Source organism: Paramormyrops kingsleyae, chromosome 17 (assembly GCF_048594095.1).
Source record: "Paramormyrops kingsleyae isolate MSU_618 chromosome 17, PKINGS_0.4, whole genome shotgun sequence".
NCBI classification, from domain to species: domain Eukaryota; kingdom Metazoa; phylum Chordata; class Actinopteri; order Osteoglossiformes; family Mormyridae; genus Paramormyrops; species Paramormyrops kingsleyae.
In genome coordinates, this window is record NC_132813.1 from 9,200,234 (window position 1) to 9,450,363 (window position 250,130).

General features: G+C 44.0%; 9 protein-coding genes and 1 long non-coding RNA gene across 19 annotated transcripts; 5 read left to right on the forward strand and 5 right to left on the reverse strand.

Moving 5' to 3' along the window:
- Nucleotides 1-14,019: 14,019 nt before the first annotated feature.
- On the reverse strand, nt 14,020-41,420 carry LOC111844827 (uncharacterized). The gene is made up of 3 exons (XR_002838471.2): nt 41,245-41,420; nt 41,100-41,153; nt 14,020-15,319 (listed from the first exon to the last, which is right to left on the reverse strand). It is a non-coding gene; the product is annotated as an uncharacterized lncRNA (long non-coding RNA).
- npas1 (neuronal PAS domain protein 1) lies at nt 25,445-53,851 on the forward strand. Of its 5 annotated transcripts, XM_023813657.2 has the most exons (13): nt 27,657-27,719; nt 28,753-28,788; nt 32,969-33,133; nt 35,128-35,366; nt 39,940-40,007; nt 41,342-41,431; nt 44,285-44,453; nt 45,276-45,388; nt 46,003-46,199; nt 47,284-47,390; nt 48,631-48,778; nt 50,342-50,454; nt 51,231-53,851. In XM_023813657.2, exons 3-13 carry the CDS (start codon nt 33,039-33,041, stop codon nt 52,208-52,210), a joined length of 2,319 nt encoding a protein of 772 aa, XP_023669425.1. In that variant the 5' UTR covers nt 27,657-27,719; nt 28,753-28,788; nt 32,969-33,038; the 3' UTR covers nt 52,211-53,851. The 5 variants fall into 5 exon arrangements, with proteins under 5 accessions (XP_023669429.1, XP_023669425.1, XP_023669426.1 ...); XM_023813661.2 differs by lacking the exons at nt 27,657-27,719; nt 28,753-28,788 and adding an exon at nt 25,445-25,466; XM_023813658.2 differs by lacking the exon at nt 28,753-28,788 and having other exon boundaries at nt 27,671-27,719.
- Nucleotides 53,852-58,870: 5,019 nt separating this feature from the next.
- tmem160 (transmembrane protein 160) lies at nt 58,871-62,249 on the reverse strand. Its single transcript, XM_023813815.2, has 4 exons — nt 61,967-62,249; nt 61,580-61,604; nt 61,125-61,217; nt 58,871-60,884 (listed from the first exon to the last, which is right to left on the reverse strand). Exons 1-4 carry the CDS (start codon nt 62,180-62,182, stop codon nt 60,592-60,594), a joined length of 627 nt encoding a protein of 208 aa, XP_023669583.1. The 5' UTR covers nt 62,183-62,249; the 3' UTR covers nt 58,871-60,591.
- A 3,840-nt stretch (nt 62,250-66,089) lies between these two features.
- egln2 (egl-9 family hypoxia-inducible factor 2) lies at nt 66,090-86,463 on the reverse strand. 4 transcript variants are annotated; one of them, XR_002838492.2, is made up of 7 exons: nt 83,157-83,498; nt 80,827-82,114; nt 73,074-73,193; nt 71,623-71,759; nt 69,345-69,412; nt 68,241-69,152; nt 66,090-67,805 (listed from the first exon to the last, which is right to left on the reverse strand). XR_002838492.2 is itself a non-coding variant. In XM_023813776.2 (6 exons), the coding sequence occupies exons 2-6, from the start codon at nt 81,895-81,897 to the stop codon at nt 69,100-69,102; spliced, it is 1,449 nt and encodes a 482-aa protein (XP_023669544.1). In that variant the 5' UTR covers nt 81,898-82,114; nt 86,282-86,463; the 3' UTR covers nt 66,090-69,099. The 4 variants fall into 4 exon arrangements, 3 of the variants coding, with proteins under 3 accessions (XP_023669544.1, XP_023669542.1, XP_023669543.1); XM_023813776.2 differs by lacking the exon at nt 83,157-83,498 and adding an exon at nt 86,282-86,463 and having other exon boundaries at nt 66,090-69,152; XM_023813774.2 differs by having other exon boundaries at nt 66,090-69,152.
- Nucleotides 86,464-116,355: 29,892 nt separating this feature from the next.
- On the forward strand, nt 116,356-126,833 carry slc1a5 (solute carrier family 1 member 5). Its single transcript, XM_023813779.2, has 8 exons — nt 116,356-117,065; nt 121,635-121,677; nt 122,410-122,487; nt 123,370-123,536; nt 123,719-123,952; nt 124,299-124,493; nt 124,600-124,734; nt 124,903-126,833. Exons 1-8 carry the CDS (start codon nt 116,542-116,544, stop codon nt 125,117-125,119), a joined length of 1,593 nt encoding a protein of 530 aa, XP_023669547.1. The 5' UTR covers nt 116,356-116,541; the 3' UTR covers nt 125,120-126,833.
- A 636-nt stretch (nt 126,834-127,469) lies between these two features.
- Nucleotides 127,470-132,024, reverse strand: fkrp (fukutin related protein). Its single transcript, XM_023813778.2, has 2 exons — nt 131,877-132,024; nt 127,470-130,666 (listed from the first exon to the last, which is right to left on the reverse strand). The coding sequence occupies exon 2, from the start codon at nt 130,153-130,155 to the stop codon at nt 128,563-128,565; it is 1,593 nt and encodes a 530-aa protein (XP_023669546.1). The 5' UTR covers nt 130,156-130,666; nt 131,877-132,024; the 3' UTR covers nt 127,470-128,562.
- A 41-nt stretch (nt 132,025-132,065) lies between these two features.
- Nucleotides 132,066-150,339, forward strand: strn4 (striatin, calmodulin binding protein 4). Of its 2 annotated transcripts, none has more exons than XM_072701344.1 (17): nt 132,066-132,587; nt 137,700-137,803; nt 138,035-138,111; nt 138,264-138,342; nt 139,612-139,794; nt 140,667-140,844; nt 141,345-141,501; nt 141,599-141,694; nt 141,792-141,910; nt 141,998-142,167; nt 142,831-142,878; nt 142,988-143,109; nt 143,725-143,892; nt 144,091-144,231; nt 146,267-146,365; nt 146,613-146,699; nt 146,792-150,339. In XM_072701344.1, exons 1-17 carry the CDS (start codon nt 132,282-132,284, stop codon nt 146,959-146,961), a joined length of 2,304 nt encoding a protein of 767 aa, XP_072557445.1. In that variant the 5' UTR covers nt 132,066-132,281; the 3' UTR covers nt 146,962-150,339. The 2 variants fall into 2 exon arrangements, with proteins under 2 accessions (XP_072557445.1, XP_072557444.1); XM_072701343.1 differs by having other exon boundaries at nt 132,070-132,587; nt 141,992-142,167.
- Nucleotides 150,340-152,482: 2,143 nt separating this feature from the next.
- Nucleotides 152,483-194,203, forward strand: prkd2 (protein kinase D2). The gene is made up of 18 exons (XM_023813777.2): nt 152,483-153,002; nt 176,507-176,645; nt 178,465-178,596; nt 179,738-179,907; nt 181,380-181,563; nt 181,929-182,000; nt 182,200-182,374; nt 183,165-183,282; nt 183,800-183,877; nt 185,297-185,633; nt 185,970-186,022; nt 186,474-186,546; nt 186,632-186,738; nt 188,451-188,612; nt 188,756-188,854; nt 189,313-189,580; nt 190,720-190,805; nt 191,516-194,203. The coding sequence occupies exons 1-18, from the start codon at nt 152,682-152,684 to the stop codon at nt 191,732-191,734; spliced, it is 2,793 nt and encodes a 930-aa protein (XP_023669545.2). The 5' UTR covers nt 152,483-152,681; the 3' UTR covers nt 191,735-194,203.
- Nucleotides 194,204-197,113: 2,910 nt separating this feature from the next.
- Nucleotides 197,114-213,365, forward strand: gpr184 (G protein-coupled receptor 184). 2 transcript variants are annotated; one of them, XM_072701497.1, is made up of 7 exons: nt 197,114-197,382; nt 199,680-203,442; nt 203,536-204,547; nt 205,816-205,922; nt 206,833-206,943; nt 208,248-208,347; nt 212,148-213,365. In XM_072701497.1, exon 7 carries the CDS (start codon nt 212,205-212,207, stop codon nt 213,174-213,176), a length of 972 nt encoding a protein of 323 aa, XP_072557598.1. In that variant the 5' UTR covers nt 197,114-197,382; nt 199,680-203,442; nt 203,536-204,547; nt 205,816-205,922; nt 206,833-206,943; nt 208,248-208,347; nt 212,148-212,204; the 3' UTR covers nt 213,177-213,365. The 2 variants fall into 2 exon arrangements, with proteins under 2 accessions (XP_072557598.1, XP_023669447.1); XM_023813679.2 differs by lacking the exons at nt 197,114-197,382; nt 199,680-203,442; nt 203,536-204,547; nt 205,816-205,922; nt 206,833-206,943 and adding an exon at nt 207,158-207,234.
- Nucleotides 213,366-227,847: 14,482 nt separating this feature from the next.
- LOC111844901 (prolactin-releasing peptide receptor) lies at nt 227,848-232,387 on the reverse strand. The gene is made up of 2 exons (XM_023813801.2): nt 232,267-232,387; nt 227,848-229,737 (listed from the first exon to the last, which is right to left on the reverse strand). Exon 2 carries the CDS (start codon nt 229,718-229,720, stop codon nt 228,599-228,601), a length of 1,122 nt encoding a protein of 373 aa, XP_023669569.1. The 5' UTR covers nt 229,721-229,737; nt 232,267-232,387; the 3' UTR covers nt 227,848-228,598.
- Nucleotides 232,388-250,130: the final 17,743 nt, after the last annotated feature.

Genomic DNA, 250,130 nt, shown 5'->3' on the forward strand with positions numbered 1-250,130 from the left:
GTTAAATTTGCTCGCTGTGGACACTTTTAATGATGTCACCATAAACGGACTATGGAGTAAAAGGATATTCAACTCGCCTGCTTTTTTTTTTCCTTACGTTCAGCTCAAAGATTAAAAATTCACTCATTGCCTTTAAGGAGCTGCTCTGATATGGATTCTATTTCGTCCATCTTTACCAGAGCTGTGTTTGTTCTGCTATTACTGGTGTATGCACCCATGCACAAACAAAGTATTCAGTGTCTGACAATCTAAAATTCGGCTTTCCAACCTGAAATGGTAAAAAAAAGCTAACTGGTATTAAGCTGGTTAAGGGGAAAAAATAGATATAAGGGTTTTCTGTGAAATATGGTCCTGGCTTATGAAAAACGATGAATTTTGTCATCTGACTTGTTTTGAAGGGTGCTGCCCTCCTGTTTTGTAAAGAAAATCTCTTTAACTGACCTTTGTTCTGTCTAATCTTATTTTTGATCTTTTAGGACATAATAGACGATAGATAATGTGTGACAGAAAGCTCTGGCAGCTTATGTGACCTTTGAACTATAACCTTTAAAACTGCCAGGGTCAGCCTGAGAGATGTTTACTGCACTGTACGCCATTGATCCGATGCAGCCGAGAGGGCGTGGCAGCCTCAGAGACCTTGGCTCACAGCCTCGTGGTTTCTGCCAGGGTATTGGATAAATTTTGATTGGTTGGCCAGATATCACATGACCAGCCTGGACTCCACACTGAAAGAAAGCCTTTCTGCTCACGTCCTGACTGAAGACCTCATAGTTTTGGGTTCCGTGCTGCAAAAAAAGACCTGGTTGTCCCGATTCTCCGCAATCATGAATGATAAAACCAGTTGAATTATAATGCAAGATTTGAGCAATGCGCATACTTACTTTGTTAGTAACTGCTTATCTGTACAGGGTTCTGAACGGTGTAAACCTAATGCAGGAAGTACATGATATAAGGCAAATCGCACCGCAAACAAGACAATGGGCCAAACCACCGCGGGTGACCAGCGGGAAATGAGGTTTCCATCGCTTCCCCTTTTCTGAAGAGTTGTTTTTAAAATACGTGTTATGTTTATTAATACACTGAAAAGGTTCATGAACTAAAAAATAATACAGATTAATTAAAAGATTAAACATTTGGGACGTCATAAAACGTTACATAAATTCAGGGCTGGTCAATTCTACAGGCGACATATTGGCGGCCGCCCAGGGCGCCGTCTTCTGATGCCGACTTCGCAAACTACTGACAAAGTGAAACTGGATGGTGAAATTTCCCGGTGGTGACGGGGCGCCACATTGGCTTCGACCAGCACTGTATGAAGTAAATACGTAATACGCTTTCTAGGTCGAGTTATTTGGCTTCATTTCTGTGCGGATGCAACAATCGGTTGTTGTTTTGTTTCAGGTCCTGCGTAGTATATCGTTTTATTGTATGTAGGTCCTGGAAATGAAAATCTTCCCGTGGTATTTATTCTTTAAATACCGATGGCAAGGATATCGGTCCACAAACTTTACGTAGCGTCTTATACTGATACGCAGTGTCACCAGTAGGCGGCGCTCTTGTCACGTTTTACTGGGTTCGTTAATCTTCGTGGACTACATTCTAATCCAACCTAGGGTTTAAATGTGAGCATTTAGGGGTACTGAGTAACACTGAACAGTAATAGTCTCAATAGCGAACGTTGGCATATAATAATGATCCCAGATGCTATGGCGAAATCTGTGCAACTGTGTAAACTCACATGCCCATACATAAACGCGCTGGATGTCAGATTTTGAAGTTTCAAGGTTATAGTAATAGGTTATATTTTGTAAGATGTTCCTGTTACTATTCACAGAAGACGGAATGAATGCGGATATTATCCCCACACGCAGAGACATTTCCATCGATATATCCTTAAGACTCGGGGCGACTGGTTTTTATAATAGCTTTATGATCCCTGATTTTTCCCCGCCTCTGTCGTGAGGTAAATTACCACAGTGTCACGCATGTGTTAACCAGGGTTACGGACTGCATGGTGACTTACCGTGATTGTTGATTTTCAGAACACATCCGTGACAAGAAAAACAAATCTTTGTTGTGCGTGGCAAAAACTGTCAAATTACGAAACACACTGAATGAAAGTCAGACTCCGTTCGTCTTGAAATTTTGTATTACATACGCATTCCTCTATTGCACCAGTGTAAAGGCTGGAGACAGTTAATTTCAAAAGTTATAACATCCGAGTTTTTGTTTATGACTAACTAATATATTTCTATACTTGTTAAAAACTTTTTTTCACCGACATCATAAAAACGAAATCATAATAAAAACAAAAAAGCAATATGTTGTTTTGCCCGATCTCAGAGATAAATCACTGATAGGTCTGTGAATTAACGTTTTTTTTTTCATTAATTTGTTAATGTCTTGCAACATCACATTTATCTTTACGATTAAATGATTTGGTAGTAAAAATCAAATACCGTGAATTGGTAAATACGTCTGTTTAACAAGATGTAGGCTAGATAGATATTAATTCGGGTAGGCCTAGTCGTTTTTCAAATGACTTTGAATCAACAGCCGTAAATCGCGAAAAAGTGTCATTGTTTAATGTCTGAGCAGTTTACATGCGTTTTTGTAAATTAATTAACAGTCCATAGGGACATTGACAAACAGGCTGAGGCACAGAAAGGGGAAGCTGGTGTGTTCGTCCAAGGCATTGACTGCACTGAGCCGGGTTGATTTACGTTAAACTGGGTAAGACATAACCTAATTATGTATATAATGTACGAATTCCACACTTTACTACCAAATTATTTTATTATAATTTAATAAAAAGAATGTTTGAAGGCCAAGTACTTCATATAGTAGAGAACTATGTAAGTGTTCTTGCTGGTCACCTAGTTAGTCTTACCTCTTCAAGGCAAATGCTGCCCAGAGCTGAATTTTAGGCGCATTTGTCCTCAATAGTGCACTTGTCCCGTAAGTAATAATACCTGTGATAAGGAACTGCTTAAAAGTTTCGAGAAGCCAAAGTAATGTAGATAGGCCAAGTCCTAGATAAGTGGAATGAGGGAATAAAAACCAAGTAAATGTTAATTTTTCTGGTTATTTTCACTAAGTTCCTTCCTGCCTGTAGAGCGCAGGCATAAAGTTGGTGTTAAGTGAAAGTCACCATCCTGAGTGAATGATGAATGCGCGTTTAAATCGGCTGTCACACACACTAGTTCTGGGTATACTTCAGAGCTGGCTTTTCCCTGTTTAATATAACAGGTGACGACACTTTCTTAGCTAATTACGCAGTCGACGATTGGGTTTGAATTTTTTTTAGCCTTTTCTTTTTCTAAAATCTTGCGTCGCTTTTATTTAACATATATTGAAATTTTTTTAATTAATCGACATTGAAAACGCTTATAAGCTATTCTGTTTTTTTTTCTAACAAAATCCTGCTATACTTTACACTAATTTGCAAAAAGATATATTTATTTGCTGTATCATACGGAAATTATAGCCTAGATTCCACACCGTTCTTGCCTGTAATTAATCGCTGTATTCCTTAGTCTGTCTCCAGTAAATACTGTAAGGATTATGGGTAATATTGCGAAGTATTATGTTTGATAAGATCATTTTGTCATACAGCGGTGTATTTGTGTGTGTATGCTGTCTGTTCTTAATACCCTCTCAAAAAACAATCCTCTGATTTGTCGCATATCCACGAGACCCAATTAAATCATCTGAATGGAGTTTACTGTAATAGTCCTTTATAATTTTACCTCCTGGTATTTCAATACTAATAGAAGATTTTTCAGAAGGACAATCGTTTTATAAACTCCGACAGTGACGTACCAACACTACGAAAGTAAGAAGGACAAATACGTAGTGGGCCGTCTTTGTCATCATGGTGCAACTTCTTCGAATGGAAAACGCATCAAACTGAAACCAACGACCCGACAGCGGCGAACTGTCACTATAACATCTGATGGCAGAAATATCAGAATCTAATGTTCAAAAGGATACCGACGATTAGCCGATGCCCCCTCAGAAGATGCCTGCGCTGGGATCTGCCGATAAATCCACACACAGACTACGTAAATACGAACCTTTCCAGAACTTTAGAGGGCTCTAGGTATTACATTCTCCCCTTCTGGCAAAATTGCGTTCACATCTATTGAAAAATAAAGTTCTGTATATAGTTGGTGAAAAACTTCGCGCATCAGTTGCAAGGACAGAGTGAGCTTGGAGGCACAAGGCCGTGGAAACTCTGGACAGTATGGCAGCCGACTGGAGGGTGTACACCGTCCCAGCGGGCTACTTAAAGACGCTAATTCACCAAACGGAGAGCTGAGTTTGACTTTGGGAGGAAACCCAGGTTTAAGGCAATCTTTTTTTTTGTTGTTTCCTGTTTTTGATTATCGGTATATTTGGGAGTCTAAGTTTTCAGTTGCCATAAAGACTAAACAAGTTGAAATTCATATGAACTTTCCATCCACCCATATTGCAGCTGCTTACCCTAGTAAGCACAGGGCAGCAGTCTGTTACAGCACTCACCACGGCAACTAGAATCCACCATCCACCTAACTGCATGCTTTTAGACTGCAGAGGGAAAGCAACAGATTTGGGGGAAGCCAGAGACAATATGTACACACACACAGCAGGGCTAGCATGCTGCCTAAGCAAAGTGAATTTTTCCCCAGGAAAGCGCACGATCCCGCCTAGTCGTCGATGAGGCTGCATGCCCTTGATGCGTGCACTGACGCCCCAGTGACTCAGCTACTGGAATGAGTCACTGTCAATCTATTGGGACCAGTCACATCGCTCACATAATGGCAAGCTATTTATGAGGACTTGAACCAACAACATACCGAATGCAAGTGCAAGTTTTTAAACAAACAAGCCTGCACCCTTTGGCAGAAATATCGTGCGCCTGTTCTTGTCTGTCTGTTGTTGTTTGTTTTTTTTTTTGTTGTTTTTTTTACAAGCATACTTTTCATGATTTATTTATTTTTGTTGCAAATATATTTGAGACAATTAGCAAGGCAAAGCTTTACTAAGGAGGCTCCCTACAAAGAAGATTGATGATGATTTCACTTCCTCCACAGTGCTGGGACCCCAGGCAGCTGCCTGTTCCGCTTATAACTAGCCGGCCCTGGAAATGAATCATTTATCCTGCTGTATAAAAGAATAGCAGAGAAACACGTAGCACAGAGCTGGGAGTCCCTTGACGTGCACAGAAGCGTTTCCTGATTATTTTCACCCTGAAATTATATTGCTTCTGGTTTTGTTGTGGACTCTTTGGTCTTTGCTGCCACCGCCAGCTGCCGCTGTGTCCCAAAAACGGGGCCACGCCCCTTAGTTCCACTTCTCACCAAGTCGGCTCTGCTCATTGGTGCATTACAGGTCAGAGACTGAGCTAAACCTGACCTGAAGGTCTAGTTTCTTACCACTGGCAAACGGAGGACATCTTGGTGCACTCAAGGAGCAGAAACTTTGAAATGAGGGCAGGTATATGTGTTCCATCCCTGAGGAGCTCCAGGTCTCGACTGACAGGTGACGAGTCGGGCCCCGATCGATGGTGTGAGACTTGGAAGGAGGGAGGTGTCAGCGGGGGAGGGGGGAGGGCACTTATGCACTTATGTTTTTTGCTTCTTGTTTCTCAGCCAGTATCAGACAGTACTGTGGCAGGCGTCACCTCAGTCCTGCAGTCCAGGGGGCTAGGTTTTGCAGTCTGGTGTTGAGCGCATGAGGTAAGACATGCCGATGGGGCTGGGGGGGCGGTGTGGGAGGGGGAGAGCTGGCTCGCAAGCCCGTCGTGCGTGTCTGACAGTTTCAGGTTAGTATCTATCCTCTCTTCTCTGGCTCCGCTGAGAGCTACACTCAGATCCAGGCGTTTGAACCCCAAAGCCCAGTGATAATCTGCTGCATCGATCGTCCTGAGAACTTCCATCCTCATGCGGCAGGCAGCTGCAGAAAAGCCCCCCCCCCAATCGCCCAGCCCTGCGCTGTTGTTCTGCTACAAAGACGTAAAAAAAAAAAAAACTTTTACATGAATCAATCAGTGCAACAATCATGAGTATAAAATTTCTCAATGGTCGCGGGGCTGCAAAGCACTCAGTCTGCCTCTCGTGCCGCCGATAAATTGCAGGTTTCTGTTCCTGCTGCGATTTTATTCTGTTTCATGCAATTTTCAGGGGGAGGGAGGTTGTTCAGTGGATTTTCACATTCCTGCTCCCCGACTTGAACATGTTTGTGGTCGATGAAGGTCGCATCTGAGAACCTGATAAACTGGACGGTCAATCAAGCAACCAACTAATCGATTAGTCAATCGATTATTAAATAATTTGCATTTGTGACGTGTACCGTTCTCCATGTAGGGACCGCTGCAACTGCAAAGAGGCACAACTTATTCATTTTCATTTAGAAAATTAACTCGTTAGAAAACAAATTGTAATCCCCCCCCCGGTAAGCTGTGTGAGGGTGTCCCCCAATGGACTGTCGTCCCATTTACAATATCCCTACGTCATGCCTTCTGTTTCTGTTAGGATCTAGACTCTAAATCTATACTGAATATATGGTTATGTATGAATGGATGCAGGGGTGTTTGAGGAACATGGATACCCTGACAGATTCAGGGGGGGCAGCATTGTATAGGGGCTCCTGGATATAAAATAAAATAATTTATATGCTCAGGTTACCTTTCCTCAGCACATTTTACCATGGGGGCCCAAGTTACCGTTTTGTCAGAGGGCTCAGAATTTCTAGCTACACCCCTAGATGGCTGGATGGAGGAGAAGAACAAAACTGGAACATAATACAGCAATGGAAAAAATAGGAGACCACTCTATATAAAAGTCTGCATTTAAAAATCCTGGTTTAATCTCGGATCTGCTGGCTGAGCAGCAAGTCACTTCCAGGTTCAAAGATTATAAGACGGCAGCTCAGAAGAACAAGGTGAAGCAGGAGACACTGGGAATGACCAGCAACCAGACAGGTAGAGAGCAGAAGCGACTTTCTAATGCCAGAGATGACCATCAACTTATCCGACAGATTTTAATGAATCGGAGGATGACCTCAAGTGACCTTCAAAAGGAATGGGAAACATTAAGTGTAGATGTGAAGTGCACTGATAGGACAGGTCAAAACAGGTTCCTAGAAGCAGGGCTGAAGTCCCATAAAGCAAAGAAGAAGCCCTTCATTAATGAGAAACGGAGAAGGACCAGGCTGCAATTTGCAAGAAAATATACATTAATCACAGATGCAGCCCCATGAATTGAGAAATGAGTGAAACAAAAATTTTTTGCTGTGGTCTCTTATTTTTTTCCAGTGCTGTAAAATAAAAAGTATTTGTCTGCTTCATGCGTAGGTTTTACAATCCTGGATTTGTACAATCACAGCTGTCACTTATAACTCCTACCTGCCTATTTCCTTCTCAGTTTATCTGTTCTGTCATTATTCCCTGCCTCCCCCCCCACAAAGCATCACTGCCGCTAATGAACGCACGCATGCAGATGGGCCATCGTGGTCAGTGTCCCACACTGCCCTGGACAATCTGATGTCTGGCCTGCAGGGGTCGCCCTCGCTCGCATGGGTCAGTGGCACCTGCCAATCAGGTGCCACCTTTACCCCCACCCCCCCATCCCTTCACGTGCACCCGATTCCAACAAGAGGGCAACCTGCCGGCCGTGCATCGTGGAGGACTCGCATCCGTATGTATTTGCAGTTTTTGTGTCGTCTATCACTATCCATGTTTCTTTGCTATCCGGTGTGTGTCTATCGCTATCCATGTTTCTTTGCTATCCGGTGTGTCTATCGCTATCCATGTTTCTTTGCTATCCGGTGTGTGTCTATCGCTATCCATGTTTCTTTGCTATCCGGTGTGTGTCTATCGCTATCCATGTTTCTTTGCTATCCGGTGTGTGTGCGTGAGGACATTAACATGCCTGTCTATGCCTTGCTGCATGCCTGAGGTTTCCTGTGTGTCTCCGTGTGTCTATTAGCACTAGCAGCATGGCCCAGCCTTCATCTCGGGCTCATATCTATGCAAAGCCGGGGTCCTGCCAATCAGTTGCCCCGGTGACACTGGGGGCTGCACCTCTCCAATTAGAACTGACAGGGCAGGATTAGGTGCAGGTCCGGAGCAGCAGGACCCGGCAGCGTGTCAATCACACGGGAGGCATCCGGATGGCTGTATGCTGTCAGATCCCATCTCCGTCTGTCAGGTTGCAGGCCATCAGGGGAGGAGTAGGGAGAAGGCTGGCGGGGCGGGGGCGGGGGCAGGGGGAGGGGGGAGGGGGGTGATCTGATTGGAATTAGAGATGCCTCTCTCTGATGACACTCCACTTTTAATTCAGGAAAGGGACGGACTGACAGTGGGAGGATGGAGGGAGATTGGGGGGGGGGGGTCCATTTAAAACGCAGGGCAGGCTTTCCCGGAAAGCTCTGGAAGATAAATTCCCTCCTTGTCTCCACCCTTGCTCTGCTCTCTGTTCAGTCTCGGCCACGGGTCTGAGGATGTTGGTGCCTCTTTGATCCAGCGGCTGAGCTAAGCAAAGATTAGGGGGTGTTGGGACTGTGGTGTCACCTGCTGCCAGTGGGCTGTCGGGGAAGTGTGCAGGGAGGTGCATGTGGGCGGGGGGAGCGCAGCGGGGGGGGGCGGCGAGGCCGGACCGATGTCACGGCGAGACAGATGGCGCCGTGACTGTGTTCCCTCGTGTCGCGCCGTTGGGTCGGTGGGAACAGGCCATCATGAGCTTATCAATGCCACCCCCCCCGCCCACACATAATCTCACTAGGAGCGGTGATGAGGGTGGGGGGGAGTGGTTATTTAGGTGGTCTAGAGCCAGCCTGTTGACTAAGACAGAGAGAGGGGTGGATGAAGTGGTCGCACCGCCCAATTACCATGCGTGTGGGCGGGTCCGTTTGAATGTCATCACCGCCCTTCTCCCTACCCACCCCCCCACTCCCCCCAGAAGGAGGTGCGTTGTGACAAGCATGATTCTGAAACTCCCCAATTCCCTAAGCCCCTCAGCACCCAAACCCCCCTCCCCCCCAAGCCCCACATCCTCTTTCTCAGCCCCTGTCGCCCCTCTATCCTCCGGTCCCCCGGAGACTTGACTGCCTGACCCTCTAATCCGGGACGAGACCTCAGCTAGACCTCCATCAGCAGGGGGATTAGAGCTGGTCGCACCCGGGCCAGCACCGGGGCGGAGACGTTTGTGGTGGCGGGAGGCAACGACTGAAGAGTCTCTCCGCTGAGAATCGCACAAGCGGGTGAACAAAAGGGAGCAGCTTACCTCCCAAATCAGACAAAGGGGGGGGGGGGGGTGGCGGTAGGCAGATAGAGACGCAGGGCTGATAGAACACAGCAGACCTCTGTTTTCCCCCATATAATGGACTTTCTTCCCCCCCGACTTTGAGTAAAAGGGGAATTTGTGGCCTAAGAATTTCAGCCCACGCTGCACAGTCAGGGGTTGGGATGAGATATGAGCGGTACTATATTATAGTACTTTTCAAAAACATGATTTTATTGATTGGTCTTCTGTTTTTAGGGTGGTTCTGGTCTGGGAAAATTTACCCGGAATGTTCAGTGGCACACACGACCTGTACATGTGAGATATTAAAAGTCGCTGTCCTCCCGAATAGGTTTTACAGTTTTGCAGGCGACTAAGCATTACGAAATAAGAACATCAGCAGAATAACATATTATTAGTTTTTTTTTTATGGGATAGGCACCCGAAAGGAGCTAGATTGCCAACAGCTGGGGATCTTTTGACGTTTATGAAATGCTCAGTCGTTGAGGGCTTTTCCAGGACTGAGCTCGAGGGGGCAAAATGTTCATGCTGTTTTAGGGGTCCAAGGCCCAGGCTACAAGGGTAGCGTGATCGATACATGCATTCCCATGGGAATGTTCTGGAACAGTGATGTAAAGGGTAATCCTGGCTGCGGATGTTTGAATGATTCTTTGGGGTTAGCTGTGAGCAGTCCAGTTGTTTTAAAGGTGATGTGTGAAATTTCAAGGAATTCATTTTGTAGTTGACGGAGTAATTCCCCAGTCGAGGCTGGGCTTGTTGCCTTTTGCCATATATGGTATGTGTGCTGTATTTTCTTATTTATACAACATGTAATCTATTCCCTTCCTGCGAAAGTCCTCTTTGTGCATCTTTATCCACTGTTGAGTTTTGGTACAATGGTTAGATAGAGGAAAAAAAGCTTCAAACATTCAAGAGATTTGAAGGAGTTTCCCTCTGCACCTCCTGGAGGTCTCCTGCTCCTTTCTCTTAAGTGGGCATTGCTTCTCTCCCCGGTCCAAGAAAAGAGGAGTTCAGAAGGAGATCAGCATCGGATTGAACAAGGTAGCAATTGCCAGGCAGTTCTTCGGCCCTGATCAGACTTACTTTACTTTTCCTTGTTATTGTGTTGAATTTCCTTGGGCAGAACGTCATGGGAGAAACAGCATAACATAGAGGGGATAAAAGAAGATGTATAATAAATTAATTTATAGGATTGGCTCCAGATCCCCACGACAAGTGCTGTAGGAAATGAATGAATTAAGATATATAACTGTTGGGTAATGCTTTACATTAACTGCGCCTATAATGCCTTTATAATGCATTCATAGAACATTCATGAGCTGCTTTTAAATTTGCCTTAACATCATAACATGCCTTAACCGCTTTAATATTCACTAATATTAAACATCGAATACTTAAAATGCCTGTTATTATCACATATTGTTTGTTATTCATGTATATTAGAGCTGTTAAGGTATGTTAGGATGTTAAGGTATCCTTACATGTTGCTTATGAATGTTTTATGAATGCATTATGAAGGGGCACTGAATGTTCTACAAATTACTATAAAGGCCTTATGAAGGTGCAGTTAATGTAAAGCATTACCAAGTACTGGTTATCTCCTTACCATCCATCCATCCATCCATCCATCTTCCATGATGATTTACTCACTGCATACTCTCAGTGTGCCTGGAGCCTATCCCAGGATACGCCTGATACTCGGTAGGGGGTGCTGTGGAGGGGATGGTACTCCATGACTGCACACACACTATGGCCACATTCCTCGGCTTCTTTACTGAATAATCAGATGTCTTTGGCCTTTGAGGGGAAGCTGAAGTTCCCACAAAAAGGCTGCAAGCTCCTTGCACACAGAGCTGGCTATGGGAGACACGCATGACCCTGCGAGTGGGGGCCACGCTGCCCCCCAATGAGCCACTGTGACACACCCGCCCTTCTCATAATTAAAGAAGTTTTTATGAGTGAAGGATTCTTTTCTGGATTGCTTGGGTTAGATATTTAAAAGACCAGCAATTACTGTCTGCTAAACGAGCCCTTTTTCCAGGGCTGGAGAAGGCCGAGCCCCCGGTCTTGCTGTTAGAGGGGGATTTGTGAGGGAGTTTGTGAGGTAGGAGTGGGGTGGGGTTCTGTGGAGCTGCAAAAATGTTCAGTCAGGGTTTTGATGTATAATTAATCTTCCGATGAAAGGCTGTAGCATTCAGGGAAGAAAATGTTCTTATACATTCTTGACAAATGTTTATGAAGTTTACTTTTGCGAATTTAGCAGACATTTTGGTTCTAAATCTTGCACGACTAATTTTTGTTTAAATGCAATTTCTTCCCGTTTTATTAGTGCAGTCTCTCGACCACTCCGCTTTGCAGCTGTTTGAGTAACAGATGTGTTTTTTTCTTTAGCTGTGTGACTTCCTGCCTTTGCTAGTGTGAAGTGTTAGAACCTAAGTTACAGTACGGTGCCTGTCTGGTCCCTTTTACATGCAAATGGGTACGTTTATCCCAAATTTAGGGGGGTGGGGCCCACTGGCCTAAAGTTATTGTTGGAGCCCCTACCTACAGCATAAAATGCAGCTGTAATATCCATAAATAATAATAAAAAAAATTCTTTTTTTTTTTATTTTGGGGCCCCTTACACCTTGGGGCCTCGGGCTACAGCCTTTGCATAAATCCACCCTTGTTCCATCCATCTGTCCCCCCCGGTACTGCAGGGCTGTGGTCAGCCTGGAGCCTATCCTATGATGCATGGAGAACAATTCAGGGGAGCATCTTCGATGGTGCAGGAACAGGAATCAAACCCAAAGCCCTGGACGTGCTACAGAGCTAGCCACTTAATCACCATGCCAGCCCAGCGCAGGCTGTGTATAATGACTCATTTATAGCCCCGGCAGCGGCTGGGCACACCTGTGTCCTAAAGGTCCATCTGTTCTCCGTGATCCTGATGGCCACAGCTGCCTGCAGATGCAGCGTCGGGCCCCCTCAGCCAAATTCAGGAGCGTCCTCCACTGCGCAGCGCCAGAGGCGAACCGAGCGCTCTGCGCCGGGGGGAATGCTAATACGGGTGGGGGTTCTGCTTCTTTCATCCCCTTCTCTCAAGGGGGGTGGGTTTTGGGGGGGGCGCATAGCCCATTCTGGATGCAGACGCAGACTCCAACAGCCGCAGTAGATCTCTTGGACCGCATCTCCGGCACATAGAGGCCCGTCGCGGGGCTATCGATCACCTGCTCGAACCCAGGCTGCCGGTACAGTCAGGTTCAGGGTGGAGAGAAAGCCCCTCCCCCTTTTCCCGCTCTGGCATTCTGTGTGTCTGCAACTTAGTGACCATGGTGATGCTTAAAAGAGGGCGGGGAGGAAGGACAAAGTCCGGGAGAGCAATTTGAGGTCAGTGTGCCGACCTCTGCAGTCTGTGTTACACTGTGGGCCTTAGGCCCTCACCTCTATACTCTCTCCACTGTGGGTCTGAGGCCCTCACCTCTATACTCTCTCCATTGTGGGTCTGAGGCCCGCACCTCTATACGCTCTCCATTGTGGGTCTGAGGCCCTGACCTCTATACTCTCTCCACTGTGGGTCTGAGGCCCGCACCTCTACACTCTCTCCACTGTGGGTCTGAGGCCCGCACCTCTATACGCTCTCCACTGTGGGCCTGAGGCCCGCACATCTATATTCTCTCCACTGTGGGCCTGAGGCCCGCACCTCTACACTCTCTCCAAAGAAAGAGAAGAGGAACAACTGAATCCATGCAAAATGCAGAATTAGATGTCATTCTAAACTATATACAAATACAATTCAATGTCAAACACAACATATAACTTAATTTCTAAAAACAACTAAGATAATATAGTAGCACTTTACTTGAAGGGACACAAATAATGTAGTATTATGCTATTACTTGTGTATTACAGTAGTTAACCATAAACTAAGTGTTAGTTACAAACTGATCTCATGTTCATTCATCAGTAATGAACCATGATGCATCCATGTAATCATTTATGAACTACTGAAGGAACTACTGAAGGAATTTCTGTAGGAGCAAATAAAGAATGACTGATGTTACGTTACTGATGGTATGTTATGTTTGCTGAATCGTGACGCATCATTTATCACAGGCAGTTATATTTCTTACTGTATCTGTTAGTTCTGTAAATCTGAGTGAACTACTGAAGGAACTACTGGAGGAACTATTGAAGGAACAAGTAATGAATAACACAAGTGAAATACTGCTGTCATCTTTGTGAATCATTAATGAATAGTGACGCTTCTTTCATCTCAAGTAGCTACTATATATTTGTTCATATGGCCAAATTATGGTTAATCCACCTCAATGTTTCTTGAAGTTATTTAGATATTTAGACTTATATAAAACAAAGTATTATACATATTTAGGATATCTGTATCTCACGAGTCGTGCCAGACTCATTCCCTTTAAAATATACCTGTATCTTGCCATATTTAAATATACCTGCTCATGTGTTTATGTAATACTTGTAAGTTACATAAGGTATTTTAACGACAGAAAGACATAGAAATATTCTGACATTGTAATGTATTTATCTTTATTTAAAGATATCTTTAAACTGTCTAAAGATATATGGAGAACCACTTCCTGACTTATTAAAAATATATTTTACATTTTTAGACATAAAGACATTTCCAGATATCTTTAAACAGGCAGAAAAATAAGATAATTTATTTTCAATAGCCACTTGCCCAGTTAAAGATAATGAATTCATCTTCAGAGGTATTTAAATCATTTAACGATATCTGTGCACATGTTCTGCACCAAGATACACACAGATATACTCTTAAAATATTTAGAATTCTATTTTTGGATATCAGTTGGTGCATGGCTTTTGCCTATATGTGAATGTGATTAGTAGCTATTTCTGGCTGTCGCAGGTCCTTTCGGTCACACCATGAGCGCTAGCTGTACTCAGTGATGCTATACTGCTTGTTATACTCCAGACGTTTTCTTAATGGCCGATATGAATCGGGGTGCGACCAATGCCCCAGATCCCATCCCCCCTGCTGTTTGACATTCCAAATATTTGACACTCCAAATACTCCAGTTATAAATGAATCCACTTTATGCAATCAAAAATGGCTTTACTCTGCAGCAGATCATTTTATATTCTTATATTTTCATATTACCCAAGACCAAGTATTTTCTGTACTGGTTGTTATGATCAAAAGCGCCTGGTTATTACTTCCCATCAAACGCACTGAAAGTGTTTGAAGAACTGGCTTTTCTCAATGACCTGCGCTTTCTGCTGAAGAAATCTAATCCCCTCTATGAAAAAGATTCGGAACTTCATTACGCCTTCTTTTAGGGTGGTTATAAGGAAACATGTTGCCTCGAGAAAGTGTGGAACAAAGAGTTATTTAAACCCTTCAGTCGTTGACTGCTCTACCCCCAGCCATGAAAACATTTTACGACAAAGAGAAAGGTCTGGATTAGACTGGCTAACTTTTAAACAAAAACGAGAAACATATGGGAGAGTGGAAAACGATTCTGTATACAAAGCTTTTTTAAACATTTGAAATGTTCATAAGTAACAGACAAATCAGCTGCACCAGAGGTGGCCCATTTGATAATGCAGAAGCCTTACATCTACTCTTGAGGATCTGAGGATCTTTATTTGTGATATTGTTGCTGTCCCATTAGATGGCTCTTCCATGTATCCATTCTCGACAGAAAAACATTTAAATGTATTTTTCATGAGCTCATCCTGGTATTTGACAGGCATTGGATGGATCGCATCGCTTTGGTATCCCTTTGAAGGAGCTGGAGGAGATGGCTGGAGATCTGAGGACATTCCTGCTCAGACCACTGTCCCTGCAACCAGGACCCAGATGAGCAGTATAGAATGGATGGATGCTTATTTCAGAGGCGATCGATGTACATGAGCATCATTCTTTTGGATTTGCAGTCCGGCTTGAGTCCTGGTTATGAGTGCAATGCTGCAGTCACGGCTTCAAAGAAGGTCCATCCATTCATTTTCTGTAATTGCTTGTCCTATTCTGGGTTGCAGGGGTTTCAGAGGCTATCCTGGAAACCACAGGCACAAAGCAGGGAATTAACTCAGGATGGGGCACCAACCCATCTCAAGGAACACTCACACACCATTCATACACACCACGCGCACCTACGGGCAATTTGGTAACTCCAGTTAGCCTCAGCATGTTTTTGGGCTGTGGGGGAAAGTGGAGTACCCAGAGGGGACCCCACGATGACACGGGGAGAATACGCAAACTCAAACCCTGGTCCCAGAGGTATGAGGCAACAGTGCTAACCACTGCATCAGCCTTCAAAATAGATCATAAGCAGTACTGACAATGACACGGTTTGTGTTGCTTATATTGATCTTCTAAAGGCTTTTGGCTCCCATAGTTCATTCTACTCTTCTGCACAAACTCCAAACTATTGGCTTGGTGTGGCTACTGTTTGGAATGTTAAGTTTGAATATGCTTTATCTGGATCTTTACTTAGTCATAGAGGCATACCTCAGAGCCCCATCTTAGGTCCCACATGCTTCTTTATCTCCATAAATTATGCTGCAATGCAGCCTGAGATTTCTATGTGCTGATAACACAGTTCTCTTTGTGAGTGACTTGAACTCAGGTGTCTCTACCGTGTAGCTCAGTGGCTGTCCGTATTTGTTTATTTAGAACAGACACTTGTATCCAAAGTTAGGTGCAGTTCAGAGAGCAGAGTTGGACAGTCTCTAGAGCAATTGGTGGGGGGGGGGGGGGTGAATTAATAGCTTAGTTTTGGGGCCAAATGGTGACATTATTCTGCTGACCCTGGGATTCAAACCAACAACCTTCTGATCACAGACACACGGAATGACGCAGGATATTAGCAAATAGGCAAATCGCAGTACATAATGGCAATGATATCGAGTTTGTTAATTGACCACGGAGACTCTGCTCCTCCCAGACTTTTCCGACTCACGTTCAAGGTCTCATACGGTCTGGTTTAGTCATTCTGATGCAGAAAATGTGCACTGTGGCTCAGATGACTTTAGCTGTGCAGTTATGGGGATGTAATTCATGGAACAGCTTCAAAACATCCCTCGTTGTGTTACTGCATTTTAATTTATAAAACAATTTATTGTCAGACACTACAAATTAAGATTATGTCAATAATCCCAAGGCCAATGCGTTCTGCCATTTCCTGCTGCCGATGATTAGAATGCACCTCAAATAATTCTCATTCATACTCAGGTCTCCTTAAGTATTTAAGTTTAAATTGACAGATCCTGCTTTATCACTGTGCTGCTTCTGCACCTGTGGCAATCTGCGACCTATTTACTGTAATGTTTTATTTCCCTATGGTATTTATTGAGCGTGGTTAACGGTTCTGTTATGTTTCTGTATTTGACGCCGTTTTATGCTGCTATTCATTGTTATTCAAGCTTGCATCCACTGTGTTTTGATATAATATAATTTACTGTGGGTTATTTGGACCTGTTGGGCAATCCAGCTCAGCCCTGCATGCACGTTCCCTTCGTTTTATGCGAGTTTCCTCTGGATTACTTTTCCTCTCAGTCCAAAGGCATGTGGTGATAGCTACATTTACATGAAATCATTTATCTGATGCTTTTATGATTATGATTCATGTGTGCTCCCTGGGATGAGCTCATATCTTTCTTATAGTACGCCTAGATGCGTGCATGCATGTGCTCTTGTGATGGGCTTCATTGAAATGATGCTTTATTTTCCATTTGCACAAATACGTTGGAATGCTTATTTTCACGTGTCCCATTTTGCACTCCTTGGACACACACACATACAGCCGGGGAAAAAATTAAGAGAACTCTCTATGTTTTTAAACAAGTCTGCATTTTTAAATCCTGGTTTAATCCTGGTTCTGCTGGTTGAAGGCTGCGCTGACCAGCAGAATGCTTCCAGGTTCAACATTTCTAAGGCAGCAGTGCACAAGAATAAGGTGAAGCAGGAGAAACTGGAAATGACCGGAAAACAGCCAGGTAAAGGGCAGAAGCAACTTTCTAATGCCAGAGAGGACCATCAACTTATCCGACAGTTTCTCATAAATTGGAGGATGACCTCAAGTGACCTTCAAAAGGAATGGGCAACATTAAGTACAGGTGTGAAGTGCACTGCTAGGACAGTTTATAACAGGCTCAAAGAAGCAAGATTGAAGTCCCATAAAGCAGTGAAGAAGCCCTTCATTAATGAGAAACGGAGAAGGACCAGGCTGCAGTTTGTAAAATATCTGTTAAATGAGTGAAACAAAAAAAAATTGTGCTGTGGTCTCTTAATTCTTTGTCATTTTTTTTGTTACAGTTGAGACTGAAGCCTGGGGTCTGACCATTCATCCGAAGCCAGTGGTGCATTTCAGGGGGTTAAGGGCCTCGCACAAGGGCTCCACAGACATGGTCGGGGCTCAAACTGACGACCTTCCGACCACAGGCCTAACCGGCTGAGCCACACGCCGCCCCATATGGCCACACAGTGTATCCCCTTTTTTCCTGCTGGCTTGTGACCTATAGCATCTGTAATAGCCTCCACCCCTCCCTCCCTCCCCCCCCACAGCCCTGTACTGGATATGCAGTTGGAAGCTGGATGAATGGACTTCAGTCCCTCCTGCTCTGGTCTTCAGTGTCAGTACAGCTTCTCAGATCCCTTTTGCATAACCTCCGTATGTTTCAATAAAGAATACATTACTTAGTGCCGTTTTCTGTTTGTTCGCCAGTGCTGATTCATTTACTGTAGCCAATCTGTTTGTTTAAAAATGAAATGTATATTACCGAATTGCTGCTTGGGCTGTGATGAAATATGACATACTCTTTTTTTTATGAAAACAGCTTGCCTGAATAAGTCCTATAAATTCCACATCCCTAAAACACACTTCTCATTTCACCAATAGGTTTTAAGTCGGGTGGCGCGATGGTTCAGTGGGAAGCACTTTATCCTCGTACCTCAAGGGCTGCGAGTGTAATTCCCAGCCCTGGTTCTGCGTATGGAGTCTGCATATTACCCTGTTCTTCTGGGTTCCCCTGGGCGCTCACCGTCCAGAATCACATTTAGGTTGATGTCTGTAAATTTCCCATAGTGTGAGTGTGTTCCCGGTGATGAACTGGCATCTCTGTGGTTTCTGGAAAGCACCAGGCTTGTGGTATCGGACGGTTATTATTTATGAACTGATTTGCACACAGAACCCTTCCTGGAATGACCAGTTCCCCCAATCCTGACTCTGTTTCAGAGGTAAGTCGAGTAAAAGCCAGAGCCGTCTGTGTTCCCCTGAGGAATGATGTGAGCGGAGATCTGCATGTGGATGTTTTTTTAATCAGGCTCTTACTAAGAGCGCCTACTCAGGGGTCCTAGGCCCTCTGTTTATTAGTCTATACAGATAATCCCAATTGGCCAGCTCAGTTTTGGCCTCCCCTGCCCCCTTCCATTGGACTTTTTGTGATTAAATATTTGATGTTTATATTCATTACTTGTCATCCTTCCATCGTCCTCAGCGGCTTATGGAGGTCAGGGGCGCAGAGAGCCAGGAGCCCGTCCCTGGGAGCAGTACACATAGGGCAAGGGACACTCTGGGAGTGTCTCTCAATACCAAGAACACAAAGATTATAATTGTGGTCTTGGCAAGAGCGTTTTTGTCAACTTGGGGTGCAGTGAATCATGGGATTGGACTCGTTTGATAAGGATGCAACCGATGTATCCTTGACATTTAGGGCAAGAAGTAATCCAGGGATTTTTACCGTCCTCCGTACTTCTGTTCATGACTATTGGAACTGGTCTTGGGCAATGGAAGATGATGTAAAATGGTACATGAGAACACAAGTACGGTCAAGTACGCAAGTTGGGAACCTCCCTGGGTCGTATCCTAATCCATCACGAGAAAAAGTTGTACACAGACTTTGTCCTTAATTATTTATAATTAAAGTTACAGTTCCCTAAATAAAATTCTTGTATATATTCAACTAACTTTCAACTAATCTTCTATTCAAATAACTAAACCAGCTTCTAGTACTACATGTGTTGTGCAATTAGTATAAGGCTGTTTTTGCCTAAACTGTCCATTCATGCATGCGAACTGGCGCTCAAAACCCAAGCAGGTTTTCCAGCTTCCGGTTCCTTCTGTCTGTCTTGATCCGAAAATTGCCCCAATCGGCACGGTGGCCACAGTTTTTGCAGCATCTTTACGTTCCACTCGTTTAGTCTCAGGTCTCTTCTCTTCCTCTCTTTCTGTCTCTTGCATTCCCTTCATTTTTGTCCTCTGCCACTTGCCTCTTTATTTCTTATCTGTTTTCCTCACCCCCCCCCCCCCCCCGCCCCCAGTACCTCCTCACCCCTTCGATCTCTCTCTCTCTCTCTCTCTTACAGCCTCCCTCCCCCCTATCCTATCCTGTCGTGTTTTTAATTTATTTATAATTAGTGGTCTTTGTCAGAACGGGGGAGGGTGGGGGGGTATTGTAATACCAGGCAGTCACGTCTGGATACAAATAGACCCCAATTCCTCCAGAGGCCCTAGGGTGGGGGGCATGGTTACAGCCCTGCCCATCTTGCAAATCCCCCCCCCCCCACCACCCCCCCCCGCCTACTGCAGACATTGCTCCTCTCAACCTATTCGGAGGCTTAAATGAAACCTGAGCAGTTGCCATTTGAATGATAGTGTTACAGAGATGTGGGCACGCTGTAAAGCAGCAATGGGATTATGCTGCAGATTCACTTTTGATACACGGACGCTACACTACAAGTCAGAAAACAACTGGCACGGAGGATCTGACAGATGAAAACTCTGCGTTTAGTCGAGTTTTCCACCTCTGTACTTTGTCGGCACTTATATCTATTTGTGTATCTCTATACAGTAAATTTTCCTCTGTTAGTCGGTCTGCTCATGTCAGAATAGGCTTATCTGTAACAGTGGGAGCTGCCAACCCAAAAGAATCCAGATAATCTCTACAGTTTCAATTCAGATATTCGCCACAGTTTCACTACACCACTCCTATTACGGTGCTACTACATAGAGTATGGTAACCACTACACCACTCCTATTATGGTGCTACTACATAGAGTATGGTAGTCTGTCTGGGGGAGCTTCAGCCAGTGATCGGCATCCTATCTGGTTACGGATAACCGTGTCCGTGGCAAAATGCTTTGATTGAGGGGAAAAAAACGATGTCGGCTATGTTTTTAAATACCATGTCCGTGGTAAAAATTGCATTTTGATTAAAATTGTCCGTCAGAATTCCCCACGGTGTTGACCTCTGGATACAGCACACTCACGGCAATAGGTCATTATAACGAAAGAGGGCTTTATTTTATTATATGAAAAAAGTATTTGTCAGGCGTTGTTTCATTACCATAGTCTTGTCTGTAAATGGATTGACCTGCACACCCAGTCAGGCTAACCCACAGTAAGTGTCATCACCCCCAGGTGTTTGGAGTTGAGGCTACTGGGGCTCGCTCGCTGCAGGGCTTCCCAAAATCACACCATGAGGCTTCCTCTCGGCTCACCAAATCGCTGCTTATGAAACAGAACAAAAATCCTCTCAAACAGACAAAATGAGCCTTGGAAGCTCGTTTAATGCAGGCGTAACTGACTAACTGTAAAACTGACAACTGCCGTCCTTTATTTCTGTCTTTGCTTTAGCCAGGATGAGAGCCAAGCCTTGATAAAACTTCTGAGAAGCATTGTGGCACCACCTGGATACTGTATCCAGGGAGAAGAAGTAATCCAAACACACAATATGTTAAGTGTATTTAAATTTATATGAGGTTTTAGAGGATCTGTCATTTGGAAAAAGGTGCCTCTACATTGTAATGTATCTTTGTATCATTCTAGCATGATGGCTACTGCTGTGGACAATGTGAGGTCATTTACATCATATCTCCATACTGTGGTATAATTAGTGGCAGTGTTAACCCATCCCTCCAAAGTTAGGGGTTCAAATCCCGTCTGGAGCTTGAATATTCTCCCTGGGTTTCCTCCAAAAATGTGCCTCCAGTTGACTTGTTTCTAAATGACTTGTACTGGCAGATTGTGTGCCCTGTGATGGATTCCTGCCCTGAGCACCCTGAGGGAGGCGGTCTGCTCACCGCGGTCCTGTGCTGGTAGAGCGCATGTGGGAGACAGATGGATCTTCCCTCACCAGAGCTCCACCCAAGAACTTTGGAAATTGCCAAGCAGTGGAGTTGATTGTTTACTATACAGGACATGATAGAGGTTGGCAGGGCAAAGTGAGGCTCCACTCCTTTCAGATCAGCTGTGCCTTATTCTCAATTATTATATAAAACTGAGCTCTATTTCACCAGGCCGGCACCTAATGCCAGAGACCCGTCTTCCGATGGCTTTCCCATGCCTGACGGCTCTCGTGTTTTTCCCCATATTTGCCATCTTTTGTCTTCCCTCTTTCCCACTCATTTTGTTAATCCTGTCTCCACATCCATCCAAATTCGTCATCCCCATTTCATCCCTCCGTCTCTCTGTCACGCGCTTCTGTCCGCCCTCCTGCCCAGAGAAAGTCGAATGACTTTTCCCCATTAAAGACTTGTCAGCCTCACTTTCTTAGAATTATAGCAAAGCATCTTCACTAACTACTAATATTTCAATGCCAGAAATATACAAATTATGTATTTAAAGTAAAAAATTTATCTTGTTTGCATTATTCACTACACAAATTAGTGCCAAAATATTCCCCCTCCCCCAGTTTATAACAGGTGTATACAGATTTTGCCAAAGTGACGTCTGCTGTCTGATTGGGCCTGCTCACCTGTCATTATAAATCCCTAAGGCTACAGGCCTGTGCCTTTGTTTTAAGTCTGGGTCTGTCGTCCCCCGGTCCCTGCACCTCCCCATCCCAGCTGCCTGTAGCCCTCTTTTGAAACCGTCATTTGAAAACTCACCTGCTTTGCCTTTGAGGGGTCTCAGTAGGCTTGGATTGATATGCGAGGTTTTTGCTCATATGAGGAATCAGTCCGATCGCTAGCTGTGGTTCATGTATTAGGCAGTGACGCTAGTAGCTTTGCCCACAGGCTTTGGCAAGTGGGTGATGCACTTATGGTGCTTTTCCACTGTCACCAAGAACCAAGCCGTACCAAAGCCAAAGCGTGAAAGGACGGGTTTCTATTGCAGAGTATGTGAGCCGTACCCGAGGCGTACCTGATCCGTACCCGTGCTGACATGCGTGAAAGTGTGACCAAAATGAGCGGGTTGTGTTACCAGCATCTGATTAGTCAAGGAGCATTTCCGAATACTCAAACGGTTTTACCGAGCCGACCTGTCTGCAGTGAAAAATCGATGCAAGCTGGAACCGTGCCGTAACTAGTGTCCCTTCATGACCCAGATTGGGTACGGCCTGGTTCCTGCATGCCAGTGGAAAAGCGCCATTAGAGTTTCGGTTTCTGGTGTAGATGACTTGGGATTGGGTTCTAGCACAGACCGATCAAGTATAATCATCATGTGCCATGGTTTTTAATTGTTAGTACCTACTGTGATATGCAGATAAAAACAAGCTCTTGCATTAAAGTTGCCTGGGATAATTGGTGGGATGTGTTAGCTGATTGGGTGCTACTGTCATTTCTGGCCTCAGCCCTGCAGGGATGATACACCCCCCCGTGCCTGTGTCCGGGTTTTACAGACACCCCTCCTTTTCTGTCACTGGGGGGGTTGGCGTGACGTGCAACAGGTTAGGCCGCTGTGTTTGTGGTCCAAAAGTCGCCAGTTCAAATCCCAGAATCGGCAGTGATTTTACCGTTCGGCCCCTAATCCTCAATTACTCCCTGGATTGTCTGGCCCTGCTTCATCAAATGTACGTCGCTTGGGGTAACAGTGTCTGATAAATAAGTAAACTGTAATTCTAATTCACCTTTACAGGTGATTACTTTGATGAGACAGGTGTCCCATCGAGGTTGAATCCTACCTTAGACCTTTCCTCAATAGGTTCTAGTTTGCTTCAGCCTTGGCTGAATGAGTGGTCACAGTAATATCCCACCAAATATTTTTTTGATAATTAGCCAGCAACCTGCTATACTTTTTGGATAGTGGGCCAAATCGATACCAGGATTCAGCTCCAACCTCTCTCAGCTAAACGTAAAGAGAGACTCTAAGTGTATCACCAGGAAATAGATTATTAAGGCTGAAAACAGGAACAATGGCAGCAACTAGACAAAATCAGACGTTTGAACTGCCAATGGTTTAGTTTATTCCCCCCTGGATTATTATCAAGTGTAATTCTACTACCTGCTGAGTCAATTCTTTCAGAAAGTAGTGAGCGAAACCAGGCTTCAAGGACATAGCCATGTTGCCTTCAGATAGGACCTGACTGCTTGGCGCTCAGCATGAAAGCATCGAGTGTGAAAGTGACGAGTGTGAAAGTGACGAGTGCCACTGCCTCCTCCTTCCTTGCTCCCTCCATTCGCACCTGCATTACTCTGCCTTTTCTCTTTACATTTTTTTTTCCTACCACCTCTTCATCCCCTTTGTCCCTCTCTCCCTAGCCTGGGGCGGTGCCGGCCTGCGGGCTTTGATCACAGCACTGGGGTGGGAAATCGGGAACCCAGGACAGAAAAGTTGTGCTGGAGACCGCAGGAGGACAAGGCTGGAATATCGAATAGGTGGGAGGGAGGGAGAGCGAGAGAGAGAGAGAGAGAGAAAGAGAGAGAATGGGGGAGAGGGAGGGCAGGCTTCAGACTGTGTGTGAGAGAGAGAGAGAGAGAGAGAGAGGGATACCTCCTTCATGCGAAAATAGGAAAAAGAGTCCCAGATGTACATCTGTCCTCTGCATCTGTCATTTTAAGTTGAGTTGTAATAAACACCAGAAACTCTGTAAAATTAACTTAATTTCTATCTCATTCTATCGGACTCCAGACTCGGACTCTGATGCCCCCATGTGGCCTCTGTGTTGTGGGACCCCTGACCCAAAGCAGGTGTGCAGTAGAGACATGGATACCCAGGAGATTGGGGTGGGGCACAGCACTTTATAGGGGCCCTCGTAACACGTAAGATCATAACATAAATATATATATACACACACACACACGTACATATTTTGTCTGGGGGCCCAGAGTTTTTAGCTATGCTATAAATACACCCTGGTTTATTCCCTTTCTTGTTTGAGCCTTAGGAAATGCTAAGGGGGCTCACACATGTAGCCCTGTAACCCACGCAGGAAGGGGGGGGGTCACACATCTGTAGCCCTGTAACCCATGCAGGAAGGGGGGTCACACATCTGTAGCCCACGCAGGAAGGGGGTTCACACATCTGTAGCCCACGCAGGAAAGGGGCTCACACATCTGTAGCCCACGCAGGAAGGGGGCTCACACATCTGTAGCCCACGCAGGAAAGGGGCTCACACATCTGTAGCCCATGCAGGAAGGGGGCTCACACATCTGTAACCCACGCAGGAAAGGGGCTCACACATCTGTAGCCCACGCAGGAAGGGGGCTCACACATCTGTAGCCCACGCAGGAAAGGGGCTCACACATCTGTAGCCCACGCAGGAAGGGGGCTCACACATCTGTAGCCCACGCAGGAAGGGGGCTCACATCTGTAGCCCATGCAGGAAGGGGGCTCACACATCTGTAGCCCATGCAGAAAGGGGGCTCACACATCTGTAGCCCATGCAGGAAGGGGGCTCACACATCTGTAGCCCACGCAGGAAGGGGGCCAGCAGTGAGGGGACTGCTTACGTGTCTGACATGAGACCCCGAGGTGTTACGGCCTTGTTAAACACACAGGTATCGACCAGCAGCGGGTCCCACAGCGTGTGTCAGCAGCTCTCCTGGAGTGCAGAAAGGGTGCCAGCCAGGGCTGCTCTCTGCTGTCTGCTTTGGGAGGTTTAGGGTACCTCTGCTGGTTGCCATGGTGGATGCCCAGTGGGGTGAATGTTAAGGGCAGAGACTCGGGGTTAACAATAATGGAGGCCGGCTTTGTGCAAAAAAAAGAAAAAAAAAATCCATCTATTCCCCCATTTTCTATAACAGCTTATCCAGTCCAGAGTCACAGAGAGTGTGGAGTCCATCCCCCGGACGCTAAGGACCCGGGGCAGGGGACACCCTGGGCGGGATGCCAGTCCATTTCTGGCCACGCTGATTAGAGATGCCAGTTTGCCTGACCGCATGTTTTTGGTACCGTGACAGCAAACGGGATTCAACCATGGAAACCCAGGCGGCGCGCAGACACCCTGCTCAGACACCCTGCGCACACAGGCAGAGCAGAGGTTAGCATTAGCCGGCGTGCTTCCGTTGAACTGCCACGCTACGCACGCACAACCCAGCAGCTCTGAAAGCTGTAATTACAGCCTTAGCCCCGCAGACCAGGTGACAGATGAGGCCCAGCACGCGTGAGCCTGATGGGCTGGTAGCGGGAAAAGCAGAGCGTGGCCTGTCCTTCACACCAAACATGACAAAAGGGGTCTCATTATACAAGCCATAAATTACATGTGCCTTTATATAATTGTGTATATATTACATTTCCTAATATATAGCGTTACATAATTTGTATATAAATAAGGCTATTATGACGTTGTAGACAAATTGAACTGATTTGTAATACAGTCTGTGTAATATGTTGTCATACATATGTATTTTTTCCATACATCATCTGTAAATTTGGGTGACTCAGTGGCTTGTATTGTGGCTTGTATCAGGGGTGGGATTCCTAGGGCTGAGTTTGCAGGCTCTCGGTGTCCCAACTTTAGATGGACTGGGACCTTCATTTTGCTTCTGGGGTGTGTGTGTGTGCATCTGGTGTTTTCTGGCACAGACTCCAGTCTCACCACTATCCTATACTGGGAGAACAGTTATGGAAGATGGATGTCATTTTTTTTCTAGGATTGATTTTAAATTGTCCTGGTGATATTTCGTCTATATGGAGTGTAAATATTTCATCCCTGTCATTTTATCCCACCTTTTGTCAACGATCCAGACAGAGTATCTGAGCGAAAAAGTCTAACATCCAGCATGTGTGAACCCCTTCCCTGAGAATCAGCCCCCACAGCGGGATGCTGCCTGGGCATCCTGACCCCGGTGTTGGGGTCGAATACCCGCTGCTTCTCCGGCACGCGGCCGCGACACGACTAGATTGCGGCTTTTCATCCTCCCTTAATAACCTCGGCCTGTTCTCATTCCCCAAAGTCGTGCAGATCCAGGAGCACGACTGTATCTGCAACTTTTCCAGGTTTGGTTCAGCTGCCACCGGCTTCGAACGACCTGAAGCTGCACTTAACCACAGCTCATCACCTCGGCTTTGCTTATTTCCCTTCATGTCGTTTATTTCTTATTATTTTCTGCGACAGCCGAAATAAAGAGAACTTGGAACCCAAGACACGGAGGAGACGACCCATCAGTATTCAGCGGAGAGAGTGAATGATAGGGGGAGGAGGGGGGAGGGGGGTGTATCAATATTCTGAGTAGTGTTTGAGGGCAAGGGGAATGAATGAAGGAGAGGGGGAGGGAGGGAAGGAGAAAAGGATGAACAAGGGGGATCGGAAGGATGGAACGGCATTTGTGATCATATTTGGTTTCCTCGAACGTGGAGTCTCCTGCTTTAATTTATTAGTTTATTTATTAATTTTTTTTGCCAGTTCACTTGCTGTTTGCGCTTGCTAAAAGTGCTGAAGTGCGTATGATGTGTGAGTGTGTGTAACAGAGAGAGGGAGAGAGAGAGAGAGAGAGAGAGATAAAGAGAGAGAGGGAGAGGGAAGTGGAAACAGTGTCGAATATGTTTGGATGTGATGGAATCTTCTCCTGTTTTCAGTCACGTTGCCCCTCCCTCTCTCCACCTCTCCTTCTCTCTTTTACCCAGGGTGCTAATCAGCATTTGAAAGGCAGCTTTGACAGTGAGAAAGAGAGAGCAAGAGGCTGGAGGAGGAGGGGTAAATGAGAGAGAGAGAGGGGAAGAGAGAGACAGAGCGAGAGAGAGAGAGAGACCTAGGCAGGAGCAGTACAAACATGCCTTTTATATTTACTAGTGATTGTGGAGAGAGGGAGGGAGAGCAGACAGACGGCCAGCGCTTTCCCAGGGAGACATGACGAGCAGCGGGGTCTCCTGGGAGTGAGGGCAGCTGCAGGAGGGACACTGTCACAGCGGGCGCCTGCCGAACCCGGGCTCAGGCGCACGAGGACCTCCCGCGCCGGACATTCTCAGCAGGCAGAGGACACGCAGACGCTCTCACGCAGACACACGCTCACACACATGCAGCGTGCGCCAGCCCAGTCGCCACTTTCTTGAGACTGGTGTGGAGGGAGGGGGGGGGGGGTGGAGGTGTGGGGGGGGGGGCGGGGGGTGGGGTCACGGTCCGTGACCGTGCCCCGAGTGAGCACGTGTCCGCGGTCTGGGACTGGGGCAGCGATCGGCCGCACGGGGTATCTTGGGGTGGGTGGGTGGGGAGGGGTGGGCCACTAGCAGTGTCCTAGGGAGGGGGGGGGACACCTCAGAGCAGCAGGAGCTCGGCGCTGGACATGCCCGGCAGGTGAGTTCACACCCGGATACGCCGACTTTCAGTCCCCTGCATGGCTCTCTCATGCAAAACACTTTGACATCTCCCATGCTGCAGTTTTAATTGGGGTATCCCAGAGTGCTGCATTGTTTATGGAGCATTTCAGTAATTAACGTCGTGTCAGTAAACATTTCAGTGTAACTACCTCAGTGTTGAGGGATTTTACAGGGCCAGAAGCATTTACGTATTATTCTGATGCTTTGACACCTCGCTGCACCAGACATGGGCTGCAGCAGCTAATGTAGGACTGCACTCAGAGCCCTTTTTGTGTTTAAGTGTGTTTTTGTGTTTTTCTAAAGCAGCAGCTTAGTAAAGCGAGTGCCATCCACAAAGTGACAGTGCATGCTGGCCGTTCCATGTTTCACTGCCTGGTAGCAGGACATGTTTTTAGCTTTCCGTTCAGTCTTTGGGTAAAAGGTTTCGTTATGCCAGAACAGAGCGAAAATGGGACCAGAGGTTGTTTATCGTACAGTCAGTGTGAAATCAAAATGATGGTTATTTATATGAGACTTGGCAAATCACTATTAAAAGTCATTCATTCACACGCCTCCCATGAAAACTTCATTACTCCGATTTTTATTTTCCTTCATAATGTCTTTTCATTTTCTCTGTTGACCGAAGGAAAATATAAGCAAAGATGTAACTTCACTAGACACTTTTTTGCAAACTAAGGTGGAATTTTTTAAAAATACCAGCTCCCGTTGTCAGATTTTGTTTTCTCGAGTTTGCTCTTGGGTGAAAGAGGGGAAACCTTAAACGTTAGCATCTGTGGCCCGGAATATTCTTTCCTGCTTTAGTCTGATGTTGCCCAGTGCCGCCTCAATTTCGCCAAGTCGGCGTCTTTCTTTCTCGACCCGTGACTGAAAATTCCGGGCGTCCCTTATTCTCGTAGCTGCAAGCTACAATGTGACTTTGATAAGCTCTGAGCAGACGGCAACTTGAGTGGAGCAGGTCGTGGTCAAAGATCAGAGCATTCTGTGGGACTGATACATCACCGCCCTTGCAGGTCCGAGATGTTCCTTCTGGAGGCAAACCCCTACTCGTAAGTTCTGCACAATCTACATGTCACACATCAAACTCATATGACAGCTGTGATAATCTAGCAAACCTATGAGATGATACAATCTAAATCTCTTTTGTGGCACTAACAGGTGGTTCCAAGTAGGGGGTGACAAGCAACCACTAGCTTTTACCAATGCCTGTAGAGAGAGACAAGAGGAAAGCGCTTAATATATTACTGCATGAGTTGGTCATTCATCTTTTAAGCAGAAAAGCTTTAGAACAAGCTGACGGGACATCGGGATTCGATGAGCACATGCGTGTTTCTATTTATCTTGAAATTGATGGCGTCTTTATCGGAATTAAATGGCTGCAGGTAGAAGGCAAAGGTTAATGAGCTGACAGACTGCGAACCATCAAAGTACGTGAATACGGATGCAGGAGAGGCAACCGATCTACAGGTTCTTTGATGTTAAAACTTGCTGCGTAGGTCCTGAGTCAGGATCTGAGATCACGTATGACTTTTAGGCTGGGTGTGTTTTCGCTTGCCGAGTATGGAGCCACCTCTATCTTTGGTGCTCCCATTATTTTGGGGACCCGGGAGATATCTGTATGTTTGATGTGTCCGTTGGATTTCTTACAGTGAGTTTGACAGGGCTGACGTTAGCCGTGAGGTGTACATGTGTTGAATGTACTAGGGGGAAAAAATGCATGGGTGAAGGTCAGGATCAGAGGCAGGACAGGAGAACGCAGACCGGTGTGATCCAGACCAACGGCTCCAGCAGCCGGCAGATAGACAGATAGGAGGTTGATCGTGAGTGTCAGCGCCAGCCTGCTCCGTTTCACAGCCCGCTGACCCCGTCTCCACTCTGCCTGTCCACTCTGACCCACTGTGGCTCCTTATGTAACCTCTGCTGCCACTCACAGAGCTGTCAGGTAGAGGACATGCGCGCACACACACACTCGCACACACACACACACACACACACACATAGGACTTAGGTAACGGCAACTTCAACTCCTTAGGCATCTCTGCTCGTGTACTGTACATCGAAGTGAACGAGGGCTGTGATGTTATTGGTTGAAAACAGGCTGAAGGTGATGTTGTTGGGGGGTGGGGGGATACGGCCTGTTCTTGAACAACAGTGTCTCCCCAGTGTGATGACACCCATCTCCTGCCCTGTGCCTACACACAACGACCTGTATACATGTTATTTTCCCCAGTCGATAGGTTGGTATCAATTTGTCAGCCGTAATCAGCCAGAAGGATGCTCACTGTCACGTTTGCATTTTCATGCACGAACGAGCCGTCGCTCTTCCTCCGGACAGATGCTAAATGCGGCTCAGTGTGTCTCGAAACTCGAACGCTATCCGCTGGCTACATGAGCAAAACACCCCGCATTCAGCGTTCACGTTATGAATCATTACCAGCGATAATAATCACCGAAATCCAACATCTTAGGCAACAGTTCATCTCTTTCCATTTATGTGCAAATCAATCAGTGGCTCTATCTCATTTTCTCCCGGCCGGGGAGGTTGAGGAACAGTCGAGATCTCCATCAAGTTTTATAGTTCTCCGGCTTCCCTTTTTTGGAAGGAAGAGGTTAATGCGGATTTAATCGCGCCTTTTATTGATTCGGGCGGATAATGAATAGCGTGGCTGGATGGAAAAGCGGGGCGCGCCTCGGTTGAGGTGGAGCGTTTTCTACATTCCTGCTCCCAAATAAGGGCTTCAGTCATGCTGCTGCGCTGGAGCAGAATCAGACAATCCAGGAGTCACATTGTATATTTTGGACAGAAGCTTCTAAAAATATTTGTCCCAAAAGCGTATCTGTGTTTAAATTCCTCAACCATGCTGTTAAGTCTGATGTGCTTCAGTCCAGTTCATGTATACGTGCGCGCTGTTTCTATTTGCAGTCCGAGAGGTTCTGCTTTAATTTCGTGCAAGTGAGATGCGTGTGCTTTTGCTGATCAGTGATTTAAAAGCGGCAATCCCCCAGTGTTGGGATCCACCGAGCAGATCCCTGGTCCCCTTTCGCTCTGCTCCAGTCCTCTCTGCATTCACAGGCGTGCCGGACCTCGGATTCTAAGGATCCTTGGGTCCGATTTACGTCGCTGAACCAATTTTGGCTGGGTCCAAAGCTAGGAGCATTTTCTCAGTTTCAGACCAAACTGTCTTTCAGAAATGTATTTAAAACGGATTAAAAATAAAGTCTATTAAATGGCACAAACCAAAGAACTATAGTAAGATATCATTTTCAGTACCAGTGCCAATTTAGACTAAACATCTACAGCCAATTCAAATTTAAATATATTCACTCAGTAGGTCCAGAGCAACCAGATTTAGATTATATGTAATACATGCAAATCGCATATGTTAGAACATCAATATAGTACAATTATAGGGGCTTTTGTTGCCTACAGGGTTACTGACATCATAGCTTTACTACTTGTTAATGTCTGTGAATGCCGTGCAAAGGCAACCCAGTCTGCTAGGAGATCTTTGGATTGAGTTTTTGGCGTCCCGTCCTGGGTTTTTCCGAAACAGGTAGCATCCAGGATAGACTCTGAGCTCCTTTGACCCTGTATAGGATGTTCAGAAAATGGATGGATTGCTTGCTGTCTGTTGCATCCTGTAGTTCCTGAAGATCAGGGTGCACGGCGGATCCACTGAATGTGTCATTTAGAGGATGGAAATCCGATTTTGGACATCAGTCGATGCGCCTGCTGGCTTCAGCAGAGATGTACGGAAACGGCGGAACGCAGAAACATTGTTCCCGGGATGCGGATGAGGGGGACCCGGCCGTTTCAGACGTGTTTACGTCCCCAGGTTGCATTTCCCAATCCAGGGCTGGCTGGAAGGGGGGAGTGGGGGGGGCGTGGCTTGCTAACGAAGCTCCGACAGCTGGAGGCCCTAATTAACAATTCCCCCTTGAAAACAAGCGGTAATTGAGCCAAATCGCGATGCGCCTATTTAAATGACGGGGAGCGCGGCGGCGTGGCGGACGGAGGGAGGGCCTGGCAGCGAGCCGAGCGGGCGACCCAGACACACGGTCCCCGCGCCGGTGCCAGGGAACTTGTGACATTTTTATTAGCTGAGGTACCGCATCTTATTAGCCGGAGGAAGCTGCACAGGGACTCAAGAGCAGGCAGGGAGGACATTATAGGTAAAGCCTGATCACTTCTCCTCTCAAGACTATCTATTCTATCTGTTTACAGTTTCCTATCAAGATAGAAGATAGAGATCTTCTATGATAGATCAGGCCCCTCCTTCTCACCATAGAAAATAGGGGGAAAAGATCTTTTTGTGAAAGTTTAAAAAAAAAATGCTGCTGCCATTGGCCGTTCTGGTGGACGGTGCGAGTGATTCCCATCATGCCAAATGGTTCCTAAAAACTGAGCAAGGGCTGAGAAATCAAGTGAACAATTACAGTGAGTGACCGCGGGACGTTTATATAGATAACAGCGGAGGACAAGCCGAGAGATGTAGATTAGATATGGAGGTCAAGGCAGAAATTTGTTTCTATTTAATCACATGGAGTTTTTCCTTCTAAATTATGTTGTTTTCTCATGTTTTGTTGCTGCTGTTATTGTGGGTGTGGCCCTCAGCATGACCTAAATGGGAGGGGTGCAGGGGGCGTGGCCACGCTAATACCACTGACCCAGACCTGGCGAGAGGGCAGTTCTCGCCCGCAGCCGGCCACCAGGATGCCGGGGGCTGCGCTGGCCCTTTAAAGGTCAGCCGGGCTGAGGAGATGGGAGGTGGGACAGGGAGGCCGTCCAGCTGGCACTGGGAGGTGTGGGAATGTGCGGGTGCCCACTCTAGGCACAAATTACACAGACTGGGACCCAGGAACCATTGGCAGCCATGTTAATCTATCTTTACTTCCCCTAGAAATGTGGTTCCACAACTGTTCTAATGTCACTTAATTTTAAGACGGTAGGGGAGAAAGTTGAAACATCAACAGAAGGGTTAATAGGACAGGATGAGCCAACAAGGGTGTAGATTTCGGTATAGACAGTATGGTCTCTACCAGTACTTTGGAAGTACCGTGTGTGTTCAGGGGGGCGGGGGTTCGGGGCTGATGTTGAAACCAAACCTAAGTCCTTGGGAGTCAACGTTCAGGAAGTGCTCTTCACATTCACATCCTTTGTTCCTTGTCTTATTCTCACCCATCTTCCTTCTCCCTTCACCTAACTCTCTGTCCCCCCCCCCCCCGCAGGAGGTCTGGCCACAGCACAGTGCCGCTCGCTCCCACGTCACGCTAAGGGTGGCAGCCAGAGTGTCCTGGGATGGCCACCATGCCGTTTGTCGGCGAGGGGAAGTGTGTCAGCGTGGAGTGGGACTTCCTGCAGGGGCTTCTGGCCAAGCCGCCAACCTTACCATGGTGAGAGCGACCAGTACGCCTCTGCCTCACCTTACCTAGTGGACCTGAATGGTATTGAATGAAATTCACATTGTGATATTTCAAATTTCTGTGATAATATTGCGATATTTATCAAACAAAAAAGGTAAAAATGAACTATAGCCAAAAAGAACTTATCTACCAATAGAATCTGACAAATGAGTTGGTGGCATTGCCAATAGACAGAAAGCAGTGCTGACAAATCACTCACTTTTGCTGGATATCGACTAAGGAATCCAAAATATTTTCATGTCCGTTTACCAGTTCTTGTTCACCAACAGCAAGGATGAAAATGATTACGAATGGCTTGGAGAGCTCATGCAAACGCAGTGACAGTAAACTTTAGACTGATTTGTTAAAAACATACACTAGATAATCTTGATAAGGAGCAATCATTAAAATCGCAGTTTTTGCCTCCTACGACAGAGTGAAAATGTTTTGGGGCACTTATCGATGATGGTCTCAACCCAGTTGACTTCTGCGGTCTTTGCAATGTGACAACTACATGTGCGTATCATATGATATTAACAATATTAACATGACATATCATGCAGGCCCATTACTTACTGATATGGACAAACTGCTTTGCCTGAACTGTGTGGGCTGCCCACCGGTTCAATGGTGGGGTTTCTGCTCTCTCAGGATTGGCTAGGATTACAAGCTTTTGTGTTCTGCTCTCATCTTGGCAATGAGATCCATTTTATTAGCAGGAGATTAACTGCATTTGCCTGGAATTATTAACATCCCGTCATTTATAGGAGGATATAAATACTGTTTAAAGTCAATGGGAAGCCATTGATTGTACTCTCCATGAGCCAAGTCCATATTATATTGAAATGTTCTTTAAGAGCCTGTTATATGAAGCAGTGAAGTCAATATTTCGAGAAAAAAAAAAAAAAATTACAGACTGATACATATGGACCGACCAAGTTCAGGCTTTAAAAAGCCCTCACAAGCATGTATACACACACTCAGGAAAATGCAGAAATATATACACATGTAATCTGTCATCGCTCTCCTCCGGCCCTTGAATCAAAATCAATGATACAAGCATTTGGAGACGTCGTTTCTTTGTTCTAAAGGGACACAAATTGTATAGTCACCACGACAACATAATTCTGCCACTCTGAAGCCATGTTGAGAGAAGTCGATGTCCAATCACTGTGTCAGACTATCATGCTGTATCACAGACACCCTTCCATTGATCCCTCAATCACGGATACGGAGTGTCGCACAGGGAATGAAGGCATAGAAATAGAATTACTGGACTCCTATCTATGGAAAGTAAGCATAGTGGAAAAGATCATTTTGATGAAATTCCCATTTGTAGTGAAGGTGCTGCTGTGATTACAGGATATTATTTTCTGTGTGTATGTAAATTTGAGACACCTTACTGTTTGTAACATTAGAATACCTCCAGAGTAAAGTGCTGTAATTAATTGAATAATTATCTCTGAAAGAGAGAATCAACAATAACCTTCTACTTCTGTTTTAGATTGCTGTTGAACCTTTAAAATGACACGTGAAACATTTCTGTTAGATACTCAGTAATTTATTATTTTATCAGGCTTTGTGACTGAGCGGGTTTCACTGTGGCCTCACTGCTTTTGCCTTATAGGTCGGTTTCTGTCCTTGGCTCTGTGTGTGGGGGGGGGGAGGGGTTCCTATCCTCTCTGAATCCTGTTGGGACTCTGGCTTCCTTCCAAGACATGTGGATTGGTGTTCTTAAATTGCCCTTAAATTGTGATTAAGTGTTTAAGTGTGTTGGTGAACAGTGACAGACTGACATCTTATCCAGGGTGTGTCCTGGGATAGGCTTCAAAGTCACTGCAACCCTGGATTTGATAAACAGTGAAAGAAAATCTCATCTCGTTTTTCATCTTATTGCGTAAATGGCTAGTTTTTTTTTTTGTTATTAATAAAAACTCTGTCCTTCTTGTTTTCTCTTACTCTTCATTTTCTCTGTAATTATTCAGCTTACAGAACCTGCGGAAAGAGAAATCTCGGAATGCCGCACGCTCCAGACGTGGGAAGGAGAACTTTGAATTCTTTGAACTTGCTAAGTTGCTGCCCCTGCCTGGTGCCATCACCAGTCAGCTGGACAAGGCATCTGTCATCCGGCTCACCATCAGTTACCTGCACATGCGCCACTTCGCCAACCATGGTGACCCACCCTGGGGACCCCTACTGGAAGGAGGATCAAACTGCACCAAGGGTAGGTTTGCTTTTAAGTGCACTTTACTTTTAGAGTTCATTGTAAAAAGCTACATGCACATGTACAGGAAATGGTTTACATTCAATGTGAAGTTTTTTGCTTCAACTTAAGCTGGCATCACTCACTGCTGAATTCAGCTCATTATTTCCCAATTGAGTCCCTTTACACAAACAAACACTGCCCACGCATTCTACTTTACCACAAGTACACCCATGGATTGTTTTTCAACATTCAAATCCAAGGGATGTTGTAGCTAGAGAGAGAATATAATCTTCCCAATTTGTAATTACAGAAATTAACGACATAACAAGGAGAGCATAATTACAAGGGTTGTCTAATTGCTATTATTACTGAGGAGAAACAATTGAGCAGCGACTAGAGCAGGGTTCTTCAACTCTGGACCTCGATTCCAAATCCAGGCCGTGTTTTCAGTTCTCCCAGGTAGTTGTTTAATAATTACTGATTCTGATTGGTCAGAGGCTTCACGCCTGACTGACAGGTAAAGGAAGGCTGGAAAACCAGCAGTGCTCGGACCTTCGAAGGACCGTGAGTTGAATAACCCTGGACTAGAGTGTATGCACAGCACAAAACGGACACCTCTAGGAGAAATCCATCATTCTGCAGGTGTGTGAGTGTGTGTTTTATGAAGGAGCGCCATGGCAGTCTAACACAGATTTGTAGAAACAGGGGATTGTTTAACTAAATGTGCTAGTGTGTCTGGCATACTGTAGCTCAACAAGTAGCGTATTGTGCTATTAATACAAAAGCCATGGGATCAAATGCCAGGATGCGCGTGTAAACTATAGCCCTTCCCGCTACTGTAAACCACTGTGGATAAAAGTGTCAGATGAAGGAGTAAATGACAGCGGAATGATGTAATGTACACACACAATATATGTCCAAAAATATGGGCCAAAATACGCAACACTCACTATACTTGGAAGAAGCAGGACAGCTTACGGAGAAGAAGGGCCATTTTACTTCACAGGCTTTTTTTTTTTTAAAGCTCCGTAATAAAGCAACCAGAAGTGTGCTTCCCCAAAAGCTCTCATTAGCATCTTTCATGGTATTGTTTAGCTGTATGGTTCCAACTATGTAAGTTGCTAACGTTGTTAGCAACTATGCTTTTGGAAAACCAGAATAGTCTCATTGCATCTATGCTGTAGGTACTGAAGAAATCAAACCTATACGCTTATTTAAACCTGAATAATCTAACTATAGACATTATTTGAGAAAAGAATTCAGTTACTCCTGTAATGCTGAGTACCTTCATTCCAGTAAGTTAAGCAAGTAGTTCTTCTTCACGCCAATATTAAAACTAAAAGTAATTTAAATAAAAGGTACATCAAGCATTGGCTTGCTTTTCTTTGCTGTTTAAACTTTATTTTTGATTGCTAAATTTCACAATAATAATATTTAAGTTAGCAGCCATTTTGAAACTGTAGTGTAGATAATTTACTGTCCAATTATGTTTTTGTTTCTTTATTGTCTTGTCAAACAGAGATTGGGTCAAACATTCTCCAAAAATATTTTCCAAGATCCACTATTGCGCTCAGTTTATTGGCAAGTTTTATTTGCCATTGATAATTATGCGGTATGTCATTTTGCCAACACTGGCGGAATTCAGCCTCAAGTTCGGCAGCGACACTGAAGAAATCTGAAAGACTCGCAGTGGACACCCCCAAACCCTCTGTCTCTAGGGGGTGTGGAGACGGGGGGGGGGGGGGGGAGCATGAGATTGGCGGAGGTGGGGGGTGCAGTCTGCCTTTTGTCTGCTTTGCACGTTTTAAGGCCAGTCTTGAAAAATGAATAGACAGAGGAAAATCAATTGTATGACCTTCACATGGCGAGAGATAGAGAGAGAGACATGGAGCGGGAGGAGGGAGGGGGGCGGGGGGAAGATGGGGGTGTAGAATGGCACAGAGGCACTTTATGGCATTTTTATTCTCTCTATGTGTTTGTGGAGAGGGGGAAGGGGTGAGGACTGGGGGGCGGGCGGTTAGCACACATAATGAGGGTGACTAAACCAGCTAGGATATCAGCACTAAAAAAGATGTAAGGAAACAAGTACAGACAGATTCACATGTGCACCAGAAGTGTGAGGCATCTAGAAATATCCCTGAATGAAAAAAAGCCGGCCAGTTCTTACATCATGAATCACAAACAAGCAAAATTCCCACCATTAATCCAGGATAGATAGTAGCCAAACATATTCAACATGTATCAGGCAGAGGATGGGAATCATCACCGTGCTGGAATCTTGCTCAGCTTGGTTGCAGAGATGGCTTTATATTACTATATGAGCAACCCAGACTTATGTCGATCTTCGCAAAATGACGGGATAATTTCGGATGAGCCACGGCGATGAGTTTCATTTATTCTGTCCCACTTCCACCACCGGCCTGGCTTGTTAGAGCACCTGTCTTATTTAAATCCACTTTGCGTCTGGCTGGAAGCGACACCGGATTAGACTGCGCTCTACACCAGTCCGGCTGCAGTTTGGAAACATGAATATCATTTACAGGTGTTACAGACGGAACCCCCTTTAATTCTCCAGTTCCTGTCACCTCGTTCTGGTCAGCCCAAACCCCCCCTCACCCCACCCCACCCCACCTCACAGCTTCCTCTCCCTCTCCTTGTCCATCTTCCTCTCTCTTTTAGGCACTCCTTCCCCTGTCTTCCTCTCTCCCATTCGACGTCTGCCTCATGATAATTCCCTGCCGTTTAAAGTGGCGAGGGCTTTTAAGGGACGTTAATTGCACTCAAATTATGTTCGACCGCAGAAGGAGCTGGGGGTGGTGGGATGAGATTGGGGCGGGGGGGTGGGGGGGGGTGGAAGGGGAGTGGAGTGAAAGGATAATTGCAGGGGGAGAAGGACATGGCGATTAGGGTCGTTCTCTCTCTGTCAATGTGGTTCAACCCTGTCCATTTCTGTAGCAGCAGCTGTACGGTGGGGGTGGGGTCACTGGTGCTGCATTCCAGTTAATGAGAGGTGCTGCAATCAGGCTTTAATTTGAAAAAGACAACTAAGTTGACAAAACTTACAGATAAAGCCTGCCATTAGAGTGTGACTTATACTTTCTCCTATCTACCTCTGGAATAACATTAACTCGGATAAAAACTGAAGTACGATTGGGAAACAGAGACAGTAGAAGCTCAGATTTAATTGAGAAGATGCCCTGGTGCAACTGCGTATGACTGAAATCACCATCATGTGACCCCAGCACTTCCATTAACAGTGACTCTTCATTTTCTCTTCCAAACTGGCATAGCGGTGCGTGCCCATTTGCCCTTGTTGCTGCCTACACGGCTGCCCTTTTGCAGCAGCCTATCCGAAAGCTCAGAAAGCCCCACGATCCACCAATCGGGAGCCATAGTTGAATGTCGTTTAGGCTGTCGCCTATACCTGTGTGACGGTATTCATCTCAACACGGGCAGGAAACATATATAGTGCACTGCTCTGGTGGCAGAGGAGAGGGGTTACAGGGGCTCGTCAGTCACCCGCTGAGCCAGCCTACGTGACCTCAGAGGATGGCTGCCCCCACCCCCCCCCCCCCCTGCTCCCCAAGTCACAGCTCCAGTCCCTTTCCAGACCCCCTTTGAGGTCTTTGAATGGAGGGGCTCATTTATATTCACGCACGGTTCCTGTGGGGAGGTTGGGGCCGGTTGGTGAGGGGACCCCCAGTGCACAAAGGCAGTGGGCTTTGTCACACAGCTGTGCGTGTTGTTTGTGCGGGTCCGGACTAGCAGACCCCGGCTCGACACGCATACAGAAGCGAGACACAATGAGCGACAGAGAGGTCCTTCCGCCCGGCGCCTTCCTTACTGCCTTTTTTTTTTTTATTTCAAACAAATGGGAGTTTGCTGGGTTCCTAAGCCCTGCCAGCGACGGACGCCCAAAAAGATGCCCCTTTTGACGCCTTACAGTTCCAGCACGCTGTTGGAAAAGCGTGTCAATGGTTTAACGAGCCAAGGTCTAACGTTTTGAAACAGACTGAAACGCCAAGGCCGTGATAGTGTGCCTCTCCCGTTGCGAGAAACCTCAGTCCATTTTTGCTAATTGGGCAGATGCCTGTTGATGTTGCCTGAAATGTTGAAATGGGGGCGTTGCAGAAGAGACGAGGGTTTTGTGCATTTATTCGGTAGAAACCCTCATCTGTGGTAAAACAGCTCAGGGGGGGGCAGGGGGACGATTGGTGATTTCATTAGTTTGTTCCAATTTTTATCAGATGTAAGCAAAATGTTAACGTGAGGTGTCGTAAAAAACTGAAAATATGTAAGTCTCGTTATTTTTTGTAAATTAACCAACCCCTCTATATACCCCAAGCATTCTGCAGCATTCCGCAAAACTGGCCGCAGACCGGTACCGGGGGTTGGGAAACCTTAACGTAGGGCGCTATATCAAGGCAAAACTCGGTGCTGGGTTTCCAAAACATGTAGGCTCTATAGACTAGCATTGAAGTCCTGATTAGTACCAATTAGTACCAAGTCTGTGTGGGATGCTAACAGGTCAAAAGTCACATGTTTCCCTAACCTCCCTAACCTGTGCATTCCTTTGTGTCTCTTTCCCCAGTGCACCGCAGTTCACGCTCCCTGGCCACTGACATGTTTGAACAACACCTAGGAGCCCACGTGCTGCAGGTAATGAAGGACACCCCATCCCTGAAACACTAACCCCCTCCCAGCTACCATCTCTGAACACAACAGTTTGTAGTGATAGATGGCTTATTTTTGGTTTCATTTTTAATGTCATTATTTGATTTTCCTAACCCAGTGTTTCCCAAACCAGTCTTTGGGGAACACTGGACAGATCCACAGTTCCCAGCACACCTGTAAGGTATTAAAATGCTCCTGATTGTTTTGGTCAGATGTTCTGGGAACGGGATAAAACAAAAATGTGGATCTGTCCAGTGTGCCCCAAGGACTGGCTTGAGAAACACTAGTATAACTTAAAGAAGATGCACAAACGGTCTTTAAATGTTGAGGACACTGAGAAATTCCCCCATCAGATCAGAGTTGCAGCCTGTCCCATATTTTTCGTGTGCAATACGCCCTGCATTGCAGCCCCATCGATTTTAATTTTTTTTTAATCGTAGGGGACCACTTCTCTCGGCAAATCATATCGTCGGTGACCCGGCGGGGGTGGGGGGTGGTGGTGTCCCTTATTTCTTCGGAATGAAAGTGGCATGTTTCTGAAGGTAGTCTGGCAAGGTAGGCGCGGAGACGTACGTCTTTTAATCGTGACCCGTCAAATTCTCAGTGGGCACAAACGGAATGCGGCAAATGTGGAAAACCCGGTAATGGAGGGGGGGAGCGTGCGTGTGTGCGCGAGACAGGAGTGGCGCGCGGGTGGAAGGAGCGCGCGGACGGACGTCAAATTACGGCTCTGGAAAGCGGCGCGCCTCTTTCGTTCCCCGCGTGCTCTGTCAGTAATAACTAGATAATTACACTTTATTTCCCGGTGATTCAGGCGGCTTGTGGCTCCCGCAACCCGTCCACTTGAATTTGCATACCGAATGTGTGGTTGCATAAATTATCGCCACTTTAAGCGTCTCCGCAAAAATAGCAATCATTCCCCCCCGCCAAAGCGACTACCTCTCTTCACCCCTCTCTTGGTGGGTGCTTGCTATTATCATTAATGTGCTTTTTCCCCAAAAAACTATTCTGACAGTGTCGTCGCTCACCACATCTCTTCTGTTTATATTTTGAAGGTATATATACTATAAAACCTACCGTGGTGGTTGGCTACTCGCACTGCCCACGCTGTTTGTCGTCCTTCGGGCGTTTCTGGGGGAAGGTAGCGGAATTAGTAACCTTTGTAATGCCGCCCCCCCAGGGCGGTCACAGATCATCAGCAGCACACGTCCATTAACCTTACCCATTTTGATATCCGCCGTCATATAAGTGATGACAGTGAGAAGTTAATTAGAGTGATTTGTTGATTTTAATGGGCGTCTCCGTGTCCTTTCCTCCAGTCGCTGGATGGTTTCGTGTTCGTGGTCAGTCACGAGGGTCGCTTTCTCTACATATCCGAAACTGTGTCCATCTACTTGGGCCTCTCGCAGGTGAGTCATGCCCGCGCCCGCCCCGCCAGGGTTGCCAACTCGCGCATCTAGCATCACGTGACCCTCACGCTTTCAGATTCTCACGCTCATGCAAGTCTATATTATTCCACTGTAAACCTAAAATAATCTACATTAAAAGCATGGGCGTAAATTAGGGGCGGTTGTACCCCCCCCCCCCCCAATAAATCAAAACCAGCTAATACAACCCCCCTAATAATCATGTTTCCCCCGTAATGGGTGGAGACCTCAACGCCCCCCCCCCCCCCCCATGTTCCAGCCTTTGGTTACACCCTTGATCAAAAGCGTTGGGGTAGTTTGCAAACCCTATGCATGTAGACTGTGTACAATGTAATAAACCTGCTTGCATGCAAATGCATATGCACACTTGTCTCGAATTGAAAATTTCACGCCAGCCATTTTACCAATGTTGGCACCCCTGCCCTGGTTCACCTCTGCCGTGTTTGATGTGTGTATCTGTCTCATTTATAAATGCACGCGTATTTGTGCAGTTGTCTGTGTACCTGTGTTTTACTGATCATTCACACTTTCTGTATTCGGGTGGGCGTTCACATGGTGACGAAATTTTGTTTAAAAAAAAAAAAAAACGCAATTTCTTTGTCTCGCAGTTTATAATTAGCGGCCTGTAATGTCTATGGATTGTGTCTGTTTTAATTTCTCTCTCTGTGTAATTTGTCTGTATGTGTCTCTGTATTTTGGCATGTCTGTATGCTTAATCATGATCATTTTTATGGCTGTGGGTGTAGGTGTAATCTTATTTACCCTGCATGTAAATCATCTTTGGTTGTGCTTTTATTGTGGCTTATGTGTGTGCGCGAGTTAGTATCTCTGTGAGTGTAATGTGTGTGTGCGTGCGTGTGCCCGCGTGTGTGTCTCAGTGACGGTGTCTCTAGGGTGCCCCTTGGGCTCTGGGCTCACTCTCCAGGTGCTCACCTCTGCTGATTGCCCGTGGCCTCTTGTACTGTGAATGTTAAGTCCTGCCATTTCGCCCAGATGCATAAATAATAACAGTAATTACTCGCACGGCAATCAAAGTGTCGCCCCGGCCTACAGGGTCTGTCTAGAGAGCAAATCGATAGGCATCTTAAAAGCCACATTGATTGGGGAAGAGTTAAAAAAAAAAAAAAAAAAAAAAACAGGGAAGGGGTGGGAAGAAAGAAAGACAGAAGAGAGAGATGTTTGGTGAGAGGACAGAGCAGAACATGAAAGGCAGGGACTGAGGACTTTGTAATTACAGTCGAGTAGATAAAGAGAAGGACTTTTATTTTGACGGTGCCACGGGTGTGTCTATCCCTCTCCTGACGTTCCGGGGACATGTGTCGCTTCCCTGATGGTTCGATTATCGAGCAGCTCACCCCCGCTGCAGCCAGCACCCAGTCCCAGCCCTGCGGCCCCACTTCTGTTGCTGTTCCTTTGTTTCTCCATCCAGGCTGGCTCGCCAGCCGCTCAGATAAAAACGAAACGCACTCAGATGATCCCGTTTTCGCTGGACGTGTTGATCCAAATGATGGTGATCGAGATTTCAACTCACGTTTTAAGGAAGGGAGACGAATTCATCATCATCATCATCGAGACTGTCTAGAATGAAGTTTTAATAGTATTGTAAGGGACGGATCGGGGCTGCGGGTTATTTATCCCACCCACCTGTGTTTACTGCCCCCATAATAGAGTCGGGTGTCTACTTTTCAAAGGAGGCCGGTCAGACCAGGTTAGACGTCCCATCCACTGTACAGGAGCCACAGCCCCCTCCCTGGCTACCTCTGGCTGGGGCTCGTCACTACTGGGTCTCAGGTCCCAAACTCCGTGACTTCCCTCCCTCTCTGGCAGCCTGCGGATTGATCCCGGCCTGGTTAACATGCAGACCCCGTTCGCCGGCCCCCTCCGTCCCGCCCCCATCACCCACCGCCCTCCCGCCCCCTCCTCTCCTCTACCATCAGTCAACGCTGGGCCGGCTATGCGTTGTGGACGACTGCCCAGTCGCCTCATACATATTAAATGGCCCTGCTATTATTTATATTCTGTCTCCCCCCCCCCCCCCCACATAGTCGCCGTCTCTGATAGATGTGGACCGGACGTCCGCAGGCCCGTCTTTGTGTGCCCCCATCCTCCCACCCCCCCGCCCAAGACCATCGCTGGCGCCCCACAGGGCCGCATTTGCTCTGACGGCAGGTGGAATCCCTCTGCTCCATCCCTCAGACAGCGCAGGGAAGCGGCGACACTGTGATTAAGACCTGAGCCGGGCATAAATCACGCCGCTGACACGCCCTCGCCACGCTGATTAAAAAGGGATACTTTTTACCTGCCACTTTGTCCACTTCACCCTCAGCCTTGTTTTCATAATGCTTAAAACTCTCCTGTATCTTCCCGCATAAAATTTACTATAACACATGTCAAAAAAAACGAATACTAATATTACATATTGGCGCCACCTCATCTGTCATGGGCGTGACTTAGAGATTATAGATTAGAAGTTTTTTTTATATAGAATGCAATAGAAATGCCATGAATATCTTCTGTTCAAGGTATTTAATCTGAGCGTAGGACAAACAGGTCATATTTATGGGGGAGTCAATTGATGTAGCTCAGACAATGGGTTTCTTTCTAGCTTCGGACCAAAGCACCTCAATGGATGCTTCCGGGAAGGTCAGTTATTCAGATAGAGGGTGACGCACTAGCCGTCTGTTTGAGAGCTATAACACGGGGGGGGGGGGCTGAGGTGAGAGGGTGTCCCCCCCACGCTCTCTGTGGTCTCGGCGACGCTGTCAAGCGCGCGCCTGAGTGTGTAGCTGACCCAGCAGGGCGCGCCTTTTCACGGGGGTCGACGTGTTTTGACAGGTGGAGCTGACGGGGAGCAGCATCTTCGACTACATCCACCCTGCGGACCACCTGGAGATGGCCGACTGCCTGGGCATAAGGCCACACCTGAGGGCGGAGGTCGGGTGCCAGGGGACGCACGAGAGCACCTCCAGCTCCACCTCCTCACTGGCCGAGACGCCGGAACCCGGTGGGTGTGAGCGGAACTCGGAGCCAGCCCTACTGTCCGGCGCCCCATGGAATCTTGGTGTTCAATGGAAAAAATCGTATAATATACTAATATTGCCGAATTGGTTATATTAACATTGGCTAAAGAAAATGACACCTATGGAACGCTACATTCACTCTCTCCTACTTTGCTATCCCTCCATCGACGGTTTGACATACTCATCATCTCTGGGGGGGGGTTCATGCAGACGTAATGTCACGATAAAAAAGTATCGTGTGACAATGTGAGCATTGTCGAATGATTAATGAATCACACATTAATACCAAGTGTTATTACTTTATGAATCAATATACATGGTGGACTAGGTTCAGCCATGATATGTCTTGCAGATTGTCAGAGGGAACAATGTCTTCTTTTTGCTTGTATTTGCAAACAGTTTGGGAACATCTTGCCAGTATAAGAATGGTCTATGGAAATGACTGGAGCTTTTGAATGTCTAGAGGTTTCTTAAAGCCAACGCTGCAATTTTCATTCCTATTCGGCCACTTCGTTCTATGAATATTTGTTTATTTTATTTTTTTGTTTAGCAGGTACAAATGAGGCAAACGACACACTGCAAGCATAAGGAAATTAAGCTTTTATTTGACTTTAGTACAACTCCAGGAGATGTGATTACCCTGTCAGGGATGGTATTTAAACCCACAACCCTCTGATCGCAGGCACAGGCCTAACCCAATGACCCAGATTTAGGCACATAACTAATATGTGCCTATGGTGAGTTGTTTGCATATATTCATCACTGATAAACAAAAGCTCTGACACCCACTGCCACCTTTGTGCCAGCTCCCACCAACCATCTGAAACCAGAAGATGAGTCCTGGGATCGGGGCTTCTTCATCCGCATGAAGTCCACCCTGACGAAGCGGGGATTGCATGTCAAATCTTCTGGGTACAAGGTCAGGCATGCCGTGGGGGGGGCGCTGGCGAAGACAGCCGTAGCTAACACACACATGCCGTACAATACGACAAAACTTTATTTATCCCATGGGAAATTGTGGTGCTAGAGCACAACTCTTAGCATAACCCTGCTACAATTAATAAATACTGTTAAAACAGAGTCCAGAAACTATCTGGGTGCAGTTAGAGTCTAGTTGGACACACAAACATGTATCATGTGCACAGATGTCCATACGGTCACATGTTAACATGCAGAACAAAACAGAAAAAAGTCTTTAATATTTTAAAGTCTTTAGTCTTCTAGGTCATCTACCTATCGATGATTTCTCCACTGCTTGTATTAAACCATTACCTTTCAATTGAATATAAATTCAGCTTATTTTCACTGAATACCTTTTCCATTGTCTGTCCCAGTGTTTCCCAGTCTGGTCCTTGGGGACCCACAGATAATCCACATTTTTGTTCCCTCCCAGCTCCCTACTGAGCAATAATGTGGACTGACTGGCAGGGAGCTCAGAGGGAGCAAAAACACGGACTGACTGTGTCCCCCCCGAGGACCGGATTGGGAAACACTGGTCTATTCAGCTGTCCTCTGTTTTTGATTTGTTTCCAGGTAATCCATATCACCGGGCGGATCCGCTTCCGCCTCACCCTGGCACCAGGCCACACCCGCTCATTGCAGCGCCCGCTGGGATTGGTGGCTTTGGCACACACCCTCCCCCCCTCCACCCTCAACGAGGTCCGCATGGAAAGCCAGATGTTTGTCTTTCGAATGAACATGGACCTGCAGGTCACCTACTGTGAAAACAGGTATGATATGGATACCATGTTTATATATATATATATATATATATATATATATATATATATATGAAAAAACATAACTCATCTTAAATCCTGTTCCTGTGGGCTTCAGCTTATTCAGGCTTCTGTTCTAATGAACAGCCTATTATATACTCATCAATTTCACAAAGAAAATAATTGGAAGATCTACTCCTGTGAACATAAAAGTGTTTTGTGCAAGTGATCTGAAGTGATTGCCATTTGTATTTTTTTCACATTTTTATCCAAAATGATTATATGCTTCGTGAAACGTGTTTGATTCCATGACTCCTTCACTACGAGGGCTAGAGTAAAATTGAGGCTCTTCAGCACCCGATCTGAGAGATGCAGCGTTACTTTATCAATCAGTATTGCCCTTCTGCTACGTTTATGGACATGCTCTGTTTAACAGAACACATGAACAGTATACTGTGTACTATACTCTGTAATACACCAGTGGTTCTCGACTGGTTTAGTCTCGGGACCCACGTTCCTTGGTCAATAAGTCACACTCAAGTTTTTAATTTGAACCAAATTGATTTCGCAATCAAAGCTGATTTCTCATGCAACAGTAACGGCAAACACGACATAGTGCAGTGACAGCGGCACCGTGCATTGTTAAAAAATAAGTCCGACATTAGAAAAAAATTCCAAATGATTTTTTTAACCACACACTCTGCGACCTAATAACAGGGCATCCCCAGCAGTTGAGAAACCGTGCTGCACAGTATGCAGTTCATCTTTCCATCCGTCCGTCCATCCATCTGCCCATCCATCCATACATCCATCCATCAACCCATCTTCCAGCTGCTTACGCAGTACAGGATTTGTGGGCTGAAGCCTATTCCAGGCAGAATATGCTACAAGACAGCAGGGGGGAGGGGGGGTGGTCTAGGCCAACTATACTGTGGCCCTGTACTGTTTTTCATTGTTATGCATTGCTGCTACTCTCTCGTACTTTTAGTGGTAAATTTGTGGCGCCTGCTTTTCTACCTGCAGACATCCTCCACATATATGTGCATACGATCAGTACGGTTTGTCACGCGTGACATGTTGCGTGTGCTACCTGCAGGATCTCTGAGTACATGGACCTGAGCCCAGCTGAGGTGGTGGGACACACGTGTTACCAGTTCATCTACGCGGAGGATCTGGAGAGCCTGCGGCAGAGCCATGAAGACCGTGAGCGCAAAGCGTCCTTCTGCGTGCGTGTATGCGTGTGTGCGCGCGCGTGTGAATGAGTTCACCAGTTTGTGGGAAAATGCAGAAAAAAACTGAATTGTTTTACTTAATTTACATTCATTTTAAAGTTGAAAGACCCTCTCATCAACTGGCATATTTTTGAATTTTTTGTGTTGGAAATTAAACATCATGTTCCATTGCAGCGACTCTCAAGAAGAAGCTTGTAAGACACGTGTCCATGTTTGAGTGTTTGTATTCCGAATTCCTCTAAAAGACTATTGTGTTTTTTGTTATCAGTATTGAGGATTTTAGAATTAATTCAAATATATACAAATTTCCCTTTTTCATATCATTGTGAACAGACATTGTCACTTGACAAATGTGGCAAAACTGAATTCCATAATGCATATATAGACAAAAGCGTCTTTCATCTGATATATCTTGAATTTGTAATGTGTTATTAAGATTCTGTCTTTGACGCGAATAGTTCTATCTCTGTTGCACAGTGACAATGAATTTTAATGGAAACATTAATTTAATTGTTAAATATTTAAAAATGTGTAAATATTCACCTCAGGAAAGAAAAATACTATCCATCCTTGAGCATTAACAATATATTTCAATGTACTTTATATTTTAAGTAAACAGTTTTTCAAAACGTCTTACACTTTAAAATATGAATGGTTTGTGTAAGAGTGTAAGCACCTAGAGCTGCATTTTGGTAGGGGTGTGTGTGCGTGTGTGTGTGTGTGTGTGTGTGTGTGTGTGTGTATACATACACATACACACACACGCACACACCAAGATATATATGCTCATTTACAATTCGGAGTATTTGCTCTGTGGTACATTCTTGCCAGAACCCCCTTTTAATATGACATTGACTGACAGGGAGAATGTAATTCACACTATTACAGATATAATAGCATAACAGTCATTTGATTTGAATAATGTACTAGTTGTTTATAAGCATCAAATGACAGATATATGTAAGTTAATATTTTACTTGTAGTAGATGTATAACTTTGATGGACATGAGTCTTCTGGTTACATTTCGGTGATGTTGTGGTTGTTATGGCCTGTGGTTCAGGCACTTAAAATAACCCTAACTTTCTGTTCCCTGTTCCCAAAATTCAGGTTACCTTAATCTAAAACTTTACTTGTTTAAGTATTTGCTTGTTCTTTAAAAATATGGGCGCATTGTTTATAGTGATGGACGGTATCTTCTGTGCCCCCGCAGTGCTGCGGAAGGGCCAGGTAGTGACCAACTACTACCGCTGGTTGCAGCGGCGGGGGGGCTTCCTGTGGGTGCAGTCCTGCGCCACTGTCTCTGTCAACCACAAGGCGCCGCATGAGCGCAACGTCATCTGGGTCAACTATGTGCTCAGGTGGGTGCCTGTTTAGTCCCGAGCCGCTGTTTTTAATCATGGAAGCCAATTAAGCCAAGCAGAATTTCGTGCCCCGACCCAGTGAAAATCCACAAAAATCACAGACTTTCTGTACATACATCAGGTTCAGACGTCTGATCGATCTGATCACGGGTTCATTACAGACCGGCTATGGGGCTAGAGAACTGGGAATGGAGCCTTTTACTTTTAGCTGGTGGCTTGTTTATAGGACCAAAAACATTAAATATGTGTCCATTATGATGCCGCCCAAACTTGTTTAAGCAGGATTACAAGACTGGGTGAACTACATGCACTCTTCCCCCTACACCCACACACACACACGGAAGGAGACACACCCTGTCATTGACACGCTCCCATATAAACGAGTGCACACACACACACACACACACACACACACACACACACTCAGCCAGTGAAAAGAGGCAGATGAAAACAAGGGAAGCATTTGGCATTACAATGCTAATTGGACCTGCAATGTATAATTACACCAAATGGATGTGGAAATTTTCTGGCTGAATAGTGTTTTAGTTAATTAACGCTGTAATTACGAGAGCTAATTAACTTCTCCGGCCCCTCCTAGAGCTCAGCTCTATGGCACTAACAGGGGGTTGTTGCGGGGGGCAGGAGCACAGGCAGGGTGAATCCGCACCGTGTCGCCCCGTTTATTGTGAGTTGAGTAAAAAAACACTCATATTACTTGTCAGCCGGTGTGTGTTGTTTTCTTCAAAAACAGGAATTTCATCTTGCCTGTAGACAAACTTTCAAACAGCTTTTTAATCACAGGTGTTTGTGTTTAGAGATGAAAGGATTTCTTTGCAAAAAAAAAAAAAAGAAAAAAATACAAAATTGTGACTGTGTAACTAAACGTGAACTTATAACAAGACATTTTTACTGTGGTGTGGCACCAGTGGATGAGTATACTGACAGCAGGAATGCATCACGTTCCTGGAGCGACATATTCCACATAGTCAGATGCTGAATGCTAGCCGTAGCCTATGGTGAACCCAGTCTGAGAGTCTTTTAGCCTGCTGCCCTGATCTTTCTAATTATGCATTGCTTAATTAGCTGTACTTAGACAAGACCAGTTTTAGTGTTTTATATAAGAACATAATTAGGGTCAGTTTGTCCTGTATTTGGCCGAATGTGTGGAGTTTTGCACATGATTTTGTGTGTACACCACGGTACACAAATACAACATCATGCAAATTCAGTAGAAGTTTAGCTACAATGTAGTGTCTGTGAGTGTTTAAGTTGTGTTATACTGGCATTTAATGACATAGGAGTGTTGTATTCATTACGTCGTCTCTCTCTCTCTATCTCACTCTCTCATATATATAAATATTAGTAGATAAATAAAAGATAATTGACAGGACAGTTCAACTTTGACTGATAGCCTGTCTTGGGTGTTTGCATGTTGAGACAATGGCAATATGCTCCCAAACTCTAGGTGCTTCCTAGTTTTGTCTCCACCCATCAAGGGGAAAACCAGGTGTCCCCTCTGCCACATGACCAATGTCGCCCATGTCTCTCGTCTCCTCTCAGCCGCACGGAGTTTCCGGACACCCCTCTGGACTTGCTTCAGCTGCCGGAGAGCCTTCGAGACGGCCACATGCGAGTGAGCTCCGCCCACAAGGATGCCTCGTCACAGGCTCAGGGTACGAGAGGCGTGTGCGTCTCCCTGTTTGAGTCGCGAAATCCCTGTTAGGTTTCCTTCCACACTCTGCTCATCTCCACTCCATCCCACTCAAATACAAGAGGATGACGTCGTTGTTTTCTAGAGTAGATCTTCCTGATCTTCTCTGTGATCACGTAGTATATAATTCCATTTGATTTCCCTGTATACCTATGAAAATGTGCCAGAAGTTGATATCGTATTAGTTCATTGATCATTCCGACAAGTAATACTTCTTATGGCACTTCATGACAGAGCTGTCACTAACAGAATTACGTCTAAATTAAGTGGATTCGGATACTAAAATATTTTATGACTTTTTGACTAGAGAAATGGTGTGTCCAGTTTGTGTGAAGGAAGTTAGGGTTAGGGTTAGGGTTAGGGTTAATGCTGAGTGTGGAACTCTCTCTCAGTCCTGAGTCAGACAGAACGATTTGTGTGAGCGGAAGCTGAAGAGTGGATTTAGGTGGCATGTTTCAATCAGGATGAGATTTTGGCTCAGTTGAGTTTCGGTTGAGGTTTTCATGTTGGTGATGCCCTTTAGTAAAGTAACATTAATGTCAGCTTATCAAGAGAATAAGAAGTTGCTTTATGTTGCTCACTTATGTCACCAAGTGGTGCAAAATATGAACTGCAGGATCATGATCTCATTGAGTAACTTAATTGAGTTCAAGGTTTTAACAAGCTTAAAGTATATAGACTGCCAGTTGAGGGCAAAATACTCAAATTTTTCCTTGAATGGTATTTCATCCTTTTTAGGCACAGCTGCCACACAACATATAAAATGCTCTAGTGGCAAAAATGGCTCAGGGTCAAAGGTGAGGGAGGCGTATTCCCTGCCTCCAAATGGCCAATCAGAGGAGAAGAGGAAGAGAGCACAGCAGTCCAACCCCAAAAGCAGTCCCCTGGAAAAGAGGCAGAGAAAGGAGTTTCTTGAAAAGAGGGAGGGGAGCCCGTCTGCATCTTCTGATCAAGGGAGCGACAGTGAGGGGGAAGGAGGAGCGGAGAGACGGTGCCACGCTGATGGTGGGAGGGTGAAGTGTGAGGAAGGCGCGTCGAAACACGGGAAGGAGGCCGCGCGCAGTGGAGCCGACATGCCGCACAACGGCCGCGCCGTCATCCAGCAGCTGAAGAGCGGGGTCACCTCAGCCGCCCCCTGCATCAAAACCGAACAGAACCTCCAGGCCACAGGGGGGCGCTGGGGGCATGTGAAACCCCCTTTGCACACCCCTGCGGGAGCCCAAAATGGCGACGGCCCTGCACTGTCCATGCCAGACTCTGCCATGACCCCGCCCAGTGGGGAAACCCCACACAGGGGGCTCCTCGCACCCCCCTCCCCCACACTGTCCCCGCCTGTGGCAGGCTCCCCACTGCCCAGGGAGGAGCGAGGCTTAGCTGGAGGGCGAGGCCCAGACTTTGAACTACTACAGAGGCTGGCTGTGGGAAGCGCTGCCGGCCGGGTCCTTTTCCACCCCCTGGCACTCGGCCCCCAAGGGACCCAGAGCCTATACGCCCCCAGCACCATTCGATACGCCCCAGCCGAGCTGGGTCCCGGCCACCCTGCCCCAGAGGCTCTCCCGTCAGACCACTCCAAGCCTCCTGCCTTCTTCCCCCATCTCCAGAGGATCGCTGCCCTTCCCCCTTTCAGCGGGTTTTCCTCATCCGAGCCCAGCTTCCCACCCGGGCTGCCGTTCTGCATCAACGGGCTGCGAGGGACGGCAGCCTCAGAAGAGGACTGAGAGAGCCTCAGCAGGGCACAGAGAGAGGGAAAGCTGGAATGGGATGTTTGATCTAACCCAGAGTCTCTGTAAGAGCCTCATCGAGCTTGCAAAGGATTATGGGAGAGGTGGCCTCCATCTCTGTAGCACCTGCACCCCCCTCCTCTGGCATCTCCCAGCCCTGCTCTTGCATCAACATCTTCCCTGACATTGGAAAAGCCATACACACCCTGTACTGTGTACTCTCTGTACTGTCACTGCCATATACACCCTCGTGTGCAGGGTAAGCCTGGGTGGGTGGGCCTGTTCCTGTGACAGAGCCATGTATAAGCCAATAGTAGCATTCAGACACATTAGCAATGGGCACAAGGCTAAGTGCTGAATATAAACAGAGGGGACTGTCTTGCTGAAACCTTCTTTAAGTTATACTGCGCACAGTTCGGGTTTGACTCCATGTTGAATACGGTTTCTCTGTCTGCTTTGGCTTTGGCCATTTGTACTCTGTATCTCCCCGTCTTTCAGTAACACCATCTCTGCATCTGGCTTTCGAGATGCCCCCTCGCCCTCACTCTACGGATGGCCCGATTCCTGCAGACATTTTTTCGGCCAGTGTGCGTAGAAGCCATTTCACTCGAGTCACCCGCTGTCCCTCCCGCTCGGAGATTCTGCGAGAGCTTAAAGCAAACCGCTGTACCGGAGCTACGATCACGAGCCAGGTTTCAGCCATATTCCTCCAACTATCTTTGTGTCCCTGGAGAAAGGGTATTGAATTTTGGGTAGGTCCTGAAGATGGGGGAGAACTGTCTATTTGGAAAGGCTGATTCATAGCAAACTTTTGGTCACTTTACAGTATAACCCTCCTGGATGGTTTGGAGGAGATTTTCATCTACATTATCTGTCTGAGCACTTACTGCATTATCTGGTAGGGTTCCTTGTACAGAACTATGTAAACATGTAGCACTTGTAAATCCATGCCCACAGATTCACGAGTACTTTTGTGCGTGTAAGCAACACCAGCGGGTGTTTTGGAGTGCTTAAAAGTCACTTCAGGATAAGAAGGTAATTTGTAACCAAGTTTCTTGAGTCCACTGATATGTTTAGTGTAAGTATAGAACAATATCGCATCTAGTCATTACAGCTTGAGCTGAAAAGCTTGTAACCTGGGAAAAGAACGTGAATCCAAATAAAATTTTGTAGGTGGGCATATGAGAACTAATGTTTGAACACGATGAGATGTAATTTATATTTTTTGTTTTTGGTGAAGGTCTAAAAATGATTGGGAATTACTGGTAACGTTTTTCTAGATCGTTATATGCTATTGAAGGACCACTGAAGGTAGGGATGAATTCACTGTGTATTGTAACCCAAGAAGCCCGAATTAAATGTTTTTTTTCTCATGTTAGTTTAGTCGATGAAACAATAACGTCTTAGCCTTCGCCATCACTGTGACAACTTTTTTTTAATCGTTTGTGAATATATCCCAACTCCCAACCCTGAATTAAATTGAAATGCTGTAAAAAAAAAAGAAACTACAATAAAATAAAGTTTTATTCCATTAAAATTCCAAGGTCTCATTTAAAAATTGCTTGTAATATGGTTTTTAGGTGTTTTTAAATTTGCCGTGAAGTATTTTTCTTTAAAAACGAACCAATAAGAATTTTATGATAGCATGCTTGATATTTGTAGCTGTGTGATCCACTTATGATGTAATGTACTTTATAAAAATGTCTGGTCAATGCTACAATCTAAGCTGCGCTTCTGTGGGTGACAGCATGGTGCATGCTGGGATTTTTTTTCAGTGTCATTGTGATTCACCCTGGAATGACAGAGGGGCCAGGGGGGAACTCGAAAATCATTTCAAAAGTATTCTTTTTCTGTGTATAAAAAAAAAACACGGGCCGTCTGATGCATGTAGGTGTCAGCTGCTTCTGCACAGAAACAAGACTGGTATCAAATTGCGACGGAGCTAGCAGCTTGCTGCGGTGCTGCAGCCACACGGGAGGGACGACAGGAGCCCGTGACATTGAAGGCAGGTTAAATCCTGCTTTACATTCAAGTGGCAGGGCCGAGTTCATTAGTGTGAGAATCAGTCTCCCCGTCAACCAAGGAACCGCATACTAAACACGAGCAACGCAATTGAGGTTGGGGCTGGGCGGGGCTCGTTTAGTGCGTGCAGGGATGGGGGGGGCTGTGTGTTGTTTGCACAGACAGGATTGAGTATTTGGAGTGACCCTCTGGCTTGAATGATAATTTCTCCTTTTGTAAAGATGTCCTTACAGAGGACGGGCTCAAAGCACTGAGTCGTGCTGGACGTCTTGCTTGCAGTGCACTGTCTAGCTAGTTATCTGGGTTGAAGCTGCTGCTCCGGTACCTCAACTAGTAAAGCATTACAGTAATGATGCAATGGTTGTGGGTTCGAATCCCAAGGAGCATGCATACGTTGTAACCCTACTCTCTACTGTGTCATTTTGGATAAAAGTGTCAGATAAATAAATAAAATGCAGGAACAGTAAAAAGGCTCTTCAGCTAGCATGGCATGATGTCCAGGGCTTAAATCTGCCCTGCCTATCGCTGAGGTTCCACGGCGTTGTGCATTCGGGGCGCTGCCTGGATTGCCTGTCAGCGAGAATGCCAATTGGCTCATCTGCCCTTTAAACAGGCGTGGCCCTGCAGGCCACCTGCATGCAAAACAGAGCTGCGCAGTCAAACTCAGCCACGGGGAACCGGCAGACCCCCTGCACTGGAACACGCCTGGAATAAAGAACCGAACTGCGCCAAATGCGCGGGGGCGGGGCCTGAAGAGAGCAGCCGTAAACAAAAGCTATGTGAGCACCCCCAGTCGAGGCTCTGTGATGAGCCGCCAAAGCCTTTTGGGACGTGCGTCCTGCGTCTCCTGTTGCCATGGCAGCGGCAGCAGAAAACAGGTGATGGCATCGTCGTCGTAAAAACTTTCGAGGTAACAGACTGGGGAAAGCAGATGACTGTATATAAATGTAGGTTTGCAGGAGCACAGGGACCCTTTAAAACAGAAACGGTTGATCTACCATCTGAAAGTGTTTTTTTGTGGAGAAGGTGGATATCATACCAGCATTTCTCTGTACGTGGGAATTTTCACCTTTAGCGCTGTAGCATGTTTAGGGTGGATACAAGTTTCAAGGCTTGATTGTCATGTGTCCATAGTATAATGAGATTCTTATTTGGGCACTTCCTGTAAACTGCAGACTATACAGAGAAGCAAACAGGTGTCACAGGATCAGTGCTGGGAATCGGCGGTCGGCTTATTGTGGAATTCTGACAGACACTCTGATCAAAATGCAATTTTTACCACAGACATGGTATTTAAAAAACACTTAGTCTGCATAGTTTTCTACCACAGACAAAGATAAGTCTTGCCACGGACACATCTGTCCATATATGGACAGGTTGAGCATCCCTGCTTGAAATGACCACAGACTGAGAATCATGGCCCTTTCTATTGTTACAAACCATCAATTTTGTTCAAAAATAAGGTCCATTGGTTCATCGAATTCAACAATTTCCCCCTGGGATCAATAAAGTTAACTAATCTGCTAGCTTGATAAATTAAATTCCTACCCCCAGCTCTGTGTCTGTGTGTGTGTGTGTGTGTGTGTTCTCCCTGCGTAAAGGCAATTTTCTCAGTACGTTGGTTTTCTTTCACAGTCCAAAGTACATGCAGTTAGGGGACCAGGTGTATCTAAAATTGCCGGCAGATTGCGATTGCGTGTAGAGAGGACCAGCATCCTGTCCAGGGTGCCCCCGGCTTTCTGGTATCACCATGACCCTACGCTAGATAAAGATGTAAGGCAGCTTTGCGCTGGCAGCTGCTCAGGTGAATGTCAGGGCAAGGCGACCCAACTTCATCCCATTTCGTCTTCCGCCTCGTTTGCACCTACACCTGTTTGGTCTTCCAGTCCCTTGGCCCTGAAGATGCCAAACCAGTACAAGCTGGGCACAATCTGCCCACAAACCACCTCTGAACGCTTACGTTTGTCTCAAGTCGGCCATTTAATATTCCCAGTTTATTTACACGATTACATCTCATGCGTTTAGCAGAGAGCACTGAATGTCACCCACGACCACACAGCCCATGAGAAAGCCAAAAATGTCCATGCAGCGATGATTCTCACACCGCTGTAGTTCAGGGATCAGTTACCTGTGTTTATGTAAAGTGCCAGTCCAAAGTTTGGACACGCCAAGCCACCTAGAAAGGAGAGTGATTGTGTCGCATCACATGACCTGGCCACCTGGCCTAAACACAGCAGAAATGGCTTTGGAGGAGTTTAACTAGAGTGTGAAGGAAAAGCAGCCAATGAAGGCTCAGCATTTGTAGGGCCTCCTTCAGGACAGCTGGAAAAGCATCCCATTGGGTCAGCCAGTCCCTGGAGCAATTGGGGTTAAGGGCCTTATTCAGGGGCCCAATGGTGGGATCATGCTGCCGACCACGAGATTTGAACTGACAATCTTCTGAGTTCCAACCCACAGAGCTGTTCTCTCCCCCAAATAAATTATGGTTTTTGTTATTTTTGTTAATTTATGGTTAGTGCGTAATTCCATGTATGTTATTTTATAATGAGTTTATAATTATTCTAAAATGTAGAAAGTAGTACAAATAAACCTTTCTATGGGTAGGCGTGTCCAAACTTTTGAGTGGTACTGTCGGTTTTTTCCATCTACAACCGTTTCCAAAAACGTAGTTCAGATGAACGGTCATCTCATGTCCTTAAAATCACAATCAAATTTTCCTATCCTGCATTTTGATTGCCTAAAAGATTTGCATAACAGAATCATAAAACAGGCCTTTTCCCTAACTGATTGTAGACTTAAACACATATAAGCAGCCAAATAGCCGACAATCTTTCATGTGCCATGCGTGCGCTAGCTCATAATTGCCAGCAAACATGCATATCCTTGTCGAAATGTCTCTTAAAATCAATAATAAATAAAAAAAACTTCACAGTTTGACAGTTGAGGCAGACAACTGCCTACCTGCAAAGAAAAAGTATCAACCCTTAAAAAGTACAACCTCAAATTGCTAAACAGGCAGAGCAGTTTGCAGGGTAAAAGGGAGGGAGAGAGAGAGAGAGAGAATGAGTCATCCAGCTTTGAAGAAGTCTGTGCGGCAAAATTTGTTTTCAGCCAGCGAGGAGAGAATGCAATGCAGCAGCAGAAGCGTAGCTATGCGGCGAGGAAGTCTGGGGCGGAGACGAGGAAGACATTACAAAGCAGACGGTTTCTGGAAAACTGCGACTGCCAATATTCTCACGGTTTATTTGTCTCAGCAGAAGTGTCTAAACATTTCTGGTAGTGAGCACTGTGCCAGCATTCACCAAAATGTGCTATAAATGGTTTAGTAAAAATAAAACATTCTGGAATCGTCTGACAAGCTCACCTGTCTAGTGGTTCACACATAATCTGATTTTGAGACCCCTACTCTAAATCAAGGACTCTAATGTATGATCGTCTATCCCAGTGATTTCCAACCCGGTCTACAGGGACCCCCAGACAGTGCACATTTTTGCTCCCTCCCAAGCTCCTGATAGGAAGCTTGTAGGGAGCAAAAACGTGGACTGTCAGGGGATCCCTGGGGACCAGGTTGGGAAACACTACCGAGTGGTGAACACAGAGCTGATCCCCTGTGCTTCTGAATCTCGTTCCAGAGGAATGTGGCTCCGCCTCTCAGCTTTGAAGAAGTTGAAGAACCAGTGTTTCTCAAACCAGTCCCCTGGGACCCCCAGAGGTATTTGTTCTCTCCCAGTTCCCTGAAAGTTGGGAGGGAGCAAAAACGCGGACTCTCTTGGGGTCCCCGAGGACCGGTATGAGAAACACTGTCTTCGACACCTGACTCCACACCTCCCTGCACTGATAACGATCCACCTGCCCCGGCTTTGTCGTTCAACTTCAAGAAACATTCATGCTTTATCGTTCCCAGCCGTGAGCAGGCATTTCCTCAGGACTCCAGTCAGTAGGGAGCTGGGAGGGAGCAAAAATGTGCACTGTCTGGGGGTCCCTGAGGAGCGGGTTGAGAAACACTGTCCTATCCCATTCAGTCTTGTGCTTCCTGGGATAAGTTCCAGGCTCAATCAGCGGTTTTGGAAAGCCGAAGGATGCTTCCGTTCTATTTTCACATGCCACTTAATTTTAAACAATCAGTTTGCTAAAGGTTGAGCTGCCACTGACATTTAGATATTTTGCCTCTTAGGTTAAGGCAACCCTGCAAAACACCACTTTCAACAACAATGATGCATCTTCCTCATAAATGAGCCATTTACATCCACGTCCAGGGTGTACGACAGCCTTGTGGCCTAAGGAGATGATTTTATCAGCCCCGAGTTCTATTCGTCGGCAATGCATATTACAATTACTCTAACCAATAATTACAATTATTCTAACATATATACCCATCCGGAGTTATTCCATGCTTGCGGAATAGGCTCTGTACAGCCGCAAGTAGGTATGGAAAATGGATGGATGGATGGATAGTTGGATACTGCTGGAAATACCGATTATTAAAGTCAAACTACTAATTATTTTGACTTTGATATACATCTGAGCTGCCTCTTCGCTCGCTTTCCCATGGCAATGGCTGGTTATCCAGCCCTAAGCAGCAAATAGGATTCACTCCTCACCCATAAAAAGGAAAGAAAAACTATGACAAGAGACTCCACGTTCATGCGATATATTTACAGTGAAAGGTCAAGGACACACACACACACACACACATGCAATAACTTAGAGCCTCGCACCACTCAGCTCCAGAATATACATATATTTTATCAACTCGCAGCCAATCTCCCACTGTATAAGAACAAACCAGCATGAGTAAGAAACGTCAGGTAAATCCATTTACCTTAGATTGTATGAGGTCTCATAGAGGCAAATTAAAATTAAATTCATATTAATAATCCTAAAGGGTCATCTTGGTAACTGATGGAAAAGAAAAAAGTAATATTCATAAGGTGCATACACCAGATTGCGATAAAATGACTTACAAACCAGTCTTGACTGACATATAAAAAAAATAGCATTTGGGTGTGAATATATCAAGAATTTATGCACAAAAAATACAAACTACTACATATTAACGAATCACAATAAAGAAACATCATAACCTGAAGTGACAACATCATTAACGGTTAAATATTAACACAGAATTGAGTAGTTACCAATCACTACATCCTTGATTCTGTTCTAAACATGTATATGTTTATTGACTTGGGCACCAGGTATTAAATTTCAGCTTTTCCTCATGGGCTGAGAAAATAATAGATGCAATCGGATGCATGTGACAGGCAACAATAAGAGACATCATTTATCTTAGTTTTTTGTGTTTGTACAGTCATTTTTCAGCTTTCTTTATGCTTCTACAAGAAGACAGATGGATTTAAAAGGTGCCATCCATAATTGTTACCATGACGATAAATCCCTGGTGCGATAGGACATCCGACTCCGACACGGTGAGAAATGCCCATGCGAACGGACACAGGGGATATAAGGTTCACCTCCGCCGACACTGCGCATCACGGCAGCTCAAACCAGTCATGGGCACACACTGGACAGATGTACATTTTTGTTTTATTCCAGTTCCCAGAACACCTGACCCAGAAGTTCTTAAATACTTTACAGATGTACTGTGAACACAAAAACGTGGATCCATCCAGTGCGCCCTGCGGACAGGTTTGGCAAACACTGGCCTGACCTCACTCATGGAGAAAACCTCATTCATTCATGCATAAACACAGACACAGACACCTAAAAGGCAAAATTAAGATAAAATCAACTTCAGAATAGAAATAAAACTAACGTGCATGTGTAACGTCACCTGGGGGCATGACTGTGGCTCCTCCCACAACGCCACATGAAAACGTAACCGCCCAGGGGACGTGACAGTGGAAGAGTACAGCCAGAGCATGCACACAGGTTACACTGATTTCATGATGACCCCCCCCCAAAAAAAACAGACTTACTGCAGACATACCAGAACTGGAAAGAAGAGAATTCAATCACAAGCTTGTACATTAAATGAAAAGAAACTTTTAGCCTATTTAAATCTTGGATAGGACCTGAGGAAAAATAATCAGTTATATTCAAATAAAAAAACAACAGCAAAAGCCTTTGACTAACCTTATTTTATGTAAATGGTCTTTTCATAGTTTCCAGAATATGTCATACCTAGTGGAAACCCAAGACAGCATACAACCACTCTGTTGTCCATGGTCTACACAAACACACACACCCCTTATGTAACGCAAAACACACCCAAAAATTAGTTCTCACCAGAATCTCACATTTAAGATCTGCTGGTTGTAATGTTTTCCACGGCAGTGACCCTAATTCAACCCCCCTCCCCCCGCAGTTGCCTAAACGCGAAGCAGCACCGTCGTTCACTTGTCCCGTCCCTTATCCTCCGGGTGGCGCTCGTCCCGCCGGTCCCCGCACTCGTCGCAGTCCCTGGGGGGCCTCGCCTCCTCGTCCTCCTCGTGGATGATCTCCACCTCCAGCCGGCCGATGTAGAGGGAGACGGCGGAGAGCCAGAGCAGCCCCATGCTTCCCACCACCATGCTGTTGATCAGCACGGCCGGCATGGAGAGCAACATGATGCGCCGCAGGCTGAAGAGGTTCGCCACGTAGGAAGCAGCGCCGAACGACACGCACACTCCGCCCAGGATGAAAAAGGCTGCGCACAAGAACACGCACACTCATAGGCGGCCATGCACAGACGGCAGACGCCCTCCCACTCTGTGCCTGCATGTCCTACTCACTAACAGTCACACAGTCACTACACAGTTAAGGTGCCTGATGTCTTTAAATTGCCTGCAATGTGTGCCTGTGTGTGTTTATGCGTCCTGTATTACAGTAGCACCCTGCCTTGTGTCCTAAAGAGTAGGCAAAAGTACAGGGGTTACTGGTCTCTTACCGTATCCAGCCTCTCGGCCTACGTCACTCTGTACAAAAGCGATTACACCAACCCCTGTGGCCAGTAGACCATTACGAAACCAGGAGAGGAATCCTAAAATATAAAAGAGCAGAGATGAGTAAGCAGAGGAGCATGGTGATAGCAAGTACTAAAACTTACTGTGAATAGGTGCACAGAAGCCTCTTTGTACAGTACTGTAATCCTGCTCTTAACAGATGTAAACCCATATCTATATTTTTTTTTTGCATAACAGATGGCAATGAGCTAATCGAGATTATTCCCGATGAGGAGGTCCTGTGCATACAGGACAGATCTAGACAAAGTAGCAATAAAAAAAAAACGGGTTTTACTGCAAGGTGATTGAAAATGGCATGTTTATAACGGGCTTCTTAACTAGCGCGGTACACATGCATCTTTATGGCGGTCATGAAGTTTCCAGACGGACAAACGTTTACCTGTTTCGTGGGACTTTCTCAGCATCTAGGAAAGAAATAACAATCAGACATTATGTTGATCAAGCAGATCCAACAAAACTGTCAACATAGCCAATACGTGTCAGGTCAAGGACGTGCAAATAACGTGACAGTCTATGTAAACATCATTCTAAATTCATCGCGATAAAACAAAGTCGATTAAAGTATGCCCTTATGGTTATTGTCTGGTGGACGTTTGCAATTTATTTCTTCGTGTTTTTTTTTCTTTTCTTTTTTATGTAATTAAGCCTTTTACAAGTACCTGAGAAACGGCGCAGTGCGGACACCTTTCAACCTGATGAATAGCTGATCTGGGATCAGTTTTAGTTCTTTATTTTCCATTAAAGTCATTCATTTCCAATAACTCACCAAAGCATCTGCCTTGTCCAGCTCTGTGAAATGCGGCTGCTCCGCAGCGCGAGCTTTGCCCAGGGCACCCTTCTCCCCGACTCGGACCCGGGGCGATTCGCTCACCCAGCGCCGGGGAGCCCGGGGGCACGGCGGCTGACTGTGCGCGACCCGGCGGCCCACATGCAAAACAGCCCGGGACAGCCGCCCGCACGCAAACCAGCTAAAGGCCGCCATAATCTGCTCGGAAAGAAAACACGACCCCCGGTGACCCGTGACCTTTCACACTGCAAACGACACAGACAGGAGTGTGCAAAGAAAGCGCTCGCTACGGATTTTAACGGGCCGCGTCATCACAGCGCCATCTAACGTCTACTAGGAGTCCCGTTCTAGCTGCTTTCCCGCTATTTCACCACTTTCTTAATTATGAAAAACAAAGCAATATGTTAGTTCATTTTTCCACTTTTAATTCTTTGATAATATTTCAATTATATATTTGTTTTATACACTTTAATTCGGGATTGAAGATGACAACGGTCAATTATTTCAAGAAACCATAGATGGCAGCATACACTAACATTTCATGATGTGTTGAAATCCTTGTTTGCTGGTGTAATCTAAAGGTCACTTTAACGTTATTACTTTTTACTTGCAGTGCACGACCAGTGATTATTGCCCATTTATATACGTTATGGCATTTATAGTTAAGTAACTTGCACAGGCAATAACTTTGACAGGCAATGGTCCCTCAGCTCTCATAGGTAATCCATCCATTCATTTTCTGTAACCACTTGTCCTATGCAGGTTGTCCAGAGCCTATCCCGGAGGCTACATGTGCAAGGCAGGGAACAACCCAGGACAGGGCACCAACCCATTGCAGGGTGCACTCATACACACCTAAGGGCAATTTGGCAACTCCAATTAACCTCAGCATGTTTTTGGACTGCGGAGGGAATCCAGAGCACCCAGAAGAAACTCCAAACACATGGAGCCATGGTGGAGACTCGAACCCTGGTCCAAGAGGTGCGAGACAACAGTGCTAACCACTGCATCATTATGCCATCCTCTCATAAGTAGCAACAAAAACAATAATAATAATAATAGTAAATCAAACATGAAGCATTCTCTCTGCTGTTCTGTTCCCAGAAATGGTGGTTTTTAATTTGGATCAGCTGATCATTTCTTCCTCATATGAAAACTTTATTGTGATTTATTTCCTTGAACAGCTATTTGAAAAATATTTTGATGGAAGTGTGTGAAATACAGATTTTGCAAGTTTAGCGTGCTCCAGTTTATGCCTTTTTCTGGTCGTGTCTGTGCTTCTAAATGGCCACAGCCAGATGAATTGTGGGTGTCTCCCCTTCCTCTGTTTGCTTCAGCCCCTTTGTCTTGCCGGGTTCCCCAAGGATTTCGCTCGGGCCGCGGCTGCGCTACCTGATGATAGTTTGCCGTGCGAAGCCCAGGGAGGAAAAGCTCCCCTCGCTGAGCCAGGGGAGGGGCTCAGTGGAAGGGGGGCCTTTGATGTGAATAGTAGCCACCCCCACAGCAGACCTCCTGTCATGCAACAGTGTGACTTCATTGATTTCTTATTAGCGCTGGAAAAAAAAAGAAACCTCCTTGGTATTCTCAATTCCCTGTGGTGTAATTTGTCAGCCAAAATGCTTGGTGGCGCTCATGTATTTCTATATACCAGGTTAGGCCATATGCTGTTAAGGTGCATGTTCCTTTAAAGGTTATGCTTAATAGGAAGGAGTTGGATAAGATGGGAAAGTGAAAAGAAATCAAAGGAAAGGTTGGAGGAGAGGATGTTGTAACGGAATTTTTCCAGTGTTTATACCTTGCATTTTGTTCCATTATTTGTGCATGTTGTCATCATTTGCCTCTTCCATACCACTTGAATTGTCATTCTACCTGGACCTTCTCATTATGTGTCACCTCATCAATAAAAGACTTTAAAACATTTTTTCTAGTGTTGGCCTAATGTTTGGACAACAATGTGCAATGCTACATTTTTGTGGTTTGTTGTCTACTGTGTGTCTACGGTATTGTATATGTCTTGTATTTGTGTTTGTATATAATATATTCAACTTTCACCAGAACTACCTTGTGTTCCATTACTGTATAATCGTATTTGCCCACACCTGTTACAGAGCTGTTGTCTCAGATTGCTGTTTATACAAATGACATAAAGGGACTTACAGGAGCACTCAGCTAACTACTGTTTTGTTTCAGTTGAAAAGTAATCATACTGTCAATAATATGAGATTGTAGCAAAAATCTGACACTGACCAGTACATTTTCTCTTCAGTCATTGGCTCGAAGGCCTTTGTAAAGCGGTGGGCCTGATTTTGAGATGAACTTTGAACAGAGAACTCACTCTGTGTTTTCCAGAAAAAAGATCACCCTCTGATGTCACCAAGATACATATTATCCATTGTTTGTATGAAGAGTCTATGGAATGTAAAATCTAAGCTTAACCATTTGCTCACATTTCCCTAAAGTTAGTTGCCACCCTGCTCATTGTACATGTACACGGAAGTGGATAGTTCAAGTCCAGAAAGTATAGATGCAGTCCAAGAGTTTGTCTCACCCAACCAGTAGAGTACTCTGTGACTGTGACTCTTTACATTCAATTGGTCGGTTGGAACAAAATCTTGGTCTGGATTTTATCTTTCCGGACCTGAACTATCCACCTCTGTGCCATACATCTGGATGATGGTATAACTGATCATGGGAATTCTATTTAGGAGCAAAACAAAATTAAACAAAATTCAATAATTTTACTTGCCAATAAAATTGACATTAACGGTAACTATGAAATAGAAACAATGATCAAATTTCCATGAAGTTCCCCTTTAAGAGCTGTGGCTAATGTAGTTCATCAAAATAAACTAAATATATTATTTTTTACAGATTCTGGCTTGCTTCCAGGAAAAGAGGCATTGGAATGTCTTTCTTAAAGGTGTTTTTCCAAACAACCTGTTGTAGGCTTTGGCGGCTGTGAATATTAATATTCAGCAATTCTTACCAAGGGTTCTCCTTGTTGTCCACATAATAGTGTCTCCACGGCAACAGGTTCACCTTTCTTGATTCCATTTTTTTCTTGCGGTTTCTCTTGCCTTCCATGTTAAAGCCTGTTCATGCAAATATAATTTAAAAAACACTGCAAAGTAATGGTTAATGTTCCCAAATGTAATGGATATCTGGTTCTGTCCTCAATTTGTCCTTTTGACACAGACTGGTTTGGGGTTTTGGCAGAAGGAGATGTTCTTCTTTGGGCAACAGTTAAATTGTTTTGCAATGATCTAATACCACTGGCCTTTAAAAGCAGCTGAAAACAAAACAGTCAGGAACATTTTTCAAAGGCCATATTGTCTTCAGCCGGGATAGGAATCAGACAGTAGGCAATGAAGCAATCAAAAGAGAATTGTAATTTCCTTTTGTTCATAGGGAACTCGAAATGAGGAGAAGAATACACCTCGTCCAAAGTAAAAGGAAATGAATTAGCATTTGCAGCTGTAACAGTGGATATAGTCATAGTGGAAACATGAGTTGGAAATGACGAAAACAGAGGGAGATGATATTATACAACGGGCCAAACCCAAGGAATTATCTCATTTCGACATGGACGGTAACCCTGAATAGGTGGCCACCTTGTCTTCGGCAGTCATTCCTGTGAGGCTCACATGAATCTAAATAAGTTTATGGTAATCAGGCCTTCAGCCTATAGTCAGGAGGGCAGCAGAGCTCCAGTTCCAAATTAAAACAAATATCAGAGACTTCAGGGCTGACAGTGGGCAGCATTACAGGCGCGTTCTCTAACTCTCGTGGAAGCACATTCGTTTGCCTATAGGCCTGCAGGCATTACTGGAGGAAATGTGTGTGATGTCAACTCTGTGCATTTCCTCTGGTTAGCAAAAACCCACAAGAATGTTAAGAAAGCGAGTGGATTGCCAGTGAGCTGCCAGAGCATACGGAGACACTACCCTTTAACAGAAGCCCCCGCTGGAGGGACAGAACACACTAAAGCTGCCTTTATCTCCTTCAATCGGCTCAGTCCCCCCACATTTAATGTCATAGGAGAGTATATTCAAATGCACAGAAAGGGGAGAAAAAACATCACGGAGAAAACAGCAAACTGCAGTGAGATTGTACAAAAACAGTTTAATTAAATACTGCAAAATTCAGAAAAAAATTAAGCAAACTTTTCGACGACTTGAAATTTCTATTGCATCGAAATAATGTCCACAGCTTAAAGCATGTTTTAAATTTCTCTCGTTTTTATGTGTCCAACAATAAAGTGCATTTTTCCTTCTCTGACAGCCTGCTTAGCCATTGCAGGTGGCTCCTCCCCAAAATCGTTGCCCTCTGGTACATTGAGATAAGTTTCTTCTTGAAAGAGCAGCTCCTCTCAGCCCCGCCCAATCTTGCCGTGCCGCCGCCTCTGTCATGCCCTCCCCTGCATCGAGTGTCCAATTCCCAAGAGCTGATGGAGGGAAGCTTGGGGGATCCGGCCCGCCGTGGCGTAACGTCAGTGTGATTGGACTGGGTGGCCTTTAGCAGGTCAGGGAAGGTGGGGTGGATGTAAGCAAACCGGGTAAAAAATTTAACAGCGTGAGAGACGTGAACCTTAAAGTAAAGGCCATGATAACGAGATCTGGTCTGAAGTTGGAGCTCTGCATGGCCACTGATGTTCTTGCTTCAAGGAAAGCACATGCAGGAACCCAGCAGAACTCGTGGCCTCCTTCGCTCTGCTCAACGCTGTGCTGCGAAATCAGCATGAGTGTATCGGCCGAACAGCACCGGCAGCTCTGGATGTAGACATAGTGAATACTGGATACCTGCATGCTCACGTAGGTATTTCCAGAGTACTTACACACAGACATGTACACTTACTCAAGTACTTTGGGTGACCCATATTCTCAGCACTGGGACATCCCTCCAACAAATCCAGTTACCCCTCCTGTAAGCTCAAGTACTCAAGGAGTAAGGAGGCTGATTGAAATTTTCACTCTGAACTGGTTTATGCCACCTGTTACCTGAACTGACTGTGGCTTCCAGCAGCAGAAATCACTGCAGGATAACAATACAAGATCAAGTTAGGGTTTGAGGCATTGTTGTAAAACCACAGTTATAGGTACAAAAAACTAAACATCTTAAATTTAGAAACATTTTTAAACTACACAACAAAATCTGTTTATCAAGAAAGGAAATGCAAACAAAATAACTTCAATGGAAGAAAGGCAACATAGTGTTTGAACAGGCGGTAAAGGGAAGCTTCTGCCCTTTTTGTACAGAACACACAAGATAATTGGTTATCACACATCTCAACTGTGCCGTTTTCAGACTGTTCCAATGAATGCTTCATTGACCATATTTGTGTGAAAGTTTTATAATAGAAAACACATCTGAATGAACTCTGGCAGCTCCATGTCTCAAAAGCAGGATCATGAAAGTAGTTTGGACACTGCCGTGCAATAACTGTACGTCGAGACTGTTAGACTGTCTGAGAGTTTTTTTTTTTTTAACTTGCTTGTCTGTTAGATCTCTGAGCATCAGCATATATGTAGGACATTCTGTCCTGAGTTTGAGTAGCAGTAACTGTTCTTGCTGGATCTGACTCTCAGGAGCTGTGGCTCCATACAGTTGATGTGGTGAAGCAGAGGGACCAGTGGTCTCATCATGTCCATTTGAGGGCTGCAAGCTGCAAAGGAACTTCCCCAATGATGTCACTTCCTGAGCAGCTGATGTCAGACAGGAAGTCGACCCATAGCATCACGTGTAGGACACTTGTAACTCAGCAGTGTGCCCTGCTGAAGGTCAGACTAAGGCCCTACAGACCCCTTCCAAGGACAAACATCTAGAAAGTGTGAAAGAAACAACTAATTTAGCCCAGCAATTCTCAACCCTGCTCACGGGGACCCAGAAGATCTGCTGGTGAGTGCTTCCATAAATCTCTATTATATACATAAAACAGAAATACACCACATATTACACCTATTGTGTGCTTGTTTGTGAAAAAAACATTTTACTGGTTCATACTGTCTAGTCTGGCATGGTTAATTTCTGCCCCCTGACAACTTAATTAGGTGAATGATTAATTAATCCTACTATACTGTGCATCATCATAACTCAAATCACTGACCATTAAACGTTAACACTTGTGGGGCACAAATGAACAGTCACTGAAGCAAATAAACAAAATACCAAACATTCTTGAATAAAACTGGGTTTCTTTATCGGTACAAACACACCAACAATTAAGTTTACAGGGAACTCAGTTAACGTTACGAACCATGTAATGAACACCGGGATTCTGGTCGGCGTCTCCGGTAAGCGTGAGGATGCAGGAACCCAGCGAGTCCCCGTGCGCTGGATTCTCCAGCACCCTGGGATGGGAACCACTGATCTACAGTAGACCACCACGCCCACGGCAGGCAGCGAGCGGGGAACGTGTGGTTTCGGCGTGCTGTGGCGAGCACCATGCACAGCATGCCTGATAAAAGGAAAGGTCAGCAAAAAATAAAATAAAATAAAAAAAATAAAAATTGCTTCAGCATTGTGAAAAGATCCAAAGAACCTAACGTTTATCCTTGAAGGACAGGTTAGGGGGCTTCTTGCGCTGTACCGCACCACAGGGCAGAAGACGATGGCGCCTTTGATGGTGCAGGCAGCAGCCTCGAGGGACCAGGGCTGCCGATGAGGAAGGACAGCTTGTGCAGAAGCAAAAAAGGCATTGCAGTGTAGTCTGACTCCAATTTAAAGCAAGACTTAGAGGGTTATACCCAGAACACATTGGTCCTTTCTGCTGCTTTTGTGGGTCGGTTGCCGTGTTCCTTTGGCCTCAGCGAGGAGGTCTTCTGCCCGTGTTACTGCAGTAGTTCTGCAGATTGTTCTGCCTCCGGTTCCCTGCCCCCAACCACACACGCAGACATCGCCCACTGAGCCGGCCAGCCAATAAGATCTCTTCTGGAGAAGCCAAGTGGAAAAGGGTGAGGCATTGAATGCCATGAGTGTGTGGGCATGGGTGTAGGGTCTGACTGTCCCTCCCCCCTCCCCCACAAATTAGTCCAATAACAGGGCAGGTAGGTGCGCCTTTGTCTGAAGTGCACTGTTGAGCTTTTTTTTCTTCCCCTGCGCCGGCTGTTCCAGGGTTAGGTCTTGCTGTTCTGTGTGACAGGCACTTGAACACCTTTCTGCCCAGTTGCTGTGAGAACATAGAGAGCCAGATTGAAGTACAATGGAAGCTGTCATGGGGGGGACAGTAAGCAGGAGATCACACACTCTACATGCACAAAGTTGACCTATTCAAGGGCTGGTCCGTATATGGAGCCCTGGGGTAGCGTCACCTCCTGCATGCCAGCATTAGAAGACAGAGTCTCGGGTTCTAGTGACTCACCCAGTCGGTACTTCTCCTTGGCCTCTGCCCGCTCCTTCGCATCAAAGTACCAGACTGTGATGGCATAGCTACAGGCACAAGAGGGAATGCAGCTTAAAAAAGGACCTTCTTTCAAGGGTACTGGGCAGTCGGACCAAACAAAAAAAATATATTACAATACATGACATCAAACCACACAAGGAGCTGCACAAGTAGGGCAGAGACTCTGGGAGACAGAGGTGGAGGGGGGGGAGAGACGGAAAGACAGAGGTGGAGGGGGGGGAGAGACGGAAAGACAGAGGTGGAGGGGGGGGGGAGACGGAAAGACAGAGGTGGAGGGGGGGGAGAGACGGAAAGACAGAGGTGGAGGGGGGGGAGAGACGGAAAGACAAAGGTGGAGGGGGGGCAGAGACGGGGAGACAGAGGTGGAGGGGGGGAGAGACGGAAAGACAGAGGTGGAGGGGGGGAGAGACGGAAAGACAGAGGTGGAGGGGGGAGAGACGGGGAGACAGAGGTGGAGGGGGGGGAGAGACGGGGAGACAGAGGTGGAGGGGGGGGGAGAGACGGGGAGACAGAGGTGGAGGGGGGGAGAGACGGGGAGACAGAGGTGGAGGGGGGAGAGACGGGGAGACAGAAGTGGAGGGGGGAGAGACGGGGAGACAGAGGTGGAGGGGGGAGACGGGGAGACAGAGGTGGAGGGGGGGAGAGACGGGGAGACAGAGGTGGAGGGGGGGAGAGACGGGGAGACAGAGGTGGCAGAGGTGTGAAGTGCTGCATGACTGCATCCACATGGACACAGTAGGCAGCGTGTCTGTGTCTGTCTGTTTATTCCTGCCCCTCCCCCAGCCACTGAAGCGCTGGGCAAAATGCATTCAGGAAGCGCTTATTTCCTGTGCCCCACCTCGGCCCCCAGCTGTCAGCACCCCCCCACCAGATACCACGCCCCCTTCACCACCCCTACTCCATCCTGCTTCCTCGTATCATAACCTTTTACCTTATCCTGAATTTCTTGCATTGTGTCATAAAAGTGAATGCAATGGCACTCTGAGTGCATGCGATCTCCATCTTTCTCTGCGAAACGGCCCCTTACCCACCCTTGTTTCACTTCCATCCTTGAATCAAAATAAACGGCAATACGTCTGCCCTCTCAGGTAAAGCTCATAGACCAGCTGTCCCTTATAAGCGTCACTGTCCCGCTGCAAGAGCAAAAAGCCAGTTTCGGCGAGATAAGCTTTGCCGTCAACATGGAGGGCCGCGTTTGAGGGCGTTCTGACTGACTCGCAGTAAGGGGAAGGGGGAGGGAGGAGTCCGCGCTTTGCGGTTATCGCCAAACGTCGTCAGTGTGCCTCATGGTGCTTCTTGTGGTGATGGGAGACTCCGCACACTTACTTGACACGGAACGTACCACAGTTAGGAAGAAATAAAATAAGATCCGGAGACCTGCCTGGCAAAGGCAATTCAGCAAGGTGTCAGAGGCACGTCCTCACATGCGACGGCCTCGGCTTAGCTAGCAGGAGGGCCAGCACTCTTACTATTTTGTCGTGGCTTAATATTTAGAAAAGACGACGACGCACAGTGATGAAAAAGCTACGCTACAAGGTGTGGTAAATGCTAACAACGCGGATCACCGTGTCTGATCCCCGCGCAAACATGATTCTGGGTGAAGAGGTGATTTTAAGCAGCATCAAGCACATAGTAACCATCATATCATCGCTGTCTGATGAAAACCATGTATGTCCACTTTTTGATGACAGTGACTTTCTACTGTAGATGGAATATATGCCCGTTCTGTCTACTGATAGCATTTCACATGTAGTCGACTAATGAAAAAACGTTTTACGAAGTCATTCATTTGACTATCATTTATGTTTGTACTAGTTAGCATTTGTGTTTATGATGGTAATTTGTATGGATTACTCTATATTGTTAATAATAACAACTTAACGTCGATAGCTAGATAGCTAAGATTTTTATTAATTCTGATTATGAGATTAGTTTGTATCTTGTTGACACTGACATATTTGCCTCGCTGACAACAATCCACATAAATCCAATGAAAACATTACAATGTTAACTGATGGGTATGTAAAGATCTGTGGTGCTAAGAGTGTTTCATCACATTGTTTTAGGTTTATTTTGTAGTTTCTGAGAAAATACATTTTTTTAATGCTCCTGAAATAAAGGAATTTTGGAGATCCGTGTTTTTCACTGGACAGTGATGATATAAAAATGTCTTGATAATTAGCAGAAAGGGGGCGTGGCTAGTCTAGGGGCCCTGACCCAGCGGCTAAATACTCACCGCATGGCGTAGGCGGGCCTGACTTCGTGTGGGTTCCTCCGGTCGGACCAGAAGATGAGCAGGCGGTCGAAGATTGGCTCGATGTTGGCCACCATGCTGCGTCCTTCGGGGTAGATTTGCAGGATGCCCCCGTGAACCTGAGGGTCACACGTGCCAGCACACGTGGTCAGCAAAGCCTGCAATGGCCTGGAATATACCACGAGCTATTTCCAAGACATGAGCAGACAATGTGAAGGACGTTGCTATGTTACGGGGGGGGGAGAAAAAAAACATTTTAAACACACTTGACCGATTCATGCAGATTTTCCACTAGCTTGACGAGCCAGTTCCATGCTGGCTTTGTGAGAAAAAGGCCTGGATACTGGTGCTCTCCCTCTATCGACGTAAGCAAGCCAAGCCGGGAACACACTGATCCGCGAGCTCTCAGCTGTTTTAGCAGCGGCTGCTTTTAGCCGTTTGCTAGTACTCAGAAACTCGGCTTTTTGGGTGACGATGAAAGCAAAATAGGCAAACTAAAATTCAAGAGAGAGGTGGAGGAAGGCCGTACAGTATGTTATCTCTGTTTTGTGTTTTTCATTATTTAAAAAAATGTATAAATAAATTCAAAATAGAATAACATTCCATCCATCTACAGTGAGTCGGGAGCCTGTCCCAGGAAGCATAAAGCAGCGGATGTAATTTGTGAATCGAGTCTGTGAACCAACTTGCATGACGTTCACGTAATTTGTGGATGCAATTTGTGACTCATGCAACATCACTGCTGCGTTAAGCTCAAGGGGCTTATATCCTAAGCGATGACAATGGGAAGTGCTGAAAACAGAAATTAAGTGTTACAACAGCACTTATCTGTCTGCGGGCTTTTCCTCCTTATTTGATGTAGTAAATCCTAGTGCTAATTTTAAGCTAGTTTGTGCCACTCCTAGTTTTTTTTAAACCATCCATCCATCTTCCAACTGCTTCTCCATTATAGGGTCACAGGTTTTAAAAATTAATTTGCCATAATCATTACATCTTTATACACACACACACACACGCACACACACACACATACAGTATAGGACTCCTTCTAGACAAACATCACAAACTGTCTAACGGTGCATAACAGGATTGCTCAACTGGTCCTGTGCTAATGTCCAGAAGATCACGGGTTCAAATCCCATGCCTGGCTGTTTAATTAATATCACTATTTGTCCCTTAACCCCACCTGCTCCAGGAATGCTGATATATGATCCTCACTTGTATGTTACTTTTGGACTAAAGCTAATAATATAATTCATTGGTGTCCACCTGATAATCTAGATTCCTGATAGCACTGGAATGCCAGCAGAATAACAGACACAGTTGAGGAAAAACAACACACATCACTGTAGTAGAAATGATGTTGGATACAATGTCGCACATGGGGTGCAGTGAGTGTGGGTGGATGAGGATGTGTGTGGAGGGGGGCACACCTTAATGTCCCAGTCCTTGTTGAGATAGTAGATGCAGGTAATACAGCGGCCGTCTCCATTCGGGTTGTCCACATGACGCACGTATCCGGTACCGTTGCCGGGGTAACAGGCCACCATTGCCTAAGGAGGAGTAAGAGTAGAGTAGTGACGGAGGTGAGAAAAATGGCTTCAAAAATCAAGCTTAACTCCATGTTTGAGTTTATTATACTTTTTTATTCAACTGTTCCCATGAATTATATTCATGGTAAACTAAAAAATAATGGGGGAGGGGGCCAAATTCTCTCAAATGGTCAGTGTGCTTCCTTTGAGGACATGGGGATGATTTAACTGCAACACTCATCATTTACCACCCCCCCCCCACCCTCCAAAAAAGGAACATTTACATATAGTTCCTTGGCAAATACTACATGCAAGCTTACATTTAATCTTCCCCTATCGTCATAGCTGGGTGTTTCGGTGGTAAGATTAAGTGAGGTTAAGTATCATGTTTGAGGGGACTAGTACAGAGCTGCCGCTGGGACTCCACCAGACTCCAAGTTGGGTCCCAATATCTGAGAACATCAGAAACTAAGTGCTAACCCACTGAAAACCCTGTGCACCTTCCCTGAGCTGCACTATAAAAAGCAGCATGGCAGGGTTTCAGAAGAGCCACCGTCTCACTCAGGCCTTTTTTATATCCCAGCTATTTCCTTCCTGTCATCATTGAAGCTAGCTGTTTACTCCAGGCTGCTGTTTGTGAACACCAGTGGGGGGTTGGGGTGGGGGGGGGGTGGGATTATATCCTGAGGCTTTTCCTGTACCTGCTTGAGAGAGAGAGGCCGTGCAAGAGCACATGCACTTGGGTCAAAGTCCAGAGAAGCCGTAAGACTTCAATTTGTCCTTTACATTTGTTTGTGTGTGTGTTTGCGCAACTGCGTAACTCCCAAATACACAACCCCTGGCAAATGACAGAATCAGCACTGTATCTTCAAAGAAAACACTGGATATCTGGGGTCGGACTTAGGCTAGATATGGCCCCCTAAAGCAGACGGCTGCAGAGTCACGCCTGGTATCTGGCTGAATGGACGGCAGAGTTAAGCACCGGGACACCGGGACATCCGCCGGCGTTGGCGCATTCGGCCGCGGCCTCTGAAATGTTCCCCCCTGTGCACAGATGCCCAATAAGAGCAGCAGGAAGCGTTGTGCCATTAGTGGGCGGAGACTTTCTCACCACTCGGGCACGGTGAGCTAGGTACGAGCCCACCTACTATCACTGCCCCCTCATGTTCTTGCATGTCTATCCCTCTCAGTGCCAACATGGACATGGGTCCCCATGGCGGGCGGGGCACTTTTCTGCAGGAGACCAAAGAACACGCCTACTCTGTCACCTGATCGGGTGACACTACTCCTCTGGCTTTTGAGCATAAGCAGCGCATGTTAGAAACACACTCTCAGAAAAGGTTCCCCATTTCAGGACACAGCAATATCTGGCTCACACCAACACAACCCGATGCACACTGCTGGCATTCAGTCACAGTGGGCTACCTTTGGTGGAAGGACAGCCATCTTGCATCACCCAAGCAAACTCAAATGCTAATAGAGCCTAATTACACTAATTATGTAAACTGGCAGCTGTTAGGTTACACAAATACATCCTGGTAATGTTGTGACTGACCTAAAACTGTACTGGCCCAGTAGTGAGAACGTAACTTAGTTCACATCTATTTGATGATGCAAAACAATAGATGCCTTTAGCAGAAAAGTATGGCTGAAAAGCTTAACCCCCCTGTTTTTACTATCTGTCTACCCCCATTCGATCAAGGCAATAACACAAGGAGGGGGGGCACTCGAGAATACCCTGCCCGGCTAGGGAGTTTTGAGTGTTTGGGGGGGGATACATACAAATCATCGTGCCCCCCCCTCCCATCCCATGTTGTTCGGCAATACCGTGATACTCTCATGGCCTTATCAGGCCCAGGAGGGAACACTTCATCTCCTAGCCGCCTAAACAACTGGCTGCTTTCTTCCTTGTTATCGCGGCTCTGATCTCTGCACGGGGGAGCAGGGGATTAAACAGAGCGGTCACGCGACCCGGCCTGTTCGTACTGGGCCGGGCCTGACTCGCTGAGGGCCACAGCTGCAGGAGCAGAGCCGGGTCTGACGACTGCTATGGATGGGCCCGGGACACCACGAGTCGAGCTCTGTCTTTCAGAACTGAAGATATTTCAATAAAACCACCTAGTGCTACCTGAAAACACCTCCTAACACTTAGTCTTAAATGATACAAGAAAAAAATCTGTTTATGCACCAAACCGCAAACAGTAACCTGTTCAACATGGTGATGATTCCACAGGGAGGGGCTCCAATCCATCCCCATAGAGACCCAGGACTCAAAACTTGCACCGGGATATTTGGAAAATGCAACCTGTTAGTGATGAGAAATGAAGAATTCTTTTTTTGGGTACTTGGATCCCTTGAGTGGCCCAGCAGCCCACCCGTCGCAAACGTTAGAAGACAAGCCCGCCACCAGGGGCTGCTCTTGGACTCTGTGAGCATCGTTTCAGGGCGATAACTCAAGAAAACGAAACATCTTTAACCCAACTGCCGTCATCAAACTGGCTGTTCGTCATCACAGCCATGTCCGGACCTGTTAGTCCACGATCCCTACATCATTCCCAATTAACCCTCACTCTGCTATCCTGTCAACAAAGTACAACCCCCTCCCCCATCCTTTGGGCCTTCCACTGCCTTAGGAAACGGCTCAGAAGCTTCTACTAAGATCAGAGCTTTGATCCAAACTAGTGCTGGTGCAAACATGTGAAAGTCTGATCAAAACCTAGCCTATGAGTATGACGGAGGAAGAAAGTGAGCAGGCTGAGCCATGAGCCTCGTTTATCTCTCAAACTCTAATAACAAGCTTCATCTTCCATCAGCAACATCCTCATTTTAACGAGAAACCCTACTTGAGAGTTTACATTGGAAGAAAGCAGTATTTACAAAGCCACCGGGAGCAGAAGAAATGGGTCTGGATCACCTCCGACTGGATTTATACCTCTACAGCCTTTAGTTTCCCCAACACACAGAGCTGAAATATCAGAAAGACAAACCAGCAGCTGCTCCAGGCTATCAGTAAATAAGACTTCAGCTCTGTGTAAGCCTCCCCCGCTGTCCCCCCACCCTCCCTGGACTGGATGCGTACATATCCATGTTCGTGCAGCGCCGGGGGTGCCGACACAATACACAATGGTGTTCTGATCAAGGCGGCTCAGCTCCAGCTAGCACGGCTGTGGCTAACACAGTGGTGGCATTCGGGCTAAAGGACAGGTGTATCCTAGCAGACCATAGCAGAGCGTGGTGATCTGTGCTTAGGCCGCCTCCCCCAGGCCCGTGGACCTGGCCAGCTGCAACAGAACAAGAGGGGAAGGCTGGATATGGGCCGGTTTATTTTCCCAGCTAAGGCGACGCTCTGAACGAAATGTTCCGAGACCTTACCAAAAAAAAAAAAAAAAGAAAAAAAAGAGGGTGAGGTGAGGTGAGAAAAAGCAAAGCTGCTGTGATTATGTTGCAGGGAGACAGACAGGAGGACGGAGAAGTGAGATAAGAGCAAACAAATACAGGAAAAGCAGCCAGCGGACGGACTGGACTAGGCCGCAGCGCGAGGCCGTTAGCCTAGCGGCTGAGAGGAGCTGCAGTAGATCGAGCCCTGGGTAGATGGTGGGGGGTCTCATTCCCTCTCCTTCTCGGCCTCCTACTTCACTTCTCGTCAAAGCCACCCCCCATTTCTCTGGCTGCCCACCCCTCAGCGACCCCTGGCCAGATTGTCCGACCCCCAGATCCCCACAACCCAGAATCTTTCTTTAAAAAAAAAAAAATAATAAATCAGTTTCCTTTTCCCTTCCTCCGCCTATCCCCCCCCCCCCAATACAGATTCTTCTCAGGCCATGTGAGCAGATGGGTTGAGGGGAGGACAAGCTCTGGGTCCATAGATCAGCACGGATGAGTCAGCACCGGGGCCTAAAGCTGAGTCATGCTGACTGCAGTGTTAGAGTCTCGATGCACTTGACCGCGCATCAACCGATTACGCCGTAGCGGCTTGTCCCTAAGGAGCACCGGAAATCGGGACAAATGCGACTAACGGAAACATCTAAAGCAGAATAATGTGAAATAGAGTCATAATTATAAACAATAAATATTTACTGTAATATTTTGTACTGTGACAGGTCTAATCCCTGTCAGCATGTTGTACATTAACCAAAGGCCCTTGCCTATAACTATGTGCATCTTTAGGTCCCTGCTGGCTGGAGCGTCCATTTGTGGGGTACCTATGCTGCTTGAACGTCTCCTCCAGCACACAGGGGGTGACGGACGCCCCCAAGACCTAATGGTGGCCAGGGAATGGCTGCGGTTAGGGCTGTCAAGCTAGCATTGGTTCTTCGGGTGGATATGTGCTGTGGAGCTGCCCTAGTTCCCTAAAGTGCTACAGATCACGAGAAACACACACACACAAGGCGTGTCTTTGTGTGACCTCTCCATTTCTATGGGCAACACCCAAATTCCAGCTATGACAACCTTAACCCCATCCCAGCCCTAACCTTAACCATAAGTAGCCGAACAAAATACCAAAAATACATGACTTCTGGCATTTCTAGTTTTTTGATTGCACAGATGTTCACAAAATTTACAAAAATTGACCATCCCCTTGTAGAGTCCGAAAAGAGTCAAAATAACAGGTTTTCATCACATTGTGCACAAAAAACAAACCAACAAACCATGGTGTCACCTGCAGTCCCAATACACCAATACAAAGCAAACTCAGGATGCAGTGAACCCCAAAGCCCCAGGATCTGGACCTGACATCATAGCTCTGGGATCACATGGTACCACTCTGCTGCTGTTTCCTTGCGGCTACACACTGTAGCGAGTTCCTCTCGGGGTGCCAGGATCCGTGTGGGCTGTTCCCAGGAGCTAAAACCACAAACTTGGGTGACTCACCTCTCCCATGACCCCGCCCTAGTCGACACGGCCATACCCTTCTACTATCCTGCGCCCCCCTCTGCTGACCCCACAACAAGTGCTAATCCAAATAACGTACCGCTGGGCTCGCATCCATGATCATAACACAGTACAACAGTGTCAAATGTCAGGTGGTACGGTCGATTTTTGGCCTGTACCACTTTGCTGCCCATAGGTTATAAATATAGCACTCGGATCTCAGTGACGGCACACTCTGTGACGGAACGGGCCTGTTAGAGCTCCCCCTAAAGAACAAGGTGTACCCAGTACTATGATTACCGCTATTGTTTTACACATGATGTGTCGCCCGTTTCCCTTTCAAGCAGAAAGGGGTTCGGCGTCTCCCAGCATCGGGATGCTGTGGTATTCCGGTAGCTGGCAGTATTCCTGGGGCCACCCGGGCTGGCTGAGAACATGACCCCCCCCAGGCTGGGCCATAAAAACCAGGAAGCATGCCTTCAAAAGTGAAGGGTGGCCGCTTGTGACATATAACACCAAAAAAGTTTGAGCACACGTCACTCCTTTATAAAAGGAGCCAGGGACTTGGATGATTCCCGAAGCACAACTCGTATTTCCGTGCTTTGGGGGGGTGGGGGTGGGGGTGGGGGTTGAACAGCAAACTCAGGCCTAGACACAGACGCTGGCAGCACTGCGTTTCGAGGTCTGGCGCTGAGATACCCCAGCTCTGCAATACTCTGTGTCCTGTTGCCAGGGAAACCAAAGGTGGTGGTGGTGGTGGTGATGGGGGTGGGGGGAGGCGGGATGGAGGGATTTTGGCAAATATGTAAGTGGAGGGCCAATAACATGCTGCAGAAAGGGGGGGATGGGAGGGGCGGAGCAAGAGGGGAAAAGCGAGCGAGATGTATAGAAGGTGTGCAAAAGAAAGACAAAAAAGAGCATGCAGAATGGAAGACACCCCCCCCCCCCCTCACAATGTGGCCTGGTGCAGTGACCTTGCTGCCTGGCAGTGCCCGCCCCTTCCCTTTCCCAGAAACCAATCCTGTGAGGACACCAGCAGTTCCCGGGTCCCTGACCAATCACAGTCGCCTGCAGCAGTGCCTGAGTTGGCCCAGTTGACAAAAAATAAAAAAACAGACAAAAAAATTAAACGCTGTGGTGAAGACCCTGGCACACGAGACCTCGATCCAAGGCTTCAGCAGGTCACTGGCCCTTGTGATTTAGGAGTTCTTATGCTTCCACCGCAGGGTGAGGCTTCAGAAGAGTTTTTCCCTAACAAAAAACAAGAAAACCTCGCACATATTTCTCCCGTCCAGAAACGCTGTTAAATTTAAAAGTCAGCCGAGCCACATACACCAGCGGTGAGTCTGGAAAAGCACCACAATGATCCTTCCAAGCTGCAGGTTCACCGTTTACTGATGATTAATTCAGGCACAGCAGAGAGAGATCAGCGCCTTTGCAGGGCGGGAGTAGGTTTGCAGCTGATGGCAAGCTATGCACTTATCTTTGATATAATGAAATGTGACAATCCTCACCCACTACCCCCCCCACCCCCCACCTCCAAGCCACATGCCCCACTGTCCCCTACTTCTTAGGGGGGGCGGGTGGGGTCAACAACGTTCCCTCAATGAACAGCAGAGCCCGGGGCGAGGAGTATAACATATTCCCAAATGTAGCACGGTCATGTGTCAGATTCACATACTCAAAAAGTGTCCTCTTAAAGGTGGAACATCTTTAAAGTTCTGCCAACATTTCAGGGGGGAGGAGAAATGGGGGGAACTCGAGTGAGCAGATCGGCTCTCAGGTGAGAGTGGAGAAAATAGGTAAGAGCTAAGGAAACACTCCAAAAAGTTGATGGACACTCGTAAGTATTGATAGTAAACAGGGGAACGTGACACGTTTGGGGTGAGATGGCACTGACCTGCCCTGACAGGCCACGACAGGTATCGTAAGAGTGCCAGGCTGGGATACACAGGCTGACTGGGAGCCAATCCCACCACATTCACACATCAATACAGAGTGCAGCTGTTTACTAGGAGTGACCCAATTTGTCCACGACATGTGACTGCAATTTGGACCAATCCCAGCTAAACTAGACTTACTCATGTTGATTTCATATCTGTGATCCTCCGAAGAAAATAAATGAGAATTACATTCTTGTTTCATCCTGGCCAGCACCTTTGATTGATACAGGCAGATCCATCTCCTCTTTCACCTAGGTTCCTCCTGAACCAGTTTATGTGCAGTGACTTGTTGAGAGGTCCAAATACAGGCATCCCATTTTGGGGCACTGAAATGGGCTGGTCATCAATTTACTTTCTTGAGCTCCCTTCACCTAGCGTCCCGAGTTATTTGCTGAACTGCGACATTCAGCACTTCAGGCAAATATACGCACACAAACTTATGGCAAAGAATGCATTGTTTGCGTACGAGCAAGATAGCAAGATCGAAAGAGCAGCCTTCAAAGAGAGCGGGACTGATGCAGGGGGCTGATATCAAGGCCATGCTTTCACTACTGGAGAGATGGGAGCGTGAACAGGGAAGAAGCGAAGCTTCACTAAAGGCAGACATGGTACAGATTCCCTCCCATGTGAGTCATGGCAAAAAGAAATCGACTGCAGAAGCCATTTTTAATGAAAAAGAACACCACTCCGTGTATGAAATGGCTCAAAATTTTGCAGTTTGTCATCTCTGAGGCTGCTTTATGATACACTGAAACCACGGTGAAACTTCTAAGTGAGCAGAAAACCCAGTGACAATCTGTCCTTACCACCCCCCCCCCCGGACACCAAAGTTCGGTTACCTTGGTGCGACCATTGATGACGCGGTTTCCCAACTGGCCGTTCATGGCGCTGTACATAACAGCCTCGTCGATGTGAGCCATGAGGGTCCCGATGCTCTCACAACCCGGCTCGCGACCCTCCACCCAAGTGATCTGGTCGCCCCGAATGTCGCGTGACGGGATGGCCCTCTGGCTCACGAGCTGGCCGCCACAGAACTTGCCGCTCTGCTGTAGCGTCTCCACCTCCTCTAGGACGCGGTCACTCAGCGGCGGCCCGAGGAAGCCATCCTTCACACATATGCCATAGTAACGCATGCAGGGCACGATGTACTGTTGCGCTATGCGCTCCGGCGACCAGCCCGCCACCGCAGACAGCGGGGATGTGCCCTGCACTGGCGTGGCATGTGGTCTTGCACCCGGGGCTGGGTTAGCTGTGGCCAAAGCCTCGGCAGCTCTGCAGCCTACGGAGTGATCCCTGTGACCTGCACCGTGGGGATGCTTGTCCGTGACGGGCAACTTCGTCGTGCCCGTTTCTGATTCGCTTTCGTCGGTTTCGACCCGCCTCCTTTTGCGCTCCGCGGACGACTGCTCAACTCCAGCCTTGGCTGTTCCCGTACTGGCTCCTCCCACCATGGGGTCGCGGATCCGCCGATGAGGGGGGGATGGCGAGTCACAGTTTGGTCCTTTGAGGTGCGCTGCTTTATCATCCCCGTTCTCAACCAGCCTCAAACAGTTGGTTCCTTCCGCAGCCTCCCCCTTCTCCGGGTGGCCATTGGGAACCTGGGCCAAAGCGTCGCCACCGCTGCTCGCTGTAGGGGGCGCCACCCCATCGATGTATGCTGGAAGGCCACTCTTTGCCTGTTTCTTTGAAACTGCCACGCCTGGCGAGACCGATCTCGAGGCCAGATCTGCCAACAGCTCCGCCTTCGTACCAGAGCCCACGTAACCGTTTAGACCCATGACCTCCTTCAGTTTTGGTTCAGCTTCCCGGACCGAGTCCCTGTGTCCTATCTTGTCCTGCTTGGGTGAGGGGCTACCGACTTCTGACAAAGAGCTTTCGTTCAAAAGGTCAGAGCATCCCAAGCTCTCCATTTCATCTCGTCAAGTCCTAGATACACGTGTAGCACACCTCTCCCCATTTTCTGCAGGATCCTCCTTGGAAAAGGGAGAGTGCAGCACAGCTGGCAGCCAGACAAGCAGAGAGAGGCACTGCAGTGGTGGAAAGTTTCATATTAAAAGTAACCTCTCCGGGATGATTCACGTACAGCCCCCCTCTGCATCTCTTATCGCCCAGGTGAGAGTCTAGAGGCTGGAAAAAACAGCAATTAATCCTCTACATCAGAAAGCAAGAACGTTTGCACAATAAGTAGCTGCCTAACCAGACATGTCTGCCTTAGCTGAACAATTTGCATGAAAAAGAAATTTAAAATACAGATACAGATATTTGTGCTGCATTTAAGGCAAATTGTATAAGGGCGCCAACAGCTAGAATTAAATCTTCATCACCCGCATGTTTTTTTAATTGGTGATGCGCAGATCCACTTGGAGTATTCCCCTCAGCGGTCTTTGACAAGTCCTGGACTAACTTTTAACATATGCGATGTTTTCTGCTTCATGACTTCGCCAGCTTCAAATGTTTTAATGCACATGTCATGTGTGCAGTTTGAAACCGTTACACTTGTTATGTTCTGGGTTGCGATGAGGGATTTTTTTCTGCGTAGTACTTTGTAAAATAACCTTTTAGACGTTATACCACTGATAAAGCCATCCAGTGCCTCACATGAACTGCTCGTCATGGTCATACGGTGACGAAGCCGCTCAACTTTTTTTACATTCAAGATTCAAATTTACAATGAAAAATGTCCTGGGATATAATAAAACACCAACTATTTGCCTTTCATAAGCCGATTTACAACAGCCCGGTCACTGGTGTGTTTCACACTCAGGATGCCGGCTAATGCCATTTACAATAAACGACTAGTGCCAGTTTTATACATAATTGGCTACGCGATAACAGAAACCCCCATATCAATCACCTTAAAATATCTATTGTAAAGTAAAAAATTAAACATACATAGTTTAAGTTACAAAAAAAAATACAAAACAATGATACGTTCGTTTTACCTTTGCCGCGACAAAAGTGAACGTAGGCGACGACGAGAAAATCGGTGCTGATACCATAAGGCTTCCGAGAAAACCAATCCACCATGTTGCTATAAATGTATTAAATTAACTATACGGGTAATTTAACCTCTTAAATTATTTGTCTTATAAATCCCATTAAATGAAATACGTGGTATGTTTCTAAACGTGCACACTCCCATACAGTAGAAAATACATTAAATTCTTACCCCCTGTAGCAGGCAGAGATACTGTACGTGACCAATCGCGGGTAGATATGATTTCCGGGATAGTGTCTCTGATATCTTATCTGCTCCCCCTTTTCGGTGGAATTTCTTCCGATTAATTAATGTGTTTTTGCCGTGTTTCCAAAATAACACAAAAACACACACAACACACAACGAGCACGAGAGGGACCACCGCGATGATGAAGCCACCGCGAGAGTCCCCTCGCGTTCGGGGAGAGCGAGCTTCGCTTAAGCTCCAGTCCCTCGCTCGCGACTCACTCCGGCGTCTCGCTCTCTTTCTCTCTCGCTCGCGCACTCAGTCCCTCCCGCTCTACTCTCCATGAGCTACTCTGTCAATTACACGTGCACACACTGTGGTCACGTGACGCCGGGGTTGCTTCGAAAACAAAAAAAATAACAATGATAATAAACACGATTCTTGACGACAGGAAATTGTTGGTACTGTTCAAATTGTCGGAAGCGAAATAGCCAAATTGTGGATGAATTTCCTGTGTGCCACAATATGTCAATATCACAATGTAAATTAAATTAAGAATATTTTATTAGTGCCATTGGAATTTCCCGTTGTTGTTAAACATCCCAAAATACAGCAGTATACTAGACGTGGGGGCACTATATATAAAGCAATATATATGTATAAACTTAAAAGCGTACTTGAAGAGCTGTTACTGCACGTTAGATGATTTTCTATCTAAACATTTCTATGGTTGAAATAAAATTAATAAACGCCAGTCCCTAAAGTAGAAACGAAGCAGGACGTGACTGTTTTTGCTGTTCATCATAACGTCAGCCTTTTTCCTGTTACCTTGTATTCAAAACATTAATTGTGATTAAGTGATTTTTGGGATACTTCTTTACAAAGTCCAGAAAGGCATGGGTGAAAAGTGGCAGAATTAGGTGAAAGAGCAGGAAAGGAAGCTGAAGAATTTGTAAAAGCGGGTCATTTAACTGATCAACTGCATGAAAGTGCAGGGCAGACACAGAGATCACCGTAAGCTGTTGGTCGGGCAGACAAACATGTCACTAACACTGGATATTTCACTGAGAATAACAACATTTAACACACCGGTAACCACGGTATTCATAAAAGACATTTCAATTTTCTTCAGAAAACTATATATTAAGAAAACCTGACAATATTCAACTTTGTATTGGCCAATTTTATTTTACTAGAGCAGCACTATGTAGGTCCCAAATTGTGATGAATCTACTGGATTTTCTACCTTTCTGTATTTTTCTTATTTGTTCTATTAGTAACAATCAATCTTCATCAAAAATGATCCCTCCTATGCTCACTTGATGGAACAACTAATGAAACATACTTCGGGATGAAAACAGTGTCACTGTGACCATAGATTAAGCATAGATTTTTTTTTATTAGTCTTATCTGTTAGGTACTATGTATTAGTAATAGCAGTACATTTACTATGGTTAATAGATAATCCTGGAATATGGTGCATTATGTTGAAAGTAGTCTGTGGAAGCCTTCCTACTCGTCAAGATTAAAGATTCAAAGTTTTATTGTCATATGTATAGTGTGCAAAGTGCAATGAAATTCTTACTTGAATACCTTCTCCACAGACTACAGACTATTAACAGAGCAGTGCAATGCCACAAAACTCAATTACAAAACACTACTATGACATATCTAACATAATATTCAACAACATATATTACAACATATAATACTGATGATCAGTAAGTAGTGCCTTGTATTGTTTCATTGTATATTTTAATTATTTTGTTACTGCATATGTTACTGCAAGGATGCTTTTATTGCATATGTGCATATTCAGAACACAACTGCCACTGTTTACATTACTAAAAACATTTTTAAATGTTGGGGTTCCATAACATTTTCTGATATACTCATGCAACATGCAATGTGCATATCCGTGCAGGGCTTTTCATGATATTTTACTGTTCAGAATCAGTTGTGACAAAAAAATAAAGTTGGTCATTGTAACTTCGGTAGATGGGGCTGTGATGGATCCAACATTTACTAATCTTTGTGGACCTTACACTGAGACTTGAGGACAGCATGACCCATGGACATTTGTAGCGTTACCCATACCTTTGTGCTAATGGATTGTGATCAGTGGAAATACAAGGATACTCTATTTTTGCACTCAAAACGTGCAATGTACGTAATCATTGCGTTTGTAGTGGAGTGCCCCTTTAAGTGCACAGACATTGTATGAATGTGACCTGCCCTTAATCCTCTGCCTAGGAACATTGCTTGCTTTCTCTGTACAGACAGCAGTTAATAAGTAACACACTCCAACCTGGATGGGGAGGGCGCATTCGTTCCTGAGCGGGTCTGGCACCCCAAGCATCCATTCCAACAACCATCGTCACCGCAAAATCTGGCTAAACCCACCCCCTCCCACTTTTTCCCAAATATCTGTAGCCACTTATATAAGTGCAGGACACAATGAGTAGTGTGACACCTTTGTCAGAATGTGATGCATTTCAGTAGCGATGGACAGAGGGAGTCACAAATCAAAATGGGTGACTAACTGACAGCACACAGCAGACCTGCAATAAGTATGAGGCAATCGGCTTTGTGAATATCATGCAAAATCATGTTTATATCTGTGTTCGCTTGCAATGTTTATTGCAGACTGTGTTATCACTAGGTGAATTGTAGTGATCTATGACCAGGACTTTTTTTTTACACTTTTATGGCTTCCTACGAAGCAGTCTGATGGTTAACCTTTTAATAACAGTGTGTAAATTGATCAGATCAGATGAATGTTTTTGTAAAGACGGGAAGACAATGCTGAATACATTTATTATAAAATATCTTGTGCCTATTGTATATTTTAAATGTAATAGTATCATGAAAACGAAAATCAGATTTTAATGGGCTGATCCCATTATATGAAAGTATGTCAAAACTCTTAGAAGTCTGCATTTACTTAATCAACCATTTACTCTGCATTTACTTAATCTTACTTGAAAAACAAACCAAACATCCATCAACCAAAAAATAAAACAGTCCAGAAAAACAGATATAAATACATTTTAAATGACGCATAAGAAGAAAAAAACAAAAGGACACAATATTTCCGTAAAGACAAAAAGGGGAACATGCAGACACACACCTGTAAACACACACAACAGTGCGACGCGCTCGTAAACACCGGGGCTCACGTCTGCTCACAGCCCATGGCCAGCTTCCTGTATCCCGCTGCGCTCCCGCAGCCTCAGCAAAGCTCCTCGTTGTAGGTCCGGGAACCGTTAACTCTTTGCGACAACTTCATGATGATCTGGCCGTTTACAGTGGAAGCCATTTCACACGCGCTAACAAATCACCCCCGGTACCACCCATTCAGGCGCGATAATTATGTTTCATCGTATGCATACTGATACATGTATATCACGTTAATAAATATTCATTGTACATATATAGTAAAATGACTGCAAAGTGCAGCTGTTGGTATAGCCAGAAACAGTTACAATTTGCTGCTGTTGTTGTGATTTCGTCACCATATAACCATAAAAAAACATAAAAGAACACCCAAACAGGATTTTTGTTTCACTGGCTACAAGATTTAATTTAGTTTGTATTACTTAAAAGAAACCACTGAAAAAAACAATACATTCACATAACATTAACAAAACACTTTAATTACAAAATGATTAATAAGTAATAACGCTTTTTGGGAAATCAATAATAAATGCTAATGCTCTACGTAAATCCCACCCTCTTTTGCTGTATCTATGGCAACATTACGAATGATGAACGCTTTCCGTCGTTGCAGTTGTGACACGTAGGTGTAAATGGATCTATTTTGAGTAACACTATAATAATGTACAACGTTAAATTGGTTGTTGATGTTCTGACAAATATTCTCATCTTTCCGTTTATTTATTTATTTTTCTGCTGAAGCTGAAAACATATAAACCATTGCCAAGGTCGTTGCTCCCTGAGCAGCTGGGCTGAGGTCCCCCAGAATGCACCTCGTGGAAGAGTGCCGCTCCGCACGTATACCTCTGTCGCGTCCGCGCGCGAGCGCGGGCACGCTCATTCTCTGTGTCCGTGCGCAGAGTTGCCCACTCCGCGGTTTTCCCGCCCAATTGGGCATTTTGAAAATACAGTTGCGGGTACATATTAAGAGGTCAGGGGTTGCAGATTGTTGGGGGTGTTTTTATAATGTTACGCGGCAGCAGACTAAGGGAAAAAAAGAAATTAATTATTATGGATGCAAGTGGCTCGTAATACTGAATAATACTGAATCGCCAGTCAGGGAAAGTCAGACGCACACGAGGAGGAGAGTACGTTTACGTGACGTCAATCATAGTGCACGTCTTTACTGGTAGCTACGCTTATAAAGACGAGCAAAAACCGTCGCTTTCTGCACGCGACTAGACTGAGATCAAGGTGTGACTAATTTGCTGTGGCATCATATAAAAACACAAGGGAAAGAAGGACAAGGAGAAGTGAGCGAGATAACAAGAGAAAGAATGAGAGGCAAACATACACACGTTGCAAGGTGAAAGAGTTAGGTTAGCTTATATAACGTTACTTGTCAGTGATACAGAAATTAAAGGGGCGGAATTCTCATGTTACCTGTATCCAGTGGGTCCACCATTCCCTACTGCTATGTGCATCTAAAGCAGTGAATGCTACCCCTAAATGTGGAGTATATGGCTTCTCAGACCTAAAGATTGTTTTCAAATGCTACTCAGCTTTTTCAAAAATATGCAGTTAGTTGCACAAGACCATAAATGTAGGTGAAAATCCCCTGAAGATACTGCAGTTGTCTGACTAGGTAGTTTGCAATCAGTGAGTGCATAAACTGCATCCTTGCACAGTATGAGTTAAAGCTACATTTACAGCTGACAAAAGATAGTGGAAATAATTTGCAGCTGAATTTACCTACTAAATGTACAATGACAGCGTAAATGTAATCCAGGGCTGCCAACTGTCATGCATCTGGTGTGACACTCAGACTTTCAGATTCACGCTCACGCAAGAAATATTATGGCAAATCTATATTATTCCATTGTAAACCTAAGATTAGTTACATCAGAAGCGTCTGGGCAGTTTGCAGTCCCTACGGACTATATACACTGTAATACAACTTGCATACATGTTAATGCGTGTGCATGTATGTGCAGACTTGTCTGAAATTGAAAATCTCACTCCAACCAGCTGACCAAAATTGGCACCCCTGCTAATCCACCTCAAATTTCTCCAACCCATTGTGTCATAATTAAACAAGATTAATAAACTTGAGACGCACAACCCTGCCCAACTTCTTGAAGAAATCATAACATTCTATCAATCTCTTCTTGAGTGCATAACACTTCCTCAGCTGTTTCAAAGTTGGCATGACATCAGGGAATTTACTTTCTCTGATGAGCATCTTCCACCTCTTGATGCTGTAGAGTTTGAGGTGCATCAATGGGGATAAATGATGAAAAGCTGTTGGTTTTGAAAGGCTGGATTAAGAACTACATGCTGATGTTGGTCAGAAATGAGAACGAGGCTTCCAGATAACATGAAACAACTAGAGGCTCTCAGATTTCTGTCACCAAGCCATGCTTTATGTGCAGCAAAGAGATGATCTTACTTTATTTTTTTCTTTTAAAAGGAGATCTAGGAAAAGCAGAGCAACAGTGGAGAATCCTACATACTTTGAATTGGAAAAATAAGGAAGACAGCAAAATTGAGAACTTCTGGATAGAAATTGCAGGGCACCCAGATGCTGCAGGTGATAGGGATTTTGAGGAACTCAGCAGTTTTGCCCTATCTCTTCTTGCTTTGCATTTCAGTAATTCTGCTGTTGAGCAATCATTTTCCCAAGTGTCTCTCATAAAGAATAAATTGCGAAACAGAATAGAGCAGACATGCGTTAAATGCGTGCTTACATGCCGAGGAACAGAATCTGCAATCATAAATTCAAACCATCTGGAAGGATGCTCTCTCTTCACTGCAGATATCTACTCAGCTCAAGCTGAGGAAGATGAGGAAGAGAGCACTGATCTAAAACAGAAGAAAGTATTAAGACTATAGTTCTTGATCAAAGCAGGGAAAGTTTCATGTGTGCTTGTGTTTGTCTGCGGAATGACAACTGATAACATATGGACAGGACAGACCAGAAAACCTATAAATAGTTAAGGTAACCTGAAATTTGGAATCATATTGATATGGAAGGAGACCAGGCACAGAAGAAGAGACACTGAACAAAAGGACAAAGTGAGTGGTAATATGCATTCTAAGAGTATATATTTTAAAAATTATAACATAGGTCAAGTTTTTATGACCTTCATTCCAGTGTAGGACAACTGTGTCAGTGCTGGTACTTGCATGTAGATAACCAATGAGGAGAGACCAGGACAAAAGAACAATACAGGGGAAAATATGAGTACAAGTCATTGAATCCTTTTATGGTAACATAATTGTATTTAACTACGGCATTAAAATGTTAGGCATTTGAATGTGATCAGCATGCAAAATACTTCTCTTTGGGATTGTAAGTGTGTGTGTGTTTGTATGATATACTAGCGACTAAAACTGGGAAAATCTGTCCCATTCTTTTTATGTGTTAAAATTTGAATGTGCATTTTACAGCACTATTAAGATGACAGTATATCTATTGAACATTGTTAAAGCAAAAATAAAGATAGTAAAAATTCCATTGAACGATACAAATACTGTGGGGTTTTTTTCCCTTTGGTGGCAGTAAATACACTTTAGATGCTACAAGGGTATATTCCTCCTCATGAAAAGATCTGCAATAGTGGCCAATACACATGTCTTTAAAGAATTAAGTTTAGAAACTGATTTAGCATTTTTGGGTACTATGTTTGAATTTTAGAGATGTTTATGTAAGAAGATGCCTTCATGGGAAAAGTAATGCTATCTGCTGAAAAAGGAGGAGTGCAGCCGTATGCGTAGCTGCGCATTTGTTGGGGAAGATATCAGAATAATGGATATAAATAGTCGTGAGGGCAGTGTTTTCAGTCAGTGAGGGAGGGACCGAAGATTCACAGAGGGAGCAGCAGGAAAGAAAGATTCTATGAACGGCCTAAATATAGCACTTACAGTACATCTGAAATGGCTGGTCTTCCCAATAAACATTAGTTACTAAGAGACACATAATGAATAGACAATATATGACGCGAAACGACCGAAGGAGTATGAGAGAGAAATTGTACCAAAGGAGCAAAAGAAAGAGATTTATCTTGTCCTTGGCAATCCTCATGTTTCCATTTAACAAGACACTGCCCAGTCATTTTCACATTATGCCTCTCAGTTTACTATGAATCTGTGTTGCTGGGTAAAAATACATCAATCTGTGTGGCGAAATGGTTCACCGGAAATGACCTGAGAAAGCCTGTGATTTGCATAGCAGGAAACAAAATTGAAAAATCTAAATTCATCAAAAGAAAGGAAATAATTAATATGTTGTACATTCCTATCATTGTAAATATGAACTGTATAAATAAACTGTACTGGGTATATAGTCAGACTTATATACAGATCTCTTGTGTATGACTGGATGTTTATTTATGTGCTCTGTGTGTTGACCTTTCCCTCCCCTTTCTCTTAGATTATCTGGAAAAAGTCATATATGGATGATTCACTTGGAGAGTTATTAATATTACTAAGAGCACTCTCTGGGCCCTGAATCACACACGTCCTCCCCTACTCCCAGTCGTCTCCTTGAACCATCACTCTTGATCTATGGCATTTTGGGAACTGTGTAACACGGCCAGACAGGAGGTGCTTTCCAGCTCTTCTTTATGTAGCAAGAATGTTATAGTCATGCGGGAAGGCTTCTTTTTGTTGACTGTGATTCGTCGTAAGTCGTCAACACTGGTGTCACTTTAAATGTTTCGTTGTCACGTAAATTAAGAATACTTTAGCACCATCTTCTGGACATAAAGTGAAGTGACAGAAAAAGGGAATCCCCCATTCAAAGAAATGACTTCTCCTTAAATTCTTCGCAATGGTAAATACCTCATGTGTTCTGCAAAACGCCGTGTACAGGTGGTGAAGTGTTTTGACTCTCTTCCCTAATTTGTCTGGCTCTGCAGGTTAAGACTCTGCTAATAATTGGAAGGTCGCGGATTTAAGTCCTGTGATTTCAGAAATGGGCCCTGAAGCAAGGGCCTTAACCCCAAGTGTCGCTGCAACTGGCTGACCCTACTGTCTGATCCTCGCTTGTATGTCTATTTGGACAGTAGTATCTGGAAATTAAATTAATATAAAAATATAGTCTGTAGGCTTCCCATAGACTTTAACTGTTCCATACATAAACATGTCCTGTTCGTGTGTGTAGTGAAATGCATTTTTCGCCTGCTTCGTGGATTGTGGTCGAAATGTAAGTAATAACAAAGAAAAATATATAAGTAGAAATTAAAATAAAGAAAAATTAAATAAAACGAGAGAGGACAATAATGATAAACAGCAATGACATCAGCAATGTACGGCAGTGTTTGTCAGGAAGATGTGAAATGTAAAAGAGTGAGGAATAGTGTAACATGCAGAAGATTGGCATGTTAGCTGCCCTTATTTAATCATTATGTAGTTTAGTATAGGCGACAACCTGAGTAAAAAAATAATAATAATAAAATAAACTCATTCAGGCTGTGGTAGCATCTTCCTAAAAACTCTTTGGTATGTTTTTACCTACTCTAGGCATTAAAACTATGGCAGGAGCATTTATTATCAATTGACCATCACCAACTACATTTATTTAACTGGCCTTAAACACAGTGGAAGATTTCTTCCACTACTGCCCACAACAAAAGTGAAATAGGGTGTGTTCTGGCAGAGTTATATTGCACCTTGTGGCCTTCCAAATACAACTGTCAGAATTTGGCATCAAGACCAACAGTTCCTGTTGCAGAGAGCGCAGAGAGCCAAATATTTATGAATCCTGTAATGAACCCTAGTGCTACATAAAACCTGCCTGCATCAGCATGGTACTTTAAATATAGTGGATGATGATGGTCATCAGTTACCTGCCAGATTCAGTAGAACAATGAAGGCACTTGCTTGTATGTGTATCTGAGGTAAACACAGCAGCCCTCAATCATCCATCCATCCATCCATTTATCCTGAACAGGGTAGTGGGTTTTCCACAAACGTGGGAGCTCTTTACTGAATTATCAAATCAAGACAAGTGGGGTTTTGTCACACCAACCATACACAGTGTACGGTGGCAGGAAATCGCATTCTGCACACTGCAGTTACTCTATATTTACAGACGCTCTCTGGGTTATGATGGTCCATATTACGATATTTTGATTTTATAATAAGTAAATGTTTTTCACTTGCAGCACATAATTCAATCAATTGCATAAGATATCCACCAGTTTTTTTAAATATAAATTGGGATTTGTGTTAATGATTTTGCTCAACTGTAGGGTAATCTAACTGTTCTAAGCATGTAGATTAGTCTAAGCTATGATTTTTTGTTAGGTTAGGTGTACTGTATTAAAATGCATTTTCACCTTACGATATTTTCGCCTTAAGATAGACTGTCGAAATGTAACTCCATTGTAACCTGAGGAGAGGCTCTGCATCTGATGGACCTGGCCCATCGATTTATTTTTGCCCAGGAGTGTTTATTATAGTGTATTTCACAGAACGTCTTGGGAACACTTGCTTAATTCTGTATCAGTGTTGCAAAATCCTTGGTTTAATAACAAAAGTCAATTGACCAGTAAGGTTTAACTTATCTACACATATCTTCCACACAGACATTTTTTTGCAGACTCATTCAGTTCTTTTGTAGCCATAATGCTGTAAGTTGAAATTGTATTCATTGGCTCCCTAAGGGGTACTAAAGACAAATGTTTGTCATATTTATCTTACTGCAAAGGTGTTGCTAACTAAAAAGCAACCAATGAGATCGCTTGGCAATGAACTTTTAAACTCAGAACAGCTTTTAAAACTATAATTTTGGACTCAATTTATTACTACTTTAAATGAATGTTTTACTTAAATCTAACGATTGTTTCTAATGTGACATATTTTCATAAACAAAAGAATAAAATAATGATTTTGTTATAAAATCAGTAAATTTGCTAAAATTTTACTGAATGAAGCAAGAATCCCGAGACTTTGTGGGCACTGTATGAAGTGCAGAGATAGACAATACAAGTGCAAAAACAGAAAACAAAACAATCAAGGTATAACAATATAGAGTGACAGTGCTGTTTGACAACAGAGTTAATGTAAAGTCCAAATCCTGGGAGGAGTGCAGCAATAGGTTTGGAGTCTGGATAGCCACGGGGACAAAACTGTTCTTATGGGAATGTGTTCTCCGCTGCTTTGCCAATGTGTAACATTCAAAAGTGTCTCATGAACTAATTTGTAACAGTCATAGCCTTATGCATAGTCATGCATTCATTCAGTAACTTTTATTTATGTAGCGTTGAATGTGAGTCTGGATTGCAATCTGACAACCTTTTCAAAGCAGTAAAGCATATGATAACCGTTGCAACAGTTTGTTTTTTCTCTCTTATGGGATTTCTTCTGAAACTGGTTTGCTTCTACAGTCAAAAAAATTGCAGTTAAGTAAACAGTGTTCTCTACATTGCCCATATGCGTGTGATTCTCTGTGTGTGTTGGCCTGCAGCCTCTGGAATTCAATCCAGGATATCCTCTTCTTTATTCCCTGTGTTTCCTGAGATAGTTTTCCCTTCTCATAAGCACTTAGGAGACGGATGGATGGTTTACGACTGGTGACTTTTCCATGTGTCCAGTAGATGGCGCCATTATTTAAAACAACTCTTTAAGTTTATATGCAGCAGTACAGCTGTGTAGCACTCGTTGAATGCCTGTAACTAAAATATACAGTAGTTTGTTTAAAGATGCTTGCTATAATTGTAGAAGAAGTATGAAATAAATCAGTGAGCCATTTAACGAAACGTTCCTTTTCTTTGTTATTAGTGCATACTTCCTGTTGTTTTACAAGGTGCCATTCATTATTTACAGACAGCAGTTAATGTTTCTTTAAGGCTCACACAGTTAATAAACTGTCAAGGTAATAATTCATCTTCATTCTTCATCTTCTATATGCTATTGCAGTATTTTGGCTGGAGTGCATGTAGATACAGGTGGCACAGGGAGATACACTCAAAATGTAAAAAAAAACATGCAATGACATCATATTCATTAGAATTAGAAGCCTGTTCCCCATAGGAGCTGAATCGCAGATTATTTCCTGTGAAAGCCTAGAGTACCTGCTCTGGAGTGTGATGCTATCGATGTGACTCCAGAAAGGTGTGTGAGACTTAATGTAACACTGAGAAAGTTACATTTCCATACAGAATTTTGGAAACAATTTTCTGTTCCTCTATGCTTTTCTTTTATACAAAAAAAATCATTTAAATATGATTTGGTATTTGCTGTATGATTTATGTGGAAATAGATTTTTGTGGAAAATAAGATCTCCACAAGTCAATGCAGATTTAAGCCTGTAATGTTTACCATAGTGGATATATTATTGTCAAATCCCACCCTCTGTGACAAGATTTTCAAATCAATCAATGGACAAATAGTTTGTGATCAACATAAATAGTAGGTCAGCCAATGTGCTGAAATGCCTTTTTAGTAGCTATTTTCAGTTACAATATGTTTCATGTTGTGTAAAATCGATAGATTAGTGAACACAAGTTGATTTTTAATTTGAGATGATTTATTATTCACTCATTGTGTGTGGGGTACATCTTGCGCCCCCCCCCATTAAATGCTGCAGTGAAGCAGATGGCATCTTGTCCTTGGTGCCCTTATGCCTTATGCTTGGTGATCCCTGCAATCCAAAAATGAATATGTGGTTAATGAACCTGGGTGGTTGGACAGACTGTTGCATAATATTTGAGATTTATCTTCAGTAAAAACATACTAACACAGACGGTCAGGTCTGTTTTACAACCTCCTCACTTTTGCTGTCATATAATTAGCTGAAATTTACAACCAGGGATTCAGTTCTTCTGCAAGCTTCCCCTGACTAGTAGGTGATGGTGTTAAGCCATTGATCTGTCCTTTCAAATAAAGCATGAGCTGAGTGCCTTCATTTTAACATCAGTTAGTGGGGCTGTGTCTTGTTCTTTTAAGCGAATTGCAGCCATTTTAGTATCCCGCCAAATAAAAAATCACTTTTTTAAATTTGGAGATTTTCTTGCGATCCCAGGACATACTGCTTAGAATAACGTGACCATAAATTTCCGTTTTAAAGAATTGTTGCATTGTGTATATTTATATATTCTTATGTTACCATGCATAGTATAGTCTAGTATATATAGTATAGTATAGTATGGTAATATAAACTTCTGTACTTGTTTAGAATAGTATACTGTAGTGTAGTATAGTTATTTAATGTTATTAAAGTTATTACGTAGGAACAGGGGCATCATAAGGGGGGGAAGTTAGAATGATTCTAAGGGCCCCTAAGTGACAGGGGGCCTAAAAATTTTGGAAAATTACTGGATTGGTCTGGACTGGGGAGCCCAATATCTCTGGCAATGCCCCTGCGTAGGCAGTTATTTAAGTATCTGATGTTACTTAATTTCATTGTAGTTGTTTAACTCACGTGCTCAATGACAAAAAAAAATCCATGATCCTTGATTCAATGAAAATTGATCTCCTTGTTATAATCTGGGATGGAATTAGAAAATATATTGGTTATATATTGGTTTTAGTGTGTGAACCAAATTCACACTTTTCTGTAATAACACACAGTTTTTAAAGTGTGTATTTCCTCCAACCATCTTTCTTAGTGCTTGAAATGTGAAAGCAGAGCTCAAGCAGAAACATGTTTGTCTGTGCCCATTACTATACTAGAATTGCCATAAAAATATTCAGCTATATAAACAGTTTACAGTGCAAGCGCATCAGCTACGTAACTAAATGTAGTTTGTCATACAGATGAAATTCAAAGAAAAAAAAAAACCTTTTCCCAGTGGGACTGGCCAGACAAAATATTTTGTCCTGTGGATAACAAAAGATCAAATATAGATGCATGCTTTGGTGACCTAAGGTGTGGAAAGTTATGCTGTGTTAATAAACCAAACAAGGTGTGTGTGTCAATAATTGCGTCAGTGTGAACTGTACTGGCTGAATTGGATGATTTGGAATGTTTCACTGTTGTGCACATGGGATGTTTATGTTATATAATTTGTTTTATATACTGTCCCTCAAAATCTATCAGTTCCCTTATAACCAATGGTATCACAAACTGCACAATTTTGTTTACAAAAACAAGTCAAACAGGTTTCTCTGGCAAACTTTCAAGTGTTTAAGCACTAGATTACTTTGAGTATTACCATTCTCAACCCATGACACGAAGCAGCACAGTGACTGGATGGTTATCCCAGTGAAATAATGAATATTAATTACACTGCAAACAGATAATGATAAATACTATAGGATGAAAATATAAGCTTCTTATTGGCTCCTTTAGCTATTTTTTACACATGGAATGTATAAATAGAGAAGTTTGGTGAATATTTACTTTTGTGAATTTAATTTTAGGATGAAGGTTAGTCATTTACCACTGTGTTGCTTTTGGAACACGCTGCATCGATCTCTTGTTGATTCATCTCCCAGTCCAATCAGTTCCCTCATAAATGTTGCATTTAGGCCTGTTATCTGTGCCTGGTTTCACTGGTTCACTGGCATTTCTTGGATCATTGATGTTCCCTCAGAAAATAGAGTCTGATGTTAATGAAAGTACAGCATGCATTAACAGGCTCAAGTGCCTTGGCAAACAGACAACGCCACTTTAATCCTTTATTTTTCTTGGGTTTCTCACTGTAGCACAGTAACAATCAAACTAGTAGCAAATAGCTCCAAATCCCTTGATGAGAAACTCATGCGATTTGTCATAACATCAAAGGTAATTCATACACAGTAGTTACAGTCAGGACTGATTCTTTGTTAAATGCCGAAAGAGCAGAAGGCTGCTGTAAATGTGTACTGCTCTCCATCCCATTTGCCGCCCATGGAAAGGTATGTTGGCCAAAGGTGGAACAGATGCAGCCACTTTCGAAGAAACGTGGGACCATGTGAGAGCTAGGGAAGGCAGTGGTGAGGGGGTCTGCCTTGGATTGTGTGTGAGGGCCTGGAAAGGCAGTGGTGAGGGGGTCTGCCTTGGTTTGTGTGTGGGGGTCTGGAAAGGCAGTGGTGAGGGGGTCTGCCTTGGATTGTGTGTGAGGGCCTGTGAAGGCAGTGGTGAGGGGGTCTGCCTTGGATTGTGTGTGAGGGCCTGGAAAGGCAGTGGTGAGGGGGTCTGCCTTGGTTTGTGTGTGGGGGTCTGGAAAGGCAGTGGTGAGGGGGTCTGCCTTGGATTGTGTGTGAGGGCCTGTGAAGGCAGTGGTGAGGGGGTCTGCCTTGGTTTGTGTGTGAGGGCCTGTGAAGGCAGTGGTGAGGGGGTCTGCCTTGGTTTGTGTGTGGGGGTCTGGAAAGGCAGTGGTGAGGGGGTCTGCCTTGGATTGTGTGTGAGGGCCTGTGAAGGCAGTGGTGAGGGGGTCTGCCTTGGTTTGTGTGTGAGGGCCTGTGAAGGCAGTGGTGAGGGGGTCTGCCTTGGTTTGTGTGTGGGGGTCTGGAAAGGCAGTGGTGAGGGGGTCTGCCTTGGATTGTGTGTGAGGGCCTGTGAAGGCAGTGGTGAGGGGGTCTGCCTTGGATTGTGTGTGAGGGCCTGTGAAGGCAGTGGTGAGGGGGTCTGCCTTGGTTTGTGTGTGAGGGCCTGTGAAGGCAGTGGTGAGGGGGTCTGCCTTGGTTTGTGTGTGGGGGTCTGGAAAGGCAGTGGTGAGGGGGTCTGCCTTGGATTGTGTGTGAGGGCCTGTGAAGGCAGTGGTGAGAGGGTCTGCCTTGGATTGTGTGCCATTCAGGCAGTGGGGTCTATTTCAGCTCTTCTTATGCCAGAGGGGAGTGTTTCTGCCTGCCATGGTTTGGAATAGACAAAGGTAGATTAAATAAGGAAGGAAGCAAGGGATTAAAGCACATTCATTAAAGAGATGAGAAGAGAAAAGAAGGAAAAGCCATATATAATTTTACCTCCTTGAAAAATCCAGGGATCTTTGAATTACTGTGCAGTGAAACATTATGATTGACTGGAATTCCATCTGAGGTGTTCCTCAGTCTTCCCCAGCTCTCCTGTTCTTGGGATAGGCTCCAAACTCACCACAGTCCTCTCCTGGATAAATGGCTGGTTCGATGCTACATCAGGTGGTGGTGTATCTTCTTTCCATGAGTCGGTCAGATCCAAGATCATGTCAGATAAACTTCAGTGGGAATCGATGACGGCAGTTCACTATTTTCGTTTGTTTATGAAAGGAAACAGTTCAGTGTCATAAAGGCCTGTAATGAAATGCCTGCCTTTTAAAGATGTTTTCCCATCGTCTCTGGACTATCTGTAGTATGTGTTAGTTATTACATTTTGTCATCTTTTATATGAGTTTTGTCTTTTATATGGCATTGTATTTTTATGATGGCTTTTTAATGTTAATCTTTAAAAAGATAACATGTTTGATGTGTTGCTCATTCCTTTTTGTAAAAAACGTTGCTTTCAGGTGAATTTTATTGTAAAAACAGTTATAGGGGAGATTGATTTTTAGATTCAAATTTTTGCACGTACCGTAACTAAAATCCTTCATCATTCCCGAACTAATTGGTGAATGTGTATAATTTAAACAAACCAACATTATTCAAAATTATATAAAAAGTAAACTCCAACCAAATGTGTCCAAACCTAACTTTGTATTGTCTGTATACTGCAGGCATTAGCCGTTCACAGAGGATAAAATCTTTGATGGATGTGCAGTATCTCTGAGTCTCCAAAATGTGTTGTCTACAGGAGACTCAATGGAACACTAACATTCCATCAGAGGAGCTCCATCTGTCAGCATGGCTGTAAATGATAACATGTCCAGGCCAAAGAGAGGCAGGACATTGCCCGAAAATCTCCAGTGCAGCTTGGTGCAATTTCAGTCACATCCCATTTGTTTCATACATCCCCACAGTTCTGATATAGGCCTGCCATCCAAAAATGAATACATGACCAACCCTTAGAACCAATTGCATCAAAATCACATTACTTCTTTAGCTCAAACTCAGCGTAGAAGTAAGACGGATATAATAAAAAGAAAATATTGTGAAACCTTAGTAGAAAAATGAAATAAAAGCACAAAAAAGAGAGTGAAGAGTGAGGGTGTCAGATCAATGTGGTCATATTTAAGTTCACTCCACTAATGGCTTACTAAGTTAGCATTATCCTTGAAGATCTAGGTGTAGAGAGATGAGAGGGTCATGCAGTTGGGCCAGGATTTTGAGTGTTGACATGCTGCTATGTCTTTACACTTATGCCTCTTAATGTCAGGGGAACTGTGTCCAAGAACAGTAACCATAAATGGATCCACTTCACTATCAGAATACGAGTCCTGTGATCTTAGCAGGAAGGAAACATTTTGGCTGACAGGAGTTATTTACAGCGAGCAGCCTAAAGGATAAAGAAGTAATTATAAAATGCCAGGCCTGCAAAGTGATGCTAAAAGACAGACTAGCCCAGAGGCCATTGGATGGCGGCGTGCTGAGGTTCCTCCGGAGAACAAGTTTGTTCCAGCCAAGGTCGGTGTTTCAGTGGGAACAAGATGAGTGATAAGTAACTCTGAAGATAACTCTGTGTTATTCTGACAATTTGCAGGCACTGGGTGCAGACGCAGCTGCAGGCAGTAGTAGCAGGCAGATGAAGGGTTAGGGATATTTCCTAGGGTTTATTGTGTAAGAACTCACCAGAACAAAAGCTATAAGGTCGTGAACAGACAAACCACTGACCCCCAGCTTGCCATAAAGTGGCTTACTCTCGGGTCAGATTCAGGATTTGGGTATGGAGGCACAAGACCTAAATAAATTGCCCCCAGGTGGAGATACTTATAATCTACACATATTATTATTAATACTATTAGTAGATGGCCCACGCTTGCCACTCTACAGTAACAGGGCAGGTCATGACAGTTAAGGTTGGGTGAGAAACAAACAGTGTAACAGGGCGGAACCCTTTAAGGATCTTCCATAGCAAGAGGACCCTTCAGAACCAGTTCTAGAATCGCAAACTTGTATCAAAGTTCGAAGAGATATCGCAACATGTTTACGGTTATCTTATGCTATTTTCTTAATATATTGTTGTTGAATTATTGAGTTGCTTGTATCACTTAACTTAAATACTATTTATTTGGCTAACCTCTTGAGAAGTTGGACTTTGTCAGCTATCTCTGTTTTGTTATCTTTGCGTAAGCCAGTGCTGGATTTCATGGAATCTGCATCAGATTGTCATTTCACTCTGTCTGGTCTGTTATGTGTTCTGTCTGTGTCTTTGATGGAGGGGGGTAAATTAGACTTTAACTAATACCTGCAGACGTATCTTCAGTCTTGCAGAGGCTTGCTTTCTCAGCTAAAGGATGAATTTGTTCAGCCAATAGCATGTGTGTGCTTGTAAATTTGTAGGCCTGAATGACAAGAGAGCATTTGTGGGTGTTACTCTCAACGGCAGTGTCTTTCGGTTTGGTCCTCAGGGACCCTCCTAACTCCCTACCAGAGATCTTTGTGTGTAGGGGGGTGTTCCCACAGTGCTGGGGATATGTGATTCAGTAACTCTGCTGTGGCCTGTGGATGGGGGTGGGGGTTGGCTATGTGCCACTTCCAGGTCATCCTCATAGGTCACCTGCCAGCTCAGTACCCTTAACTACTTGCTTCCTTTCACATACTGGGCTGCAGACACTGCAGAGACCCAGACACACCTGTTTGCTCTTTCTCGACTTTCAGAAGTTTATCTCCTCCATATTTCTCCCTTAGTCTTTCCAAAAGGACTTTCCACCTATTCTCTTCTGATGTCTTCCACCTTTCCAATAAAATCGCTCCTCCCTTCTGATCTCAAACGCAATAAAACGAAATATTAACGACACATAGCAATATTAATCTCAGATGATTTTGAAATACTCATTCGCCACATAGGGTGAGACAGTAGGTAGTACTGTTACCCCCAGGATTAGAGGTTTGACTCCCACAGATATTTGTGGAATTTCTATGTTCACCCTGTGTTTTGCAGGTTTCCTCCTACAGTTTGAAAACGTGCCATTAGGTGTCACTGAGCTGCCTGAAGGCATGATTGTGTATGTGCTCTGCAGTGGCCCGGAATCTTGTTCAGGCTGTAACCAGAGCATTATGGCGACAGATCCAACATCTATGCAATTCCGTAAAGCGTTTGAGTATAGTAATGGATGTGTGCAAATACAATAAAAAATGTTTATCTATAAACGCAAGTAGAATACACTTTACAGAATCATCTAGAAATAAAAAGGGTTCACTGCAAAAAACTGCATTGCTCCATGCTTCTATAATCCTTCCTTCCATCCAACTTTCTTCTTCCAGCCAAATGCACAGACTGGTTACTATCAACATAGGGGTCTCCATTTAGACATTATTGCTAACAGAAACAGATATTACTATAACCTCAATGAAATATTTAATAGTAAGTATGCAAAAATAAGACAGACATGAAATTGTTGAATAATGCATAATAAAAGGCATAAAATAAAATAATTATCTATGCCTCTAACCAAGAGGAAACCTCTTTAAACATGGTTAGAATATACAAACAGCACACATTAAATACAGATTACCAAGGAAGTAATCTAACAGATAACTAAGTGTATCCAAAATTTTAGTAACAAATTGTGTTTTCAGCCCCCCCCCACCCCAGACTGGGATTGGAATAATCTGCACAGTGGCCCTGCCTTTGTTGCTGTGATGCAGTGTGTGGATTAGGCAGGAAAGTAGGCCAGCATGAAAAGCAGCCTGTGACTGCACTAGTGATGCTGACACTGGGATTATGCTGGCAGGTGAATCCGAGGCTGAGCCACAGGAGCACGGCCAAGCCACAGATATGTGTATGAACCCAGCCTACGTTTCACTGCGTTCTGTCTATTATTAATTGCATGCTGGCTCCGTGGCGCAGGTCAAGGGATGGGAGGTGAGGTCCTGGCCTAATGCTCTGCGGGACTGTGGGATTAAGAACTGGCCTTGAGCCAGACAGGCTCACCACAAGATAAATTCCTCCACGATAAATTTTGCCAGCCCGCAAACCCATCAGCCCTCTCCCGTGACCCAGAGACATGCATTTAGGTGAATTAGTGTTTATAAATTGCCCACAGACTGTCCCATCCAGGGTATTCCCCGGTTTGCACTGTGTTATATGGGCTTCAGATTTCCCACAGCTCTGCACTGCACGCACATCATTTAAAGGTGGTTTGTTTTTGCAGTGGCCAGTTAATCCATGAAAAATACGAATAGATCGGCATTTAATCAAAATGGTCAGTTTCAATATACAAGCAATAAATGCAAATATATTTTAAAGCTCTACAAAACTTCAGGCAGATGCTTGGGTTCAGGCTAAATGATAATATGTAATGTAGTTTGCAACAGGGGATTATGGCCAGTTTTTGTTGATAATCCATCTGTGGCTTATTCCCAGGTCCTGTTACCGGAAGCAGTCAGAAATAATAATCCCTGGTCTAGTACCCCCTGAAAGTACCCTTGAAACACCGATAATGACCGCTGGCGATGCCTTGGTTACCACTGTCTGGCCAGCTCCACCTGAGAATGTACTAGAATGACTGGCCTATTGACCTGAGGAATCACACTTAGCGATGTTTACAGATCAGACAGAAAAAGATGAAAACCTGTTACTCCTCATCAATTCAGTTAGTTGAATTCAAATGCACTTTCGACATGGGGCATTATCACAAAGCATTTAGAGAGACACAAGGTCCCCAGAGGCTCTAAGGGGAAGTCCATGCCCCTCTGGCCTGCACTGGGCAGTGCAAGTTAGCAGAAATAAGCAAAAACATGTATTCAGGCGAGTAGCAGGAGAGCACAGGACAGCAGGCGCCTTTTGGAGCAGGCAGGTAGGCCTGCAGGTGGGCTGGCACAGGCAGACAGCAGGAAGGTAGGCCTGCAGGTGGGCCGGCACAGGCAGACAGCAGGAAGGTAGGCCTGCAGGTGGGCCGGCACAGGCAGACAGCAGGAAGGTGGGCCGGCACAGGCAGACAGCAGGAAGGTGGGCCGGCACAGGCAGACAGCAGGCAAGCAGGTAGGCCTGCAGGTGGGCCGGCACAGGCAGACAGCAGGAAGGTGGGCCGGCACAGGCAGACAGCAGGCAGGCAGGGAGGCCGCTGGGCAGGCTGGAGGCTCCCTTGTGTCTGGACCTCTGACTGATTCACCCTGGAAGGCGGCAGAGTAAATGGAAAGTGTGTCAGCCTGAGCAGAACAGGAGAGAGGCAATGCAAGAAAGCAGGGTGGGTGTCAGAGTGACAGCACTGACAGGACTGACTGTCCATCCAACATCAGCAAGAGGCTATCGGAACAAATTCAGCCACCTTCCCTCCGTAGCTGACATTTAGTTTAATGAAACTTGGAGACCTTGATCCCATGGATCTGGGAGCGAAATTAAGAGTTTAATGCTCAGTTTCCAAGACTACGTTTCCCATCAGGCTTTGAGGTGGTGATGGTGGAGGGTGGGGGGGGGGGGGGGATGAACCTCTAAGTCTGTGCAACTTGACACTCTCATTACACAACACAGTTCATGTGAATATAACCAAAGTTATAAATCATAATCCACAGATCCACAGACTGACAAATATATGAATAGGTGATGCATGTTGCCATAGCAATATTGGCAGTGGTTGCTGTTATGGTTACAGTCAAAGCCCAAGACTACTTGGATGTACAACCAGCTAGCATAAGCCATTTTAAAATGTTCTCACCTGACATGTTAATGTTTGCATGCCAACATTACGCTATAATATTGTTGTAGCAATCAAAATGACCAACTTGCATATTTCATGCCTTGTTACATCTGCTGTGCATTGCATAAACACTTTACACAATGATTGCCATTGTGATTATTCTCAAATGCTCTCTGTGACCTTGCTGTTTACCCTTCCCACCCCCACAAAAAAAAACCCTTATTGGGATATACAGACAGACATGGCTAAATACTCAAATACTCCAAGAAATCTGAGACCCATGGCCATTAAGGTTAGTATCCGGGCCAAAAGAATCACGAGCAGTGCAGAGACATTTCGGGCATAGAATGCATTAGATATACTGTGAAAGTGGAAAGGGTTGGAATTCCTGCACTTCTTCTTGTTTCTCTCGGCTCACAGAACGTTACAGTAATGGCATTGACCTCTGCACTGACTTTACTTTTTTCCCTGATATCTTCAGGCCTCACTAAATCTTTTCATTTGATCTTTATTCTCAGATTACAAGTAATGGACTGCTGGCTCAAACTTTCTCTCTGGTCTTTTGATGGGTAAATGTTGTCCTGGACGTGAATCATGCTTCATTCTGCAGCTTCAGTCCAGCTGCTTATTTGTTGGGCAGTAGCTATATTTTCTGCCATGGGAATGTTACAGAAAGTCAACACTGTACTTAAAACACATTGGGGAAGCATTTAAACAAACAAACAAACCAAAAGTTCAGTTAGATAAAGCATCTGCCAAGCTAATGAATGATGACCACAATGATGATTATCAAACAAAATTCCAAAGCAAAGACCAAACCTATGTGGTCATAACACAGCAACAATACTTCACAGAGTGTCACAAGGTCAAGCCAAAGTATCTTTTATTGTCAGCTTCAGATATATTATGTGAGAAGTCATACACTGAGGTGAAATATTGGTCTTGCTGGTGTCGTAGTGACACCGACCTTTTCCAGTAGGTTCGACCTTGGAGAATGTCAATAAGTTTAAGAGATTATTATAGCCTCTACAGCCATTCTGATATGATCTGCCTTTCATGGTGTCTGGTACAGAAACGAGTGCATTTCAGAAAGCTATGAAACATTCCCTATGCTGCCAAACTTAGGGATTATAGCACTATACCGCTTTCTCAAAATTATTGTTTACTTACTTGAATCTAATCTAGCACCACCTCTGACATGAAAGTCCAGACCAGTGACATTTATCACCCACTTACACAGCACACGACTACAGCACAGAATCATTATCTATATTGCTGCAACATAATCACTCTTCTTTATATAGTGGTTTAATTAAAATATGTGTAATTTCAAATGTTAAGCATTAATCCCTTCTACTTAAAAGGAAAGTGCCCAGTTAGCAAACACATTTGGGCCGATTCTGGCCGAGTTGTGGCACATTTGGTTGGCTGTCGGCAACGGCAAAAGATTGCTTGCCGATTGTGGTCCGAGCATGGCGAGCGATTCTGGCTGACATTTTTCTTGTGGACCAGAATCATGGGAGTCGTGGAACTCACTCATAGCATTTCAGTGAGCGAGGCAGAGATCGCTGGTATGTGCAGGTCTGAGAGAAAAGCTGTAAACTGTTGGACGGAAAAATATGGGAAATGAAATTGGACGGGAGACTTGCTTATGAACGAGTGTTATATCATTTGGGGTTGGAGACTGAGAAGGTGGTTATTACAGGGGGTGTGCTCCTTTTAGCCAATCCCTGGCCTCTTTGTGCTTCTTATTCCCTCACATTCTTTAAGGAGACATTCCCTTTTTCCCGACAGTCTTTTCACATGTCCCATCTTCTTTGCCACACATTTTAACATCTGTCATTTCTAGTTTAAATAATGCAACATGCAAAGTTCCCAAAGATCCCTGCATGTCTAGTTGGGGTTCGTATTTTTGTCTATCTGCCCGCTGTGGTAAACTAATGGCAGGAGCTTGTGTGTGTGTGTGTGTGTGTGTGTGTGTGTGTGTGTGCGTGTGCGTGCGTGCGTGCGTCAGAGAGTTTATAGGTGTGCGTTGGTATCCGACTCCTCCAATTATAAATTCCATGTCCCTAAAGTTCAAATCAGCGTAGGTGGTGCCAAGAAGTTCTCAGCTCATACTCGTTGATTTCGGTGCACTGTCAACTATCAAATGTTAGCCAAAATGAGGTCAGTCATTACCACATCACAATTTTAGACCATCGATTTTATGACAGTTTTCCCGGAGCAGGTAGCACAGGGCTAGACTATCCACATCTGGGCAGCAGAGCCTTTCTCCAGAAATCCCTCAGGACCCAGATTTTCTAGGAAGACCTCAGCTAACTCATCCATTTGCATTATGGCTATACTTTGTTTATGTTGTCTTGGCCACGATGGACACCATTGTATTTTCACTTGTCTTGTAAGAACTTAATCGTCATGGTGTTTTGATTCGTCTAATTCCATGGATGTTAGGATCCAACAATGTCTTGTAATGTGTCGTATCGCTCTTGCTCCTCTACTAACTTGTACTTGATTCTGGTTCCTCATTGGAAACTCAGCCTAGCAGCGCTTGTACTTAACTTGGCTCCTTGACAGCTACATGCTTGTGAAGCGATCTCTGCCTCACTTGTAGGTCGCTTTAGAAAAATACATCTGCCAAAGGAATAAATGTATTCTTGATGTAGAGTGAACCTTGGATGGGATGCCAGTCTATTTCAGGGCATATACACTCACCTACTCATGTATTACAGGCAATTTAGAGATGACAATTAGCCTAACTACATGTTTGTGGACTGAGGGAGGTAACTATAGAGTCGCCAGTCGGAGGAAACCGAGTGAAAAACTCTACACTGACAGAGCGATCCAAACCCCACAGTCCTGCAGCTGTGATGTGACCATGCTGAGCCGCTATGACTTAGACCAGCATGTAGAAAACCTTATCTTGAATTTATAATAAAGGTCAAAATTCATTAGTGTACAATTCATGGTGAGTTGCATAACTTAACATAACATTACATGACTTAGCAACTGTGGGGGGAAAAAAATACCAAAAATGCAAACAGGCGTTAATTTGGGCGTGTGAAACCAGCGGCACCCAAGGATTCTCCAAAGAGACACAGTACCAAAGGAGTTCGGTCTTAGTTTCAGGTCACTGGACAGCGTTGGTATCTCACAGCCATACAGCAAGACAGGGAGCACCAGGACTCTAAAGACTTGGACATTCGTCCTCTTACAAAGATATTGTGAGCCACACACTGCTTTCCAGCGACCTCATGACCCCCCATGCTCTCCCAATCCATCTGCTGACTTCATAGGAACAGTCACCAGAGACATGGATATTGCTGCCGAGGTAAGTGAACCTCTCGATGCGGCCGACATTCTCTCCAAACAGACAGACTGCTGATGGCTGTGCCCAGGGGGTCATTAAAGGCCTGGATCTTGGTTTTTATCCAGGACACTCGCAAGCCCAGACACTCAGACTCCTCGCTCAGTCTCTCGAGAGCCCCGATCACAGCCTCCATTGACTCCGCGAAGATCACAGCGTCGTCGGCAAAGTCAAGATCAGTAAATCTTTCTTCATCAACAGATGCCCCACAGCTGCTGGACTCCATGACCCTGCCCAACACCCAGTCCATGCAAGCACTGAACAGAGTTGGAGCAAGAACTCACCCCTGACAAACCCCAGAATCCACTGAGAAGAACGCGGAGGTTTTCCCTCCACTCTGCACAGCACTCACAGTACCAGTGTACAGGGTACCAGTGTACAGACCAGCCATGACATCCAGTGACTTCGGAGGGATCCCGTAAAGTCTCAGGAAGTCCCACAGGGCAACTCGATCAACTGAGTCAAATGCTTTATGAAAATAAACAAAGGCTGCAAAGAAACCGATATTCGTGTTTGTGCTCGATGAGAACCCTCAGTGCCAGGATGCAATCGATGTTAGTTTTCTAAAGATTGCTTTGCAAGAAGTTCACCCTGGACACCACAGATCCCTGTGGGGTCCAATTGCTGCCGTGCAGGCCTGACCCCATTGGCTCTCCGGTGATTTCGACTCTTGCGGGGATCAGTCTCCTAAAGGCATTCCCCCCATCCCCTTCCTGATGCATGCAGCCTTCCTGTGGGTGGCTATGAGAGGAGCTTTTATTGCAGATATGGTAAGGTCCATCCAATCATAAGCTTAGGCTACTCCACGACGAGGCAAATTCCAAACATTTGCATATGTTGTGGAGTTTTATGGAGATTTCAAATATGAAGGAAGCAAAAACAAAAAGTATTTGTCCACCTAAACACCACTGTAGCCTCTGCAGAGAATCCTGTGTCCCAACCACAGGACAACATCGAGACCGGGAGCTAAGCCTGACGAGGACTATATTTATAGTTTACTATCCTTCTCCAAAAAAATATGTAAACATACATACAGATACACTATCTCATGTGGCTCAGGTGGCTGCGTAAGATAGCAGACACACAAACACCAGTCCGTTCATTGCCACATCGTCATCAATCATTCTCAGCGGATCAATGCGTCAGCCAAGGTCCAGAACCCATCTCTTCAGTCATTGATCTCAATTAATGACGTAAATTTCTATTTATAGTCAACCTTAAAATCAGGGAATGACCTTGATCAGCAGAGAGCAACCATGAAATGGGTGCATGGGGTAAAGAAAATGATTTTGAGTATCAGGGTTATCGATATCGATAAAGCGACATCTCTGGAGTTAATGCACACGAGTGAAAGTCCACCAATTAAATTAATTACAGAGGTTATTTTAGGTCAGCTCACTTCGAGCCTCTGGTAATTGTGGCCTCATGCTATGCCCTCCTTTGTACTTTGTGTTTTTATAGAGGGTATGAAGTTGCACGGCTAACAAAAAAATCTAGAATCACATGGTAGGATTGAGTAAAACTGTAACAGGTTTCACTGAACAGTTCAGCCTCAGGGAAGCGAACTAAATCATTATAGTTGATAACAGCACATTTATCAAGCTAACATTGTGATGTATTAACTAGGCATTTTTTCCATGTCGTAGATTGGGGGGTGGATTTTTAATTGTTTGCTAATAAATTTTGTAGGGTCTGCAAGTGCTCATTGTCTGTACTTACTAACCTCTTCTGTCAGCATTCTCACCCCATAAACCATTAACTAGAAAAAAACAAACCAGCCCTGCTTTATATTGGTCTGTCCTATACCAGTCGAGAAAAACTGCTCTCCTATGCAGATAGACACCCTCCCTTCGTTTCTCATTAATTAACCCTGTACAGTAAAGGGGAAAAAGCATTAGCCATTTACCACCCCATGTGTTGGCCGTCATCAGCACAGCTGACCAGCAGCCCTGCTGTGTCTCATATATTTCTGTGCTGCCTTTATATAGAATCTGGCCCTGTTATTACAGCACAAGCTGGAAATCACAAGCTAAAGCTGACATCTCCCTTTCTGAAGTCCCTTGAGGTTTCCGCTCGCCACCCTCACTGCCTGGGTGCCAGGACTAACTGCACAGAGGTCATTTTAGCAGACATGCTTGAACGAAAAGGCCAGTCTTTTCCCATAATCCTCTAGTGTTGACATGTTTTCTCATTTTCAGTAGACACTTCCATACATGTGATTCAGGGGCAGGGGGCTCGATCTTATACAACCTTGCACGTGCTTCAACACCCATGTGATGATGATTTATCTGTGTCCTGGTGAACATGGGCAGGTTGCACGTTCTTGTAGGTCTGCTGTTTAAGCTGTTTTAGCAGCTTAGATGTTGATCCCACGAGGCCGTCTCTCCTGGCCCGGCCTCCTGCTTTTAACAGCGGCAGTGGCATCAGGTTACGGTGTGCTAATGTGTAAATGCTTAGAGGGACCTTCTGTTGCTCAATGTAGAGGAACACACCCTGATGTGGTAAACACCAGGGAGGGTGGCAACGCCCCCCCCCCCCATGAGTTAGCAATGAAGTGTAAAATTAATTAGCAAAACTACAAAACAACAACAACAAATTTATTTTTGTATAGTGCGTTATCACAACATTTCATTGTTTCAAAGCGCTCTTAACCAAGCAAAATTGGTCGGTGAAATTCTGCCCACCCCCCACCATCAAAATTGGAGAGTTGGAACCCCCTTGAAAATTGCTTCTGCCCCCCCCAGATGATAAAATTTAGCATGGAATCTCTATCCATCTGTCCATTTTCTGTAACCATTATTCAGGGTTGCGGGGGGGGGGGGGTCTGGAGCCTATGGGTTAGGGTGGGGTGAAAAAATCAAAATTTCCAATAGCAATTTCCAATAGTGCGGAAAAGTTGTCACAGGACCTCGTTATTAAACGTGCAATATATCTTTAAAATAAGTTAATATTTTCAGGTTCCGCAACGCGCAACGGAGGTATCTGTGTCGCTGGAAACACAATATCCAGTTCAGTAATCAGGCCACCCCCCCATGTTTCTCGGCAATCACATGCTTCCCATGACACAAACAACAAAACGTGTCTTTGCGGCTTCATGACATTTATGACATTCACTTTCACTCTGACTCGTGTTTTCACCTGTAAAATGTGGTTCTGACCAGGCAGCATTTTGCATGTTCTGCGGTTTTGAAATTATGCTAAGATTACATCATCAAAAAAAGGATAAAAGAAGATATTCATCTTAATTCATACAGCTGAACTCTGTTTTAAATCGTATCTCTGGTACGTTGAAAGTAAACTTCCTTTTTATTCAGGTCAGATTGCAGCCAGTTGAACACATTGTATTTAGACCTTCAACATCTCAAGTAAAACAAAGCTGTCTACTGATCCTTTTTCAAGTATCGTAGCAAGAAATCAGGTAGGCCTGTAGGTATAATCCATCTGTCATCGTTAACCATTGCACAGTCATGGTGAGGCTGGAATCTATTCCAGTAAGCAAAGGGCACTAAGCAATGGAGCACCCACCCATTACAGAGTATGCAAACACAATGAGAGCATACAAACTGGACATGCCCAGGGCTGTGAGCGAAATCAAACCAATGCTGCTCATGGAGTCACAGCATCCCAAACTTACAGCTCAAAAGAATGATGATGCTTTTCTTCTAACATCAAAGGAGCTCACAGTTTACACCGGAGACGTTAAAAGGCAAAGTCATCAAACACAGAGGCCGACCTTGCTGGCTCGAGGGAGGGATCAATTGCTACGTAACGTTACACACCAGCATTTCACACACTGGTTAGACTTCAGGACAAATGCGGACGTGCCAGTTGAAGAGTCAGAGCACCAGTCAACACCAAAACATATAGTGTGTTATTTGGCATATTTTATGCGATTGTCATCTCAAATGCTATATCAGTTGTGCATGTCAATAAGTAAATGACAAGAAAACTTAGTACAGAGAGAGACTGAGGCACACCATTCTTTTGGCATCCTCACTGTTAAATCACAAGATGACACAACAGTTTCTTCATGGGCTCTGTGGTTCTGTGCTTTGGGGGGGGGGGGGGGGTGACTGGACTAGGAGATATGGAGGGGGAGTGGAAATGGCCAGGTGCAGAGAGATGATATCAGCCCCTCCTGCCCATTCCTGACTGCTGTAGCGCCTCCTCCTTCGCCTCCTCCGTCCATGGCCTCTGTTTCTCACGACACCGAACACCGTGGGGCATTGTGGCAGGCCATTCTTGAGTCCCATTTATCGAGGTCACATGATGCCCTATCGATTTACCGGGTCGGCAGAGGGGCCTGAGTAGCCACAATGCCACTGTACAGAGGCAGACTCTCACAACTCACAAAGCAGATCGTTTGATGAATGCACTCTCTATTTTCTTATCCTTCATGCCTGTACACTCTCGTGTGAAAGTCCTCTTACTTTCATTACTGGAGAATTTTATTTACATGCAAAAAAGGCCTTCTCGCCAAACTCCAGAGTAATCCAATATTCATTACCTTATTTTTTTTTAACTAATTGTCTGCCAGAGGGAAGTATTATTGAAGATTTAAACTGCTACTAGATCTGATTATGGAATTTAAACCAGTCTAGGCTCCACCTAAATGCCTCCAACCATCGGCCAAGCCTTGTTAATAAGACCCATCTTTTTATGATTTGAATGTTATCACGCAAAGAGCATTTAATTACCGATAAAATAACTTTACCAGCACTGCACAATAATATTACAGACTATTTTTATGGCTTGAATGTGAAAAACATCCTTCTGGTTCTGCGTCGGACAGGCTAATAATATAAGATGGATTTTTGCTGGCAAAAATTATAACTGTGCTATATCTGATATTTTGCAATATCTCCTGCTTCAAATAGAGAAATGTGTTTTTGTATGACAGAATTTTGCAATGTTTTCCACATATCTTGACAGATTATGAAATTGACAAAGTCTAGGTGTTTGGGGAAGTAGTAAACTGCATCAAGAACAACATGACAGAGTTTTGAGGGGGGGTCGCCATGGTTGGACTCAATGTTTTCACGAAGTCGGACACGTTTACAGCTCCGTGATCGGCCCTCGTGGCAGGAAGCTCAGATTTCTGCTGCTGCCTTGGCACTAGTTTGTGCCTCTGTGAAATGTCAGTCATGCAGGAGGACTGGATAAACAACAATTCTGTGAAAACACGAGCGTGGTGCTTAGAAATGGGCCCTTGCGTATTTAGTAAAAATATATCCATAAGAAGGGTATCCCATAAAAGCAGTTATACACCATGGCATCATGTTTTTTTCATGATATAAGTCAATTCTAATCCCACAGGCAATCATACTGAGCACCAGAACGTCACACACTTTAGGTAAATAGTCCTGAGCAGTGAGGCTAATGTGTTCACTATGCTACCCTTTAACTTCGGATGAGCTTGTGTGGCTTGAGGGGTGTGTGGAAAAGGTGATATGAAGGTATTATAAATCAACACCTTAAATAACAAAGAGAGCTAACAAAGGGGTCAAAGGCGTTGAACGCTTGGAAAATTGGCTCCTTTTGTTTTCATCCACCCTTTCAGCTAAAACGAATTTAACATATAACGGAATCCATTTTATATGTAAATCAGATTACGTGTTTCTGAGTATGCAAGTCAGTGCTACTAATGTCCCAAATTCTGAAATATACAAGGCTGCCCAACCCCTGCGTGAGACAAGTTTGTCAGTTAATGTTTCTAAGAGGGGCTTTGTTGTTGAACGAGTTACTCCACCTTAGCCATTCAAATGATTTCCTTTAACGCCCAGTCTCTCAGATACGGATTAGTCACATTTATTCCTCTAACCACCAGTACTTTTTTTTCATTGATCTTATGGTTCATGACATGGGTGTCACTAGACCCCTTTTACTGGAGCATGTGCCACAGTAAAATCTCACGACCAAATCATACGGGTAATGGGGGCTGGGGTGGCTGTGCCCGTTTATGTCTCACAACGGCCCAGGTTTATGATGTAGGATATATTAAAAATAAGATTCTTTAGAATACTTATTAACATCGCCTTGATTTTTCCAAGCATCACTGGCCAACCTTAAAAGTACATCTCCTGTTATTTATGAGAATTTTTTTGTTTCAGCCTTAACAGCCTCATGCCCTCATCCCCCGTACATTACATCTGTGGTACTCAGCTCCTCCACTAGCTAAGGGCCCGCGTTACTTTTACAGTCCAAAATAGCCGCTGAGGATTTGAATGACCTAATTCTCATACCACTTGAAACAATTGATACGTTAAATGAATGAGCCATAACTCTAAGGACCCAGTTTGTGTGGTGTTTGTTCAAAGCCAACAATGTTCAACAGGTGGAAAATCGGCTCTGCAGTCTCCTATGCTTGCAACATGTTGCGTAATAGCCTGAACCTGGATACATAAGAGGTGGTGTTCTGTCAAGTTGAACTACTTTGTCGAGTTAGGCTAACGTAGTGCTAATCGATAGCCTTAACCCTGGCCCTTACCCTAACCCCCCAAAAACCCCTAAAACCCTTAACCTAACCCAAACCCCTAAAACCTAACCCTAATCCCAAGACGGTGGAACTGAACATGTGCAGAAAGGCTCGATAGTACGTCTCGATAGGTAGCTCATCTCATCAGAACACCGGCACCAACATCAAAATTTACAACGTGTTTATATAAGTGTGCATATTAAGCGTCCTTTTCACGTGTTTATAATGACAGTCAAAGCCATTTTAAATACTCTAATATGTATACATACAATCTATAGCAGGGCTATTCAATTACAAATTCAGCTGGGCCAGATTTTCAAACCAATAAATTTAACTGGGCCAGGTAATGACACTGCCTTGAATATACTGAAAAACAAGTAATGTTTATTTATTGTTTTTCATTTTTGAATTTGGTCACATGACACAGGCACACCAAAATGTGCACAAAACAATACAAAAGCTATTCTTTTTTCTTTACTTAAAAAAAAACATTTTGGTCAAAGAGCATTGAAACAAATTAGTGCACAGCATTAGAAATAACATTTGAAACAGCACAGGCACTCAAAACATGCATTTAACAAAATCAAACAGAACTATTAATGCTGTCCAAGCTATCCATGCACTACCCATAAGTACAGTGTTAACTTACAAACTTTAACATGTGAATACTGCACACTGAGGGTACAGGAATTAGTTTTTAATCCTGGCTTTATTAGACATGCAACATTATGTTAATATGTACGTTACACTCACCCTGTTGTATTTCCTAGTGAGAAAAGTGACATTTTTTGTTCTGAACCAGGGCAGTAACTTTTGGTTCGTTAGATTTCAGGTATTGGTGAAGAGTACTGTCGCTCAGGGACGAACGAGAGCTGCTCTTAACTGAGTTCATGTGCGAAAAGCTTGAATCACACGTGTATGTTGATCCAAACATGCTGTGCATGAGAAGTGCCAATTTCTTAATGTTAGGGAACTGATGTACGTTGACGTCAGCCCAAAACCTTGCAGCGCCCTAAGTGTGAAGCTCCTGTACCATGGTTACGGATGACCGCATGTCAACAAGTTCGAGAATGAATTTACCCTCTTCAATGGAGGGGACCGTTTCCTTTGCTTTGGCGGATAAATCCCCACCTGTTGCTACAGAAAATTGATCTCTGTAAAACACATCACCTCTGTGGCCAGAGTAAGTCCGTCTAATCTACTAGCAAAGTTATCTTTCAACTTCGCAATGAAGCCCGTCATCACCTTCGTGATTTGTACCGGGGATGCAATGCATTTGCGGAGCGTCAGAAAATGCAGCATTCGACCTGTGCCCAAGTCAGTAGCAAAAAGGTCCAGTTTAACTTGAAATGCGCGCATCTCTTCCACAAGTTCGATGACCGTTTTGTCTCTGCCTTTAAGTCCTACATTTAAAGATGTCATCTGAGGTGCAACAGCGGACCGACGTGCTGCTAAACCACTCACTTTTCCTGCCATGGATGGAGCTCCATCCGTCACAAGCATGCACACGCGCTTCATATCCAGGCCATTGTCTCTGAAAAAGGCTGAAATTTTCTCAAAGACGATTGCGCCAGTTGTGTGTCCTTCTAACGGCAGTAAGCCGAGTAGTTACTCCCGGAAGCATTTTTCGTCAAAAAACGGACATATAACCAAAATTGCGCGGTATCCGTTTTGTCTGTGGACTCATCTACTGCTGTAGACATAACATCAGCTTTTTTCAGGGCTTCTAACAACGTTTCAAACACGTCTGTCGCCAGAATTTCAATTATGCGAATGTTTGTAGTGTCTGACAGGGGTACGTTTTTAATAGCAGATACCACACTCGTTTAAATTTCCTCATCATTTATCACCTCATCCACGACAGCCAGCATACAATCTTTCACAGTTTCGGAGTCTGTGAATGGCTTTTTATTCTTTGCCAAGATCCAGGAAATACGTAAAGAGGCTGCTGTAGCTCTGGCTTGGACTGTGCATGAGCGCACCATGGTAGTACAGCTCCAGTTGTAAGATGCAATTACATTTTGCCCCTCGGGAAAGTTGGTGCAGACGGTGGGGTGTTTCTCAAAGTGGTGCTTTCGCACATTGTAGTCTTTAATTACCGCAACGCACTAATTACAAATTAAACAAAGCGGTTTGGCGTTCGGATTTGGCGGTAAAATAAACAAGTATTTATCTGTCCAGGAGGGGTTAAACCGTCGGTTTTCAGTGTCAATTTCACGTTTTTCGGACAGGCTTGAGTGAGACATGTTAGCTCACTACCGACGTTCAACACGTCAAGACGCTGGATTGTCGGTTAACTTGCTATGCAGCGCGGAATGTTATATTTATGAATTCAGAATTGATTGGCTCTAACGCCACTCTCGGATGAAATTAATTTTTCTTGGAATAAATTAATTAATCTGTTCTACTGTAGTTATTTATTTAGTAATTTTTGGAAGCTTTGCTTTGCGCGGGGCCACACAGAGGTTACTTTTGGGCCGCGTGTTGCCCGGGCTGCTATTTGAATAGGTCAGCCTTATTGAATTGTAAGACCGCCCTCTGACGTCACGGGGGCAGCCCTATTTGCTTGTGGTCTGTCACAGAACGGAGCAGTCGCTCGGCGAAGGTTACATTGTGCACTACTCCGGAGGAGACAGGAGGACGTTTGTGCAAACCCAGGCACAGAAGGTTTTTTTGATCCGTGCAATAGACCTAGCAACACTGAAATCTGATTCGGGATTCATCACTTTTGCTTTTAAGTTTTACTGACAGAACTCGGAATGGCAGAAATTGTCGCAATGGAAGAGGAAAAGGCGGCAAATGATAAAGAGCCAGCAATGGCAAACGGAATGATACAAGGCAATGAGACAGGAAAACCGAAGTCACCGTCGGCCAGAGTGAAAAGGATTGTTTTGGCGAACTTGCTGGTGATATTGACTGTAACCGGTGTTATAATCGGCGTGATAATTGGACTATGCGTCCGCAGCGCAGAACTTAATAAGGCGCAAGTGATCTACTTCGGGTTCCCAGGCGAACTTCTGATACGCATGTTGAAGATGATCATCATTCCCTTGGTTGTGTGCAGTCTCATCTCTGGAGCGGCCAGCATTGATCCCCAAGCACTGGGCAAAGTAGGCGGCTGGGCGATGCTCTTCTTTTTAGTGACAACTTTAATTGCATCAGCCATCGGGGTAGTGATGGCGTTTATCATTCAGCCTGGTTCCGTCTCCAAACCCATGATCTCGGCATCCGATGAAGTGCCACAGGCTAAAGATGTGATAGACTCCTTCTTGGACCTCATAAGGTAATAAATCGTCAAGCGGGGCACATTTAGGGACAGACTGCCAAGTCTAAGCTTGACAGATGTCTACGTAATTTACACGTGGAGTACGCAGTGTACAAGCTGGGAGACACGTGGACGCTTTCAGCGTCCGGCTTTATATGTACTCCCTCGGCATGTGTATCTTCAGTATTATTTATTTCGGACGTCCGTTGTTTTTATATAACAACCATGAAATACCTATGATTAATTTCAATTAAGCGATTTTAATTAATTAATAATAATGCTTAGGTGTTTAATGTGGCCAGGACAATAAAACAAGATACTTTTCGTCAAAGGAACAATGGTTTAAATTAGTTCAAATTAGTCGCATTTTTTTGTCTTTTAGTATTTATAGTGTAATTTCTTAATTAATACGATGCCATTACCGTTGTTAGCATATGGGCGGTTAAATACTTAATTCTCAGTTGTGATACAAACTAATTATGCCTATATATTATTATATATATTCGGTCACCACCCCCCGTATTCGGGTTAGTTACCTGAATATAAGATTATTTTATTTTACCGATTCTGTGTGAAATAACTGACCCGGTCGCAGTTAGGCATGGGGTTAGTTATAGCTAATAGTGCTGGAGTGTTGCATCATCTGAGTGCTGGTTACACATGTGGTTGTCCTTTCTTGTTGCCTTTAGGGACAGATGGAGTATGATTTTAAAATAGACCGCACCAAAGCAGTACCTGTAATTGTTCTTCAGAAAACAGATATAGATATACTTATATACATCAGTTTATATAGATGATTGGAGGAATACTGTATATTTTGGTAATTATGACTCAACACTCGTGTATGAGTAAGCTGTAACAATTTGTAGTTGATTATAATAGACCTCATAAGGATATAAATCGTCAAGCAGGGCGGAGTTATATATTTTGCGGTTCTGTGTACACCATTAAAGTCATTTTAAAAATCAGTTTATCATTTAAACCAAACCCAGAAATTTCCCCGCACGGGTGGACCATACATTTTGTTAAATTTTATACCATCTGTTCTCTTAATTATGACCTTGGATTGCGATCAAAGACAACGTACGATTCCAATCGAGCTGAGTAAACATCGTAGACCATTTGTTCACTTTCTCTCCTGGCTATCCGCATTTGTGCGACTAATTGCGAAATGTAGTTTGTTGTCTATTTTAGGTAAGTTGATAACACAACAATTTTTAGCGTTTCAAGAGCGCTACCGATATTGAGTCATTGCTGAGCGTTAGGCTACATTCTTAATACGTATTTGAATTAAGTTGTTACTCCAATCGAGAGTTAATTCAGAGTACAGACACTAATATAAGGGACATCCGGCTTGGCTGTGAAACCAGGAAATAAACAGCACCGCCGTCACACGTATGCGCTTCCCGAATTAATAAACTAATAATATCACGCACAAAATCCAATTCAATCCAAGTTAACCGACTGCCGTTTTTTGTACTGTATTTTTCTTCCCCCCATTTTTTTAGTAAGTAACCAACTTCACAGCTTCATATTCATTTAAAAGGTTACTGTGAGCACGTGTGTGGTATCGCCAGTCTGCGGAATTCCGCGCAAAGGGGGAGATTCGCGAGTTAAACCCCTACGTCATACCTGAAAGGTCGTGTATGACACATACTCTTGACGAATTACTACCTTATTCCTTGTGTATTGTAAACAGTTGTGTTGTGTATAGGAGGAAGAGAGAGTATCAAATTTAGTATCAAATCTAAATTAGTCAAACTGGAACTGCCGACTTTAGCATTGTGTCAGTGTGATGCCAGTTTGCTTTTTTTTCCCCTCAGAGTAAGTTGGGGTGGGGGGAACTGCCTACCCAGAAAAGTAACTTTTACACCATGTGGACCAGTTGCTTGGACACTAATTATGGGCAATTCCTCTAACTGGCAGGACATCCTGTGCGTTACACATTTCATCACAAAGGATGGAATTTTGATGAGTGGAACTTAGTAAAGGAAACTCCAGCATTTACTGTATGTCTTGATTTGGCTGGCCAGTGAATATGCCAGTGGTCATATGACTCTTGCTCCCACCCTCCTCATCCATTGGTCATTGTATTGTTTGTTGGTTATAGTAACTTTCCGCAAGGCTGTCATGTAGGGAAAAGATGCATGATATCAGAAGTTGTTTGACTTATTAGGATTCACAAAATGGAGCATTGTGACATTACTGAGTAGATGTAGTGTCTGTGTAGATGTAGTGTCTATGTGAGTGTGTCAATGTCTTTCTTTTTCAGTTGTCTTCTTTTGAAGTCATACTCCTCTTCCTTGGAAACCAGTACTTTTCTGACTGTGCAGTTAATGAGTGACACAGTTTACAATGAAACTGACCGTCTTGCACAGGCAGAACTTTTTATGAACCGTAGGCCCCACGTGACACATGTGCTGTGCACATGCACGTCTTTAAACGAGGCCTGGATGTCTTAATGGGTACATCTTGTGAGACTAGTGTCCAAGACGGATCTGCCATATTGGAAAATGTTTTTTTTACTAATTGATGTTTTGGTGAGGCTACCAAGAGTCTGTACCAGGGGTGTCCAATCTTATCCACAAAGGGCTGGTGTGTATGCAGGTTTTTAGGATAACCTGTAGGTCAGCTGTTCAAACCCAGGTGTGAGGACACTTCAGCCAATCAGTCCTCTAATTAGTAATCTAGTAATCTAATTAGGGAGTTGTAGCGAAAACCCACATACACACCGGCCCTTTGCAGATAAGATTGCCCACCCCTGGTCTATACCCTATTAAAAACTAAGGTAAGCTGTTAATGATGTTCTGAGTTTCACGTAACAATCCGCAATGCCTCCTCACACCATCCAGTTGAGGCTCAAGTATTGACTAAAACTGTACAAATCAATAGAATTCAATTATGGGGTATGATACAGACTTCAGCATTGGCCAAAACAAGCCTTTTCACTCTAGCTGATTGTTGGGCAGATCTCACTCTGGTTATTACTCTCTTGGACTATCGCGCAACAGGCCTGCCAAATAGGATGACCTTATAAGATCATTCAGCTGTCTTCTTGCAAGCCATATTTGAGTCTGCAGTGTTACATTAGCTAGGACTTCTCCCAGATCTCCAGTTCCTGACAGTAATGGGATTCCGTCGCTCTTCCTGCTGCTCTTCCTGACACAGACACAAGGAAGGTGCACTGTGAATGGGGCTGTAGTCATCTGGCACGGGGTGTAGACAAACATGCAGTGTACTCTGATAACTGGCAGGGTTCATTTGCTCAAGCTGATAACAGTAGCACTCTGAGTACTGCAGGTGTTGGCTCACCTGATGAAATTTGCTACAGTGCTTGAAACGTGGAGCGCTTACCCAAGGCTCCATGTGCTGCCAGGGATATGTGTTTCCATGGACACAAAGTTCCCACCCTGACATGTGCGAATAGCTTTACTGAAATGTACAGGCAGACTTTCCCAATGCTTTCGCTAAATATAGTATGGACCCCCTTCTACATACTGAGTCACTGACTCATTCATACTAGCTTGCAAGTCTTGCAGCCTAACGTCTTGTGCACGGTCACTCGGAACGTCCAAAAATACTCTGTATTTACACCTTCCGGTGAAACAGGAAGGGCTTGTGATAAAATGACTAGCAAAAAAAATGTATCCTGTGGATTATATTCCAGCATCTGTTTTAGGCTTCTGAGGGCCTGTTTACACTTGGTTTTAAAATGCATCATGGCCGATGGGGTGAGTAGGCCGATCTGTTCATAAGTGGAAAGCACTAAATACAAGTGTAAATGACCATCAAGACCTGTTGTGACCCGATCACTCAAACCACTGGTTGAAGTGGTCTGGAATGCATTTGACCACATTTCTTTAATAGTGAAAATGCAAATGCGTCCTGATGCGTCCCCGACAAGGGCATCACGATAACTGTGCATGGAGCCATTTGACCTTCAGGTGGAATTGACATAGGCAGTAATGAAATCTGAACACAAGCGGTCAGCTGGACACCATGGAGATGCATGATAGGCACAGGTGTAAATGGCGATGTGCCTCGACTATCCACTTGTCATCTGATCGCCCAAGATGCGTTTTAAAACCCAAGTGTAGACATGGCTTCAGTGTTTTCTCATTTTGGCTTATAATTTGGGTTTTGGTTCAGCTGGAAAAAACGCAAACCGAGAGACGGCATGGAGATGTGGAGTGGTAGATCCTCCAGGACACAAAGGCAAATGGATTATAGTTCATAGTGGCTTAGGTTTGAACAAGGTAACGTCAGAAGCTTCCAGCAGTGCATGTATTTGTAGTGATAAGGCTTGGGTAGCTGTTTTCCACCATGTCTGCTACGTAAAAACCCAGGACTGTAGGGCAGAAGCCGTGGAGGGCAGAGAATCTCTCACCGAGGGTTGTCTCTATCCATTGGGCCAGGCTGTCTTCAGGATTGTAGAAGTGGAAGTGTGATCTATTTGCTTGCTATTTTTTAGAAGACTGTGACGTCCTACCCATAATATGAGTTCCCTCGTGTTCCTTTCTGCACTTCACTAGTCGATGTATTAGTTAGATTGACGCTAAAGTCTCATCCCGTGTTTTTGTTCTTCAGGAACATTTTCCCATCCAACCTGGTGGCAGCAGCCTTTCAATCGGTGAGTCGCCTAATTCACACCAGCAAGGAGCCTTTTATACACAGTCTTGCTGTCCTTCTTGCCAAACATTTAAAAAGGTACACAACTATCTTGTTAGTATTAATAATTTCGAAATATGTCCAAGGTGTTTTGTTTTGGGGTTGGGTGCGGCAACGCACTGCACTAGTGCATGCTCCCCAATCCAACCTGACCTAAGTTTAATCTGCCCTATGTGTTGTTTGTTACCATGGAATAAGTATACATCAGTGGTTCTCAACCTTTTTTGCACCGCGATCCAATTTTTACCATCCCAGCTCAGTCACGACTCTATATCAAGTACAGGTTCAAATTAAGCATGCAGTGCACTCTACAATTTGCACCAATAAATGCCTATGGAACAAATCTGATTGGATGTGCCAGTCAATTTTAAATTAATCATCTATGGTTTGGCTTTTTGGATTGGTTGAGTGTTCACTAGTTTTGCGCTAAGTATTTGTAGACCCAAGACCCGTTTACATAGGTTAATTCTACGACTGGGCTGGGAAATCTGATCGTGGATCAGCATATGGAGCTTGCTGGTTTTAAAAAGCTCAGGACCCTTCAGAACTTGCCACAACTCTAATTTGGGTCTCAACCCATGGGTTGAGAATCGCTGGTATAGTTGGATCTATAAACTAAGAGCTATGGAAATTGGAATGCTTTCCTGAGGAAATATAGAATAACTAATGATTAGATGTTCTTTCTGCCTTTCAGTATGCAACCAGCTACAAAAATGTCACCACAAACAAAATGAATGAAACAGGCTTTGTGCTAAGCACCACCTTCGATCGGGTGAGTCACTCCATACACTGTAGTTGTGTCCTGAACGATGCTTCTTGCGTGTCCGATGGTATACATGTATTTGTGTAGGACATCTCTGTGTGTCTGCTTGTCTGTTTAGTTGCATTATTTGAATAAAAAAAAAACTGTGTGTTTCTCCAGTTTATTTATTTATGTGTTCAGCCTTGGGGGGCTATCTTGTATTCAGTCGGAATTCAACATAGCTTAGTCAGAAACTGCATATTAAACGTACAACCAAACAGTCCTCAAAATAACTGATGTGTAAAGTTGGAGTATCATACACGTCAACCTGTAGTGCTCTCTGTAGTGCAGACTCTTTCGGAAAATAGAATTCAAATAACCTAAATCCATATTTTGTGTTCAAATGATGGTGTATGTGTGTGTGTGTGTGTGTGTGTGTATATATATGGTCGATTAAAAAAAAAAAAGGTTTAGCAGCACCATTGTTTATGTGCTAATTTTAGCTGTACCTTTATCTCAGGGTGTTTTGTTAGTGATGTTCCTGCCTTGTTTCAATGGTGTTTTGTTTGATTAGCTTTTGTCTAATTTTGTTTAGTGTGCATCTGAAATGCTGCAAATGGGTGCCTTTCTATGAATGAATATGTGTAGTGTGCTCAGCAGACTTGAGTAGTTCAGGTCCAGAGAATATAAGTTCAGACCAAGATTTTGTTTCAACCAACCAGTTGAGCATAAAGAGTCACAATCAGAGTATTCAACTGGTTGGTTGAAACAAAATCCCGGTCTGGACATTTAACTCTTTAGATGTGAATTACCCAACTCTGGTGCTCAATATCATTTATATAGAAGCAAGCCCTTTTTAGTACATAGGTTGGCAGTAGTTATATTTAAGTTTCTTCTTCCTGGTGCCACTAGGTGCCAGTCGGCAAGGATGTGGACGGCATGAACATCTTGGGCCTGGTGGTGTTTGCCATCGTGTTTGGTGTGGCACTGCGCAAGCTTGGACAGGAGGGCGAGATCCTCATCAAATTCTTCAACTCCTTCAATGAGGCCACCATGGTGCTGGTATCCTGGATCATGTGGTGAGTGGACGCATGGAGCTTTGTGTTGCTGGACGTTCTTTGTGAATGGGATACCAGAGTATATGAATGCTCTCCTGTTTAAATTCTTCGAAAATAAGAATTCCGTAGATGCCGCATGAATTGATTTGATGATCGCATGATGAATCTTGCCCCTGTTGACCAATTCCCCCCCCCCCCCCCAGGTATGCTCCTTTTGGTATCATGTTCCTGGTTGCAGCAAAGATCGTGGAGATGGAAGATGTTGCCATGCTGTTCACCAGTCTGGGAAAGTACATCGCATGCTGCATGATCGGGCATGCATTGCACGGACTGCTGGTCCTACCACTCATCTACTTCGTCATCACCCGCAAGAATCCGTACCGCTTCCTCTGGGGGATCTTCACTGCCCTGGCCACCGCATTTGGGACCTCATCTAGGTAGAAAGTCCAGCTTCTGTCGCTATTGGTTTAATGTGTCTAGGAAGCATTGTTGTTGCATCTCTTTTGGGCTCTCAAGTCAGAGTGGATTTCCTCTAAACCTGTAGACCATCTTGCCTGATTTTCCTCCTTGTTTCATGCCCTGTTCTTGTAGAGGGTCCATTTCTGTCCACATAGTTTCTTCTCCTTCATTCTCTGCACGTTCTAAAAAGATTCATCTTAACACACTCCATTCCATTCTCTGTCTTCATAATGTCCTTGCCCTCTCCCCCTGACTTCCCCTTCTTTGCCTCGTCCGTTCTGCCTTCCCTCTGACACATTCTCTGCCCTCCTATTCCCTACCCAGCTCGGCGACGTTGCCCCTGATGATGAAGTGCGTGGAGGAGAACAATGGCGTGTCCAAGCACATCAGCCGCTTCATCCTGCCCATCGGGGCCACCGTCAACATGGATGGAGCTGCTCTCTTCCAGTGCGTGGCCGCTGTCTTCATCGCCCAGCTCAACTCCGTTTCCTTGAACTTCATCCAGGTCATCACAATCCTGTGAGTGTGAAACTCTTGTTTCTTGAATTGTGAATGATCTCTGGTGATATTTTGATAGGCATCTTGGTACTGCACGTTGAATTTGTCCTGCGTCCCCTTCCATCAGAGTGACAGCGACGGCATCCAGTGTGGGAGCTGCTGGGATCCCTGCCGGAGGTGTGCTCACCTTGGCCATTATCTTGGAAGCGATCAACCTACCCACCAGCGACATCTCCCTCATTCTTGCCGTGGATTGGCTAGTGTAAGTTTGGGCAACAGAGTTGGCTGAGTGGGAGAAGGAGCAATCACGGAAAGGGATTTGAAGTTTTAAATGGAAGGAGTCTTTGTCTAGTAGCAGTGTAGATACAGCGTGTCTCGTTCAGTCTTAATCCTTTATGACATCATGGTGTCTCTCCACCCTTTGATACAGCGACCGCACATGTACCATCCTCAACGTGGAGGGCGATGCCTTTGGAGCGGGGCTGCTGCAGCACTTTGTAGATCGCAGCGCCCGCAAAGACGGGCCGAAAGCGCTGGTTGAGGTCGTGTCAGTCAGGCACGAGGACTCGCCCCTCATCATCAAGAGCAGGGGCGAGACTGAAGACGGGGCGCCAGTCCGACTCAATGTGGAAGAGTCTGTCATGTAGGCAGGTCTGACTTGCTTCACCTGACCCAAAGAGAGTGTCACTCAGCTAGGACATTCACTCCTTACTTTTGACCAAATTATGAAAGCACATATCAACTTGAATACTTCTATTTTTAAAAGAACATCAGTAATCACAAATAAATCGCCATGTGATATCACTCGGCCCTGGTCAGGTGTGACAGGTAAGATTGCAAAAGCTAATAGCAGGCTCTAAGCTAAGCTCCTCCATATTATTTGGATGGTGGTTATACATTCAAAAAAGAGGAATAGATGAACTAACCCTTTTCCGAAGCTCAGTCGTCATCTGTTCCACAGGGGCTATATATGGGGCTTTGTCATGTGACACTGGAAGAGGTTATTGGGTTATTTCCAACCAAATTAGTTGCCTGGCATGGCAAGCAAGGGTGACATTGAAGGCCAGTAGAGTAGACACAGAGGCACCTGCTCCAATGTTTGGGCCTCATGAAATCATATCATATTGGGTCCCCAACCCAGACCAACCCCACTGTGTTCCAATTTTTTTTTAGGGTCCCTGTTCTTCAAGGGGCCTTGAAATGTCCTACATCCCCCTCCCCCCACCATTTTACCGCGCCCCTGAATAAAAATGCATGGTGGTGCTTTATATTAATTTAGTCTGGATGATTTATTTTTCTCTAGCACCTCCTGCATCCGTTTATTCATATCGCCTGAGTCGGTTCAAACCAGAATAAGCTAGATCAGACTTCTGCACTCTGCGATATGATACCTACCACTCTTTCTAAAAGGGGGGGTCAGGGTTTCACAGACGTAAGGTTGGTTTTGGAACCTGATATCTGTGCAATGTTCTGCTTGCCAAATTGGGTGACTCCTTTATATTTTAAAAAATATTTCCAAAGGTTTTTAAAATCAATGTTATAGAATTCGTTAATGAACTTTTAAGAACATTTAATGTTGTTTTCCCGCAGCCTTGATAATACGTGATCTTTTAAGTTATTTCAGTTAATTGTCCGCACGTGTTTGCATGTGTGTGATAATTATGACGTGTCTGTGTATGTTGCTCATGCGTTGTCACGTTAGTTAACGTCCGCGGTACCATGTGTGTTCATGAGCGCGTTTGCCATGTAGTTTGTCCGATATAGTGAATACATTTTGAAGTGAAAGGTCGGTCTGAGGAGAAGCTTTAAGAACATTCCGTACGTTTTCTGTTTGATGGCTTCATAAGCCACGGCCAAAGAGAACTTGCTGTCCGAATTGTGCTCCGTTTTTACTGTAAATAAAATCGTTATTTACTCAGTTTTGTAAATTCTTCAGTTTCTTTTTCATAACCATCAATCCATGACTTCCTTATGATTTGATCTATTTAATATAGATGTCGTGAATGGGGTTTTATTTTATCATTCATATCTGGAATGTCACTTAGTCATTCTAACAGCTACTCCTAGTCAGAATTGATGTACGTGTTTGACTAAATAGTATGACTGTTATAAACAAACGTCAAATCAATCCTGCTTTACTGTTTCTTGGTATGATTTTCTAAATACCAACATTGTTCAACCAAAATATGCACTTGTAATCCGGCTATTCATATTCGAGTCATTTTCTCACAGGTCTATTATTTATCTAGGTCTATCTATTATAGACCATTTCACATGAAACACATTTTTATTTTATTTTACAAAAAAAAGCTGTTTGGAAATCATATTGTCTGCATACTTGAAATAAAAATTGTTTCCATATTTCTGTTTTGTTTGGTTCTGATTTTATAGTGGAACATGAGCCGGAGTGAATGTTTAATATATGTGGCTCCTCTGCCACCTGCTGGAAGCCGGTGAATTACACCCTAGACCAGGGGTGTCAAACTGCAGTCCTGGGGGGCCGCAGCCCTGTGTAGCTTAGTTCTTTCCCTGTTCCACCACAAATGGTTCAGCTCAACAGCTGTGTGGTAATTAGCACAAGAAGTTGAATCAGGTGTGTTAAACGAGGGGAAACCCAAAAATTTGCAGGACTCTGGCCCCCCAGGACTGGAGTCTGACACCTGTGCCCTAGACGGAATGCCAGTCTTTCACAGTGCAGTCTCACCATAGCACACTACTGTAAATATGGAGAGATCAATTCAACTAATTGGGGGGAATATAATGCAGAAATAATATAAACAAACTGTACACAGAGCTGGGGGCAGGAAGCCAGCCCACAATCCCGCAGATACCACTATGTCACCCCATAATTTAGAAGTTTTAACATCTAAAAGTCAAAAGATTGTAACAATACAATAAAAAATAGGGAATTGTAACATCTAAATAGGGACACCGATGTACTGCAATAAGATCTTTTGGTGATCATCGTAGCTGGACAACGCGCTCGGAAAACACAACGACAGAGGCAATTATTTTTATTTGAAAGGGGTGTAAGACGACAGTGGTCGAAGGAGAATCGTCTTAAAACATCTACACGTGTGGCATTGTGCAACGTGGCACAATTAGCGCTTCACCACATTCACCCCACAGTGAGAATGAGACTTGGCTGTGGAAAATATGTACCAGACAGGTATCTACATCTGCCACTTCAGGAAAAGCAAAAAAAGGAACTACAGTATTTCATATGTGTGGTACCTTTACTGGCTGTGTGGCCAATCAGAGCCTGCCATTATTATTTTACATCTAACACTGGTTCAAGGACATGCTATGAAAACAGTTCAAGTTTTGCATCTGACAGATGGCAGCTAAGTTTCCAGCAACTGGGAACTAGCCTACTGTGCAAATATACATACAGTACATGTTTCGATTGTGCGACACCGAACAATAAAGTGAAGCAGTGCAACAACGCAAACACAGTATTCTTTGCTTTTGGGCGGTACATGTAAGTGGCATTATTGGAACTACCAAGTCAGTTCATACACAAATGTTGCTACTTCTTATTTCAGGTAAATAATTCTGCAGTTCCAGTTCATAAGCAAAGGTGTTTGGGATCCACAGGTAGCTACACGTGTAGCTATATAAAATAAATATAAATATAAGCCGACGGCTCCATTCCCTTGTACTGTGAGCACATAATTGAGTTGTGGCTATGCTATCCTGTCTATCGTATACTCCAGTCATGGACAGAGTACATGATCATATGTGAAAGCCCAGCCTTGCCATACATTGAGAAATGGTCCTTTAGGGAGCTGCAAATCATATGGCTGTTATTCTTCAGACAATAAATACAGTGGCAGTATCCTACAATATGTGTGACCATAATAGCAGAACTGAGAGTCGGAGGACCGGCTGATGCATATTCGCATGAGTGCAAGATCTATGGAATTACTCTGTGGGGGCTGCAGCGATGACGTGAATTGTTCCCCAGCGTCAGGCTAAGCTGTTCTAGTTGATAAATCAATAAACAAGCTTTAAAAGTCGCATGATGTTCATTATTTATGATGGACTGTTATCTTGGCACAACTTAAGTCCCCATCATCCATTTCTCCCTTTAAAGTCGACTTCTGTCCAGTCGCTTTTTCGTTGGGTTGGGGTATTGAGGGTTCTCAACGACCCCCTCGCCAAATTTGAGCTCCAGGAAAGCACGGTGGTTGTTAGGGCCATAGGCAGTGATGCCCGCAAACTGCATGGGTACCAGGGGCTGGAGGAAGTGTTCGGGGAACTCAACATCTTGCCTGTGCTCCGTCCAGGTATCCTTGGTCATGATACCGTTGCGGGCGTAGAAAGGCCAGAGGTCCACATGCAGGTGGTTGGACTCACTGTACTGCACCCGGTAAAAATCCCCCTCTACCGCCCGCTCCCACACGTACCCGTTGGCGTCCACCAACGAGCCGGCGTCCAGGTTTTTTAGGTACTCGCAGTTGGGCACGTCCTCCAGGTAGATGCCGAGGTCAACGTCGTAGTCCCACGGGATGACATCCTGGTGGCGGGCCGCTCCCAGGAGGCTTCCGCCTTCCAGCCAATAGCGCACCCCCGCCGTCTCCAAGATGTTGATGACGTACTTGGTGGTCTCGCGCAGGGCACGCAAGCAGCAGGGCGGCGTCCAGCGCTCCAAGTAGAGGTACTCGGGCGTGTCGTCTTTGACCGTGCCGAAGCAGCGGGCGGTCTCCTTGCCACAGCCGAACCACTGCTCCTTCCCATCCGGCTGGACGAGGCGCTTGATGCCGAAGTCGCGCATGAGTCGGCCGGTCGCCTCCCGCTGCCTGCTGTCCGCTTTCCATTGGTTGTGGGCAGAGCTGAAGAGGGGGCGGTGACTGGCGGCGAAGCAGGGCCCCTCCAAGAGCTTCACCTTCCAGCCGCGCAGGGAGGTCTGTATAAAGAGGGAAGCCAGCAGGGGGCGGGCTAGCGGGCTCGACAAGTTGAAGAGATCCTCGGAGCGCATCAGGATCACCGCGTCCCCCCGCAGGGCCGTGCAGACGCTGCCGCTGCTGCCCGAGGCGGCTGGGGTGTAGGTCACTGTCCACTCCCTTAAGCTGACTCGGAGGTGCAGGCACTGCACGGCAGAGCGGGCCAGTACCGGGGTGGCCACTAGGCGCACAGGGCCACCCCCTTCTCCCTCCAGCTCTCGGATGAGCCGCTCCAGCTGCCGGCCCTGCTCCAGCTCCACGCCATCTGGCACCAGCAGCACGTACTCGGTCTGAACGTGGAACTCCGGCCGGTGAGCCTGTGGGGGCTGATCGGGGCTGGGGGACAGCACCAGGAGGCGAGCCGACTCCGGCAGAGCCAGCGGCGGGTAGGGCACAAGGTCGGCCACCGCCAGGAAGGGCACCTCGGGTCTCCGCTGCAGGAACGAGCGGGCCACGTCACCCACATAGTTCTCGAAGTCCTCAAACTCGCGCACCAGCACTGTCACCCGGGGGTTACGCCCGTTTCCGGCCCCACCGGCCCCACCCCCCACAGGCCCAGCCAGTCCTCCGGCGGCCCCGAGCCCCGACACCGGAAGGGGGGTTTTTTTGGGAGGCGGCTTCCCAGAATCCCGCCGCTTCTCCATCATTTGCTGTTGGGCCCGGGATACATAGTACAGAATCAGGAGGTTCAAAGCGATAGCCCCAGTCAGGAGGCCCTGGCAGAAGCTGATCCGCATTGTACTTCCGGGTTCTCAACACGGCACCAGATATAATCGAAGGATGTGCGCACAATTAATATTTTCCGGGACAGAGCTTATCTCAGTTTCAGTGGTCCACAGTCACCTCCAGTGAGCATAGTCCAAAACGAAAGTAGCAACATTTGTGCTGCGGTTTTTGAATCAATGCTATGCCAAGGTTAGCTTAGATGACTGATAAAACTACAAAACTATAAAATTACACCAAGGTCACGCGAGGTGTCACCTCTCAAGGTGTTAACGGCAGAAGGTATGCTCGGTAAGGTGGGGATGGTCACAGTACCAATCGGGGCCATCGTATTGAGCTGCAACGCTGGTTTCTTTATTCCAAGGAAACAGAATTTGTTGCTAGCAAGCGTTTCGCCTTAAAATCTGAAGACAGAAGATACCACAGTTTCACATACACTCAGGGCCTGAGACGGACAGGGAAAGCTTCTGGTCTTCTTCAGCCGAAAAGCCATGAAGTAATGTCTTCAGCCAGTTACGGCGACATCTGAAATAGAAAAATAATTCAAAGGTGAAAGCAAATGCTGTATATAATTGTTTGCTTTTTATTGTGCTTCACAGCATAAACTGCACTTTGGAGTCATACACAGGCAAATATTGATACGTCTGTATGGACTACAGCAACCCTCTCCCCTGCTTAATTGAGGTATAGGAGGTAACCAGTCATAACTTCAGTATTACACCAGCCCAAGTCCTCTTGAAAATTTGCTGGGTAACAGACGGTCACGCACTTAGACTCCATCTGCTCTGTGGTGCTAACTTGTCTTGACCCAAGACAGTCAAACTTAAATTAAATGTAGGACAAATCCAAACACATGTACCAAGATATTATGCTCCTTTTAGATGAAGCCAGCAAATGTGTGGCACATTAAAATGATCATCCGCACTGAGTTAAGACACCGAAGTTGAGTGAACTTTACGTCGTCATCTATGGATTTCCTTCAGGCACAGCTCCACTTTGGGTTTGATGTACATGCAAACTTGCACTTTGGATCTCAGGTGCTTAATTTCAGCCATAACAAATTTGTCTTCTCCACTTTAATCATAATAAATTTCGGATTTATCTGGTGATTTCTGAACGTGTTTTTTTCTCAGCAAAAATATTTGCGAAATATGCTGTCGGGTATCACGTATCAAACGTTACTAGTCACACAATTAAAGACGATATTTGAACGGCAATTGTCATGGAAATCATATTTCTTAACATTTTTGTGCATCCAATTTTTTTTCCCCCATTCACTCGTTTGCTGTCTGTTTTTATGTACCTAATTATTACAAACCGTTAATTTAGCATTAAAAACATGGCATTTAAATGACAACATACACAGGCAATTTTGTATCTTTAAAAAAAATGTAGATCAAATGTCTAAGACGTGACTTTTCAAACGTGATAACCCTAGAAATAAAGCAGTCATTGAGTTCCTTAATTAGCATTTTCTACAATGAACCTTTAATACACGGACTCCGGAGAAGTGAAATTAACCGACAGGTTTGACTGTGGGATTTTTTTTCTCATCGCACATGCAACAGCGATCGCATGAATACAAACCTGCTGAACAGTAAATACGTGTTTTATTCCCATTAAAATGGCTAACAGCCCGTACGAAAACAGTTCGTACACAATACCTTGCAAATATACCTAATGAAAAAACACATGCGGACATTTTAACGCAATCGAATAAGAAATCGGAACGTACATTGCAGCGGAGAGGACCGATAAGTCGCATGCATTCATTAATCCATAAATCCATTATGTTTGTATCGTCGTTATTCTCCCCCCCTCTCTCTCCAGAAGGTGCAGCGCCGTAGCCTCTGCATGGCCACTTCGGAAATGAGCGCAGAGAAGCCGTGAGATCATAATGTGGCAGGAAGCTGCCGCCCCGGTTACGGCTGTGAAGCGCTGCGCTCCGCTGAGGCCAGATCACTATTTCGCAGCCGTTTCCCTATGACTGCTTGCAGTTCCCTTTCGCGATTGAGAGAGTGAGAAAGAAAGAGGGAAAACCGAGCGGTGGCTATTCTGGGGAAAGGGGATCTTATCGGCATTCTCCCGTTTTTTTTCTCCCCCCCCACCGCCTTGTCCTGGAGGCTGATCGCGCGGCGTAATGGAGGCGGAAAGGTCCGGAGGAACGGGCGGCACGAATGCGAATCCTGGAGGGAGCGGCGCGGGGCGCAATCCGAACGGGCCGAAACCAGTGCCAGGGCCGGGGACTGCAGCAGCAGCGGCGGCGGCGGCGGCGGTGACGACGACAACGGCGGCGGCAGTAGCGGGGGCGATGGCCGGCACCTCTCAGCCGCGGGACCCGCAGGAGGGCCTCTCCTTGCCTGGCATTTTGCATTTCATCCAGTTCGAATGGGGACGTTTCCAGGCAGAAAAATACCGCTGGGAAGCCGAGAGAGACGAACTCCGGGTAACTGTGATTTTTCTTATTTCATTATGATTTTTAAGGAAATCTCTCGAGTCGCGACAGTCGGTTGTTTCTCAGTAGGTCAGTATAAGACTAACGTGGTTGGAGTCAAGGAGGCTGAGGTCTGCATGATAAACGGGATAAGTGGCGATCTCCGGCCGCAACATTGTTTTGCCGTGTGATCATTTCGGGGCGCTTGGTGAGACTTGCAAAGCAGGACACCAAAATAATTGCGATCAACAACATTCCATGGTGCACACATTTCAGCATGATTGGAAAAATCACTGTCAAACGTGAGTGCAGGCAACAGTTTATTTATACCAAAGTCTTTGTTTTTGTCTGCCCCTATGAAGCATTCGCCTGTGAGAGTCACTTGCGTCTGAATAATAATTGCAACGATGAATATCTTTCATGATGTAGGTTGTTTATAGTGTGTGGCTTCCTGTTGTGGAAATGGCACTGGATCGCAGTCAGAATACAAGCGTGAACTGGACATACAGTAGCAACCACCCCCCCCCATTTCCTATCGGAATGCTATCTTTTTTTTTTTGGATTGGCAACGTTGATCACTCCCTGTTTAAGTGTTACAACTCGGACAGTCCGGCAAGCAGTGTTCATTCGCGTTGCCTTAGGATTAGGCAGATGGAGAGGAGCACCAGTACTAGGAATGTGGCTGATCGGGGTTTGATACAGGTACCGTCTGCTGGTCCCATTTTCAGACCCTGGTCTGAGGATACCGACTGTCACGTGACATAGATTCGGCTACATTTAGTAGTACGGTTAATCCCGGCGCCACATCATGCAATTATTATTATTATTATTATTATTATTATTATTATTATTATTATTATTATTTGTTATAGTTGTAGTAGTAATAGTATTAATTTCTTGGAAAATACGGCATATTTTAAAATTAAACATCATAGATAACTGGCTACTTCATATACAGGTGAGTCGAAAAGCTTAATAGCACTATAGCACTACGCTGGCATGGGAGATAGATGTAATCATCTTGCTATACTAAGAAGAAAATTTATGTCTCACTTAATAGGCTATTGATTTGAGCTATTCCAGTAGCTAACTATTGAATGCAAGGAGTCTGTGATGTTGTTTGTCAATGGTAGACTATTATACTCCTATATGATGTTACTGACAAAGAGAAAAAGCATCACAGAGTGAACACTTAAGTCTATTTGCAGGTTGACACTGGTTACATAAGGCTGGTAAGGATATGTCCTTGTTATATGCAGGATACCTGATGCAGTTCATTGCTTTTTTTTGCTTTGGTCTTCTGGCGCTTGTCTTTACCTGATACTCTACCTGACCTCTCCATAAAATGCAAGATATTTGCTAGAAAAGTCATTGATGTCCCGTCCGCCTTTTCTCCGTTTTCGTGATGAAATCCATCTCTGGGAAATCGTGGCCTGGCAGGTGCTTGATCAGACCGACTTTGGTTTCTCTGCGCGTTTCAAAGGTTCATTACTCATGCTTCTACCTTTACCAAAGAAGGCGCAACTTTCACAGAGCTTCTAGTTTAAGCTGAAGCAGAACAGGTTGATTCGGTGTCGGATAGACAGCATGAAGCAGATCACTGTAATGTTCTTAGACGGCCCTTTGTGCTGGAGAGGAACAAGCAGGGAGGTGTGTTTGGGAAACACTGCCCACTTCTCCACCCCAACTTTGATCTTCCTTGGGCAAATAAAGGTCAAAAAGGGCCTGTAATTTGAATGAAATGTTAATCGGTAGATATAACAGGCTGCCGTATTTCAGTACAATTTTAGTTTTCAAATTTAGTGTGGTAGTTGGCCTCATTTACCGGTATCCCTAGACTACAGTTATTTGAATTTTATGTTAATTCTGTAATAAGGCAGTTTTAAACAGGCCTGGGAAGATCTTGTGCAGACATCTAGTCACGTGTTTCAGCTGGGTGCTTATTGCGGGATCTACGTTACAGAGGAGACTCTGAGGATCAGAAATGTACCGATTGTCATTTGTAAGGTCTTGGAGGCAGGAGTTCACTGTCCCTGGCCAAGACTGCGGCCGAACTGTAAATAACACACAGAGGAAACCAGGGAATGAAAACAAAGGTTTAAGGTATTATGAGTATTAGTGTGTAAAGGTAGGGGAAAAAATCCAACTGTATTAGTTTACTGCGGGGCTCTTCAAAGCTGGACTTCGATTCCAAATCCAGGCCTTGTTTTCAGTTCTCCTGAGTAGTTAGTTTAGTAATTACTGATTCTGATTGGTCAGAGGCTTCACATCTGGCTCACGGGTAAAAGTAGGCTGGAAAACAAGCAGTGCTTAGACCTTGAGGACTCTGATTTGAATATCCCTGGCTTAGGGTGTTCTTGGAGGGTAATGAAATGACCTTGATGTAGCACGAGGGCCTTAATTCCCCTTTATACAGGCATGGAAACACAGCATTTGACTGCTGCTGGAAGATGGGTTTACAGCATCAGGCAGGATCGTGTGTGTGTGCTGGTCTTGCCGAACCCTCTCTCACCAAGGCAAAGCCCATGTCCCAGAAAAGTACCCTATTGGACTTGGCTGGGTCTTTGGGGAATAGATGGTATGCAGTGGTGTCTGGATAAGCGTCCATGACCTCGTTGCAAAGCTGAGAGATGTGACGCTGGCTTGGATTTGTACGCGTGCAAGCTCCCACCTGATTGGTGGAGCAGCGAGAGTTCTGGTGGTTAGGCATAGAAGTTTAACTCCAGTTGCAGTATTAGGTGTGACTTTCTGAACGGGCAGCCCCTCATAGTCTCGATATATTCAGGCCTGAACAGCAGGGCGGATTGAGGCAGGTATCTGCATGTGTCTCTTGGTGCCGGCAAGAAGATGTCCACCATTCCTCTCGTTTATAAAAAAAACAAACAAAAACGGCATTCCAATCCTCCCACTCCTAGCCTGGCTTCATATCGCCTCTGCCACCTGCCCTTTTCATTCCTTCAGCAACACATTTATATTTATGCAGTATCTGAAGCAGCAATTACAGGTATTATTTCTGCAGTTCCGACGTTGATTTGGCTTCATCGGGAGATGTAGCACAAGTTCAATCGTTCCATAGAACAACAGTGTAGAATGAGCAGAGTTGGATGGTTCAGGTGCAAAAAGTCAAAGTCCAGATCAGTATTTTGCTTCAACCAGCCAGTATACAGAGTCACAGCCAATGCACTCAACTGGTTGGATGAAACAAAATTTTGGTCTGTATTTTTACTTTCTGGGTCTGAACTCTCCACCTCTGAGTGTGTTTTTCCTCAAGAAGTCCACTGAAATGTGAACCTGCAATTTTCTGGTCTCCGTCTCGGGTCGGGTCAGCCCTCCGCATGCATACTTTAATAGATGGGCCGTTGGTTTTTTTGGGAGTCGGCTTAGCTGAGCTGCAAAATTGCAGCTTGACGCTTCTAAAACCTTTGTATGCATGAGAATGAACATTTCTACTTTTTATTGGCTTTTAACAACCGAGTGAAGTTTCTGTTTGTCTAAACGCTAAATCGTTAAATATGACAGTTGCTACACCCCAGTTTAGGGTTGAGATATATCAGGTATGAGGAAAAGGGGCAAAAGGAACATAGGGAACACAAATAACCAGAACCACAAAGCACTAACTTTTCACCAAAGTGTATAACACTTAATGCAGAACAGAAACGCCAGTGTGAACGCCGGGAGCGGCTGAGGCCAAAACAAACAAAACAGGTGACTGACTAGGTACACAAAACCTTCTTACCCAAAACCAAAAGAAAACCAAAATAAGACAAACAACAATTCCCTCACGAGCCAAAAACACAAATACAGGAACCAAAAGGGCAGCCACTCCCTACTCTTGGTGTATGCAGAATTAACAAGCGACAAAACACGAAATGCACAAACTATAAGATCGTACACCGACGCCAAATCGCGATACAAAGAGAGATGGTCAGATCCAAGAGCAGCATTTACCATAAATGTACCACAAGGCTAGCGCACCAACAAGCTCTCCTACACACACAAACCCTCTGTGAACTGCAGGCAAATAGTCGTTTTATTCAGGTGTTGACCAGGACCAAAGCGAGGCACAGGTGGTGTTCATTCTGTTCATCAAGGAAGCGGCAGAAGGCGGGAGGTAAAACCCGGCACCGGATTCCTAGAACATGGAATGTAGAAAAGATGCCGCCACAAACACAGACCCGTAACACAAACACAGACCCGTAACACAAACACAGACCCGTAACACAAACACAGACCCGTAACACAAACACAGACCCGTAACACAAACACAGACCCGTAACACAGCACATAAACATACAATGCCTACGGAAGTATTTACCTAACCTCTATCATATTTAATTAACAAGCATGATTAATTCAGAGCTTTTGTCCTGCAAATATTAATTCAATGGTGGAGCAAAGACCTGCTTTGTGGTTTCCAATTTCAACATCTCTTTCTCTTGGACAGCACCGTTTAGGATGATTTTCCCGCTGCTCTGTGCTGTGCGGCTTGTGCGGCCGGCTGCAGTGGAGTCGTGTTGTGTTTGAATATCATAATGGAAGCCCTTGTGTTTGAGTTATTGCTCTGTAAACTTTTATGTTTCCTGAGTAGTTCGTGCAGGGTGGCAAACAACAGAAGAGTGATTCGGATAAGGTCAGCGTCAGAAAACCCTGGAAATGCGGGGCTGGGCAGTTGCGTGGTACTTCAGTGGTACGAGGAAGGCCCAGTAGAGACTGGCAAGAAGATTTCTTCAGTAGCTCCTAACAAATGTCTGTCTGGTATATACTCAATGTAGGCACTGTGGCCTGGTTCCAAAATTTTGGAAAGCCTATTGCAGCCACTAGAGGGCAGTAAAGAAACTCAAGCCTGTGTTACAAACTAAGGTTGAAGTCGCTGTATTATCAGTTTACTTTTTCTGAATATATTAAAACGCTGCACTTGTTCAGATCTAATATGCTTTTAAGATGCGCCGTTGCATAATTGTCTCTTGGCAGCATCGCGACTAAACTGTTAAACGCTGCTCTGTGTTTTATGCTGCATATTCATTCAGCGTGAAGCTCTGTTGCGTAACAGACCCTCGCATTGAGAGAATGGGGTCGCGGCTGCAGCTGCGCAGTGATCTGATGGCCTTTCCGGTGCGAATGCAGGCGCAGGTGGCTTTCCTGCAGGGCGAGAGGAAAGGTCAGGAGAACATGAAACAGGACCTGGTGCGGAGGATCAAGATGCTGGAGTACGCGCTCAAACAGGAGAGGTGAGAAGGTGTGTGTGAGGATGCGTGAGGGTGCGAGAGCCAGGAAAAGGGATGAAGAAGAACAGGGGAGGGATTTTTTTTTTTTTAACTGGGGCAGGAAGGAACAAACGAAATGGCTTTCGTTTGCGATAAACAGGAGGATGTGGAGGGTGTTGCTGGTGGGAAGGAATTCGGGGGGGGGGAGAAATTTGGGCTGATTCTCTATCCTCCGCATGGCTTGCGTGTCCTCAGGGCTAAACACCAGAAGCTCAAGGCAGGAACCGAGCAGAGCACCGGAGAGAAGAAAGTGGAAGCGGAAGCTGAACAAGGTGGGAGAGATGGGTGTGTGTGTGTGTGTGTGTGTGTGCGTGCAGGGTGGGACGTTCGAGACCGTGAAGTGGTGGGTGAGGGCAGGCCTTCTGCTGAACATGCCTATGAGTGAGTCATACGGACTTCCTGTTGTCCTCTTTCGTCTGGACAGTTCCCAATGGCCCAGGCGAGCCTGATGCTGAACCGGCCAATCAGATGTCCTGGAAGGAGGGGCGTCAACTGCTGCGCAAGTAAAAAAAAATAAATAAATATATATACACACACACACACACACACACACACACACACACATACATACAAACAAATGCTCGTTTTATTTATTTATTATATCATAGGTTTGTCTGAAGTTTGCTTGTACAAGCCAACTGTACATTGTGTATTATTTCGGGTGGTGCTTAGACTGCATAATATCTTGATGCAACTTTTAAAAAATGCTTCGTATTTATGATCAGAGCTGAAACAAATATTCAATCATTTAAATTTGAAAATGAAAATCAATTCAAATAAGAAACATGGATCTGCATAAAGTACAACTGTTACTTGGCATATGGCAGAATTGCAGGACTTCCTGTTTTCGGTCTGTATTACCAGACTGCCAATAGTGACACACAGCGGCACGTCGTCCGGGCAAAAAGACCTATCCAAAATGGTCAGAGGTCTGGCGTTTTCTCAAACAAGTGGGGGTCTGTGGTGCAGTGTGACATATGCAAAAATAGACTGGTATGACGAAGTCCAGGTCCAAAGGACAGTTCTGTCAGGTAACTTACATTAGCATACTAGTTTGATACTGATTTAGTTCTGGTAAGCAGTTTAGCACTGATCAGTGAACACTGTTCTTGTGCATATAGTGAAGTGAAGAATATGAGTGACTTATCTTTATCATAAACAGTCAGAATATTCTATACCATATCAGATCTCAGTCTGTGATTTCACATGGGGCATTTTTTCCCAGACCATGTGATTTTAGGGTTATTGTGGGTACTCATTGATCAGGATTGATTTGATAATCACAGCACAGAAAAATGATTAATAATTACATAGGAATTATATGGCACGCACCCAAAACAGTAATTCTGTATGTCGTCTTTGTGAGCATTTGAAGAGTTGCGTTCAGTTGTGTAATTGGCTTACAGTGAATTAATTAAAGTGAGTTTTTAATATATTTTTTTTCATTTAGCAATTTAGTTTAAGTACCTTCCTGATGGTACCAGAGCACATTCTCTTCTGGGATTTGGGGTTATGCTGGAAATAAAGGAAGGCAGTGGGGAGAAAAATTATGTAGCTGTGTGTGTGTGTGTGTGTGTGTGTGTGTGTGTGTGAGAGAGAGAGACAATAGCTCTGTGGCTACTGTTTTGCAGAGGTGGAAAGTTTGGGTCCCCCTCTCCTCTTGTATAATGGGTTCATACCTCGTGGTAATAGTTCAGACGCATGTCTGCGTGTCCGATGTCGTATTGGTATGAAGGACGGTTCCCACAATGTCACATGACCCCTCTCCCCAGGTACCTAGAGGACGTTGGCTACTCCGACACCATCCTGGACATGCGTTCCAAGCGGGTGCGCTCGCTGCTGGACCGCGGCAGCCCTGAGGTGAACGGCCCCCCGCCAGCGGAGCCCCCGCCAGAGCCACAGGCTCACGGGGCAGAGTCTCGGCTCGTCCGCCAGATCGAGGAGCAGATCAAAAGGTGAGGTGCACAAATGCTTAGACAGACTAGAATAACACCGATTAAATATAATCCTGTGTGTCTATATAAAGTGTAATAAATAGCAAATTAACTTAATGGCTTATATATAAATAAGTATTGCATTGCAGAGAATATTTTCATAGATATATAATTAATAGCCTAGTATTATTTGCTGATTCTGTGTCATTTATTGTGGGTAGAACCCAGCTGACAGCGATTGGTGGTTTTGGGTGTGAAAAGTCGGGTAACTTAGTCTCCCTGAATTTCTTCTTCTCAGTGAGCGGTTCCTAACCCCCAGTCAGTATTCCACAGCGCAGCAGAATACTGAGGGTTTTGTGGGGAGGGGGGGGGTTAATTTCCATTTTTTCCAATTCCAATTTTTATTATTATTTTTTTAAATGGAAATGGTTAAAGTTTTGACATTGCTGATTGATCCACCGGTGCCCCCCCCCCCCCACCCCGCCCTGGCTTGCAGACATGTGGTGTTTCTCCATATGCGTACTCGACCGTACTTTATTCTCACCTTCCATTGCCGATGACCAGTCCTAAGAACAGAAATACAGAGGACAGTAAAAAAATCCCTGGATGTTGGTCTTGCTCTGCCCCAAATGTCAAGGATACATCGGTTGCATCCTCGCTGAACGAGATCAATCCCATGATTCATTGTGCCCCAGGTTTGTTCTTGGAAGGCAAGTGAGCAAGACCGGTCTTGCCAAGACCGCAAATATGATCTTTGCATTCTTGGTACTGAGAAACACCCCCGGCAGTCTGTGTTGGGTGTCCCCTGCTCGTCCTGAGCTGCCTGCAGTGGACAGTTTGAGGATGGATGGCTTCATTCGTTGACTTGGCCGTGTCGTGGACGTAACCGCCAGGAATGCTGGGAAGGAGAGTTCGAAGGAGCACCTGGGCGCCTCGGTGCTGGACAAGCTGCCGTTCCTCCGTTGCGAGGACGACGACGACGAGGACGACAGCGACGAGGACGATGACTTTCAGGGCGTGGCCGCCGACTGCATCGACGGGCCGCGTAAGAGCCGGAAGGCCCGGGTGAAGGTGAGCACCGTGGTTCTGCAGTGTGGAGGCTGAGCCGCACCCTCCTCCAGAACCGCCCTGGGGTGTTTGGCCTGAACATCCAACCTGCAACCTACACTATACTCTACTATTTCTGTCTGGTCTTGGGCCAAAGGTATTTGAACTGTAGGGCGGAGCCCTCTAGTGGAGAATGAGGGGATTGCGGTGGGGGGGCAAAATTTAACTTTCAGAAATGTTGAAAGTAAACACTCCATATGCCTGTACACATTATTTGATGCAAACAAATAAATGTTTAAATAATAAATATTTATAGTTAAAGAATTCTAAGGCCCAGTTAAAAATGTTTGAATACTGTTGTCTTAAGCAGTGTTACATCCCGCAATGACCGTGTTATTTGTGAAAGCTTTGCAGACATGATGCTAATGTGCTTTGTCTTTGTGTGTGTGTGTGTGTGTGTGTGTGTGTGTGTGTGTGTGTGTGTGTGTGTGTATGTGTGTGGGTACACGCGCATGAATGCACAGCTGGGAGCGGAGCCCATCACGGCAGACCTAGACCCAGAGGATGAAGAGGATGAAGATGACTCGGAGGACGCCCTGGGAGAGTTTGACTTCCTGGGGTCGGGCGAGGAGGGTGAGGGAGCAGGAGAGGCACGCATATCTGGAGACGGTCGGGAGTTAGGTAGGCTCTCCTGGGTCTTAGTGCCTGTATCGCGTCGTCGTGTCTGCCAGCCTCTCTGTCTCCACCTGCTGACTGATGTCTGCTCTGCACTGGACAGAGAACCGCAGGAACAAGCTTCAGGGCATCATCTCAGATTTCCCACCCAAACCTTCTCCACCCCCCTCAGTCCCAGGACAGTCTCGTGCAACTGAAGGTACACACCCCCCCCCCATAAAATTCTTGTCAGGTTGACTTTATCACAATTGAGATTAATACAAATTAATTGTGATTATGATTTACCCTGCCTGTAGGGGGCGCTTTGGGCTTCTCCTCGGATGTCTTCATCCTGGATGCGGTCGCGGGTGGGGATATGAACCTGGGTGAACTCGCTGACCTCACCGTCGCCAACGACAATGACCTCACCATCGACGTGAGTCGGGCGGCCGCCGCGCCCTGAGGCCCTGCCGTCGGGGTATCGCCCGTGCGCTGACCCGTCCTCGCGTGTGTTCAGCTGCAGGACTGCCGCGAGGAGTTCAAGAAGACGTGGAACCCGCGCTTCACGCTGCGCAGCCACTTCGACGCCATCCGGGCTTTGACCTTCCACCCCAGCCAGGCCGTCCTGCTGTCGGCTTCCGAGGACGGAACGCTGAAGCTGTGGAACCTCAACAAGGCCATGCACTCCAAAAAGTAACGGCTCCGTCTTTGCTTACAGAGAAAAAGCAGAGACAGTCATTCAGATTACAGTTACACTATTAGCCAAATGACATTTGTAAACATTCTTAGATTACCGCCAATATTCATGTAGTAATTTTTAAAGCGCATTGACAAAAATGCTGAGTTTACTTATTTGACTAATTCGGTTATTTTTTTTACATCTCCCATTTTCATTGGAAATCTAGTTTAGTTTTCAGGGTAGTTTTGGTAGTTTTAGTTGTTTGTATTTTAAAGATTTTAATTAGTTATTCTGTATTCTAGTTTACGTTTTCGATACTTTATTTCTTTGGATAGACTGAAAGTTGAACACAGTGAACATTAAGCAATAATGTTCTCAAGTTTGGCAATACATGTTTCAGGTATTATTAATGGTCATTACGGATAAACAAATCTTTGCTTTAGCTACATAATATTAAAATGGTAAGGGAAGGTTTTTGTTTTGTTTCAATTAGTTTTGGAAGCAGTAACCATTGTTTTCATTTAGGTGTAATTGTTTTATTTATTTCAGTTTGCAAAATGTTTTCTTGTAGTGCTAGTTTTCGTTAATGATAGTAACCCTTGTCTGTGTTTGGATCTCTGTATGTGATGTACAATAAATATTATAAGGCTCTCTAATGTATATATTCTTATTCTCAGAAATGCAGCACTGGATGTTGAACCCATCTACACCTTCAGAGCCCACAGGTAAGATGAGGCTCATTTCATCCCTTCTTTTCTATAGGTGAGCCATGATTGGGTCTTCCAGCTACTCGTCAAATGATGCGTCGCTCACTGATTGGTCTTTTCTCTGCAGTGGGGCGGTGCTGTCTCTGACTATGGGGCAGAATGGCGAGTCGTGTTACAGTGGTGGCCTGGATGGCACCGTGCGCTGCTGGAAGATCCCTGACCTCAATGTCGACCCGTACGACAACTACGGTGAGATCGGAAACCCCTTTGACCCTCCCGTCCAATATCGGACCAACATTTCACAGATCGTATTGATAGATTTTTTTCCCCCAATGTCTCATTCATCAATTTATAAATGAAATGGGATAATGTGTAGCTCTGTGGGTTAGGACTCTGTGCCTGTGATCAGAAGTCTGTCTGTTCCAATCCCATGGCTGGCAGAGTGATATCACCATTGGGCCCTTGAGCAAAGCCCTTAACCCCAGTCGGTCCAGGGACTGGCTGACAGTCCTCTCATTTGTACATTGCTTTGGACAAATGTGTCTCCAAAGTAAATGCAAATGTATTTAAGCAGTTATAGCCTGCAAGTCTAGTAATTTCTCATCAGACATTTTAGTTTGCGTTTCTGCTTAAACTAGTCAGCTGTGCTGCGATAAACTGGTGATATTACTGCTCATGCCCACAAAGCAAACAGCACTGGGCAAGGCTGACCTGCCAGTTGTAACCTGAGACTGGTGACAGTTTCTTGTAGTACATCCAGCCACTAGGTGGTGCTAGATTCACAAAATTTGAATGACAGGTAAGCGCTTCAGTGCAGTACCTGTGATGCTAATGGGTCAGTTTTACGCTTGATCTATTTTATAGACCCAGGGATAGAGTGTAGCGTGCTGGAAGGACACGAGGATGCCGTGTGGGGCCTGACTTTCTCCAGCGTGCTCCAGCGTTTGGCTTCCTGCTCTGCTGATGGAACAGTGCGCATTTGGGACCCCCAGAACTCTAGCCCCTGCCTGTCTGTGTTCAACAAGGCAAAAGGTGAACCATAACAGAAAGGAATTTTGTATTTTTTTTTAAATTTTTTTTACTAGCTTTGCACTAGCAGTTCATGTGAATTTTACATTTAAATAACGCTTTTATCCGAAGCTACTTAGAGTAGAGGGAAGGGGCACAATTTATGTGTGCTCCCTGGGATTCGAACCCATGACCTTCTGGTTGCATCTTCCCATTCCTCAGAGCATGGGACTCCGACCTCTGTGGCCTTCGTGAACTCCGACCCCTCCCAGGTGGTGGTGTCTTTCGACCGCGGTGAGACGCTGCTATATGACCTCAACACGGAGCAGAGCATCATGGTCCTGGAGACGCACACTAAGGACGGTACGTATGAGAGGGCTGTTCCTCTGCACTGGAATGTTCCTCTGCCTCGCTCTCTTCGTGCCTGGAAAGGGGGACACCACTCAGGTTCATGTGGTGTCGGTCATTTTGTGATGAAATAAATCTTTTGGCTTACGCTGCCAGCCCCTGGAGGACGGGCTCCCCCTCTGAGCCTGGTTAGGGTTAGGGCTTCCTCTGCTGCCCCCTGGAGGATGGGCTCCCCCTCTGAGTCTGGTTAGGGTTAGGACTCCCTCTGCTGCCCCCTGGAGGATGGGCTCCCCCTCTGAGTCTGGTTAGGGTTAGGACACCCTCTGCTGCCCCCTGGAGGATGGGCCCCCCTCTGAGTCTGGTTAGGGTTAGGACTCCCTCTGCTGCCCCCTGGAGGATGGGCTCCCCCTTTGAGTCTGGTTCCTCCTAAGGTTTCTTCCTTCTAGGGAGTTTTTCCTTGCCACTGTCGCCTCTGGCTTACTCACTGGGGGCTTTGGGTGGGGATGCTGTAAAGCGCTTAGAGACGATGTAATGTTGTGAAAATGTGCTATACAAATAAAATTGAAAAATTTAGGAATGAAAAAAAAAGGTGCCGTACCAATTTATTAAGATGTTTTATGGGAGCTTCTGCTGGGTGAATCAGTTGTGAGGTTTATGTAGGATTTATTTCTAACAGTATATATTTCTTATCACTTGTATGGAATTTATTTTACTTAGCCTGACCTGGGGAGATAAATAAAATGATAGTAAGTTTTGTTTTGAAATAGCCCTCATCATGAACTTTATACTGAGAGACTGCAGTCACAAAAAAACATTGTCATTAATCTGTGCTACATTAGAGGAAATGTTTGTGGATTCTACAATCCAGGGTATAGTGTTTTGGTATTAGCTATTACAAATTTTAAGAGGATATGAAACGGTCTTTGTCGTCTGGTTAAAAAGTACAGAATCAATCCCCAAAAATCACAGTAGCCCTTTCCTGGTGTGGTTAAGGCAGATGAGGTGTACCATAACATTGCTTTGAGACGGATGCCTCAGAATCCATCACGTATGCTACATGTTTTACATTTTGTACGTTGAAATGGCTGGAGGATCCGATCAGTGTCTGGACCTTAGCCTGCTGGCCAGGGTTTGCCTCTAGAGGGCGTTGTCTGCCGCTTTGTGCAAATCAGTTGAACAAAGAGCCTGTGTTGATCAGTGAGCACTGGCGAGCTGCAGTGCAAAGCCCAACTACCTTTTTTTACAGACGAGAACTGCACAGACCTCCATTGTGAAAGCACCCGACTATTAATCTAGTATGTATCATCGTCAGCGTCTATTTATTTACTGGACGACTGAGTAGACAGCAGAGTGACCTCATGCCTCTTGGCTTGTGGACTTGATTTCTGACCCTAAATCTTCATATTCTTTGTATTTCCTGGTTCCCTCACCGTGACGCTGTACTGGCCAAGCAGTTGCAGACAATTGATGGACTGTTGTCATATGCATTTTTCTTCCTGAGATGCTTACAATTTCTGTTACACTTGAGTAATTTAGTAGATCACATCAAATTGCTGTTCTTAGCAATAATTTAAGGTATAGCTGCTTTCATCTAGTGCCGGTTCTGTAGCAGCAGTAAAGGAAATGTCTGATGTTCTGGCATCTCCATAAAAAAAATCCAGGTCTGTATCTGCCAGCATTAATGCACTATAACTTCTGGCATTTGCAGAGGGACTGTTTGTGTGGAAAGCTGTACGGGACCTTAACTGCTTGCGTGTCTGAGTGATGCGATTAGCTGTCCCCCCCGCAGCACCGATGCGATTTCGGGGTTAATCCGAGACTCCTCGAGGCAAAGGGGAAAAACTTGGCGATAACCATATTAACCGGCCGTTTTAATTAGTGTTACTCCGTTCCCCGTGTCTGTTTTAATTAGGATGTGATAGATCAATGGAAGTCATCTGTTCTTCATAATGCGATTTTTAGGAACGCTTATTACGGAATAATAATAGCTACTGGCAAGGGAACCTGAAGTGATCCCACGCTCTCGTTCTCTCCCTCCCTCCATCGACAGGGAGCGAGCTGATCAACTGTGTCGCCAGCCACCCGGCGCAGCCGATCTCCATCACCGCCCACGAGAACCGCACCATCCGCTTCCTGGACAACAAGAGTGGTCAGTGTCGCGTCTGGCGGGCCGCCCCCGCGTCTCAGCCCACGTCCTCCGCGCTGTTTACGACCACATGATTTACATCCGAGCGCAGATGCTTTAAATAGCGATACGGTCGTGGTCTCTGCTTGTCACGTAGGAAGGGGGGAGAGTACCATTTGCTGTTTTTTTTTTTTTAATATATATAAGTATGAATGAGTAGTACTGACAGTTTTTTGAGGGTCTTCCCCCCCTGTGGCTGCCTCCCCGACAGGTAAAGTCCTCCATTCCATGGTGGCTCACCTGGATGCAGTCACCTGTCTGACCACAGACCCCAAAGGCACTTATCTCATCTCCGGCAGTAAGTCTGACGTACCTCCATTGCCATGTTTCCGCGGCTGGATAAGCTCCTGGCGGTGCTAACGTGCCTTCCGGGTCGCTGCCTCCTCTCAGGCCACGACTGCTCGGTGCGGCTGTGGACCCTGGACAACCGGACGTGCGTGCAGGAGATAACGGCGCACAGGAAGAAGCACGACGAGGCGATCCACGACGTGGCCTTCCACCCCTGCCAGCCTTTCATCGCCAGTGCCGGCGCCGACGCCCTCGCCAAGATCTTCGTCTGAAAGCCCCGGTTGGGGGCCGGGGGTCCCGAGGACCCGGCGGCTCGTCCCAGACACTGCCGGACTTAAAAACACGGAAAAATTATTCCTCGCTTGCACGGACATTTGCGCGTGCGTAATCAGAGATGTGGGCATATGCGTGAACACACACACACTCTCTCACTCTCACACACACACACACACACACACTCCAAACACCCGTCTGGCAGGTCGGCAAAGTGCCGCTTGCATTCGGGGATGTTTTTACTGAGACGGTTTTGCTTTTATAATCGCATAGTGTTGCTGCTCTTACTATCGGTAAACTGTTCACTAAAAGACCTGTAACGTTTTTTTTTTCTCCCAGTTTTATTAACCTTAAGCGGTATATGTCCTACCTGCTGATATTTAAACTACACAAATCTTCACCTTGGAGCTGGACAAGGTGGGGAAAATGAAGTAGAATTTATGATGGACATATTTCGAATTGTAATTGTTTGTTTATACCACATGTAAACCATGAAAACATCTAAACCACTAGGTTGAGTCGATAAGTATGCTCTGTGTATAGTACAAATGTTCATCTTTAAAAAAAAAAATACCAATGACGGCTTAAGGCGTTTGCTGGATTAACAGATGAATAGCACATTTCCAGAATACTAACTTTTTTTGCCCGCACCGGCAAACAAGAAGCCTTCACGGCTGCCTCTGTCAAAGATAAACATGAATGTGTTTTTTTTGCCAAATATCATAGTCCCTTATTTTGCTGAATATATTTGTAAGATATGAACTGAGAGTCGTCATTTTTATCGTCACCATGATTTAAAAAAAACAAAAAAAACAAAAAAACACCTCAGTGGCACCTCTGAATTGTGCCATAAAATGAGTGGACTGGTCCCCGGCTGCCCAGGGGGGTGCTATGAGTGATTGGCAAGGTGCAGGAAGGGGAGGAGCCACACACCTCCTCTCTCTCCATTGGAAGCCACTCTCTCTCCCTCCTTTGGCGGCTTGTCCCTGAAGCCACGCCCCCTCCCTTAGACACTGAGGTGCCTGTCGATTGGATATTCTGGGCGTGTCCTCGTTATTTAGCCAATTATCTGTGTCCTCTGTCAGAATAAGGTAAAAGGGGAGTGAAGGGTGGGCGGGGCTAGATGATGGATTTGTCTGTATATATATGATCTTCTATCATCGACTGTATATAGTGTGTTTTTGGTTAATCTCGGTGCTAAAATCATGTCTGAATCAGGGACATTTTCCTTTGATGTTGGGCCTGTTCCCTCTAGTCGCTCAGGCACCAAATGAGCACTATGGCTTCTTGTCAACAAGGGTCCATATCTATGACAAGCCACAGGCTGTCCCACGTGATGTTAGAAATAGCTCATGGTTTTTAAGTGGCTGTTCCCCCCCCCCCCCCCCCCCAGGTATTATGTTTTCCTTTGTCTGAAGCCTTTTATAATCACCTAATTATCTTTTTTTAATTGGTGGTGGGGATATCGAGGGTAATCTTGTGAATGTAGCCCTCGAGTTTCACGGTCCATGATGCTTTGCGCTTTCAGCTGGTTACGCTTGCTGCAGGTCACACAATAGGCGTTGGTAATCCGGTTTAATAAGCAGTAGATCAGAGGAACCTTTGTAGTACAGTACAATAGTAACACAACTACTGCAATTTCTGTCATTGTCAATGTAGCGCCACTATATTATCCAGAGGTATATTGGCCAAGTTTTCTGTTTTTGTTTGTGTTTTATTTTATGTCAAAGATCCATGATAAAGAAGGACAGGGGAGGAGAGACGAGATACGGTGCTGTAGTTTAATTCCCATGCTAGGAAATAAAATATAAACACTTTGGTCAGATGCTTTCTGAAGGAAGGGCAGGGCTGGGTCGGCTTGAGTTACACAAGCAGGCCTCTACAGTAAATGGAAGAATTGGAGGAGTCTTTAAAAGACATTTAATAAATCACTACAGGGTGAGAAAACACAGCAAGCAATTTCACTATATGCAAATCGGAGGATGTTTGGCTGTTTGTTGTGCGACGGAGGGGGTGTTGTATACTAATTTTTTTAACGTCCCAAGTGTAACGTTTGGAATTGTGTGTCTGACCATGCCCCCCTGTTGAGTTTATAAACTTGTTTCCATTTTTGTTTTTTTTGTGTTTTTCCTGTTTTTGAGCCTCGTTTGCTCTGTAGGAACGGAAAGGGCCCGAGGCTCTGCTCCTGCAGTTTGTGGAAAGCCATCAAAACGGGGCAATAAAAGTGTGTGCTGGGAGCACAGGGCCACGGGCCCCCGAGGGCCCGGGTGAATGAGTGACTGGCCTCGCTGCCCCGGGCCCTTCCGTCTGCGGAAAGGACGAGAGCTCGCATGCAGGCCGCTTCATTAGGGGGGTCAGAGAGAAGCACGCGTGAGCGGCAGAGGTTGCGATGAGGTCACCCCCTTCCCCCCATGTTGGATGTAATGTCCCTAAAGGAACGTGACTGTGCCACTATCACTAATTCATTATATGGTTTAATTGCGCCCCCCCCCCCCAAATTACTCTCGAGTTTTAACATAAATTGTCATTTATCTATCAGTCATTCACCTCATGGGTCAGTATGATTCAAGATTCAGGAACCATTTATTGTTTCTAATGCTTGTGTTTTTTTGTTTTTTTTTTTGCAATAGTTTTTTTGTTTTTTTTTTATATCCGGATCACGTTTTTATTGGGGGATTTTAAACATATTGTTTCATTCTCCCCCCCTTAAACATTTTACCCTGGCTTGGTCTATCCGGTGTTTCAAATCAGCGTCCAAATGCAGAATTCCAAACAGGAGGAGGACAAGCAGATGTAGACGGAAAAGAAAAACATTGACCGAAAGACCAGATAACGCAATTTGGTGTTACGTGTTGTATTTGTCCCGTCATTTCATTTTTCTCCTTTATTTTTTTTTATTATAATAATTAAGCTTATTATTAAGATGTAACAATGCAGTAGTTTAAGTGTATATCAAGTGCATCATTCTTTTAAAGTAGGCTTAGAACTTGCTTGTGAATGATAAATTGCAGTTGTCCAACTTTCATAATATAATGAAAACGTAACACGACGAATAATGAAAGTAACAGTAAAAGGGCTCATTTTCTTCCTGGTTTGTCTTTTTTTTTTTAATAGCAACTTATCACTGTGTGATATTTTGTACATCATATTAAGCGGTATTCCAAACGATTTTCTGTAACCACAAGGGACAAGAGACTTGCTGTTTATTTATTAAAATACCACCCTTCCCCCCCCCCCCGGCTTTTTTTGTAATGCATTCAGGCTCGTATCAAATTATATATTTTCCATTTACTCTCTGGTTTTGTTTACTTAGCGGGTCTCGTATGTCATTCAGAAAAAGCTTCATAACGGTAACAATAAAGATTTTGTACATAGAACTTTGCCCTTTTTATGTGTTTGTGTAAAGTTGCGTGTGGTTTTTAATCTTAATTTCTTTTGTCCTTTTGAGGCTCTTTGCAATGTGGTTTTTCTCACATACACTTCTGAACTGTAAGCATGATTACCCAACTATCTTACAACCCTTGATCTGAAGCTCCCTAATGTATGCATCCACGTGAAGCGAGATATTTCCGTGTTTCTCTACAACAGATCCTGAGGCATAGAGGTTTAGTCAGAAAGTCTCCTTTTTTGCCTTTACAGAATTAAGTCTTTCAGATGGGTGCCTTGTTAAGTAAACCAATACCTAGCTAGACCGATGAAAAAGGCCCATTCACTTTCAATTCATGATGGTAACCTAAGCTAACAGCCTCAACACAAGGGGACAAAGCTCTCCAAGTAAGGCATCAGGATCAGACTCTGAAAATTAAAGTATATGTATGTGATACAATACTATTGCATCAAGATAAATATGACGACAAAAATTATATCATCGAAGGATTCTTGAATCGCTTAGTACAGTATAACCTTAATATAGATTGGAATTCAGATAAGCGAATAAGATGAACTATGTCCTAGCATGTTATTCTTTAGATTGCCACAATTCTTGTCAAGTTCCTTTGGGCAAATCTGGTGAAAGGCACTATATAAATTATCTGGTATAGACGCTTTGACGAAGGCGTATAAGCAGTCATATGCAATATCTCAGCTTTTGAGTTTGCTGGGGTGAAATTTATGCTCCTTAAATGCATGAAAATGAGTATACATTATTTTTCGTGTGTGTAGGTGTGAGAGATGAGTATCCATGGTCTCATCCTAGCTGCAGCCCAACATGACTCTGCATGCTTTTTGAGAGAAGGATCCAGGGCAACAGAAATGAATGGTTGATTTTCAGGGGAAATCATTGTCCCACACCACTCAAAACACCTCTTATGGTTAATGTTTCTGGAAAGACCGTGACTGACACACCATGACCGTAACCATAGTTTCTGGTGATATGTTTTTCCCCTAGTGTGTCTTTTAACAAAACACATACACTCCATATTTACTTCAACATGTGGTGAGTTGTTACTCTTTTTAATTACTCTAGGTGTACACTGTTCACGGTGAGTTTACTAAAGCAGAATCAGAATCTAAGCACAAAATGCCCACGAACAAATTAACACTTTTCATGTGTCAGGAAAGCTGGGTTTGAACACGCTTTCTTTCAGCTTATGAATTTAGCTGAATTCTTTCAAATGCTGTTTCTTTGTGTTGTTTATAGCTTGTCATTCTCTCTCACTCCAAAAAATAAAAATATATCCCTCAACTGTGTAGGTGTGGTATCGTCAGGTATGTGTCCAACCCTGCAGATCTGGCCCAGATCAAAACCAAATAAAAACAACAAACAAAAAAAAATAAAGTGTGAAAGTGGAGGAGGAGGTGTAGAAAGGCGCCCGTGGGTTGGGTTGGGACATGTAAGTTTAAAAAAAGACGGGGATTTGTCAGTGCCGCCTTCAGGCTGAGGGAGCAGGAAAGCAGCCACTCTTTGGGGCAGGAAGGAGAAGAGGAATAAACAAGACGAACTGCTCGCACACACAAGCAAAGACGGGCAAGGGCAGGGGAGGGGTGACAGGATTAAGGAGAGGGGGCGGAGACAAGAGGAAGGGGTGGAGAGCTCGTGACATCACAATGGAGCTACTTACCCACGCCTGCTACTCATTGGCTGAGCGGCCCGTCTGTCATTCCACTTCCTCCTCGAGTCTGGTAAAGTTTAGAAAGAGTCGAGGGAGGGACCCGTACACACACTCTGAGGCACTCACGGCAAGAAACTGAAACAGAGCACGACTTGTAAAGCAAGCCCAGCCAGCCCTTTCTGTCTCCTCTGCTCTCACAGTTTCCTGCTCTGCAAGGAAGCCATTTTGTAGGCCAGAAGAGCTCACCCTTTGCTTTTCTCTCTCTCTCTCTCGCTCTTTTTGTTCCCCTCTGGATTGAGTTTCTCTGCACAGGTTTGGACTTTCCTCTCTGTGGATCAGCTCTGCATCAGAAGGCAGGAGGAAGAAGGAGCAGCACAGCTTCCAAGCCTGATCTGTTTCTGCTGTTGCTTCAAGTGACTCCTGATTTTTTGATTTTTTTAATTAGAGAAAAGAGTGTGGGGGGGTGGGGGGGTGGGGGGCAAGTGCCAGAAGGGAGGGTGAGGTAAAGAGAACTTGTCTGCTTTGACTCTCTGGAAGGATCAGGGGAGGGAGGGCAGATAAAGCCAGGACTCCGGGTGAGTGTGTGGCTGCACCACTCAGCACCTGGTCCTCCTCAGACTCCTCCGCCCCTCCCGGGCCCCCTCCTCGGTTACAGGGGCGCCGGCAGGATGGCCCACACCAGCTCCTGTATGCCCTCAGGTCCGCTCTCCCCTTTCTTCGCACCTGGTAGCCCCTCTTCCTCGGGATCCATGGTAATGCAGCCGGGAACTCCAGTCGCCATGACGCCCCCAGCCAATCAGCTGGGACTGCTGACTGACTTCGGATCGTTTCCCGGAGCCGGCGGGGGGGCTGCAACCCCGGTGCCGGCCACCCCTACCGGGGTCTCCTTCATCATCCAGATTGGGCTGACAAGGGAGTCGGTGCTGTTACCTCATTCTGCAGACCTGGCTTATGTTAAGCAAATCGCCTGCTCTATTGTGGACCAGAAGGTGAGTCCAAACCGTGAGACATCCTTAAGTTACACTTCATTGTGCACTGAGTGTATCTAGAATGTGTGCGTTTGTGCTTGTTATCCTTGGGGGGCGGTGAGTGGTCTACGAAAATTACCTCCTAATTTGGATATAAGGCATTGTGTTGTTCCTCATTCGTCTCGTTTTCTAACTGGCCCCGGCACCTCTAACTCGTGTGGAGTGTATTTTAAAAATCCTGAGTGCATGCGCCTCAGTATGCATCCATGCGACTAGCGTGCCCACAGTAATATGCACCCAGTGACCCCTGCGATGTCGAAACTTTCACACCTGAAAATTGTCTGCAGACAGCGGGGTTAGTGCTCAGAGACCCCGAATCAGGTGAGGTGTGACGAAAATGCTGCAAGGCAGAAGGAGTAGGTGGGGAATGAATGATCCCTTCGATTGTTTTTTTGGGAGCATAAAAGAAACATGAAAAAGTTTTGCTATTATTAACAGTCGCTGTAGCTATAGATTCTCGGGCCCCGTCGGTAGATTTTGCTCACCAGGTCCCCTAAATGATTTTTTTCAGGCTCCCAAAAAGCACCCTGAATCTGCCAGGGTATCCATGCCCCACCGACACCCCTGTTAACAGTAATTTAATGCACAGCCTAGAAATCTGTCCCAGGCAGCACAGGGCATGTGCACCCTGCTGAGACGGCAGCCTGCCACAGGGCACACAGACACACAACGTGGGCATTTTAGAAGTGGCAGTTAATCTATCTGCATGTCGTGAAACAAACACGAACTGGGCAGAACATACAAACTGCGCACACGCACACACACAAACACACACACACACAAACACACAGACACACACACACACACACAGATGAGCTGGGTTTTAACAGTGCTGCCCTTCAGACACCTTGGCACTGATCCACAACAGCATCAACAATAATAATGTACCTATGCATCAACATTTCAAAAAGGAGTCGCTTGTGCAATTTCATTCATATTAATCTGTTGGCAAAACAATCATTAATATATAGAAACCACCTTTGACCAGGGGCTTAATTATCGGGGGGGATGTCTACCCCCACAATTAAATTTTTCTTAAAAATTTGGCTTTAACTTGGTGCCCTCCAATAAACATTAAGTTGAGTCGCCCCCTATTAAGTTGTGTCTCTTATGACAGTTTAACACTGGCCATTTCCCTCACAGTTCTGAGGTATTTCTTCTGCGAGTCACACTGGTGACCAGACGATTTACTCTTTAGAGCTGTTGTCATGCTGGTGGTGGCGTGTGCTGTTTCCCGGTGAGGAGATAACAGCAGAACTCGAGTCACCTTCATATGCAGAGGAAAACGACATGTAAACTGAAATCCCTCCAGATAAACCCTTCTACCCCGACACCTTCAGCGTCTGACGCTAACTGACAGTCTGAACCGGGAATAGCTGAACTTTTGCTTCAGGGATTTTGGGTTTTGGAGGTGTGCTGCTGTTTGCGTCGTCGCCGGTTCCAGCGGCTGAAGCGCGGTGAGTCACGGCTCGCCATATTTACTCAATGGCCGTCGTTCTCCGCTGAAACTTTGTTCCATTCATTTGGTGGCTGGTGCCGCTCCTCATATCCCCTTACGGCGGACCTGCGGCCAGCCTTTCTCTTCACTTGTTGGGCCTTTTTTGAATTTGAATAATTTATTCATTAATCTGTGGACCCTTCTGGAGAGCGTCCTCCAGGCCCGGCGAGCTGGGGGGCCATGTCAGCTGCCCATTGTCTGGGAGATAAAGAGTAGGAAATGACGGCCACATCCGGCCTGAGTCTGCTTAACGTGAACCACTTGGTCAGCTCTGGTCCCCTGCAGTATCTCACCTCCCCTGCTGGCGGCACTGGGAGAGCGGTGGGGGGGGGGGGTGACCAGAGGACGTCCCCTTCTGTGTTTTTATGCTTGGGTGCCTGGGGGGGGAGGGGCTACTCCGAGCTTGTTTTGGTGCGGACATGCTAGTCGAAGTGAGTTTTGTGATGTTAATTCTTTGCTAAACCTGAAGTGAATCTCATGGGTTTGTTTTGGTGTCTGAAAAGGGTCCTGAGGGCTACATCCCTGAAATCAGTTAATCACCACACCCAACCTTCACGCCCTGAAAGACTCTGGGAAGCTGGTTGGGTTTTCAGGATGAACAGAAGATTTCAGACACTATGTCGAGGTCTGAATGCTGGAATTTAAAATTGGAATTGAAAATTTAAAAAGTGAAAAAAACACATATTAATATAATTTCATGCTGAAGTGCTCACTGCACTGGGTGTTATCAAGCACATGATGGGGAGTTAAAATGTGAGAACATTTAGCAGAGCAAAGGAATCTTGCATTTTCATCGAAAGCGATTGGCAGGCATGTGTTAGCCTGTTGTTACTTCTCCATATATGGCCAGGCAGCTCACAGACTGAGAGTGAGCAGAACAGCAACACGGTGCTAAATTAGTTAAGAAATATATCAAATCCATCTCAGTGCTTCTCTAGATACTTTTTCACGTCCTTGTCAATGTCTCATTCTCTCAACTTTTGAGAATGTTTACTAATCTTATAATGATTGATGTGTTGATAATTTAGATATAATCATAGATTTGTTACTTCCTAGAGTATTGTAATTGAAAAAGATACTGTATTGTAAGTTTAAAGCACCAGCCTTCCACTCCCCCAGTCTTATTGAGTCACTCAATCACATGTCAAGACAGGTGTGATACTTTTTGTGTGAATATGGAATATATTTATATGCATATTTGTTTACACAAATAGCCACAAATTAGCCCTTGTACCTAAGTTGGCTTCTTGACAGCTGTATGCTTATTACTATCTGGCTCGCTTGTGTGTGTTGCTTTTGGAAAAAAACTTCTGCAAAAGGAACTAAAATGCAAATGAAGAGTTTCCTAATAGCGGCAATACACCCTGGAGGTGATTTATGGTTCAGATGAAGCGAGGTTCGTAGTCATCATGGTGAAGGTGTGACTGGAAGATTATGAAGAGCATATGAGACTTGATTTGTCTCGCCACTTCCAGCTCATTTGTGAGTCGGAGACTGTGGTGTACACACATCAGTATTTTTATCAGAAGTGGATAGCTCAGTTCCAGAAAGTAAAAATCCAGACCAAGATTTTGCTTCAACCAACTAGTTGAGCAGAAAGAGTCACAGTCACTGAGTACTCAACTGGTTGGTTGAAACAAAATCCTGTTCTGGATTTTTACTTTCTGGACCTGAACTATCCACCTCTGATTTTTAATTATTTACTTATTCACCCTTGTTCCTTGGTAGCTAATCTGCGCACCGAAACAGGAATAATGTTATTGTGAATCCCCCCCCCCCGCCCCCCAATGCCCCTCGTGTTTGTTCAGCTAATGTAATACCCTCTCAGCCCTGCAGAATGCTCGCTTGGCTGCCCCCCCCCCCACCGCGCCCCCCCGTCTCAGCAGACAGGCTCAGCATCAGCTGCGCCATTTGGTTCCTCGACACTCAGCTTGTTTTTCTGGGCTTATACACTGTTAAACACATAGAATCTGGTGACGTGCCGAGATCCTGGTTTAGCCTATTGTTTAATCAATCTGCGCAATCATCTAATTAGGGTCAAAGTTATCTAGAGCTTTTCCCAAGAAGCACATTATGTATGGAGGGGTACAGCCTGGGTGGGACAGCCTTCTGCCAGAGGGTTCCCTCGCCACCCTCCCCCTTGAAATGTTTTTACAATTTGACCGCTGCCTTATATTTCCTGCATTGTGTATATATATATATATATATATATCACCAAGCGCCATCTGCTCATTGTGTTTAGCAGTTCTGAAGCTCTGTAAATATTGCTCTATTTCCACACTTAGGGCTCAGATTTTTGTTATCTGCGATGATTACCACTGATAAAAGACACAGTGCTATCAGAGTGACAGCTGTCTTTTACGTGATTTTTAAGCTCTTGTAGCTTGCCTGTTTGCTGGTAGCGAAAGACGTGCAGATTCTCCAATCAGCAAAACCTCACCTTTGTGACATCTTGTCAGAAGCTGCATGTAAAGAAGCTGATTGGTCAGGTCAGGAGTATATCTGGGGAACACTGTGCCTTTGGGGGCCATAGGGGACAGTGAGCTAAACAATCGTTAAATATCACAAAGCCTGTGGAGGGATTACAGTCCTATTGGGGCCACATTACCTTTCTTAATAATCTCTGCTGTCAAGAACTGTCCGTACCTCGCTAATTTATCAACAAACACGCCGAGCCTGCTTTGCATTAATGAAGTATGTAATCATTGATTATGTTGGGAAGATGGAAAATGACACTAGATTCTTCACCAGAAAATGAACTTTTCATCAGATGACCCTTTCAGTTTTAGAGCAGGATTCATAATGTCTGAACAAATTACTCCGAAACAACATTTGATAACTACATTTTTATTCTGTGGCGTTTTAAGTGACTAAAAACTCCGAATTTAAACACTGTTTCTGAAGAAATGTACCTCATTTAACTTGTGTGGCTACAGTTACTGGTTGCTAGGAGATGAGGTCACATAGGTGATTTGCTGATCAAAATTCCATTCAGGATTGCAGTCATGATTGAAATGGTAGCAATATATATATTACAGCTCTATCGGAATGTCTTGTGTGAAACAGGTAAGTCGTCTTTTTTGCAACAATTTCTCTAGCACAGGGTAACCTGGAGCCTATTCCAGGAAGCACAGTCGCAAGGCTGGCGTGCGTTCCAGACCGGACACACTCGGGCTGTGGTTTGCGTGTTCCCTAATTTTTGAACCTACAACCTTTGCATAGTTAGTACAATGTCTTGCTTGTTGAACTACTGAGGCTACAATGCAATTTAGTCTAATTATATGTCTTTGTAGTAGGGGATGGAAGCCACACAGAAAGAACCTGTGCAGCACAAGGTATTCATGCAAATTCCACTCACACGGAGTGGAGCTGAGTTTCTGCAGTCCTGAAGGTGTCAGGCTACAGTCTCACCCACAGAATCCTTGGACCCCTTCGACATTTATTTTTGTAGTTATTTTCGGGTTTTCCCAAAAGCTGTTTTGTATTTCCATGGACTGGATGTTACTAAAAAGAACATCAATAAGCCCCTTTTTTTTTCCCCCGGATATTTTTCTTCATCAGTGCCTACTCCCCCTAAACGACTTTCCCCTCAGACTCACCCACCTGACATCTGCTGCTCTTATGGCAGTGCTTCCCAATCCGGTCCTCGGGGACAGTCCACTACCGGGAGCTGAGAGGGAGCAGAAATGCGTGCTGTCTGGGAGGGAGCAAAAACATGGACCGTCTGGAGGTCCCCAAGGACTGGGCTGGGTAACACTGTCTTATGGGTTTAATTTCAGACGGTAACTGAATTTCTGACAAACTCGTTAGCTGCGCTGGAGGTGACGTCACAAAAGTACCCTTGTCCCCTGCGCCCTGTGCCGGCTGAAAGGACTACACCTCATGGCTAGGGAGAGAGAGCCTTGCTGGTGCATGGGGGCAGGGTTGGGGAGGGGTGGGGGCAGGGTTGGGGAGGCTAACTTACCCCCCTTCTCTTGCATAACCCCACTCAAGCTTATCCACCAAAAAAAAAAAAAAAACAGCCCTGTGTGATTTCCACCTCCGTGTTGGAATGCTTGAGAAAGCAAGAACGTTCCGGATCTCCTGTTTACTAACCTCAGCAGTGTTACATTAGGGCTGCACCGTGGGTGTGTTTAGACGGATGGTTCTGATAAAACCACATCCTGAAAGTGGTATTGTTGTTATTATAATAGTAGACACCTTCATCCAAAATGCACTGAAATAGCTTACAGCACATCGATTTGTTTATTCAGACCAGCGTGTTCTACTGGGGGCGATACAAGGGAAGTAAAAGTTTGTTTAAATGATGGAACTGATTCTGGTGTTCCGGGAGTGGGTGACATCGAAATACTTCGCCTTCCGAAAACACCAACCAGTAATCATGGGCACACTTTGAAAAAGATACATGCTTAAAGAATTACCCGATACTGGGATTTGTGGTTGAATTTTAGATGCTATTTGTTGGATGATTCTGACAAATCCAGTTTGCTAATCTCCCTCATTGATCCTCGCAGACTTGCATTTATCTCAGATATTCTTTGCTTGTTTAGCGTATTAGGCGTTTGTGCATTTAATGCAGTAATGAGAAACCACTGCTTCACCTGTCTTTGTGTGGTCAGCACGTACAACAGTGGTGACACAACACCAAACACGGCAGAACCGGAACCGACGCCATCTGCTCTGCACATTACCCCGGTGCACGTGATCTTTACCAAGCCCAAAAACGTGAGCCGATCCTTCTTCCCCGACCCTGCTCCACTCGCACCACACCTCCATGCAGTAGACAGTAACACTCCCGTAACACGATGCACTTCCACAAACAGTTGCTCCTAATTTGCATCAGAGCGGAACAGAGGTTCGTATTTCCTGACTTTGCGTTCTCTATTAGCAACGGCGCTGCATTACATTTGACTAGTCAAAACGGCTGTTGATCATGTCGGCGTTCCAGCGGGAAGAGGAAGGCAGGAGAGAGGTCGCTTAGGTCGTGCAATTAGGGCAGAGCTGGGGTGCAGCACATTTGGTCAGATATGAGATATGCTGATCGCTCAGTCTTTGTCCGCTTACTTTTTCCGCAACTTTTTCTTAAGATCTAGCCCACATATTTTGCCCATTTTATGGATCCTTCCAACCATGAACTGTCCATATATGTATTCATGTATTAATATGGTCTTCACAAAAATGCTTAAACTAAATATTTATATTTTCCTTTGAAGGCAAGCATGTTGTTTTAAACCCTGCTTGTCTCATTACAGTCAGTGATGTCTAATATGGTTGAGAAGATTATTGCTGCTCACACTGTTTGGTCTGTGCCATTTCGATGTGTTTAGGAGGTTTTCAAGTCAAAAGTCTTCCAACCCTGTTCGTTCTGCATGCGCTTGTCGTTCCTTTTTCTGCTTGCAGCCGACGTGCTTCCTGCAGTCATTCTGCATCAAGGAACACTTCAGGAGAACCTCTACTGATACAAAACACTGTTCAGAAAAACAATATCCTTTGTAAATAAGGTGCGTAGAACATCCTTGGTTGTAGGCCCAATGTGATACACTAGGGTTCGACTAGCCATGCTTTCAGGATGTAGAATTAGCCACTGACTTACAATGGAAGTCAGTGGCTAACTCTTCCTTTGAGCAGTGGCTTAAACTCTAGTCCAGGGTTCTTCAAAGCTGGACCTCGATTCCAAATCCAGGCCTTGTTTTCAGTTCTCCAAGGTAGTTAGTTTAATAATTACTGATTCTGATTGGTCAGAGGCTTCACACCTGGCTTACAGGAAGGCTGGAAAATCAGCAGGGCTCAGACCTTGATTTGAATAATAGGGCTCTAGTCCAATACAACCAGCGATGATCTAGAGCCTCCAGGCGACAAGACTTATTTTTGAAAACATGAAATTCATTAACAATGAAGTAAGAAAAATAGATCATAGTAAAGCTTAATAGTCTTGATTAATGATTAATAGACCAAAAATCCTACTGACTCAGTATAGCTATTATTTGTTGATATGTTTTTTGTTTGTCAGTCTGTTACCTGTTTAATTCTTTATTTGCATCTTTTTATGCGTATATATTTTTCTTCCTTTAAATGTATATCGGTATGGCGGTGGGGAGGGCTGGTTGGTATTTTTTAGCAGGGTCAGTTAATATAACTTTCAACGGTTGTATTGGACGTGCTTATGTTGGCTGCTAGTGTGAAAGTCCCATAAATAAATATTTGGAAAAATAGATCTTAAGAAAAAAAGTTTTTGGACTTTTCTGTACCTACAATAAGAGCTAGTTGAATTGATTTTAAATGTACTTTCATGAGGGATTTGACACACAGGAATCCCCTTGCACACGCAGCAGAAAGCTGCAACAGCGAGCCACAGAACTGCTGATCTCTGTGTCTCATCTCAATCCCTGTGCCTTTCAGAACACAGGGGTCCGATCAGGGTGTTTACTCTTTATTTCTCGTTCGCTTTCTCGTATGTTTATGTCCGCCCTTGCCCTCTGTGTCATACTGCTTGTCTTTATGAGGTCACGGGTTGGTCTTGCTGGGTTTTATTTATGTGAAATGTCAGGGGCCGCGGTCTCTCTGCTGTGACTCATAGGCTGAGCGTCCTCTGACATACAGAGGCACTGGGATACCCGGAGCAGTTTGTCATTGATAAACAGACTGTTAAACTCGCATCGCCAGAAATACAGTCAGTCCCCCGGTTAAGATGGTCCGACTTACGGATAACTCGTTCTTACGAACGGACCACGTCAAGCCTTTTATATAAAAAATCTGAGTTAATTGCAAAGGATAATAATAACAAATGCATGCACTACTTTGAGACGTTTGTGAAAATGTGCAGCTTCAGTGGCTGGACATACATTACTGTATGTCGTTACTTTTATTATAACTATTATCATCATCATCATCATGTACTGTATTGTTTTTCTGACTTAGCTACAAGTTTGACATAAAGAGAGACTTAGGGAACGGCTGTGGTTCATGTCCTGCGGGATCCCTGTAATAAGAAATGTAAGACTGAAAAGGCCTGAGCAGAATGAATGGACAGGAGGCCGACACAAAGGATAATGCACAAAGCCAAAGGTTGTGTGTTTGTCCTGTCATCCATAAACCAGTTTCCGTCGCAAGGCAGAAGCCTTCAATTGTGTCGAAATGCAATTATCCTTCCAACTGGGTAGCTATTTCAGACAACAAAGGATTACATTATATCAATAGTGCTGGCAATAGACTGAATTATAGGAAGGCGTAAAATGTTCAACTTGAAGAAAGCTAAACAAATTCCATTTTTATCCATCCATCCATCCATCCATCCATCAATTCATTCATTCTTTCATTTGTTAATTTTTAATGGAGAATACACTGAGTCTGAGGGTGGCTTTCAGTCTATCATCTTGGTTTAAGGAGAAGCTACAGTTCATTTGAGTTCAGATTCTCAGAACCAGCTTACTGCCTGTTTTGCCTCGATGGAAAGTGTTTACATGCTGGAAAAGCAAACACACGCACGACACGTTGACTGGGATCTGACTGCGTGCCTTGTCCTTCTAGGGAACAACAGAAGAATGAGAATGATTTATTTTTTGTGGGTGTGGCCCTGCTGACTGATTGGGTGTGGCTAGAAAAAAATGCAGTTCTTTGCAGGTGCTGACGTAAAAGGGGGTGACGACATGACTTTTGAGCAAGTGGACGTCCAGTGGGACAGCCGGCCCTCTGATGATTCCAGCAGGAAGTAACCAACCCAGCTGCCTGGAACTCTGTTACCTACAGTATTTCAGCCTAGAGTTATAGGTATTTAGCTAAAATGGATTCTGTATATAGAGGCCCTTCCCTCACAATCACTTATGAATAAGTGGAACTGTATTTCCAGTGTTTGAAATAATGCTTTATTTATCATTTGCACAACTGCAGACACGTTAGGGCTTATTTTCACAAATTCCATCTTGATCTCTATTGAGAGACACACATATAGTACTGTGGAAAAGTCTTAGGCAGTCAAAGAAAATGTTTATGACTATTTATCTTGGAAGTGTGCATGTATTTGCTTTGAAAAACACAATATAACATTATAATATATACAAATTAACAATACATGCAATAAAAGACTGTTCTCAGTGTTGGACGGCTAGATAAACTTCACTTCTCCCCAGGGACACCTCAGCCATTCCATCAATGCATTAAATTTCTCCTTCAGCTCAATTAATTGATTTGATCTGTTAAATAACTCAATAAGGTATTGATTAGCCAAATGAGGTGGTGTAGTGGTTGAGTCAAAAAATATATGGGTTTACTGGGCAGTTGCTGCAAATACTGCGGTGATTTTAAGAGAGGTTTTGAAATGGCTAAGCTGACACACTTTGACAGACATAATATCATAATTTTACACCGACATGAAGATCATTTAAACACCATTTTCAATGACTGCGTAAGACTGTACAGTACCTGTCGGAGCCAGCGTGGTGCCCTAGGCGAGCATCAGCGATGGCGCCCCCTGTCCAAGGCAAAGTGAAACTGACAGGCCAGACAGGCCCCCTCAGAAGCTGGCACCCTGGGCAGCTGTCAGTCACCTATAGGATTGACTGGCCCTGGAACCTTTTATGTACAGCTGAGAGTGAAGCCTGGGGTCTGAGCCCAGGGTCAGCCAACTATCTGTGGGCCCTGGAGCATTTTGAGGGGTTAAGGGCCTCGCTCGAAGGCCTAATGGACATGTGACTAAGCTGCCAAGGGTGGGGTTCAAACCAGCGAATCACAGGCAGAGTAGCCTAACCCGCTGAACCACACATGTACCATTTTCTCATTTTTTTGTTTATATGTTTATATGTATATATATCACCTGGGTTGTTCCCTTCCTTGCGTCCGTAGCCTCCGGGATAGGCTCCAGACTCCCCGCGACCCTGAATAGGACAAGCGGTTACAGGAAATGGATGGATGGATGGATGGATGTATATATGTCTTTATTTATCTTGTCTTATCTATATTAAGATGATATTTAGAAGCAAAATCCGCCCATGTCAATAATATGGGTTGTCCATCCTCATGCCTGTTCATGAATATTTTCGCAGACAGAGACTAGGCAGGATCAACGATTATGGTTCAGTTATTCGGACTTCCCGCTTACTGGTTGACCTGTGTGTAGTTAACCAGCCCATCTGGCAGTGAGTTCGGGACCCGACAGGAGAGGCTGGCTTTTTCGTCTCCATATAGAGACCGCTTTGTGATTTGTGAAGAAAAAGGACCAGGAAGTCCAGCTGATGGGAAACATAGACACCAAGGGCAGTTAGAGATGAAAAAAGGTGAAAACAAGATTTGAAAAAGAATGGCTTGTCAGTGGACACACATGGCACTGCTAGAGCGGCTGCAGAAGCACGGCTGGACAAAGAAGCCACTTCAGCGTGTGGTTTGTTATTGTAGCGCCTTGCGCAAAAGTGACGTCTTTGCGAGTAAATGAGGCCGACGGATTTATAGGGCAAACGGAGAGCATTCAGTCTACAAAAGACGGAAATAGGGAGTCGGGAGAGTGACTGTGGGGAAGAGACATGCGTGGAGGTGGGTGGAGCGGGAGGGAGGAGTCCACCAGGTCACAATGAGGCCATTCAGCAGCACAGTGTTACTGCCAGTGGGGGAGGGGGGGTGTGTTTACGCAGTTCTGCTCCTTCCTTCCGCCCCGGCCTCCTCCCCTCCCACTTCCACAAGTGATGAATCAAGTTGCTAGGAGCCACAGAGACGCCCTGTTATCACTCCCCACTGTAGCGGTCGCTTTAACGCCACCTGGTCTCCAATCCGGGGCCCCCCAGGCCCACCTTAAGCCCAACCAAGCCCCCACTTTACTGCTAGCAAATGGGAAAAGTTAAAAACAACCTGCTTTGACTGAGGTCCCGTCTGTGCCCTGGCAGCTAAGCCTGTTCTGCTACAGCCTCAGATTAACCACTCAGGTGGGTATTTATTGATAAATTGAATCAGATTGAAAATTCAGATGGAGTCCCCAAGTGACCCCTGTGATGCGACTGGTTTTTAGTAAACTCTGGAAAAAGTCCAGCTCTTTATCTCTGAACAGGGTTCATTTATGGCAGGAGTGTAATCCATCCATCCATCCATACCTATTATTAAGTACAGGGTTGCAGTTGGAGGGCAGTAAAGAAATACAGTGGACTGAACCTCAAAAGGGGTGATGCAGTGGTTAGTAATGTTGCCTCACTCCCCTGGACCAGGGTTCGAGTCTCCACCATGGCTCCATGCGTATGGAGTTTGCATGTTCTTCCCGTGTCATCATGGGGTTTCCTCTGGGTGCTCCGATTTCCCCTCACAGTCCAAAAAACATGCTGAGGCCGATTAGAGTTACCATGTTGCATGTGCGAGTGAACGGTGTGTGAGTGTGTTCTGTGATGGTTGGCACCCCATCCTAGTTTGTTTCCTGCTTTGTGCCCACAGGCTCCAAACCTCCTGTGACCCTAAACAGGATAAGTGGTTACAGAGAATGGGTGGCTAAAACTCAAAGAAGTAACACTGGTACTAAAATGATAACATACAGTGATTAAAAATTCCTACATTGCTACTTGCCTATGTTACACTGATGATTCTACTGCTTCCTCTCAGGTCAGGGTTATATTAACAGGGAATTCTTATATTACATTTACGTGCTACTAAGCTAAAGGTTTTTTTTTAACTACCGGAGGATTGGCCTGCTTCATCCAATGTGGCCTGGATGTCAGTGTGTGTCCTGTCCCAGGGGTTAGACAGGGTTACGCTGGAATGCAGAGAATAGGTGTGTCTTCTTTGTGTCGCTTCACACGACAATCCAGTTTCTTGTGGAGTTTTCTAAGCGGCCAGTGGAATGTTGCTGTTAAAAGAGCAGAACGGGAATAGCACTCTGATCACTTAGAGCTTTCCATGGTCTCCGCAGTTTGGCATTCTGTCAGCCTGGGAGGGAGTTGAATTGAAACGGACGGGCAAACCTTCTCTTACATGTGTTACCAACTTATAAAACTATCATTCTTGACAGAGCTCCTAGCAAAGGCGTCATTGTTGGTAACACTTTTCTTGAGGGGACACGGATAATGTAGTAGTACACTCTTACTTAATGTATTGATTAACCAAAAACTGTTAGTTAAGTACTGATTCCATGTTCGTTCTTCGTTAATCAATCATAATGGCTTGTGTATATCATGCAGTTACTACACTCAGAAAAAAGGGTACCAGTTTGTGCCTTTGTTTCCCACTGGGGTGGTTAGTACCTTACAATTGTGTACAGAAGTGGTACAGAAAAGGTACAGAAATGGACTCCCCAAGGTACAAACAACATTAATGTACCCCGATGGTACAAAAATGTTCCTCAGAGTCCATTTCTGTACCTTAAAAGGTACATTTACCTACAGCTAAGGGTACAATTGGCAGACCCTACAGGGTACAGCCCCAGTGACAAGCAAAGGTACAAATTGCTACCCTTTTTCTGAGTGTATATATGTCATGATTTGTACTTCAGTAATAAGTGAGTTACTAAGGTACTTGTACCTTCTCCAGTAAAGTGTTACTATACTGTTTAGCCTTTTAATACGTAGCAATTAGTAAATGACAGCATAAGCTAATATTAGTTAATGTTGCAGATTTTATCTGTAAATGGTTCTGCTTTTTGAGGCTCTCTAGTGCTATTATGAGTCGGGGTGTGTTTGATGGTGCGTATACACTGCACGCTGGTTAGCTGTTTGTGCGTGACCGAGCTTTACATACTTGTGCGCGTGTGTCAGCGCTGTTGCCATGCAGGATGCTGCAGAGCACATGACGCCTTTGCTAGGAGCCTCAAGATGAGGAGGGTTTAGTTTGTCTAGCTTCTAGCACTCCCATCATGCTCTTCTCCCACGACATCAATTTGACTATTATGATGTCATAATGATGACAAATTAATCTTCACACCCACACATTTTTTATCATTAGTTATTGATTTGTAGATCAAATTTTAGGAGATGTACTGCCACAGAATGCCTGAAAAGTGTCATATTTACCATAATTAAAAGTCTAGCTGAGTATCAAATGAATATTACAGAATTTAGACTGGAGCGTCTAAGTAATATGCCCCAAACTAAAGTTGAACATACTGTAATTTAGCCAGAGACACAAGCTCTCACTTCCCCTTTGTGAAAACAGAGACAATGACAAAAAAGCAGCCAGTAAAAGGGAACATCCGCCAAACACAACCCTCCTGTGAATTTGAGCTTTTGATGCACCCACAGCGATGCAAACAGGAAGGCGCGCAGAAGCCCTGCGCACGGCTGGTGCTGCGGGCCTCTCTGGGCCCTCGGCGTGACGGCACTTCTGCGGACATTGTGTGCCTCCACGTCCTGCTGTTTGTCTCTGACGTAACGCTTCCCGTCAGCCCGCAGGCCCCAAGGCCCTCACCTAACTATCCTCCCAATTCCAGGAGCTAATCAGGAGGCTTCCTGCTTGCTGGAATATTCTTGTTGATGCGAACATGGTGTTTTTATCACTACAGAAACAGGCCTTTGGCAAAGCTTAGCTTTATTGCGGTTAGCTAAAAAGGGGTCCAACTTTAAATCCTTACATTCTGTAACTCATTCATAGCTAAGACTTCTTTTTAACACAATTATTAACCTGGAGTGAAGTCCAAACCTGTAGCAACAGAATTCCTACTGTGATGTATTTTGTCTCGACTTTACACGCCCCATGTCTGTCTCTTGTTTTGACCCTTGTATTTTTAATGTGTACCACTGTGTTGTATTTTTCTTTTGACATTGCTGGCCAATCCCTGTTTTTCCTGAAAAAGAGGTTTTTCTTCCTTAAAAATCTGACATTTTTTTGCCCAGACCCCCATTTTACCAGGTTCTGCTCTCATGACATGACAGTCTCACGGTGCCATTAAATAGAAGCACTTCGCTGAATGAAAGCATATTCATAATGATTGCAGAAGTGCTATGTGATTTTTGCCATCCCGGCTAGCTAACAATAGCACTGTGGCCAAGTATAGCAGGATCCTGTTGGATATCGGGGCATGGGAACAACCAGTCCGGAACCAAAACATGCAGCCGACAGTGAACTATGACGGCAAATGAGCTGCTTATACTCTACCTTGCAGTTCCAGTATGGTGAGGGACACTCCCAAGATTTGTACAGTTTAGGAGTCCAGCTCATCATTCGTATTCATGCCAGCCCTACATGATTGGAGTACATTACCTAAGTGGTTGGATCATGCTGACGGAATTAAACATTACGGCTTTTCTGTGAAGTGATTGCTTGAGCACCTTCATGTTTACTTTCGTCGATGTCAGTGAGACTGCCCTTCTCCCACAACTCTTTTGGTTGCGATGCGCCAGAAATGCTTTAGGGAATCAGTTGAAGATATCCCGCATTCCTACTATCTTCTTTGCCGTCGCTGGGGTCTCACTAAGCTATTAGTAACAGCTCTGGGGAAAGGCCTTTTCTTTTGGGGAGGGCAACACGTAATAGGGTCTGAAATCAGCCACAGATATGTGCTAATGAAGGTACCATTCTGACGTCTTTGCAACCTCCCTCTTCGAACCCCGCAAATCAAGTGCTTTCACTTCCTGCCAAGATCTCCTTGGCAACGTCTTAAGAAACCCCCTTAAAGGCGTTCCCGTGAAATCAGTGAGTCTCTACAGAGTTTTGTGTTCACCTACCAAAGCAGGGATCATTCTTAAGATGTGGCCGGGAGATAAATAACAGTAAATAACTGGCTGTTTTCGTCTCTCCTGAGTAGGGCGCTGCTAAATCACGCGTCTGCTGGTAGGAATCGTACTATCGACAGACAGCGGTGCCCACATCTCACACGTCACGCCGGTTTGGACACTAACAAGTTGGCTGGCTTTGAAGGACGGCACAGGCCGGACGCTTGGTCGCGTTCTGTCAGACAGGTTCTGCTACAGCAGAGCTCAAAAGCCAGGTAACAGATGGACATTTTGTTGGCCCGTGTTGTTTAAGGAGTGCTGCCATCACACATTAGGATGAGAGGAAACAGGCTGAGGGGCTTGTCAGCTCAGGAAAGCCATCAACAGGACATCAAGTAGCCTCTTCTCAGAGGAACCGTGATTAAGCCCAGGACCCAAGCGAGCGCTGGCTTGGTGTCTGGGATGGACTCTCAGAATCTCCCTGCAGCTCCTCTTGGGATCTTCTGGTTTTCATCAAGCTGCATCTGTTAGATCATCTCTCAGGGTCAGTGTTTCTATAGTTACTTCTCCACACCCATTCCATCCTTCTACATCACTGCTACGGTTTTGACACCTGTGGTAAAATGAGGAGCAGTGAAATAACACCGGAATAATACCTCAACATTTTTTTTAACCCAGAAATAGTCAGCCACCATATGTAAATTTTGATCTTTACGGAGCAGAGTGTATGCTTTGGAGTCTTTTATAGAAATGAATTCATTGGCTGTTGCAAGTTTATCATGAAAAATGCAAATCACACCGATGGCTTTGGCTGGATACATTGGTAGAGGATGTTCAATGCAGGTTATCTGGAACTATGGGAAATGTAAGCCCCGCGTCAACCTTTGCATGACAAATGCTTGGGTGCGACTTCTGCGATCTTATCTTGAAAGTGGACGCTTCCTCATTCACAATCACTTCTGTAAACATAATGGTCCAGGATTCCCCCAAGCTTGTGACTAAAACAAGACCACTCTCTGGTTGCGTGTGGTCTTGATTCGCACCGTGTGTATGCACGTACGTATTTATGCCATTCCGGAAATATGGAAGCACACAAAATCGTGTGTCAGCTGACGGTGTTTGAATACAACCGACTGGAAATTCAGGCTGCGTACAGCGATGACATCACGCTGCCTCCCTCAACACCCCTTCCCAGTGATCCATGCAAAGATCTGGTGATTTGTTTGCTTTCCATAAATGTTTCCGTGGTGATTTCCATTCTGTGCTGACTCCTGTGTTGAGAAACCCGCGTCCATCTCGGGGTGCGTGGATTACGACATGCGGATGCCCCATAGATGAAAATAATGGCCGTCTAATAATCACAAGCTCCTGTTGGGATCGTGCCGAATTAAAAATGTACTTTCCTGAACCAACTTGTTAAGAGCAATATGGTGTGTATTATTGGTAAGAGCCAGTTAGTAGTTTATGTTCATCAATGGTGCACCCTGGGATAATTACCTTATGAAAAGTGTGCTGTGGCAGGAATTAGGTTGGAAAACGCGGCTACAAAATATGTGCCCTGGCTGGAGAATGGTGGCTCTTGTATGCTTGATGAACCGTGCCAAATAATCTTAAAAAGGGAGTGAGTAAGTAACTTCCAAAAAAGGACAATAAAAAGCACATGGGTCCTCCCCCGCCCCCCCCCCCCCCCCCCCCCCCGAAATCCACATTTTCCCGTGTTTCTACTTTGTGGATGATTGAAACACCAGGATACTGTACTGCTGAGAAGGGACTGGTGAAAGAACAAATAACAAATAAAAACAAAAAACAAACAAAAAAAAAGCAAAAAATTAAGCTTTGGTGCTTATGGTGTCATTTCCCTGTAATTAGGGCATGTGAGCTTAGTCAGACGTCTCAGCGGCTTAGCTGAGGGTGCAGGCTAGGCTGCTTCACACGGAGGTTCGGTCAGGTGATACCTCAGGCTAGACCGCCGCGGCAAACGCGCAGACAAAAGGCAGGCTAAGGCACCGGCTACTTCCCTGCCAGCGCAGCCGAGTGTGGCGTCCGTGTGTGAGAACAGACAACAGGATTGCATTTCAGCCCACTGTTCCTGCATATCCGGGCCTAAGTGTGCGTGTGTGTGTCTGTCCTGGTAGCAGATTCTTTTTTGTTGCTGGTTTGCCGGACACTCTGTGATCGGCTAGTTGTGTCTGTTCGTGGTTGGATCGGGCCTTAAGCGTGTTTGTGTGTGTGCCTGTGTATGTGTGCAGGTGCAGCAGTGATGTTTTATATTTAGGACCTGCTACCTCTCCCCCCACCCCCCAGCATTGGACTGTGACCAGCATTCTGACCAAATAACCAACCGGTGAGGCGGCAGCGAGGGTGGAGCAGGACCTGGCGGGTCCACTGGGAGGGAGAATAATCCCCCTTTGTCCGGCTTTGGCCGGGCGAATGCAGGGCAGAGTGCCCCGTGTGTGTAAATCATTCATGCTCCACGCAGCTCTAATGCTCTGGCCCTTGCGTGGAAGCTGAGCCTCTTCTTCCTGAGCCTCCTCTTCCTGAGCCTCTTCTTCCTGAGCCTCCGCAAAGACCACAACTCCCTTTCCATGTGTTTTTTTTGTTTGTTTGTTTTTGACATTCTAATAGCACCACGATATATCGATTCTCTTTATAATCAGCGATTTAAAGCTTCGAAGCTGTTTCCTAAGTCACTGCACTCAACGCCGATGTGACACTGGACTGGAGGTCTCTTTAGTCTCCAGGTTCACATCATCCATTAACCACCGGTGCTGGTAACAGGCGTTTAGGGAGAAGGGGCGAGTTCCCCATAATAACACAGAGTCAGCAAGGGATTCTTGCCTGTTTTGCTGTTGTTTCAATTTTATTTCTCGTGGTGTGGGATGGCATCCAGGCAGACTGATATCTATAACATCCCTGCTGTTAACATGTCAGGTATACATATTTACTCAGGGGCGTAGGAACCATGGGGGCGTAGGAGACGTGTACCCCCCCCCCCCCCCCCCAATATGTAACTTGGCTTCATTCATCCCCCCAATAAACAAACCATTGCATTTAAATTATTAAGCTGTGTCCCCCCTTCCAATATCAAACTCTCTGCTCTGCTCTCCATATAATAAGGCCATGAAAATATTTAGACTGCAGTTTAGGCTCGTTAGTTTGATTAGAATCATCTGGAAAAAGTCTTATACTCCTAGAGAGAGCTGTAGTTTGTTTTTTGGAGCTAACACTACTGTTTTATCACTTCTTGAAGTGTCACTGTTGCAACAAAATATTAACATCCTTGGGAAAAGGTGCTGTGGCCCTGTTGAGGCTGCTGTTCTGTCGGTAATCAGCCTGCGGTGAATAGTGCAGACTGTCGCTAGTGTCTCCGTTGAACTAGTTCGGTGTTTTATGTCTTTTTTTGCTTTTGGCCTCTGATTTGCTCCGATAAACACAGCCTGCAGGTGATGTGCGTGTACACAGATAGTCTGCTCTAGAGCGTGACCGAGCGTCTACCATCTTTCCTCCTGGTGAAAAGGAGCGTGCTTTTTCGAAGCCTGATCACACGTCGCACCCAACTCAACTTTTAAACTGTTAAACTGCTATTAGCGATGCATCGCTTCTCTTGAACTAGAAGAACTGGCTGGGTAACCTTCCCTGGAAGGGAATGACAGTTATGTAGTATATGTTGACTAAGAATGAGACTGTTGTCCGCAAAGTCCAGGGAGGGTTACAATACCTGATGCCGCATAATACTCTTGATGTTTCTGGATCATCGGAGAAGTAAAATTGACTCGAGGGGGTGCAGCACTCTGTCGGGACGTGAGTCAGGATCACCGGCAGCATAATCACGCTTCATTTTCAGCCGACGAACCACGGTATGATTGGTGTATCCAGGAACGTTGACGCAGTTCATCACTAGGGTTCGCGGTAATGGCTAGTGGTTCGATCACCTCTTTAAGGGTTCTTCTGTTTTTGACACAATCTGGATGCGTGATGAGTAACTCAAGGGGAATGTGGCATTGAAAACCGTAGGGGTTTGGTTCAACCATGACCTGAAACATCACTCAGGTGACATAGCCCAGGTCGGTAAGAATACCTGATGCGTAGATATTGAGGGCCATCATAACAGATTATTTAAGAGCAAATGTACGCTGGGGATACAGTGTTAACGCATATCCTTATGCATATTTTTGCAATATATTTGTCGAGTAGCTATCCAAAATGGTATTTCTATTCTATACATTCTATGGTGCCGCTAATAAAATAAAATGAAATAAAAAATTATAGAAATAGAAACCAATAGGCATCCAGCCCCACTAGTGCTCGGACCCCTAAATATTGTGTAAACATAACCTGTATATCCATTTTTATTTATTTCGTAGAAATGTCGATGAAGATGAAATAGAAGGACACAGACTATTAGCTCATCCGTCCTGCTACGTCAGCTGTGGTGTTTTTACCGAAAGGCGCTGCACCTCATCCTTCCATTACACAGGGAAGCTTGGGGCATCAAAGCAGGTGGTTTGGGGAAGCCGTCAAACTCTGCTGGCGGGAGGGAGTTCGTAGCGCCGGATGCGGCCGCATTGTGAGACGGGCCGGCATCTCGACTCACAGTGCCGGAATTACCCCGTTAGCCCTGTGATGTAGTCAGCATAGCGTGGGGAGGAGGAGCTGTATAATTCATTGGATTCATAGTAATGATTTGAATGGGGAATTCAATACCTGTTGACATTGACTCCTTCAGAAATGGTTCAAAACTGTAACTACGCTTGCTGTAGATGTGAAAAATAAGATATGTGTTACATATAACTAATGTATATACAGGATGTGAGTATATCCTAACCTACAATAAGCATACTCCAACGATAATTGTGGTTTTCTGGAGCCATTTGCAAAATCATTATCAAAATAATTGAATATATTGCATTATAAAATGTAAATAATTCCAGGCTGATACACTGAAATACATTTTATATATTTAGCCATAAACTCTGTTTACTCAGTTTTTTTATTTAAAATTCTAGAATGTTGTGATTAATTATTTACCATTAAATGGAATTTAGGTTTTAATAGGTCGTCCCTGTTGTTTTCTGTTCTAGTAATCTTCATAAAAATACATAATTATTATATCCATACAACTCGCATAGTGCTTATCTAGTACTGGGTGACAATGTGAGTTTATATCCTGTCCCCCAAGACGCACATAGGATTATAGGCAGAGGAACACGCTGGACAGTAAGCCGGTCCATCAGAGGTTAAGGTTATACTATGCTTGTAAATAATAAAATGACAATTGCTATTTTATTTCTTGCCGTGTGCCATGTGGCCAGTAGTTATTATGCCATCTGAGTCCCAGCGAGCAACCGCCAAAATTCCTTTTGATTTCTTGTTACATAATATTAAATGCCACGGAAAATAATCTCATCTTCATTGAGAAGATATTTAGATTTGAAAAGATCGGTAATGTGATATATCAGAGCATCCATTTTGCTATTCAATGCAAATTGGATCGGAAATCTCCGTTGATTTAATTTTTTTAGAACGAACGCAGTTCCAGTTACGTAATCACGGTATGAAAAAAAAGCAGTTTCCTTTATACTTTCCCTGATTAAGAATAAAATGATCTCAGAACCATCCACTGTAGGTTGGAATTCAGTGCGACTAAAAGGGAAGAAGCGGCCACTGCTGGTTTCTCTGTGTGAATGTGGGGAAGAGAATAAAAGGAACTAAAATGGTTTATAAATTGCTCACTGTCGAGTGAAAGAGATTTGACTGATTTAGACTCAGATATGAAACACTCAGTCTTAGCCAAACCACTTTCAGTTACTTCATCCTTGTAGTATTTTCTAGAAGTATAATGGCTGACAACCATGTAACCCAAGTTAATGAAATTCCAACCAGAAGCACCGTGAATTAATTATTTAACAAAAATGTTCATTTTTTCATAGAAATGTACTATAATGAAAAGTGTTATTATTAACAACTGCTTATACATACAATTTATAATTTTCAATTAAGTTGATTGTAGCAAATTTAATTGTTTAGCTACTTTGTCTGAATGGTTATATAATTTTGCATCACTAACTTAAGGACAACACAAAATTCAGATGTTACAAAGAATCAATTTAAATTATAAAGAATCGTTTAAGAATCATTTGGTCAGTGTATGCATTTCTGACATTTATTCAAGCTACTTTGCTATTGGCTGCTTAAATGCAATAGAGGTTTGTTGGAGCAAAGGTCTGTATATTTTGTGTACCCACCAATAATCAGGAGTCAGACATCGTAAAGTGTGAGATGAAACGTAAAGCTGAACAGCAATTGAGCTACTATAGGAGCTTTCTCAACATTTACTGCCATGAAAGTCACAAGGATAGCGAGTGAATTGGACAACAGCAGAATTAGCAGAGCTGCCAACAGCCATAAGCATTGTGGACCCTTGTCATTGTATTCCCTGAAGCTGAAAGTAGAACATTGTGCTGACAAAGCAAAGGTCATGGGTTCAAATCCTGGGGAGCATGCATAATTTGTAACTTTTCCCTCCACTCTGATCTGCTTTGTCAGATAAATGACAAAATGTACATATGTCTTATACCCCTGAAGGAATCTTCAGCTCTATTAAAAAACTGAGGACCATGTGACCTAGTTTAAGAGAAAAACACAAAAACCCAATTTTAGGTGGTGTTCCACGAAGCAGAATTTCTCAGGTAGCTAGGTTAACTTAAGATATAAGTCATGATTGTCCAATAGGAATTATCCTTACAATAATCATCACTTAATCTCCTATTGGACAATCATGACTTCTAGCTTAAGCTTAGGTTAACCCAGCTAACTGAAAAATCCTGCTTTGTGGAGCACCCCCTAGAATAATATAAGTGGGGGGTGCTCCACAGAGCAAGATTTCTCAGTTAGCTGGGATAACCTAAGCTTAAGTTAACCCAGCTAACTGAGAAATCTTGCTTCCTGGAGCTCCTTCCTCGTTTGGTCAGGATCCCTTCATGTGTTGGAATACTGGGTCAACGATTGAGAACTTCTCCCACTCAGTTTCCAACTAATTCCCAAGCACAAACCAGATTCAGTCTCAATATCCGCACATAAAAAACAGTATCAGTAATGAGTGTATGGTAGGCAGCATTAAACTCCATGCTAGGGAAAACTAATTGTTTACTCATATTACCTGCCTTGCTATTAATGGATTGTATCCATAAAATTTAGTGTCTCATAAAATGGATGCTTAGCTCGTTAACACTCATCTGACCCCCCACCCCCCCACCACCAAATCTCTCAAGGGGAAAAAACCCATTGTTGGCCAATGTCCCACACTCTTTCTTCCTCGGTGAGCGGGGAGGCAGTCATTAAATGCACAGCATTAAGTATTGAAGGCCTCCTCCCAGCAAGGGAAGTCTATGTGCTTTTGAGTGACATTATCATAACATGCTGCTTGTGACCTCTGCTGAGAGACATATCAGGTTCAGCGCTCCGCAGTATGTAACAGTACACCGTCACATGATGCTAAACTCTTGTTCATTGGATCTGAATATCGTACAGGGCCAGGTCCGGCAGGGCAGCATGCAGCTTATGGTCAGCATCGTCTAGTGCTTCTGACTGTATATTAGATCTTTCTCTTCATTTCCTATCTGTCGATTAGTTTAAACAATGAGGATAATGAGCGACGTGTCACTGAAGCTGGGGCTTCTGAATGTGCAGATTCGGTTTGTCTTTCAATCCAGCCTGTAGAAAGGCATGTAGTTATTGTTTCTTAAGGAAATGGGGCAGCAGGAAAATGATTTGGGTCCCAGGGGGGAGCCCTGCTGTACTCTCCTTCGAGACCCACTTCAGTGAAAAACCTAGCAGTGTATTTAAGTGGAGAGTCACAGTTACCCTTGTGTTGCTGTCAGGGAATTGAACTTCAAGAAAAGTAGCAGAGTCTCTGCAAAAACAGATGCATTTTCTCAGCATTTTAAAATAATCATTGGGAGGAATTTTGCCCTGAATTTATCTATACATTCTATACGATAATCGCTCCCCCACCCCCCATATCTCCCAGCTGTATTTCTCAAGTGAGGCGCAGCAGAAAATGGTAAATGTACACCTGGAATCATTCTCATAAAAGAAAAAGTGAATAAACACCCATTATTGAACTGAAAACGTTGCCCTGTCTCATAACAGACTGGGGCTACTTGCTCCATGATGCAAATTCTAAGTGTAATTGCTGACCTTCAATGCAAAGAAATGTCTTGTTTTAATGCCAAGAACTGCTATTGATCCTTGATGACTGTGTGCTGGTGGGTGGCTGATGGACTTTGTGAGAATGTGGATTTCTGCCTGTCATTGGATGAGTTATGATGGTTTTCTCTATACTTTCTGCCCGGCAGTTCCCAGAATGTGGATTCTATGGAATCTACGACAAGATTCTCCTCTTCAAGCACGACACGGGCACCAACAACATACTTCAGATGATGAAGAGTGCGGGTGACATCCAGGAGGGCGACCTGATCGAGGTTGTGCTGTCAGGTGGGTGGATACCCTTACCCATATCCGCCTCCTACCCTCCACTTGCATCTTGACTGGCGTTGCATTACAGCACATTACGGTCCTAATGGCTTTCTGATTGTATAGACTCAATCCGGACGTAACCTAACGTCTCTGCAACCAGCAGTCATTTTTCAACGTCAGTCTGACGTGACACGACTAAAAACAACAAAGTAACGAGTCTCAAATCATTCTACATACACACAAATAGTTCAGTCCATCAATCATTTCTGCACCTGCTTATTCAGTACAGGGTGTGGCGCACAAAGAAATTTAGACTTTGTTTTGTAGCAGTGACTATAGCGTATTTTATACATTCTTTTTAACCAATTGCTACAAGGGTGACAGCTGGTAACACGTCAAGTTTCTTTTTTCTTGGAGGGAGTATCTTAAAAAAAAAAGTCAAAAGCTTAGCACTGCATTTCACACAAAACATGTTATTCACACGCCAGTTACCTGCATATGGGAATGTGAATGTGCAGGGGACACTGAAAAAGTTCACCCATATTTATCAGGAACAACATGAGTTTTTCTACTGGGTGGCTCTATGAGTAGGGCTGTTTTATCCTGTCACTTCACCTTCTCCAAGGTTATAGGTTTGGTCTCACATTGTTAGAGACCCCGAACTCCCTGCCACCTAAACACACATAGTACTTCTGTGGCTTCTTTAATAAAGTAAGCAGGGAATATAGGTTATTCATTTATATTGTTTTAGAATAGGTGATTGAGGTACAGTTTTCTGATGTAAGATGTAATTGATGACCCAAATACCCCCCTAAGGCCAATTGATAGTCAGACTTTGTTTGAGCATGATCATGTTCTGGCCAGTTACAGTGACTGTGCTGCATGCTGTCTCTTAGTGTGTTTATCGATATGCCTACTTGACCAGTCTTGTGTTCTTGCGTACCCGTTTGATGTCATCTTCCGTTTCAATATTAAGAACATAGGTATAGAGGATGGTGAAAATCCCTGGATGTCGTTCTTGGCCAGATCTAAATACTAACAATGCATCAGTTACAATCCCATGGTTCATTGCTTCCCAAGTTTGTTCCTGGAAGGCAAGTTAGCAAGAACGCTCTTGCCATGATCCCAAGCATGATCTTTGCGATCTTGGCATTTATGAACACCCATAGCCTCCTTTGTCTCTCATTATCTTTCTTATGTCTCTCAGCTAGTCATTGTGAAGTACAGATATCATGCGAATGTTTTCTTCTCTCTCCTCTCCGTTATTCTGCCAAACTAGTGCAGATGCACAGTCAACCACTAAACCACAGTGCAGCACTCAGTTAAATAAGGTCAATGCAAAGAAGTATTTATTCTACATCTAACCCCAGACCTCAGTTTTCTTGGATGACAAAATCAGAAATTATAGGATCTGTATGGAAGACTTTGGGGAATCATAGACATAGGAAGGAGTGGAGGTATTGTGGAGCCAGAGATCAAAGACACCATGAGTGAGTGTTGATGCCAACCCACTGCATTGCTAGCCTGTCCTCAGCTGTCTTTGGATCTGGCTATGATTGCTTTGCAGACACTCACACGCAAAACATTAGAATCCAACCAGAACATCCATTTACCTCTTCCTTTTTGCTCCCGACTTGGTGAGGTAATGGTGAGGAAGCTAATTTGTGTTTGCAAATCATCTTTGCATGGGTGATGTGCATAAGACACGGACACATAGCCGAATTGAAAATCATGCAATGTGAATTTTAAATAAAACATTACACATCTCCCTCCTCCTGTCCATATCGATCGTCACACACCTGATCGACCCGCTCATTTCCCTCCCTGTTGGCTGCAGCCTCCGCCACGTTCGAGGACTTCCAGATCCGACCACACGCCCTCAACGTGCACTCGTACCGTGCTCCGGCCTTCTGCGATCACTGCGGCGAGATGCTGTTTGGCCTGGTGCGGCAGGGCCTGAAATGCGAGGGTAAAATGCACTGGAAAACCCCACGCCGCCTCTCCTGAACTCTACTTGTCATTCTTTGTTTTTCTGCTCCTCCGGTTCTGTGCTGAAATGGTCCATTTTTATATGCTATACCAGTCAAAAGTTTGGACACAACCACCCATAGAAAGTTTATTTGTACTATTCTCGATATTTTAGAATAATTATAAAGACATCAAAAATATAAAATAACATATTTGTAATTATGTACTGATAAAAAAAAAAAACGTATTAAAGAAAATAAATTAATTTGTTGGGGTGGGGGGTCAGCTCTGTGGGATGGGACTCAGAAGGTTGCTAGTTCAAATCCCTGAATCTGCAGAATGATCCCACCATTGGGCCCTTGAGCAAGGCCCATAACCCAAATTGTTCCAGGACTGCCTGAACCTAATGTCTCTTCTACACCAGTTCTATGAGGTGGCCTCCTGGGATGCTTCTCCAGCTCTCCTGAAGGAGGTCCCACATATGCTGATCACTCATTGGCTGCTTTTCCTCCATTCTCTGGTCAGACTCCTCCAAAACACTTTCTACTGTGTTTAGGTCAGGTGGCTGGGTCATGTGATGCGACACTATCATTCTCCTTTGTAGCAGTGTCCAAAATATTGCCCGGTATGGTATATAATAGTGGTTGCTGTCCAGTCATTTACATGTTCTGTTGCTCTGTTGTTATGGGTTTGCCTACTTCAGAGCCGTGGTTCTTAGATGGTTTAGCCTCAGGATCCAGGTTTTTCCTTGGTCAATCAGGTCATGACCTGGATTTAAAAAATCTTTTATCTAAACTAAATTTTATCTAGTCTAAATTAAATTTAGCTCACAAAGAAGTACCCTTTAATGTGCAGTAACAGTAACACAGTGCAAAAAACAAAAAGTCTGACATTAGAAAAAAAATTTTCACAGCATTTTTTTTACCCACACACTCCCTGACCCAGTGAAAATGGTCCCACAACAATGTTTTTAGACGGTTTCTTTAAAGTATAAATATCTGAGAACGTATTGATAGTGCAGCAAAGTGACAGAAGAGGTGAAATGGTAAACGATATGATATGACCTCCCTAAACGCCAGGTCATCCTGCTTCTTCAACAGTTAATTCAAATCTCAAGTGTCTCCCTTGCGGTCCCTCTGCAGGCTGCGGCCTGAACTACCACAAGCGCTGTGCCTTCAGCATCCCCAACAACTGCAGCGGGGCGCGGAAGCGGCGGCTCTCCACCACTTCCTTGACCAGCAGCCAGTCGCTGCGGCTCTCCACCAGCGAGTCCATCAGCAGCAGCAGCACGTCGGCCGAAGACATAGGGCTGGTGAGCTCGCGCGCCCTGGTCTAGGTCCAGCCGGCTTTCACCGATCATGTGACCTACCTTTCATGCCGGTCGATGACGGCACTATTTTGGAATTTCTGACAGCTGGGAATTCTCTGAAACCTGTTTACGCTAGGCATACCTTTTGTTTTTTCATAGTTTAGCTATACATTTTATTATATCATACTCTAACCATACCCTTTATTATTATCAAACGCTAGCCATACCCTTTATTATTATCATACTCTAGCCATACCCTTTGTTATTATCATACTCTAGCCATACCCTTTATTATTATCATACTCTAGCCATACCCTTTGTTATTATCATACTCTAGCCATACCCTTTATTATTATCATACTCTAGCCATACCCTTTATTATTATCATACTCTAGCCATACCCTTTGTTATTATCATACTCTAGCCATACCCTTTGTTATTATCATACTCTAGCCATACCCTTTGTTATTATCATACTCTAGCCATACCCTTTGTTATTATCATACTCTAGCCATACCCTTTGTTATTATCATACTCTAGCCATACCCTTTGTTATTATCATACTCTAGCCATACCCTTTGTTATTATCATACTCTAGCCATACCCTTTATTATTATCATACTCTAGCCATACCCTTTGTTATTATCATACTCTAGCCATACCCTTTGTTATTATCATACTCTAGCCATACCCTTTGTTATTATCATACTCTAGCCATACCCTTTATTATTATCATACTCTAGCCATACCCTTTATTATTATCATACTCTAGCCATACCCTTTATTATTATCATACTCTAGCCATACCCTTTGTTATTATCATACTCTAGCCATACCCTTTGTTATTATCATACTCTAGCCATACCCTTTATTATTATCATACTCTAGCCATACCCTTTATTATTATCAAACTCTAAATATACCCTTTATTATTATCATACTCTAGCCATACCCTTTGTTATTATCATACTCTAGCCATACCCTTTATTATTATCATACTCTAGCCATACCCTTTGTTATTATCATACTCTAGCCATACCCTTTGTTATTATCATACTCTAGCCATACCCTTTGTTATTATCATACTCTAGCCATACCCTTTATTATTATCAAACTCTAAATATACCCTTTATTATTTCAAACTCTAGCCATACCCTTTGTCATTATCATACTGTGGCTATACCTTTTGTTAATATCATACTCTAGTTATATCCTTTGTTATTATCATACTCTAGCCATACTTTTTGTTTTGTTATTATCATACTTCAGGCATTTTTCCGATGGGCTGATAATTATGCAGTCAAACCTCCCCCCCAGAAAAATTTACTACGGGGAGTAAAAGTCCAGGACTGAATTTTACTCACAGTCGAGACCTGGTCATACCCTTTGATGTTATCATACTCAGCTGGCTAAGTCCTCTGTAACATCTGTGACCTCACTTCCTGTCCCTTCTTGCTGACCCTGCAACTATGCAGCTCCGGACCCCCAGCGAGGCCCGCCGCCTTTACACGGGGCGTCCGGTTGAACTGGACAAGATACTGATGAGCAAAGTGAAGGTGCCGCACACATTCGCCATCCACTCCTACACACGGCCCACCGTCTGCCAGTACTGCAAACGCCTGCTCAGAGGCCTGTTCCGCCAGGGTCTGCAGTGCAAGGGTAAGCCCAGCAGGGGGCGCTACCGTTACAGTGAAAGAGAAAGAGGTGGAAAGGAGGCGGATAAAAGGGGAAGAGCTGGCTCACCTCTGGCAAGGCCTCCGCCACTGTATTAAATAGAGCACTTTCAGCAAACAACGCTCTATGCCAGGTGGAAAATCCAAGTGCCGAAGAGACTGGTTACACACTGCCGTCGAGAACAACAGTTTTCTCTCATTTATATTTTATGGAAGTGCAGCCAGAAATAAAAGCAATTAAATGTATATTTCATCTGCGCACTTTTAATCCAATGTTGACCAAATCCTGTTTATCATTTTTTTATGCATTTGACTGTGAAGAACGATTTTGTCCCTGTGTCTTTTGTGCAGACTGCAAGTTCAACTGTCACAAGCGCTGTGCATATAAGGTGCCCAATGATTGCCTGGGAGAGACCATTGGAGGTAGGGTGGGGGGGGGGGGGGGGTCAGTACAGCGTATCTCTTTGTATATGTGAATGAGATAGAATGCAGATTGAGGCCTAAAGCTGGATGGGGAGTCTTATAATCCTTTGGATATGTGAGATGATGTGAACTGTTTAGTTTGCCTGTGTGTCTATGCATGTCGACGCCAGTGTGACTGCCTCCCCCCGCCCTCCCCCAGACATGCTGAGTCCCAACGTGGACCAGGAGGTCCCCATGGAGTATTCCAGTGAGTTTGGAGACCCTGAGAAGTCCTCTTTAATAGACGACCCAGACGATGCCTGCAGCATTCCGGGCTCATTCTCTCCAAACACCTTCCAAGACAACAGTCAGGGAGAAACCAACGAAGATCAGAGGTGTGCACCGCCCTCGCTCTCCTGGATTTTCTCATTCTCCCCTTAAAGTTAAATGTAAGACGAATGTAACCATTTACCCAACTAAACAGCATAACTCTAGCTGTGACCCCAGTTGAAACTACAGTACATTTTTCTAATTTATAATTTTATATTCAGCTAATTTGGTCTTCGTTATAGCCACTCACTTTGGTTAGAAACAATTGACTAAATTATCAGCTGTAGGGAGGAATCTGAAGTCAGGTTTCATAAATATCAGGTGAATATAGCAAACCCTATGTGCTTACCTACCTTATAATTAATGGATATTAATGCTGAACCACATATATGCTCTATACAATTCAGCTTGTACTGTTATCAGCACTTCATGACTTCATAAAACATGATTTTGATTGTCTCTCAGTTTATACCAATTTATACATTCTACTTGATCCCAATTAAATTTCTACTGGAGTAGCAGTATTATTAATATTACTGAGAGAAATGTATTTTTTATTTGGGGTCAGTTTTGGTTCAGTTCCATCTTAGGTATGTGCTTATCCAGCACTGAGTCATGGCGCGTCACTTGGCACCAACATCCCGGCGGGATAATTTGCGGACTCGTCTACTTAGTTAAAAAATGATCGTCATCTCTACGTCATGTATACAACCAGGGCCACCCACAAGAGGGTGGAAAAGGGAAGACTTTCAGTGGCCCACTAGGGGGCGCCCATGAGTATGTGAGCTTGGATATGGTAGCTTTGGTTTGGAGAATATTGTATCTTTGTGCTGACCCTGGTGTCGTCTTGTCCAGCACGATGGGATACATTCCCCTGATGAGGGTGGTCCAGTCCGTACGACAGACTACCCGCCGCTCCAGTACCGCCATCAAGGAGGGATGGATGGTGCATTACAGCAACAAAGACACCCTGGTATTGCTGCTCCTCCCTGTAGCGCTGCTCTGTCTCCACGTCCTGCTTCGTCTTCCACTCCAGCTGTCCTCTACCTACCTCGTGCTCGGCTTATTGTCCCTGCACTTTTCACTTGCTCCTGTTGTCGCTACTCAAGCTGCACATCAGTGAAGTAAGATTCTGATCTAATTCTATTAATCTTACAAGGCAAACATTGCAGAGCTTTTCAGCACTAGTTGCAAACACTCAAGGTAACACCTTCCCTGTGGTTATGAGAGGATGTTGTATCATCTTTTCCTGGCGGCATTCTGAAATTCAGGTAAATAAGCCTTTACTTCACGACTCTTCAGCTGGTCTTTCTAACTCTCCGCACCTCCTTCTTTCTCTCTCCTTGCTCTCTGTTCTTTCCTCCTCCCAGCTATTGCTGTATGCCCTTCTCCTTCTCGCTTCTTCTGGGACGCCGGCCTTTCTCAACCTGGAATGAGCCCCATCCTGACCTCTGACCCTTGACCTCTCTCCCCCTACCCAACCCGAACAGAGGAAGCGACACTACTGGCGTCTGGACTGTAAGTGCATCATCCTCTTCCAGAACGACACCACCAACAAGTACTACAAGGTAGGTTGTGTCTACCTGACCAAACAGCACGTCTACATATCCAGGGCCTAGTTCGAATTTCAATAGATTGTCAATATGACAAAAGCAAAACTATTTTTTTGTTTTGGGCTCCTGTGTTTTTATAGGAAATCACTCAGGAATATAGAAGGAAATCCTAATATGAGATTAAATCATAATTCATTTCACATGGGGTATATTTAAATAGGCCTACCTATTTACTTTTATAGAAGCTCTATTTTTCATTTGCATTCTTAGTCATTTCAGTATTTCTTCAGCCACTTTGCTATCTGTGCAACATTGGCATGGCAGGCCAGACTAGTTTACGATGTTGTTCCGCTTGCACAAAGCACATAATGGGCTCAAAATGGCTAAGACACGTCACATGGCATGTTCCAGTTGTAAATGGGATAAAATATAAGAGGCAGAGTTAATCTTTTCGTAAAACTTCGACTTGAGTTTAAAAAAGAATTCTGAATACTTCTGTTGAATGACCACAGTACAGGATTAGAATTGGGCTCCTAACTGTGTAACTAGGCCATTGAAGCCCACAAACCAAACCATTACAGCCCTCAAATGCACTGAAACTGAAAGACACTGTTTGTAGTGAGAGAAGTCTGCTCATGTTAAAGTTATGATTCTATATATAGTACTATGCAGAAGGTTAAGCAGTCTAAGAAAATGACGTTCAAATGATCTTCATATCAGTGTAAAACTGATATTATCTCTGCCAAAGTGTGTCAGCTTAGCCATTTCAAAACCATTCCTAAAGTCACCCCAGTATTTGTAGCAACCATTCAATTCAACTCATGTATTTTTTTTTTATTCGACCACTATCCCACCTTGTATGACTAATCAACACCCCTTTGAGTTATTTACCAAATCAAATTAGTCAATTAACTGAGCTGGAGGAGAAATGTAACAAAGGCATGCAATGGCTGCAGTGTCCCAGAGGAGAGGTTTGGGAACTGAAGCAATGTTCATCTCGCCGTCCAACAAGATAACGACTTTTTGGAGAAGAAAGGAAATTGTTCGTTTTTGTTATGTCATTCTTAATTTCCACGTGTTCTATTGTTAAATTGTATTTTTATTCTGAGCACATACTATCCAGATAAATAGGTTTAAACATCTCCTTTGACTGCCTAAGACTTTTGCACAATACTGTACGCTAGTGGGCAAAATTGTGGAAACACCTATAATTTTTGCCATTATGCCTTAAAAGAACTGCATGATATTGGCGGTAATAACGATAAACAATCAAAGTTTGTTTACAAATATCATACACTGGATGATTAAATTAGTAACTGGAGTAACTGGAATGAAGTTCTGCAATCTCCAAAAGTTGGAGGTGTTTCCACAGTGTATGTACAGTTAAAGGTCTGCATGAGATGGGTCATGTCTGCATCCTGTGTCCCTTCTCAGGAAATCCCTCTTTCTGAGATCCTGGAGGTGCGTCCTGCGGGAGATTTCACTCTCATTCCCCCAGGCATGAGCCCCCACTGCTTTGAGATCGTCACCGGCACTATGATCTACTTCATGGGGGAAGAACCCAACCCCTCTCCCTCGCCAGTTCCTGCCAACCACCCGTTCTCCCCCAACTCCCCCAATGCCCCGGCCTTCTCTCCATCCCCCAGCAGTGTTGTGCCAAACAGCGGGGTGGGGAGGGAGGTGGCCAAGGCGTGGGAGAGTGCTATTCGCCAGGCTCTCATGCCTGTCATCTTCCAGGATGCGCCCAATGCCCAGGGACACGCCCCCCGTAGTAAGTGGCCTATATTTCAAGTGGGTTTAAAATAGATGTTTAATTATAGTTTGCTAAAATTTCTTTACAAGTAATTCAAAATATATGTCCATGCACAAGATGGAGCGATTTAAGGGCAGCCCCACACTCTCCTTTTCGAAGATAAAATTGTGGCGTTTTTTTTGGTCTAGCTGTGTTGTCTTCTCAGGTCTCTATTATTGGCTCAGAACCAGCCTCTCTTCTAACATTCTCAGTCACATGCTACTCTTAAGTGCTCCAAAGAACATACTAAACAAATCAGTAGCCAGCCTCTCTGTGACACGTCCGAATTCCCACAGTCCTTTGCTGTGATTGCAGGGCAGGCGTCCGTCAGCATATCTGTCTCCAACAGTCAGATCCAAGAAAATGTGGTGAGTAAATTTCCCCTGAACTCAAAGCGGCATATTCTGTCTTGCTGCCTATGATTTTGGGTACCGATAGGGTTGCCAGATGTTGCAGGTGATTTGTACAAACGTTATTTACCCAATAGAATACCAGAATAATTTTACACTCAATGACTATATGCAGTGTGCGAAATACGGGGGGATAGGTCCGGGGGGGGGACACCCCCGATTAACCCATGAGACCCCCTGAAAGCCTCAAAAGCAAAATTTTAAGGGGGTCTCAAGATCGGTATTGCACAACAATAGGGAGAAGGGAACCCCCCCGAATATTGACAGGTATTTCGCACACTGACTATATGCCTTTAAACATTTCATTTAAATTAAAGAATCTGAATACTTAATTACTTGACTTATTTATGTGAATCACAACAATATTAAATCATTAATGATGGACTAATGGTAGTGATCTATTTTAAAGGATATTGGCATGGTGTATCAAATCTTTGCTGATGAGGTACTTGGTTCTGGGCAGTTTGGAGTAGTGTATGGAGGTGAGTCTTCTGTCCACAGAGAGCAAGCCACGATTTCTGGTGGATTAAATGTCTTGTGTTCTCTAACTCTTTGGACCTGTTGCAGGAAAGCACAGGAAGTCAGGCCGGGACGTGGCCGTCAAGGTCATCGACAAGCTGCGCTTCCCCACCAAGCAGGAGAGTCAGCTCAGGAATGAGGTTGCCATCCTGCAGGTACTGAGCAGAGAGATGCAGAGGGACGCAGCACTACAAGTCAGAACAGTCTGGGAGCAGTGAATGGGCGGTCTGGGAGATGCATGTGGGCGGTCTGGTAGCAGTGCATGGGAGCAGCGAATGGGCGGTCTGGGAGATGCATGTGGGCGGTCTGGTAGCAGTGCATGGGAGCAGCGAATGGGCGGTCTGGGAGCAACACGTGGGAGCAGTGTGTAGGAGGTCTGGGAGCAGCGAGTAGATGGTCTGGGAGCAGCATGTGGGCAGTCTGGGAGTAGCTTGCAGGCAGTCTGGGAGCAGCGTGTGTGTGGACTGACAGCAGCGTGTGGGCGTCAGGGAGCTATTTGTGGGCGGTCTGGGATTAGCGTGCGGGCGGTCTGGGATTAGCGTGCGGGCGGTCTGGGATTAGCGTGCGGGCGGTCTGGGATTAGCGTGCGGGCGGTGTGGTCAGTCTGAAAGCAGAGTGTTGGCTGAGAACAAGATACGCAGTAATGTGCAATAATCACATCACAGGATGTGCAACGTCAATTAAGGCTAATTAAATCAAACACATCATGATATAACATAATTTCTACTCTGATTTTAGGATTTTTGGATACAGAGAGTTTGTTGTTAGTGAGTGACATGCAAGCTCTGCATGCACAGCGAACAACCGACGTCAATCATTCCTGATAGAGCAGGAATATGTGCAATATTAATACTGACGTTACATATTATACACATGCGATTTTCACGACGCAATTTTTATGATCAATTCAAGATGCAATGCAATGTTCAGCTTAAACTTTCCTGACTCTCTTTTTGCATGGACTCAGCATGATCCCTTCGAGCCAATCATAATCATTTTTGCCCTTGCTGCGAGACTCACTCATATACCGCGGTGCATTTCTGAGCTATTAAAAAAAATGAGGGAGGAGGACAAAAGCCAACTAGAACTATTCACAAAAAAACATTTGCCTTTCGCTGTATGAAGATATTTTGTATTCCATAGAGTCGATATTGAGCAAGTGATTTGTTGGCATGGCTTTGCCCGTTGACAATTTGCAGCAACACCAACTTATTTGACACACTCTATTGGTAGATAAGTTAAATATGATTATGGTTTATTTCAGCGAAATGTTATCAATTTTTTTGTTTTAGAATAGAATAGCCTTTATTGTCATTGTACCAGGTACAACGAAATTGGATTGCCACTCCCTTGGTGCAAAATACAACACAATAATAATGTTAATGTAAATATAAAAACGTACAATTAAAAATAATTGCAATATTAATTACAAAAAATATCACTTTCATTCACTATCATTTTTTTTCCAATGTCATGCAGCCCTAGTCTTAGTCTAGCTTGTTATATCTGCCTAACTCATTATCTTGGAAGTCGATTGCAAAAACTAGTGATGGACAAAATGGTGCTCTGTGAACCGTTTGCTATATTTTCTGTCCCCACTAGATGGTGCTCTTCGTTTGCTTTTGGGGCATGCTTTGTGCCCTTTTTTGTTAAAAAAACTCAGAGCGCCTTCTAGTGATGGTCAAAAAATACAGCAAATGGGTCATGAAGCGTCATTTTGTCCATTACTAGTAGAAACACACAAAACTGGTGTCGACCTTCTTCTGTGCCACTTAATTATTCCAGACATGACCTCTTCCACAATATGTGCACAGCCTTAATGCTCCCCCCGTGCCCTCCACCTGCATCACCTTGCCATCTCTGACAGAGTCTGCGTCACCTGGGCATCGTCAACCTGGAGTGCATGTTCGAGACCCCAGAGAAGGTGTTTGTGGTCATGGAGAAGCTGCACGGTGACATGCTGGAGATGATCTTGTCCAGCGAGAAAGGCCGGTTGCCTGAAAGGCTCACAAAATTCCTCATCACACAGGTTGGTGCTCCTCTCCACTCATGCAGGTCTGCCTGTGGTTGAGGGAGCGTCCTATGATGTGAAACTGGTTCCCTGCATCCTCTCACTTGAGTTCTTCCAGGTTAGGCTTGCTGTAGTATTAAGGAACTGTTCCCTCTCCTCAGATCCTGGCTGCACTGAGGCACCTGCACTTTAAGAACATTGTGCACTGTGACTTGAAACCTGAGAATGTGCTTCTGGCATCAGCTGATCCCTTCCCTCAGGTATGCTCACCTGGTCTGAAACGCCCCCCCCCACACACACACAGTACTGTGCTACATTCTGTGAAGTGGATGAAGATGTAGACTTACAACCAAAAGGATAGCAAGGTCAATGATGTATGATTAAATCATTTTGCTTTGTTGAGTCAAACTAACTGCAGGGAAATTTCCAAAACATACTCAGTCCATTTTTTTGTGTTTTCGAAATGAAACGGCCAATGACCTAAAGTCAGGCTTCCTCATCAAACGTTACGGTATCTGAAACCAAAACTTACTCAGCCCTCATGCAAGCCAACAAAGAACATTCCTTAAATTTCCACAGAAATTTTCTGAAACGTGCGCTGGGTGAATTTTGGAAATTTGCACTGCGTGTGTGTACTTACGTCCAAACTGAAGTGTACAGGGGATATGGTATCATGTCTCAATGGTCCTCATCGATTCGAACCCATGTCGCCTTCCAGGTGAAGCTTTGTGACTTTGGTTTCGCCCGGATCATCGGCGAGAAGTCGTTTCGACGCTCAGTGGTGGGGACGCCTGCTTATCTAGCCCCTGAAGTTCTGCTCAACCAGGGATACAATCGCTCCCTGGACATGTGGTCAGTGGGTGTCATCATGTACGTCAGCCTCAGCGGCACGTTCCCCTTCAATGAGGATGAGGACATCAATGACCAGATCCACAACGCTGCTTTCATGTACCCTCCCAACCCCTGGAAGCATATCTCACCTGAAGGTACGTACTTCTGGATGTACAAGCGTGTTAGCACTGCCAGACACAACCTTTACAGAAGTGTGCAGAAAGTCATGCTCACAAACACATTCACTCATGGAAATTCAATTCAATTCAATTCGGTTCAATTCAATTCAATTCAACTCTTTTTTATGTAGCGCCTTTCACAGCAGTCTCACCCCAAGGTGTTTTACATGATTGTGTTGTGATATATTACAATATCATTTAGAGATAACTATTCAAAAACAGGGAAAGAGGAAGACAAAGAAATGAAAGAAAAAAAGCCAGATGACAATGGAGGAGAGGAATGAAAAGCTCCCAAGTAGGGAGGAAAACACCTCTGGGGGTCAAAGGTCAACTGGCTGTTGACCCCCCCCACCCTTGCTTGCTTGCTATCAGAGGCACAGGCAACATTAAAGAATTTAATTGGATTATAAGAGGGAGTTTGTCATGTTTTATGCTCCTGAGGTTTGCCAGACTTTGGACATTTTCCTACCGGTTGCCCTAAACCAAGGTACCGGCAGGTTAAGCACAGTAACTGGAGGAGAGTGAGAAAACTGACCCAAAATGCTTCAGATTCAACTTATCATTTCCCTGTCCAGGAAGGTCACATTTAAACATTTTTTCGTGAAAATTAAAGTATATTTCGTTTTGCCGACCTATACCTTCATTCAAAAATTTCACTGAAATTCTCCATTGAAATGCAATAATTGTTCAGTGGTTCAGCAAAAAATATTGGTCAGTTTCACCCTCTGATTTCCCATAGAAGCCTAAACAATCCCCATGACACTAAGCACCAAAATAAACTTTGAAAAACATCTGGATATAAAAAATTAACAGTAGAAAGTACAGCCCCCACTTGTCTGGTCGGGGGGGGGGGGGCAACGGCTATATCTCAAGCACCTTTACAGACGATTACTTGAAAATTCTTGTATCTTTATTTGGTCACAAAATGAAACATTTTTATCAAATCAAACCTGAGCCAATACCAATTAACACAGAAGAATGTAAACCCATCATAATACTAATAAGCCATGTACCAATTAATACCTTGCATCTGGTCTGACATCTATGAAATTGAAGGTCGCCTTAAGCTGGTGCCTCTAATCTTCCCCGCCTATGTACTTCTGCTTCCTCTGCAGCCATTGACCTGATCAACAACCTGCTGCAGGTGAAGATGAGGAAGCGCTACAGTGTGGATAAGAGCCTCAGCCACAGTTATCTGCAGGTACCGTATATACCCACGACCTTATATACCCACGACCGTAGATACCCACGACCTTATATACCCACGACCGTATATACCCACGACTGTATATACCCACGAGCCGGGGTCTGAATGGACCCTGCATGCTCTCAGCTTCAGCAGTCCATACATCACAGCAGGGCTGGTCCAGGGTTATATTTCCCAAAGCCTACGGTCATCATAACTTCAGAGAGAGTGAATTCAATATCATGCCCCTTGGACAGATTAGGTTTCTGGACTAAGCCCTGGATGTCTCTTCCTGATAATCCCCCTGTATATACCATTCCCACGATTACTTAGCAAAATTACTTAGTAATCTAGCTCAGCGGGATAAATCTCTGTGCCTGTGATCAGAAGATTGGCGGTTTGAGCCACGTGTCTGTGGGCCCTTCAGCAAGGCCCTTAAATCTCAGCTCCCGGGGTACCGCCAATTGGCCGAGCCTGTGCTGTGACCCCCAAGCCATGGAGCACAAGGTGGGATGGGCTAAGAGTAGAGTTCCAATGTTCTCATGCAAATACCAAATAAAGGATTATTATTATTTGGGATTTTCCCGCTATTACTGGCTGGCCCCGTTGGTACTTTATTGTATTTCCTTCTATCCAGCCTCATTTTACTATGCACTTAATTTCCTCCACTAACACCAAATCTGCCCTCCTCCACCACCCCACCCCACCCGCCGTCCATCTCCCAGGACTACCAGACGTGGCTGGACCTGCGGGAGCTGGAGACCAAGCTGGCCGAGCGCTACATCACCCACGAGAGTGACGACAACCGTTGGCAGCAGTACGCCCAGCAGCACATGCTGCCCTACCCTGCCCACCTGGTGGCCCCGCAGGCCGTGTTCGATGAGGAGGAAGCCCACGACGACCCTGAGATGCAAGGCCTGACCGAGAGAGTCAGCATCCTATGAACTGGGGCTCCATCACCATTGGCCATTGAAAGACTTGGGCCTGTTTTTGGACCTACAGCCCGTCTACCCCAACATTTAACCAATCCTTCTCCACCCCCCCCCAGCCCTGAATCACCCCTATCTTTGTCCTCCTCCTCCACCCATACGGACCAGCCTTAGCCTATAGGTCAACAGCAGTGGAACCACCAAAGTGTCCTTCACCCATAAGCAGCCCACACTCTGCTCCTTTAGCATGTCATGTGACTTGGTTCCTAAAGTGTACTGAAGTGTCCGGCACCCTGGGTCAGAACTCTGCCTCCATCAGAGTGTGAATGTCACGTCTGTGTCAATTCAGTGACTGGCAGTATTTGCCAATTTTTCTTTTCTGAAGGAGATCGAAGAATGAAAAGGGTCATTTAAATTTTATGCTGAAACTTGTCTCCTATACAGAGAATCATGTTGATTAATGATTTCCAATAGATGAAACCAACAAAGGAAGGATGATCCTTCTATAAGTAGCTGAACGATTTTTAAAGTGGGCTTATGTAAAAGAGAGTAGGCGCCTTATGATATTCGTCTGTGAAATATCTCAACTGGGTGACGAATTGAAGATGAATTGGAATTGTGATGCGTGTCACATCCTAACTCTTTCATAGCATTTGCTCATCCTAGGTGGATCATCACACTGTATGTAAGAGCAGAAACTCTCTGCTGAGATCTCAGTCCACCTGTGCATAGTCATTTGAATCATTTGCTCGCAAATTGCACTGTCTACTTCTTCTTGTATAAACACATCACTAGATTAATCTCAAATTATACTCCTTATTTTTACCGCTGTCATTCTTACAAACATTGCTGAGATCTTGTGGCATGTCTGACTATATTATTTTTTTATGAAAGAAAAAAACAATACTCTAGTAGTTATTTACTTTAAATCATGTTGGGCTGTAAAAAAGCAAGGTATCCTGTCCTGACAAAAGTAGAGATATTCTTCTATTAAGTCACGACACTTCTTTAAATGACACATGGGCTGTTTTTCGCCTGGACTTTGGAAAAAGGGCTGCAGTTATCATTTAGTACAACAGAGGGCGATACGCCACAATTTAACGAAATGAAAATTTCATGGACACAAACATTCGGTTGAGGGACTATTTTGGGGTCTGTATGAAGTAGATTTTTTTTTTTAAATGATTACTCTGTCAAGAATTTTATTTGTCTTGTGAACTAGAGTAGGTTGCACAGTAAATAACCATTAATTAGTTTTTATATAGTAAACATCTAAATGTTCTAGTGCTGGTTGTAGTGTATGTCCTTATGCCTGTGTGGAACATCCCAACAAGCACAAATACAACAATAACATCACCTAAAAATATCTCCCTGCGTATGATTGCTAACCTAGTTTACAAAACATATATATATATATATACACACACACACACACACACATATATATATATATATATATATATACACACACACACACACACACACACACACACACACATATATATATATATATACACACACACACACACACACACATATATATATAGATATATATATATATATATATGTTGCAAGGAATTTATAATTAAATATGAGTATGGATACTAGTTTTCAGGTATCCCTTTTAGAAAAAAATACATATATATGTATATACTTATGTAATTAGTAACACATTTCCATCAGTGAAAGAGGCTGATTCACACACACTCCTTCACAAGCCCATGTCATTGCGCTCAGCCGACTCCAGTTCCTCAGTCTGAACCACAAAAATTATCTCTGAATTGAAAAGTGGAATTTTGCGTAATGCCCCCTTGGTATTGATTGCCTCACAGGGGGAGGCATGAAGAGAGGAGCCTGTTTGTCTGAGCAGTTTGTTCCCTCCAATCTCCCCCCCCCCCATGTACACACATGCAGACATATACAGAATCAATAAAAACCAGCTTGAGGTCTGTTTCCATTACACCATTTTATATTCTTTGTAAATGTTGTACAATGTGTGTGTTTCTATGTCCATTCCTTAACAGCAGATATGGTACAATTATACATACAAAATCTTAGACCCAGTGTATAAAGATAAATAAACATGCAGCCCTAACATATGATCTCCATGTCCACAACATCTAGACACCAACATCACATCCTTCTGTCAGGGTAACTCGTTGGGTTTAAGGTAGTCTGAGATAAATGTAAGTGAACGAAGATCAGTTTCCCCGAGAGGGTTCTTCAATGGAAGTATTAGTCCAGAAATGATAAACTAACTTGTAAGCCTGTGTGTCACGGTACATCAATGAACCATTAATTGTGCTGGCTACGTCGCTTCTTTCTGTAGCAGATAAGATAATATGTACTGATTTATTATACCTAACGTGCTATGAGCAGAAGTGATTTTTACATCTGTAAGCCTTTATTCTGTATTTAATTAAGAAGAGGTTCTATTTTTGTTGGAATTCCATAAATCTGCAAAGTGGCAGAAGTCATCAGTTATATAGTAAGTTTTTCTTTTGAGTAGTTTGCATGAATATGGAACTGGCTGGAACCATCTATGCTATTAACCAAATAGGTAAGAAAAACCGATACCTGGTTCTGTTGAACAAAATATCAAACCTGCCATTTTCTAAGTGACTACTGTAAAGAATATGATGAAGGATTCATGTTTTCTATAGAAACATGTTCACTTAACTACAGTGACTGTTCTATCAGGCCAAATATCACAGGTAAACCTCTTATAGTGCAGAATGGACCAGTTTGTGAATGGGTCTTCTTCCGACTGGGATGTTTGTGCATTAATACATAGGAGAATCACATGCACAAAAACCTGGTGCAATTATCAATGACTGATCTTTCGATAACTCATGCAGCATGACGACAACAGCAGCCAATGCGGTCTGTCATCTTTCTATAGTCTCATCTTCCTGATTTTCCTGGAGAGGATCTCAGTGGCAGCATGTCGAACAGGTCAGATGAGATCTCCGTCTTAATCGCTCCCTTGGCAGATGTCCTGGTGGTTTCAAGGTCCTTCTGGATCTCTGCACTCATCCCCCTAATAAGAAGAGCGAGTCCAGCAGTCCTGCAGTGAAATGTCATTTTACCCTTTTCAGTGTGATCTTGTGACCTTGTTCTCTTGATCATTATCCATAGCTCATGAACATAGGTGAGCATAGGGGCAGGGGCGCCGTAAGGGGGAGGAAAGCTAAGATGATTCCAAGGGCCCCTGAGTGACAGGGGCCCTAAAAAATTAGGAAAATAACTGGATTGGTTTGGACTGGGGGGCCTAATATGATATGCTTTCATGGGGCCCAAAATCTCTAGCAACGCCCCTGCATAGGGGCATGAATTGACCAGTAAACTGTGATCCTTTTTAAATCCTGCTTGACCATTACAGACCTCTTCAGTGCCCACGAAAAGGAAAAACTCCCTAGAAGGAAGAAACCTTAGGAGGGACCAGACTCAAAGGGGGAGCCCATCCTCCAGGGGGCAGCAGATGAAGCCCTAACCCTAACCAGGCTCAGAGGGGGAGCCCATCCTCCAGGGGGCAGCAGAGGGAGCCCAAACCCTAACCAGGCTCAGAGGGGGAGCCCATCCTCCAGGGGGCAGCAGAGGAAGCCCTAACCCTAACCAGGCTCAGAGGGGGAGACCATCCTCCAGGGGGCAGCAGAGGAAGCCCTAACCCTAACCAGACTCAGAGGGGGAGCCCATCCTCCAGGGGGCAGCAGGGAGAGTCAAATCGGAGAGATGGCTAAGTGCCAAGTCACACTGTCTTATACACCTTTGGGACTACCAACAGTTTCTCTCTAGGACCTCCTTCATGATGGGGAACTCTAGAGTAGGGAATACTCCACCCCTTATCAAGATCACACTGTGCATGGAGGTAAAACTGTTTGTTGTTACGGTAGGGCATGGCAAGGCGAGGGGAAGGACGATCCACACAGTGACTCCAACGAAAAGGGGTTTATTCACAAACAGCACAGAACTCAAAGGGGAAAACAGAAAATAAAGGGACCACAGGGGGTCAAAAGCAAATCAGGATTATTAGCAACTAACTAAAGGAATTACAAAGAAAACAAATGAGGGGGGTCCCTGATTATGCTGGGCTCCATGACAGCCTGCGCATAGATCCACTACTGACAGGCAGGCAGACGGGCGGTTCAGCAGGCCGACGGGCGGCTCAGCAGGCAGACGGGCGGCTCAGCAGGCAGACGGGCGGTTCTACAGACAGACGGGCGGTTCTGCAGACAGACGGGCGGTTCTGCAGACAGACGGGCGGTTCTGCAGACAGACGGGCGGTTCAGCAGGCAGACGGGCGGTTCAGCAGGCAGACGGGCGGTTCAGCAGGCAGACGGGCAGATGAGGTGCCTTGGGTAGATGGCGAGGGGGTGGGGTAGCACAGGCAGAAACGCAGGGAGGCCGCTGGGCAGGCTGGGGGCTCCCTTGTATCAGGACCTCTAACTCGGTCATCCTGGAAGGGGGGAGAGTAAATGGAAAGTGTGTCAGCAAGAGCAGAGCAGGAGGGAGGCAATGCAAGCTAATTAACCTAAACTTAAACATTGACTGAGCCTGAATCCTGCACATTTGCTAGAAGATGTTTGCTACATGTAATAGTAGGAGCTACTGTAAAATTCGGATATATTTTGATCCCGCAAGACCTTGGAAATAGAAATACACATCTGGCAAGCTATGGGAAAGTGTGTGCAAATATGTATCAGTTAGTGCCAAAGCAAATTACTCCAACACACACACACACACACACACACACACACACACACACACACAACTTGAACTTGTAAATGTGAGAGATGTTAAAATACAGAAAGTTAACACATTTTGTCACGCAACTGTCAGAGGGAACCAGCAGTGACATAGACATAGGAAGTCACCGGGGGGGATCACAAACACACCACAATAGCGGAACACTGCACGAGAGCGTGACACACTTACAGGCTCTGATCTCACTAGATATCACAGACATTATTCGCACAAGTATTTACACTGCATACAGTCCCGTGAAAACCATTTATGTAACATCTGGTACGTTCCATGAAGAAGCAGCGATTGAAATATTTTGCATGGCATTTCACAGCAGAACTCAGAGCATTCGACATGTTTGTCTCTTAGTGGATATAACAAGATTAAAGCAAGCTGGATATTTCTCGCATTTTTGTTTGGTCATAGGTCATGTAACGGAGTGTGCCCGAGCGGAGAAGCGGGTCAGCACCGAATGATGGACAGATGCACAGTGGTCTTCAAACAAAAACATTTCCTTTATTAATTTCCTTTTTACGTTACCAGCAGGACACAACGCAGCATACCCATACCTCCGCTCCCTGCAGAGGCAAAAATCTCTCGACTGAGCCGCGCAGGACACATTTAAAATATTAGGCAATACCATTGATCGCTCCCTAATCAATCAGCTGTCAAACGCATACCTTACCATTTTCCACATTTTGCCAGCACAGTATACCTTCCCGACCCACTGTATTACAGCATAAAACATCAAGTAACACAACATTAATTTAATAACAAAATACCATACTTCACCCCCCTGCTCTAATGAGCTCTCCCACCGTAACGCGCGACCCGAGCACAGAAAAACTTCTCCCGACCGTCATTCCGGTTTCCTGGAGCACACCTGTAAGACCAATCCCAGCAACCCGCCACAAACATCGGTAAGTTATTATAAATGAACGCATGCCCTAACATCGCCTATTCATAACTAGCGGGGAAACCGCTAATTTACAGGGACAGACGTATTGCGCTCTGTCACAGGTCATAAACCACACATAATGAAAAGTGAACCAAAGTGACGCTAATTCAGCACTTCTTAATATCACTGCTACACGGTAGGTATGCGCGTATCCCCGATATCGCGCTACCTGGATTTTTTCCAAAGCCGTGATACTACCCGAGCATGGGGCTGCAGTGCACTGCGTGTCTTGTGTTGCTCGTCATTGTTTTATGTGTTGCTTTTTCTGGAAACACAAATAATTGTGATGTAGTTTACACCTTCCCCTTCAAGACGAACTGAAAATTTTCCCGAAGATGCAGCAGCAAAGCGATCAGTTTTTAAAGTGAAAATTTCAGTCACGGAAACACGTCTGCAATTTCTTAAGATAAGTTATGAGAAGCATAATTCTTTAATGAGTCGATTTTTTATGATCTTATTTCAATGTCTGGCAAGTTTCATCCAATTTTATGGATTAGCAGTCCTGATTTTGGGTTTGCAAGATAATCATAATGGGTAATGACTGGAGGCCTGGCCGCCATCTTATTTCTCGTTTTATGTGATTGAATATTAATTATTTTGATTAATTAAATAAATTTTATTTAATTAATATGAAAAATGCTCTTGCCTTCTTCATCTTTTTACAAGCTTTCCATTGATACCAAATTTATTAAGATAGGACAAGAAATAAGAAAGTTACAAGCAGTTAAGAGTGCATTTGTTTTCGGGTCACAGATTTTCTATTGTTTTAATGGTGATTCTTGACAGAAATTGCGAGCAATATTACTGTTTTTAAAATTCGATAACTTTCTTATTTTATGTCACAGAATAATGGTCTTTACATCATTGGAAATGTCTCTTCAAGGTCTTTCCAATGACATAAAGAAAATGTCATTTTATTCCTTTTAAAAATTTTAGTCACATCCCTATACACGGGTCTTTGTTTCATGGGGATTTTTTCATTATACATTATTTATTACATCTGCAATGATTGTGAAATTACAAAGCAGTGTTATTCAAATGCTTTTAACCAATATGGATCATAAACAGCTTTTAACTCCTCTTTCAAAATAATTGACAATATACAGTATGTTCTGACTCACTCTTATTCTCTATATTTTATCTTTCATTCATTTCATTATTATGTTTATGTATTACACTTCAAAGGCTATTTAACACCCCTTCACTGCAGAGGACTCCTGGTCATATTAATTTTGTATGCAAATGGAGATTTATCTGTTGCATTTGCCCTGCATTCAGACTGCAAAATTGAGGAAGATCTGTGTCATCTTGCTTTTACCCAGAAGTAAATGGCTTCAAACCCTGTTTAGACCGTGTCAGGAGCATTTTTGAGTGTAGGGCTCAGCTGTCAGATTGATTTGCTGTCTATTTTCAGGGTTCACAGTGCTAGATAGCCAATGTCTTGTTCCTGGCTTCATGGATTAGGGATATTTCTCAATATGCACACCGTACTTGTATTCTTGCAATCCCGTTCTACGTCATCTTCCATTCCTGAAGAGCAGCTCCAATACTCAACAGAAATCCCCGGATGTCATTCTTGTCCTGTCCTGTCGGCTGCACCCTCGCCAAACAAGACCAGTCCCATGATTCATTGTGTCCCATCTTCGTTCTTGGGAGGCAAGTTAGCGAGACCGCTCTTGGCAAAAGCACAAATACGATATCTGCATTTTTGATATTGTGAAACACACTTGGTTAGTTGTTCCACAGCTCCCCGGTGAAGCAAGTTTTACAAACCCAGAGTTAAACAGATCAGAATTAACATCACCCAGGAAATTTAATTTCCCCAGCTCCCAGTATCGCCACTGGGATAAAAATCGAAGAGGCTGGATATTGTACCTAAAAAAATATAAGCGAAATTGCTCATCCCAACTATGTAGTGAATGAGTGGCTCTGAAATATTACATTTTTGATGAAACAGCGGCACAGATATATGTTTTTGATGAAAGGATGGGACATATGGTTGTTTTAATCCTAAAACCTACACTTAAACCTGTTCCGAGAAGGTTAGGCGTGCAGCTTAAATTACCATGGCAATATACCCTGTTTAAAAACTTGGCTGCGATTCGTAGTGCCAAAACCACAGAAGCAAGCTTCAACACACCTCACTAAGCCGGTAGACCTGCTGAATGGTTGGAGTCTTGTTTTTTTTGTATTTGTTTTCAAAATTAAGAGAAGCCAGATAGCCATCCATCCATTTTCTGAAACTTCTTTCCTGTTCAGGGTTGCATGGGGTCCAGAGGCCATCCTGGAGGCTACAGGCACAAGGCGGGGAGCAACCAATTGCAGGACACATCTTATTTACCACTCACACACACCCATGTACGGTAAACATATCCTTATGGGGACCGCTCATTCATTTAAATGGGAAAAATGCTAACGCTAACTATGACAACCTTAACCCCCACCCAGCCTTAATCATAACCATAAGAAACCTAACAAAATACAAGAGTTTTTGCATTTTTAGTTTTTTCATAGCAGTCACCAATTTTTATAAAATATAGTTTTCCCTTATGGGGACCAGGAAAAAAAAAATAAGGGAAAAAAAACTAATATTTATCACCTTATGGGGACATTGTGTCCCCATAAGGATAGGTAAACCTGCTCACACACACACACACACACCTATGGACAATTTGGTAACTCCAGTTAGCCTCAGCATGTTTTTAAACTGGGGGTTTTTGGGGGGGCGGGGGCGGAGAACTGCAGGAAACTCCATGATGACACAAGAACAAACAAACTCCGCACACACGGAACCCCAGCAGAGACTTGAAAGCTGGTCACAGAGGTGTGAGGTGGAGGTGCAAACCACTGCACCACCATGCCCCCCCCCCTCCCCCAGATAGCCATAACTGGGCTAATTACTTTGTTAGTTAAATGACATCAGCTGGGTCGTTCAACCGAGGCTCCTCAGCAAAGGGTATTAGATTTTTCCTGTGAATTTGGTTTCCTTTCTTAAAGGGACCTTTGCTACAATTCTTAGATTGATGGCTGTAATTAAGGGCCCCACACAATATCTTCTGTCAGCCCACTGAATCTATCCGTCGCATCTACTGTTCAGTGGAAAGCATTGTGTGTGAAATAACCGTGAGGTAAGTTTTTCCGCTCTATGCAATGGGCAAGTTTGTGGGTGCGTGTTATCTCACAAACTGAAAGCAAAGAAGACTGTAAACAAGCGAATTGGAGTTCCTACATCCTCACAGCCATGTGGTTTATACAGATACATGTTAGACGTCATGAATAGCTTGTTTGTGATGTGTGCTGTTATTTCTGTCTATATAAAACCTCTTGCTTTTTGGCTGCATACACCTCACTTCCTGTTTCTTATTTGTCACTGTTTTATAAATCTGTTAAAGTCGTCAGTCTGTAGTTAAAATACTATACATGTAAGCATATTTTTTGTCATCATAGCTGCTAACTGCACCTGAAGACAAATGTAAGAGTTTTAGGGCTGAAAAACATTTTTCTGCGGTTTTAGTCTGATCTTTCTGGGATACCGTGCAGTTATCTTTGCAGAATTAACAAAAGTTAAAAGAGATTACGTGCAGTTTCACAGAATGGCTGTTGATGAAAATAAGAATAAGAATACAACAAAAAATTGAGTCCACTCCATATATTTTTTTTAAGAATTTGCATCATTAAATCTTAGTTACAGTTTTTCTCGATTGCTAAAACACTATAACCAATCTTTTGAACAAAAATTTCAAAACCATAATGCTATTTTTCAAAAAGCACACCCATTTCCCTGAACTATAAACACTATTCCCCTGCTTTAACACATGAGTCAGATTTGGTGAACTGTTACTGCAAAACTCTACACACAAATCCCTACATTTTTCAGTGCTTACACCATGTGGTCAGTTAGAAAGCACTAGCATTCAATAATGTTAACTTAAGTCAGCAGAGTTTAAGCTCAGTTAGCACACAATTAACCAAGTGGAAACACTAGGAGTCAAAATTTATCACACACCAATCAGAAACTTTAATGGATAGATAAAAGGGCCAAAGTCAGCTCATTCAGGTTTGAAACAATGGATCCAAAGAGATGCAAAGGAGGAGGTCGAGGAAGAGGAGTAGAAGGAGGTCCAGGACATCAGGGAGGACGAGGTGGAGGAGGAGGTGGAGGAACATAATTGGCCATCAGGCTATTGTAAATGTCCCTAGTCAGCGTGGAGGGAATGTCACTATGCGTGCAGCCATCAGCCAATGAGGGGGACTCCACCGCCATGCCATTCTAGGACCCTATAACACTATGCTTCTCCTTGCTTTTCTTGATGGTCTAAGACAGCATATGTTCCAGCTGGACTACAGGGAACCAGCACAGCCAGAGCAGCCTCACTACGTTGTTGTAGTGAGGCTGGATAACGTCAGCTTCCATCGCGCTGCTCTGGTTCATGACTGGTTTACCAATAACCCAAGGTTTTCTAACATCTTTCTGCCTGCATACTCTCCCTTTCTAAACCCGATAGAGGAGTTATTTTCGGCATGGCGGTGGAAAGTGTACGACACAACCTTATGTCCGTGTTCACCTCCTCCAGGCCATGGAAGAAGCCTGCCTAGACATATCAGTAGATGCATGCCAGGGGTGGATCAGGCATGCATGAGGATTTTACCCCCGCTGCCTGGCTAGGGCCAATATAGCCTGTGATGTGGATGAGATTCTCTGGCCTGACCCAGACCAAAGACAGGATGCTGAGGTGGAATAATGTTTTTGGTGAGTGTTGTACTGTATAGTACATGAATAAAAATGTGTCACTGTATATACATTGGTTGCGTCTTTTGTGTTCATCATGTGAAAAGATTTTTGAGGGGAAGAACCACAAGCAACATAACTTGCCAGTTTTGGCAATATTGTTTTTAATTTATTGCACCAATGTGTAAGACTATGTTGTAGTGTGTGTGTTTTTGAGGCCTTGTGTGTGATGTCTGTGAGCAAAGTTTGGTTTTTCAGCAACAGTGAATGGTTTTGAGTGTAGAGCTTCATTTTGACCTGAAAATACGATGTTTGGGAAAGACATTATGGATTTGTGTTTACTGTTTTGAGAATACGAGGCATAGTTTCAAGAAGTGTGTTTAAGCAACCGAGAAAAACTGTAAGCGTGATTCTGCTGGGAGGAGGCTATGCTAGGCAGAAGACTGCTTTCAGGCTCCAAATATCTAAGACCGCAGTGCACAAGAAGAATGTGAAGCAGGAAACACTGAGCATGACCAAAAACCACCCAGGTTGAGGGCAGAAGCAACTTTCTAATGCCAGAGATCTCATAAAGCAAGGAAGAAGCCCTTCATTAATGAGATATAGGGAAGAACCAGGTTGTAGTTTACAAAAAAATGTATAGTTTACACAGAAGCACACCTATAAATTGAGAAATGAGTGAAACATTTCTGGGCTGTGTGGACACAGAAATATGATATTTCAAATCATATGTAGTCCTAAATCAGATATGTAGCCGATTCATGGCCATGTGATAAATAAATGCATGGGCTGAGCTTTTCTTGTTGTTGGTGTCGTAAATGACTTGTACAAAATCATACCAGAGTGGGCATTTGTGCCGTTTTGGAGAACAGATGCATTTACATTATATAGATACAGGCTACTGTATCTATAAATGTGAACTGTCAAGAAAGGCAATACCGATCTGAGCAGAAAATCGGAATTGAACAATGAGGCTTGTAATGTGAAAGTAGACCGAGTATAAATTAAATCTGGAATGATTCAGTTATGATATGTATGCAAACGGCATTGTAGTGGTTATGAAAGTAGACTGGTACAACGCATTGCCGCACCAACCACACGACAAAGCACCTTGGGATTCCGGTTGGCGACCCCCCCCAGGCCAACACAGGGTCCAGTCCCACTCTCCGGAAATAGCCATCTATCTGCCACAGCCAGGTGTTACGTGGGCGTCTCCTCGACCTGGTCCAGCCCTTTGGGTCCTCAGCAATGAGGATCCTGCAAGCCGGATCGACCTTAGAGTAGGTAATGCAGGTAATGTGCCTCATTTGGGTCATCAGAGCCATGATAGGTGCTTCCGAGGTACTGTAAACGAACCTCTCAATGTGGTCAACACTCTCTCCGCAGACAGACACATTGCTGATGAAAAGGTCAGAAAAAAAAAAGGCCTGGATCTCAGCTTTTATCCAGGACACTTGCAAGCCCAGACTCTTGCTCAGTCTCTCAAGAGCCCTAATCGGAGCCTTCATTGACTCCGCATCGTCTGCAAAGTCAAGATCAGTCACGATCCAAAGTCAAGATCCAGCATCAGCCCATGAGGATGTGATTGATCTCCTTCACTGCGCCACCAGTACTGGAGTGCCAAGTCACATGATGTGGCTCAGGAACCAGCTGGAAGCAGGATCCGGAGACCCACAGCCCCTAACCCTTCACAAAGTCAAGGAACGTGCAGCCACTTTCACCATGGTTGCCAGACCTGTGGGGATGTCTCCCTCGCGGGATATTACTCACCACAGTCAGAGCATACGCTGAGACAACACACAAGACACCCAGAGAGTGCCTTAGCTTGAGCCTCATAACACGCTCGTTGAAAGGAGTGACATCGAACACCATCTGGAGGAGCTGATCCACCACAGCAACAGCTGCTCCCTGAGTATGGCAGCCAGCAGGGCAAGCAGACCAATAATAGGTAAGCTGAGGTTTGGCCACTCCCCGAACTGTGTACCTCAGAGAGTGCTGCCATTGAAACATAGAGTTCACAAAGCTCCTCCGACAGCAGAGAAAAATGGTCATCGTGTCAGAGAGACAAGACGTTCCACATGCTCCACGCATATGCCACATCAGATGAGGACTGAGGTGCTGCTGTGCAGCGGGTGCTGCCTCAGTGCCACACCAATCGCGATCCCCAACAGGCCCGACTCCATTGGCTCTCCAGTGGTTTCGACTCTTCTGGGGCTGAGGCTCCTGAGGGCTTTCCCACATCCCCTTCATGAGACATGCAGCCGTTCTGTGGGCGGCTGCAGCAGAGCTACTCCTGCAGAGAGCAGAAAACGGTCCAGGCTCCAAATTTTTCCCTGTAAGTTGGAGGACCACTTGCAGGGGTGGGTGCAATTTAACATCACACCCAGGACCACTTACTGTAAGTGATCGTACGTCATAAATTTCTTGCAAATCCGAAATCATATTTGTAAATGTGTAACTGCCTGTAGGCAAACATTTTGCAAGTACACTTCTACTGTGACATTTATGGCAATAGATTCGCACATTCAGGTCGCACTGCTCGTCGCACTCTGTGTTTACAGATTCCCATTTTAAGATAATGGTGCGGGCAGTTTGAAGTCCTTCTATGTTTTCTCCATGTTTGCTTTGATTTCCTCTGGGTTTGTCAGTGTCCTTGCATGGTCCAAAGGCATGCAGAGTAAACTGGTGCCTTATAGTGTGAGGCTATGGACTGGCTTCTCATCCAGGGTTCCTTCCTATGTTTCTTCAGATGGGATCCATACTCACTCAACCCTGTACCAGTCATGATCGATGGATGATAGGGCGGTAAAGATGCATAGATGCATCGCGATGAATCAGTTATTAAGCATTAATCATTCTGCATTTACAGAACGACAGAATCAGTTATCGATTTCTGGAGGTAGCATCCTCCTTTATGAAACTTCTACTTTTGGGTTGCATGCTCACCTGCTGCAGGTACATGAGCAAAGTAGAAGCACCGGCGTGCCAATTTGCCAAACGTATGATGATGCGACGGCTCTTTAAAATTTATAAAAGAAGCGCTACTTTGTGCTATGAGGCTTTTGGGACACTCGCCCTTGTTTTGCAGTGATGTAATGGTTAAGAATCCTTACGCTACAATGCATTAGGGAAATGCCTTTCTTTTATAAACACTAGCTAAGGAAGTAATGTCAAAATTTTGAGGTAACTAACTAGCTAACTAAGTAAAAAGTAATGTTAACCTCAAAGATGCATGATATATCAGTTACCATATTGGTATTGGCAGGGGCGTTGATAGAGATTTTGGGCCCCATGAAAGCATATCATATTAGGCCCCCCAGTCCAAACCAATCCAGTTATTTTCCTAATTTTGTAGGGCCCCTGTCACTCAGGGGCCCTTGGAATCGTCCTAGCTTTCCTCCCCCTTACGGCGCCCCTGGGTATTGGCTAGGGCTGGCTATTGCCAGCAACCTCACGATACGATACATATCACGATACATTCTGAATAATGCCTAAATAACACAAGTATTCTAAACAGCTTAACGGATCGTTTATTATTTTTTTTATTTATCATTTTGAGGTCCAGTGTTGAGATGGAGGGGGGATCACATATATAATGCATGATTTACAAAACACCGCTTAGGATTAATATATCTCATTACATAACTTAAAGTTTCTCTCTTACAGTTTTTATTTGGAGGACCTCTAACCTCCGTTAAAATGGTTTATTCTAAACTCCCGCTCCGGCTTGCAGACGCTCACTTCCAGACGCGCAAGTAAAGCGACGACATGCGGTGAGCGGAAAAGTGCGGTACGCTTTCAATTTGTATGAGACTTAACTTATTGAAAACCTTAATACTGTAATTAATAAATGGCTGTGTGAAATGGTGGAATGTAATGGTCTCATGTTGATTAAGTTTCATAAAGATTATCTTATTCGAGCTTGGTTAGTTAACAGCATAACACAAATAGCAAGGCTTATAACGCAGCGGTACATACAGCGTTTGTGTCAGTCACGATTCTCATCCCACTGTGTTTGCTGTTAGGGCGGAAGAAAGAGTAAAAAGCCCATCTAAAAACGGGGCAGATCGATCTGGCATTTATTTAGAAAACGCCATAAAGTGAGTTACTGAGGTAGCCTAATTTAACGCACCTAAACTACCATATTAGTACAAATGAGTAACAGTTCACTTTATATATTGTACGTATAACAGCAATAGTTTACGGGAAAAAACTAACTGTACACATGACCACTGAATCGCCTTATAAGGCGACGTGACGCCACACCTCTGACCCCGATATACCCGTTCCCCCCTCAATGTTAATATAAAACCCACGCTCCTGGCTGGCACCCTGCGGCTGCATTGCGCACTGCACTTTCACAACTTCCGTTGCACCACTAGATTGCCTGCCAAATAAAAGTTCTGGCCGTGTCAGTACAGCACGTGCCAATCATGGCCAATATTGCTGGCCGATATTTAAACTTAATCCATACTGAAAGTTACCAGCACCAGAGCTAAAGACACAACTACTATGAAAATGGAGATGTTTGTATTGGAAAATCAAACATTTTCCACAGTGGGAGGATGAGGGATATCTGCTCATTCATCACTTAAAAGAGGTTTCAAAGCACGAGCGAGCAACACGTTTATAGTTCATTATTACATCTGGCCAACAGGTAAACTTTTTTTTTTTTCCCCACAGGATACAAATCCATGTAATGTCATTCCACTAATTTGCATCACCAAGTTTCACCGTCAGCAAATTTCCAGATCAATGCACCACTAGATATTCTAGGTTTAAGTGGCCGATCAGGTAACTACTGTTATGTTTTTTATTCTATATAATTCAGTAGTTTTTAACTTTTAACACTATCTCACTGTCCCTGTTTAACAATAACAAAAATGAATGATCTGAGATTCCACTTTATATTCAATTAATAGTGTGTAATCTTGTTCCCAAGGTCTTATTTGTGATTTTTTTTTTCCAGAGAAGTTATAAATGTTTCTTCAATTTGCTGAATCATGGTTTAAATGAAAGATTTGCGATATATCAAACCATTCTCTAAGTACTTCGAATCACCAGCTGGATATTCTGCTGCTCTAGGTGAGATTCTGTTGAACCTCCCTACCCCAGCCCCAGAGCAGCAGAAAACTAATTTTGTCAATTCATTAATATTAAAAACATTTCAGTATCACAGGGCATCTGGCTAGCTAGCTAACCAGTTACCTAGCCAATTAGCTAGCTCGTGTCTGCGTCCCAGGAAAAGTACTGAAATATCAGAATGAGTGTAATGTCACAAAATACAACCAGAATTATTTCTTCTTTTTGTCGTTTGTGCCTTAGGCGATCACCAATGTTGCCTATAGGGTGGTCCTGTCATGCCCCGATCGTCCGCTCCTCTCATGTGCCACGCCCCCTCGTTAACCTCATGTGGAATCCCAGTGTTTTACAGCTGTTTCTGATTGTTGTCATTAGTTCATTGTATTTAGTCCGCGTTTCCGTTTGTTTCCCCAGTCCGGTCATTGATGTTGTAACGTTGCGTGCTTTGTGCTGCCATTAAACCCCGTGTTCCTGATCCCTGGATTCCTGCCTTGTTTGGCTGCGCTCCGGGCGCGTACGATCCATAACAGGTCCTGCCCAGCCTAACCCAATTTATTCCACAGAAGGAAAACAAAATTAGGAATTTTTGTCAGCATATATATCAATCATAAATTCTAAATGAACGAGGAAGTTAGAAGCTCAGTGGTAGGTTTCTTAGGAGACGAGTTGTTGAAATGCCCTTGATCTTAGGTAAAACGTGCCCACAAAGCTGTAACTCCGGATTTCACCACTACCACGTTACAAGTCTAAGCATTTTTCATTTACAAAAGGAACTGCATTCTAACACATTTTTTTAAAGTACAACATTTAATCTCGAACGTTTAACCAGGAAATCTTATTGTCAAGCAACATAAGATGTAAAACAAAGAAAACACACATTTGTCTGTAGGTCTGGTCTTATGATACATGCCTTGAAGGCATGGTCTTGTGAATCTGGTTTTACTTTCATTTTATCTTTCGCATTGCACATGTGGTTTGTTACAGAACGCTTTAATTGTTTCTGATAACGCTTTCAGGCTCCGTATGTGTGGTCTGGATTATTTGCATTTTACACAGCTTTGGGGATCAACTGAAGTTCATACAAGAAGGTGACTCTCTTCCAAACACAACTTACAGGTACAGAGAAAGCATCACTGACTTTTGATTTATTTTAAAGAATCTTTATAAAGATTAATTTACACTCTCCATACTAGATGGTCACGGATTAGATATTTTGAGAGATTAGATTATATATCGTATTATATATAGAGGTTATATTTCGTTATCAGTATAACTATAAATTATGAAGTTGGTATATACTAGCAAAACTGCGCTGCTACTTTTTTTTCTCGCTTGTCGATCCTCCTGTTACATCTTCCACGTGGTTTTCTGAATCCGCAGTTGTATTAAATGCAAATTTTAATCCATCTTCTAGTTACAGCTCCAGTTGAGGAGTTTTTATTAAGTTATCGACAGATTTTCAAAAGATGACTGTTAAAGATGTCTGTTAAAGAGAATGATAGTCCCAGTTTGGACCTCCGAACGATTTCGAAAGACATTTTATTAGGCAAATTCAAATTAAAACTAAAAAGTAAAATTAAAAAAAGAAATATTAAATTCTGCTATCTGGTCAACAGAACGAAAAGTCTCTCATGTAGGTTTGTGACACTAACTGCATATACCAATGTTTGAGTAATGGGCTTCTTCTATAGCTATATATAACTTTAGAGACCACAGGCCAGATAGTCTAAAAACACACTTCTCTACTTTCAATGAGAACAGTTTCTGTTTGATTATTCCTGATTTTCATTTGCATCCTACATTTCTTTTCATATCTTTGCTATTTTTCTGGGGCAACTAAATACAAATGAGATTATTTTTAATAACTGGAACACGTTTTTTTACAGACATACGTAACGTAGTTATTTCAAAACATGTTTAGTACATTTACAGGAAAACTGGATATATTGTATACAGTAAAGTGGACTCGCTATAATGGATGAGGTCCGCTGGTCCCGGCCGTGCGCCTTTAAGAACATGTAGGAAAAGCATCGGATATAGCGGACTTTATTATAACGAGCAAACAATTTGGTGCCCAGGGCCGCTTTTAGCTGTAGTTTTGTTCGGCTGAAATGGACATGCAGGGTCCGCCTACAAGGTGCGTGGCGTGCCGGTGATATCCAGCGCAGATACTGTACGTAGGCGGGATTATAATAGTCACGCATCTGGTCAGGTAAAGTTGGGTTACTACATATGTACAATATAATAATCTATAACACAAGTGTGTCTGCTGAGGTGTGGCATGAGTAAATGGTGTCCTGTAGTTGTGTTCTGGCCAAACAGCAACTCTGGATATAGCGGACTTTGGACATAACTGTTTTGCCAGGTCCCTTGAAGTCCGTTATAACGGGATTTTACTGTATCATTGAAATTATGCCCTTTTAAAATAGAAAAATATGAATTTGATTGTCTGAATTTGTTCCTTTTCCTGCTGTGCAAAATTCCACCAAGCACAAGAAAAGGAAGTGGTCCAACATTTTAGTGAGTAACTCAAAATCCCCCTAAGAGTACAGATATATATATATTGGATTCCAGCAGTTAGTATCTGAAAGTTGCAAGTTTTCAGATGAAGTGCATAGTTACTATGTCTACACTACATATTTAGGATCTACGTACGTCATCAGAAATGTACACACCCAGTACGAACGTAATTGATAACGAGATAGAAAGTTGAGCATTCAAACAAGTAACCATAAAGGAGTCAATCTGAAAGCAGAAAACCGAGATCTAAGAAATGGTTGTCAAGACAACCAGAAGCAATATGTGGTGATTGTGAGGAACAAAAACAGCTGTGACTGATGGCTGAGTATATAGAATAACGTCTCTTAATAATATTAATAATAATAATAATAATAAAAATAATAATAATAGAATTGCTTTTTATGGGTATTTGGGTATTTTCAGTACCATGCTTAAATAAGTTAAATAAACTGTTTATTTTTTGAGGATTACTTAAGTAAAATTGTGGTGTAATTACAATATATGAAGGTGACTAGTGAGAAAAAAAAATTAAAAATTAATTTCATATAACCCTTGCCGACTCATTACCATGTCCCCTAACCCTGCTGACGATGCATTGGTTGGGGGGGATGGCTGTCAGCAAGCATGCACGGTGGTGATAATCATCGTTTTATTGGACAGCACAGTCTGTTCATGGCCCGGCCTCTACGTCAGCTCCTTGCATGCTTCATGTCGAAAAACCACAGACCGGAAACTTGCAGGAAGAGAGGCCTGCGCAGATGCACACTCACACTCTTGTTAATCTGTCTAGAAAGACAAGCACCTGACTGTCTGACTGTGAAAGTCACTTTGGAAATTCCACCTAGAAACTGAAAATACATGAAATATAATAATTATACGTACACACACAATTATTATACATCATGTTAAGGAATTGAAGCGAGGATGTAGAACTGTGTGGGGCAGTTTGAGCTGGGGGGGCGGGGGGTAGGGGGGTAGGTCCCCAACCTTCAGAAATATTTAAAATAACGTGAACACATTATATGCCTGTACACATTTCGTGACGCTAACAAATAATTAAAATGTGTACAGTAGACTGGCACCACATATTGAAAATATCAACCTGTTATGACTTAGTAACATAATGAAAGTTTACAATGGTGGGAGTTGCTCAATTAATATTTACCAACTTGGAGGAGCCATGGAGAAATTTCTAGCTGCTAGTAGTGTTAAAAGAAATGTGATCGCAGAGCGAACAGAAACACAAAATATGACGACGTACTGAATACTGAGTTGCGTCTGTGTGTGTGTGTATGTGTATGTGTGTGTGTGTGTGGGGAGGGGGGGGGAGGGGCATAGTGATCAGGGGAAATATATTAACCCTAGGAGGACCTTATCGAAAAAGTTTTTGCCCAGCTGTAGGCTAATGTAAGTGTACTAAGTATGTTTACGGTAGGTTAGGCTAGGCTGTGATTTTTGTTAGGTTAGGTGTACTGTATTAAAATGCATTTTCACCTTACGATATTTTCGGCTTACTATACTGTACGTTTATCGGAATGTAACTCCATCGTAACCCAGGGAGCCTCTGTACTACACTATGGCTGGGTTGCACCAACATGGTTTAACCTTTAAACTGGATTAAATCGAGATTTATCTACTAATCCTGTTGCACCAAACTTTACACCTAATTATTTAGCTTTAGCAGCTGCTGACTTAACCTCAGGCACAGTTGTCCCTCTTTCTCCTACCTCTCACTTTTTGTTTTCATTTCAGTTGTACCCTGTTCCATTGCTTTTTTTGGTAGCCATTTGCCTTTTCCTGCTAATTAGCATGGGACTCCTTCATGAGGCCTGCAGCATTGCATCACTTCAAACACAACATGCTCTGACATAGCTGATGATTTTTCATTGACTGATACTTCTGTTTTTATCTATTGTATTTCTTGTTTGTCCAAAATAGTCCTTACCCAACCCAATGAATTAATAATATCTTTGAAATATCAACCAAGAAGAATCATTGAAAATCCAGAAGCATTATCATAATAACATAATGTATGCAAAATATGTATGTTTATAATAACAATATATATGAATTATTCCATGTTGGTTTATGGAAAGTTAGAAACCCAACAGTTTCTGAGCCTGTGAAGTAACATAAGTAGGAACTCTAAGGCAGCATTTCCCAACCCAGTCCTTGGGGACCGCCAGACAGTTCACATTTTTGCTCCCTCCCAGCTCCCTGCCAAGCAGTCCACATTTTTGCACCCCTACTGGGAGCTGGGAGGAAGCGAAAATGTGGACTGTCTGTGGGTCCCTGAGGACTGGATTGGGAAACACTATTCTAAGTTAATGCATGGAAAAATCGCAACAAATCATTTTCCCTATTTCTTGTAAAACATCTGTTCTTGCTTTTTCCAGGGGGCTGAATCCTTCCATTCCACGCTCATTGTACATCTGTTACAGTGATACCCCATTATGAACAACACCACCAACAATACCTGTGTTGACATATCAAATAACCCCACCTGTAATCTGCTAATGGCCATATACATTGTGGCCTTTGTGGTGGGTGTAGTGCTCAACTTCATCACTTTGGGGCCCATCGTGCAGCAGGTACGCAGCCACAATGTTCTGGGGATCTACTTGTTGAACGTTGCCATTTCGGACCTGCTTTACATCTTCACCATGCCCCTGTGGATCAATTACTATTACAATAATCATCGCTGGGAAATGGGCCCGAGGGCTTGTCAGCTAGCTGGTTTCTTCTTCTACTCTAACATGTATATCAGCACATACCTGCTGTGCTGCATCTCCGTGGACCGCTGTCTCACCATCACCTACCCTCTGCAGGCCAGGGCATTTCGGAGCCCGAGGTATGCCTGGACAGTCTGCGGCTCTGTCATCCTAGTTGTCATGATCATACATGCCTTGATGCTTGCTCTGGACAAAAAAAACACTCCCCTCGATGTTAACTCCCGCTGTTACGAACACCTCCCCATGCCTTTGGAAGTGGCTCGCATGAACCTCATTCGAGCAAGTCTAGGCTTCCTTGTGCCACTTTTGGTGTTGGCCTCATGCTACTGGCAGATCTTTGGCAAGGTGCATCGCAGCGAAAGTTTGGACAAGCAAAGCAAACGCAAGGTCCAGCTTCTGTCCATGGGTGTGATTATCATCTTCTCTGTCTGCTTTGCTCCATACCACCTGCTGCTCATAGCGCGGTCCATGACCAACTTGTGGATGAATACGGAAATGTATTGTGCTTTTGAGCAACATCTCTACTCCTACTTCTCTGGTGCATTGGCCATATCCAGCCTCAATAGCGTGATGGACCCTGTGCTCTACGTGCTCGTGAGCAATGGGGTCAGGGAGGAACTGAGGGTATATTTTATTCGAGGAAAGAGTAAGGGCACCTTCAAGTCGCAGGCCACAATTGAAACGAAAACTTAACTCTACTGAGGATGGACCAACCTCAACTCTCACTTGACAGAGAGAGTGAGAGCTTGTGATGTAAACAAAAGGTAAACTTATCTGAATGTGTGGGATGCCAGTTTCTGAATGATCTGGAATATGGCAAGTATTTGTAAATTGTACCGATGTATAGTGCTTGTGTTAAATAAACAATTTTTAATTCAGGAACATGTTGCATTTAACAGTCTGACATTGAAACATATTACTTCATATTATTTTTGTCTTTATTAACACATGGTAAGCAATAAAATATACACTCACCTAAAGGATTATTAGGAACACCTGTTCAATTTCTCATTAATGCAAATATCTAATCAACCAATCACATGGCAGTTGCTTCAATGCATTTAGGGGTGTGGTCCTGGTCAAGACAATCTCCTGAACTCCAAACTGAATGTCAGAATGGGAAAGAAAGGTGATTTAAGCAATTTTGAGCGTGGCATGGTTGTTGGTGCCAGATGGGCCGGTCTGAGTATTTCACAATCTGCTCAGTTACTGGGATTTTCACGCACAACCATTTCTAGGGTTTACAAAGAATGGTGTGCAAAGGGAAAAACATCCAGTATGCGGCAGTCCTGTGGGCGAAAATGCTTTGTTGATGCTAGAGGTCAGAGGAGAATGGGCCGACTGATTCAAGCTGATAGAAGAGCAACTTTGACTGAAATAACCGCTCGTTACAACCGAGGTATGCAGCAAAGCATTTGTGAAGCCACAACACGCACAACTTTGAGGCGGATGGGCTACAACAGCAGAAGACCCCACCGGGTACCACTCATCTCCACTACAAATAGGAAAAAGAGGCTACAATTTGCACGAGCTCACCAAAATTGGACAGTTGAAGACTGGAAAAATGTTGCCTGGTCTGATGAGTCTCGATTTCTGTTGAGACATTCAAATGGTAGAGTCAGAATTTGGCATAAACAGAATGAGAACATGGATCCATCATGCCTTGTTACCACTGTGCAGGCTGGTGGTGCTGGTGTAATGGTGTGGGGGATGTTTTCTTGGCACACTTTAGGCCCCTTAGTGCCAATTGGGCATCGTTTAAATGCCACGGCCTACCTGAGCATTGTTTCTGACCATGTCCATCCCTTTATGACCACCATGTACCCATCCTCTGATGGCTACTTCCAGCAGGATAATGCACCATGTCACAAAGCTCGAATGATTTCAAATTGGTTTCTTGAACATGACAATGAGTTCACTGTACTAAAATGGCCCCCACAGTCACCAGATCTCAACCCAATAGAGCATCTTTGGGATGTGGTGGAACGGGAGCTTCGTGCCCTGGATGTGCATCCCACAAATCTCCATCAACTGCAAGATGCTATCCTATGAATATGGGCCAACATTTCTAAAGAATGCTTTCAGCACCTTGTTGAATCAATGCCAGGTAGAATTAAGGCAGTTCTGAAGGCGAAAGGGGGTCAAACACCATATTTGTATGGTGTTCCTAATAATCCTTTAGGTGAGTGTATGTAAAATCTGTAGATGTTTTCTTTATGTCAAGAACTTTGATATATCATGGAACAAATCACCTACTGAAAGAAGCCCACATTGACGCTCTTCTGCCATTTGAAGAATGACACCTTGGTTCTTCTGTAGCTTGGCGGAAAAAGGTTTGGTGTGTGATAAAAGTACCACAGAACATCCTGGAAAAAAGACGAAGTGCAGCACATCACAGGAGCACCATACCTACAGCAGAGTCTGGCGGATGTGGCGTCCTTCCATGGAGACACACCTCTGCCTCTGGCCCTAGAGGACTTGTGAGGACAGATCGGATATTACCGGACTCTGACAGATTATTAAAAGCCTGCTGTCCCCTGCCAGAAAATCAAAATTAGCATGACAATGACCCGAAGCACAGATCCAAGGCCACAGCGGGGTGACAGAAAAAGAGACGTCCAGAGAAACCATAAAGGCTGTAAACACAGATAGTCAGACAGCATCACAGAACAAAAGCCATGCGGCGATCAGTCTTGTATGCATGCAGGGAGGTTTTTCATGTGTGTAATAGCCTTGGCCCTCAGGGACGGATACCCAAATTCCTGTCGAGGGCCCTCGAGTGTTGATGATCTAGAACTCAGAATGAGAGGATTATAAGTAAGTCTGCCACCCTATCTGGTCCCATTTTGTTTTCCTGCTCCTGACTGTTAATTGCCTCTGCAGCTGCTTTCCACTCGGGTCGCCCACAGCCTGCTTCACAGCCACTTAGCCGCAGACTCTGCTGTGGCTCTGATCTCTAATTTGCTTCGGCTGGCATTCATGCTGAATGAGCTGTACGTAAGCTAAAGACCGTAGCCTTTTTAATAGGAGATAAATAAGTCGATATAGGGATCTGTTGTGACAGTTTGCCCGCTGAAAATCTAAGGTGACTAATGGCGGCACCTTTCTCCAACCCCACAACATTTGTGATGTTGCTATTCTGCAGACAAGCTACAGGGACAAATAGCATTTGTAAAATCCGATTGTTAAGCCTGCCGTAATGCATAACGTAAAACAAACAATAATGGTAAAACATTTTTTACATTACTTATTTTTTCTGCAAGGCATTGTTTATAATTCAATTTTAAAGGGGAGCGAAAACCAAATGGGTGAAAAAGAGGCTAAATTCCTTTAATTCAAGCAGAATGATGAGTGTAGCTGTTTTTCCTGGAGGAATTATGGGTACATCAGTACACGCTCGGCACATCATTTTCGATTTGGTATGTATATTGAAACAAATTTTTTGACATGGGTAGAATCTAAATTCACAAGTAGATGTTCAACATGGAAACCTATGCTGATTGCTGAGTCCTAGCCTGAATGCTAATTGTAACTGTGAGCTTTTTTTACGGTTAATGTTGGTTACAGTTAGTGCTAATGTGTTTCAGACGATGTCATCTGAGTTTGCGAACCACCGGAGATAGGCAGAAACAGTTAGTCTCTCCGTGGCATTTACGGAAATTCAGCTACAGACAGGTGACCATACTGGGTAGTAGAGAACATGGGATTTAGTTCATCATGATTAGTATGACCTAAAAAAAATTTTAAACAGCATCTCTTATTATTATTCGGACATCAATGGAAACATGGCCTTTGGTTTACAACTTTTCCCAACTGTGTTACCCTGCTGCACGAAAATTGTTTCAAACCGTGAACCCAAAGCCGAGGTTTGTACTAAACTGTGAATTTTGTATATCATTACACCCCTAAACATGAAAATATTGTGGGTTGGCCTTGGAAACTGTATTATCATGTGATTCAAAAGTCATGATTTAACAAGCGGATTAATGTGTGTTCATGATCACCAAGCTCTGACCTTTTCTGAGGTTTGTCTGCACCTTGTCTATGCAGGTCTTGCCTCTGCTGGTACAGTACCTGGTCTGGCACATTTTTTTTGCTTCTGAGGAAATAATGGTAAATTGTGCATATACACATGCTCATACATTTATGACTTATGTAAATTATGTAAATTTCATACATATTCACGAAAATACAGAATAGAATTACTCACCTCTCAGAATTGCTTGTTAATCTTTATTCTTTTGCCTGCGGCCACTGTGGACATTGACAATAGCCCTGAATTTCTTGATTTGTGCCCAGAAACACGTGAATTGCTTGAGACGTAAGGTATTAAAGGACTGCCCTTCGGGGGGGGGGGGCATTAATCATGGTGTGTCACCAACTCCATTGCGAGATTATTGATGGAAGATGCTTGCCATTCGCAAAATGTACCAAGGTCCCCCTCCCATCAGCAAAATATTGCCTCAGTAAAATCACTGGGTTTAGTCTGGACACCCCATTGTACAAGGCCTGGCTACGCTAATCCAAACCCAGCTGCTCTTATACAAATGCACAGAGTTTGATGCAAATAGATGCCTTAATTATTTGCACTGCAGTATGAATTTCATCTAATGAAATTATCTGTTGGCCAAACCTGATTTTTATCCAAAGATTTGCTCTTTTTCTAGAAAATACTGATGTGCAGAATTTTATGTGAAATCATATCTTCTCCATTCGTCTGAGAACACATATTTCAATGTATTTTCGCTGACAGTACTTTAATGTAACATATGAAGTGTTTAAACGTACAGAGAACAAGTAGAACAATTATATGTCATTATTTCATTTCCATGACGTGAAATGTTTTTAAGCAAGGTTTTGTCGCATTAATACTTTTATTTTTGGATAAAAGGTGGCATTTTCTACCATCATTTTAGAAAATTAGGCATAGGTAATTGTGTATAATTGATCATTTTCACCTAATAGATTTAATATAAATCATTAGGATAATGAACATGCATCTGTGGGCAGGGGGTTTACTGAAAAATAATCAATACTTAGAGGTATAAAAAAGAATAGACCTAATTAGAATTTGATAGATCACAAATATATTTTGTTTCTAAAATGTGTAACACTTCACATTAACTGCACCTTCATAATGGTTTTATAATGCAGTCATAGAACATTCATAAGCAGCATGTATATATATGTGTGTGTGTGTGTGTATGTGTGTGTATTTATATATATATATATATATATATATATCTCTTAACATATATATATATATATATATATATATATATATATATATATATATATATATATATCTTAACATCCTAACATGCCTTAGTAGCTGTTATACACTCCAATAACAAACATTGTATGATTATATGACTGTACTGCTTGTTACTATATAATGTTTGTTATTAATGTATATTAAAGCTGTTAATGTATACTTACATGCTGCTTATGAATGTCTTATGAATGCATTATGAAGGTACAGTTACATAAAATATTACCAAATAATGTATGTAAAATGATTTTCAGCCAAATGAATACTTCTTTTGTTACTGATAAAAGTCAGGGTTGAATGTTCAGAAGGATGTCATTTTGGTTCTGTTATCTATGACAACCGCTTCCACGGACAATAAGACATTGATCCCGTTACCTTGGCTCATTTTCGCTTTGAGAATTTCTTCATCTGCTGGGATTATGAACTGACAGTGTCTATACTTAATCAATAAACGTTCTCTGTCCTGACAACGGCGTTCTGCTGTGTCTTGCCGAGCTGAAGTAACAAGCTCACAAGCAAACTTTCTTCTGAATGTAAATTTGATTTCCACCGAAGGCTTGAGTGGCGGTCGTGTCTCTGCAGGTTTACGCTGTTTTTCATTTGGAAAACATATGCTCAATGACAGCCACCTTTTCTCACAGACAACATTAATTAAGTACAAACACTGTTGGTTGGGAAATACAGCACATCTCATTTGGCCTAAAACCCCCCTCAGAGCCCAAATTCATACCTTTAGAAGAGTGGAGATGGTACACGGGCGTCATAATATGTGCTGATTAGTAAAGAAACATACAAATTGGGTATCCAAGTGAGGGCTACAGTCAGAAATGGAGTTTATGTATAACAATCTGATAACAATCAGCCTCTGGTGCAGTTGTAATTGAGCCATGTAAAGGGAACAATCAAGGCTCTCAATGTGCATAAACGTGCAACGCATACACTGCATACTAAATTTTAACTTCCTAATACCTTATATCTAGAACAGCGCACACCTTTCCCATGCCACAGTTTTGTGTGTGAAAATTGAATAATATAACTAATTAAGTAGCATTTTGCCAATTTCAATGGCATTTTATTTTATCCACCTACTGTCACTACGTTATCTGCACAACACTAAAATGAAAATGTGCATAGAAATTGCTTGTTTACATGGTGTACACACACGCACACACACACACACACACACACACACGTTAATGTTGTAAATGACTATAATAGCTAAACTGCTGTTTTTTAATAGAATATTTACATAGGTGTACAGAGGCCCATTATCTGCAACAATTAGTCCTGTGTTCCAGTAGAATATTGTGTTCGCTAATGCAAGTTTACCGTTTTAAAAGGTTAATTGGTCATTATAAAACCCTTTTGCCATTATGCTGGCACAGATGCAAATTGTTGTACTGATTAACAAAGCAATATAACTGGCCTTCTTTGGACTAGCTGAGTGTCTGGAGCATCAGTAATTAATAGGAGCCAGTTTGGTCCTACAACAGCACAATGACCCAAACACAGCTCCAAACTATTTAGGGAAGAAACAGCCAGCTGGTGTTCTGTGTATAATGGAGTGACCAGCACAGTCACCGCATCTCAACTCTGTTGAGCTGTTATTGGAGCAGCTTGACCAAATGATATGTTAGACGTGCCGATCACCGATTGGCCGATCAAGCCAATCCAGCTTGTGGGGGTTGCTTCATAAAGCACAGGGTGAAATCTCATCAGATTACCTCAACAAACCATCATCTAGAATGCCCAAGGTCTACAGGGCTGTAATTGCTGCAAATGGAGGACTCTGACAAAAGCAAAGTTTGAACATAATTATTTTAATTTCAAAATAATCATTTCTAACCTTTTTCAATGACTATTTCCTTTATAAAAATGAATAGTAGGCCTATACCTTTTAAACCTAAAACATACATATATGCCAGTCTACTATACTACACTAGAGAAAGTAATGAAGGGTTTGTATATAGGTGAGTTTAGTCCAAATTTAGGCTTACATTTTAATATTTTTCCTATTTTAAAGCACAATAGTTTAGCAAAGAGTAATTTAAATAATTCATCATTTACCGGTTGATTATTTTTGTCTTTCCTTATGTTTTTTATTGGATGTGTAATAGCATTTGTTACACGCATACTGTAGCACACAAGTACTCTGCCGTCTTTGTTGCGTTTTTTATTGGATGTGTAATAGCATGTTACACGCATACTGTAGCACACAAGTACTCTGCCGTCTTTGTTGCGTTTTTTATTGGATGTGTAATAGCATTTGTTACACGCATACTGTAGCACACAAGTACTCTGACGTCTTTGTTGCGTTTTTTATTGGATGTGTAATAGCATGTTACACGCATACTGTAGCACACAAGTACTCTGCCGTCTTTGTTGCGTTTTTTATTGGATGTGTAATAGCATGTTACACGCATACTGTAGCACACAAGTACTCTGCCGTCTTTGTTGCGTTTTTTATTGGATGTGTAATAGCATGTTACACGCATACTGTAGCACACAAGTACTCTGCCGTCTTTGTTGCGTTTTTTATTGGATGTGTAATAGCATTTGTTACACGCATACTGTAGCACACAAGTACTCTGACGTCTTTGTTGCGTTTTTTATTGGATGTGTAATAGCATGTTACACGCATACTGTAGCACACAAGTACTCTGCCGTCTTTGTTGCGTTTTTTATTGGATGTGTAATAGCATTTGTTACACGCATACTGTAGCACACAAGTACTCTGCCGTCTTTGTTGCGTTTTTTATTGGATGTGTAATAGCATGTTACACGCATACTGTAGCACACAAGTACTCTGCCGTCTTTGTTGCGTTTTTTATTGGATGTGTAATAGCATGTTACACGCATACTGTAGCACACAAGTACTCTGCCGTCTTTGTTGCGTTTTTTATTGGATGTGTAATAGCATTTGTTACACGCATACTGTAGCACACAAGTACTCTGACGTCTTTGTTGCGTTTTTTATTGGATGTGTAATAGCATGTTACACGCATACTGTAGCACACAAGTACTCTGCCGTCTTTGTTGCGTTTTTTATTGGATGTGTAATAGCATGTTACACGCATACTGTAGCACACAAGTACTCTGCCGTCTTTGTTGCGTTTTTTATTGGATGTGTAATAGCATGTTACACGCATACTGTAGCACACAAGTACTCTGCCGTCTTTGTTGCGTTTTTTATTGGATGTGTAATAGCACGTTACACGCATACTGTAGCACACAAGTACTCTGCCGTCTTTGTTGCGTTTTTTATTGGATGTGTAATAGCATGTTACACGCATACTGTAGCACACAAGTACTCTGCCGTCTTTGTTGCGTTTTTTATTGGATGTGTAATAGCATGTTACACGCATACTGTAGCACACAAGTACTCTGCCGTCTTTGTTGCGTTTTTTATTGGATGTGTAATAGCACGTTACACGCATACTGTAGCACACAAGTACTCAGCCGTCTTTGCTGTGTTTCGCGAAATGCAATCAGACCCAAAGGCGATACCATGACAACTGCGACAAGAAAAGACTCACTCATTATTATCTCCCACGTGGTTTTTTTTTTGTTATGCAGGTATTTAGTCCACCTCCTTCGTATTTGTGAATGGACATTTTTATGTCTTTGATACTCTGTGTTAATTTGTATTTTGTTGGTCTTATGTTGAATTCCGAGCACTATGATTTCAAAAATATCTGATACAGAATGATCAGGTCTGACATTTTTTGATTCACGATTGTCCCTAGCGTGCGGTTGCTTTCCTGCAGAGTCTCTGTATCATTCATAATAACTAATTTATCATACCTCCCCCCCCCCCCCACGTCTGTGCTGTGTTACACAGACCCCTCGCCCGCAACCAAATGACAAAGAACAGTCACAAAAATGAAGATTTGAGACGAGACAACCATGCAAGTAATACTGTTTGTGTATTATTTATAATCAAATTAATATAATTGTTGATCCCTCACAAAGGTCTCGTGCAGCTCAAACAAGCACTGCTGTAATTTTCTGTTTTGAATAGAATTTTCCTTCTCCGACCTTGAAATACAGAAAATTGACTGTTCTAATTAAAATCTGTCTGTGTTAATAAATACTAAATTGGATCCTCGGTGATAATCCATATTAAAAATGCGGCAACAGCTTGACGGCAACAATAGCATTAAAGCAAACAGCTGGAGTGTTTGCTGGACCTTCCTGACATTTGTGCGACGGATGGGTGTCTGCAAAGCGCTTAATTAATGCGGTCTAGCTGAAGGAAATGAAGATGAACGTGAGTCTTTTCGTCTTTGACCCTCTGCCGAGGGATGATAACCCGTAATGGTGCGTTGATATTGCAGTCAGTCAAAGAGGAACGATTATAAGCCAGGCCTCATTGAGCACTGAGTGACTATTCAGACCTGCCTGGAATCAGACACACTCCTCCATGTTGTGTCATATGCTTGGGTTGAGGGGAAAATGAGGAACGCAAGAATGCTCTTTCATTTTAAAACTAGACTTTTCGTTTTTTAGCTTTTTTTTTTTTAGCGTTTTCTCCTTGTGTTCATGGGGGTTCTTCTCACAGTGCAAAAACAAGTCATTCAGGTCAATCAGTGCCTGTAAATAGCCCATAATGTGTGACTGAATGAAGGACACCGTATTTATTCAAAAGCCTGCACTTCCACATCAGTGTCGTTCCTGAGTTAATTATGTAAGTAACATCCCATCAACGTATTAAAATGATAGACTGGCATCCACCATTTTGGTTACAACAACTATAAGATGAGATCTTTGTAAGAGAATCATATAACTGAAGGTGTTAAAAGATGTAGCGCATGTGCCTTGATCAATTGATCTTCCTTATTTTTGTAATTAGTTTCAGCGTTATTATTGTTAATGAAAACTAAAAGTAGTGGATAATGTTTTTGTAAACGAATAAAATAAGATCCGAAAATAAAATGAACAACTACAACTAAATGAAAACTATAAATATTGCTTCCGAAACTAATTGAAATAAAACAACAAACAGCTGTTTTGTTTTAAAATACTATTTAACCAAATGAATGATCTGTTAATCTTTAATTAGAACTACTAATACCTGGTACATGTTTTTCCAAATTTTAGGACATTAGTACATAATGTGCACTGTGTATTAATGCAGGATGATTAGAAGCTTAGAAACATTAATTTTTCAGTCTATTACTAGAAATAAAATTACAAAAACTTAAGCCAAAACTAAAATGTATAAAAACAAAATAAAAATATATCTTAAAAGTAAAAACTAATAAAACTGCACTGAAAACTAACTTAAAACTGAATTAACTTAAAATTGAATTTCAAGTGGAAATTGAAAATAAGTTGCTTATAAAAACTAAATTATAAAATCAAAACTATGATACGTTCTTTTCTTACATATAACCAGTAGATTGCAGACTTGTATCCATTATATATTATTATTATATTGTAATTTAAAATTGAACTGCTTTGTTAAATATTTACGATATGCATGGCTGATTAAGGAGAGTTTCAAAGCAAAGAAATACACTAATGCATCTAAAATACGATGTTTGGTACTTGTATCGTAAACTGGCAGATCGCTGCATAAAGAAGAGGCCTTGTTTTCAGTTATATGGAGTGTTTCAAGGACCAGATAAGAGAGAGGGCATGATTTACATCTACAAGTGTCTCCATCCCTTTTCTCGTTGCTCGACATTATCGACATCCCTGAATGCATCATTCGCCACCCAGTTTTAACACGTTTGCAGAAACAGGTGTGTATGTTTTTGCTGAGGACCAATGCAGTTCCTCAGACGTAAACAATAATGGTGATGATAGCTGTCATCTGGCTTGGTTATTGTACAAGAATGTACATAATGCTACCAAATGTGTCGATGTAATTTTTATAGTCAATGTTAGAGTTTGTAGTCCACTAAGACGGCAGACTAATCCAGATTAAACCAAGGAGCTCATTTCTTAAGGATGTTTTTCTAAATCATTTGCTCAACTTTCTCGCAAACATTCAATATGTGTAACCAAGACACTGAAACAAGGGACATAGTTTGGTTGCAGCCAGTCAGACAAAACAAGACAATGATGACCATGAGTAAAAGTCTGACTTTTGGTTGCTTTAATTGGTTAAACTTTTGTCTGCTGCAAGTTTATTAGAATATATTCATTCCGGCGCCTTGTCAAATGACTTGTGGTCTTGAGTTACATTACCGTAGGCAGGGTGTGGGAGTTACCCAAAATGACAGTGTCTTAAAATAGTGTGCTTAATTAAAGGTAGTCGCAATAGCTTCTGTCTTACAAAATACTTTAACCATTATAATCCATCATCAGTCTGGCATGCATATATATTTTTTTCGTCACTTAGATATAAATAAATATATATATATGTAAATGAATGCTAGTTGTTATTTTTTATGAACTTTCATTTGAAAATGTATGTGCTGACTCCATTCCAGTAATTAAAAGACACGATGATTGGTTAAATTTAGCAAGTTTATTCACTTTAACAAGGCTATATTTGTACATATGTACTAATCTCACGTAATACAGCATATCTCACAAATGCTAATTAATATTAATACAAGTCTAAAAATATACAGTAGTATGGCATAGAGACAAAAAGTGGAGAAAGCCAACTTGTGTGTGTGTTAATATCTGTGTGTCCAACCTTATCTAATGGATCCAGTGGTTCTGTGTGCAGTTGAAAGGTATTAAAAGGCTACTCTGAGTCTTTCATCTCTAACATTGTGCAATGTGAGACAGCTACTCTATTTTGCAACATGTCTGTATTGAAACTTTGTAAAATCCTCTTTCCACCATCCAAAATGTTTGAGTGAGTCTGTGAGTGACTGGCAGACAAAGCATTTGAAAATACTTTTCACATTAAGAATTCCACCTACAAAAGCCCATTTTTATGTCATTGGAACCAGACAGAACTGCTGACTGGTTTTCCCTTTTAGACTTTTTTTAAAACACAAACGCCCCTCGTAATCCAGGTAGAATGGAAATAGAAAAGTTTTTTTTTTCTTTCGGAAAAGCATGCATGCATCAGTTTGCAGAAACAAAACAACACGATTGTACAGATGAAGGAAAATATAAATAAATGCCCATGCTTTACAAAGAACACAATAAACATTATTATTGTTGTTAGCTGCCATCACAAAATGTCAACTCCCTGCAACCGTGTAGTCAGTGTTTCTCAGTAGTCAGTGTTTCTCAGTAGTCAGTGTTTCTCAGTAGTCAGTGTTTCTCAGTAGTCAGTGTTTCTCCAGAACATTCTGTCTTCTGTCTTGGTCTTCAATCTTACTAGCAACATGTTTATTACTGTGATAAGTAAACACTATAATCTAGGTGTATTCTAGGCTTTATGTACATATATTTTAAATCAAATGCAAATCTGAATACTCATTGTATGTATACTCAAAGTGTGGTTGCCATTTTTGTCACTAATTGTCACTCCCTCTCAGAAAGGACAGTCGTTTCGTATTATTCCAGGGAACAAATATACAAAAAGTTTAAGTGGCGACAGCAGGATAAATATTTTATTAAAGCTCAATTGATGAGATTAACTATGTTATAGCCCCGCTCTTGAGTAAATTATGTTTCCGTGACCAGGACCGAAGACAAGCGTCACAGTTAAATCAAAAGCTTCTTCAGAAACATGATTTTGGAAAAGCAGTCTTGGTATATTCTCCGGTAGCTCCCCATGTATAAATCTTGATTTTAAAGCTAAACATGAGGGCAGATATACTTGAGCATAATGCTGTGGAGGCCACTTAATTGGTAGAAAAATTACCTGCAGTGCATATCTTAGAATTGCAGCCCCACAGGGATCAGGAACTAATTAAGCATGAGAACACTGTGATAAGAAGAACAAGCAAAACGAGCTCCAGGTAAAACACTGATATTGACGAAAGTGGGACTGTGGACTCAGTTTTGATTGTTTTGATTCATCTTTTTAGTTCCCACTGTTGTCATTTGGTTTAATAATGTGCTTTCATAACTTCCCTCCCTCCCCTGGCACCTCCTTATGTAATACTTAACAGAGACGATGGTTAACACGAGGCTTCAAATGCTCTTAACATAAATTAAATTTCAGTCTAACACATAATAAAAAAAGAACAAAAAGTTCATGATGTTCTGTTACAGACAGGGGTCTGGTCAGAGGACCTGGAGTCTATCTGAGGCAGCTTAGGGTAGTGTGTGGTTCACCTTGGATGGGGTGCCAGGCCGTGATACTGCACAGACATGCACTCACGCATCATACACTACAGGCCAGCTCAATAACTGCTTGTTTTGGACTACGAGTTGAAACCAGATTACTGGGTTGACATGAAAACTCCAGACCCACACAAAGCAGACATGGGATTTGAACCCACAACCTAAAGGTGTGCCACAGTGCTACCCACTGAGCCAGCACATCCCACAATTCTGAAATCCTCACTGATGTAAAAACATAATGATATATTTTCCACATATGTGAACTGCTTTTAAAATAACTCAAAAGTAGCTCAAAAATCAGGATTGCATTGAGGAGAACCTATAACCCTGTGTATCCCTGATTGCCAAGGTCACATCTGGTGTAAAAAAAAAAAAATCACTGATGTGGATTTTGGTCTTGTGTACTTTGGAGCTTTTGCAAAGGTATTTTTAATTTCCAAATATAGCCCGGTTGTGAAAGCTGTTGTTGCTAACAATCTGAGTCCCAGTGCTAAACGGTAATTGTCACCTCCTTCTGAGAATCACCGCTTGCATAGTGGCCTATTTCTGTTACAAACTGTTCTCCGACTGTGACTGCAGGCAGAGAGAGAGGAAAAGCATTTTATTCACGGCTTATAATCCTGGGGGGGGGGGGGGTTAAGCCTAAGTGTCTCTCGAGGTTTAGAAAAAAGTGAGATGGAGATCACCTTCCTGTGATAACATTTAATGGCCAAGGAAAGAAAACAGCCGGGATCAAGGGAAAAAAATCCATGGGCAAAACCGGCCTGTGGTCCACACAACACAAAACCTGTGCTGTGGTCTACACAACGAAAACACTGCTGTGGTCTACACAACAAAATAGCCGTGAAGAATACAGAAAATATCCTGGTAGCCTATGCATGCTGTCTCTAGTTTGAGCAACAGCACAACTACATTCTGGGGGCTACTCCAGTAGGGCTGAACGATTTATCGATTTCAAATTGAAATCGCGATTTGAAAGAACGCGATTAGCAAATCGCAAAGGCTGTGATTTAGGACATACGTTATACAGCACCCAGGTTTTAAAACTGTTCTAAGAATAGTTTAGCAAACTCATACCGTGCTCCCTATGTTAAAGTCGTTCTCACCAATCACAAGCGCCGTGCTCCTTACGTGACAGTCATGCTCACCAATCAGAAGTGGCCCGAGGCGACGGAGTACACGCCCACAAACAGCAAACAAGTGAAACCCGAAGTAAATGTTGCATTCGCGGTGCGGAAAAAATATTGATTCCGCTACTGAGCTATAAGTGAATTCATGGTCCGAGATTGTTTCAGAAAGGTCCTGTCATCAATAGAACCAGCATGCTCCTTTTCAACACCAGCTGCAATATACTTCAGCGTATCATACCTTTGGTTTTTGTTAATAGGCAATAGCATTAGTATACCGCTAACCCATCAAAACAACAATGAGACCGTCAGTAATTCTCACAGCAGCGGCGTCGGTGACCTCCAAAAAAGCCGTAAAACCCACAATACAGTTGTGTTTATGTCATATGTTTTTGTGCTTATTAAATTTTAAGTGTTTCCAAAAATTAATCCCCAGTAATAAAAGTCTTGCTTTAACATAAATACTAAAATAATAGATCGCTTTAATCGCTATTACAGTTGGGTATGGGAACGCGGTCTTATTTAGAAAACATACAAAAAGAGACGCATATAATCATTTAATCATTCGTTTTGTATTTGTCCGAATAACAAAGCAAAAGAATGATAAGCTGCAGTCGAAAACTGCATTTTACTTCTCATTTAAAATAAAATGCAGGGTTGGCAACTTTGGTCAGCTGCATGGAGTGAGATTTTCTGTTCTCTGTTCTGCACACACATTTACATGTATGTAAGTTTTATTACCTTGTAAATAGTCTGTATGGTTTGCAAACTGCCTTAACGTTTTTGATGCAGCTAATTTTAAGTTCAGAATGGAATATAGATTTGCCGTAAGATTTCTTGTTGCAACCATGAATGAACACGTACATTTTTTGTTTCACCTGAATTGATTTGTATAGAAAATAACCGTATACAGTTGTTAAAAAGCGGAAACTTCGACCAACATGAAATCACCAATAAACGACTTCTATTTATTCAACATTTTATAAAATGCATACTACGTTTAAAAATTTCCAGCTTTACGGTTTCAGGACAGAACAGCCACTCTGTTATGAACATTACGGTTTTTTTTAGTGTTATTAGTGTTAATAACAGCAGCTAACAACACAATAGCGCAAACAAAAGGGCTGCATACACCAAAGTAGTTCTTGCTTGTTTATTGGCGTGGGAAAAGGCGGTTCTAGTGTTATTGGGAGGGTAATAAGCGTTACCTGCAAGATCGCTATTTTTCTTTTTGCTGCAATTGTTTTCATTATTACTTTATTTAACTTGACACATCACATGTTTAAATTCTCATCCTTGCATTAGAATATAGACGAGTTAATACTGATGGTATCTCATGCTGCGTCATATGTTTTAAAATTACTACATACTGAATATTGAACTGAAGCTTGACATAAAAATAAATCGCAAATCAAATCGTAATCGCAATTTCTGTCAGAAAAATTCGATTCGATATTTTCCCCAAATCGTGCAGCCCTATACTCCAGGGCCAACAAGAAAGCTACAGGGTCCTAGAGGGACTTGGCCGCGGATGGCCTGGGAATTTCCTGGCCCTCCTTGGTAAGGGGTTCAGACACAAGGCTGAGGCATGTAGCATTGTGGTGGGAGGTGCGCAGGGCGGCCAGGGTACCGGGCTGGCGTCGCGGGCAGAGGTGCGCTCGCAGGTGCAGCCGGACCTTGCTGTGCAGCGAGGCGTAGATGAAAGGGTTGTAGCAGGTGGAGCTCATCGCCACTAGGTGGCAGCACACCTGCAGCACATTCACATAGCGCTTACCCACGATGTGGAATTCGCTGTCCAGGTCCAGGAGGAGGTTGAGCACTTGCAGCGGCAGCCAGCAGAGGGCGAAGGCGAGCACGGAGGCCACCAGCAGGGAGAAGGTCTTGCGGCGCTTGCGGTTCCAGCGGTGCTGGCTGTGCATGGGGGCGCCAGGGAGGGAGCGCTGGCGGAGGCGGGCCGTGATGGCGCAGTAGGAGATGCAGACGGACAGCAGGGGGATCATGTAGGAGGCCAAGAGCATGAGGCAGGAGTACAGGAAGCGCAGTCGCCTGGGGTCTGGCCAGAACTCCTCACACACCACCAGCTCCAGTCCGCTGGGCCTCAGATCCACGTAACGTGTATGTAGGGAGGGCGGAGCAGCGAGCAGCAGAGACAGGGCCCACACTACCAGCACCACAGCCCCACAAGCCCGCAGAGAGATCCGCTGCCGGACTGGGTAGGCCACCACCACGTATCGGTCCACGGCGATGGCAGTGAGGGAGAGCACAGAGGCAAAGACGGTGGCCGCTTGCAGCAAGGGCACCAGGTGGCAGAGCGGCCGGCCGAATGCCCAGCCCTTGGCGTCGAAGGCGTAAGAGGCGGTCAGGGGCACGCAGCTCAGGCACATCAGCAGGTCGCCTGCCGCTAGGTTGCCGATGAAGAAGTTGGTGGCGTTGTGCAGCTTCTTGTCGCCGAGGATACAGGCCAGCAGGAAGGCGTTGCCCATGCAGGCCACGACCACCAGGAGGCAGTAGAGAGGCACAAAGACCGGCTTGAAGCGTAAGAGCAATTGCAGGCCTGAGAACATGTCTAAGGGGTCACTCTTGTTCAGGGAGGCTGTACTGTTTGCACGACCCAGCAGCACATCCATTGTCATGCATTGACCAGTGAGTCCTGTAGGGGGCAGCATAGACAAGATCTCATTTACAGCACTGACAGATCAATGAACTGTCTCATGTCCCCACACCGTTGATTGTTCCATTTGTGAGGGTGAAGCATCATTAAAAAGCTAAGCGTGCTCACGATCAGCGCATCAGCAAATCACAATCACGCTGGTCATTTCTGGGGTCTGATCTATTTGAATGATTGCATGAGGCAATCAGTCCAGCATTTGTGGACCATGCCATTTTAGATGTGTGATATAAGTTGCTAATATGTAGAAAAGAAACTAGAAAGTTAGTTAAAAATTAAGTAAATCTAACACGATCTAACATTTTTGCATGTATTACTGTGATTATCCTGCATTTTAATTATAATAACACAGCAAATTATCACACAACTATTAATAACGTAACATTACGTCGTGTCCAAAAATGAAAGCTTCTAGAAAACCATTCATTCTAATTGGATTCAGCTGCACTGGGCTCTGAGTTGATGAAATCGACTGCCTGCGTATAAGTGTCCAGGGTGACAATTGCCCAGATCGCACCTACGGCTCTGTGAAGAGCCTTAACAAAAGCACCAATTGATTGTGCACCCTGGCACTGATGCGGGCCGCTTGAATCGTGCCCAGCACAGGTGTAGTGATGCACCATTCAGCCAGCGGCGCAGGTGGGTCGCTCCACGCTGTTATGGTGAAACAGCTTTCAGAAATCTGTGCGTTGCATAAACTGCCGGGATGCTGCTGACTGCCAGAGCTAGATGTACGAGAAACCAGTTCTGAAATAAGCAACTAACGGAAAAACTGACAAGGAAGGGATCGGAATGGTTGGACGGTGGCTTTCCTGCAGCGTGTTTTAGGGTATGCTGAAGAAATGGCTGATATGAAGTGTGATGAGAATGCATCTGCAATGCTACGATTCTATAGTCTCCTCTAGAGAAAAGAGTAAAAACCTGCTGACCTCTCTGTGACAGATCACATTATAAGTAATTAATTAATCATCTTTTTCAAGCTCAATTTAAAAACTTTATGACCAAGTGACATTGCTGTAGCCATAAATTTAACCTCCAGTGATGATTCCATTTTTAGTGACATTACAGGAAAATTAGGAAATATATGGTTCAGTAGAAAGAGAAATCCAGGATCCCAGAAGAAGAAACAGTTGAGTATGAAATGTCCCTAATTTATGTCATTCATCACCTGTCCCTCATCACAGTCCCTCATCACCTGTCCCTCATCACCTCTCCAAAAAACTGACTTCTGTTTTAGTCTCCTGACCAGATCCAACACCCAGCGTGCTTTTCTTCACTCTTACACCAAACATCCTGTCTTTTGTTTTCATTCTTTTCCATGCTTTTGGATAAACCCATCACCACGCTCGTGCCCAAATAATGCCCCTACTGCCATCTCTCATCCCCGTCTATGGGTCTCTTTAGCCGTCCTAATCAGAGCAAGTCACACACTCTCTGCTTTATCTTGACTCAAAACAGGTGCTTGTTCATTCCTGGGGTCCAAGATACTACAAAATGCCCAGACCCTTCATACAAACAGGCCAGTACAGCTTCCATGGTAAAATTCCACACAGCAACCATAGAAGAGATCTGTTATGATACTAGCAGCATGAGGACTAGCAGGGCAGACGGCCCAGAGAACGTGTGCATTTCCGACAGCTGTGATGCTTTTCCTCTGGGGTCATAGCAAGACGTCACTCGACTCCCTGAGCTGAGGACTTTTACCTGAAGCTCAGCAGTCGGATCCAATTACTTGATAAGTTGTTGTGGTCGTCATGGCATGTATTCAGTCCCCTGTGGGACCCTCATCTTGTATGCCAGCCCAGTCCTCTTATAATATGCGATGATTGAATCCTGCCTTTTCCACACGCAGGGTAATAAAATCTACCGTGGCAACATCTGTGATGTGGTGGCATTTGTTTTACAAAATCATTAAAATCCTATACCATAACCAGTTAAATATTCTTTTTTCATATGTCATATACAAAGCATCAGAAATGATAAAAATGACAAAGATCAGATAACCTTTTATTAGTCAAGGCATTAAATAATACTCCAGTAATAGTAATTGTAGTAATAGTAATTGTTTTCATTGATACAATGAAAGAAACTTAAACTAACACTATATAATTCCATAATTAAGTCTATGCAAAAGAGAAAGTACGTTTAAGCTATTTGGCTCCTAGCTTAATTCCTGCTGTGAAATTTGATTCCATTTAATCTTCTCATTTTTACTACAGCAGCACCTGTTGCAATGTTAACGCAGCACTGTTGTGTACGACCAAGCAATAACTGATACACTCATCTGTTCTCATACATTCATATTCTTGGATGATATGGAAATGAAGATTACCTTCATTAAAAAAAAAAAAAAAACCCTGTTGCTTTTCAAGTTTTTTCTTTAAAAAAAAATAAAAAACGGTTGTAGTTTCAGATAAAGAGATTTCAAAATGAAATGATTATTTTGTTGTCTGTGTTAGAGGCAAACAAAACTGTGTGTGAAGTGTGCGTGAAAAAGGTGAGAGACGATACCTGGATGTAAGACTGATGTCCAAAGCACAGGGTGAAGCTTCCCAGCAGCTTATCTTCTGCGGCTGTGATCTCCGTCTCTCTGTTATCCTGTATCTCTTGCCTCTAAGAGTGCGTCCAGAGCTCACCGTCTGAGTCAACGTGTCTCTCTGCAGCACGAGGCTTTAAGTGCAGTTAAAGACAGCGCTTGGTTACCATAGAACATTCAGCATCAGGACCAGCGATGAACTGAGAGCCTGCTGTTGCTTTGTCCCCAGGCTTTGCCCCCACCTTCCACCACATCCCTCAACTACCTCCACCCTCCTTGTCCTTCCCCATGGTCTGAATCTCGCCAATCCTCAATTATACCTTTGATATTGCATTGATTTTTGACTATATCTTTGAAACATATTTGTCAGATCTGTTTTCATGCATATTCCATCATTTTCCTTTGCCTCGGTCACCCTTATTCTGCTTAAAGTAACACACACACATTGCTAAATATAACCCTGGTACACTATGAGTGACCTTAGCAATTATATACAGGAAATGAATTGCCTGTATTGCATTTTAATTTGTACTTAACAGTATTTATACATAAATTTTAAATATAGTATTCACACATCAATTACGTATTATTATTAACAACAGCACTAGCAAACCCATTTTAGTATATAAACGTATTCTTTGTCCTGTTATTAGACTTGAGTGGTTACCTATGTAATGGCGCCACCTGTGTGTACATTTTGCCAAATACATGAGCACACTGGTGTCTTTTGCTAGAGAAAAAGCAGGGAAAAAACTAGGAATATGCAGAAGATTATGGAGAGTCAGCTGACTCATGGTCCCTTATGTGCCCTTGTACGTTAAATATGAGAATTAAATACTTAACATTAAATAGTTAAATATGAGAATTGCACAGAAGCCCTAGATGATAGCTACAGTATATACGCAGTATGATTAGTATAACGACACTGACTGTACCAGTATGGTATGTGGTATATGGTATGTGGTATATGGTATGTGGTATGTCTTCGATCCTGTATTATTTGACAAATATTCTACCTAGCAATTGACGGATGGAGGCCAAATCAGCACCTCAGAATTTCCGAAACTCCACAAAGTCCGCAGTCATTTTCTCGAAAACGTATCCCGCGGACCGAATGAGTCTTAGGAATTTGTCCTTCAGTTGTCTTACCGAAGCTTTAGTGGCTTCTGAACGTCTCCCATCAAAGTATGAGCTGGCGGATAGAATTAGCTTTATATATGTATCCAGTCTACAGATGGCTATGCTTTGAACTTAACTTAAAAGTGTACTAGATGTAAAACTGCTCAGTAGGCATGGATAAAATATAGATAGCAAAGAAATGCTTTTTCTAGGTCAGTGCACATGTGTACCAAGCATCATTACATTCAGTGCTCAGTGATTCTTTCACTGTTGTACAAGGGCAAACCCAGTGAACCCCATGTTTCAGATTTGTCATTATCGCTAATGGCACTATGACCAAAAACTGAGCAGCTGACCTACTCGGTAGAGACTGTCAGCCATCGTATTTATCAAAGGAATTTTTATGCAGTTTTATACTTCAGTTTTTACAAAGGCCAGTATTTTAATAATTTGACAACAGATGCTCCAAATCACTTCTGGCCCATTAAGCCTACTGACACATCACTTGAAAATTAAGATTTGTCTGATATTATTTTCATGAATTTTTATGTGATTTCAGCTTTTGCTGTGGTAGAGAGACACCCCGATGAAGGCAAATTCACAGCCACCTTGTCTCATGCACCTCGCAAGACATATAAAGTCATCCCCGCTCAACCCGCAGCCCTTCGCTAAGGCTCCTTCATTTGGTGTTTCTCCATCACGCCAAGGGAGGTTGCTGTCAGGCGCTTGAGTCCTCATTCTGAATCAGGGCCCAGTGACACTGGGTGGAGAAAATGATCAATTGGGGCACAAAAGGACAAGTGTGAGCCCATGTTTTGGTCTATTGCTTTTACGGCCAAAGATTTAGGGGTTGACGTCTTTTTAAGCAGGGGTGGCACTCTGGGGTAGCAGCAGCTATGGGGGCGATGGTTGCCCAGCCCCATGTGGGTCACAGAAATCCGCACCCCCGGTCCTGGGGTTGTGGTGAGTCATATTCAGTTCGCCTCAGGGGCCCTCGTGGTTGCTGTCATGATAATAGACAAACTTAGAAAAAAATATAGTTGCTGGAGGAGATTGTTCTTACCTGAGCTTCACTGAACAGACCAGACCCATTTCCATGAAATCCTGCACGACAGGACTGAAGATGACCACTTCAAGACTATGGACTGAGAAAGTCTTAGCCATTGTTCATTTAATGATCTTTTCATTATTTGTATCTTCACTTTTTTAAATAAATCAAGCCTTTCCTTTACTGTCTTGATTTTCCAGTTAGATGACGAGGATAAGAGCTATCCTCAGCCTTTTTTGGTTTCAATGTTCTTTGCAGGAGCCCTGTCACAGACATGCTTGCTTTTTCAGGACAGAATATTACATCTATTTTTCACAATAATTGTGCATCCCATTCTTGATTCTTCCACCGCTCGTATGTTCTTGAAAAATATACAGGCTTCTCGATGCATGAAAGAGCTTCAACAACGTGCAGTGTTTGGGAACTGCTGGGATAAGATGCACAGTGGATGATCGCTTTGTTAAGAGTCCGATTTCACTCTTGCGTCATAGAAGAGTGCCACAAGCGTGAATAAGCAGTATATACTTCTTGGTGAATCATTTCCACAGCCTGGGAGAACTTTGGTAGTTTGAAGTGAGCTGGTTAAGGATCAGAATGACAAGTAGGAGAACGTGGAGCTCTCTCAGGCTGGCTAGATGAACGTCTCTCTACTGCAGTGTATTGATCCACTGAACCTGGAGTACTGAAAGAGAGCACAAATATGATCCATCAGCCGGGGTTAATTTAAGGGTGACTGTAGGCTCTATTTGGCCATTTTCACTGTGCCCCTGTCCTTTATCTCTGCAGTTGTGGAGAAAAAGTCAGTTCAATTTTACCATAGTATACAAGTAAAAAAAATCCCTGAAGTTTGAATGAAGTCCAGGATTACTGACCGAAGGCTTTCAACAGTTTCAGGAATGCCAGGGTCAATTTTGGGTGTCTCATTAATATTAATAAATAATATCTATAAATAACAGACTACCCACCTACTCTGCTATGAAATGTTTAAAGCAGGGGTCACCAACATGGCACCAGGATGCCCCCAAGGACCTCAAGTTGCCCGCGGACCTGTTCTAAAAATAGCACAACTTACCAGCGAGCAGCATCCATCGTCCAACCCGCTTATCCTACTGGGTCACGGGGGGTCCGGAGCCTATCCTGGAAGCAATGGGCACGAGGCAGGGAACAACCCTGGATGGGGGGGGGGGGGGCAGCCCATCGCAGAGCACACTTGCACACCATTCACTCACACATGCACACCTAAGGTGTGCAAACTCCACACACATGTGACTGAGGCGGAGACTCCAACCCAGGTCCCAGAGGTGCGAGGCAACACTGCTAACCACTGCACCACCATGCCGCCCCGGTGAGCAGCATATAAAATTTAAATTTATCCAGTTGCTATTCTTCTTTAACCACATTTGCATTTATATAGATTTGAAAATGACAATATCTAAAAAAAAGCATTTAAAACATGTTTATTATACATGAAGTGATGATAAGCTTAGGAGGGCGTTTCAAACTGGTAGCCCTTCGTATGGCTCAGTACCCGTGAAGCAGCTCTCAGTTTCAAAAAGGTTGGTGACCCCTGGTTTAAAGGACCCCATTTGTCCGCCCGCTACATTATGTAGCCAAGGGGTAGACAAAGGTGTCGCCTGTGAAATCCACTTCACAGATCCTTAAGTGCTCACGGTACGGTGCACTTTGTAATTTCACAACAAAGGCCGAGGTTTCATGCATAATAATTACTGGGAGTATTTCTGCAGAATCGGGAAGCCCACCAGCAGGTAGGGGGTGGTGTTCACCGCAGGGTGGTCGTCCTCCCTTTACCACCCGTAAGGACACACATGCACATGTAAAAGGAGCAAAGTGGTCATGACCGGAGTGGGACTGAATTTCTGACCGGTTCAAGCCCCTGGACAGCTCGATATAAAATTACATAAACAATCATACTATTATTATATGTTGCTATTACCATATCCATTATCTAGGGCAGGGGTGTCAAACTCCAATCCCAGAGGGCCGGAGCCCTGTGTAGCTTAGTTCTTTCCCTGTTCCACCACAAATTATTCAACTCAAGAGCTGTGTGGTAATTAGCACAAGGAGTTATAAGGGATTAAATTGGATTCTGACGTAAACCACATGTCAAATGCCATAATACACACATAAACATGACATACCGAACACCGTTGACTGAAGTCATTGAAGACGGGAATTTTTACGTGTCTAGAGGGTAAAACATGCCGCGTGGAGATGATTTTTTCCCATGGTTTATTTCCCAACGGCGTTCCCCGGGTTCGATGTCTCTGTAATACAACTAATTGTGACTTAAGCCACTGAAGACATTTATTGAACACTTGATCTAATCGACCCCTAGGTCAAAGTGACTGATAGAGCGCACCATTATTATGAAAAGTGGCATTATGAAATTAATAACTGGTTCGGGAAATACATTAATGTGGAAAACTTTATTGTGAAATATAATTCGAATCATTTAAGTAATCACATAAAATAATATTTTATACCTTCTTGCTGTGACCCCCTTCACTTCCAGTCATCTAACTTAAGTAATTTAACTTCAGTCAACTACAAAGCTCTTTGAGCTACAAAGATCATTGCTAAATTAATTAAACTTTGTTAAATGCTGATTTATATGTAAACAAATATGTAGTCTTCCATGTTAAGGTGGAACATTTTAAACATTGATATTCCCATTAAATGATTTATATAATGATATTATTAGAGCTGCTGCAGTTTGATTTAGTGCTGCAGTTGCGTTCTGATGTTACCTGTGTTCTGGCACCACCTATCAGTGTTTGGTGGTAGCGCAGGGCAGTGAACCATTACGGTCCTTACCGGACTGACATACACTCACCTAAAGGATTATTAGGAACACCATACTAATACGGTGTTTGACCCCCTTTCACCTTCAGAACTGCCTTAATTCTATGTGGCATTGATTCAACAAGGTGCTGAAAGCATTCTTTAGAAATGTTGGCCCATATTCATAGGATAGCATCTTGCAGTTGATGGAGATTTGTGGGATGCACATCCAGGGCACGAAGCTCCCGTTCCACCACATCCCAAAGATGCTCTATTGGGTTGAGATCTGGTGACTGTGGGGGCCATTGTAGTACAGTGAACTCATTGTCATGTTCAAGAAACCAATTTGAAATGATTCGAGCTTTGTGACATGGTGCATTATCCTGCTGGAAGTAGCCATCAGAGGATGGGTACATGGTGGTCATAAAGGGATGGACATGGTCAGAAACAATGCTCAGGTAGGCCGTGGCATTTAAACGATGCCCAATTGGCACTAAGGGGCCTAATGTGTGCCAAGAAAACATCCCCCACCCCGTTACACCACCACCACCAGCCTGCACAGTGGTAACAAGGCATGATGGATCCATGTTCTCATTCTGACTCTACCATTTGAATGTCTCAACAGAAATCGAGACTCATCAGACCAGGCAACATTTTTCCAGTCTTCAACTGTCCAATTTTGGTGAGCTCGTGCAAATTGTAGCCTCTTTTTCCTATTTGTAGTGGAGATGAGTGGTACCCGGTGGGGTCTTCTGCTGTTGTAGCCCATCCGCCTCAAGGTTGTGCGTGTTGTGGCTTCACAAATGCTTTGCTGCATACCTCGGTTGTAACGAGTGGTTATTTCAGTCAAAGTTGCTCTTCTATCAGCTGGAATCAGTCGGCCCATTCTCCTCTGACCTCTAGCATCAACAAGGCATTTTCGCCCACAGGACTGCCACATACTGGATGTTTTTCCCTTTGCACACCATTCTTTGTAAACCCTAGAAATGGTTGTGCATGAAAATCCCAGTAACTGAGCAGATTGTGAAATACTCAGACCGGCCCGTCTGGCACCAACAACCATGCCACGCTCAAAATTGCTTAAATCACCTTTCTTTCCCATTCTGACATTCAGTTTGGAGTTCAGGAGATTGTCTTGACCAGGACCACACCCCTAAATGCATTGAAGCAACTGCCATGTGATTGGTTGATTAGATAATTGCATTAATGAGAAATTGAACAGGTGTTCCTAATAATCCTTTAGGTGAGTGTAGAATGACTTTATGAAACCGCTGGCTTGGCTATTTTGATGTCATGCAGTTTCCTAATAGGTGAAAATGAAGCCTAACGATTTAAAACTAATTAACTGTTTTAGAGGGGACAATGAAATTAGCACAGGTCCTGACTGACACGTCTCATTATAAGATACATTGAATAGATAGACTTCCAGGGTTGGCAGAGTGATTTCACCATTGGCCACCTGAGCAAGGCCCTTAATCCCAGGGATTGGTTGACTCTACTGTCTCAGTTGTATGTCACTTTGGAAAAAAGTGTCTGCTAAATAATGTAAATGTGATACTGTGATAATTTTTTTTAAAAAAAGGGTAAAATTTCCATCAAGCTAACAAAATCCAGCTCCTTTCTCTCATGTAAACGAGCTATTTATACAATAGCCTTACATCCGTGTCACCTGAAACTTAATCAAACCTGGAAGTCCAGCGTATATAGTGACCAGTGAGATTTGCTTGTTCAGTCTTGGCTGTTGATTGACATGTTTTAATAATAATAATAATAATAATAATAATAATAAATACTTTTATTGATCCCCATGGGGAGATTGTCTTTATGCCTCCCTTATCTTGCTCATTGTAGAATAAGCTGTCTGTGAAGGGCAGCCACCTGTTGGGGCACACAGGGAGCTGGGGGTTAAGGGCCTTGCTCAAGGACCCATAGATGTCCTGTGGTTGGGGTTTAGAACCAGTGACCTTCTGTTTACAGGCATACAGGCTTAGCCCACAGAGCCACACACTGCCCCCACAGTCTTGGTATGTGTAGCAGTCTGTTGGTTAGGCTTCCCTTTTAATCCCCATTTTGCCTGGTTTATTTATTACTGTCTGGCCTAGTTTGACTTTGTCGGTAGTTTGCCGGGTCGGCACCCTCAGCAGCCACCGATGTCAGCGATAAGATTGACCAGCGTTGTTATACAATGGTGTACTTGCTAAGGTATTCTGTGCAGGATATGTAAGTCTGATGAGGTTGTTAATGATGCTGCCATTGCTGTGCACATGTGCCGCAGCCACTTTGTTCTCTCCAATAGTGTAAAACTGTAGAACTTTGGCACCTGTCTCCTACAGTTTTTCATCTAGAAGTTCGGTTCCACCTGTCAAATTTTCCACCCATTAAGGAGAAGAGTGTTTCTGTTTTTCTTTTTGATATTCCACCCGCATCCCTCTTCATCCCATAGACTTGTATGGGGAAATTAGATCTCGCTATTTTCCTCTCATTGACTTCAATTCATTTTTATCCTAGTTTTGCATCTAGAAACTCCATCCCACCTCTCTGACGTTCCACACATTACCCGTGCTTGTATTTATTTTTGATTTTGCACCCTTTCTTCCCACTTTCCATCACATTCCATCAAATTCTCCCAACACAAAAAAGAAAGAGTAATGAAAAAGATTGGATGAAGGAAAGTTCAAAAACCACTTTATAGACACCTGAACTCTAACTGTTATCCTGCTAATTCCTATCCTAGCTCTACCGAACACCTCCTCTGTGGGAAAACTATTTAAATTATATACGAGAAGTGCCTCTTTGTCTGATTGGAGGATGGTGACTTCGTCGCTATGACAGGAGAGCTGTTCAGTATGAATATATTGCCCCACAACCCTGACCAGAATAAGCAGCTGAGAAATACAAGGATGGATGAGTACATTGTATAAGAATTAAATGAACAGGTAACCAGGGTCTTATCTTCATGGCTGCAGCCCACCCAAGCGGAGTATCTGCCCACCCAACAGAGACAGACCAAATTTGATCAATCATTAGTGATTTAACAGAATAGATCTTACACCCCCAGGGTGGATAACTTTTACCCAGTAGGGGACCACCCATGACCCAACTTGAGTACAGGTGCCCACCCAACATGCCCAAATGCCCACCCCAGGATGGCATCCTGGTAGCACCACTGCATGGCAGCACCCTGGTCAGGAGACACATTTTTTGGGATTTCAGACCCATTATTTTGGACAGCCGTGCCCCTAAGCCACGGCCCAGTGACCCTGAGCTGGAGGTAGATAATTACCCAGGTTGTAGCTGTCTGCTGGAAGCGGGGTTCCCCTACGAAAGGACGCGTCCGGGTGTGCTGGGACATGCAGGACATAACTCCCTGAAATTTCACACATAACTGAGAATATTTTAAAACCTCCCATTTTTGTCAGCATTTCCTCTATCTCCCTTGTTTAAGTTTATTTCTTTGCCCTACTTTTTGCTACGAACGCCTCAGTCCCTCTCTCTTCTCTCTCTTCTCTCTCTTCTCTCTCTTCTCCCTCATCTCCCTCATCTCCCTGATCTACGAGGAGCCGACACATAGTGAGGACACTGGCAGTCGCCTTCAGCCACTGCGAAATTCCCTTGCTGTGTTGCACCAGTTTCTTTTTAATTTTTTAAAATCTCCCTCTTTGGGGCTTGGACTCGTGCCCCCGCCGTCGCCTGTGTACTTTTTGTACCCTAACCCCCCCCCCCCCCCCACAGTATGTACTCTTTTAAAGATGCCTCATTTGTTTTTCACTTAAATATTGTTTGTTTTTTATGGAAGAAAATTAAATATTTATTAAAGTGTTTTTTTATTATTTTAAGGTGGAAGAAATGTCTGACTTAATTGCCATGATCTGAAATTTCTATAATACAATCACATGCACACTCTCGCTAAAATACGTTTAGAAAACACAGAGGAACAAGTATATGAGTATGATGTGTGGATCATTAGATTGTGACTAATGAAATTTAATGGCCGGTAATGTGTAGAGGAAACTCGCAAACCATAGCTGCATTTTCTCTATCTCATGTCTGAGATATTGTAAGTAAAAGTAGCAGATTTTTTGCACACCTTTGCTACAGCTGCTTTTGCTTTAATAACCAATGCTATGCAAGAATTTTCTAATATTGTCATGCTCTGATAAATCCAACAGTGGTCGCCCCCCCCCCTCTCCTGAAATCCCGGACCTTATGATTTCATGCATTGAACACCTGGTTTAATTACACAAAGCACCCTTGCATGCCATTTTACCTTATTTTAGGGACATTTATGACTATTTCCAGAACATTTTTTAAATAATAGTGACCATTATTATTAGGAAAGATAAAGAACATTTGACCCATCAAACAAAGAGCTGGATAAATTAAAAACTTTTTATGTAACTATTTATATAATCAAAAATTTCATTATTTTGTAAAAAAAAATATAGAATGTCTGTTACAGATGGTGCCTTCATTTACTTCACTTGTACCTTAAATTTAATTAATTAATGTGTTCCAGGTATACTGGCCCTCACTGTCTCTGATGAGGTTTCACATTTTGCTGATTATAAACATAAGGAGAAGTTTAGCTGAAGCAATTTGTGAAAAGATTTGAAGGATGCATAGGAAGCAAAGCTGAAGGATGCATAGGAAGCGATGCTGAAGGATGCATAAGAAGCGAAGCTGAAGGATGCATAGGAAGCGAAGCTGAAGGATGCATAGGAAGCGATGCTGAAGGATGCATAGGAAGCGATGCTGAAGGATGCATAGGAAGCGATGCTGAAGGATGCATAGGAAGCGAAGCTGAAGGATGCATAGGAAACGATGCTGAAGGATGCATAGGAAGCGAAGCTGAAGGATGCATAGGAAGCGAAGCTGAAGGATGCATAGGAAGCGATGCTGAAGGATGCATAGGAAGAAGCTGAAGGATGCATAGGAAGCGATGCTGAAGGATGCATAGGAAGAGATGCTGAAGGATGCATAGGAAACGATGCTGAAGGATGCATAGGAAGCGAAGCTGAAGGATGCATAGGAAGCGAAGCTGAAGGATGCATAGGAAACGATGCTGAAGGATGCATAGGAAGCGAAGCTGAAGGATGCATAGGAAGCGATGCTGAAGGATGCATAGGAAGCGAAGCTGAAGGATGCATAGGAAGCGAAGCTGAAGGATGCATAGGAAGCGATGCTGAAGGATGCATAGGAAGAGATGCTGAAGGATGCATAGGAAACGATGCTGAAGGATGCATAGGAAGCGAAGCTGAAGGATGCATAGGAAGCGAAGCTGAAGGATGCATAGGAAGCGAAGCTGAAGGATGCATAGGAAGCGATGCTGAAGGATGCATAGGAAGAGATGCTGAAGGATGCATAGGAAACGATGCTGAAGGATGCATAGGAAGCGAAGCTGAAGGATGCATAGGAAGCGAAGCTGAAGGATGCATAGGAAGCGAAGCTGAAGGATGCATAGGAAGCGATGCTGAAGGATGCATAGGAAGAGATGCTGAAGGATGCATAGGAAACGATGCTGAAGGATGCATAGGAAGCGAAGCTGAAGGATGCATAGGAAGCGAAGCTGAAGGATGCATAGGAAACGATGCTGAAGGATGCATAGGAAGCGATGCTGAAGGATGCATAGGAAGAGATGCTGAAGGATGCATAGGAAACGATGCTGAAGGATGCATAGGAAGCGAAGCTGAAGGATGCATAGGAAGCGAAGCTGAAGGATGCATAGGAAGAGATGCTGAAGGATGCATAGGAATCGATGCTGAAGGATGCATAGGAAGCGAAGCTGAAGGATGCATAGGAAGAGATGCTGAAGGATGCATAGGAAGAGATGCTGAAGGATGCATAGGAAGAGATGCTGAAGGATGCATAGGAAGAGATGCTGATCAATCTCATTTAGTGTTTGTGTTTTTACATGAATGGAATTCAAACCCATTTGATGCAAGTGAATCCCATAAATATTGTCAGGTGGTCATTTTTGTTCCTTAAAAATATACAATAGATTTGAAATGTGTTTAAATGTTCAGCAATCAGTCATGTGGCACCTAAAGGTAGAGAGATTGTGTGGCACAGAAGGCTTTCAATAGCTAAGGCCTTAAATAAAAAAAATCTTGCTCTTAATAGCATTGCAATTAAAACTTTTTCTATATTTACCACAGGGTGGCACTATAGTATGCAATTCAGGATTGGTTTTCAGCAAGATATTGAGTGCATTTTGAACCTGGCATAAAGTACACCAGAATATTATACTGTAATATAAATTAATTAATGACTGATTCATTAAAGCTTCCAGTTATTGTGCTTTTATGGGCAAAAATGTGCTTGTTAATGTAAGTGTGTGTATACTATATGGACAAAAGTATTGGGACAAACCTCTGAATCATTGACTTCAGGAGTTTCATTCATACCCATTGCCACAGGTGTATACAATTAACCACCTAGGCATGCAGTCAGGTTTACAAACATTCGCTTGAAGAGCTCAGTGAATTCAAGCATGGTGCTGTCATAGGATGCCACCTTTGCGATAAGTCAGTTTGTGAATGTTTTTGCCTGATAGGTATTCCACAGTCAACTGTAAGTGGTATTATTGCCAAGTAGAAGCGTTTAGGAACGATGGTAATGCAGACCATGAAGTGACAGAGCAGGGGAAGTAGCAGCGGAGTCGCCGAGTACTGAGGCACATAGTGTGTGAAAGCTGCCAGCGCTGTATTGGCTCAATAACTGCAGAGTTGCACACTTCCTCTGGCGTTAACCCGGCATAAAAACTCTTTGCCGAGGTTTATGGACTGGCCGAGCAGCTGCATGCAAGCCTTACATCACCACGCGCAATGCCAAGCGTCATGGTAAAGCAATGGAAACGTGTTCTGTGGAGTAACGAATCACGCTTCTCTGTCTAGGAGTCTGATGGACAAGTCTGGGTTTGGCAGATGCCAGGAGAACGTTACCTGACTGCATCGTGCCAACTATAAAGTTTGGTGGAGGAGGGATAATGGTATGGGGTTGTTCTTCATGGGGTGGGCTATGCGCCTCACTTCTTATGCCTCTAACTTTCTGGGAACAGTTTGGGGAAGGCCTTTTTCTGTTCTGAAGAACCTGACTGATCTGCACAGAGCCCTGACCTCAACCCCATCGAACACTTGAACTAGCACGGAGATTGTGAGCCAGGCCTTCACGTCAAACATGAATGACCTCACAAATGCTCTTCTGGACGAATGGGCAAAAAATTCCCACAGACACTCCAAAGGTGGGGCCAACTCTATATTGATGCCTATGGACCTAGAATGGGATGCATTAAAAGTTCCTGTAGGTATAATGGCCACGTGTCCCAATACTTTTGCCCTTATAGTGTATGTGGGTGGCAATGTGACCTGAAATTGAGTTTATTTTTATATGTACAGGGGTTGGAGAATGAAACTGAAGCACCTGATTTTAAACCACAGTAATTTATTAGTATGGTGTAAGGCCTCCTTTTGCGGCCAATACAGCAACAATTTGTTTCGGCAATGATAGATACACGTCCTGCACAGTGGCCAGAGGGATTTTGAGCCGTTCCTCTTGCAGAACAGTGGCCAGGTCACTACGTGATGTTGGTGGAGGAAAACGTTTCCTGACTCGCTCCTCCAAAACACCCCAAAGTGGCTCAATAATATTCAGATCAGGTGACTGCAGACCATGGGAGATGTTCAACTTCATGTTCATCAAACCACTCTGTCACCAGTCTCGCTGTCTATATTGGTGCATTATCATCCTGATACACGGCACCACCTTCAGGGTACAATGTTTGAAACACTGGGTGAACATGGTGCTCCAGAATGATTTGGAAGTCCTTGCCAGTGATGCACCTACCCAAGTGGTGGGCCTAGGGAATGGCATGATATTGCAGCCCAAACCATCACTGATCCACCCCTGTATTGCATGCACAACAGTCTGGGTGATAAGCCTCTTTGGAGCTTCTCCACACCATAACTCTCCTGGATGTGGGGAAGACAGTGAAGCTGGACTCATCAGAGAACAATACATGTTTCACATTGTCCACAGCCCAAGATTTGTGCTGCTGGCTCCATCGACACTGACGTTTGGCACGAGTGACCAAAGATTTGGCAATAGCAGTGTGACCATGAATACTGACCCTGTGGAGCTTCTGACCAACAGTTTTCTTGGAAACAGGACTGTCAAACTGCACATTTAATTCTGCAGTCACTTGGGCAGCTGTAGTTTTATGTCTTTTGGATACAATCCGAGTTAGGACACAGACGTCCCTTTCAGACCGGGTTAGGTCACAGACGTCCCTTTCAGACTGGGTTAGGACACAGACGTCCCTTTCAGACCACATCCACAGTTACTCCTGCTGCAGTGTGTCCTTCGTGGTGGCATGCCGACGTTACCCTGGGTAGCATGGCTCTCGATGCACCACAATGACCTGCTGTGCTGCTCACAGACGCCCCAGCGAGACACGCACCAAAAACTTGTCCTCTTTTGAAATTTGATATGTCACATGTTATGCGTATTGCAATATTTTATGTACAACAGTGCTATTGCTCTGCTAATTCAGCGTTCTCACACTGCCCTTACTGTGTGCAATCAGTGAAGAATGGCCACTAAGCCGCACATATACAGGCATGAAACCTCAAATGCTATATGGGCCCAGTGTTTCAATTTCATTGTCCAACCCCTGTATGTATGTATCATATACAATGTTTTCAAGCTATAATGCATTTTTTAATTGACATTGAATTTTGCAATGTTTTGCTAAGTATGACGGGACAATGACTTCAGGCATGGTCACGATGAGTGTTGTGAGGTCATCCACTACAGCACAGCCTGCCTGGGTGTGAGATCTTGCCTTCTATGGTAATGGCACATCAGCCTGGCCGTATCCCATTGTGTGTCCAGTTCAGGTGATATTAGCGCACTGTCAGAGGGCAGGCTTGAGAACGGCTGCCTGCCTGACCATTGTTTTGCAGCAGTACCTGTGCATAAGGTGGATGTGTTTATATGGCAAGCTGACAACTCACATTAATCACAGTGCTTGCCTGCTCTCGCTTAATTATCTCTAAATAAATAATCCATTACCGCAGAGTTGGCGACTGTCAGCAACATGAACCCCAAAGACATGGGACCTGGATCCATCCTCTCTCTCCCTGCTCATGCTCTGTCATTCCCTTCTGCTGTCATGATGACTCACCTCTTCTTTTCTTTTCTTTTTTTACTGACATCACACACACACAATTAAAAAAACAGACACCTTATTTTTCTCATGACGTGTACACAATCACTTTTAAAACATTCACAGAATGTCAAAACCCGCTAGTGGTTTTTTTTTTACAGGTAATTGTTGCATCACATTTTTGCACAGAAGCTAATGTAACAGATATACACCCGTTGAGCTGAGAGTTATACAGATATTTAGTTATTTATAAAGAAATCAAAGTACAGTACCTTCCTGGTATTTAAACTTTCTTTTGCTTAAATTTTCCACACTATAACACTAAAGAGCGAGCGGCACTGTTAACAGCTTGGCCTCGCACCTCTGCAGACCTGGGTTCAATTCCCTGCCCTAGCTCTTTGTGTGGAGTTTGCACGTTCCTCCCATGTCTCCTGGGGTTTCCTCCAGGTTCTCCGGTTTCCCTCCGCAGCCAAAAACATGCTAAGGTGACCTGCAGTTACCAAGTTGTCTGTAGGTGTGAGTATTTATGCTGAATTTTGTGTGTTCCCTACAATGGGTTGGTCCCCCATCCTGGGTTATTCCCTGCCTTGCGTCTGTAGCTTCTAGGATAACCTCCGGGATCCCCGCGACACCTGCGTAGGATAAGCTGGTATAGAAAATGACAGGATGGACGCTATAGTGGATGCTTCAAAAACGCCCAACATCTACGGGTTCATTTCCACAAATGCTGCCCAATGCAGACAAAGCACACTGGCATTTATGGGGGATGCTGCTTGGCCAGCACTGTGGGGTTCGAATCGCATCAGTGGCACATGCCAGCCACGCTCCCAGTGAAAGACACGGTATTCAGTCGTAATAAAAATGTTAAGAATGTCGAGCTGGAATTAGAGTGCTGAACTACAGGGGAACTGTAGGGCTACACTCCTTGCAGGAGAACTAGGTATTAATAAAGCTGTATTTAAATATTAATGCAACTTAATATGCAGGGGAAAAAAATACACTGAAACATGCTCATTTCTGTTTTGTAAAGAATGTGAAGCTGGAATTTATGCAAGCCAGATACAGAAAGGCCTTGGTTAGATGGACAGACAGTATGAATTCTGTTGAGGCTTTACCATGTTTTTGTATCATGCATTACTGATACCTCCAGCGTTTCCTTTGCGTGCAGCACATGTATGTAAAATTTGTACATGCAAATTGTAAAAGGAAGTCTTCGCATTGAAAAAAGCACCTTGCAAAGCAGCGTGTGAGTACACCTTTTCCCTGAAAGTGCATCATTACGCAGAGAAACAGATTTTCTGCTTCTTGCTGACGTGGCAGTTTTTTCGAGTAATTGATGCACTTTACTTTGAAGTGCTGCCGCAGTGCTTCATGTGTGTCACTGGAATCGCGTTTTCTTTCAGTTACGTTTGTCCTTTGAGTGAGGCAGTGGCCAGTGCTGATGCAGCAGCCGCTCGATTTCATCCGAGTGGGACAGTGGGCAGGTGAGCGTTCCCATATGCCCACATCTGCAGGGCCGGTGTTGGGGGGGGGGGGGGTAGGAGGGTATTTTGTAGTGTAGTGTTACGGTGAGATCAAATGAAGTCAGCATTTCGGATAGCTACACAACACAAGGGCAAAAACTCCATGATGTCAGCAAATGAATACATCAAAATAGGGCAGTCAGTGTTTAGAAAAAGATCATGTTAGATTAGATTCAACTGTATTTTCATTGCGTGATGTAGAGACGACGAAATGAAGTTTCGCATCAAATCCGAAAGTACAAAACACTGCAAAAGTGCCTGAAACTGCTGTGCAATATATACAAGTGTGAAAACTAGAAAAGTACACATCTATACAAGGGTATACACTGTGAATATATATGCATGTATATGAGTTTGTGTGTGTACGTGAGTGCGTGGAGTATGTTTATATTGCATATATGTTTATATTAAAAACCTGTTATTTTAACATTGTGGGGACCATTAACATTGTGGGGACCATTTTTCAGAAAACTAACAATGCCGAAAGTCCAGTATTTTGTTTGGTCACTTATGGTTAAGGGTAGGGCTGCGTAGGGGTTAAGGTCATCATGTTGCGATTAGAGTTTTTCCCCATAGAAATTAATGGAGAGTCCCCACAAGTCTATAGTTATGGGAGGGATTGGGGGGAAATTAGAAGTGGTGTTGGGTGATCTGCAGGGACTCAGCTGCATGAAAGAAGATGTTCATAAGCCGGCCGGTGCGGAACTGGAAGCTTTTCTTCCTCCTTCCATACGTACAGGTCTGCAGCCTGCGGTCTGGGTGGGAGGGGGTCTTCAGTGATGTTACTGGTCTTTTTCAAGCAGCGTAGCAACCTGTAAAAATCAAATCACATGCAGGAAAATATGGTAGAATTTGACGTATCTGTGGGTTATGTGGCTGTTGGGCTATAAGGGGAATTGGAGCAGAGGGAAGGCAAAGGGATGGTTGAGAGATAAGATCTGGCCATTGATGCCCAGAGGGAAACTGTCCAACATGCTTTTACATGCCCGCACACAGGGGCCCACTGTGTTAGCAGCTAACTGAACACAGCTGAGTGAAACTTCAGCCCCTGTAGCCCTTGTGTTTGCTCAGCCACGCGTAGCACTGGCTTGCTGCATCGCTACCGTCACCTATGTTGTTTCCATGGGAAAATGTTGGTGCAACAAATAATTGTTTAGACCTGTTAATGATAGTTTCCTTAAGAGAGGGATCAGTATCAGTAGCACAATTCAGGTGTGGTTGACGATACACACGTCTTTGTGTGTTTTTAATAACAAACTCCAAGGCTTAACTGTCATGATTTGGTCTCAGGCTTCACATTTTTTTTTGGCCCTTCAAGAACAAATCAGCCATCTTTCCCCTTCATGGATACCTTAATTGTCATTAATAAAATAGTCAGTTACAGTATGTAATGGTTACCTTGACCTCGTTTACAAGGTCGCATTGGGTGATTGAAGGTATCTGAGTACAAAACCCTAACAGGTGTGAATTCTGAACAAGTCGAGCTGGTTTCACCATATTTCGTGAAAGATATGTGTAACCCTCTATCCAGGGCAGATAACACAAATAAACGCTTCTGTTAAATTATTACTATCCCCAAACTTTGGTTACGTTAGATGTGTGACTTTGGGGTCAAATAGTTACGCGCGCTGAAAATGATGAAGCGTATGTTGCTGCAATATTATGCCCACCACTAGATGCCGCTCAAGCTTAGATTAAATTACAGCTTGATACGTTTTTCCTCCTTAGATGCAGCGTCTATGCATTGCGTTTGCCGTCTTTATTAATTTGTACAGCTTGATATCTTGTCGGACTGCGTTTAGCAGTAATGTATACCTCTTGATGGGTATCAGATTGGCTGATACAGCCGTTAGGCTGATATAATAAAATGGAGTTTGTGGTGAGGTCGACAAATGAAGATTTGTGCTTTATCGATTTGTTAATCTTAACATTGCGTTTTGTTTCTAGTTATTTTTTGTGCTTTCAGTTGTGACGGTTATTCTGCCACTTAATAAGTAACTCTTGTAAATATACGAAAAGGATCCAGGTAACCTTGCGCCCTTATTGAATTTCACACTGCATTCGTACTGGACACTATCAGCACTTGGGCAGTGGTGATACTGGTTTACAGTCGTATTTTTCACATAATTTCTTATCACTTTTCATTTTGATAGATGAATGAAATTTTAGTACAAATGTAGCACT

Excerpts from the sequence above, each read along its gene's own strand:
- slc1a5 (XM_023813779.2), top strand. The coding sequence starts at position 116,542 with ATGGCAGAAATTGTCGCAATGGAAGAGGAAAAGGCGGCAAATGATAAA. Across the intron at positions 121,678-122,409 it reads TGGCAGCAGCCTTTCAATCG|TATGCAACCAGCTACAAAAA; the intron begins GTGAGTCGCCTA and ends TCTGCCTTTCAG. Across the intron at positions 123,537-123,718 it reads CTGGTATCCTGGATCATGTG|GTATGCTCCTTTTGGTATCA; the intron begins GTGAGTGGACGC and ends CCCCCCCCCCAG.
- gpr184 (XM_072701497.1), top strand. The coding sequence starts at position 212,205 with ATGAACAACACCACCAACAATACCTGTGTTGACATATCAAATAACCCC.
- egln2 (XM_023813776.2), bottom strand. The coding sequence starts at position 81,897 with ATGGAGAGCTTGGGATGCTCTGACCTTTTGAACGAAAGCTCTTTGTCA. Across the intron at positions 73,194-80,826 it reads TCATCAATGGTCGCACCAAG|GCAATGGTGGCCTGTTACCC; the intron begins GTAACCGAACTT and ends ACTCCTCCTTAG. Across the intron at positions 71,760-73,073 it reads ACAAGGACTGGGACATTAAG|GTTCACGGGGGCATCCTGCA; the intron begins GTGTGCCCCCCT and ends TGTGACCCTCAG.
- fkrp (XM_023813778.2), bottom strand. The coding sequence starts at position 130,155 with ATGCGGATCAGCTTCTGCCAGGGCCTCCTGACTGGGGCTATCGCTTTG.
- strn4 (XM_072701343.1), top strand. The coding sequence starts at position 132,282 with ATGGAGGCGGAAAGGTCCGGAGGAACGGGCGGCACGAATGCGAATCCT. Across the intron at positions 142,879-142,987 it reads TACACCTTCAGAGCCCACAG|TGGGGCGGTGCTGTCTCTGA; the intron begins GTAAGATGAGGC and ends TTTTCTCTGCAG. Across the intron at positions 143,110-143,724 it reads CGACCCGTACGACAACTACG|ACCCAGGGATAGAGTGTAGC; the intron begins GTGAGATCGGAA and ends TCTATTTTATAG.
- LOC111844901 (XM_023813801.2), bottom strand. The coding sequence starts at position 229,720 with ATGACAATGGATGTGCTGCTGGGTCGTGCAAACAGTACAGCCTCCCTG.
- npas1 (XM_023813661.2), top strand. The coding sequence starts at position 33,039 with ATGGCCACCATGCCGTTTGTCGGCGAGGGGAAGTGTGTCAGCGTGGAG. Across the intron at positions 45,389-46,002 it reads TCAAATCTTCTGGGTACAAG|GTAATCCATATCACCGGGCG; the intron begins GTCAGGCATGCC and ends ATTTGTTTCCAG. Across the intron at positions 47,391-48,630 it reads GCGGCAGAGCCATGAAGACC|TGCTGCGGAAGGGCCAGGTA; the intron begins GTGAGCGCAAAG and ends GTGCCCCCGCAG.
- prkd2 (XM_023813777.2), top strand. The coding sequence starts at position 152,682 with ATGGCCCACACCAGCTCCTGTATGCCCTCAGGTCCGCTCTCCCCTTTC. Across the intron at positions 185,634-185,969 it reads CCAGGGACACGCCCCCCGTA|GGCAGGCGTCCGTCAGCATA; the intron begins GTAAGTGGCCTA and ends CTGTGATTGCAG. Across the intron at positions 186,547-186,631 it reads GTTTGGAGTAGTGTATGGAG|GAAAGCACAGGAAGTCAGGC; the intron begins GTGAGTCTTCTG and ends GACCTGTTGCAG.
- tmem160 (XM_023813815.2), bottom strand. The coding sequence starts at position 62,182 with ATGGCGGCCTTTAGCTGGTTTGCGTGCGGGCGGCTGTCCCGGGCTGTT. Across the intron at positions 61,605-61,966 it reads TGGACAAGGCAGATGCTTTG|ATGCTGAGAAAGTCCCACGA; the intron begins GTGAGTTATTGG and ends TTTCTTTCCTAG. Across the intron at positions 60,885-61,124 it reads AGGCCGAGAGGCTGGATACG|CCTTTTTCATCCTGGGCGGA; the intron begins GTAAGAGACCAG and ends TCTTGTGCGCAG.